We start from the raw sequence: 288,358 nt of genomic DNA, 5'->3' as shown, positions 1-288,358 counted from the left end.
TCACAGTAAAAGAGCTGCCTTGGAAAAATGCATCCCTCGTTTTGACTAATTTGCTTCCTTTCTGGGCTTCTCTTGTCAAACAATAGCTGATATTCCATTTTTCATGCTCTGCTTTGACTCACTAATAGAATACTAGCAAACACTCCTATTGTCTAAAAGTATTATTGATTAGAGAATGCTTCATAGTTTTGTAGCCCCGCTGGTTTTCTAGCAAGTAGTTCACCCTGGTTTAATGTTTGGTGTTTCTGCTTCAGCAGTAAAGAGGACCTGACCTAGAAGATTAATATTTGATCACAACATCCACTGATAGGTGAAGGACAAAAGACAGGAATTTGGACTTTGCTGGCTTCCTGCCTCTCTGGCAGCAATATTTAAATCACAGTAGCAAACACTTCAAAGCTCCTGAAAAGTACTGGAGACCCATATAAAGGATACATGGCTCTCCTGCAGCTAACATTCTTGGCATTTCATTTGCTCTTTCATTTATATTTACTTATTTTATAAATGTTATCTATGTATGTATGTATGTATATGTATATGTGTATATATATATGTGTGTGTGTATATATATATATATATATATATATATATATAAACACATGCAAAAAAATTTTTTGCGGGGTAGAGATAGTCTTACTATGTAGTTCAGGTTGGTCTTGAACTCACTGTGTAGCATAGGCTGGCCTCAGACTTGCAGTGATGCTCCTGCCTCAGGCTCCTGTGTGCTATTATAGGTGTGCACCACCGCACACAGATATTAAATGTGTATGCCAATGAATTGTACATATTCATTTATTTTTCTCTCTTTTTTTTTTTCTGAGTCAGGGCCTCCCTATATAGTTTAGGTTGGCTTTGAACTCACTATGTAGTGCAGGCTGGCCTTGGACTCACAGAAACCTTCCTGCCTCGGTCTCCTTAGTATTGGGATTAAAGACATGTGTCACCATGCCTAACATACTCTTTTCAACAAATGCTTACAGACCTACTCTAAAAGAAAAAGAACAAATGAGACAATCTTTGCCCTTAGAATCTTGTATTATGGTAGAGAAGATAATATACTTACATAGTAGTGATAATAGAGACATATATGAGGAACATCATGACAGATCTTAAATCTGAATTTCATATACAAATAATAGACTAAAGTTTTCTTAGCTGAGTTACTCAGGCTTCAAAAGAAGAGGGACACTTACCTGGACTGTGACATGAAGTAATATTTTCAAGAATGTGAGTGCTTTTCCTGATGAGGAGGATGGGATAACTAAAATACAGAAACAGCCGGGCATGGTGGCTCACGCCTGTAATCCCAGCACTCGGGAGGCTGAGGTGGGAGGATCGTTGTGAGTTCAAGACCAGCCTAGGCCACAAAATGAGCTCAAGGCCAACCTGAACTGCATAGCGAGACCCTGTCTCAAAAAAGACAATAAATAAAGAAATAAAATACAGAAACAAGAAAGATCAAAGTGTGATTGGGAAATGGTGAGATTGTCAGTTTGACTGTATCAAGAAGCATTTATTTCTGGTTTCTTTTTTTCCTTTAGTCATATTTTTAGCAGCCATCATATTTTTGTTTATTTTGCTTGTCTTCTTTGGGGTAAGGAGAGCAGAATGAGCACCAGAGATAAAGAAATGGCTAAAGGTTCTAAAGGGAACGGTAGTCAGTGAAGAACGTCAGTCCAGGAATACAGCAAAATGAGAGTTTTGACTTGGGAGAAAACTAGCACCTTCTTGCTAAAACTTGAGAGGCAGCCCTTTTTACAGCCTTAATATTTTTCTTTGTTCATTTTTCATAGGATTTCCTGTCTTTGCCTGGAAAGGAGAGTCAGAAGATGACTTTTGGTGGTGCATTGATAGATGTGTGAATGTGGAAGGCTGGCAACCAAACATGGTGGGTCAGATTTCTGCTAATGGCAGTTCTGTAGGGGTAGGGGCTGAAATGGGAGGAGGCTATGCTTTGGGAGAGAATTTGTAACAAGGAAAGCAATGGCTTCCTTTCTGATGTGCTGATGTGCCTGGGTTTCTAGCAGAACTCAGTGCTTCTGCTTAAGATACTCCAGGAGTATTGAACCTTTTATAACTTCAAAGTGCTTTAATTGTTGGTGCTGATGCGGAAAGCATTTCATATTCATCAGTAAAATGAAAGTGCTGCTCAAGATTCACTCATAGCTGCTGAATAAGCAAAGGTAATGCACTTCCATTTCCTGCCACTGCTTACTACCTCCCCCCACCCCAACAACCACAAAAACACCAATCAAAACACCCCACAGCTCCTGAGGTACTCCGCCATCTCTCTAGAATCTGTGTACTGAATTTATAGTATACTTGAAGAGCTTCCAGATTCAAATGTTTTATTCATTGTTGACCTAAAAAAAATGACCAGAGTTTTACGTTTTTAAATTTTTGTTTCAGTTTTTAAAAAATCAAGTCTTTAAGGCTGATAGCATATCAGATTCACACTCAGAAAGCTACACAGAGTATGAGGCACTCTTGCTTCACAAATGTTTCAGCGTATTAGTGAGAGAAGAAAGTAAGAAATTAACTGAGAAAAGGAGCCATTGATTGCTGTGCAGAGCAGGTTTCACCTAGTACCTGGCAGAGCAGCAGCCATTTCTGAATTCTGTGATCCAGGTCCCATGGCATTAAGTGCTAGTTTGAGGAAGCTGGGTTAAAGCCTTCATATTGCAGAGGAAGAGAACAGTGGCTCTACAATGAGTCAGCTCATTCCAGCAATTTTAACAGTGACAGGAGGGAAGATGATTGACAGACACTAAAAAAGATATGCCAGAGGGGTTCTCCTGGGAATAAAACACTAATTTTATAGTCGAGTGCAGGAAAGATATGGAATTGTATTCAGAGAGCTTTTTTTTTTTCTTTTGGTGGGGATGGTTGAGACAAGGCTGACCTTGAATTTCTTATGTAGCCCACGCTGGCCTTGAACTCATAGCAATCCTCCTGCCTTAACCTCCCAAGTGCTGGGATTACAGTTGTGTGCTATCATGCCCAGTTTACCCAGAGAGTTTTTTACAAACTGTTAGAAACTTTAGTGAAGAAAATAGATAAGGATAAAAAGTTAGATCCCAGAAGGTGGGATCCACATCTCTCTGGATCTTGTCAACAGCTAATACTTTTCCTTGCTTTCGAACCTTAAGAAGATTTCCTGGTGACCAGTATTTTTTGTAGTAGCATTGAATTGGAGAACTACTTTCATTATATAAATATTAAGATAACTATCTTCCTGTGTCTCATGACTTTTTTAAAGGGAAAAGTAGACAAAAATAGTGGAACATACCATACGATTTATAATTATTTAGTTCATTGTGTCTCTAACCTTTTCTTTAGCTAGAGATTTAAGATTCAAGGGGAAACTCCATGGGATTCCATATGTGCACGAGAGAGAGAGAGAGAGAGAGAGAGAGAGAGAAATTCCAAAAATACTTTGAGATTCTTAGGGCATTAACTGTGAAGGTTTCTGCTTGTGCTATATGGATTGAGCATAGGAGTTTTAATGAGAATCTTATCTGAATTCCTGCTTTCAAAAAATTTGACTCAGAAAAAAATGCATCAGTAACAGGAACATAAGTGAAAAAGAGATTAGTTGGTAGACACAAGGTTAGGGAGCTTGTGTCCTTTGGGGTCCACAGTGGCATTTGGCCACTGGTAGCAGTTGTAATGGAACTGCAAGGTGAAGGCATGCCTGCAGAGGGCAACTCAGTCCTATGAGGACTTTCCAGGAGGATGGGCATAGCAATGTCCAAAGTTCCACTGAGTGCTTCTCATAGCACAGTGGAGGGCTGGAGGAGCACCACAGCCTAGTACCTAACAGTATTCTAAACTCATAGCACAGTGGAGGGCTGGAGAAGCACCACAGCCTAGTACCTAACAGTATTCTAAACTTCCTTTCTTTAGCTTATTTATAATTCAGAAACTTTGTCTACTGATGAAAGTTCCAGTGGGCACAGCATTGTGTTTATCTTTAATTTTAACCTGAAATAATGATGAGCTGTTCAGCAGCATGCTTACACACCTACATGCTGCACGGTTTCCTGGCTATTTTTAATATGGTTTATACAGAGTGTGAGGTTGTGCTCAGCAAAACCCCACAGAGTGCTTGATGTGTTGGGTGGGAGAATGACTGTATCTTGGGAGAAATAAAGGATTAATGAATATAGTTTTATAAACCATTTTTCTCAAGAGAGTATTTGTTCTTTTCCTTAAACTCAGCCTCTGTTGAATATGTTGAAAATCCTGTATTTAACCAACAGAGATTGACTATACCAAGTTCAGATTTTTCTGAAAATCTGTAGCATATGCAAGAACTGGTGGTCTAAATAATCACTTGTCATCAGTCCATAAGAAAATCTTCATTAAATGTAAATTTGCTATGGATGTGTCATGGGAAGGATCATTTGGTTGTGAGCTTTATATTGGCTTTTTGCCTCATTGTTTGCTTGTATGTAATGATATATATTTGGGATATTATTGCATTAACTCTGGCTTTAACCTACTTTGCATAATCATTTGGTAAATTTGAAATATCTGTAAATTAATAATTAGAATTTTGGATATAAGACCCAAAGAAGCACTGAATCCTTGAACCCTCCAGCAAAACGAATGATATTACTGGTACTTACCTTTTGCAGATCTTGGATGATGGAGGGGATCTTACTCACTGGATTTATAAAAAGTATCCAAACATGTTTAAGAAAATCAAAGGCATAGTGGAAGAGAGTGTTACTGGAGTCCACAGGTAAGATTTCACATAGGTATACCTGGTTTCATGCAGCTGAAACCATAGGCTCTTGAAATCACACACTAGTAGAACACATTGTGTTAAAAATTGGACCCTGCCATTAGCTGACCAGATCTCAAGCTGTGCACTTGCTTTTTAAATTAATAATACAAATAACAAACAAAATAGTGAGATACAGGCAGGTGGGGGAACAGGTGGGGTCCTCATGTTTTTTTGTTTTTTGTTTTTTTTTTTTTTGGTCTTTTTCTTTTTTATTGGTACCAGGGATCAAACTCACGACCACACACTTGCAAGGCAGGTGCTTATGCCACTGAGCTAAATCCCCAGCCCGGTCCTCATGGTTTCTAATCATTGTAATACAGTGACTGCTTCTTTTTGGATTAATTCATTTTCAACAAATATTTATTGAACTTCTCCCACAGTGGTGTCGAACCTATGACAACTAATGCATGCCATAGTGGGATGTTTATGTTATTAAAAGCTCTGAAAGATTTATTGTCACTGTTAAACAATAAGCCAATAATTGCTCTAGGGGTAGGGATCTAGAAATGAACAAAACTGACAAACACATGTGCCCTCGTAGAGCTTATATGCTTACATAGAGAATAAGGACATAGGCTTCTGTTTGCAAATGAGCAGTGATTCTCTAAAACTGCAGTCATTTCTGTTTGCTGTTATTTTACCCAGAAGGAAATGAAAAGTCTGAAATAAATTTTTGAGGAAATAAATTTTGAATTAGCCACTATAATTGCTTATTGCTTGAGTATATTATGATCTCTTAATATACAAAACTATGGATGATAGCATACCTTCAGACTCTTAGAAAGGGATAAATGTTGAATAAAACAAATAGTTTTGCCAGACATGGTAGTGGACTGCTATAATCCCAGCACTGAGGAGGCTATGAGTTCAAGGCCAGCCTGAACTACATAGCAGGACTCTGTTTCAAAAACAAAAATAGAACCCCAGTTTTAATTTTTAATTGACACAATTAAGAGATACACATATTTTTTGATATCTGTTTTGAGATTATAGAGACCATTTGGATGTTAAAATTCTTCTCTGGTAGTAGTTTGTTTAATTCCAAGCACCACAAAAAAATTAATAAAGTAAAAAATAAAAGCACTTGCTAAACTAGGTATTGTGGTGCAAACCTGTAATCCCAGCACTTCAGAGGCTGAAGAAGGAAGATTGCCACAAGTTTAAGGCCAGCTAAAATTGCACAGCAAAACCCTGTCTCAAAAAACAAAATGCAAGGGCCTGGGGATTTAGCTCAGTGGCATAAGTACCTGCTTTGCAAGCAGGCGGTCCTGAGTTCGATCCCCGGTACCGATAAAAATGAAAAAGACAAAAAAAAAAAAAAAAAAAAAATGCACGCCGGGGACTTAGCAGCGTAAGTGCCTGCTTGGCAAAAACGAAGTCGTGAGTTCAATCCTTGGTACAAAAAAAAAGAATGAATTCATACATACATGCACTTACTTACAGTAACAGAATTATATATGATTTTTAAAGCAATACAAAAGGCTGGGAATGTAGCTCAGCAGCATAAGCACCTGCCTGGCAAGGGCAAGGTCCTGAGTTCAAGTCCCAGTACCAAAAGAAAGCTCTTTCTTTTATAAATAAAATGAGAAATAAAATAAATCAATTTAAATTTTATATTTAAAGTCTCAAAATTAAGAGTTAAGAATTTTCCCCACATGACTTCGTTTGTTTGTTTTTTGAGGCAGTCTTGCTCCGTAGTTGCACCTTACTGAACTCATTGGATATCCCAAACTGTCCTCAAACTCACAGCAATCCTTCTGCCTCAGCATCTTGGGTGTTGAGATTATAGGTGTGTGCTACTGCATCCAGCCCCATATCACTTTTGAATGGTATCTTTATTTCTAAACTGTAGATAGTCTTTAAATACACATTACAGTACTTCTCAATATCCACCCAACAGGACAAAACTACTCATGACTCATGGAAATATTTCTAGGATTTAACATGAAACCAATAGTAGATTATAATGTCTCATGATTTTATGTTCTGTCATCCCCAGACTGTACCAACTGTCCAAAGCTGGGAAGCTCTGTGTTCCAGCCATGAATGTCAATGACTCAGTCACCAAACAGAAATTTGACAACCTTTACTGTTGCCGAGAATCGATTCTTGATGGGTAACATTTATTATCTTTGAGATGAACTTGAGTTATGAGGGTTTTTTTTCAGTTACGAGTTTTTTTTTTTTTTAATTTTATTTTGAAAGTAGTAAAAATGCAACAGCACAAGACAGAACAAAGCCGATCAAGACAATGCAGTGAAATTGGTACAGGATTTCACAGTAGTATACTGGGATAGTAGTAATAGGTACTATAGTATATCTCCTTAACTTCACAAATAGTTAGTTGTCTAGTCAATTAGGTATAACAAGATCAAACCAAAAATAGAACATTATAAAACCAATTGAGAGTACTGAATAGAGCAAAAGAAACATAACAAAACAAAACAGTGAAAACAACCTTTGCCTTCAAACAAAAGATGGAAGGAAATCCCCCATATTTGCTATAGTACATATGGTCATCTTCCCAAGAAATGCTGAGACATCTATCCCCAGTAGCTATAGTGGGGGAGGGGTGCTTGATTTTTCAGCCTGCATGGTAGGAGGCTCACAGGTAATGGTCCTCTTCCTGGCCCATGCTGCGGGTGCTTACCAAGAGGGTGAAAGAATAAGCTGCCTGAATCCCACCATGGCCGGATCTCGGGAGCTCTGGTTGTCTTCTTGGCCCACGCTGCCCATGACTGACAACTCTGCAGAGCTCCGCCTCAGGTGGGGGCGTGTGCCACACCCTCAGTTACAAGTTTTTGAGTTGAGGTTCTCTTTTTTTTATTTTTTGGTTATTTCCAGAAATGATTCATATGGCACCTCTGGATCTATCACTATGTCACACCCATTATTTTATACTCAGAGCTATACTGCCATCACTATTTTTAAGAAAATGTTTCAGTTAAGAAATGAGAGTAGCTCCTATATATTGATTAAGGCAGAATTCTTAATTTGTGACCCTACCAGGCCTATGAGTCATTAATTAAAGTTGGCATTAACAAACAAGTATCTTCTAGTTTAGAAAAAGGTTCCTACGTGTTGGGGATTTAGCTCAGCAGCATAAGTACCTGCCTTGGCAAGCGCATGGTTGTGAGTTCAATCCCTGGTATTGATAAAAAAAAAAGTAAGAAAAAGGTTACTGGTGATTTTATTCCAGGTTGTGGCTCATGCTCTAACTATACAATTCTAACTATCATATAGTTCTCTGGCCACCTGGAAACTTGTAGTGATCAGAATCAATTCACAAGGCATTTCTGGTTATTCAGATCTATAAGGCAAGTTGATAATCCACTTGGAAATATATACCAAATACTGTGTTCTAATACTTAGATTCTGTTTCCACACTTGTGTTTTGACATTCCTTTATTGTTGTTGGGAAGACTGAATGTATTAATCAGCTTTCAGTTATTGTAACAAATCTGAAATATCTTGTAAAAGTAGAAGGCTCATTTTGGTTCATAGTTTTACAGGTTTAAATAAGTTCCCGTTGAGTTGGCCTTGTTGCTTTGGAAGGCAGCACATTATGCCAGAAAATGCATAGTAGAATAAAGCTGCTCATCTCATGGCCAAGACAGGGAAGAAGAGGAAGAGGAAAGAGTTGGGGTCCCACTGTACTCTTCAAAGATATGTCCTCAGTGACAGGAAGACTTCCCACTAGGCCCCACCTCTTCAGGTTTTCATTATCTCCCAACGGCACCAAGCTGTGGACCAAGTTATTAATACCATAAGCCAGTGGTAATGACTGCCTTATAGTATTATTCATGCCACAATGGGCTGTTTGTATCATTGAAAGGGCTAAAATGTTCTTCATCACTGCCTTAACCCTTTCACCTTCAGATGTTCCAGATCCAAATTGTAGCATCACATCATAAGCCATTAAATGGAGCCATTAAGGAAACTGCGAAGTCAAATGGTTTTCATTGCTTGTAGTGTAATAGCTTTTTATTGGCATGACCTGACAAACTTAAAGGAAGAAAGATCTCTTTTGGTTCAGAGTTTCAGAGGTTTCAATCTATAGTTGGTCGGTTCCATAGCTGTGGACTTGAGTGAGGCAGAACTTTGTGACAGAAAGGTGTGGTGAAGCAACTTGCTGACCTCATGGCAGGGAAGCCTGCAGTGGAAAAGAGAGGACAGTCGGGCTAATAGAGCTTCTGTATGAAGAAGATATTGGTGATAGACCTGTGCTTGTGGCTTGGTCATACAGGATCATCATCAACGCTGAGGGAAACCCCACTGTCACTTTCCTAGAGAACACTTGTGCAATTGGGCCCTGGTCCAAATGCAGTGCAAGTACAGTCTTCTGGAGACTGAGGTTCCATTTGGCAGACAGGATAGCATTGGAGCTCCAAATGAGCCCAGGCAGGATTTCTAGATCATAATCTAGACGTTTACAGGAGTTCTTCTATTACAGGGTCCTGGGGTTAGAAGAATTAGTAAGAAGTCAGAGAATTGGCAAGGCTCTAATTCAGCAACAGACAGCTTATTACCCTAAGGCCACCCAAAATTCTTCCTTGGCTAAAATCTTTTGTATGTTTTATCCTTTCCCTTTGAGGCATATCTGAGCCCTAAGATCACAGGGCAACCTACCTAACTAGAATCCATATATGTTTGTCACCTAACAGTTGTTTGTAAAAGTAGCAGTGTTAATTATATTTCTAGGGGCTGGGGATTTAGCTCAGCGGCATAAGTACCTGCCTTGCAAGGTCGTGAGGGGGTCGTGAGTTCGATCCCCGGTACCGATAAAAAGAAAAAAATAAAATAAAATCATATTTCCATCCCACCACAGCCATTTGTAGGCGCAGAAAGAGAGTGTCTTCCTTTGGGAAGGGAAACAAAACAAATTAGAGACTCAATGTAACCTCAGGGATAAAACAAAAGATTTTTTTTCTAACTTAATGGTGTTTTTTCCTCCTAGGCTTAAAAGGACAACAGACATGATGTTTGGTGGAAAGCAAGTGGTGGTCTGTGGCTATGGTGAGGTAAAGTTTAACCTTTATTTTACCAGGTGTCTAAATGTGTTTTGCTGAAATAGTCTAGAAGAGACGGGATCTCGCTATGCAGTTCAGGCTGGCCTTGAGGTCACTTTGTAGCCCAGGCTGGTCTCGGATTTGCAAAGATACTCCCACCTCAGCCTCCTATGTGCTGGGATTACACGCCCAGCTTGAGAAGAATTACTTTTGAGGCCCTCTGGTTAAAATACAATTTTTCTTTTCCATTCTTTTTTTTTTTTTTTTTTGTCTTTTTCGTTTTTTATCGGTACCAGAGATCGAACTCACAACCGCCTGCTTGCAAGGCAGGTGCTCATGTCACTGAGCTAAATCCCCAGCCCCTCCATTCTCATTCTTGCCACTTTTTCCTAAATTGATTTTCTGACTTGTTCTATCACCACTATTTGTGATGTTCTTTTAGCTTATGTTTTGATTATAAATCATGAGTGTGGGTGTTCTTGTGCACATAAATGTACTACGTAGGGATTAGGGGTTTGTTTATGAACTACATTGTTTTTCTTATTTTTCCCAAAGCATGAAACTATTTAGTGAAATTCTTATTTTTCCCAAATCATGAATCTATTTAGCAAAATTCTTTTTGGGGGCGGAAAGAAAGATATACTTTACCAGAAGCTTTAAGAAGTGTTTTCTCACTGACTTTCCTTATTATATGCATTCTCGCTCTTCTTTAGGTGGGGAAAGGGTGCTGTGCTGCTCTGAAAGCCATGGGCTCCATTGTGTATGTAACTGAAATTGACCCCATCTGTGCCCTGCAAGCCTGGTAAGTGTGCAGAGACCTGCTCCCTCCTCTACACCGCCATTTAAGGTGCCTCCAAAGAATAGCCTGGGTAATGCCACATCTCATGTTAGAGAGGCCCAGACCCTCACAGAAGCTGCTGGGACTTAAGCTTCTGTCTTTCAAAAGTCAAAGAGCTCTGATCTGACAGAAGATAAAATTTAGAATTCCTTTGGAAATATAACAGGAGATACTTTGAATTAGAGAACAAATAGCCTCTTACTTCTTCCATATGTAATCCCTGTGCCTCACAGACCAATGATCAAAACAATGGCAGGGCTGAGTGTGGACCTCAGTGATCATAAAGCGTGTGTCTAGATCACCAAAGGTCCTGGGTTCTATCCACAGCACCAAAGAGAGAAAGGGAGAGGTGCTGGTATTCAATGCTTTTTCTTTCTTTTCTTTTTTTTTTTTTTGGTCTTTTTCTTTTTTATCAGTACCAGGGATCGAACTCACGACTGCCTGCTTGAAAGGCAGGCGCTTATGCCGCTGAGCTAAATTCCCAGCCCCATCCAATGCTTTCTTATGTGACACTTGGAAAGGAACTCTTTTGTGATATTCTTCCTCAAAATGTATGACTTAAATCCAATGAAGAAATATCCAACAAATCCACATTAAGAGTAAAATTTGCTAACTCTTGAATGAAGGGTATATGGGAATTTGTTTGTACTACTCTTACAATGTTTGTTTCAAATGACTCCAAAATGTAAAACATTTTAAAAAGAGCAGTTTCTTTCTTAGCTTTAATATGCAGATAATTATACCTATCTCATAGGATCATGAAACATAAATAAAATAGTTATATTATCATCCATTATATAATAAATAACTAATAAGGTACAGAACTGCTGTTACAAAATAGATGTTCACCAAATGATAGTTATTATTAATATTGTCTCTTGCCATCCTCAGCAGGATAAAAATGTCACTTGCAGGTCCAAGTGTCTGTAGTTTGTATACCTTATACAATTTTTACCACTAACCCTCCAGAAGGAGGTCCCCAGGGTAAATGGGCACAGCATGATGCCATTTCCCCCTACCTTACCACTCTTCATATTTCCTAGCTATAAACTCAACAGAGCAGAGTTGTTGATTTTCTGTAAGCCAAGGTTCCAGCATTTGAGGGGAACCATCACTGTTCTTGTACTCTCAGAGTTCATTATAGAAGCTTGAACGTGATACTGATTGCAGTATAGTTCAGATTATCTATCTATTGTGTACTGTGCTGTGTGCTGATAATGATTAAAGTATAGATGAGTGAGATAAGGCCTTACATTTAGAAGAACACAGATAAATAATCACCGTGCAGTGTAGTAAGTACTGTGATGAAAGTAGATGGCACTTGCTTGTATAGGAACATAAAGGAAAAACTTTTTTTTTTTTTTTTTTTTTGTCTTTTTCCTTTTTATCAGTACCGGGGATCGAACTCATGACTGCCTGCTTGCAAGGCAGGCACTTATGCCGCTGAGCTAAACCTCCAGCCCCCAAAGGAAAAACTTCTAAAAGAAGGAACAGGGCAGGTAGACAGAGAGATGTCTGTAAAGCTGTCTTGGTGGACAGGGTGGAGGGTCTTAAGGAGTTGGAAGCAGAAAGACTGCCTCAACTTCTGGGCCAGCCTGGAAAGAAAGGCCCTGCCTCAGCACACACACATGTATGCACACACACACACACACATATACCACAGAGAGGGAGAGCCAAAGAGAGAGGAAGGCCAAGAGAGAGAACTAAGAACTGAGAAACTTGTATTTTCTTAGTTTGAAAGTCTATGCTGGGTGCAGAGAACAAGTGCATAGTATCCAAAGAAGATAGCACAGCATATTTAAGAAGCTGTAAGTTTAGCTAGCATCTATATCCATATTAGTATTCAGATCTTATCCTGAAGAAAGACAGTATCATTGAAGTATTTTAAGGAAATAACATGTTCTTTTTTGTGGGGGAGGGGTTTGAGACAGGGTCTTAATATGTAGTTCTGGCTGGGTTTGAACTCACTATGTAGCCCAGGCTGTTGGTGATCCTGTTGCCTCAGCCTCCTGAGTGCTGGGATTACAGGCATGCATCACCATGCCTGGCTAGGAAATGACATGTTTTAATTGCATTTAAGGAAATCACCCTGCAACATGTTTTTAAGAGACACTTAGAAGCAATGAGATTTGACCAGAGGTCACTGCTGTAATTCTAGACAAAAAGTCATAAGGCTTGAGTTAAGCAAGCACAGCAGGTATAGAGAATGAGAGGATACATTCAGGAGTTTTAAGAAATTAAGAAAATAGATTTGGTGACAATTTCAATTACAGAGAGCAGCAAGTTTGTAATATTCTAGTTTATTTGGTTCCAACAGTTGGGTTAACAATGATATACTGATGAAGATAAAAAAAATAAAGAAAAAAAAGATGGGGATGGAGTGCACAGAAAAGATTATGAGTTTATTTTCTACTGCAGTAAGTTAAGATCTTTCTCAGACATTTGTGAGGAGCTATTCAGTAGATAATTTGATCCTTGTTGTGAAGCTTCAGATAGATTGAAATTAAAGGTTCAAATGTGCAAATCACATAGCTATAAGTGCTCATTTGCAGTGAAGGGCAAGATATGAATGAGTACTTAAAAAAATACAGGAATCCAGAGTGGAACCCTGCAGAGTTACTAACGTTTAAAGATTGGCTGAGATTGAGGAGAGATAATTAGAAATTAAAAGAAAAACCAGGAGACAAAGATATAGAATCCAAGAAGTATAACAGTATTTAATGTTGGACCAGGGATATAGCAGGCAAAAGTGTCTGCCTGCCAAACATAAGGCCCTGAGTTCAATTCCCAGTAGCAATAATAATAATAATAATAATAATAATAATAATAATATTTAATGTGGCAGAAGAAATTAAGTGGAATAAAAGGGTAAGAGATACTTTTGTGCATTGGCATCGAAGAGATCATGGATGATTTTGGGATGGCAGTTTCATTGGGATTGTAGATTCAGTGGCTAAGTGGCACTTTCTAGAAATTTAGTTGGGAATCTCAGGATAATCCCTGGTTCCCTATTGTAGTAAGAAATGAATTACAGTGATATGAAGGAACCTTTTATTTCTCTTCTGAGTGAGCTAAGGAAATGATTTGGATTTTTCACTAACAGAAACAGTCCAGCTATCTCAGGTGATACTATAGGAACCAAAGGAAGTTGGTGTATTTGAGATTGTGTGCCAAAAAGGCTCCCTAGATGCTGATTAAGGTTCATTGCTAATGCTTTATTTCTACAGTATGGATGGATTTCGACTGGTGAAATTAAATGAGGTCATCCGACAAGTGGACATTGTTATTACCTGTACAGGTATGGTTTTACCATATTGAGTGGCATGGCATTTGGGAGTGCTTCACATTGTTATTACCTGTACAGGTATAGTTTTACTATATTGAGTGACATGGCATTTGGGAGTGCCTCCAGAGTACCTGAAAGATAACTGGAAATGTTCTGAACAAGGCTGCACTCTAAAAGCCAGAAGGCCAGAAGGCCAGAAGGCCAAGAGTGGTCCACAAAACCATCGGCCTCTGTTGCGTTACTGCTACCTCTTTAGAGGTCTGACCAAAGATATACCATTAGAGGTATACTGTAATAAAGGTATACAATGGTTAGAGATGATAGGATTCATTTGTAGAGATTTATTAGTGAAACCAGGTCTTAAATTTGTATGCTTGGTTTTCTTTTCTTTCTTTCTTTTTTTTTGTGCTGATGATTGTACCTAGGGTCTCAAGCTTGCTAAACACACACCCTACAACTGAGCTATACCTCCAGGCCCCTTGATTCTTTATTTTACCTACAAAAGCGAAGTATATTTCTCTGTAATCCCTGGAATTAAGGCAAGGCTAAAGCAAAATTCTTCACAGTTAGAGAAAATAGAAGATCTTAAAAAAAAAGAAAGAAAGAAAATAGAAGATCTTGAATTTTAGAGAAGAATATAGGTGGCTAATTTTATTTTATAATTCTATTTTAGAGGAGGAACATCAGAATATTTTAAGAATAAAAAATATACTTGTAGCCTCAGGGAGAGCAGAGAGCAGGGAAGAGGAAGGACCTTAAGATGTTGTTAGGCAGGGCACAGTGGTCCATGCTTGGGAGTCTGAGGCAGCAGGATCATAAGTTTGAGCTTAGCCTAGGCACTTTAACAGGACCCAATCTCAAAATAAAAAATGGAGCTATAACTCCAGCATTCTGGGAGGATGAGGTAGAATGATCACAAATTCAGTCTCACCCTGGTCAATCCCTCCCTGTCTCAGAATAAAAAATAAAAAGGACTGGAGATGTAGCTCAGCATGAAGGTCCTGGGTTCAATCCCTGGAGCTTAAAACAGCCTAAAGAAGCTGTCTTGTTTCACATTAATCTATCAATCCCCTGGATCTTTTTCTTTTAACAGATTAATTGAGATATAATTTCTCTACCACATATTTTACCCAATTAAAAGTGTACAATTTGGGCTGGGATATAGCTTACAAGATTATGGGTCAGTCTCTTGCATCAAAATAAGTAAAGTGTATAATTCTGTGTTTTCTAGTAAATTAATAGGATTGTATAGTCATCACCATAGCCTATTTTTTATTGATATAATGCATATAAAGTTAAAGCATATAATTCAATAGTTTTTAGTAAAGTTGTGCAGCATCCCTTTATCTAATTCCAGATGTCATTTTCATTACCCCAGAAGATAAACTTCATACCATAAATAGTCACTCTTATTCTATCCCTTTATCCTCCTCTAGCCCTAGGTTAGCATTTTGCCTATTCTGGGTTTGTTTTTGTTTTTGTTTTTTGTCTTTTTGAGACAGGGTCTCCTGGCCTTGAGTTCACTTTGTAGTCCAGGCTGGTTTCAACTCTCAAAGATACTCCTGCCTCAGCCTCAGTGCTGAGATCATAGGCATGCACCACCACACCCAGTTTGTTTCTGTTTTGAGACAGGGTCTCAGTAGATAGAGTACAGGGTGGCCTTGAGTTCATCATGTAGCCTATTCTGGCTCTGAACTCACAGTGATCCTCTTGCCTCAGCCTTCTGCGTACTGGGATTACAGGTATGTGTCATGATGCCTGGCAAGTTTTGCCCATACTGGACATTTCATGTAAATGAAATCATATAACACACAGTCTTGTGATTGGCTTCTTATATTTGGCATGATTTTTCAAGCTCATCTATATGATAACATGTATCAGTACTTCATTCATGTTTATTGCTAAATAATATTCCATGGCACGGATCTACCACATTTTATATCTCCATTAAGCATTTGTTGGACCTTTGAATTTTACTTTTGGTCTGTCATGAATGATGTTACTATGGGGTTGAGGATGTAGCTCAGTGGTAGAGTATTTGCCTAACATGCACAAGGCTCTGTGTTCAATCTCTAGCACTACCAAAAACAAACATGAAACAAAAATATATATAAATAATGCTACCATGAATATTGTATACAAGGTTTTATGTGGACATATATTTTACTGGATATATCCCAAAAATAGAATTGCTGGGTTATAAAGTAATTCTACTTTAAAATTTTGAAAAATTGCCAAACTATTTTTCAATGCTGGTGAGCAGTAGGCTAACATATATCACAGCCATATCACCTTCACATCCACCAAACTTTTTCAGAATGACACCACTGTACAATGCCCTCAACAGTGCACAAGGGTTCTAATTTCTCTGTATCCTTACCAACACTTGTTATTGTCTGTCTCTTTATTTTTGCCATCACAGTGAGTATTAAGTGGTTTTTCACTGTGATTTTGATTTGCACTTCTCTGGTGACTAATGATGTTCAGGAGCTTGTTAGTCATTTGTGTATCTTTCAGGAAAATATCTATTTAGATATTCTATTAATTTTTTACATTGAATTATTTGTCTTTAGGAACCATAAGAATTCCTTATATATTCTAAATACAAATTCATTTTCTGTTATATGGTTTGCAAATCGTGAGTCCCATTCTTATGGGTTGTCTTTTCACTCTGTTAGTGGTAACATTTGCAATACAAAAGTTTTAAATTTTTTGGCTAAGCATGGTGATTTTACAACATAATCCCAGTTATTTGAGTGGCTGAGGCAGGAGGTTCATAATTTTAAGCTACCCTGGCAACCTAGCAAGATCCTGCCTCAGAATAAAATTTCTAAAAGGGTTAGAGGTATAGCTTAGGAGTAGAGTTCTTGCCTAGTGTTTGCAAGGGCCTTTTAGCCCCCAGTACTGGGGAAAAAAAAGATTTGAATTTTGATGTAACCTAGTGTATATATATTTTTTCTTTTGGCTGCTTATGTCTAAGGTGTTATATCTAAGTAAACCATTGCCCAAACTCAGTTTCAAAAATTTACTTCTATGGTCTTCTAAAAATTTTATGGTTTTAGCTCTTACATCTAATGTGATCCATATGATCCATGGATCTATGATCCATGTGGAGTTAATTTTTATACACCGTATGAGTTGGAAAGTGTACCTTCATTCTTTTTCTTGTGGGTATCTCTTTTGTATTTAAGGTAACAAGAATGTGGTAACCAGAGAGCACTTGGACCGTATGAAGAATAGCTGCATTGTATGCAACATGGGGCATTCCAATACGGAGATTGATGTGGTAAGACCAAGTGGTTCCTTACTGGTGTGTGACCTCTCTGTCTGTTTCTGCCTACGCCCTCAAAATCAAACTCAAACCCGGAAGAGGAAGGAGCAGGATCATCATCAGCCACCCTAAGTATAACTGTCCTAGCAGAGTTGTCCATATCCATTCATATACTAGCCCTATGCTAGTGGATACTTTAGTGGATACTTTAAAGCTTCCTTGTCTCAATCATTTAAAATGATTTCTTTCATCTAAGTCTGATATACCTACTTATACTTTAAGCCATTTTCTCTTTATCTTTAGGATTGAGGATTGGGTAAACTCAAAACTATAAGATACAATGAATGTTAAGTAGAATGATAGTATTTTGGAGATGTTGGATTTTACCATAAAGATGAGATCAGTAGGTTGGTCAATGAAAAAAAGTCAAGGAAGAAAAATGACTATGTCTGTTAAAATTGACTATGTCTGTCAAACACTACAGTTTCTCCTTTTCTCTGCCTCTTCTACTGGACTATGTCTCCCCTTAACATATTTTCTGGACTGTTGTAACTGGGTCTATAGAAGTCACAATCAATCCCAGCACAATTGTTTGCCTTCCCTGCACCTGGAAAAGCTTTCATCACTTTAGTTCTCTAATTTGATTATATTGATCCTAAAATTTTCCAATCCAAGATTTTACTTGGAATAGTAAATTCCCCAAGTAATAGTTAATAGAAGTATAATTTCTCTTTAGACCTACAAAGTATCTCTCAATATGACTTTTACTCTGACTTTAAATTTCTATGGCACGATTCTTTCTCTCTGGGGTAACTGGCTCAACCATAGCATGCCTTCATCTCCACCGAGGGCTGCTGTGATTGAGCTTCAGCATTGCCAGGTAAGGATGAGTTAACTCACTGAGGTGCTGTTGAATAATACCTATTTTATATGAATTTTTCTTTTGAATCCTGTGGTGTACTCTTCTGTTATTAAGGGGCCAGGGGCTTTCAGGTGGCTCAGTGGTGAAGATTTGCCTACCATGTGAAAAGCCCTGGGCTCAATTCCCAGCAACACTAAAAAAAAAGAAAAAAACCCACCAAGACCTGTTTCTATTCTGGGGTGTCTCAATGGGATGGCTTAGTTACTCTGTCCTGCCATGCTAGTTTGCTCACAGTTAATACTTTAGCTAATATAGTAGTTGGTTCCTTTTTCTTTTTAAGTTGCAGTTATGTGCCTTGCTGCCCCTTTCTTAAATGGTTAAAGGGAAAGGAGGAAGAAATTTTCTGTTCTAAAAATTCAGGAAGCTTTGAAATAAAGATAGCTCCAAATACAATCATGGATGATTAGTATTTTTACTTTATGTTATTTCATCCCCTAGCTACTTCATAGGATGTTATTTTTTTAACTTGCAAGGGATGCAAAGAAGTTAAGCACATTGACAACTGTATAATTGATTCAAAATGAAACTGGGGCACAAAATCCATTGTTTTGACTCCAAGATGAGTTTTGCTTCCAATATGCTGTATTACTATCACATCCTGACCAGCTAAAATTCTAATTTTAAAGTGATAATTGCTCAATTTAAAATTTCAAATGAATTTATATAAATATTTAAAGTAAAAAAGTACAAGATTGGCATTGTGTTATAATGTTCTGCAACTTTTTCCACTTAACAGTAATTTTCATGGCAACATATATAAATTTTGTTTTGTTTTATTTTGTTTTGTTTTTGGCAGTGGTGGGGGATTGAACCCAGGTCTCATGCATGCTAGGCAAGCTTTGTATTACTGAGCTACATCCCTAGCCTCTTCTTCTTCTTCTTCTTCTTCTTCTTCTTCTTCTTCTTCTCTTCTTCCTCCCCCCTCCCCTCCCCCTCCCCTCCTCCTTTCTTCTTCTTCTTTCTTCTTCTATTTGCAAAGTAGTCCAATCTATGGAGCTATCATGATTTACACAACACCTGGGAGGCTGAGGCAGGAGGATTGCTGCAAGTTCAAGACCAGCATAGTGAAACCCTGTCTCAAAAAAAAGAGAGAAAACATTTATATAACCATCCCCTTGTTGATTTAGTTATTATAAATAATGCTAGACTGAACATTCTTTGATGCTTATATTTCTGAACTTGATGAAGTGTATATGGAAGTCCTAAAAGTGAAACTAAAATTAGATACATATAAAATTTTCCTAGCTATTGCCAAATTGCTCTATGAACTGCTTTATGAAACTTTAATGTCTCAAGAAATTAAAAAAAATTTTTTTTGATGTTTCTTTTCTTCCTGATGAAAGATTGATACAAGCTGGGTATGATGGCACACACCTATAATCCTAGCATTTAGGAGGTTGAGGCAGGAGAGAGATCCCTATGTGTTCAAGGCCAATTTGGATACATAGTGTGTTCAGAACAACCCTGAACTACAAAGTGAAACCCTGTCTCAAAAAAAAAAAAAAAAGATCCAAACCATGAGTATGGTTCAGAATACACTGAAACATAACAGTATATCTATCTTTCCTACTGTTTTGGTACTTGACCATGAACATCTAAACATTAGTTAAGCATTCCATTGTATATTTAGATAGAACTTAAGGGTAGAAAAGTGAAAGAAAATACTGTCCCTATACTATTCCTCGCTATAAGTTGTTCCCACTCTAGTAAAGGAATCTGTAGTCTTACCTATACTTGTGTCCTTTACTACAATGCTTAGAATATGGTATATACCTAGTAAATGATTATTATATAAATAAAAGTATTTTTCTTGTTTTAAAACTAGTATTTGACAGAAATTTTGAGTTTTTCAAACGAGCCAATGGGTACTTTTAGAATATGAGCTCTCTTTCTATTTTAGGCACTTCTTTTGGAAGAAGAGAATAGTTGTCTTACATCTACACCCTATGACTGTTACTTGGTTGCTGTTGTTAATAAACTTAACATTTTTTTCTCTTGTTTTCTAAATATACAATATACAGAAATGGAAGGAGGGTGAGCCATTGGGAGCTTTACTGTACCATTAAGCATTTTTTTAAAAGGCTACCTCACATTTGCACTTAGGTCACAAAGCTCCTGTAACGTTAGGGTGGACTGCCATCACTGTGAAGGTGGACCCTGGGACAGTCTGACAGCGGGCAGAACCTTGGGCCCAGCATGCTGTGTTTAGGGCATTCAGCCTTCCCCAGCTAATCCCACGCAGCTCTGATCTTCCTTCTTTGTCTCTTCAGCACTTACGTTATTTAGTTTGCACTGTATTAATTTGCACTTGTTTGCATGTTGCTTTGTATTTTCCTATCACATATGTATTGTTTTGTGTCCCCAACTAAAGTGCGGGCTTTTTGAAGGCAGAAACCATGCCTTTGGCTTCTTTTGTATTTCCCATAGCACCTTTCACTGTGCTCAGCAGAGAGTGGGCGTACAGTGTATGTTGTGGAATGACATCCTGAGTGATCCCTCCCTGGCTGGGCCTAAGATTAAATTCCCTGAAATGGAACAGTCCTAATCAACCCAGGACAGGTATTCTCCATGTGGCATGTTGGTTGCTCCTTGACATGGCACCCTTCACCATCTTTCTGTCACTAGCATGGGACTTGCCATGGCTAATGATGTTTGTAACTGTCTGTTCCAGGCAAGTCTACGGACACCAGAGCTGACTTGGGAGCGAGTGAGATCCCAAGTTGACCATGTGATATGGCCTGACGGCAAGAGAATAATCCTACTGGCTGAGGTAAGACTTGAGACCAGCAAGAGAAGTGCCCCCTGAAGGGCAAACTGCAGTGCCCAGCGCTCCTCTGCCTCGCATGCCCTCATTCTCTTACTGCTCTGCCGTAAGCACAAGTTTAACTGCTTAGCAATGGATTGTACTTCTAATTGTGAAAAGTCTTTTCAGTTAGCAATTAAGAAACTATTTTGGTCTCCATTTTTCACCAATTATCCTGTCTCTCCATGTCACTCTCCAGGCTGAGTCAGATAATGACTTTTAACTGTGGAAGGAATTAACAGATAGAACCAGTGCCACTTTGAGTGATGCTTACAAAGGGATAATGTCATTTGTGGGATGGTTTAATCAGGAAGCACAAAGTAGGAATTCCTGACTGTAACTTAAGACTATCTTAGGCAAGCTCTGGGAAAGTCACGTCTTGGCCGAGAGAGTCCCTGTGTTTGTGTGTCTGTTTCCTTGAATTGAGCCAGATGCATATCAACTATATATATGGTTGGTTGATTGGTATTTCCCACCCTGCTCCTTCTAGCCCACACTTACTCTGTTTTATTAATATTATTTTATTATTGTTGTTGTTTTGTAGTTCTGGGGATTGAACTCAGTACCTTCAACCCACGAGGCAAATGCTCTGCCACTGAGCTCCACCTCTAGCCCTTACATTTATTTTTGACTTTCATTCTCAATACTTTTCTGTATCAGTGTTTAAACTGCTTTTCCTTTATTGAAGGCTACTTTTCCACAGTCCTGTCTTCCTGGCTACTATAATTCCCCATATTCTTCCTATAAAACCTTCTCTTCAGGGAAAGATAGCAAAGTAGCAAGAAGGATAATAATATTTTGAGGGTTTCAATTTTTAGTCAGTTTTATTTACTATTTTAACATTATTTTTCTAATCTTTTTTAGTGATGTAGTTTATTTTTATTTTTTGTCTTTTTGAGACAGGGTCTCACTATGCAGTTCAGGCTGGCCTTGCACTTATTTTGTAGCTCAGGCTGGTCTCAAACTCACAATCCTCCTGTCTCAGCCTCCCAGGTGCTAGGATTATAGGTGTGCGCCACCACACCTGGCTTAGTTTTATTCTTTTATACTAAAGAATCAATATGAAAAATATAAATAATATTCTGTCTTTAAGGGTCCATAAAGTTAAATTTGAGTACCCTTATTGTTTCCTTCACTGTTTCTGTATCTCACCTCAAATATTTTAGGACATCTGAAAAGGAACTGAATTATTTCTTCACATAGAGTAAGGGAGGGAAGTTTATTAAATGAGTATTAGTACTTTTGATGTCAGCTGGCTATCCAGTGACTTATTTAGGTGGCCTGGGAAGTCTGGGAAGTAACTTTGATGAGAAAGCAAACATCATCAGTGTTTTTTGCCTATATAGTTTTAACAAAAACAGTAGTCAGGCTTCCTAGGAAACAAAATAGGAGAGGATAGTGTACGGGAGAGTTTCTAGTTCTTCAGTCTGAATCATCCACTCAAAATTCAAGGCTGTCTTTGCATTCAAGAGAATAAAACCATGGCAAAACACAAAAATTGTCACAGCTTCCTAAACTCATAGATATCTATCCTTACAACCTGGAGATTTCCCCTGGTCTTGACTAGACATTGTCTAAGACAGACTTTCAAAGGAACGTCAATCCTCAGAAGAAGGATATTCTGCGACTGAAAATGAAAAAGTAATTTGAAGTAAATTATGCCCTTCCCTGGCATAAGCCTTAGCATCACCCAACTATCTATATTCCTTTTTACATAATTCCAGAAATTGTTTACCTAATATCTTTACCAAATTTTCCAGAATTTTCAGTGGTTTCATTTAAGTAGCAGAAAGAAAACATAAATGACCAACAAGTACATGAGAAATATGGTTACCATGAATCATCAGAAAATGTAAATTGGGGCTGGGAATTTAGCTCAGCGGCATAAGCACCTGCCTTGCAAGCAGGCGGTCGTGAGTTCGATCCCCGGTACCGATAAAAAAAAATGAAAAAAAAAAAAAAAGACAGAAAATGTAAATTAACACTTCAGTGCGATAAGAATGGTCATTATGAAAAGGCAAAAGATAGCAAATGCTGGCAGATACATGGAGAAAAGAAACACTTACACTCTAATATAAATTAGTACAGCCATTATGGAAAACAATTTTTTTTCCTTTTTTTTATTGGTAAGAGGGATCGAACTCATGACTACGGGCTTGCAAGGCAGGTGCTTATGCCGCTGAGCTAAATCCCCAGCCCCATGGAAAACAATTTGCAAGTTCCTAAAAAAAATTAAAAATAGAACCGCCACATATTCCAGCAGTCCCACTACTGAGTATATAACCAAAGGAAGTGAAATCAGCAAAGACACATCCATACTCCCCTTTTTATTGTAGTACTGTTCACCGCATCCAAAAAATGCAGACAACTTAAGTGTCCCTCAGTGATGAAAGGATAATGAAAAGATGAGTATATATACACAGTGGAATATTATTCAGTCCTAAAAAGGATATGATCCTGTCATTTGCAACAACATAGATCATTGTACTAAGTGAAGTAAGTCAGAAAAAGAAAAATAAGTACTATAATATGATTTTACTCATATGGAATCTAAAAAAATTGATCTAGGCCAGGTACAGTGGTACACACTTGTAGTCCCAGCACTTGGGAGACTGCAGTGGGAGGATCACCAGTTCAAAGCAAACCTGAGCTACACAGTGAGACCTTGTCCCAAAAACAAAACAAAACAAACAAAAAAAACTTGATCTCTTGGAAGCTGAGAGTATAATGGACATCACCAGAGGCTGGGAATAGTAGTAGCAGAAAAGGAGGGATAAGAGGAAGCAGATCAGTGCATACTAAGTCATAGATAGAAGTGAGATGTTTAAGGTGTGTTATTGATAGTAGGGTAACTACGGTGAAGTGAGATATATATATATTAAAAAGCAAAAAAAAGATTTTGAATATCAAAATGAAAAAATGACAAATGTTAGAGACAGATGTGCTCACCTGATTTAAATATTATATATGTGTGAATTGAAACATCACATGGTACCCTATAAATATGTTCAATTTTTGTTTTTATGTATTGGTTTAAAAATAAATTTTATTTATTTTTTTCTTTTTGAGACAGGGTTCTATAGTGCAGTTCAGGTTGGCCTTGAACTCACTTTGTAGTACAAGCTGACCTTGAACTCATAGCAATCCTCCTGCCTCAGCCTCTGAAGTGTTAAACGTAAGTTTAAAATAAAACATTTTTTTAAGCACTTCAAAAAACAAAACAAAGGTGGATATGGTGGTGCATGCGTATAATCCCAGCACTTGGGAGGCTGAGGTAGGAGGATTGCTGTGAATTTAAGGCCAGCCTGATCTACGTAAGCAAGTTTAAGGTCAGCCTGAACTACATGGCAAAACCCTGTCTCAAAAAAAAAAAAAGTTACCAGGCATGGTCATACATGCCTATAATCCCAGCACTGGAGAGACTGAGGCAGGAAATTGCTATGAGTTTGAGGCCCATCTGGACTATATAGTGATTTCAGTCCCAGCCTGAACTACATAGCAAGACTGCCTCAAAAAGTTATCCATTCCTAGCATTGAACATCTGCTTTTTATCCAGGAATGTTTGTTGGAAGGGTTTGGAGAACAGCAGTCCTGCTCTTCTTTTATTTCTCAAAGGCCAGCAGCCCCCATAACCCCTCTGTGTCTTCACCTTTCATCACTAGGGCCGTTTGCTGAACCTAAGCTGCTCCACAGTGCCTACATTTGTGCTCTCAATCACTGCAACTACTCAGGTAAGGCCTCTGAAGTGAACAGCAGTGGCAGGAGAGGGGCTCAGACTAGCAGTGTTTCACTAGACACAGGGTAGCCTGCTGTGAACACTCTGTCAGTATCCACCTGTCTGCTTTTCTAGGCTCTCGCCTTGATAGAGCTTTACAATGCTCCTGAGGGTCGATACAAGCAGGATGTGTACCTGTTACCCAAGAAAATGGGTAAGCATGTACTCTTTCTTCCCTATTCTTACCAGAGTAGTTCAGAATCAGAATCTAAAGGAAGCTTGGGGGTAAAAAAAATAAAGGTATCTTTATTTTATACAATAGGAGCTAGGATTCTTAGGTTTTGTTCACATTTAATTTATCCCATTTTCCACATGGGTTGCCACAGTGAATTTCTTACATTTTGCTGTGATTTAGCTTACCTGTCCCTGAAGTTTGAGGATTTCCTGTCGTAAAGTATATTGTATGCAAGAATATCAAAGGAGGAAACCAAAAAAGATTTCCCTATCATCTCTTACCTTTTGGCATCTGATTTATTCCAGTTCTAAACTGTTAAAATAGCCCTGACTTTCAAAATACACCTTCCAATGAATGTTAGAACCATTGCTACTACCAAAGGGTCTAGAAGTACTTCTATCAAAAGTTTTAGTTTTGTGGGTGTTGATATAAAAGAAACATTAAAATTTTAAAGTGTCTGAATGTTGGGGGCAGGGGATTTAGCTCAGCGGCATAAACACCTGCCTTGCAAGCAGGCAGTTGTAAGTTCGATCCCCGGTACTGATAAAAAGAAAAAAGACCAAAAAAAAAAAAGTATCTGAATGTTACAGTATGATATAAACCCCTCAGACAAAGATCAGGAATAAATCAGCTCTTAGTTTTATTTCAGCAACTGTTAGAAGTTATATTTTCTCGGCACTGGGGATTTAGCTCAGCGGCATAAGTGCCTGCCTTGCAAGAAGGCAGTCATGAGTTCGATCCCCGGTACCAATAAAAAGGAAAAAGACCAAAAATAAAATAAAATAAAATAAAATAAAATAAAATAAAATAAAAAGAGAAGTTGTATTTTCTCTTTACAGACAATTTAAAAGGATATAAAATATATAGTCCATATTCTGATTATATAATGAAGTTGGGAAAACCAAACAAATATATAAGAATACTCTGAATATTTTGAGTAACAAAGCACATTGAGATAATAGACTATAAACAGAAACTCCTAAGGAGTACTAGCCCGGTGTAGTGGCACACACCAATAATCCCAGCACTCTGGAGGCAGGAGGATTGCTGAGTTTGAGGGCAGCCTGGGCTACAAAGTGAGTTCAAGACCAGGCTGGAATACATAGAAGAAGTAAGAGTATGAAAAGCAGAGCCAGGTGAGGCAACTCACACCTGTAATCCCAGCACTTGGGAGGGTGGGACAGGAGGCTTGCCATAAATTTGAGGCCAGCCTGGCTTCCATAGTGAGTTGAAGACAAGCTGAGACTACACAATGAAACTGTGTCTCAAAAAAAGACCAGGTGCACATGCCTGTAATCCCAGCACTCAGGAGGCTAAAGCAAGAGGACTGCTATGAGTTTGAGTCCACTCTGGGCTACAAAGTGAGTTCAAGGCCAACCTGAACTACATAGTGAAACACCGTGTCAAAGAAAGAGACAGGCTGGGGATTTAGCTGTGGTACAAACACCTGCTCACAAGTGCAAGGTTGTGAATTTGATCTCTGGTACCAAAAAAAAAAAATACTAAAACGGGCTGGGGATTTAGCTCAGTGGCATAAGTGCCTGCCTTGCAAGCAGGCGGTCGTGAGTTCGATCCCTGGTACCGATAAAAAGGAAAAAGACAAAAAAAAAAAAAAAAAAAAAAAAAAAAACTAAAACAAAACAAAAAAAAAAAACCCTGCATAGTATTCATTTCAGTCAAAACTTTCTAATTTTCTCAAGGTGTTAGCTTTTCTGATTGACCTGAAGTATAGAGTCCAGGGCAAAATTAAGGTTGGAGCTTCCCATTTCTTAGTCTGCTCACTATCTCATTCTTCCTTTTAAACCCCATGCTTTCACCTTTCTTGAGGAGAAGGAAAGGTTCAAGGCTGAAAGAGATGGTAAAGAAGAGCCGTTATGGCTTTAAAAGGCACTGGGATTAAAGCTGAAGGCAACCATTCCTTAGGATTGAAAGCCAATAAGCAACAGTTAAGCATGTTTTACTCTGCTCCAGGAATCTGAAAGTGTTTTCCAAATGTTTAAGTCCTTATCTGAGGAGTGAAGAATAGCGAGATAGGAGAGATGAATGCTTATACCAGGACTTCTGTGGTCTATTCCAGATGAGTATGTGGCAAGTCTACACCTGCCTACCTTCGATGCCCACCTGACAGAGCTGACAGATGAACAGGCCAAGTATCTGGGACTCAACAAGAATGGGCCCTTCAAGCCTAATTACTACAGGTGTCTTGGGCTCCCCAAAAATCAGGGAGGCCTAGGTGGTGAAAGCTTCCTATACTAGAATTGACATTTGTGTCTCCCATCACATACATTTACATGAACTCAGAAAATAAACTGGCTCCCCTTCAGCTCACTTGCAAAGAACACTTTGAGACCTTCCTCAAACATTAAGTAATATTCCCCTTCCCAAGATGTACTGACCCCTATTCACAAAGGTAAAAAGGAACCACAATTATCTATAGTCCAAAAAGGCTTCTGGTTCTTTATTACACCTTTGGACAGGCTCTTCATGTTCCCGTGTCTTCCACTAGCTGATAACATCACCCTCTCTTCTTTCTTTTTCCCTCCAGGTATTAAGTTCCTGTAACTCAAGCCAGAAGTTTTAAGGAATAGAGTTCCAAGCCTTTTCTCCATTACTATCCAAGAAGAACCCAGCAAGCTGCTTCTCTGATCAGAGCTGCCCGCCGTGCTCACCCTGTGTGTTAGGTTATTTATTTATTAAAATCTAGATTCCTGTGCCTGTAGCCTTGGCCCAGAGTGTGGTTACTGCTCCAAGGGCCATGAGAGCCACAGAGGACAGACTGAGGAAAGAAAAACAATGGGGTAACCTTTCCTAATACATCCTTCACATCACCCCCCACCCCACTGAATCCTCAGCAGTGGCCATTTTTCTCTTGTGCTGGCTCAGGATTTAGCCCAGGGATTCCAGACTCCTCCTTCTCTGGGGTTTTCTGGAATAAATTTTCAGCAGCTGCCTTTCTCAGCTTTTGCCATTCCCCAGATGAGGCCTTTTGGAAGCCACCAAATTCACATGGCTAGTTTCCCAGCCTTGACCATCACTATCACTGCTTTTTTTTTTTTTTTTTTTTTTTTTTTAAATAAAAAAGGCTTGTAAGGAAGGAGTGCTAAGGCGTTGGCAAGCTGCACCAGAAACTCAGCTAAGCCTGTGCGTGTGCCTGCTGAGGTCTCCTCCTTCACCCCCAACGCTATCTTCTTGGATATTTTCATGCTTTCTGGTTCTGAGACAGATGTTCCTTCATGATTGCCTCAACAGCTCTGGTGTCTGTCAGCCATATGGTTTGCCATCTTTCTAACCCCACCAAATCCTGCTCAGGAAGTGGGAACCAGCTCCACTGGAACCCAGTTTTGCTTCCCTGTCATTTAATGGAGTTTCCCAGGAAGCCCCCTCTGTCCCCTCCAGATTGATGCTGTCTCAGAAAAGGAGGGCTTGTTGTAGAATACTGCTTCCTGAAATTTCCTGTTACTGCCTAAAACTATTTCTCAAACTGAAAGGGAAAGGCATACTTTCCCAAGGACTTGGAAATGGGACAGCCCTTTCAGGCCGACAGCTTGACACTCTAAAGAAGCAGATATGTTTTTCTCTGGAAAGACTTTGCAGCTTGACTGGCTGACAGATAAAGAGATGACACTATAAGCTCTGCAGATGATCAAAGCTAGTTTGGCTAGTTTGAACCTCTCAGACATTCACCCTTCTGACCATTGTCATTGATGGCAAGCTGATCTGTTTTCTCTGCAGGTATCTTTATGATCTGACCTCTTATTTCAGGTTTTGGTTTCAGAGATAGTTTCTTGAGTAATTACAGAATTATAAAAAAATTTTAATAATATGAGCAGCCTGAGATTTTATATTCCATGTAAGAGTTGAATTCCTTTCAGAGACTCAGTTGCTGAGGGAACCAGAAAGTTTAGGTTGACTATAGGAATCTTGAAATGAGTCTCTCTTCCTGCAGCCAACTATATTTAACACTCTCATGTTAGTTTGCCCTTTTTTTTTTCTTATGCTGGTCTGCTTCAAAGTCTCAGGACTAAAGTGATTCATGGAAACACCATACCACCCAGAATCACTATAACCTTCCTATCCTGATCCTTCTCCCCTACCTCTGTCCTCACCAACTTCTTGGGTCTTAACATTCACCCTTGGAGTAGTCTGGAAGTGCCCTTACTTTTGAAGATAGGGAGGTAGAGCTTGGGTAAATGGCTGTTTATCTCATGAAATAGTATACAAGCTCACCCATAGTTCTTCAGAGGTCTCAGCAGTACCACATACATAGCTACATTCTTTTTTATAAGGAAGACAATAAATGCTAACAATTCCACTAGTCTTCTCAATTCTATTGCCTCTCCAGTTCTGAGTTTTATATTAATTGAATCTCTTTAGCAAGATTCAGGTCTCTGCACCTTATCTCATGTTCAACGCTGATTCCATTAGGCAAGTATCTGGATTCTAGCCTATTATGTTCTTAGACCAAAAATCAATCTGCTGTTTCTCAGCAAAGCCTTGGTCTCTAAAGAACTTACTATATTTTGCCTCACTATTATGAAGAAACTCACTTCAAATAGTAAAAGAACCACAAGGGCTTCTAAGTTAGCTGCCAGTGTTGCTGCCCATGGTGAAGTATTTGCCTCTGAGCTTCAGATGATCTCTCTCTCCCTGTCCCTCCTTCCTCTTTCCCTTTCCTCCTCCCTTTCTCCCTCTGTCATCAACCATTAAGAAGGAAAAACCCTAGGCCTCCTGTCTGGGTTAATCTTAGTGTTGGATCTGATTATTATTCTCACTGCCTTTGGAATCAGAGCAAATATGTCTTTTTTTCCTCCAGCCGCTCACCTTAGATGCATCTTAGCTAATAGGGGGCACGAGGAAGAAGGCTGTGTGTGGTCCTGGCCTGTGGGAATACATACCATTTTATTTACAATGAATTTGTGCTAGTTTCAAGGTCTTTTTGCCTTCTTAATGGGAATATTCAGTTTCCTTTTTCTCATTTAGAAAAAAAGACTTCTACCTTTCCTGTGCCCTTCTCCCTCCCAACCTACTTCCAATCTGAGCACGGCTCCCCATGGCCAAAACTCCTGCAAAGCTTTTTTGCTGCTTGGCTTTTCTTTGAACAGATCTAAAATTGCTGCTCCTGTGGTTTTCTCAAAATTAACTTAGTCATGGTTTAAAAAATAAATTAAATAAAAATGCATTGTTGCATTAAGCTTTTTTAATAAAGAAAAATTATGAAAATAAAATAGGCAACACCAGCAAATTATATGTGGAGTCCTAAGCTATATATACTTATATATAAATATATATAAAACTAATCATCTAGTTCTCATTGTCATCTTACTGAAAGGAAAGAAACCTCTAAGGATCGCTATTTCTGAGCTCTTGGACATCTTTGTCTAAATGATTGTATTTGATCAGCAATAATGACTATGTAATCTCAAAAGACAAATAAAATATTCTTAAAATGAGTTCTTATTTTGGATTCTTGCTTCTGTAAACTAGGAATCCAGAGCTAAGGCTGGACAAGCTTGAGGGAGCCTGCTGTAAGGGTAAGAATGTTAAAGCTGAAACAGTTTCCAGTAGACAGTTTGAGTGATCATTCCTGAAGATCCTTGTTCCATTCTGGGTCACTCCACTAATAAATATCTGGCCCCTCCTACCACTTTATCCCAGCATGACATATGCCCTAACTCCTGCGTGTAAAGAACTACTACCTTGGGGAGTTGAGGATTAGAGGTTGTAGGCTGAGATATGGAAGTATGGTTCTACACCCCTCAAGCTCTCTGTATGCTGCCCTTAACTAGAGAGTGCAGGAAGTCAGCATCCCCACAACTTGGGATCAAAAGACCCAGACACTGAGGACCCAGTTATATCCAGGCAAGGGAAGAAATAAATAGGCAGAGGTTTGTCCCTAAATTAGGTAACCTGACTAAATAGAAAATGAATCCTGTTGCCTCTTTTTTCTCATTAGCAATAGGATAGCTTTCTTATTCCTTCCCCCCTTCCCCCCCGTAGCTTTCTTCTTCAGTTAAAAACCTAAACTAGTTCTACATCTTGTGGGCAAGAGGTGTTCTTCCCTATCAGAATCTTCTGCCATTTTGACTGCTATTTATTTAAATGAGAACCGTAGGACTAGAATAGTCTGGGCAGTTGGTAGTGTCTCAAGCTGGTGCCATTCCAGTTAAGAGAATGCAGCTGCTAGCAATGAAGGCCATGAGTCAGCAGGTTGGATTTGTTCCCCTCCAGCAGAGTTTGATTCCTCTTTTGTGAAGAATGGAACAAGTGTGTTGGTTTTAGTTCTAGACTCACAAGGTCAGCCCAGGCTGCCCACTGTTAGGCATGTTTCCCTACCTCATAGAATTATAGAAAGACCTTGGGCCTTGAATCAGGCTAATTTGAAATTTTTTTGTTGTTGTTTTTAAAACAGGGTCTCGCTATATAGTTCAGGCTGGTTTTTAACTCACTATGTAGCCCAGGCTGACCTTGAACTTGTCACAATCCTGCCACAGCTTCCCAAATGCTGAGATTACAGGCATGGCCCACTATGCCTGGCTGCTAAATTTGGATTTGAGTCCCAGCTCTGCCAAGTTGTATAATTTGCCCAAATTCTATAACCAATAAAAGCCTCAGTTTTCTTGCCTGTAAAATGGTCAATGCATACCTTACAGGGTAGAGATTTAATATTTTATTGTATGACAACAGCTTAAGGAATCTCACACACCCTGTTTATTACTATTTTTTTTTTTTTTTGTCTTTTTCCTTTTTATTGGTACCAGGGATCGAACTCACGACTGCCTGCTTGCAAGGCAGGCACTTATGCCGCTGAGCTAAATCCCCAGCCCCTCACACACCCTGTTTATTAACATTACTTTCTTGTCTCGGTTTGGGGGTCCTACAGCCTCCATCAAGTCATTACATCCACACTTGCCTTTTACAGGGGAAGGAGAATGTTATATCCTTTTCCTCCTTACCCGAACTGCCTCATATCCTCAAAAACAAGGTACTTTAAGACTTCCTGTGTTATATTCTCAAGCATCGTCATGTTAGGTGCTTCTATTTAATCAAATATTTGACCTCAAATGACAAAAGGAGTACGTTTGATCCTTGTAACTGTACCTATTTATACTTTCAACTCTCTGCCAGCAGCCTGAGTTTTGGGATGAAACCTAAGATACAGGACAAGGGAAATACTGGTAGTGTAGGTTTTTAAATAAATTTAAAATAACCCAGCCCTAGAGGTGTCTCTGCAAAATAAGAAGACTTGTTTGTAGATCAACCTACCCTCACTAGCAAATAAGCTAAAAGAAATTTAATGTGTGCTAATTTCATGGTTTCAAAGTTTTCAGTTAATCTGTGGTTTCTCATCACTTTCATTTTTTTTCTCAGATATCTTCCTTTTATTTTATTTTATTTTATTTTATTGTTTTTTTTTGAGACAGGGCTTTGCTGTGCAGTTCAGGCTATCCTTGGGTTCACTTTGTAGCCTAGGCTGGTCTCAAACTCCTGCCTCAGCCTCCCGAGTACTGGGATTACAGGCGTGAGCCACCACACCCGGCTTACTCCTCAAATATCTTCTAAATCCTGAGCATCAGTACCTATATTGAGCAGATAGATAGCTGATCTTTACTCTCTTCCATACTGCTGGACTGTTGAAAAGATCATGATTTCTTTGCATTCTCCATAGCACCAGTTTTTCAAATCTGTTCTTTGAAAGTAAGCCCTATAAACCTCTAGGCTCAGAAATTGACTTTAGATAGATACTAGAGGGGGTCTAAATGCTGTCCTCTATCCTTCCAATAAATCATGTCCCCTTACCTCAAGGGACAAAAAAAGCAACAAGGCCTCAAAACTGGCCATGTGGGGATTTCTACTACTGTTGGAGATACTACTGACTGATGAAGTTCAAAAGAATATGCTGGGGATTTAGCTCAGTGGCATAAGCGCCGGCCTTGCAAGCGCATGGTTGTGAGTCCGATCCCCGGTACCAATAAAAAAAAAAAAAAAAAATGGCAACTTCAAAAAATATGAAGTTCTGGGCTTGTTAATCCTAGAGCTCTGACTACTTAGAAGGGGAAGTGTTGAAAAAAATAAAATACATGATTATTTTTAGTGAAAAACCCAGTGGCCTAGGGGCTGGGGATTTAGCTCAGTGACATACGCGCCTGCCTTGTAAGCAGACAGCAGTGAGTTCAATCCCCAGTACCAATTTAAAAAAAAAAGAAAGAAAAACCCAATGGCCTGTATGTACTATGGCAGTTTTATCACACCAAAGTGATGATGAGGTAGATACGGATTGTGAATTTTAATTCAGAGTGTAAGTTTTTAAGAATTTAACAAACTTTACTCTGGAAAATTCCAAAATCAAATAGTTTAGGCCTTGAGCCAAGAACTTTCTTGGAACTACAATACACATCAGTTCAGTTCTGTGAACCAGGGGATTTCGACAGAGGTTTTGCTCCCCAGGAGACATTTTGTAATATCTAGAAATATTTTTTGATTGTCACAACCAAGAAGTGGGTACTACTGACATCTCCGAGGAAAGGCCTGATCCTATAACGAATAGGACAGTGACCCCCCACCATAATTTTTCAACCCAAAATCTCAATAGTAGAGGTTGTGAAACTTGGCTATACTCCCATCCATGCTATTTTGTAAGTAGGAATAAGATTCAGAGAGGAAAGGGAAAATGGAGGAGCTGAGGAGTAAGATGTTGGGAACTCAAGACAAAAAGAAACCCAGAAATTTCCAAGGAGTGCTGTCTCTCAAGCCTGCTTTGATTCATCATCTACCAACTAGCAGAGGGAAGAGTGAGGGAGACATGATTAGAAAGGAATGTACTCATCCCTACCATATGGAAAGGGTAAATAATTTTGGGCTCCTTGTTTTTGAAAAATGGTGGGAAATGCTGATTTGAATTCCAGCAAAGTTGATTTGACACTAACACATACTGAAAGGGGTAAGGATGACTAAAAAAAAAAAAATTTTTTTTTCTAGAGTAGGAGGAGGGTGTGATAACTAGAATCTGTAAGGAAGGAGTCAAGCAAGAACAAAAGTTTCCTTCAAAGAACAACACCCTCTGAACACTGAGACAAGGTACAAGATATTCGCAGTTGCAAGGCATCGTAAGAACGAGCAGTATTCTATGAGTCCTAGTTTTCTCATCAGTGATAATGAATTCGTAAAAATAACCTATCAGAAGAGATATGATATCTAGAAAGCTTCTAGTGCAACGCCTGGCACAGAGCACGTTCAATCCCGCTTCTCCCCTTTCTAAAGCAACCTGGCCTTGGATAGGAGATTTGGTCTCACCCATTCCCTTCCACCTGCTTTTCTGGGACTTCCATTAGTCAGCCAGAACTAACTGCCAAATATTTACTACAAGCTGCTCTTGTTAGATAAAGTCTAGAGACAGACCACCGACAGACTGCACAGCCTCCACTGCCCTGGTAATATCTAGAAACATTTTTGGAAAGGATCTTAGACAGGGAAAGAGAGGAAGACAAAGGGTGGGGATGGGTGAGCCTGAGGGTTACTGTCTGTTCCCAACATTAAGAAGCTGTCCGTACAGCAGAGAAAGGCAGATAACCACTAGCAGCCCTCAAAGGCATCCGCAATTTCAGAGAAGTAAAAAACACCCCCATCATACCCCTCACCGCCAGTCTCCTAGCCAGCCCTCTCTCCAGGCTGGATTCATTTTCTTTAGAAAGCTCTCAAAAATACCAAGTCTTTCGTTTCTTGCAGTGATCCTGGCCTTCCTTGCTTCCAAGTAGGTTGTGGACGGGTCCTCCGGCTGCGATTTGGGGGGTCTGGGTCTGCTGCAGTGGAGCAGGGGGCGGAGTGTAGAGCTCCCAGAAAAGGTAGCTTTCTGGGAGGGGTGGGTGCTAAGGTACCTTGCGAGAAACAAAGAGCTAACCTGCCCGCATTCAAAGCCCAGTGTTCGAAAGGCAGGGCGGGAAGCCACCCAGGACTCTCTGGTTACCGACGACACTGCAGAAATAAGGAGGATAAAAGGAGTGGGATATTCCTTGAAAGAGCCCCCACATCCTCCAAGTCCCGCTCCGAGTCGTCGCGCAGCCAATCGCGCTGCGGGGCGGGGCCGAATCGAGCAGCCACAGCCAATAAGGACGGGGAGGGTGGGGTTTGGCTCTGGGCGCGCGGCAGCGGGGTCGCCCGGGCCACAGAGCGCCGGGTGGCAGAAGAGAGCCGCGGACCAGCCACATGGAGGACCTAGCGGCCCCCGGGGCAGGGAGTCTGCCTGCCAATGGCAATGGCAATGACAACGGCAAAGGGAAGTCTGCGGCGCCCAAGGGTCGGGAAGCGTTCCGCAACCAGCGTCGGGAGTCAGAGGTGAGGAACCAAGAGGTTCGGTTGGGGCCGGGAGAAGCCCGCGGGCGCGAAGCGCGACTGAAGTGATAGGGGCTCGGCCCAGAACGCCGGGTCCCGGCGGCTGCAGGATCCGCAGCACCTAGACGCAGCCGTGTAGCCGCCACTTGTCCCCAGCGCCTCCGGGAGAGAGTAGAGATGCCCCTCTCTTTTCTGGGAGCCGAGAAAGCGCGGTAGCGAGCGTCCCACCGATGTCCAGGTACTTATCTCACTGGGTCTCTGCAGCCCCTTGAAGCAAGAATTGGGATCCCGACCGAGGGAAAGCACCAGTGTGGAGGGGTCCTGGGACTGCTCGGGCGGGCAGAGGCGGCGCCCGGCTGGGGGTCCAGATGGGCTGGGGCTCCGGGTTGACCGCGAGACTGACCCTTCGCATCCCTCCCGCAGACTTTGACCCCTACTTGTAAGGTTAAAAGAGATCCAGGCACAGGCAGTACCTGAGTGAGTGTTTGGACGGACTGACCTAGGATACAGGCAGGACTGTAAATATTTAGGTCTCTTCCTCTTCTAAAAAAGGGATGCTAACTAGGACAATGAAAGGTCTGGATTATTATCACTCCCCCACACCTTCACCCAGCCTATTTCCATCCACTGGCCAAGTTTTGGAATTGGATTAGAGTGGGAATCAGAAGAGACCAGCAAATATCAAGTGTGGAAGAACCTGGAGATGTTCTGGTCTAGTCCTTTCATTTTACAGAGTAAAGGGGACCAAACTAACTTGCCTAAATCCAGACATCTGAATTAGTGAATGACCAAGAGCACCATGTTTCTGGATCTGTCAGACCAGGTGTTGAATCCCAGTTTTACCTTGTACTCTCTGGCTTTTATCAAGTTATCAAACCTTCATGAGCTGTCCACCTGTGAAATAGGGTTAACATCACCTACCTTAGAAGGTTGTGATAAAATCAAAATGAGATAACTGAGTGCAAAATGCATAGTATAGCTCATGAAATTAATAGGTCCGTACATAGTGGGTCTTGTGCTGTATTACTATCATGTTTTTTGGCATCCCAGTTCACAATTCAATCATTTGAATAGCATTTCAGTTTCCCAAGTGATTTCATGTGTGCTTCCATTTTGATACAAGCAAAGTAGGAATCATCCACTTTCTTGCCCTTTTTCTCTCCCTTTTCCCTTTCTTTTTATTTGTTTTTTGTTTTGTGCTTTTGGTTTGTTTGTTTGGTGCATCAAGCCCACACATAGCCTGGTAAATTCTAAGCATGTGCTTAATCACAGAGCTTACATCCTGAGCTCCTACTTTTTATGTTTGTTTGAGACAGTCTTGCTGTGTGCTCATGCTTCACTGTCCTCCTGCCTCAGTCTCCTGAGTGCTAGGTTTAGAAGCCTGCCTCACTTGTGCTCTCTCTCTCTCCCCCCCTTTCCTTCTTCCTTCCCTCCCTCTCTCGCTCACCTCTCTCCCTTCCCTTCTCCTCTCCTTCTCGTCTCCTTTCTCTCCCTTTCTCCTTTCTCCAACTCCACTTTTTTTTAGTTTTCGAAGACAGGACCATAGTATAATCCAAGCTGTACTTGAACTCAATAGGTAACCCAAGCTGGCCTCAAACTCACAGTCCTCCTGTCTCTCTGCCTCCCAAGTACTGGGATCCTAGCTTCTGTTTCTTTTAAAATACAGAAATAGAAGAAGTGAAAAGACTGGCAGAACTTAACTGTACCCCTCCTGGATCTTATCCACCACATTGTCTCTCTTGCTAAGGATCGGGTCTTTTAGGGTCTCTGGTACCTCCTTCACTCACAGAGAACTCATCTTGGAGGATGAATTATTTTTAACTCATCACTTAGTTATTGAAATCTTTCTATATGTCAGGCACTGTCTTAGAGGTTAGAGATGCATCAGTTAACAAAAGGTCTTTGCCTTTGTAGTGCTAACATTCCAGTAGGGGTAGAAAGACAGATAATATGCAAATAGGTAAATAAAATAGCTTCAGAGTGATGTGTTCTATGAAAGTATTAAAAATAGCCCCTGCTCCTATCTCTTTTCCGAAGTGGGAAGCATGTCCCCCACCTATCAATATCAAGTCTTCCTTCAGGAAAAGGCTCAAATAGTTGCTTTGCTAATGAGCTCAGTGTCCAGAGACTCAAGAGTATTCCACTTGCACCACAGTTTACCTGATGATTGCCTGCAGCTGCACTCTTCATGCTTGGTAATGAACAACTGCAGTGATCATGTCTGTCTGGCTCACTACCTGCCAAAAGCCTGGCTGGAAAGATTAGCTTTCTTCCACCTTTCCGTGCTGCAGGAGACACCTGTTAGTATTATCCCCTTGTCACCACAGTCTCCAGGTGCGGGATCTGCTTTTCCTTCTCTCTCCCTCTTTTTGCTGTCCTGTAGGAGACAGTCCTTAGGGAAATGATGTTCATTCTTCCCTAGGGCTTCTAGAAAATTGCTAGAAAAGAATTGCTATGGATAAGAGAGCCTCATTGGATATCATGTACTTATAGGAAAACTGTTGACTCACCCTCTTCCAAAGGTCTAGTTTATAAACATCCTATACACTAAAAAAGGAAACCAGAGGATAATGTTTAATAAAACAATTTATAGCAAGGGCCAGAGATTTAGCTCAACGGCACTGCCACTGCCTGGCAAGCACAAGGTCATGAGTTTGGTCCCTGGAACCAAAAAAAAAAAAAAAAAAGGATTTGTAACAAAAAGATTCATTCCAACACCAGAGGAAAAAAAGAATTCACTTCCTTATACTTCTAGCTAGATCTCTGGGTTCTCCTTTATTGGTTCTCAGTGTTCTTACAGGCTTTAATTGGTCTATGCCAGAATGAAAAAAATTCAGGGCATTGATGTGAGTTATTCTAAAATGAGCTCAATATATTAAATTTAAAACAGTGATTTTGAAACTATATGAGACCACCTGTGAATGACACCTTTTTTTCCCCAAGGGAAATGGAATGATAGAAAATAATGCAGTTGGGCAAGTTGGTGAAAGCCTATAATTCCAGCTAATCAGGAGGTTGGGGCAAAAGAACTGCAAGTTCAAGCCCATCCTAGGTAACTTAGCAGACTCTTGGGTCAAACAAATGTATAATACAAAACAAAACACCAGAGAGAGAGAAAATCAATGGATCATATATAGTAAGGGTAAATATTTTGTTAAATTTTAGTTCTCCTATGTGTGTGGTTTATGAGTATGTGTACGTTGGGACAGGATATAAAAGGTATTTATCATTTTTCTATAATTTATTAATCCCCCTCCTTCGTACTGGGGATTGAACCCAGGACCTGGAACACACTGGGCAAATGAACTACATCCGCAGTCCTTTTTGTTTTTTATTTTAGGTTACCCAGCCTGGGCTGAAACTTGTGATCCTCTTACCTCATCCTCCAGAATAGCTGAAATCACAATAATGCCACCATGCCTAGTGGAAAATACTGTTTTTTGTTTGTTTGTTTTGTCTTTTTCATTTTTATCTGTACCAGGGATCGAACTCACAACCGCCTGCTAGCAAGGCAGGTGCTTATGCCGCTGAGCTAAATCCCCAGCCCCGGAAAATACTGTTTTTAATAATTGTTCTTTATTCTTAGTTGAGTTCTTCCCATCTTTAGTATTAGACTGCTCTCTCTCTCTTTATCTATCTATCTATATATATTTAACTCAAGTTGCTATTTACCAAAATGAAACATTAGTACCCTCTAGAATTTCCTACCCTCTATCCCTCCCTCCCCCCATTGATCCCTATAATCCAAAGGCAAAGTTTTGTTTGTAAATCTTTGCTGTAGTAGATTTAAACATGGTTTGCTTTGTTGGCAATGTAAATTAGTACAGTGGCTTTGGGAAATAACTTATGTACAAAGAGCCATAAAATATTAATAAGATTTAATGCATTAATTCTCTTTATAAAAATCTATCTTGTCAGGCATAGTGGCACATGCTTGTAATACCAGAATTTGGGAGTCTGAAGCAAGAAGTCCAAAGTAAGTTCGAGGCCAATTTGGGCTCCATAGTGAATTCAAGACCAGCCTACACTTCACAAAAAAATAGAGTAAAATAAAAACATTTTTAAATCTATCTTTAGAAAAGATCCAAAATATGAAAAAATTATAAGCATTACATATTTATTTATTTATTTATTGGTACTGGGAATCAAACTCATGACCTTTGCTTGCCAGGCAGGTGCTTATGCCACTGGTGTAAATCCCCAGCCCAAAATTTATGTATACAATAAAAATTTAAAATATCTTAAAGGTTCAACAGAGAATTGGTTAAGTTTGCCAATAGATATCCATCCAGTTATATAATCATTTAAAGTGAAATTCATAATCTTATGAAAAAAATGCCCTTATAAAAAATTTTAAAATTGTGGGGCTGGGGATTTAGCTCAGCGGCATATGTGTCTGCCTTGCAAGCAGGCAGTCGTGAGTTTGATCCCCGGTACCGATAAAAAGGAAAAAATTTTAAAATTGTAAGTAACCATTCACATACTGCTACCAAGTGCTAGGTTAAAATAAAAGTATATTAAATTCCTTTCTCATTCTTCCTTTAGTCCTTATAATGACCCTATAAAATATGTTCTTAGGTTTATTTTAAAGATGAGAAACTGAAAATGTCATGTTGTAACAATTTTCTGGCACCAACTGGGTATCTTACAATTCAACACAATGCTGACACTAATCACCCAGAGTTAGCCCACAAAGTACCCTCCATAAATTAAGTGCTCAGTCTCACAAGGCTACCTCCACATTAGATACAAACTACAAATGGAGTCTCCAGGTTATGCACACTTGTACCTAGTCAATTATAAATTCAGAAGTTACCATGACTTCTCCTCTTTCAGGATTGATAATTTGCTAGAATGACCTACAGAACTCAGGAATGCGTAAGATATAGTTCAAAAATAGCCAAATGGAAAAGATGCAGGGGACCAAGGTAGGGAGCTGAGATGGCACCATCATTTTCATCAACCCCAAAGCTGCCCAGGTACTTGTTCCAGGCTTTTTGTATGATATTGCCTATCTAGATGTGATTAAGCCATTGATCGTGTGACTTAACTCAATCTGTAGTTCTCTCTTCCTTGTCCAGGTAGGGATGGTACCAATTTATACCCTCAGAATACAAGTTTGATTATTTTTTATTTTTTTTCTGTTAGCTGGTTCTAAATACTCTACAATGCTTTCATCCACTTGAATGGTGTTACACAGTCTTGATATATTTGATGCTATAGCATATGAAGTTATATTCAAATATTTCAAAGAAAAAGACTCTATGGTAACTACTATTAAGTCGGGTTATTTGGTGGTGAAGCACTAGGTTGCTGAAAGTGTTATACTTTAACCTGTATTGTTATGTTGTTATGCCCCCTTTTATCTCATCCTCTCCCTTATTCATTAAAAAATCATTTAATTTTTAAAAAAAAAATATATCAACCAATAAAAAATGCTCCTGGTTCTGTAGGCAAAAAGAAACCCTTTACAACTGTTGGTTAGAGAGTAGATTAGTATAAACACTGTGGAAATCAGTGTGGAGATTCCTCAAAAAATTAGGATTAGAGGTCCCATTCAACCCAGGTATTCCCCTTCTGTGTATCTTCCCAGAATGATTGAAAAACATCACACCACAGTGACATATGTGAAACCATAAGGTTCAAAATATACAATAGTCACTGTGAAATGGAAGGAAACTGTTTAATAAAAAGAAGAAACTAAGATAGGAGAAAAGAGAAAGGATAGAAGGGAAAAGAAAAAAAGTGCAAGTTAGTTATACCATCAGTGTCACTTAGTTCACTGAATAGGAAAGGTTGTGCTAATATTGATTGAAGTAATTTTTATGCCCCTATTTTGTACTTGAGTGACTAAAATAATGTTGTGTAATTTATTAACAATTGTTACTTTTTCATTATTTTGTTGTGAAAATTTGTTTTACCTTTTCTTCTTAATATTAATAAATAAAGTAATAAAAAAATTTATACCCTCAGAATACAAGTTTGGTTTTTCTGGCTTTGCCATTCCCTCCCTTGAAACTATCAAAAGACCCACCATGAGTTACTCATTAGCATAAATTCTGCTGTGATTGACAGGGGCTCGTTGTGAATAACATATAGTCCTATCAGGAAGTTCTAAGAGTTTTAGGAGCTCTGTGCCAGGAATCAAGGACAAAGAGAAAATATTTTTTATACTACACTGAAGTACAAAGAGGTAAGCTTGTCCATGGTCACCTAGTGTATGACAAAGCCAAGATTCAGAATGTTTTGAAAGGTGTGTGTGTGTGTGATGGTACTAGGGATTGAGCCTAGGGCCTTCCCTCTGAGTATACTCTATACTCCCTCTCAGCCTTTTAAAAATAAGTTTATTTTGAGATGGATTTCACTAAGCTATTAAGTTACTCAGGCAGGGCTCAAAATTGTGATTGTCTTGTCTTAGACAATCACAGGGTGCTCCCAAAGTGCTGGGATTATAGGCATACATGACCATGCCTCAATTTAAAGTTCTTATATACTAGAAGGAAATAGGGAACCAAATCATGTTAAAATATTTTAATAGGGTTATATAAAGAACATCATAGAAAAAAATCTAACCTTTAATACAACCTGGAATGGAAATGCTATCTTATTTGATAATCCTCAAGTTAAAAAATATGACAACTGGAGAATCTCTTTTTGTAAAAAGGAACCATGATTCACAACATAAGACATGCATCAAATCATAATATGTTAATGATAGATTGAGGCTAAAATTCAGTTCTCTGCCAGTTTTCTTTTGTTTTTGTCCATCTCATTTTTCTAGAGATCAGCTAGGTGCTCCTCTGGTCTGTGTGTATGTAGATTAGATGCAAAGACAGATTATAGCTATCGGTCTGCTCACAATCCTGTTCTTCACCCAGACTTTCTGATTCTATATGGAAATCCTTAGCCCCTCCTTGTCGATGCAAAAGCCAAATGGGTCTTTGTAGCAGCCTCCCTGATCTAAGCTTGGTCTCCAAGAGAAGATGAGAAAAGGTGTCCTTTTCCTTGGGTAACCCCTTTTCAAAGTTACCTCTGTTACCAAAATTTCTCTTATCACAGGGCTCTGTGGACTGCCCAACTCTGGAATTCGAATATGGAGATGCAGATGGGCATGCAGCAGAGTTGTCAGGTATGAAGAAGATGGACTGGAGACAAATGGAAGAATACCCAGGAAGGGAGGGCCTGTGCCTCTTCTGGGGTCTTCTCTGTGGTCTGCATGTGGCTGTGGAACCAAGGCTGTGCTCTGCAGTCCTTTTGTGCTCTATCTTCCAATGGTCAATATCTCTTTGTTGTCATATTTCCTTCTATAAATTGTTCCTTGGCCATAGTAGTCTTTATTCTGTCATTCTGTTGCTCTTTCCTGCTGACCCTTTATTTTATTTTAGTGTGTTCTCAGGTCAATTTTCTTCCCATTACTCTCCCCTCTCTTCCTCCTGTCACCCATGTCTTTGCACCCATTATTTCTGCCGTCCTCTCTTTATTCCATTCTATCCTCTTCTCCTGACAATTTCCTTTATTAAAATCTCAGTGATGTCTGAGGAAAACTATATAACAAGTAGGCAGCTAAACAAGGCTGGACACGTCCCCTGTATCCATCATAGTGGATGTTATGAGTCAGGGATAGCTCATCTCATTCATCTCTCTGTTCTCGGCTATGTGCTGTCTTGATTTTTAGCTTAGGGTAGTTGTGATTCAAGGCCTCCATGTTACATGTGCTATGACTGTTTGTTATTAATAAACTAGCTTTGGGTGGAGATGGTGTGCAAGTTAAATGTTCTGTCACATGAAAGTGACACTTTGAGACATGCTTTTTTTGAGAAGAAAGGCAAACATTTTAAAAATATTCTTGTGAATAAGCACAGAATAAATTTTGTGATGAGTGATTGAGAAACCGAAAGCTAAGCTAAATTATGAACAAAGGATTAGAATCCAGAATGAGAATATATGAGTGTGTATTTATATATACCATGTACATATATATGGATCTGAGGCATAGCTTAGTAGTAAAGTACTTGTGTAATCTGCATGAGGACCTTTCAGTTCTCAGCACCACATACATATGTGATACAGTGCATACATACGTACATATATTCATACATATATACATACATAAAAGATAATCAACTTGATTAATACATGGGGAAAAGCAAATTAAAAATGAGATATTATTTCACAGTCATCAGATTGCAAATTTTAAGACTGTGGCTGGTGAGAGTACAGAGAAATGAGCACTTTTCTACACTTCTATGTATAGCAATATGGGGGAGCAGACTATAAAATTGAAAAGCATTAGGTCATATGTAATAACATGGAAAATGTGTACATATTATGACCCAGTAATTCTCTTCCTTAATATATACTGTGGAGAACCTTACACTTCATCACAAGGAAGTATACAAAGGTGTTTTATTATGGCCTTGTTTGAAATTGTGAAAAATTAAAAACAACCTAAAATGCCCTGCACAGGGTTAGGAATATAGCTGTGTGGCACAAGTGCCTTCCTGTCAAGGGCAAGGATCTGAGTTCAATCCCTGGTACCAAAATAAGTAAATAAACAAACAAATAAATAAATAAAAGTAAAGGTAACATAGAATAAAATAAAATACCCTACAAAGGGGAATGGGTAAATTGTAGTGTGTCAGTATAGTAGGCTAGAGTATAGCGATTAATATAATTGATCTTTATCAACATGCTTCTATATCAGTAATGCCAAAAATAAAATCAGTAATAAAACAATTTATAAATATGATACTGTTTATTTTGTTTCTGAGGTTGTATATAGTATAGGCTGACCTCAAACTCATGTGATCCACCTGCTTCAGCCTCCTGAATGCTGGGATTACAGACATGCACCACCATACCCAGCTATGATACCGTTTAGATAAAAACTTTTATAACAAATAATATTATATGCTATTTATAGGTATATACATACATAGTAAAAGTATAAAAATGGGGATATGAAGGATACACACCAATTTCATTATAGTGGTTGATTCTAGAGAAGAGAGGTATTGTCTAAAACAAATATGACTGATACTGTTAACATTTCTTTACTCTGGGTAGAAGATACACATATGTCTTAAAATGTTTACTTCACTGTATATGAAATTTCATTATCTAAAATCAAAAAATAAGAACAAAATTAAAGTTCAGTACCTAAGAGCCTTGCTCCCTTTTTCTCTCCTCTAAGTACTGTCCAGGTCTAACCCTGCTTAGTTTCAAAGATGATACAGGATCTGTTATGGTCAGTGTGGTATGGCCATAGACAGGGTTTGCAGCTGGACTTCTGATAGGGTCCTCTCCCCTCCTCTCTTCTCCTCTCTCCTTCCCCTCTCTCCTCCCTTTTCCTCTCTCTTTTTCTCTTCTCCCTCTTTTTCTCCTTTCTTTCCTCTCATTGAGCAACTACTGGAAATTGAACCCAGTGCTTTTGGTATGCTAGACAAGCACTCAACCACTGAGGTACATCTTTATCCCTTCCTTTTGTTTTGAGACAAGATCTTTCTGAGTTACACAGGCTGAGCTCTATCTCTATCTATCTAACTTGCTACCTGCCTGCCTTGACCTCCCTGGTAACTGGGATTACAGGCATGTGTCATGCACACTTAGCTAATGGTACTCTATTCTTAAAAATATATATCCAAGGTTGAGGGTGTAGCTCAACAATAGAGTGATAGAGTGCTTAACTAATATACATGAGGCCCTTAGTTCCATCCCCAGTACCACTTTTAAAAAAAAAAAAAAAAAGAGATCTTTGCCAGGTGCTATGACACATGCCTATAGTCCCAGATACCTGAGAGGTTAAAACAAGAGGAAACCCAGGAATTCAAAACTAGCTTGAGCAACGTGTGAGACTCTGGCTCAAAAAACAAATATTTAAACTATATATATCACATTCATCACTATGACTAAACTGAGTATTTAAAATTCAGAGATGGGATTTGCTTCTGGTTGCTCTCAGATTCCGGAACTGGGCTCAAAAGCACTGGCTCCCAGAAAAGGCGTTTTTAAGTCACTAGACAGCTGGCTAGAATAGAAATTAATTTCTCTTCCTTTGTAAATTATCTTCAACTAGGAGGAATAGATTTTAAGGAAATCTGTTTTAACACCTATTAACTTTTCAATTTCAGTTCATCTTCTGTAAGATAATGCTACAGATAGAATATTCTGGAGTGTATGTGTGTGCGTGTGTGCGTGCATGTGTGTGTGCGTGTGCATGTGTGTGTGTATGGGAAAGGACATTTTTATTTTCAAACACGCATTTTGTATTTAGAGTCTATTGTCAATAAAGTTAGAGTTTTCAGGGCACTAACAGCCCTTTGGCATCATAGCTGCTTTCCGTATCATTTGATGCTGCTTCTGCCCAGGTAGCTGTGGGCGGGAACATAAACTTCTATACCCTTCGAGGAAACTCAACAGGGAAAGAGTAAACTACTGCCTCCGATGCTGAAGTGTGTATTTTTCCAGTGTTTGCCCTGGATTCTTGGATAGCATGTGTGTCTTGCCTCTAAATTTCAGAAATTGTGTTTCCCTTTCTCTTTTCTAGAGACAGGACAGAACATTAAGGCGTGATAACATTAAGCCCTCTGTCCTCCAGCTTTCCTGCTGGCCCTCACCAAATGTCGAGGGCTGCCTTCTCTACTGCGGCAGCCAGCTGGCATGAGGAGGACAGGTTTGATGGTTTAATCACCCAGGGACACAAGTGGCTATTTTTAAGTACTCTGAAAGGGAGGAAGCTGGCTCTGGATTGAATTGGACACAGGAATGTGTTGGAAGCTTCAGCTCTTATATGCAACCCTTTCTACCCCAGGCTACTACTAGAGGTCTCCTGAATGACTCTGTTCTTTCTTGTCACAGAACTGTACAGCTACACTGAGAACCTGGAATTCACTGCTAATAGGAGGTGCTTTGAAGAAGATTTCAAGACTCAAGGTGATCTCAGATCCTTATACATAGAGACATATTTTCTTCCTCCATAATGTCCCAATCTGATCCAGTAAAAGGCTAAAACCAAATATGCTCCTCCATTGCAATATACCCTTCCCTTCTTTTGTGTCGGTTATGGGGTCCTCTGATTTTAGTGGAGAGGCCTAGGTGCAGTAGCAGAGAGACCTGAACTGAGCCTCTTTCCCTATACAAAGGGCCAAAAGGCAGAGAAATGGTCAGGCTAAGTCGGACTGGGACCTGCTGCCTCCAGGAGCCCAGTGCTTGGCCAAACCCTTGTAATTACATGTATCCCCAGCCCCTTAACTCTGGCCCACACTCCGTACCAATTTTATGTGCTCACACTGTGATACCCTCAGATTTCCATTTCCTTTTTTGGTCAGTGGCAATTCACTACTCAATTTGACAAATGTGTAGTGAGTATGTGTTGTGTCAGAGGTATAAGAAGCAGGAATGAAGGTAAAGTTGTAGCTTCTACAAAGAGGTTACAGGTTGGTAGCAGTGGGGAGATGTGTACATCAAATAGCTAAGTAAAGCCAAGAGGAAAATGTGAAAGGTCATAGAAAAGTAAAGAAAGTATCTTGGGAGCAGAGCTTTTAGCTGGGGCATTAGTGTGAAAGGTCATTTCATACTGGGCCTTCCAGGTGACTAGGATTGGTTGTGAACAGATATGAGAACTCTGAAGAAAGGCAGCAAAAGGGCAGACTAAGTTGGGATGGAGGGTAGAAGGAGTGTTGAATATGAACCTACAAAGTAGCTTCAGGACAAAATATTTTGGGTCTTTTTCCCATCCCGTATTCCTTCTCAGTTTAATAAGGAAAGCTTTGGGTTGAAGGTCCTCAGTTTGATCCTCAGCACTATAATTTTTTTTTAATCTTTTTTTATTTTTGTGCTAAGGATTGAATCTAGGACCTTCCCATTAAGCTATACCCAGCCGTTTATATTTTTAAATTTTGAAATAAGATCTCATAAAGTTGCCCAAACCAAGCTTAAACTTGTGATCCTCCTACCACAGCCTCCCAGAATTCCAGGATTATAGGCATGTGCCACCATGCTTGGCTAGGAAATCTTTTAGGAGAAAGTATTTGTTGAAACTGAGATGAGGTGGTTCCGCTGTCAGGAGCCTTCCCAGGCAGGAATGGCTACATAGCCAACACTGGATATACACGGCCTTCTATCCCTAGTGCAAAGCAAGGAATGGCTGGAATTAGAAGAAGATGCCCAAAAGACCTATGTGATGGGACTTCTGGACCGGTTGGAGGTGGTTAGCAGGGAGCGGCGCCTGAAGGTGGCCCGAGCTGTTCTCTACCTGGCCCAAGGTGAGTTCCTCCACTTGCCAGCTTGAGAAGGGTATAGACTGAGGAGGGAAGCGAGAGCAGACAGGCTGTTCTGGACAGCAAGGTTCCTTGCCTCCCAAGGACACATGTACTAGAATTAATCTGTGCTTATGAGGACGATAAAGAGATAGGGTGAGATACTGTTCTGAATCCCTTGGAACTCTCGTTTATCTTAGGCATGCCAGAATTTCTTATGGGGTTCTTTTTCCTTTTTTTTTTTTTTCCTTTTTTCTGGTGCCAGGGATCGAACTCACAACCTCATGCTTGCCAGGCAGGCGTTCATGCTACTGAGCTAAATCCCCAACCCCTGGGTGCTTTTTTCTTTGACCTAGGCTACAAGGGTATAAGTGAAATTAGTAAGAAAGTCAGTGTGGCTAGAGCTGGTGCTGTACAGTCAGCTGAGTATGAAGACTTCTTTTGTCTACAAGGACCTGGTCTCACTGAAGGAGATAGGGATGTGTCATAGACTCTCATAAGGCTCCTCTGCATGGCTTTTCATTGGTGTTTTGAAGGGTAAGCCAGGACAGCAGGAGGAGGCATGCTGTGGATAATTCAGAGAAGATCAGAACTAAATGAGATTAGTTGAAGAAGGCTTCCCAGAAGAGACCTGCTAGCCAGGTGTTGAAAGTAAAATGAGGGGCTGGGGATTTAGCTCAGTGGCATAAGCGCCTGCCTTGTAAGCAGGCAGTTGTAAGTTCGATCCCCGGTACCGATAAAAAGGAAAAAGACAAAAAAAAGAAAGAAAGTAAAATGAGATGGGCTAGCAGAAGAAGTGAAAATATATCCTGACATCATAAACAGGAGAACTGCTGGCAAACCCAGCAGCTGGGAGCTAAAAAATTGTAAAAGAAAAAAATAAATGGAGAGGAAAGAGAGTAGAGATACTGGGTGAAGAGAAGACTCTTAACAAATAAGATGGTACCACCCCTACTCTTGGAGCTGGCTCTGGTTAAATTCCAGCTGCCAGAGGCTTTCTGTGCAGCCCAAAGGATAAGCAGGAAGGATAGGGAATTAATATATTCCGAGTCCAACAGTCCTCAAAAAATGACTGGCAGGAGTGAACTGATAAATAGCCTGAGTGTCTCACCCCTGTGGGTAGAGGAACTGTTTGTTTTGTATCACTTGTAGAGCTTCCCCTTGAGGCTGAACTTTTGATTGCCATTTCTTCCTTATCTTTCTTTACTACTTCTCCATTGATGATTCCTAGGATGAATTCCCAAATAAGCTAGTTATACTTGAATTCTTACTTATTTTAGAATCTACTTTTGGGGGAACCCAAACTGAAGGTGGGCCACTAATGGGAACATTGGACCTGACCCTAGTGACCACCCTCTTTTCTCCCCATCTCCTTGAAGAAAGTGCTGAAAGGTACTGCCCTACACAGTTCTCCCAGCTGAACTGTGAGGCAGGGTGTTAGAAGAAAGTTTTAAGACCGTAGGGCAGGGTGGAAAGACTGGAATTCCTGCCCTTCCTCAACCCCTCTGGCAACTGTCTGGTCTTTTAGGCACTTTTGGGGAATGTGATTCAGAGGTCGATGTGCTACACTGGTCCAGGTACAACTGCTTCCTGCTCTATCAGATGGGGACCTTCTCGGCCTTCCTGGAGCTACTCCACATGGAAATCGAGTGAGAAGCCTTAAGGGAGGGCTGACCTCCTAGACAACCCTCGCGCTTGAAGGGCCTCGTGTTCTATGCTGGTTTCCTCCATAGGGACCCCTGGGGGAGTGGGACTATGCACACCTCAGCTTAGTGACAGTTCCCCTCCCTCCAGCCACATCTCCTCATACTCTGTCCTCCTTCCTGAGGTTGGGTTCAGCAGCAACTTCTGTCCTAATTATAGCTTTAGTCCTAGGCATCAGAGGCCTATATGTTTGGGTTCTGTTTTTTAATCCAAGTACCCTAGTAGCATAGCCTAACTCTGGAATCCATGTTACAGTGACCCCTCATTTTGTCTCATTCCTTTCACTCAGGAGTTTTAGATGGGATGAAATCTGTTACTGTTCATCGGGTATTGCTTTGCATCTGTTTTATGTTTCACACAGTGTTAGGCATAGTGGGGACCACAAGAGGAATGGATATCACAGACCCTGTCCTTGCCTGTCTTCCCACCAGTGAGAGTTAGCTGAGGTGGCAAGGGAATTCTCTGTGGGCTCTTTTACCAGTAGCAGTTTCATTAGTGGCTACATAGCCAGGGAGTGGCAGATATTCTTGTTTGTGGGTATGTTAGGTGAGAGCAAAGAGGCTCTGAGAGTTCCTGTTCTTCCTCTCCATGGCAGCAACAGTCAGGCTTGTAGCAGTGCCCTTCGAAAACCAGCTGTCTCCATTGCTGATAGCACAGAGCTCCGGTGAGTAGAGCTGACTAAGGGCTCAGGAGGGGGTTGATTAGCACTTGGTTACCCTTTCCCAAATCCCAGACCACTGGGGCGCTGCCTTCTATCTACTCTCATTGGTTTGGGCTCCCACTGAGATCATCCCTGAGGTCTCTGACTGCTAGCTGGACTGGAAACTGTCTCAGGAAACTTGTGACCCTTTTGTAACTCAGGGTGCTGCTGAGTGTCATGTACCTAATGGTGGAAAATATCCGCTTGGAGCGCGAGACAGACCCCTGTGGGTGGAGGACAGCCCGGGAGACCTTCCGCACTGAACTGAGTAAGAAGTGGCACTTAAGGGTGGGGATGACGTGCTAATGGAAGCACAACATCTGCCAAGAAGAGAAAGAAGGGAGGCACAAGGGCTGGGCTTGATTGCTCCCCTGTCACTATGAGCTGGAGGCAGCCATAGCACTTTTCTGTGTTTGGTTTCCTTGGTTACAAATGGGGATAGCCATCCCGCTTTCATTCCATCACAAACCTCACATCAAAAAATTAGTTAAATCACCTTGAAAATTGAGTTCTGTTCACATGTAAGTTGATGTAGTCATTTAACAGGAATAGTGTGTGATGGCCTATGGGATTTTAAAAATACATTTATTGGGATGGCAAAGTGAATTGTGGTCCACAAAATACCTTGAATGACTCAACCAAAAAGCACCATCTTCATTCCTGTTACTTCTAGTTTGGCATCCATACCCAAGGCATCACAGAGACTCACTAGTCTCCTTTTTTGCCTTTGAGGGCTTTGCTCTAGGGGCTCACTAAGCCTCCTTTTTCAGGACCAGCTCCTCTAGATTTCTTCAGGATAGGTGAGTGACTGCTTCAGAGCGTGCAGACTCAGGGATACAGGCACAGGGTTTCACTGCTTCATCCTCACTTTCTCACTTGTCTCTTTTTTCACCCCCAGGCTTCTCCATGCATAATGAGGAGCCTTTTGCCCTTTTGCTCTTCTCTATGGTCACCAAGTTCTGCAGTGGTCTGGCCCCCCACTTTCCCATAAAGAAGGTCCTGCTTCTGCTCTGGAAGGTGGTCATGGTGAGTGGCTGACCTCCTATTCCTATCTCATCAGATCAACAGCGCCCCTCAGTTCCTTTGGTTCCAAATCCAAGACTGATGACCATCCCAAAGATGTCAGATGTGCTGTGTCAGAGCAGGTTTCTGTCACTTTGACCAGTGGAAGATGCTATCCTATGAGTGGAGGTGTTACTGAGACCCTCCCCTGATTGAGCCTATGATCATGGAAAGAACTCTGGCTGACATTCGGGAGCTCTTCTGCTGATGCTAAGGAACCTTGGGCAACTCTGCCTCCATTTCTCTAGCTATGAAATGTTAGGTTTAGTGCTTGCCCTCCCTCCAGGTAAATAGTGGATTTGTGAGTTTTTTTTAAATTTGGTCCTGGGTTGGGGATTTAGCTCAGCGGCATAAGCACCTGCCTGGCAAGTGCAAGATCGCAAGTTCGATTTCTGGTACCAAAAAGAAAAATTTAGTACTTAGCTAGAAGTGGTGGTGCATGCCTACAATCCCAGCACTCGAGAGGCTGAAGCAGGAGGATAACTATAAGATTTAAGCCAGCCAACACTACCTAGTGAGACGATATTTTTAAAAAACCAAAAATACATGTATACATACCTACAGACACCTTATAAGTATATGGTTGCAGTTTCATTACTTATTCAAACAGCTCCACCATCTCTCATTGAATTACAAACCCTTCAGGCCAGCCCCTCAGAGGGAACTGTCTTCATTGCAGAGGAAACGAGTGACTGTGGGAGCTCATAGGATCTGGATGTGCCCCTTACAAAGGGAAATCATTCCCTGTTGTGTTCAGTGGGGGCCCCACAAGTCCCTTTTCTAACTTCTAGTGATGGTTCCAGCGCTAGGTCAATAAATAAAAAATAGTTTATTTTGACCCTCACTCTCCTCAGCCTGAGGTGGTATCCACACTTACCCCGTCCTGTTTTTTTGCTTCTTTATTCAGGGAGGGAATCTGAGCAGCCTGGAGGCTGGAGTTCTTCCTTCCTAGCTATGTTTCTCTGGCCTGGTTTGTCTGACATTTCTTCCTTCCTCACTCTTCTCTGCCCCTTTCCTTTTCACTTTTAGTTTACCCTCGGTGGATTTGAGCATCTACAGACTCTCAAAATACAGAAGCGGGCAGAACTGGGCCTGCCCCCACTGGCAGAGGACAGTATCCAGGTGGTGAAGAGCATGCGCGCTGCCTCCCCGCCCTCTTACACTCTTGACTTGGGGGAGTCTCAGCTGGCGCCACCACCCTCCAAGCTACGAGGCCGCCGTGGTTCTCGAAGGGTATGGACTAAAGGAGACCTGTATGACACTGGCTGGCCAAAAATCAAGATTTTAAGCTATTCTGAATATCATAGGAAAGGGCAGTAACAACTTGGCTCATTCCAACCCAGGGTGGTCCAGTGATGAGCCTGAAATCTTTGAGCAGTAGTCTATCAACCTGTCAGGCTCCTGGGCTATCCTGTGGGGACACTATGATATCACATCATATAGCCATGTCTCCTTTGGGGTCATTGGTCTGGACTGAGAGTCTGGGCATCCTGAACATCAGGTAGAATCCTGGAAATGGAGCTCCCAGCAAATCCATGTCCCTATGTATCTCATTTTACTATTTATTTTTTCTTTCTTTCTTCCTTTCTATCATTTTCTTTTTAACTTTACCTTTTTTTTTTTTTTTTTTTTTTTTTTTGTCAGCAAGGTTTACTGTGAGCTAGCTACACTCTCATATGGCCCTGAAACCACAAGTTTGCATTAAGAGATAATCATGTGGGGTTCTGGGTGTAAGTTGAAGTTCCTTTTAACTTTTTGGCCTATTTCTGTCCAATCTGTTTTTCTTTCTGAAATAAGATTTAAAATTCCAAACTCACTTGCCTTTGCCTAGCAGCAGATTTCCACCCTCTTCTTCCTCAGTTAACAGCTGGTATATGCTCACAGAAGGCAAACTAATAGAATGCTCACCTAAGCAGATCATAACTAAGAAGGAAAGTGCTGACCCAAAAAAAGGCACCAGTGCCTTGGGGATTATCTATGGTCTGTCCCCTGGCTATTGGCATGGTTGCCAGGTATCTGCTTTTTCTAGGATTGGGACTACTATGAGCTATAAGGTTGGGATGGGTACCAGGACAGTCTCGGGAGCTGGTTTCAGACCCCATGTACCCTGAAGTCTGGAAGCTGGTAGGAGGGCATGGTTCAGACAAGATTGCCCAAGATGAGTCTCTGCATACTTTCTCCCCCCCGTCCCCAGCAACTCCTCACTAAACAGGACAGCCTGGATATCTATAATGAGAGGGATCTCTTCAAGACTGAGGAGCCAGCCACAGAGGAAGAAGAAGAGTCTCCTAGCGATGGAGAACGTAGCCTGGATGGAGAGTTAGACCTGTTAGAGCAAGACCCTTTGGTGCCACCTCCACCCTCACAGGCACCCCTCTCTGCTGAACGAGTGACCTTTCCCAAAGGCTTACCTTGGGCCCCAAAAGTCAGGTAGGTTTAATAACAACTGAACCCCTCAGAATGATATGGTCTTTGTCTTTGATGCTCATTAAGCTGGGCTGGCAGTCAGAAGTCCTGGGTTCCACGTTCCCTGTCAACTGCTATCTTCCCTCATTGCTTCAGCCCCCTAGTTAGAGGAGCAGAAAAGTTCTGTCTTTTATGGTTTGCTTTTCTTCCCTTCTGTACGGTATCTCCATCATCCTCTCAGACAGAAGGACATTGAGCATTTCCTGGAGATGAGCAGAAACAAGTTCATCGGATTCACCCTGGGGCAGTAAGTGATCAGAGGGTCAAAATTGGCTGTGAAATAGTTCCCAGGAGCCTAAGGAACAAGTGGCTTGCAATGAGGGGTATTGTCAAGTAGTCATACTATAGCCTAGAGCCACAGGGCCACAGTGACTACTCTGGGTTCTTTCCATGGAATTTTTTCCTTGAGTTCCTTCCAGTGTCCTCAAAAAATCTTTGTTTTTGAGCCAAATATAGGATCTTGTGCAATAAGTTACTTCCTTATTGGGTTTCAATTTCCTCATAAAAATGTTAAATTACATAAAGAAGGGACATGATCAGAACAGCTCTAGCCGGGGATGTAGCTCAGCGGCACAGTGCCTGCCTGGCAAGTGCAAAGTCCTGAGTGCAATTCCCAATACTAGAAACAAAAAAGAGAACAGATGCAGTCTTCTCGCATTCTCTACCCTCATGAATTCTTCCTCCTGGCCCTTATAAAACCTGGAAGGCTTTGTTATTTGGTTTTCACTGTCAGAAACTTTGTTGGGACTAGGCATAGTGGTACACATTTGTAATTCCAACTGCTTGGGAGGATTGTGGGTTTCAAGCCAGCCTGGGCAATTTAAAAAAAATAAAAAACAAAAACAACATTCGACTACATACTCTTCAATAGGATCTTGTCACTCGCAGACCAGTAATCTCCAAAGAGATTACAAATCTAATTTTCTGTAAAAACTCCAGTGTACCATCATTATTTTTGTGTCTCGAAGGAAGATGGGGGACCTATAGGTTTGCAGAAGAAGGGTACCAGTGCTCAGATGCTCAAAGTGGTGTGATCCCTGTGACTGCAGGGTGCATGGGTAATTTTCCACTCTTTTGAAACTCACGATGCATGTTTCTGCCTTTCTCAGGGACACAGATACCTTGGTGGGATTGCCCAGACCCATCCATGAGAGCGTGAAGACCCTAAAGCAGGTGACCAGGGTGCTGCAGGAATAGGGAGACATCAGGGCATGTCAGGTTATGAGGATCATAGACACTGAGTGGAGCTCTTCTGCCAGACACACTGAAGACCTTCTGCACTTCTCCTGCAGGCCTGGCTTTTGGCCAAATAGGAAAAATCAAGTCTCTTTCTACTTACCTAGTTTCCTACATTCAGATAACTGAAAAAATTTTTCTTTGTTGCTCTCATCCTTTTTCCCTCTTTCCATCCTTCTCTCTCTCACTTCCCACTTCTTGCTTTTGCTTTTACTTCTTTTTGCCTATAGGTCCACTAATATCCAAAGGCCCAGGATTGAGTGGGAGTCTGCTCAAATCCATTGTGAGCACAGAGTAGGGAGACATCGCTCTGTGCATATGTGCACACACATCACGACTCTCAGAGCAGCAGTCAGGGAAAGGCTTGCCCTAGGCTTCCCCTTGTATTTTGAAAGTAAATGCTTAGATATTTGCTGCTGTTCAACAAATATGGAAACATGTACTGCACAGCAGCACTGTTGAAGAAGCACTTTGCTTGATGTTGATGATGTGGAGGTGAATAAGACTCCTGCCTTTAAAGAGTTCATATCTATGTGGGGTGAAAGACCCATAGCAGAACCCTGCCTCATTGGTGAGGAAGTTGAGAAACTGGTTACACATGTGATTAACACTCTTCGCCCTGCTGATGTCTTTTTATCTTTGCCAGCACAAGTATATCTCCATCGCAGATGTGCAGATCAAGAATGAAGAGGAGCTGGAGAAATGCCCCATGTCTTTGGTGAGCCAGAAGGAGGGATCTGTATGCAGTGCCATTGCAGCCATGTGCGCATGCGTTGATTCAGTGTGCTGGGCTCTCATCAAGTGTTGGGCAAGACCAAGTGCTTGATTTCGTGCTGTTTTAAAGTTGAGGAGGAAAGTAAAGGAGGCTATCAGAGGGTGGTAGATACAGTGCAGAAATTTTATTTATTTTTTTAAGCAGTTACAAAGTTGGGTTTTTTGTTTTTGGTTTGTTTTTTGTCTTTTGAGACAGGATCTCGTTATGCAGTTCAGGCTGGCCTTGAGCTCACGTTATAGCCCAGGCTGGTCTCGAACTCAGGAGCCTCGTACCTCAGCCTCCCAAGTACTGGGATTACAGGCGTGCACCCCCATGCCCAGCTGTGACAAAGTTTATTTGATGGCTGTTTTTAAAAACCACTAGTTTTTAGCTAAAGATTGGACCAGAAAAGTGTAGAAGCACTAATCAATCTTTAAATCATCAAGGTGACCTGGACTAAAATAGTAATTGAGAAAACAAGGACAAGTAGGTGATTTCGGGTTATATTTTGGAACTGACAAGACTTGCAGTTCAGCGGGGTTTGGGGAAACAGGCAAAAAGGAATCAAGGCTAAGTACCATCTGCCAGAGTGGGGAGAAGTATGAAAACAGAGCTGTCAGGCAATTAGATATATAGGTTTAAAGTCCCCAGGAGAAGGCTGGCTTTGAGATAATTGGGAGTTACTGATCTACAGACAGTGTTAAAAGTCACAGAAGTGGCTGAGAGAACCCAGGGGGAGTAAGGCAGAGGCAGATGGAACATAGGACAAAGTCCTCGGCACATCAGGTACATTGAGGATGGGATGTGTCAGGAAAGGAGCCAGAAAAGAATAAGAAAAGCAGTCAGTGAAGTCAGAGGAAATCCAGGAGACTGACACCATAAAAGCTAAGAAAGTCTTTCAGAAACCAGGTGTGGTGGCTCACACCTGTACTCCCAGCATTTGGGAGGCTAAGGCAGGAAGATCATTGTGAGTTCAAGACCAGCCTGAGCTACAAAGTGAGCCCAAGGCCAGCCTGAACTGCATAGTGAGATCCTGTCTCAAAAAAAAAAAGTCTTTCAAGAAGAAGAGAGTGCTCTTCTGGGTCAGATGCTGCTAACGGAGGGCATACAACAGCCACGGATTAGATTTGGCAACATGAAGATAAGTTATGACCTTGGTAAGAGCAACAGCAAGTGAAGTGGGAAGGCTGAAGGCCTAGTTGGAGTGTGTGGGAAAGGAATGTCAAGAAGGGAGTTGGAAGAGGAAGAGAAATGAATGGGATGATGACTGAAGGAGGGAATGTGGGATCAGGGAGGAGTGTCTGTAACAGAGTACCAGAGTATTTTTATGTCCTAAAAGAAATGACTGAGAAGTGGGGCTACTTACAGGACTAATGGCATCCACAGAGTGAAAGGGTGTGGGATCCAGAGGCCAAGTGGAGTGCAGGCCTCAAGGCATAGGGAGATCATCCTTGTCGGGAGGCATGCAGAAACTGGTAGGGAGAGAGAAGGATACCTGTCTGCTTCTGTTTTCCCCATAAAATGTGTGAGTCAGGGTCAGCAACTATTGAGGGACTGACTGTGGGGCAAGGGAGTTGGTTTGGAGGTGAAGGACTTGGAGAATAGACCTACATCACCAGGCTCTGTCGAATGCCCATTTAAGACTCGCATCCACGTAAGCAACTGCTGACCGGTGCTGAATAGAAGGAGCCCAGTGACTCCTCCCTGCCTCAGGGTCTCATGGTAGTGACCCTCACCCTGTAATAGAGGCTTGTGGAGAGAAAAGGGACTGCATTGCCCAAAGGTGACAGGTCTCAGCTGCTTGAACACCCTGTCCCCTGCTTGGCTGGGGCTCACTGAGAGGACAGAGACAGCCAGGTGTGGCGGCCCATGCCTGTAATCCCAGCAACATTCTGAGAGGCTAAGGCAGTAGGATGGCAAGTTTGAGCCCAGCCTTAACAATTTAGCATGCCCCTGTCTCAAAATAAAAAGTAAGGAGATATGGATGTAGCTCAGTGCAAAGGCCCAGGTTTAATCTCCTGGTCAGAAAGGAGAAAATGATGTTACCAGTGTTAATGGAGATGAAAAGAAAATAGTTTCTATTGACCTAAAAGCTTCCTTATTAATTCTCTCTGGCCATAGGTTACCTCGCCATAGTTTATCTCTGGCCATACCTTACTGACCCTACTGAGCTACCTACCTCCCCTGCATGGCTTTCGGAGCATTCTAGAGCTTTCTTTTGTCCTCTGATTAACACCATAGGAAGTGTCTCTTTGTGAGGTGACTGTTCCAGTGTCCCAGGTGCACCTATAGGCTGAGTTAAACACATGTGTATACCCAGGGTGTCCTGTGCATGTGTCCAACAAACAGTGGCCTGAACTAACTTCTAACTAATGGGAAAACTAGAAGCGTAGATTATTGGGAGTGGAAGAGGCCTCAGAAATCACTTGGCCCGACCCTCTGATCCCCCTGAAGAGGAAATGAGGACTCCGAGAAGGAAGGTTGCCTATCTAAGGGCATATGCCAAGTCACTAACAGAGCTAGAATAGCAACCTAAATCTGACTCCTAGCGTAGTGTCTTTTCATACCATCCCTTACAACAGAAAATGAAGCCTTTGGTCACCTAAAAAGTGGACTGGACAAATTGTGTGTTTCCTGCCACAGGGAGAAGAGTCAGTGCCAGAAACGCCGTGTGAAATCCTCTACCAGGGCATGCTGCTTAGCCTCCCCCAGTACATGGTAAGGAAATGACCAGGCAGGAGCTGCCTTTCTTTGCTGTGAGCCACAGATCACTAAGAGCCACTTCAGACTCTGCTGTCAGATGTTTGACCTTGTTTCCTGAGCTGTGGCTATTTGGGCAAAGCATTAGAATTCTGAATTTTCCTTAGGGTTCCTCTGAAGATACTCTTCTCCCTAGTCCTTTGGGAGGGATAGGGAATAAGCAGGTTCTATATAGGATGCATTAGGGGCCCTTCTAGGTAAGTACTAGAGTTCTTTGAGACTCACTGTTGTCTGTCATGTCCTCCACAGCACTGGTCTGGGATTAGTAACTGTGCTGATGCTTTGCCCCTTCCACTCTGTGCCTTCCATCCTCCCCTTGGAAAAGAGCAGTCTTGAAGCAAAACAGCCTTTGAGCTCCCTTGCAGCTTCCTCCTTAGCCTCACAGGACTGGGTACCTTCTGAACTCTGAGAGATTTTAGTCACTGAAGAAAGAACTCAGAGAAAGGCTTTCAAATACTCTTCACTGAGCTGATGCCATGTGGGAGAATCTCTACCTTGCTAAGTGAGATGGATGGATAGATTTAATCCTTTTCTATTTCTCAGATCGCTCTGCTTAAGATTCTCCTGGCTGCAGCTCCCACCTCCAAGGCTAAGACAGACTCTATCAATATCCTGGCAGATGTCCTGCCTGAAGAGATGCCGTGAGTGCTTCCACTGCGGCGCTGCTGGATGCCAGTGTGTTGTCTGCAGGGCCTCTTTGTCCCACCAGCCCTTGTTAACACTTTTGGGGACTGTCTTCAACAAAATCTCTCCTTTCTTACCTTTACTCCTTTTCCCTGCAGAGGTCTCCACTGTGATCTGTGTAGCTCAGGCCTGAGGGTCCGGATAGTGACCCCCTCAGTATGTGGGTGGGCATTGCCATAGGACAAATTTGCCAAAAAGATCAGTGGAGTTTTTGTCTAGGCAGGTTTGTAAGTGGAAACTGGAGGTTGCCCTAGCACAGTTTAGATTTCCTAAGTTCTGACTTGTATACTTACCTCTGACCCAAATACTTGGGTCCTTCCCGCAAGGCCGCCCTCTGCACTGACAACTCCTCTCTCCATTTTAGCATCACTGTTCTCCAGAGCATGAAGCTGGGCATTGATGTGAACAGGCACAAGGAAATCATCGTAAAGAGTATCTCTGCTCTGCTTCTGCTACTCCTCAAACACTTCAAACTCAACCACATCTACCAGGTGAGACTCCAGGAGCATTCCTCCAAAGGCCTTGAGTGATCTCCAGGCCCTACAGGGGATGCAAGGAGCCTGGTAATCTCACTGTGCATGTTCCAGCCTTCCTTTGTCCTCAGAGGATCCAGCGACTTGTTCTGTAAGCCTGGGGTGGCAATATGAAGTAGGATGTGGAGAACTGTCATAGAAAGGTGCGGGTATCTGTGTGCTTGGTAAGTTTGCCTAGATCATGAGTAGGAGTTCTTAGAAATATGCACAGTCAGGGGGCTGGGGGTTTAGCTCAGCGGCAAAAGCGCCTGCCTTGCAAGCAGGCAGTCGTGAGTTGGATCCCTGATACCGATAAAAAGGAAAAAAACCAAAAAAAAAAAAAAAGAAATATGCCCAGTCAGTTTTGAAACAATGTCAAGTCAGAATTCAGACTTTCTCACAAGCTGGGTGTGATGGCATGTGTCCATAATCTGAGCACTCTGGGAGGCTGAGGCAGGAGGGTAGAATATTTGAACCCAACAACCCAACTGGTGATTTATCACCCAAGTGAGATCCTGTCTCAAAAAAAAAAAAATTAAAATTAAAAAGGAGCCGGGGATATAGCTCAGTGTGAAGGTCCTGGGTTCAATCTCCCAATACTTCAAAAACAACAAAATTCCACCCAAAAAGTAGGATATGTTGAGCAAAGTTTTTATATGAAGCACTCTTCAGACATTTTAAGTATAATTCTGGTAAAACACAGTCTGGCTCTTAATACCTCTAAAGTCTTACAAAGGTCACAGATATATAAATAGTCAATTGTGGAGTGATAAGTGCTATGGTTCAGGTAAGCACTGGCTGCTATGGAAACACCTAATCCAACTTGAGGTGGAGAAGAAATGACTTCTAGATGAGCCCTAAAGAAACAGATGTTAGCCAGGATGTGAGAGTTGAGGTCGGGAGGACAGGAAGCAGTTCAAGCAGAAAAGCTAATATGTGACAGTCCAGAGGAGAGAGAGCAGAGTACTTTTGGAAACTGTGATTAAGTGTTGCTAGAGTTGTGCCTGGAGTTGGGGGGAAGGAGAAAGCCTGCTGCTGATGCGTGAACTGCAGGAGTGAGCGGGAGCCCATCTTAATACGTGATAGCACATAGTTACGGAGCACGTGTGGGGCTTCATTGAACTCTCTTGTCCCTATAAGATAGTTGTTAGGTTACTCCTGTTCTATGGATGAGGAAGCTAAGATTAAGAAAAGTTGAGTCTCTGCTTTGCTTTCCCAGTGTCGTTTGCCTTGTTAAGGACCTTGGACTTGGGCCTGCAGACACTACTGAAATACAGTGACAGGGTGGGGAGAGCCAATGGATGCTTCCTGTCTGCGGGGAGACGTGGGGAGGAGAGGAAGCCTACTCATTACTGTCCAGAGGCTGTGCCCTTTTCCTTCTGTATCCTATGGGCCTGTTACTACTTCAGAGAAGTGTCTGTTCATTTCAGTTGTCCATTTTTGATTTGGTCTTTTATTTGAGGGAGTGGAACTTTTCTTAAAGTTCTTTATATACTCTAAATGTTAGTCTTCTGTGTGAGGAAAGCCAGCAAAAATTTTCTCCCATTCTGCAGGATATCTCCACTCTGTTGGCTGTTTCCTTTGCTGGCAGAAGCTCTCTAATTTGATATGACTTATTTGTTGGTTGTCAGTATTACTTCTTGTGCCAGACCATTTTCCTCCTGAGGAGTCAGAATCAAGTTTAGAAGTACAGGTCCTCAGAGTGCAGGGAGGCTCCTGTGACCACGGTCCTGTGTATCCAGAGTCTCTCCATCTTTGTACATTCAGCTAACCATTGCTGTGGAAGATGTCCTGGTGCTCACACTTCTGCTGATGTTTGCTGAGCAGCCACAGAGCTGGGAGTGGTAGGAATGATTAGGAGGCTGTGTGCCCACTGAACCGTGGGTGTATGACCATGCTTGCTTCTCTCAGTGGGCAGTGTGTGACTTGATGGGCCTTGCCACTGAATGTCAATGTGGGTGAATCCAGGGCCCGTCACTGCCCAAACTGAAGTTTCTCATTTGATAACAAGTATGTTTGGTTCCTCTGGCTGGAGCTTTGGAGAAAACCCTGGTCTGGTTTCCAGAGGTAAAACTATTGGACAGAAGAGAGAAGTGGAATGGCACAAGCGGACTCCCATCTCTAACCACATATGCACAGAAGGAAACATAGCTTGCTGCCATAGCCACGCTTGCTGGTCATGCAGGGCTATGGGATTTTAACTCTAAATTCTTTTTAAAGCCTGTGTCTGTACTGGGTCAGCTTTCTAGCTTCTTAATCTGAAGATCCAGTGTTTCTCAGTATGTTATGGGCAAGATCCAAGCTAACTCCATGACACTGCTCTTATGAACACTTACCGTACTAGGGGTACAAATACAAACCCCATCTTCACTCAAGAGAGTCAGTGGAGTCCCATGCTGTGGTATTTGTCCTGACAGACATCTTGGACTTCTCAGTACAGTGTCTGTTGGTTGAAGAGCACTTGTTCATTCGTTTATTGAAATGCTGATATTCTAAGTTCTAAGATAATATGGTACACCAGACAGACAAGCTGGAGCCCACATTCTGGTGGTTCATTTGCTTACTGTGTGCTGCCTCCATCCTGCCTGAGTGATGCCAGCAGTTGACTGGAGGGAGCTGCACCTGTTCCTGCTATATCAATCACAGTTGAAACATTATGAGCCAGAGGTTTGGTATGGAAAGCAGATCTCTCAGGGAGCCTTCCTTTCCTGTTGAGCTTAGGAACAAATCTCACAGCTCTTCCTTCTATTTCTTTCAGTTTTTTGGTTGTTTGTTTGCATGTTTAGCTAGTCTTGCTATGTAGTTCAGGATGGCTTTGAACTCGTGACAATCCTCCTGTCTCAACTTCCTAAGCACTGGGATTACAGACATCTGCCACCACACCCGGCTCCTTCTATTTATTTAGATTTTCTGCTTTGTTTTCTTTCAGGAGCATACAAGATACAATCTAAATATTATTTCCCTCCTTGTAGAATAGGCTGGCTGAACATGAATGTCCCATTTCAGAGACAGGAAGACTAATAACACTAGTGGGTAGTGGATATTCTTGTGCATGAATATTAGATTTGTGCTTCTGTTTCTCTTCATATATACCTTCTATTTTCCCTCAAATAAGCATTCTTTTTTGCTTTGATCTTTTAATTCAGTTTGAATATATCTCACAACATTTGGTATTTGCCAACTGCATCCCGTTGATCCTAAAGTTCTTCAATCAAAATATCTTGTCCTACATTACTGCAAAAAACAGGTATGGAGTCTAGATGGATTTATTTCAATGGGCTACTTTTTGGTGATTGAGAAAATTACATGGCTCTGTATCTGATGTCCCTCCTGTCTTAAGAGCTGCTCCCCTGTTAAATCTAATTTCCTTGAAGCGTTTGCTGATGGGAGTATATGGTTTGTTTCTTTGCAGAGGTACTTGCATTTTAGTAGTTTTAGATTTTTTTTCCAGTATTGAAGGTTGAACCCAGCACTCTTACACTGAGCTACTTCCCAGTCCTTTTTTATTTTTGAAACAGAATCTCACTAAATCACTAAATTGCCTCCAAACAGAGCCCTTGAACATGAGATTTTCTTGGCTCAGTCTCCCAAGGTGCTGAGATTACAGGCATACAATAATATACCCAAGTACTTTTAATAACTTTGAAGCTGAAAAATGCTATTACTTATAGAAATGAAGCTGCAGTGATGAAAGTTCTGTGATGAAAGTCCTCTTGCAGAAGGACCCAGAAGATTTTGTTGTTATGAAGCAACCTGCTTGTCTGGCCAGTGCTATTCTAAGTATGAATTATAAATTGGAATACTTGCAGTTACATTGCTTTGTAAACTATAAAATATCATACATAATCTGGCTAAAAGTAAACAGCTTTACTTGGATAGATCAGGTTGATTTGTAGTTTGTTTGTTTGTTTGCTTGTTTTGTCTTTTTCATTTTTATCAGTACCAAGGATTGAACTCATGACCGCCTCCTTGCAAGGCAGGTGCTTATGCCGCTGAGCTAAATCCCCAGCCCAAAAATATTTTTTTAACTACAAATCAACCTAGGGGCAGGGGCTGGGGATTTAGCTCAGCGGCATAAGCGCCTGCCTTGCAAGCGCGTGGTCGTGAATTCAATCCCTGGTACCAATTTAAAAAAAGAAAAAATATTTTCACATTTATTGTTTCATTTCATCTTAGCAGTGCTGAGAGATAAGTTTTATCTCACTATTGTCTCCTCACAATTTGAGGAGACAAATCTAGAGAGATTATATGACTTGTGCAAGATTGACATGCAAATAAGGCCTCTTAAGTGTGCATCAGAAGCAGGATAAGAAGACAGGCTTTTGTGTAAGTTTCCCAGCTGGGACTGGGATATTGCTGAGTAGATCCTTGTTCCTTAGTTTGCTATTTCCTCCAGGACTAGAAGCATGTTATTTGGTAGAGTTTCCCAAAATTCCTTTATCAGAGGCTAAGTTACTAAAGTAAAAGTAAAGAAGTTGGTGTCATACTCAGGGTGACTGGAGAGGGAGGGCTAGGAGATGTCTCCCCACTTTGTCAGTATGGCCTGAATTCTACTGCAGAGTGGCAGCCTTGAATGTGGTTTAAAACATATACCCTGCTTGGAGCCTGAAGCCACGAGACCTAGATTCCTGACCTGGATCTGCCACTTGCTAACTATAAGTGTCTAATATCTGAGCACAGTATTTGCATCTTTAAAATGACAATACTGCCTGTAAGTGTGTCATAGAGCTTTTATTTATTTCTGGTGCTAGGGACTCACACGTGCTACTCAAGTGTGCTACCACTGGGCTATATCCCCAGTGGCACAGAGCTTTCATAAACATTAGTTAAGATTAGTGCAAGAGATGGGCTGGGAATGTGGCTCAGTGGCAGAGTGAAGCTGGCATGTGTAGGGCTCTGAGCTCCACCCCCCACAACCCCCCCCAAAAAAAAATAGTATGAGAGTGCTTTAAATATTTTACTTTGAGGAACCAGGGAAGCATTGAAGAAAGGGTTTTTTCCTAGCTACATGGAAAAATGGGTATTGCTTCTCCTAAAAGTGATGTTTAAGATGTTTGTTGGATTGCTAGGGAGAATGAAAGTGTAGGCTAGGCATGATGCTGCATACCTGTTAATTTTAGCTACTTGAGGGCAGAAAGGATTACAAATTTGCGGCCAACCTGGGCCACATAGGGAGCAATTACCATCTAATAAATAAGTAAATAAATAAATATTTTAAAAGTAGGTCAGAATGTATCAGGGCCACAACTGCATGCAGGCACCTGTGTGTATCAGTCAACACTCTTGGTTGTGTTACCCAATTATCTTAGTCACTTTCTTCATTGCTGAGACAAACAACAGTGACACCTACAATTTAAAGGAGAAGTGTATTTTAGCTCACAGTTTCAGGAGTTTCAATTCATTTCACAGCTTTAAACACAAAAATGGCATAGTGCAAGGAAGCAGAGAGGAGTGCAGAGGGAGAGAGATCCGCCTCCTGGTCATGCCAGCGGCCCACCTCTTCCAACCAGTCCCCACTTTCAAACAAGATCAGTGACACCACCCTCATGAATCAGTCAACTTCCGAAATCCCAACCTATGAGAGCATGAGGCCTTTGAGAGACATTCTTGATCTACCATAACACTAATGTAATTCCCTTTGGGCTCCTGGGTCAAAAGTTGGTCTGTAGTGTGGAGAGCCCAAGATGCTGTTCATCTCCCCCTATGGATACTTCACTCAGATTTCCTTTTTCCCTGACAAATTTGTCTGGGGGAGTAGAGCACAAGAACTAAATGCTATGTCTTCTTTGTGTCATGTACTTGAAAGAGGAGGAGGAAACAGTCTAGTAGGTGTCTGTCTATTTGGTTTTGGAATTAGAAGTGTAGTGGCAGGTGTCAGCTGTTACTAGAGTTGACCTGGACAAAATTGTGCCACCTGTGTGCTGCCTGTAAGTTTTACTTTTTTTTTTTTTTTGTCTTTTTCATTTTTATCAGTACCAGGGATCGAACTCACAACCGCCTGCTTGCAAGGCAGGCGCTTATGCCGCTGAGCTAAATCCCCAGCCCCTAAGTTTTACTTTTGAATGATCCCTCAGAGCTTGGAGCACCAGAGCTTATCACTGCACAGTTTCCTCATGACTTGTACCATCCAGATATTCTAGATACTTGTAAGTTTCTTTGATGTCCCCTTAGGCTAGAATTTAGCTTGTTGAGAGACAGGAACAAGTTTTATCTTTAATTTCCCACAAGCTAGTCAGCTAGTCACCAGCACCTACTTTGGCATGGAGCCTTGTCAGTGGGAGGTGGATAGATAATGTGGTTGAGTCAGCCAGGAATGTTTATCCGATGGGGCAGTACTGAGCTGGCAACCTGGGCGATCCAGAGTGATACATGGAGACAATAGGTGCATTACGGGTAGCCTCACTGTTCTTTCCCAAGCTGACAGCTCTCCTCCACTGTCCTAGGTTATCTTGGCTTGTGTTTCTTGAACAGAGATAAATATGTCTAGCCAAGCAAATTGTTTTCTTTTGCTTATATAGAAGTTTCAACTTGCAAATGCAGAGGTTCAAGCACCCCCATACTCATTGCTATATGTAGCTCCAGCTTTGCCAAAATCCTTTACCCATTTCAAACTGCACTAATTCAGATTGATATCTAACAGCTCATTAAATATCAGATTGAGTATCAGAGCCAGAGGAACATTAGAGGTTAACTAGCCAAAATTCTGCACTGTACCGTGAAGGAGAAAGAAAAGGAAAGAAACTGTCATTTGTCGAGTGACTTGTGTCCCTGTCACATGTGGTATCTTATTTCCCTGCTGGACTCATGCCTGCTTCCCTGGGCTCACCACAGAGCATGTAGCTTTTTTGTGGTCTCCTATTGTTAGTTTTGGGGCCAGACACTATCATCATTCTGGAGCTACTGGGTTGGTCTTGCTCAGAAGTTGCCCCTATCTCAACCTTGCTATAAGCGTAGCTTCTGCAATCATTCTTCACAGTTCCTGGCTTTCAGAAAGATCTGCTGAGAGACACAGGAAGGTTCATTCCATCCTCATCACCACCTCAAATTGTTATTTAGTGGAGTGGATGGGTCTGGGCAGCATCTCCAGGAATACGACTCATATATACACTTAAGTGCAAAAACAAAAATGCACTCAAGTTTTTGTATTCCTTAAAAGAAGCAAAGAGAGCCAAGTAGAAAGGAGGTTCTCTTTCTGCACTTAGCTCTTTTTGCATCTGCTAAATGGGGTTTCCCTCATGACCAAGGAGAGGGAACTGGAGCTAGGGCTGCCCAGCATCAGTGCCTTCAGTTTCAGCTGAGGTCACTAAGCAATTTAGGCAACGGATGGATCCTGCCAGAGAAAAACAACCCTGCCCTTTTAGATGCAGCCATTTCCTGCTGTTGCCATTTACCTAAAGCCTGTCCTTATCTCTGCATCTTGCAGCATCTCGGTCCTGGATTACCCTGGCTGTACCATTCAGGATTTGCCGGAACTTACTACTGAGAGTCTGGTAAGCAGATGGGGATTTAGCAGCCTTGAAACTGCCAGGTGGAAGAAGCTGGCATTTGCTTTTTCATTTCTTCTCCAGCCCCATAATGCCCTGGTTGGGAGTCTCAGATCAATGAAGGCATAATAGTAAGAGCACAGAGGCAGTAGGAGCTTAGCGCTGCTAACCTAGCTGAGCAAAATTCAGAACAGCTGACCTTAGCATTTTGTAGAGAAGAGGAAAAAACCAGTGAAAAAACACCAAGGAGGAGAGGAAATTTTTAAAAATGAGGGGACTGAAATGCAGTGAACATTCATGTTAAATGGCAGGAGAATTTCTTCTGATGTAACACAAACAATTACCTTTCTGCTCTGCTCCATTTTCCTGCTGGAGTTATACAACCCAGGAGTATGTACTTCAGAAAACACCTTGTCTCTAAGGCAAAGGTCAGCATAGCCATAGGAGGATAACTCAGGAAGTTCTTCACCCTGAAAACACTTCTAAGAAAATCAAAAAAGTTCTCTAGAGTTATGAATTCTCTGAAACTGACTAAAAGCATATTGAAGATAAGGTCTACCTTGTGTATTTGGATATACTCCAGCCTACATCCTGTTTCATTGTAATTATTTGTGACTTCCTCAGTTTGGCCATAAATTTTTGACAGAAGAGACATTATCAACTTCCTTTGATTTTTGAGACAGGGTGTCACTATGTAGTTCAGGCTGGCCTTGAATTTACTACGTAGCCCATACAGACCTTAAACTCACAACAGTCCTCCTGCCTCAGCCTCCAAAGTGCTGGGATTACAAGTGTAGGCTACCCTGCCCTATCATTTTCATTATGTATCTGGCTCTGTATCCGATACATTGAAGGCTTCAATAAGTGCTGAATGATGGGGTGATGATATCCACTGGTGCTATGATATTTTGTCCCCTATCTTTCATAACTGCAAAATGTTGAATCAGAAAAGTATATTATTCCGAAACACACTTCTGTTTTGATAGATGCATAGGCATCTTGCCTGGAGGGGACTTACGAATCATTTGATCTAACGCCCTATATTTTAGAGATTAGTATCCGGTGAATGAATTGACTTGTTATAGTTCACTCCTCATAGGTGACAGACCCCCAAATGAGGCAAGAATCAAATGTCCTGAGACACCAAATTCAGCAAACTTTTTGTCATTGAAACAACTTTCCTGGCTTATTTAGATGTAGTCTCTGCAGCCAAAGACTCTAGAAGCTTTACTTCTACAGAGAGATTTTTTAAAATGTCCAACTCTTTATTTACATGGTATTCAGTCTCTTTAAAATGATTTTATAGATGGAGAAGTGCAAGTCAAGGCAGAATCGTGCCCATCCCTGCCTTCAGGGCTGGAGTGAAGAACACATTTCACACAGAAACAGTGGCATACAGCACCATTAATATGGTGCTATTTAGGGGCTGGGGATTTAGCTCAGGGACACAAGCGCCTGCCTTGCAAATGCAAGGTCATGAGTTCTATCCCCAGTACCCCCCTCAAAAAGTGCTATTTGTACAATATTTAAAAATAGAAAGTCTGTTTTCATGGCCTGAATCTATTCCTTGATATAATGTAGTGTGTTCTCTATTCCAGCCCTGTTAATTTACATATAGGAGTTGATGGGAACTATACTTTTGCATCTCTTCCAACTCACTGTTGATATGAGCTAAAATTATTGTACTGGAGTGATTATTATGCCTTCTGAGAAGACTGTATTATCCCAAAACGAAAGTGTGAATGCTTAATAGTAATGCTTGTGATTGTATTCCTTCCTGTAAAGCAATAGTGGCACCTGGTGGTTTTGTTTAGTAACCACACCCCCCACACACCCTTAGGGTTTACAGTGTTTCACCTGAGTCATCACAGGCTTCAGTAAGTAGGTTACCCCCATAGGTCCTTAATGTAATGATTTGGTGATCTCAGTTGGTGATTTCTATACCCCCCAGGCTCCGTGAATTGTAAACAGAGAAAATGTACTGGCTGTTGAAATGTGTAGGATTTACTTTAAATAACATTATTTAACTGAATAAAGACTGTACATATTTGTGTTTCCATGGGACATGATACAATTTAAAGATGAACCTTTTGAGGGTTTTGGTTGGGTTTTGGGGGTACTTCCTGAGTAGGTGCTAAACAGGCGCTCTACCTCTGCATCGTCGTTAAACATTGCTGAAAGCCTCATTAGAAGTCACCCATGACACTGCACTACTGAATCTTTAAAAAGGACAGTCTTTTACTGAACATTCATCTCACTCTTCCTGCAGAACTCCAAAATAAATACCCTTTGACGTCATCTTTAATTATTTCCTTACTATGGATTCCTGGAAATAGAGTTAATGGACTGAGATAGTCTTGGTTCACATTCTTCTGTTTTCTGAATTTGAACTGAATTCATTTGTTTCCTTTGGCACTCCAGTTGCACAGCATGGTGGACATGAAATAAAGGCAGAGTTAATGGCGTATTAATTTCTGAATCCTGCCTATTTTTGTCAAAATGGTGAAATGATTAACTTTAGAATAAGCGATTTTTACCCATGTACTGAGCATTTTTCTCTCCATCTGGTATGGGAAAGCTTAACATTTCTGGATCTTCAGTGTCTGTGTTCAGATCTAACTAAGCAAGGGCAAAACTAAAATTAAATTCCAAACCGAAATGAAGGATAGTGAACACAGATTGTGTGGAAGGTGAGTATGGTCTTTGGAGAAGGTCGCTGGAGAAAGTGATTAACTGCAGCCCCAGCATGTTAAACTCTTAGCATGTGGGTGGCTTTTTAGAGCAATAGCATGAAATGTAGGCATGTTTGATCTTTTACATAGATTAATAGCTATTTATGTATACATTGTAGCAACATTATTACAACAGATCATTTGTAATTTATAAATGAGCATACATGTGTTTGGGAACACACAAAAATAATTTTATGATAGATTTGGGAAATAAAAATGTCTACAAACTACTGTTTTAGAGTATAGTGAAATGAAGACAAGGATATAGATTTGCTTCCTCGGTGGGCCTGTTAGTCCTAAAGAGAAATCATGCGGATTATACTCATCTTTCTTTCCTCCTCTTTTTTACAAAGATTTGGGCAAAGAAAATATGGGAATTCTGTGTAAATGTATCATCACTGCCACAAAACTAACCCAAAGTTCCAAACTGTCCCAAAATTCTCTTATTTTCACCACCTCATCGCAGAATGTGATTTAATAACAACAACAGCCAGGCGTGGTGGTGCACATCTGTAAACCCTGCACCTTGAAGACTGAGGCAGGAGGATCACCACAAGTTCCAGGCCAGGCTGGGCTGCAGAGTGGGTTTAAGGTCAGCCTGAACTACATAATGAGATGCTGTCTCAAATAAATAAGCAAATAGCATCACACACTAGGAGACAATATTTGAAACAGTATGGGAATTCACATGTAGTTAGAAATGAAGTATAGAAGGTAATGTTTATGGAATCATACAGTACACAGAGCTCAAAGTGTTTTGATCCATATCTTGCCCAGTGCTACCCTTTATTGAAGAGGAAACAGTGGTAAAGTCACTTCTGAAGCACTATAAAGAGCTAGGACGAGTGGGTCAGGGTTTGCATGACCAGCCAATTGCAAAGAAATGTTTGGCATTTCCTTATAGATCAAGGCAATGAAATTAAGTTAATTTTTAAAAGGTAGGTTATTGGCTATGCATAGTAAAACAGGAAGATCTGAGGCAGGAGGGTAACAAGTTCAAGGCCAGCCTGATGGAAAACATAGTGAAACCCTGAAAGAGATCAATACAAAATTGCTTAAATTTGGGTTTGAGCCAGAGATTATAATATGTGCCTATGGTCCAAGTACCCAGGAGGCTGAGGCAGGAGCATCACTGGGCGTTCAAGCCCAGTCTGAACTACACAGTAAGACGTTTTATTGGTACCAGGGATCGAATTCACAACCTCGCACTTGCCAGGCAGGTGCTTATGCCACTGAGCTAAATCCCCAGCCTCACAGTAAGACTTTATCTCAAAAAGAAAAGGAGGAAGAAGTTCAATTCTATTCAGAAAGACTTACAAAATATTTATGTCATTTTATATATCATATCTTTTAATCAGCCTTATTTAGTTTTTTTATAACTTTCAAATTCAAATAAAGTCTGAGGGGTGTGGTGGCACACACCTATAATCCCAGCACTGGGGAGGCTGAGGCAGGAGGATCATCAGGAGTTTGAGAACTGTGCTACATAGTGCAATGAAGGCCAACTTGAACTATGTAATGAGACCTTGTCTCAAAAAATCAAATAAAATCTCTGTTCTAATATTCACAATCACTATTTAAAATTAGTGATGCCTTTAGCAGTATTACTCCTCGACTGAACATGCCACAAGGTATATATCCATTTTCCATGAAGTGTTTATACAGAGGAAAGACACTCAGTACTTTTTTTCCTTGCATTTTATCAACTTACTTGTAGTCACTTTTGCTATGATTATAGCAAATGATTAAGGGCTGGGTTCAGTCCCTAATGTATCTTTGAAAAAAAAAATTTTTTTTTTTTGTACCAGGGATCAAACTCATGACCTCACACTTACAAGCAATTGCTTGAGCCACTGAACTAAATCCCCAGCACGCCCCCCCCCCCCCAGTTCTTTTTCTTTTGAGGCAGGCTCTCACTGTATAGTTTAGGCTAGCCTCAAATTTGGTCATCCCCCTCCCTCAGGCTCCCAAGTGCTGGGATTAAAGGCTTGCACCACCACACCTGATTGAGATTTTCTTATTTCTTACTCATTCTACTAAAAAATCATTATTCTCCTAATTCTTAGATCTAGGTCCTTAGTCTAGTAGCAATTTATCAGAAACCCATATGAGATTTTGTTTGTCTTTTTAAGACAGGGTCTCACTGCTGGTCTTGAACTTGCTTTGTAGCCCAGATTGGTCTCAAACTCGAAGCAATCTTCCTGCCTCAGCCTCCAAAATGCTGGGATTTACAGGTGTGCACTACCATACCCTGCAAGAGCTAGAAAGAATCTTGCAGGTTTCCCATAGCCTGTAAGAATTTCATTTATAAAGGAATAGAACTTGGGTCATTAGATAAGCACACTTGACTCTGCCCCAGAAAAAATATTTTAAAAGAGCTGGAGTTGTAGTTCAGTGCAAAGGCACTGAATTCAGTCCCTAAAACCACACACACAAATAAGAGGCTGCTCTGCATAGGTCTCCATGAATCTTAGCCAATAGAATAAGCAAATTTTCTTTCAGGAACCAAATAATTCTGATTGTGGCTAGGACTCCAGAATACAGCTAGAAGGTGAACAGTAAACAATCATCAAATTCAGTGGAGGCTGGACACTTACAAGTGACTGCAGTCCCCTCTCCCTCTCTGGTCCTCAGTTTTTGCTTCTATGGGTGATGGAGTTGACTAGAACAGCTAAGTCTCTTCTAGTGCTCAGATTCTAACCAAACTGATTTTCTCAGTCAAGAGAAAGAAACACTCTGTTCTTCCCTTAGTCATCTTGCTTAATTTTCCACATAATTGGTGTAGCCTGGGTTTTTATTTGGCTTGGCTCACTTCGTTGGGAACTTTGAGAACAGTCTTTTGGTGCCTTGGACATGCTCTGAAATGGTAGGATGTGGTCCCTACACTTACTCTTTAGTAGTGTACTATGAACAAATATTTATTTGCGAGTGTGAAACATGGGCAAATGTTTTGTTTGTTTGTTCCAGTGCTGGAGATTGAGCCCAGGGCCTTGGAGGTGCTAGGCAAACTCCCTGCTGAGAGCTGCATCCCCAGCCCCCTGCTTTAGCTTTAGTTTTAGCTGGTAAGGAGTGAAGATCTCACTTTGTCTAGTGTGAAGCACTAGGAGCCAGAGAACATAGCTATGTGCTCCCGTTCACAAAATATATTTCCGCATCATACTTAAAACAGACAAAAGGTGACCTGCCTTAAAAGAACAGAAGCATAATGAAAGCACCCTCAAGTCTGGCAAATCTGAACAAGCATCCTTGAAGCTAAAGACTGCCTATCCATTGGATAGGCAGGGACTGGAGCAGCGCATCACAAAGCTCCTGACACTGCAAGCAGTGGAGTCAGAAGCAGGCTCAGCGCGCTGACCCGCGCACCGGGGGTACAAGTGCGGCTTCTGCAGTTAGTTTTGTCAGGAGGCCTTGGGCAGCCGAGACTGTCTCAGGAGGGTACTGAGGCCCTTTCCTGGAAGGAGCCCTTCAAACAGCTCTCAGGAGAAGGCAGCCACAATCAGCTTACCCCGAGTCAAAACTTCACTTTTAAAACTAAAACTTTACTGGGAGCAACACATATCAAATTCTCTATGATGAATGCTGTCATTATGTATGTCTAAAATGTGTTGGTAAAAAATGTAAAATGCAAACACAAAAAAGACTAGAACTTCACGTGGTTATTCAATTGGTCCTTGTTTTTTCAGCCTGAGGGCAGCTCTAGCAGGAAAGTTAACAATGTTGCTTTTGTTTTTTCTTTTTCAGCACTGGGGCTTGGACTCTGGGCTTTCACACTGAGCTGCATACCCAACTCTTTTGTTGTTTAATTTTTAAATTTTGAGATAGGTCTTACCTAAGTTACTAAACTGCCCAGGCTGGCCTTGAATGTAAAATCCTCCTGCCTCAGCCTCCCAGGCAATGTTATTTCATTTATAATCACACACCCCAAATGATGCAAATCCAAGATTATTCATTGCGGCATTGCTTGTAATAAAGAAAGATTGGAAACAATCTAAATCCTCATTAATACAGAACCCCCTGGTTAGATAAATCCTCATAATAGAATATGCAGCCATGAAACACGATAGAATAATTCTGCTGGAGTAAGTTCAAATCATGGAATTATAAAATAGAGTTAAAGGTATTTTTGTTTCATTCTTTGTCTTGCATGGTGTTGGGGTTCGAATCCAAGGCCTCGTGCTTGCTAGGTAAGCACTGTACCACTGAGCTCTACAACCAGCCCCATGAAGAGTTCTTTTTTTGTTTTTTTTTAATCCATTTTATTTCAAGAATAAAAAATAAAAACAGAAGAAGAAAAGAGAAAAACTACAACAAATTTTCAAAACATGTCATTTGTGGGCAACAATGATTTGTCATCCCCAACAGCAATTTGTCATCCCCAAATCATTCACCTGGAGCATAAGACATCTGCCTTCCATTGTCACAACAATACCTGCAAAAATCTCCCCATGAAGAATTCTTAAAGATTATCAAACTCTTACAGGAAACAAAGGAAATGACTTGTCTAAGATTGTCTAAGGACCGAGGCATAGGTGTCCTGGTGCCTACTCCTTGTGGCTGCTTCCCAAGGCCGTGCTTCTGCTTATCGACCTGTTAAACTCGGAGATGCCAAGGGATGTAAGGTGCTCATAGCTCCACCAATGGAGACTGTGGTAAAGGCAGCCCACTGTGTTTTGCGTTTCCCTTGCTGCTTTTTTGTGCCTGGATAATAGGCATGCACCACCATGCCCAGCTCCCTTGCTTCTTAAAAATGTAAAAGTCTGTTTCTGTTCACCACACAAGGTATAAACACTGATTGGTTTTGGCCAAATAACTAATACAATAGCGTAGAAACTCACGGAAGTTTCCCTCAGAAACAGACTATGGTTTCCCTAGAACTTATTCTAAGTACAATATTGAACATTTACATTGGGAAGAGAATGTTTATTTGTAGATAATATTTCTAAAGTTTTTCTGAAACTTTTTGACCTTCATTCTCTCAAAACTCTTAGATGTCCATTATGCACTACAGGTATGCCTGTCTTGCTTGCTTCAGGTTAACTTGGGGGAGGCCAGGCATGATGGCACATGCCAGTAAATCCCAGCACTCATGAGCCTGAGGCAGGAAGATCACTGCAAGCTTGAGGCCAGCCTGAGCTACACAGTGAGTTCAAGATGAGCCTGAACTAAAAGACAAGACCCTATCTCTGGGCTGGGGATTTAGCTCAGGCGGCATAAGTGCCTGCCTTGCAAGCGTGTGGTCGTGAGTTTGATCCCCAGTATCAATAAAAAAATAAATAAATTTTTAAAAAGACAAGACCCGATCTCCAAAAATTAAGCGGGGGAGAAGAGGTAATTTTCTGTTCCAGCCAACAGCCCCCTTCTATATGTCTCCTGCTCCTGCATTCTCCCATCACACTGTAGACATGAGGAATTTCTAAATTTTTTTTTTTTTTTTTTTGTCTTTTTCCTTTTTATCGGTACTGGGGATCAAACTCACGACTGTCTGCTTGCAAGGCAGGCGCTTATGCCACTGAACTAAAACCCCAGCCCCCTAAAATGTTATTTTTGCTGTTAAACACGCTCACTGATTTATGTAACTTCTGACACCATTATGTATGTAAGGCCTCCAAATCACATAAGAACTTTTATTTTTGCTTCTAAAAAATGTTTTGTTTCTAAAAAATGTAGATAACTGTTTCTACTCCACAATCCACCTGTTGTTATAAATACCAAGAAACATATAGGGAAAACACCTGCCTAAAAATGAACCATCTGCCATTTTTCCTTCCATGCTGGGAATTAAGCATCTGGCTGCAATATGGTTTCATAAAGGAGGGTAGGAGTTGATTTTAAAAACATTAACTATAATGAAGATCAGAACAATCCAGGACAGTTTAAAAATCTACCAGAATGTGTCTAAATTCCAAGCAATTACAAATGTTAGCCTACATAAATGCAAAATAAACGGGGTTATGATTCTATCATCTGTTTTCTGATCCTAAACAGTAAGCTAGACAAAAAGGCTTGCTTGAATCAAGTTCCTATGTTCATGTATTGTTAGCCAGTGCTTGCTGTATTCTGGGTAGAGAATCTTCCAAGATTGCCAGCTGAGCAGGTGGTGGTTGTCAGTTTTTGCTGTTTAAACGTATATCCCCATTTTATTTATTTACTTATTTTGGTACCAGGGATCGAACTCATAACCACACACTCGCCAGGCAGGTGCTTACTCTGCTGAGCTAAATCCCTGGCTATTGTTGCTTAAATGTAATGCTGAAAAAGTAAAGAGTACAATGCTGGAGATCCCAGGGCTTTGCACAGGACAGGGAAGCACCCCACATCTGAGTTACACCCCCTGCCCAGCTGAGCTGGTCTTCAGGTGAAAGGTGTGCTCCAGGCATAAAAGTGAACAGGTAACATTTCCTACTGAAAGGCTTCAGCGGAGCCGACCAACAGTGACTCTGGGCTTCTTGGGAATGAAAGCCCGGGGCTGCTGAGATAATGATAGATGTTCCTCATTTCAGGAAGCTGGCGACAACAACCAGTTCTGCTGGAGGAACCTCTTTTCTTGCATCAACCTCCTGAGGCTGCTGAATAAACTGACCAAATGGAAGCATTCCAGGACCATGGTGAGTTGGGCTCCTGGTCATGGAGGTGTCCCCACTGCACTGAATTCTGCATCCAGTAGTAAATACTTACGAACTGCCTGCTTTGTGAGATCGGTACAGTGTTGTATAAGTTTTAGCATCTCCTAATTCTGGGCACCTATTCTAAATAACATGATTATATACCAGGCCATTTCTATTCAGGGAGCTGAGTGTGGACCCTCTATTAGGGTAGCTCTGGAGAGGTGAAATTAGCCAGGAGTGAATTACAGTCTCACAGCTTAGACCATGATACAGGTCTAAGCTTACTCAGTATGGCATTGTTGATAATGAGAGATCAGAAGCTACCTAAATGCTCATTAATATGAGACCATCTGATTAAAGAAATGATATATCCTTAGAATATTACACAACCATGAAAAACAATGTTCTAGTATGGGATAATTTTCAAAATATGTTATTAAATGTAAAATATGTTAAAAAGCAAGTTAAATGTGCATACATAAAATTATTTCCAGAAGAAGCACAAGATTATTGCTAATAGTGCAAGTGGGATATATGACAGACAAAAATTCTGTCTATACTACATACTTTAACATTAGAAACAATGAAAAGAATAAATTCTTTGTTTTTTATTTGTGTGTGTGTGTGTGTGTGTGTGTTGCCTTTTTAAGACAAGGTCTCACTGTGTAGTTCATCCTGGTCTTAAACTATGTAGCCTGGGCTGGCCTTGAACTCAATGTGATCCTCCTGCCTCAGCCTCTTGAGTGCTAGGATTGCAGGCATGCGCCCGGCCCAAGTCTTTTTTTTTTGTTTTTTGGGGGGTTTTTTGGTACTGGGAATCAAATTCGTGATCTCATACTTGTCAAGCAAGTGCTTACACCGCTGAGCTAAATCCCTGGCACCAAGTCCTTTTTTTTTGAGACAGGGCCTCAGTTGCCAGTCTTCCTGCCTCAGTCTCCCAAATTGCTTGCATTATAGGTATGTGCCACCACACCCAGCTTTATGGTTTTGAGGGTTTTTTGTTTATTTTGTTTTTGGTACCGGGGATTGAATTCACAATCTTGCGCTTGACAGGCAGGCGCTCATGCTGCTGAGCTAAATCCCTGGCCACTTTTATGTATTTTTAAAGACTAAACCCAAGTAGATTCTAGATTTTATATTCCCAAAAGACCCTCAGAGTACATGAGACTAGCCAGGTTTGTGTTTCTGATTACATTCCTCCTGTGGAGGTGATACCTGTACATAACACATCTTAATTCTTTTTCATCCTGTCCCAACTCTTTGCATCTCTTGTGCTCCTCCCATTTGCCAAAGATCTCCTTCCCTATCTCCTGCTATCTGTCTTTTGTTTTGTTCTTTATTATATTTTACACTTCTCATATAGGAGAAACCATGCAATTTTGAAGCTTGTGTGTCTGATTTATTCCACTTAGCATTATAGTTTAAAGGTAGATTCATTTTCCTACAAACGATTCAAATTTATTCTTGTTTACTCCCTTGTGTATAAATACCACACCTTCGTTATCTGTTCACCTGTTGGTGGAAGCATAGGCCGTTTCCTAGATGTAGCTGTTGTGGATGGCACTGCTGTACCCATGGATATACGGGTTGGTCGTAATTCTTGTGTAAGCCGGAAATCCTAGGAAGCTCTGCATCTTTAATGGGCCTTTGTTCACCCTCACCCCTCTTCATTGGACAGATGCTGGTAGTGTTTAAATCAGCGCCAATCTTAAAGCGGGCCCTCAAAGTCAAACAGGCCATGTTGCAACTTTATGTCTTGAAGTTGCTAAAGATACAGACCAAGTACCTGGGGCGCCAGTGGAGGAAAAGCAACATGAAAACTATGTCAGCCATTTACCAGAGGGTGCGCCACCGCATGAACGACGACTGGGCTTACGGGAACGGTGAGTGCTCGTGGGGCTCCTGACTTCCGAGGGGCCTGGAGTCCGAGCAGAACTACACAAACACCTGTCTCTACTCTTTGGATGTAAATTTTTTGGATTGAAAATGTGTGATTATACATTAGATATTGTTACATCAAACTTAATGTAATGCCCCAAATTCTAGCTCATATTTTGTCCTATATATCTACAAAACCCACTTTATAAAACTGCTTTTTTTTTTTTTTAAGACAGGGTCTCACTATGCAGTTCAGGCTGGCCTTGAGCTCACTTTGTAACCCAGGCTGGTCTCAAACTCGCAGCAATCCTCCTGCCTCAGCCTCCTGAGTGCTGAGATTACAGGCCTGTGCCAGCATGCCCAGCTCAATTAACACTTTAAAATAGCTAGAATAAGGATACTGAATATTTTTGGTACAGAGAAATGATGTTTGAGGAGATATGTTTAATTATCAAGTTCACATAGTTGTGCAACCCACAGCTTGCCAATTTAATATCTTATTGTATGGTCTTAAAAATCTTTTGCTACGCATATTTTATTAACATGAAAGGAATTAGTGCATAGTACTTTAGAACCTGCTCTTTTCAGTTAATGTTATTTCTGCCTTTCTATGTCAATACATTTTCTACAGTCGTTGTGTTGTGAAGGTCATGTGTTCTAGCCACATTGGATGCCATTCCCTTTTCCCGTCCATCACAGACTAGGAAGTTTATATTTGTAATCCCATGAAAATGTTATTGGAATTCTAGCTAATTAATTTTAATCCACCACTTCCAGTGTAACCCACAGAGAGAATAAAGACACTAAGATATATTTATAATCATGGGTGGCTGACAGGTCCTGAGTCCAGCCTGGACAAAGGTTTATCAGAACAAAGGACCTAACCCAGATTTTATTAATTTATAAAGAAGGAGTGGCGGGGCTGGGGATTTAGCTCAGCAGCATAAGCACCTGCCTTGCAAGCAGGTGGTCGTGAGTTCGATCCCTGGTACCGATAAAAAAAGAAAAAGACAAAAAAAAAAAAAGATGCTAATAAAGGCCAGCTTAGTGACTGAGGCCCGTAGACCTACCACTCTGGGAGGCTGAGGCAGAAGGATCAGTGCAAGTTCAAAGGCAGCCTGAACTGTACTGGGTTTTGTTTGTTTGTTTGGGGGTTTTTTGGTACCATGGATCGAACTCACTACCTTGCGCTTGCCAGACAGGTGCTTATGCCACTGAGCTAAATCCCCAGCCCCTGAACTGTACTGTTAAGACTGTCTCAAAAAAAAAAAAAAAAAAAAAAAAAAGCTCAAGCCCACTCTGAGTTACTTAGTGATCGTCTTGCTTATTTTCCCTTTGCTAAGACAAAATACCCGATGCCCAAAGTTAAAGGAGGGTACGTTTATTTGGCTCTGGTTTATAGAGGTTTCAGTCCATTGTTAGTTGACTGCAAGGCAGAGGGATATAGCAGGGGGACATTACAGAGGAGAAACAGTTCATGGTGGGCAGAAGGCAGGAAGGCAGCAAAGCAGTGGCTAGAAAGCAAGCAGCAAGTGATGGCAGCAGCCCTCTCTCTGTCCCTGATAGTCTATCCAGGCTGTATCCCCTTAGGGCAGGTCGCTCTCACACCCAGGGAGGGCCTTCCCCTTATCCACACCCAGAACTGTGCCAAACCAATCAGTGGAAAATCTAATAATCACATTCCCTTGATCCAAGCATCACACTCTCTAGAAGCAGCCACCTCTGAAAAGCCCCACTGTGAAGGCATGAGGCTTGAGGGGGGACATCCAGACACAAGCTGAATCCCGTCCCTCATGCCACAAAACAAAAGCAAACATCAAAAACACGGACTTGTGATGTGGTGGTGGAGATTCCAACTAGTTGTTGGGATGCTGTTTACTTTGTACGCTGCTCTTTATAAAGAAGGGTGATTCTGATTGTTGGAATCCCATAGTGTACACTGGTAGCAGGAGAGTGATGCCCTCAGTTCTGTGCATCTCTTTCTTCCTCTGTTTCCAACACAGACATTGATGCCAGGCCGTGGGACTTCCAGGCTGAAGAGTGCACCCTGAGGGCCAACATCGAGGCTTTTAACAGTCGCCGGTATGACAAACCCCAAGACTCTGAATTTTCACCTGTGGATAACTGCTTGCAGAGTGTGCTGGGGCAAAGGTTGGATCTACCTGAAGATTTCCACTATTCCTATGAGCTTTGGCTGGAGAGAGAGGTATTTTCACAGCCCATCTGTTGGGAGGAGCTGCTCCAGAATCACTAACTGAGCTCTTGTCAACAAAGCATCTGATAGATGGAGATTGGCTCCAATAAATGGTGCTCTGCTACCCTACCCATCCAGCCTGTGCTTCCTGCCTGAAGTGCTTGTCAAGGGGAGACCAGGCCCACAGGTCAGGTATTATGGGGGTTGCAGAGCTTGGACCCTGAGTCACAACAAACTGATTACCTTGCCCAGGGTCAGCTGCGTGTCCGTGGGCTGTGGCAAGCTCTTGGTGGATCAGTCGTGGAGAGGAGTCTTCGATGGGGACTGCTTTAGTCTTGTCTACAACCAGCTGCCTTTGCTGGCTCCGAGAATGAGGGGACTTGGCCATGTTTGAGCCATGGTATTCATCCAAGTTGTGAGACAGGTGCAGGTCACACATAGGAAGATTTTCTTGCCCACCCTGAATTCCTACTTACTTATCAGCAGATTGGCAACTATAAAATTAATACTATATTTTAAAATTTTTAAGTTTGACACTTCATTAGCTCTAAGATGATTTTAAAGCACCTGCACCTTCTTTATAAAGGATAGTGATTTACTATTCCCTAAACACTGCATGTTAAAGAAAAGTGTATCGTGTAGAGTAGGTTTTCTTTTCTTTCTTAAAGATCCATGTTGGGCTGGTCCAATGGCAGTGGGTTAACATGAGTATCACTAAAGTTGGTATACCACCCCACCCACTGCTAAATTTGACTGGCTTTAAAAAAAAAAAAAAAGATCCATGTTGGATGTGAAGATTATTCCTACACGTACTCTGTATACAGCATGACGCTCTGCGATTTGTGAAGAGCCACAGCCAGTGTGGAACAACCAGGCCTTTGTGAGGAGCGTTGCATGTTTTTCTGAAATTGCTTCAGTCTTAAGATGCCTGAGTACACTGTAGAAAACTACCCTTTTCATCTACTTCATGTTTTAAATGACAGGTTAACTACAGAGGTCTTATTTATTGAAATAGCATGTCCATTAGTACTGATTAATTTATTTTTTAATTAGAACAGCAAGAGCATCTTAGCTTATGTTTTGGCTTCTCCAAAATTGATTGATTTTTGCTTCTTTAGAATTGATTTTTTTCCCTTTTCCCTGCTAGCAGTTTCAGAGTGTCTAAGGAGATTTAGTAATATGATTCCTAAGCGCTGCACATTTCCTAGAAAACATGAGAGCTGGTGTATCAACCTGTGTACTCCTCTCGGACAGCAGAATCATGTCCTTCCCAAAAGAAACATGTTTCTAGGAAACTTTCTGATTGAGTCACGATCATTTTATTTCTCTTCTTCCCCCAATTATACTACCTATAGTCAGGCTTTTTCACTCTAACTCCTCCTCCTCTCAACATAAACACGGCTGAATCTTGTTATGATGGTACCAGGACACTATGCTTAGGGCTCTTGTCCAGACTGATTTTCTCTATCTGTTGTCAACTACAGTAGTCTCATTTGAAACTTATGATAGAGTATCTGACAAGACCCAAAGAAACTACACAAAAATCTAGTAAGTATTGCTTTAGGGCAGCAGGATTTCTGTCTTTATGGAACAGTCATGAAAAATATAAGCACTGAATGGAAGCACTTTTTAAAATATTTTTTTCATTTTACCGAAGTAGGACAGCTGTCCTCTCTACAATTAAAGATTTTATGAAGTATATCTTCTGTGAATTTTATTAATGTAAGGTCAGACTAGAATGATTTTAATGTGATTTAAATGAAGATAATTTTTAAAGAAATAGCTATCAGTCTACTTATTTTAAAGCTATAATATTCAATTAATATCAAGAACAAATACTTTGACCTTTTAACAACATACGCGTGGATGCTTTCTGAAGTACAAAAGTAGGCTAAGCTTTTAACATTTCATACCTTAGTATTTATAACTCTTCTCTAAGGGCAGGGCAATTCTCAGTGCAGATAAGGAAGCTGAAGTACCAAGGATAAATAGTTTCAAATTATATCATTTTTTCCCAATGACTTGCTGGGAATAGTTTCAGGTATTACCAATGGGCCGACATGCTAAGGTGACCTGGTTGAATCTCCTGATTTGGGAGGACTCGTATGTGTGACTAGGAATTAAATTAACATTAATCAATCTCCACTCGTGATCACTATCTCTTCCATTATGTGAGTGATTTATAACGTAGAGGTGTTTTATTTGTAATTACTTCAGTGAAGCTTGTGTTGATTGTTGATAATACTGTTCATGTCATGAAGCACTTTAATAAAAGGAAAAATACACTGGAATTAGAAATGAGATCTATAAATTCTTCACTACAAGGGAATCTTAAAATGATGTTTGATGGGGCTGGGGATTTAGCTCAGCGGCATAAGCGCCTGCCTTGCAAGCAGGCAGTCGTGAGTTCGATCCCTGGGACTGGTAAAAAGGAAAAAGACAAAAAAAAAAAAAAAAATGATGTTTGAAAGAATATAATAGAAAGTTAATAACACAGCCCTGATCTCACTGTCCTATGACAAATTTTGTTTCTTCATCAGGGTGTCAGGGTCTGCAGGGCGCAGGCTGCAGCTCACGTGACTCAGCTCGGCTTGCGCGACTGGCTCCTCTCCTGCAGTACTCCCACGCTGGCCCTCAGCTGACGGAATGGCCCGGGCCATGCTGCTTTCCTAGTGAAGGGCAGGAGCAAGAAACAAAACATGAGCACATTCAGAGCTCCCGTTTGGATACTGCCTTAATACTCCACTGACCAAGCCCAACGCAGGGTCGGAGAAGCCCACTCTCCCACAGTGTGACAAGTGGGGTGACAGTAATGCTCTCACAGTGACAGTCATAAATAGCTGCTCCATCCTATCCACAAAATATGCACAGCCCCTTCTTGGGAGGACTCCAAAAGTCTTACTCAGTCCTCAAGTAAGACCTAAAGCTTTGCATCTCATCAAGTTTAGATGCAGTGTCTCTGGATCCTGAGACTTGTAAATTTAAAAAAGAAAGAAAGGGGCTGGGGATTTGGCTTAGCAGCGTAAGTGCCTGCCTGGCAAGAGCAAAGTTGTGAGTTTGATCCCTGGTACTGGAAAAGAGCAAAAATAAATAAAATAAAAAGTAAAAGCTATCTGGGTATAGTGGCACACACCTGTAATCCCAGCACTTAGGAGGCTGAGGCAAGAGGATCACTGAGTTCAAGGCTAGTGTGAGCTACATAGTGAGTTCAAGTCCAGCCTGCACTACAGAGACCCTGTCTCAATAAAGTAAATAAAATAAAAGGTAGATAAGTTATCTGCCGCTCCAGACATCCATACATTGAAGCTACAACATAGTTGAGAGGAAAGATAGCTTCCTGTGGAAGGGAAAAAAATGACACAGCAATCCCTGCTCGCTCCATAAGCAGTGCTGCTCCCGTGAAGTCTCCTTCCTCTGGGGATAAAAAGGCCTTTAGTCTTTGCTGTAGAATTAGCCCCTCGCCCCCCACCACTTTCAGCAACTTAGCAAGAGCTTGTCCCAAAAAACTAAAAGGACTCAGGATATAACTCTGCCTGGCCTCCATGAGGCCCTGAGTCACTCCCCAAACACAAAGCAAATAAAAACAGCTGGATGTGGTGACCCATCTGCAATCCCTGAGTGCTCTGGGAGACTGAAGCAGAGGATTACAATGTTCTACCCAGCCTGAGCAATTTAGTGAGGCAGCCCGTCTCAAAAAATATGTATATATATACATAGCCACAATTTTTTTTTTTTTTTTTTAGTCTTACAGAAGATTAAATCCAAGGCCTTCACATTACATCTCCAACATCTTTTTTTTTGAGACATGGTTTCACTAAGTTGCTAAATTGCCCAGATTGGGCTCAGACTTGTGGCCATTCTTGTTTTTACTTTCCAAGTGCTGGGATTATAGGCGTGTGCCACCATGCTTGCCAAGGCAGTTGTGTGTGTGTATAGTCCAGGCTGGTCTTGAATTCACTCTGCGGCCCAGGCTGGTCTTAAACTCATAATCCTGCCTCAACCTCCTGAGTTCTAAGATAACAGGCCTTCAGGCATGCGATGTCCTAAACAGTTTTTTTGGCTCAAACATTTTTAAATTTTCTCAGAAGCTGGATAAAAACTGTTGCAACTGCCAACTTTCTAAGACCTGAAATTTATATCTCTGCCTGAAAAGAGGCCAATTTTCTGAGCCATCCCTTGATTTAACAAAAGTAAGTACATTTTTGTTAAATGCAGGTAATGCTAACCTACTCATGCCACTCACATTCTGTCTTTAAATCTTCTTGCCCACCATACTTTGAGCGTAAGTTATTGCAGGCAATGATTTTACCAAATATTTTGTCATCATATAACATGGGTTGCCAGTTTTCTAGCCTCCCAGTTGTTCACTGGGGCATTGGCCTTTAAACCAGTTTCACATATTTTCAGGCTTTGTTATGGTAATCGCCCACAGCAGGCACCAAAGTCAACATACTTTGCTCTAGCAGCAAATAAGCATAAGATGTCAGTGGCTCACAACAAATATCTCCACCCTGCCTGTTCTACATGTCTTATCCTGAGTGCTGAGGTCTAGACTGAGCTGATGGAGCAGACTATGTTCTTGTAGTGAAAACTCAGTCACACAAATGAATTTACAGGGCTGCTCAGGTGTGCTGTGACTCACAACTCGTGTGATTAACAAAAGCAACTCACATGGACCGACTGGACACTGGTGCAGGACAGGTTTCTCCATCCATGGGAAGGCCAGCCCTTATTATACTGTATTGGCTTGGGTTTTCTAGAGGAGCTACATGTATATATTTATGCAAGAGGTTTTACTGGATAAGCCTATAGGACCAGAGCAAGACAGCCTACAGTGTCTGTCCAAAGCTATAAAGCATGAGAAAGGAAGCTGCAAAACAAGAGGGATGGAGGATGCTGAGTCAATCTAAGACTAAAGGCCTTCGGCCCCCTAACAGCATCCACCTCATAACATTCACTGGGGGCTGGGGATTTAGATCAGTGGTATAAGCACCTGCCTGGCAAGCAGGACCCACACATACACGCACACACACACAAAATAATAATGATCATTCACTGGCATGGATCTGTGCTGATGAGCTGGAAAAGCTGGATGTCCACAGTAGGTAGTAGTAACAAAAGATACCTCTGCTCATGAATCAAGCTTTTCAAATGCAGACCAACTTCCTCTCTTTGGTTTTCACCCTGACTGGCTACAAGTCCGTGGGGTGGACCTTCCAGCCTCACTTTGCTGGCCTGCGCCCCAGTCATCTCTGGAAAAACCACAGACCGCCCTGAAGTGTGCTTTACTAATCTCATGAGTGTTTCTTGTTCCAGCCCAGTTGACAATCACAATTAAAGGTCACATATATTCTTACAGAGGGGAAGTACCTAATTAGGAACAAGCATAACATTTGTCATAGTTGTATAATACAATTTTTATTCAGAGGGTAGATATGAATGAAGAAGTTTAACTGTATGAGCAATTCTGAATCATCAGCATTACCTCAGGGCCACTGCACTGCAAAAGAGAAACCTCCAACCATTTCCCAAAATCCCCTACCCTGTTTGATTAAAATTTATTTGTTTATTGTATTTTTTTTTTTTTTTTTTGTCTTTTTCCTTTTTATCGGTACCAGGGATCGAACTCACGACTGCCTGCTTGCAAGGCAGGTGCTTATGCCGCTGAGCTAAATCCCCAGCCCCCTGTATTTTGTTTTTAAGACATGTCTCACTATGTAGTTCAGGCTGGCCTTGACCTTGGTTATGTAGCCCAGGCTGGCCTAGAATCCACAGCAATCCTCCTGCCTCAGCCTCCTGAATGCTGGGGTTACAGATGTGTGCTACCATGCCTAGCTTTTGGTTAAAATTTATTAACAGAAAGAATTTTTAAAATCTGGAATGGAGGAAAGGAGCCCTTATCTGCTGAAAGCAGTTGCTTCCAGGGATGCAGACATATGAGAATCATAGTGGATTCCCAAGGAGTCTTTTGAGATGGGTGATGGGACTTCCTTAGAGACCATGAAGAATTTTAACAGCTTCTGAGGAGCATCCATGTCAAAGCTTTATACTAAGATCTTCAGCTGTGGCCTTCTTGACCTTCCCAGTCAATGGAATGGAAAGTTCCACCTAGCAATAATCACTAGTATATAAAGAGATACTATGAACAAGTATTTTGATGATTCCCGTTTCTCTCCCAAGGAGCAGTAGTTTAAATGCTTTCCTCTAGTCTCTTGAGAGAGAGAAAGACAGACAAAGAGGCAGAGACAGAGACTGAAGATAGAATCCAAGGCCCTACTCATGGTAGACAAACACTCTGCCACTGAACCACACAATCCAGGCCTTTTCTTCAGTCCTTTTTGAGATGACCCACGCTCACAGTAAGAGATTACAAGCTGAGATTAACAACGCAGCTGTGGTTCTGGAAGGAACACTACACTGGTTCATATAATAATCAAACTTATGACCTTGACCTTTTTTAGTGCTATAGTTAATGAACTAAATGATAACCTTAACATCTCATCTGGGTCAGAAATGAACACCACTCTTTTGATGCTCTGAGCTAGGTGCTAAATCTGTTTTTATGGCATTGTTTGGGGGCAAAGAAAGTCTTGCCATGCTTTCAGAAATTCTGAGCTCTGCTAATGAACATCTACTCTACCTATAACATAGACATTTTTATAACAGTGTAATAAGAGAATGTTTTCCATAGTGAAAGAATATCTTATAATTATATAATTTACTTTTCTGTAGCATTTGTGAAACAGTAGTTTCTACAGCAGCTAGTATTGTTCTTACATGTGGTTAATACATATTTTATTTTATTTTATTTTATTTTATTTTATTTTATTGGTACCGGGGATTGAACTCACAACCTTGTGCTTGCCAGGCAGGCGCTTGTGCCACTGAACTAAATCTCCTGCTGTAATACATATTTTAATGCATACTTTATAGATGCTTTTCAACATGGGAAAGATCAAAAAATAGAGTTAGAGGGGCTGGGGATTTAGCTGGGGCTGAGGATTTAGCTCAGCGGCATAAGCGCCTGCCTTGCAAGCAGGCAGTTGTGAGTTCGATCCCCGGTACCAATAAAAACGAAAGACCAAAAAAAAAAAAAAAAAATAGAGTAGAAAGAGCTACAGCAGGATTATGTATACATTAAATATGGCCTTTGCCTGCTTCTGAGCCTCCACCTGCTTTCTCATTTCTCTCAATCAACAGAACAAAAAACAAAGGGTGAGACAGTAGCTCAGTTCTGTGGTACTGGTGCACAAACTCTGGGTTTGATCTTCAGCATTGAAAATCAACAATTTAGGGGCTGGGGATTTAGCTCAGTGGCATAAGCGCCTGCCTTGCAAGCCAGGCAGTCATGAGTTCAATCCCCAGTACCGATAAAAAGGGAAAAAGACCAAAAAAAAAAAAAAGAAAAGAAAAGAAAATCAACAATTTACCTATCTGCCACCCTTACAATTTCACTACTCAACAATGACCACTTACATGGAGGCATTTAATAATATAAAGAGATGTGTAAGGTCTAAACTGGAACTGAACAAGGGAGAGATTAAAGCTGTCTACATTGGCAAAGCATTGTAAAAACACGCTTTAGAAATGTGCTTTTGGAAATGTTCCTGTGAGTAAACGCAAATAAAGAATTTTTAAATTTTTTTAAATTTTTATTTTAAAGGGGGTAAAATTAAACACAACAAAACAGAACAAAATAGGACATAAGAATGCAATGTAAGGAATATAAATTTCAAAGCTAAACGACCTGAGATCTTCACTATCTATCACATTGTCTCTTATTTTCTTCCAAGTAGTTGTCCATGTCTTCGCATACAGAGAATTCACACAAAACCACATAGTATAAAACTGATCTGAACAGAATGAAGAAAATATTTTAGGTCTTCAAAACCAGACAATAGGGAAGCCATGAAGCTGCCGGCCTTGATTCAGGGCCAGGAAATAGAGAATTTTTGGAAAATGCATGAGTTGTCCCTCTATCCTGCTATGGTACTATGGTTTGGACTAGTTCCCCTCCAAGGTCCATGTCCTATAATCTGAGGTAGGAAGACTGTAATTTAAGCCCAGGCTGGATCATGTAAAGGTTTAGCAAGATCTTGTCTCAAAAGATTTTTTACAAAATTTTAGCTCAGTGTGAGGGTTCTAGATTTAATCCCCAGTACAGGGTATGCTCAGATGTGTGCGCGCGTACACACACACACACACACACACACACACACACACACACACACACGGAGTCCGTGTGCTAATGACTTGCCCCCAGGATGGGGCTAGTGGAAGGTCCTCAGGTCACTAGGGAATGACTCCGAAGGGGATTGAGAGGCCCTGTTTCCTTTCTCTGTTTGCTTCCTGGTGCATGAGGTAAATGCTTTGCTCCCATACACATGCCTGCTGTGACACTGCTCTTGCCAGAGACATAAAGCAATGGGCCACTGGATCTGGGGTTGGAGCATCCAGAACCATGAGCCAAAAGCAACTTTCTTTCTATACAAGTTAACTATTCTGCTATACTGACAGGAAGCTGACTAGCACCCAGTCTGTTTTTATTTCTTTCCACCAGTGAAGCTTCCATAGCCTCTGGTATTCCACTCGAATTCCTTGCTGGAACATTTATATCATGTAAGACCTGAATGTCTCATGCTTTCAGATACTCTTTCTAGATGACTTAATTTTTTAAAGGTTTTCCTGTTCTTGTTTTCTTTAAAACATCAAATCTCTATGGAAATAATGTTGCAATGTTCCTATATCCCCAAAATTCATACATTGAAATCCTGACACTCAAGGTAATAGTATTAGGAGGTGGGTCTTTGCGATGTGCTTAGGTCATGAGTGTAGTTAACGCCATGTGGAAGACAGAACAAAGGCACCGTGTCCCCACCAGGCACTGAATCTGCCTTGGTTTAGACTTCCCAACTTCCAGGACTTTGAGAAATCTATTTGTATTGTTTATAAACTACCCAGTTTTAGGCATTTTGTTGAAGCAGCCAAACATATGTTCTTGAGGTGGAAAGGCTCGAGTCCTCTGGGCGGTCTCCACCCACGGCAGGCCTCCTTTGACAGTGTCCCCTAGGTACCTCGTGAACCACTCATGTCTTCACTGGCAAGAACCCTACTATTTCACAGTTTCATCACTGGAAACTAAAATATCTGTGACAGAATTCTGTCAGGTTGCATTACTATTTATGTTGGAATAACCATGAATACTTTATGAAATTCAAAACCAAACTTGAGATATTAGTCAAGCCTTCTTCCCACTGTAGGAACTTCCTTGGATTCTCCATAGTGAGACATTGTCTCAAAACAACAACAAAGGTAAAAGTCATAGTTTCTGGATATCAGAATATGGACATAATCTCTTCTGGAGCCACCATTTAACCCTTTATATCAACTAATGCTCATCAGAAACTTTTTTTTTTTTTGTCATTTTCGTTTTTACCGGTACCGGGAATTGAACTCATGACTGCCTGCTTGCAAGGCAGGCGCTTATGCCGCTGACCTAAATCTCCAGCCCCAGCTCATCAGAAACTTTAAAAATAGGGCTGGGAAAAAAAAAAAATAGAGGCTGGGGATTTAGCTCAGCGGCATAAGCGCCTGCCTTGCAAGCAAGCAGTCGTGAGTTCGATCCCTGGTACCAATAAAAAGGAAAAAGACAAAAAAAAAGAAAGAAACTTTAAAAATAGCAAACTAGGGGCTGGGGATTTAGCTCAGTAGCATAAGCACCTGCCTTGTAAGCAGGCAGTTATGAGTTCGATCCCTGGTACCGATAAAGACCAAAAAAAAAAAAAAAAAAATAGCAAACTAATTCATTTACTCTTCTCCTTTTTTTTTTTTTTTTTTGTCTTTTTGAGACAGGGTCTCACTATGCAGTTCAGGCTGGCCTTGAGCTCACTTTGTAGCCCAGGCTGGTCTCGAACTCACAACGATCCTCCCGCCTCAGCCTCCGGAGCACTGGGATTACAGGCATGAGCCACCATGCCCAGCTTCTCTTCTCCTCTATTATAGAAGTATAAGGCAAATCCAGAAAAAGGTTTTTGTTTTTGTTTTTGTCTTTTTTTTTATCCTATTCTAAAGAGAGCAAACCCAAGCAAAATAAAACAGATCAAAGCCAATCAAAACAAGACATTGTAAGTGACACAGGACTTCAAAACAAGTTAATAGGAAATCAACAGTGATTGTCATAATGCATCTTGTTGTTCTCAAAATAACTGCCATACTTTCAGACATAGTAAAATCAAACAAAACAGAAACAGAATAGACCCAATAAAAACAAAATAATGAATGCAATACAGGACTTCAAAACAAGATAATAGTAATGGCTAACATACTGTATCTTATCTTTGAAATAGCTGCCCATGCCATCAGATACAATAAAATCAAACAAGATAAAACAGAATAAAACCCAACTAACAAAACAAAATGATACAGACCTCAAAACAAGATAATAGGGCATCAGGGGCTGGGGATTTAGCTCAGCGGCATAAGCGCCTTCCTCAAAAGCAGGGAGTCGTGAGTTCGATCCCTGGTACCGGTAAAAAACGAAAGAAAAAAAGCAAAAAAAAAAAAAAAGAAAGATAATAGGGCATCAACAATAGCCACCACCTTCAGAAGGAGATCTCCCACATATGCTATGTTGTATATTGTTATCCTCTGAATAGATGGTCAGACTACCGATTTTAGGCCTGCAAAGTCAGTGAAATATTAAACACTACAAGCTTTAAGTTGAGGGCTGGGGATTTAGCTCAGTGGCATAAGCGCCTCCCTGGCAAGTGTGAGGTGTAAGTTCGATCCCTAGCACAGGAATTAAGTTGTATTTTACCTCACTAGCTATCATCACAGCCTGTGTTTCTCTGCATCCACTCGTCACTTACAGTTGAGGAGGGAGGAACACTGGCTCTTCTTGTCTCCTTTCCCACACACTGGAAGGTCTGGCATCTGGCTCTCCCCCAGTCAGCCTGCACACAGCACCAACTCACAGGAAGTCTCAGTTTCTTGTTGACTTCTTGTTCTTCTCCCCCACAGTCTGCAAATGGTGCCGACTCATACGAGAGGGATGGCATCTGCTCTCCCACAGTTAGCCCGCGTGCTACAAGAAATGCTTGCAACTTCAGTTATAGTCAAAGGAGAGTCAAAGATTTTCAGGCTTGGGTACACAGTATGTTGTTAGGAAATAGGTATCAAACTGAAGGACACATTTATGTATTTATTGGTATTTTTGTTAAGATACATGTAAACAAAAAATACAAAAATATACATTAACAAATGTAATTGCCTCTCATTTAGATCCTCATCTTGTTCCCCAGAAGTGGGATCTTTTTTTTTTTTTTATTGGTACTGGGGATCAAACTCACAACTGCCCGCTTGTAAGGCAGGCGCTTATGCCGCTGAGCTAAATCCCCAGCCCCATTGTTCCCCAGAAGTAATCAACATCAATGTATTTTTATCCTTTCAGAAAATTCCCATTGCAATGATACTCTTCTAATTCATCCTCTCCCAAAGCAAAAAATTTTTAATTTTACATATATATAAAATTATATATATATATATATATATATATATTTTAATAGGGTCTCACTACTGGGCTTGATCTACTATATATTGATATTATACTCTAGGCTCAAACTTACATCAGTCCTGCCTCAGCATCCTGAGTGTGCTACCATGCCAGGCTAATACATTCTGTTCTTATTCCTTTTTATCACTCATCTTGGAGATCTTTCCATATTAGACTTCATTTATCTGACTATAAATTATTATAACCATTAAATAATATGCTATTTTAAATATTATAATTTTTTAATAATTAAATACTTCTTCTCAAAGACTGCCTTCAAGTATTCTTTAGCTAAAAAGGAAAAGATGATGAAAAAAGCGAACGTCTCCTGAGACTCGGCCATGCTGGGACTGGGAGAAGCCACTGAGAAATCAACTAGTCAGCCTTCTGGCAAGCCGTGCAGGTTCCAGGGAGCAAAAAGTCAGAAAGCGCCTCCCGTGAGCCTGCCAGTGTGCAGGCTGAGAATCAATAACACCCCTGCCACCCTGAAAGCAACCGGCTGGTTGAGAGCACAGGCTGAGTTGGTAGCAACTAAATGCTTGTGTTGTTTGGTTGATTTTGCAGGCCTGGAGCCAGCGGTCTGAGCATCTCTTGGAAGGATGACATTATGCAATACAGGAAATATGGGGAATCTCTTTCTATCTTGTCTTTGAAATCCAATATTGTTCTGACTGTTCTGCTTTGTTCTTTTTTTTTTTTTTTTTTTTTTGGTCTTTTTCCTTTTTATCAGTACCAGGGATCGAACTCACAACTGCCTGCTTGCAAGGGAGGCGCTTATGCCGCTGAACTAAATCCCCAGCCCCTTGCTTTGTTCTAATTAACTGTTTTGCTTTATTTGAAATTATGTTTTGATTGGTTTTGTTCTGTTTTGTTTCTGGTTTGATTTTGCTATACTTGATGGAATGGACAACTACTGTGAAGATAACAAGATATACTATGCTAGTTGTTGTTTGCTAGTATCCTGCTTTGAAGTTCTGTGCCAATTTTGCCGCTTTGTTTTGATTGGCTTTGTTCTGTTTTGTTGGATTTCACTATCTTTAAAATAAAATTTTAAAACATTTGGATGAGAAGAATGGTGAGTGTGTGTGTATACATATGTTGTGGCAGGGATACGGCTGTGTGAGATTTTCTCAGTTCCCATAGCAGTAGGTCAAAGAGCCATAAATAATTTCTTCCTAGCAGTTGTGGTTGTACAGACTTTCAAGTTCTATAAATGGAGTCAGATTCTGTCTTAAGTGTGCTATGGGGAGGTGTGCAGGCTGTTTGCTGCTTTAGAAATGAGTCAATTTAAATCTCAAGAACACAAGGATTTTTAAATCTTTTATTTTATTAAAAAGAACAAAAGTCTAAGGAACTACAAGAGTATAGAAGTCACCCTACCTCTGGGAAACGGTAACTTCCTTACAAAGAAGACAGTACCATCCTTGCCTCCAAATGGAGACATTAATTTGAACGTTCTGTAACTTTTTGTTCAGATGCTGGATGGAGCTGGCAGGACAAAACCACGTGGAAGCCTGTGAAAACATGGCTCTGTCACCACCAGACATTTTACCCAGAATGGCAGTCAGCATAATGGCCCACCCTGAGAGCTACTGTGTCACATGTTACCTCTCTGAGCTGTGTGACACACAACACGTTATTCAGTTCTTCTGTGCCTCACACTTCCCAGCTATAGTCAGACAGTTTACTTTGCCTTTGTGTTTTAGGCCTTCTGTGGTTCTGATGATTAAACAGGTCAGTGTGTGCCTGGTACTTAAAACAATGCCGGCAGAACATGAGTGTATCTGTCAATATATACAAATATACAAGAATTTACATGGCAGTGCATGCCTGAATCCCAGCACTTGGGAGGCTGAGGCAGGAGAATCACTGCAAGTCTGAGGTCAGCCTGGGCTACAAAGTGAGTTGAAGGCTGTCCTGAACTGCATAGTGAAATCCTGTTTCCAAAACAACAACCACAAAACATAGAATTTACAAGATTGGCTTACAGCAGCTACACACAGAGTCAGATGTAGAGGAGTGCAAAAGGTCCATCTGCGCACCAGAAACCTGAAGGATCCAGCCAAAGGCCTGGAGCTCACTGTAGTGGCCTGTGGAATCCTTAACAGGAAGTTGGCTGTGGTGGCACAGGCCTATAATCACAGCACTTGGGAGGCTGAGGCAGGAGGATCCCTGTGGGTTCAAGGCCAGGCTGGGCTACATAGTGAGACCCTGTGTCAAAAAAAAAAAAAAGTCCCTATCAGGAGGCAGAAGGATCTGGAAGGATTTGTGCTGGAAGCCAGGAGATGATGTCCAAGGTTAAGGCAAAGACTGGAGCTCCTCCAAAGAAACAGAAGTGTTCTTCATTTCCCCTTTATATTATTCTATTGACAATCTTCCCTGGTGGGTTTTCCATACCCAGAACTATGCTGAGTGAAGTTAGTTGGGTGTTTCTTACTCAAGTTCACACAGTCAGTTAACTATCACAAATCATCCCTTATCAACTTGACAGTGAGACACATTTCTTTCTTTTTTTTTTTTTGGTACTGGGGATGGAACTCATGACCTCATGCTTGCCAGGCAGGCACTTATGCGTCTGAGCTAAATCCCTGGCCCGAGACACATCCCTTTCAACCATAGTCTCCAGATATAAAGACAAATTCATAATTATGCCTAACATGCTGTACCTATCCTGCACACAAACAGCATACACTGATTCCTTTCTCAGAGGAGAAAGCAAGTTTTCTTCAGGTAGTGCTTACTGCTAACATTTCCTAACTTGAACATAATAAATACAGATTTAACAACACTTAAAGGCCAGTATTAAGTCTATCAACATTATATTACATTGAAAGCACATTAGGAGAGAACTGTTACAATTACAATCCTCGCTGCTGTGGCTGATCACAGATGGCAGCTGGTAATCAGAAGGACCACCTGTGCCCATTCTGTGTTCGCTGGGCCTTCAGCAAGCACCTCAGCAGGTCTTGGTTCTTTCCTCCACATGTCTGAAGTTTCTGAACCATTCGTCATTCTCTCCAGATTGGGTTGTTGTAGTTTCCACTGACTGTCTGTCTGTCTGTCTGTCTGTCTTTTTGAGACAGGAATTCGCCATACAGTTCAGGCTGGAACTCCCTGTGTAGCCCAGGCTGGCCTCAAAGCACACAGATTCCAGTGAGCTGGAAGCTAAGACTTCCCCCTGGTCATTCTGGTCTCCTGCTTGCCTGGTCTCAGCCTCACGAGTGCTGGGACTCCAGGCATGTGCCACCAGGCCGGGCTCCACTGACTTTAATCACAGGGCCTGGTGACACTAAGAGGTGCCCTAGGAGATCTCCTGAACTCCACATATATTCTTCCTTCCCTCTGCTGTGTAATAATAGTCCAATTTCCCCCTTCATAGTCTGGTCCAGTTACCTCTGCTAACACTGTAACTCCCATTTGAGCTTGGTTCTTCAGAGGCATAAGGAGACCAAAATGACCAAGGGGGCAGTTTTAACTTCTAGGTCAGTGGAATCCTTGTGCTTCCTGGTTCAAACCCTCTGTCATCTGGAACTAAGACTTCTGGGCCAACAGAGCATAAGGTCTCAGGAACAGGAAGCAGAAATTCTGTGAGTGGGGAACTAGGGGCAGTGTTGAGTGGTGCCATTCTCACCTCCACTCCTTGACTCCTGGACCCATGAATCCTGGCTATGGGAGATACAGTACCACACAGTGGACACTGATTCAAAGCATATACAGCTCTCTGAGGATTTCTGCCCTAGCCCGGCAAGCTATTGTCAGCTAGCTGGTGCTGTGTCTTCCAAGACCATTCCACCTTTCTATCAGTCTAGCTGTTTGTGGATGGTAAAGAACATGGTAAGGGCAGTGAATTCCATGAGCATGGGCCCACTGCCTCACTTCTTTGGCCATAAAAATATGTCCCTTGGTCAGAAGCAATGCTGTGTGGAATTCCATGATGGTGGGTAAGGCAGTCTGTGAACCCACAGATGGCAGTTTCAGCAGAAGCATTGCATGCAGGGAAGGCAAATCTACATCTAGAATAAGTTCCTATAGCCGGGTGTGGTGGCTCACGCCTGTAATCCCAGCACTTGGGAGGCTGAGGAGGGCGGATCATTGAGAGTTTGAGACCAGCTTGGGCTACAAAATGAGCTCAAGGCCAGCCTGAACTGCATAGTGAGACCCTGGCTCTAAAACACATTAAAAAACAAACATGCCAGTGAGGACATGGTGCTGTCCTTTGCATGATGGAAGCTGTCCTACAGAATCAGCCTGCCATCGGGCCACATGCTGACTCCCCCGGGGAATGGGGCCATATCGAGGACTTGGCATTAGTCTCTCCACACTGGGCATTCAGCAGTGGCTGTAGCAGGTCAGCTTTGGTGAGTGGAAGTCTGTGTTGCCGGGCACATGACAACTCCGCCACCAAGGCCGACCACTAGCTTCGTATAGCCCATGAGCTAAGAATAGTTTTTACATTTTAAATGGTTGGGTGGAACCAATAGAGAAAAATATTTTGTGACCTACATTAATTCTATAAGGCTCAAATTTCTATTTCTATAATAATTTTATTGGAACATAGCCATGCTCATTTGTTTACATGTTTTCAGCATTTTAGAAACTGCAAAAGAGGAAGAAAAGTCCTTAAGCCTGAAACATTTACTGTCACTTTACAGAGTTTTCTGACCCTTCATCGTGATAATTTCTGCCTGCTCTGCCCAGCTGGTCTTGCTGCAGGCCGAGATCCTCACTCTGGTGGGACCCCATGTGAGCAGAGATCATCTACAAGGAACTTTGCGTTTTTCCTGTATCTTCCTTTTCAATACTAGGGCCATAATGGGCAGAGGGTGATATGTGAAGTGAACGCAGCGACCTGCAATTGCACTTAATGAAAAAAAAGAAGAAGGGAGGGAGGAAGGAAGGAAGGAAGGGAGAGAGGGAGGGAGGGAGAGAGGGAGAGAGGGAGGGAAGGCAAAACCACCCGAGTAAAAGGGAGGAAACAGGAATTTTTAGGTGTGATTTCTAAGAATGATAGTGACAGAATAGTCTAAATTTGGATTTTCTGAGGATGTATGCCTCAATTCTGGTAACTTTTTTTAAAGAGCAGCACAGTTAGCCTTCCTATTCATAGAGAAGACATAGGGATGTGTATTCACAAATAGCTAAAATTAACTAGTGCTATTCTGAAGTGAGGTTGAATAGTTATCTAAATTTAACAGTTCCTTTCAGTTTATGTAGGAGGATTTACTTGTGGAAGAAACACATCTATCTTAAGGCCTAGCCATTAAGCAATTCAAACCCAGGGCTTTGTCAGGGCCTTATACATGCTAGGCAAGTGCTCTACCACTGAGCCACACTCCCAAGCCCTAAATGATTCTGGAGTGGACTGGTATTTATGATAAATGCACATACACAGGGTCTGGTGGCTCAGGCCATCCTAGCACTCTGGGAGGCTGAGGCAGGAACACCACAAGCTGAAGCCCAGCCTGGGAAACTTAGTAAGACACTGTCTCAAAAATGAAGAATGTGCTTAGTGTGAAAATGCTGAATATCATGTCTAGTATTTAAAAAAGAAAAGAAAAATGTGCATGGCATATTTGATAAGTACAGCCAGATTTGCAAGATGGCCTGCAAAAATGTCCTCATAGGGGCTGGGAATTTAGCTCAGTGGCATAAGCACCTGCCTTGCAAGTGTGTGGTCATGAGTTCGATCCCCGGTACCAATAAAAAAGAAAAAGACAAAAAAAAAATGTCCTCATAATAACCAAATCTGCCCTCAGTAGCGCCTCACCTCCTGCAGGGAGCCAAGTTGAAGCCTTCTGCTTCTGGTCAAAGAACAGTTCTGCCACTGCAGTTGTCCTGATCACTAGATCATTTTATGCCCCCTCTGTCCCCAGCAAAGCATGCTTATATCTTTTATAGCAAGGTTTACTGGAAGACACTAAATTCATAAACCACTTTCACTTTCATTCTACCATATCACCTTTCCCAGGGAAACAAAACAAAAAAGAGCTGCCACGAATCACACAACTAATAAGCAATGAGGCCAAGATCTAACTGTACAACTTCGGTCCTTGATCTAGTGCACCTTCCCGGATAAGCTAGTGGTTAACAGTAAAACTGGACAGGCAGTGGGGCTCTGATTCTGCCTGAGAGGTCACTCTCTGACCTCATATGCAAGCCAGAACCAAACAGAAACTTTCACTCTGGCCATAGTGAAGTGATAAAGCCACGACACAGACATACCAAACCGCCTTATGGACACACTCCCTTAATGTTACCTTGTTTGCAGTGTTGAAAGATTAAAGTCTAGGCTGTCATGGTGGCAGATGCCTGTAATCCTAGTACTTAGGGAGCTGAAGCAGGAGGATCACCATGAGTCTGAGACCAGCCTGGGCTACATAGTGAGACCCTGTCTCCAAAAATAAAAGAAAGAAAAAGAAAAAAGTCTGGTCTAACATGATCAGGATCTCACAGGATGGGTTCATACAAGTGAATTCCCAAAAGATGCCCAGGCCTCATCACTGACAGTGACAGGCTTGTGAGTCAGATGAAGGGTGTGGCAGAGGCACCACTAGTGGTGGAGCCTGGGAGTAAGGGAGGGGACACAGAGGGGAGATGCCCCGGTGCAGGGAAAGATGGGCTGAGGAGTGAGCTCAAACAGGTCATTCTCTGTCACAGACATGGGATCATCCTGAGAGGGAGTTGCTAATGTCACTAGAGAGGCATCCTGAAAGGGTCAGCAAGAAGAATATGGGCCTGATGACTGGATTTGAGATCGGTCATCACTTGGGATTCACAGGTGGCAGACAGGCACATGCTGTGTGGTTACACTGAGGATGTCCCCAGATGCCTCGTACATGCGGGGCTTTAGGAGGTGGCAAGATGGGTGACTTGCTGTGGGAGGCAGGATCTGGTCAGAAGAGCTGGGTCACTGGGGTGTGACCTGGAAGTTTATGTCCCTTCCTGGCTCCTCTTCTCACTCTGCCTCCTGGCCACCATGCTCTGAGCAGCTTTCCTCCCCAGGGCCTTTCATCATGCTCTTCTCTTGCCAACCATGCACTGAAAACCTGGGCCAAAACAAATCTCTCCTCCTCCAAACTGCAGGTGTCAGGTACTGTACATCAGTGACAAAGACAGCTTGTGATGACTGAAGTCTGGATGAATAAGCACATTCGGGAAATGAGGGAGGAGATATGAGGGGAAATACCATGGACTGAGTGTGTCCTCTAGAATTCAGATATTGGAAGCTTAGTGGCAGTGTGGTCAGATTAAGAGATGGTAGGACCTTCAGCAGGTGGGGCCTCATGGGAGTTGGTTCAATCATTGGGGGCACAGACCTTGGAAAGGATTAAGATCATTCTCATGGGACCCAGAATTAGCTCTCTTAAGAACAGGTGCTATAAAACAGTGAGTCTTGGGGCTGGGGATTTAGCTCAGTAGCATAAGCACCTGCCTTGCAAGCAGGCAGTTGTGAGTTCGATCCCTGGTACCAATAAGAAGAAGAAGAAAAAAAAAAACAGTGACTCTCTCTGGACTTCCTGTCTTGTGACTACTCCTTCTTGAATGTGCCTGACCATGAAGCCATCCACCATTAGGTTATCACCTGTGGCCAGAATGATGGGGCTGCCTGATCTTTCCCTCTCCAAAAATGTGATTTAAATAAATGTTTTCTTTATAAAGAACCCAGTCTCAAGCACCTCATTATAACAATGAAAAACTACTCCAGGGCAGTGGCATCATTAATTAATGCTCAGAGTTCAATCAGAAGAAGTCACTGGGGCTGGCAGGATAAACTGAATTGTGAAAATTATTCCATTTCTTAAAATAAAAAGAAGAAAGAAAATTATTCCATTTCTATCACTGCTGTGGCAGCATACAATAATGAGCTTAAATAAAGTTGATTTTTGTGGAAGAGAAGTAAAAGACACTGTACCTAACTATGTGAGGTAAGAAGTGCCATACCAGAAGCCAGCCTAGGCCAAGTTTAATGGGTACAAAGTGTTGCTAGTGATTAATGAGATCTCAGAGACATACAGTCTGCCCAGGCTTGAAGGCTGAGCATGCTTCAGATGGCCAGAAGGGAGCATTCTGGATAGAGGATACACGAGCAAAGCTGAGAGCGTGACAGAACAGAGGATCCCAAAGATAGAGTGTGCAGGGCCAGCAAAAAAAAAAGCCAGAAAGGCAGACCAAACAGGACTATGATAAGCCAAAGTGCCATCCCAGGGAGTTCTTCCTTTGTAGGAAAGTCACAGACAGCTTTTGAAAACAAGCGAGACACTATTGTTTGTATCTGTGCTTTAGAGTACAGGTCAGAGCTCAGATGCCTAAGGTGCAGCATGGATGGTCAGAGGGCCCCTGCAATAGCCCAAGAAAGTGATGGTACCAGCCCAAACAGGGTGGTGATCCAGGGGAGAGGGAAATGGGACCAGGCAAGGAGTGATGGATGCCGCACTGAAGGTGTGAATCAGTCAGGAGCAGGCAGCACAGGCCAGAGACCTAAGGAAGTGGGAGGTGGCTCAGACAGGTGTCTATAGAGAGCTCCAGGTAGGAGAAAGAGGGGGCTCAAAGGTAGCAGTTCACAGCTGGGGTGCCTATACAGCTATAAATGCCATCATCCAAGAGAGAAGGATGCACATTTGCTAAGAGAAGTGTTTTATTTATTGACTTAAGATCTTACTTACAGTCGTCTGGTCTTAAACTCACTATGGAGCCCAGGGTAGACTCAAACCTGAGAGGTGAGCAGGCTTCAGATGGGCAAGGAGAGCGGCATTCTGGGTAGAGGACACGACATGAGTAAAGCTGCCTCGGCTTCCTGAATGCTGTTGAGAAGTGTTTTGGATGGAAAGGGCTGAGATTCCTAAGAGCTGAAGTTTTAAAATCACCTTATTGTCTGCTCTGGTTTGTACAAGTCCCCCACAGCCTCTTGCCTGCTTCTTGTCCTGATCTCAGCTTCTACTTTCCCTCCTCAGAGAGGCTTTTCCAAACACCAGGCTACGGGAGCTACCCAGGGGCTGGGGCCACTCAGTGGCAGAGCACTACCTAGCAAGTCCTGAGCGCCATACCTAGCTCGCAAAAACTCAAATGAAACCACCTGGCCGTCACATCAATGTGACATACCCACTGCACCCCACCGCAAAGCACTTGTCACTTGACTGTCGCGCGCTGTTTCGCCCCTCCTCTACCCCTTCAGCCCTTAAACATAAGAGCTCTGTCTCACGTCTGGCTCAGGTCTCACTTCCACAACCTAGGGGGCGTTCAACACAGGGCAGACACGTCACATCTGCTCGTTGAATAAAAAACGAGTGGCAAAAGTGAAAAAGAAACGAGAAACCTCTCCCCCGCCTGGCGGAAGCAGCTAAGACAAACTTGCAGCGCTGGAGGCAGAATCGTTCCCGGATTCAGACTTCCCACACCTCTCCGAGCCCGCAGCCCACCCTGTGCAAACATTTCCTGCAAGCTAGTCGCGTGTGGCTCCTCAGAGTCCCTACTTCAGTTTTTCACAGGCGCTCGTGGGGTCCCAGGCGGCCTCTCACAGAAGAGCTGAGCTCAAGACTGCAAGTCAGCCCTCGCGCCCAGCCGGCTCGCCGCTGTCCGTACAGGCCAAGGTTCGCCCCGCCCCCGTCGTCTCGGCAACGGTGAGCGACAGGTGCGCGCAGGCGCCGTTGGTGCGCGGGGCACGGCGGCCTCTGGGCGCGCGCTTCGGCGCGGCGTGGCACGCGGGGCTTCGCTGCTTGGCGCCGCTGTGATCACCTCAGTGCCCTCGGACCTCCGGGCGCCCGTTCCGGTCGGCAACTGATCTCCCCTGCGGCCGGGGTCGGGAGACGAGGCCACACGCTGCCGCGCGGTGGGACACAGGCGGCCATGGTAATCTTGCCCGCCGGACGGGGAGACTCCGGGGCTGACGCTGTAGGTGGGCGGGTCCGACCCGCTGAGCTGCGGAGGCCGGGGACCCAGTGGGGAGGACCCCGGGTCGCCTGTGGTTGCCGGCTAAGATGCGCCAGTGTGGGAAGAGGAATCCTCGCGGTGTGGAAGCCCAGGGCTGGGTACCGGACCTCCGGGAGCGCCCCCCCCCCCCCGGCTTCATCTGCCGCTGCCCTGTGGGAGTCTGCAGACTCCACAGGAGAAAGTAGCCGCGCGTGGTGGCGCCAGTAAACCCAAGCACTCTGGGAGACTGAGGATCGAAATTTCGAACCCAGCTTGAACAAGTTAGTGGTTTAACCAGACCCTTTCTCAAAAACCGAAAAGAAGGAGGACTCTGGGGATGAAACGCGGAGTTCAGTCCCCCAAAACAGGGATGGGGTAGAAAGTCTGCTCTGTTCCTCCCACCGAATTCACAAACATACCAGTCTCTCAGCCTTCACATTTGCGACCTCCTAGGTCCATTCTCCAATCTCTTGTATTTTATCTACCTATATATCTTTCCTGCTTAAGAAACCAAATAGACGTCCTGCAGTAGACCCATGTTCTAAAAGCTTCCTACACCTGATCCATCCGAAGCTATTGCTTTGTTTTGAGACAGGGTTGCACTGTGTAGTTTAAGGCTGGCCTTGAACTCACTTTGTAGCCCAGGCTGGTCTCAGACTTGTGATCCTCCTTCCTCCGTCTCCCAAGTACTAGTATCACAGATGTGCACCACCAGGCTCAGCTTGCTGTTCTTTTTAAGACTCAGCTCACAGCCAGGGATTTAGCTCAATAGGCATAAGCATTTTAGCTGAGCATGGTGGCTCACGCCTGTAATCCCAGCACTTGGGAGGCTGAGGCAAGAGGATCGTTGGAAGTTCGAGGCCAGCCTGGGTTACAAAGTAAGCTCAAGACCAGGCTAAACTGCATAGAGAGACCCTATCTCAAAAAGACAAAAAGACAAAAAAAAAAAAAAAAAAAAAAAAACCCTCACAAATCCCTCCTATTCCCTCTTGCTCAATTAAGTGCCGGTAGCCCTTTGAGCCTCAGTTTAAGGGGCTTTGCCTTGAAAGCCTTGCACCTTGCCCCATTCGATTGTGGTGTAGAAAGACATTTGGTAAGTCTCTATGGTCCTTCCAGTTCCTCAGTGTAGAAGTCCCAAGTACTCTTGATTTCAGTGGAGTTTTTCCAGAGTTACTTTATCTGGTGGGTACTGCTGTTTTCTTTCAGGACTGAGGGAATGGGAGCAGAATGGTTTACAAAGCCCTTTGAGTTAAGAGTTTCCCTCTGCTCCTCAGTTAGAGGTCCACCGTGGTAGTTAACAGTCTGCAGGCCTGACCTTGCCTGTCTTTCCCAACTAGCTCTTCCCGGTGGTCCCCTGGTTCCCAGCAGGCTGGCCATGCTGACCTTGTTTGCTTTCTTGGTTCCTTCAACTTTGTATTTTCAACTTCAGAGCCTTTTTGAGTTTGTTTGCCCTGCCTAGGAATTCTCCACCCTCTGCCCACTCTTCAGGGACCCTTCCCTGCTGTCCCTGTCCATCCTGTGCTGTCGTGTTGCCATGTACTCCTCGGCTCCTCCTTCCCAGCACAGTTGGTGAGTAAATGGTATTTGTGATTAGGTGACCGATACCTTTTCCCCTCAGTGGCCTGCCAGCATCACGAGCAAGTAACTCAGATCTGCTTTACTCTGCATCCAGTACAGGGCCTGGTACACTGCAGGTGCTTGTTAAATATTTGTTGCACAGATAAAGGAAGCATCTTGAAATCAATCCAGAAAGGCAGAAATCCATGTTTGTTTTCTAAATCCTTTCCTAGCATTGCATCTGAGTTGGAGTTTATTCATGAAATAAATATTTATTCATCTTTACTGTGTGCCAGATTTTGATCTAGAACAGGAAATTCAGTTAAAAAGTATAGACAAAGGATGGGGATTTAGCTCAGCAGCGTAAGCCCCTGCCTTGCAAGTACGGGTTCGTGAGTGAATCAATCCCTGGTACCAACAAAAAAAAAAGTATAGATAAAAACTCTGACTTGGAAAACAGAGAATAAATACATAAACAATCACTGTTAAATAGTGGAAAGTGCTTAAGGTAAGGAAACAGTAATACTGCAGGGAGGTTCTCAGGCGGGAAGACCATTGCTTGGATGGTCCTGGTTTACATTCATGTTAGTTGATGTGTCCTTATTTAGACAGTAAACTATATGGCCCCCCTCATTTTAGACAGAATAGTCACTGTGTCAGGTTTTTCTAGAGAGCAGAAGCCAGGTGGAAGAGAAGAACACAAATTATGTCCCTTTGACTGTGTATAAGGCCTTCTCTGAGAGAAGATTGTTAAGACTGGGTACTCGAAACAAGGCCAGAGCAGCCAGAGCCAAGTGAATTTGGCCAAGTTTAAGTTGAGACCTGTGTTCTGAGTCCCAGAACAGCCAAGAGCCAGCTGAAAGAATGGGAAGGGCCCAGAAACCACAGATGTTCACTCTGCTACCCTGTGACAGTTTACAGATTTATAAAGTATAATCAGTATGCAGAATTGGATAATCCCAGCATTCTGGGAGGCTGAGACAGGAGGATTGCTAGGAGTTTGAGGCCAGCCTGGGCTACAGAGTGAGCTCAAAGCCAGCCTGAAGTACATAGAGAAATCCTGCCTCAAAAAGAGAAAAATCTATACACAATAAATTGTATTTTCTTAAAATACTTAAAATGTACAATTTGATAAGTCTGACATTCATTTCAATTCATTCAGCCAGCACTGCTATTAAGGTAATAAATTTATCTGAGCATTATGGTGCACACTTGTAGTCCCAGCACTCTGGGAGGCTGAAGCAGGAGGATTGTAATCTCGAGCCCAGCCTGGGCAGTGTAGTGACTTACCAATCCTGTCTCAACAAAAAAATGTTTTTTAAAGAGAAATTTTGAAACGGGATAATTAGAGGGTAACAATGGTTAATACATTACTTGCTGTTATTTTTGGTTACTCAGAGTATGAGATACCTGCATTTAATCGTCCCAATAGTATTAACACAAACCTTTCTTTTCAATGAACTAAGAGAAATTAGTTTAACTATCATATATATACATATATATATATACATATATATATATATACACACACACACACACACACACACTTATATACATATGTATTTATATACATACATATTTATATACATACATTTCTTGGAGACAATACAATGTTTACACATGCAAGTCTGATTTATTTCACTTATAAGTATGGTCTCTAGTTGCATCCATTTACCTGTAAGTCTCAAGTTTGTCCTTTGTGACTGCTCCATTGTATAAAAATACCACATCTTTTTTATCCATCCCTCAGTTGATGGGCATTTAGGTTGTTTCCAAGATCTGGCTATTACATATTGTGCTGCTATAACTGTGGTATGATGTTTTTAATTCTTTTGGGAAGATACCCAGAAGGGGAATAGCTGGGTGGGATGGGACCCAGTCTTCCCATTTTAGTCTTAAGTTTTTGAGGAATCTCCATACTGATTTCCACAGTGGCTGCACCAGTTTACGCTCCCACCAACAGTGGAGAAGGGTTCCTTTTTCCCTAAAACCCCTTCAGCATTTGTTACTGGTTGATTTCTTGATAAATAGCCATTCTTTCAAAGGTGAGAGAGAATCTCAGAGTTGTTTTAATTTGCATCTCTCAGATGACCAATGGTACTGAACGTTTTTTCGCATATTTATTTGCTGTTTGTATTTCTTTATCTGAGAAGTATGTATTCATCTCAGATGCCCATTTTTGGATTGGGTCTTTAAATTTGGTAGGTCTTATTTTTTTGAGTTGCTCATCTGTTCTTGATAGTAATCCTTTGTATGAACAACAGCTGGCAAACATTTTTCCCCACATTGTGGGTTGTCTTTTCACTCTTTTGGTGACTTTTCTTGCTGTGCAAAAGCTTTCCAATAAGATGAGATCCCAGTTAGTGATTCTTTGTGATAGAGCCCGTGCCCTTGGGGTTTTAGTCATACAGTCTTTGCCTACACCAGTGTTTTCAAGAGTTTTTACCTTTTCTGTCTTCCAGCAGATTTAATATTTCTGTTTTAATATTCAGGTCTTTGATCCATTCTGAATTTGGTTTAGTGCATGGTGAAGCACTGTCTCAAAATTTAAAAAAAAATTGGAGATGTAGCTCCGTATGAAAGCCCTGGGTTCATCCTCAGTGCCCCCCACCAAGATAATAGACTTCCATCACCCCGAAAGTTTCCTTGTGTTCCTTTGTAGTCAGCCTTATCTTGCTCCACTATGCAGCCAGTGATCAGCTGGTTTCTGTCTCTACTTTATTATTTCTAGGATTTTATAGAGTTCAATACATAATATCATTTTGGGGTCTTATTTCTCGTACTTGTGTAATTTTTTAAAAATGTTTAAGACAGGATTTCACTTGTAGTTCAGGCTACCCTTGAACTATGGCAGTCCTCATGCCTCAGCCTCCCAAGTGCTGGGATTACAGAGTTAGATTACAGTTAGGACCCCAACACTCCCAACTATGCATAATTATTGTGATGATAAGCTTATATACTTGTGTTTCATAAATTGTACTTTTGGCATCATATCCAAGAAATCTTTGCCTGCCTTAAGGCCACAAAAATCTTCTCCTGTATTTTCTTCTAGTTTTATACTTTGATTTATGTCTAGGTGTATGATCCATTTTGAGGCAATCTTTTAATGTAATACAAATATTGATTTAGTTTTTTTTTTTTTTTTTTTGCAAATGGTTGTTCATTACAGAGCACCACATGTTGAAAGATTATCCTTGCTTCACTGAGAGCCTTTATACTTTTATTGAAAATAAGTTGTTCTTATATGTGTAGACCTGTTTCTGGACTTTTTATTCTGTTCCATTGATCGATTTAGCTCTTGACACCACTGCTATACTATCTTGATACTGCAGCTTTTCTAATAACCCTTGAAATAAGGTAGTGTTAGTGTTCCAACTTTTCCTTCTTCAAAGTCCCTTTTATTTCTATATGAATTTTAGAAACTTTTACAAAAACCAGAACTTTGAATAAAAATGTTGGACCTTCAATGCCTTTGCATTTCCATATAACTTTTAGAATCAGTTTGCCGATTTCTATAAAGAGATGAGAACTTTGAATAAAAATGTCAAATATTTATGTGATTTTTTGTTCTTAAACCTCTTTAGAGACACACATTCTCACACTCAGTGATATAGTTATTCCAGGTAGATCAAGTGTGATTGATAATACAAGAAAAATAAAGCTGCGGGACATCATTACACATGCCTATAATCCCAACACTTAGGAGGCTGAGGCAGAAGGATCTGTGAGACCAACCCGGACTATAAACTGAGTTCAAGGACAGCCTGAACTGCATAGCAAGACCCTGTCACAAGAATAAAACAGTAACAAAAATACCAGAATGCAACCAAGGGCACACCTAGCATTAGGTTGGGTCTCTTAGTAAAAGATGTTCAATAAACACTTGTCACATTGACAGCTTCCATTCCACGTGAACTTTTTGTTCTGGCTGTTTGGATTTTTTCCTTTTAGAACTTTTTTTTTTCCTTAAATACAATTTAGGGAATGTGAGAAATCATGTCAAACTTACAGAAATTAACCCCCCATCACGCTGCATTTGTATTTGTCTCAACAGCCAGGTAAAGGGAAGAAAGGCAAAGGCACAGGAAGGCCACACGGGAAGAAGCAGAAGAAGCCCGAGGTGGACATCCTGAGCCCGGCTGCCATGCTTAACCTGTACTACATCGCGCACAACGCAGCCGAGTGCCTGCACCTGCGAGGTTTCCGCTGGCCCGGTGCGCCCAAGGGGAAAAAGGGCAGGAACAAGACCTAGGAGGAGCGAGTTGAAGATAACAGGATGATGACTGCAAGCAAAATAGACTTTGCTGAAGAAATTTTGAAATGCAAGCTCAGTGTGCTTTTCAGTGGTAAATTAGGATTTAAAAATGCCTTTTACTTCTTCAGTTAACTCACGTATAACTAAGGAGAGTTTTTTTAAGGGTTAAGGGAAGTGAGTTTTGAGTAATCCCTACACTGTGTGGTGGAATTCATAGGACTTTTTAAAACTATCATCATAATTCTGTGTCAGAATTAAACGTTGCTCTGGCAAGGCAGTTCCAGTTTGCGCGAGTTGTTTTCTTTTGCAGAAGGGGTTTGTTATTGGAGAAGGCACAGCACATGCTTGGGCTTACCTTAAACAGCCCTCTCTTGGGTGCTGTTTTTTTGTTTTTGCTTTTCAAACCTTGGGCCTTGTGCATGCTAGGCAAGGCTTTCACCTTCCTTTGATTTGTTTTTTGAATGGAAAAAAATTTTTTGTTTCTTGAGATAAGATCTTGCTGAATAGTTCAAGATGGCCTTAAACTCACTATGTAACCCAAGCTGGTCTTGAACTCACAGCAATCTCCTTGCCTCAGCCTCCTAACTGCTGGGATTACAGCTGTGTACCACCACACGTGACCAGAAAGTATTTTCTCTCATTCTCTTTTTTTTTTAATTTTTGTTTTGTTTTGTTTTTTGGTACCAGGGATGTCATGACCCCACCCTTACCAGGCAAGTGCTTGAGCCCCTGTGTTAAATCCCTAGCTCCTGTCATTTTCTTTTAGCTCTTTGCTTAGACTTAGCTACAGACCATGGTGAAGACTTAGGAGTGTCACCAGTGTGGTGAGTCTGCTGGACACATCAGCAGGTAAGCAAAAGGACCTGTGTGGTGGTACATGCCTGTGTTCCCAGCACTCAGGAAGCTGGGGCAGGAGGATTGCTGTGAGTTCAAGGCCATCTTTGAGTTACATAGTGAATGCAAGCCAGCCTATACTAAAACCCTGTCTCAAAAGCCAAAATAAGTATATGTTCTCTTCCAGTCCAGTAGGCAGGACCAACTTGTGGCAATTGAGCACATGGAATGTGGCCGTGCTACTGGAGAACTGAACTGATTTAATTTGCTTGTAATTAATTTAAATTGGACGCCTTGGGGCCAGCCCTTGAGGTGTACAGGATCCCTTTCAGTGCGGAGAACCTCAGCAGCAGGGTTGTGGTTCTTCCTTTTTGTGCGGTGGTGGTGAGACCAGGGATTCTACAGGCTAGAGTATTTGGCCTTCCATCTCTACCCGTCACCCCTACAACTTGCTGTAGTTTTCTGCTTTCCCACAGCTTCAGCTCCATTTTATGGTTCTGTTTTTGGCTTGCTTTGAACTTCAGCTTCAAAGTGAGCTCTGTCTTTTTTGGGATATGACAGGAGGAAGGATCCCATGGACACCCCATTCTTGTGAGGCGCAGTTCTGTTGCAGCAGCAATGGGGTAGCAGTCCCAGTGCTTCCCACTCGCCCCCCAGCTGTGCTCCAGGGGTGGGATGGGTCAAGTATAACTGAACAGGGACATCCAGAGTGAGTCCTGTGGGCCTGGGAGTGTGGTGACGGTGTGGCCGTGGACACTCACGTTCATTTTGTGTGTCTCCTCTTCTAGCCAAGATCCTAGAAAAGATTCACTTCTGCTTTCAGTTTTATTTGCTTCCTCATTTTTCTGTCACACACATTTTTCTTCTGTCATTGATTTATTTATTTTAACAACTTAAAATATTTTGTTGCTTTCTTCCTGGCTTAGCCTATTGAGTGCTAGAATTCCCAGTGTGTGCCACAAGACCCAGCTTCCCATTTTGTGTTTCAAAAATTTTCAAACCTATAGCCAGGTGTGGTGGCTCACACCTGTAATCCGAGCACTCGGTAGGTTGAGGCAGGAGGATCGTTGTGAGTTTGAGAGCAGCCTGGGCTACAAAGTGAGCTCAAGGCCAGCCCGAACTGCATAGTAAGGCCCTGTCTTAAAAAGACAAAAAAAAAAAAAATTCAAATCTATAGAAAGTTTGAAACAAAATATAGTTAACACCCAGGCCCTTTGCCTCGAGTGGGGCTCCCAACCTTGGCCTTGATATTTTGGGCTAGATGGTCTCTCACTGGGGCTGCCCCTGCCCTGGGGTCCTGGGTGTCTGGCAACACCCTGCTGAGGTGCCTGTGCCGCCAGCCTCCCTCCCACCTGCCAGACACTGCAGCACACTCACTTAGCCATGACAGCCACATGTCTCTACTTTGCCAGATGTCCCCCATGAGACAAGAATCACCCCCACTCAAGAACCATTGACCTAGATTTGTAAATTAACATTCTGTTGCATTTGTCTCTGCACACTATATAGAATAATAATATGAATACATATTTATATACACACGAAGCATTTATATCAAGCCTGGGATGACAGGCATGCACCATCATGCCTGACCTACAATAAAATACTATCTGGTCTTAAAAATGAATGAAATTCTCCAGTAGGTTGTGGTGACCCACACCTGTAATCCCAGTGCCAGGAGGCTGAGCCAGGAGGATTGTCTGAAGTTCAAGGCCAGTTTGAACTAATAGTGAGACCCTGTCAAAAAAAACAAACCAAAATAAAAAATGGATGAAATTCTTGTGTTACAGCTTGAATGAGCCTCTTTAAAACATGCTAACTGAAATAACCCAGACACAAATGGAAAAGGCTTATAGATTGACTTGCATAAGTAATCTAAAACAGGTAGAGTCTCAGAGACAGACTCGCAATAAGCAGGGGCTGGGGAGGTGGACAGGAAGTTTCTGTCTACTGGGCAGAGTTTGAGTTTGGGAAGATACACAGGGCTGAGATGCACAATGTGAGTCTGTTACTGCCACTAGATGATGCCCTTCAAATGGCTAAAATGCTAAGATTTAGGTTGTCTATGTTTTACTCTAATCAAAATTGAAAATCCACACTTTGTTTTAGATCTCTAGCAGAGGTTGAAAGGGGATAGGCAACAGGTGCAGAAAAAGCGTCCCTGGATGGAAGAGCAACTTTGGGTGAAGGGGATCCTGAGGACAGAAGCCCACACCTCTCACACTGCACCCCGTGGCATCCTTGCAACCTGCAGGCCTGTTTCATGTCCTTGCCTCATAAAGCAAAGAAGCCAGGTCTCCTGCAAGATTCTGTCTCAAAAGAGAAAAATGTGCTGGACATGTAGGTTGGTGGCGCTGCATCCCCAGGTTTAATCCTCAATACTAGAGGCAAGTAATCCTTTTATAGGATTACTTTTCTTTTTCTTCCCCTTCTCCTCCTTTATCTATTCCTCTTCCTCCTCCTCCTCATTTTTTACTTAAATGGAGCATGCAGAAGTACACTACATTAAGCCAGGCATGCTAAATGCCTGTAATCACAGCATTTGGGAAGCTGAGGCAGGAGGATTGCTACAAGTTCAGGACCAGCCTGGTGTACAAAGTGAGACCCTGGCTAAAACAACAACAACAAAATAAGCATGCACTGTATTAATTTGCAGGATTTTCATCATCAGTAAAGCCTGTCTGTGTGCTGGAGTTTGGTTGTACCCATTGCCACTTCTCTCAGCTCTACAGAATGTCCGTTTACACAGCCTGGTCAAATGTTTTTAAAAATGCATCTGGGGCCCAGGGAAGTAGCTGGATAGGGTGTGTGCTTAGCATACACAAAGCCCTGGTTCAGTCTACAGTATGAAAACAAATACATGGGGTTGGGGGTTTAGCTCAGTGGCATAAGCACCTGCCTTGAAAGCAGGCAGTCGTGAGTTCGATCCCTGGTACCGATAAAAAGGAAAAAGACAAAAAAAAAAAGAAAACAAATACATAAGAGTGTGTGTGTGTGTGTGTGTGTGTGTGTGTGTGTGTACACGCGCTGCATGCTCACCTAAAAGAGGTGGGGGTGTGTTTTCCAAAGGACTGGGATTGATTTATGGGACCTTGCAGTATTGCAGTGACTCAGTTCTCATAGGGAGTCCTGGGTTTGTGTCTACCTGGATAGGTGAGCAGTGTGGCAGTAAAAACAGACAGCACCCAGTGACTGAACAGCTACACACAGAATGGGCAGCCATCTGCCACTTGAGTTTGCACAGATGTGCAAAGCCAGTCACTTAGTTGTGGCTTTATTGAAAGCAGATTTGTAGGCTTGGGAGTTAATTAAGTCATGGTTGCAAAGCAAGGCTCGCCCCTGCATAAATAGATGCATAACCTTGGGCTAAAGCTGTCTAATTTATCTGTGACTGTTTTCTCAATTGTAAAATTGAAGTGCCAAAAAAGACTTACCTGATAGGATATTATAAGAATTAAATGAGATAATAATGTGTTGGGGGGAGTGTGCTCCTATAATCCCAGCGCTAGGCTGAGACAGGAGGATTGCCACCAGGTTGAAGCCAACAAGGGCTACATACTGAGACCCTGTCTCAAAATAATAATAATAATAATAATGTCACCAGGATAGCCCAGTGCCTAGCACATGGTAACTATACAAGGCATCTTAGTGTGCAAATTAAAGAACATACCATTGCCACAGGCTGCCATTCAGATGGGGTTACACTCATGTTCCCTCATAAATCATGTGGAGTTAACTATTTAAATTGTCAGCTAAAACTTAATTCTTACATCAGAATAAAAAGCTTAAAGTCAAAATAGCTAACAAGCAGCACAGTGCAGGGAGTGCTGCAGGAACACGTTATGTCATTGAACTAAAGACCTTACAGTTTTCACAGCTGCCTTGAAGGAAGGATGGACACACAGACCTCGGGTCTGAAACAACAGGGACACCAGGTCGGGTGGCATCAGGATGGGGAAGTATCCTGGTTTTGTGGAGGGGTTAGCTGTGCTCAAAGATGAAGGTAGTAACCTGCATTCAAAACTAATGGTCCAAGGATCACATAAAGCAACTGAATCAATCAACTGACCAATCAATAAAGCATATATTCTTCAAAACAAAATTCAAACACCAGGTGAAACAAAGCCAGTGGTTTCCAGCTCCACCAGCGAGATTTGCCAGGGTCCTGGTGTTGAGCTCTCTGCCTGGCCAGGCTGTCCCCCAGGTTGTGGGTTTTGTTTTTCCCAAGGCACAAAGCACTGAATTCACTTTGTTTAAAACCACTCCTGTTCTCATGGTAACTGATGGTCCATTAGCACCAAAATACCTAAAAGACAACGAGGCAGCGTGAAAATGTTACTAGGACAACTGGAGTTTGTAGTGTACATTTTTAAAGGCATATGGGAAGGTTTGATTTTGCATTCTTCAAGAAAATCTAGGCAGGATAAGCCAAGCATTGTAAACAGTGCCCTAGAGTTTGAGGTTGGGATTTATGCATTCATGGTGCTGGCTGGCAGTGAGGGTGACAAGGGTGTTGGCCACTGTTCTGTGAAATCACCTCCCTGGAATGTTCTCTGTCTTGAGAAAATCTTCAAGTCTCCCTGTGCAGGGAAGTCATCAGGATCAGAATCAAGGTAATTCCAGGAGAGGAATTACAGTTTTTTAGCATTGTGGAAGCTGGACCAATGGGATGGCCAGGAAAAACAAGCCTATTTTTAAAAATGTCCAGTTTTGAGTCCAGCATGGTGGCATGTGCCTGTAATCCCAGCACTTGAGGGTTGAGGCAGAAAGATTGTCATGAGTCTGAGGCCAGCCTGCACTTTACAGTAAGACCATCTCAGGAGAAGAAGCAGTGCTCCCAAGATCCGACCATGGTGGGACTCAGGCAGCTTATTCACCTGCCCTCTTGGTAAGCGCCCGCGGAGTGGGCCAAGAGGAGAACCATTACCTGTGAGCCTACTGAGTTGTGGGCTGAAAAATCAAGCACCGTTTCCCCCTATAGCTACTGGGGATAGATGTCTCAGCATCTCTTGGGAGGATGACCATATGCAGTATAGCAAATATGGAGGATTGCCTTTTACTGTTTGAAGGCAAAGGTGGTTTTCACTGTTTTGTTATGTTGCTTTTGCTGTATTCAGTACTCTCAATTGGTTTGATTTTGCTATACCTAATTTACTGGACAACTATTGTGAAGTTAAGGAGATATAGCATGTTATCTATTACTGCTATCCCAATATTCTACTGTGAAACCCTTTAGCAATTTCACTGCATTGTCTCGATTGGTTTTGTTCTGACTTGTGCTGTTGCATTTTTACTACTTTCAAAAAAAAAAAAAATCTCAAACCAAAAAAAAAAAAAAAAAAAAAAAAAAAGTCCAGTATTCCATGGGTAAATAGTCCATTTTCTAGTCTAGAATGGACAGGGACCTGCTGACTTGAAAAACATAGGACATTTCCATTGAATGTATTTCTCATCCAGAGCCCAAAAGGGCAGCACATACTGTGTATTACGTGTTTAAACCTTATCATCCCCTGACTTCAGTACAAGGGTAACAGGGGATCCGTGGACAATCAGGAGGTGCCAGCCTCCTGGTTGTGGCACCAGAAAGGCATCTCATGCTTTGGGGCCACTCTGTGTTGTGGCCTTCCCAGCCCACTGTTTAGCTGTAATGCTCACTGCCCACCCAGGGCCACTGGCCTTCCTGAAGGTGAGTGTTGGTTTCTGCCAGCCTGCAGTGCTGTGACCTTGCTCTGGCGTCTCTCTACCATTACCTGAAACATCCCTGTGAGACTGTCACTTCTCTTGGTCTTGCCAGCTACCCACAACTTTCTGTGTGTGGCCCAGGCCTGGGTCTCTGAAGGTCTGGGTGCGGCTAGCACCCTCCAGGCGGCTCCAGTGGCATCAAAGGCAGTGACAGAAGCCTAAATGGGAAGCTTCATTGCAAACCCTGCACAGTCCTTGGACTCCGAGAGAAGCTGCTTGCTTGAGGTCATGCAGTGGTAACCAATGAAGTAGAACTGAAGCCTATGAGAGGTGGCAGTGTAAGTTTTCAGTTGGAGGGGGAGCACCCTACTGTCATTGCTCCTTTGGCCTTCCTCCCCTAGCTGCTTCTAAGGAGGGGTTTCAGAGAGGTGACAGCCCTGCAGCCATGCCAGTTGTGCTTGCTATTTAGCTTCTGATAGCCTCCGTGCCAGGGTTAGCTAATCCTTGGAGACTGCAGTCCTTTGCCTATGTGTTCACCTGTCCTACACAAACCAGCCAATCCTGCATCCACCCTCATCCCTTCTATCCTGCCCAGTGACCTGGAAGATGGGCTTCTCTGCCTTTCTGCCTCCAGCTGCTTCCCTGTTTGGCATGGGGTACCCTGCATGCCTCCTCTTTGGAACTGTAACAAATGACTTTTTCTTTTCCTTTTTTTTCTTGAGGTGTGGGGTAGAATCTTGCTGTGTAGTCTAGGCTGGTCTAAAATTTGCAATCCTGTCTCAGCCCCTCCAATGGGGAGATTATTTATAGGTGTGCATCACCATGCCCAATAACAAACTTTTTCCCCTAAAGAAAGTTGGCCCGGGGGCTGGGGATTTAGCTCAGTGGCATAAGCGCCTGCCTTGCAAGCAGGCAGTCGTGAGTTCGATCACCGGTACCAATAAAAAGGAAAAAGACAAAAAAAAAAAAAAAAAACAAAGTTGGCCCTGGGCTGGGGATTTAGCTCAGCGGCATAAGCGCCTGCCTTGCAAGCACAGTCTGAGTTCATCCCTGGTACCAAAAAAAAAAAAAAAAAGGCCTCACCATACTTGAACAAAAATAAAATCTGGACTCATTTAAATAACACAAGAGAGGGAAAAGGAGGGGCAGGATGGGCAGCTTCTTAGCTGTCTGTTCACATCTGCCTTTCCCTTCCATTAAGGATCCTCTGCTCTTCTTGACTTCCGGTGTCTTCTACCCTTCCCTAAATCCTAAAGCCATGGTCTGGGTTCACAGGCCAGCTCTGGGCCCAGATCAAGGATGTGACCCATTTCCTTTCCTTCACTTCCTCTCGTCTACATCAGTGCCTGTGATGGTCCATCAAAGCCCTGGGGCCACACAGTCACCTCTAGAATTTCCCAGCCAGGGGATAGCAGAACTCCTTTGCTGGAAGGTGACACTGCTGGAACCAGCTTGGCCAGCTCAGCAGGGATGACTCAGCTGGGGGACAGATACTGCTCTGCTCCACTGTTGCCCCAGCAGCACAGAGACACTTGGTCAGGGTCCCAATCTTCCTTTCGCACCTACGTCAGGAATTTATACCATGGGAACCCCGAGCTCTGCGCTTATGGTCTTATTTTTAGCTGACCATGTGTAGTGTATATTATTCATAAGGGTCACCGGATGGTGATGACACAAAATTGAAAGAACATGTGACATGAACTGGTCTCTCCAACACAGGATCCACACGGATAGATCTGGCTGGAGCAGGGCAGGCGGCACTGCAGAGGAAAATGTGGAAAGAGAAGGAAAGAGCTGCCAGACTGACTGTGAGGGTGTAGAGCCAGGCTGAGGGGCTCAGCCCCAATTCTGCAGGGCCAGGCAGATAGTCCCAGAGGACTGAGGTGTGTGCATGTGTGCACATGGGCGCAGACTTCACCATGGAAGGACAGGAGAAGCTGGAGTCCCTCCCTAAGTCCAAAGGCAGGTCAGTCTTCTTGGGGCAGGGGAGCAGGAAGGAGGGGACCCCACAGGGGTTTCAGAGGGCATAGAATGGATCCTTGGCAGGTATGAGGGGTGCTTTTGTGCTTTTCAGAATCTCTGCTTAGGGACATCACTTAGTGGGTTGAGGGTGAGATCTCCCAGGCTGAATGAGTCATGTCCTAGTCAGTGAGCAATCTGCAAGGTGCACTTTGGATTCCTGCTGGGCTCTAGTCCTACATAGTGGGCAGTTACTTCCTTCCCAGGAGGTCACAGACTAGAGTCGCTTGCAGATAGTCACAGCTTCCACTGTATCATTGGTAATTGTCCAAGGCTCCCTGCATTGTGTGGCTCTAGCAACAGCTTGGAATGCAAACAGGAAGGCAGTGTCCTATATGGTGGCCAGGAAGGGGAGGCCAAGATCGAGAGACAAAGGAGAAGGAAGGATTGGTTAAGAAAAGTAATGAAGTCTGCTTGGGTATGATGACCTTAAAGTTCTGAGGATCATCCAAGGGATAACATTTGGATAAAGAATGTTAAGAAGAAGCTGCTGGGGGCTGGGGATATAGCTCTGTGGCACAGCACTGTCTGGCAAGTGAGATCTTAAGTTCAATTCCCTGTACCAAAAAAAAAAAAAAAAAAAAGGAAGAGGAGGAGAAGAAGAAGCAGAAGCAGTAGCAGCAGCAGTAGCAGCAGCAGCAGCAGCAGCTGGGCACAAAAGCGTCTCTCTCCCTCTCTACACAAGGCTGACGGGCCAGGTTCAATATGGTCTGCATGAAGAAGCATTGGGTGTTGGCAGAGTTCCCCCAAAGTGAAGTCGGAGTTACTTTCTGAGATGAAACTTAAAAATCAAGATGTGGGGGCTGGGGATTTAGCTCAGCGGCATAAACGCCTTCCTTGCAAGTGTGCAGTCGTGAGTTCAATCCCTGGTAGCGAAACGAAAAAGACAAAAAAAAAAAAAAAGAGATGTGACAGAAGACATTGCTCAACTAGACAAAGCAAGTAACACAGGCATTTGTAGCAGGCACTCTGAAGTGTTAGGAAAACCCTCTGGAGACTTGAAAGAGGAGGAACTGAGGCCCCTCCTTTCCTAGCTGGTCCTCCGCTCCTGCTGACACCTGCCTGCTGTCAGGTGTGAAAAGCTTCCCACCAACCTCTGCTCCCTCAAACTACCCTGCCCTTTAGGCAGCAAGAATCGGGCCCTGATCAGATTACTTCCTCCCCATGCTCTTTGCTCTTCATTCTCTTCAGGCTCCCTCAGCCTGGACTTTGCCTCTCATTCATTTCTCTAGCCATGATTGACTTGATCCTCACTCTATGAGCTTGGCAAGTCACTAGTAATGGTTTCTCTTTGTGGGAAGGAGACCAAGGTCCAGAGGCATTAGGCACTTGTCCAAGGTCATACCATACAGGGTCCATATTTGAACCTGGGTCTTCTGACTCCTTTATAGGCTGCTCTGACCCCAACATGCATGATTAATGTCATTCACCCAATTTATAGTTTCTTAGCCAGGTGTGGTGCATGCCTGTAATCCAAGTACTTGGGAGGCTGAGCCGGGAAGATCACCAGGAGTTCAATGTCAGTCTGTGTTACATAGGGAGTTCAAAGCACCCTGTACTACACAGGGAGACTTCTTGTTCCTCTCTTGCTCCAAAAAAAGTGTCTTCACATCTGGATTCCTGTATGTTTACCCAAACCCCAGCTTGCCAGCCTGTGGCAATTCTTGGCCTTAAAAGCTCTGTTTCACTGTCCCCTCTTCTGCAATGCGCCCCCTCCTGAACCAGAAGAGCAAAGTCCAGAGCAGGTGCCTCTGCTCCCAGTGAGCCTAGGACAGGAGTCCATATCCATGCTTCAGGGGAGGCTGGAGGGCCCCAACTTCCTGGCTTGTAGTGGAAGGCACGCTCCCTGCCCCCAGGCTCCCATCGCAGAGGCACCCACAACCCAGACAGCAGAAGAAGGACAGGGCTACCTGGCAGCCACTCTACAAGTCCTCTCATTCTCACATTTCCAAAATGACAGTGTTGTCACCGACACAAGGACACTCCCTTCTGACACAAAGAGTAGGTATATCAGCCAGGTGCAGTAGTTCATGCCTATATTTCCAACTACTATGAAGGCTGAGGCAGGAGGATCACAGATTCAAGGCCAGCCTGGGCAACTTAGAGCCCACCACAAAACCAAACCAAAACAAACCAAAACAAAACAGAAAAAGCCTAGGAATGTAGCTTGGTGGTAGAGCACTCACCTGGTATGTGTGAGGACCTAAGGAAAACCCCCAGTACTGAGGAAAAAAATTCAGATGCTCACAGTTCCATAAATGTAATCACCTTCCTGCCAGGAACCTGATGTCCACTCTCATCCTCACTCCATCAGTGTTCGGAAACGCATCCTCAGGTGTGGAGTGAGTCACCCTAAAGAACCAAATGTTTCCTAGTGCTGGAGCTGCACAGCACAAGGGTCCCAGCACTAAAGAGGGCAGGTGCTTCCCTCTCGAAGATGTTCCTAATGGCCTGAGGGCCTAACTATTCAGATCTGCCCTGAAATTGGTGTTACCTGGGACCATTTCCAAACTACAGACTCTCCTAAGTTCAGCCACAATGAGAGATGGACTGAAGGCTCCTTTAAAAACCAAAAATACAGATACCTTCGACTCTGCCATCCCATTTCCTGGACTACTTGGAGAGGAATTGAAATCAGTATGTCAAAGGATACCTGTACTCCTGTATTCACTTCAGCATTATTCATAACAGCCAAGATATGGAATCAACCTAAGGGTCCATCAACAGATGAACAGATAAAACTATGCAGTAGCTCTGAATGATGGAATATTGTTTGCCCTTAAAAATGAGGAAATCTTAGAATTTGCAACAACATGGATGAACCCAGAGGCTATCAGATTAAGTGAAATAAGCTAGGCATAAAAGACAGACACCACATGACCTCACTTAAATGTGAATCTTAAAAAGTCTTGGGTGTGGTGGCACATGACTGTAATTACAATTACACAGGAGGCTGAGACGGGAGGATTACCAGTTTAAAGCCTGGGCAATCTAGTGAGATCTTCCAGTTTCCCAGATGCATCTCTCATTAACCAATCAGCCTAAACTGAACCAGGATTCCCAGATACAGATGACCTGGCCAGGAAGCCCAGCTTCTCCTGGGTCACCTAGCAGAGCAGAGCAGCAAGAAGGTGTTTGAAGGCAAACAGGGCCAGCATTGCCACATAAGTCACAAGCTCTTCCTTAAAAGGGAGATAATTATTTGTGAAAAGAGATGCACTTTTCTCCACAAAGGAAGTATCCAAAGCCTTTCAGAACCTCTGTCCAGTGACAGAGCTGCTTTCCCTGTGGCCTGGGCCCCCTAAAGAGCTTCTCTTGCATTGAGTCAGACTGGCAAACTTAAGGTCAGTCAGTAAATGATGGGAGTAGCTCACCCAGTTCTGCTGTGTGTGTGTGTCCTTAAAAATCCCCAAAGGCTAGCTAAGTACTGTCCCTCGTTCTCAGGGGATGGACAGATGCAACCTACAGTGACTTGCCTTTTGCTTTGGACTTGCTGTTGCAATGTGCCTCAGACTACTATCTCCTGTGCCCCATTTCTTATTATTATTTTTTTAATGTGCTGCTGGGGTTTGAATCCAGCACCTTGCACATGAAGCCAAGTGTTCTACCACTGAGCCATATTTTAAGCTCCAGAGCCCCAAAGTTTTACAAAGGTAAAAATTTTTACTGAGGTAGTAGTCCCTGGAATTTTTCCCTACTCTCCAGCATGCATAGTCTCAGAAAAACAGCTAGGGCACTGCTACTTCCTAATCTTCAGGGCTGATCCCCATTGGGTCATGACCAAAGCAGGAACTCATATATCTTGTGAGATAGTGAGACAGGCAAAGTCTCTGCAAATGAAATTGTAGCAGAGACAGAAAGTTAACATAACCCTGAACTAGATTGTGAGGGTGTGCTGCTCTCCCTGTTGCACAAAATAAAACAGTTCTCAGTGTTCTGGGCTCATCTGACGAAAGAGAAAAGAAGGGCTAAATAAATGATTGCAAAGAAATGTAAGAGGTGGTGTTTATTTGATCCAGAAAAGAGATGATTCTGAATACCAGGAGTAAATGAAATCACCACTTGATTAGGCGTATTTTTTTTCCAAATCCATTTTATTTCAAGGATAAAAAGAAAGACAAAGGGAGAGGGAGAAAGAAGAAGGAGGAGGAGGAGGAGGAGGAGAAGATGATGAGAAAGAAGAAATCGCAACAAAATTTCAAACATGTCAGTCAGGGTTCATTAGGCTTATGATAATCCATTTTTACTGGTAAATCACATCGTTTAAGGAAAAAATGGTATAACTTGACCTCTTGCATAAATTAGGATGATTTTAGCTATAACAGAAACTCAACTAACACAACAAGAAATTCAAAGGAAGGACAATTATAGGCTTGGTTAATTCAGAATATAAAAAACTACCAGGAATCCCCTCGGATTCCTTCTTCATTCTGCTGTTACTCTGCAGATATCAGTAACTCCACTCATTTGGCAAGAGAGTTGCTATAGCTACGCAAATTGCCTCCTCATCATCTCCATCCAGAGACTAAAAAGAGTTGAGACCTTATTTGGTGTCCCTTTCTGGCAGTGTCCTGAAGACTGGCTCGATGTAGGGGTCACACTCAGGATTGAGTCTCGGTTCCCCATGGTCTGGGTTAAGGAGCAGATTCTCTTAGGGAAAGGGGTGCTTACAAGGGCAAGAGAGGCCTGTGTGCCAGCACCCCACAGCAATGTGCCTGGGACGGAGTGCTCTGGGGCCCGCAGTAGAGGCTGTGTTGCCATGAAGGCTCCCAGGTCCCTGTGGATGACTTCGTACTAGAAAGTAAGACTAAAAGAAGCCCTTTAGCCAATCCAGGCTGCAGGGGAAACAGCTTCGCAGTTTGGCCCATTTGACCCACAGCACTTTGTGAAGCCTTTGAGACAGGTTGGGAAATATCAGGCAGCCCGTGGCAATTAACATTCCCTCTCTTCCCTGCAGAGGGGCCACACCCCTGCTCAGCTTCTCCAGCTCTGTAGAGAAATCTGGGGAAATGCTGCCAAGCTGTGTGGATGGAGTGTGGCAGCAGAGAGGCCTCTGAGAGAGCCAGCTGCACCCAGACAACTAAGTCACAGGCCATTGTGCTGCTGCCCAGCAGGGGACAATATCTTCTTGGCCTAGGGGCAGCACTCCTACCAAGGGAGGGGGACCCTGGCTCCAGCTAGCTTATTGTCCAGGATACCCAGAATGGACTCCAGGACCACTCTGCACCTTGAATGACAAAGATTAAGGCCAACTTATTCCAAAGCCCCAGCATGGGCTCCCCATACACCTGTTGGTCTAAAGTGATCCAGGCAGATGTAGACCAACCCATGTTCACCATCTAAGGTTGAAGATAATCAAGCTATGACCCCCCAATACCTAAACAAACCTGTGTTCTGCTAACTGGATAAAAGAGAAGGTAGTGGCTCTGGGGTGGCTACAAACTGCCACTCCTAAAGTTCTTATTCTGACTTGTGGCACTACAAAGCACTGTGGTCCCAGGAATTGCTGTCAATCCAGAGCAAGTATCCAAAATCCTGTGAGAAGTACAAATATTTACTGTTCCCTTTTTTCTCATGTGCATGGTTATTTTGGTGAATGATCACTGGTCCTTTAGGAAAGGCTGAAAGGACTATGCACAGTGTATCTTTGAGGTCATTGTGGGCTTCACTTCCAAGTTCATTCAGCCTCTAGGCCATTCAGAGGCTCTGGGAATTGACTCAGCTTTGGGAATTGGCTTTGATTTTCTATCACGGAGGCGCATGTCAACCTCTGTTCAGAATTTAACTGGGGTTCAGGAGTACTGGGTCTTAAACCTGAGGCCTTGGTACTGAACTACATTCCAAGCCCTTTTTATTTCTTATTTTGAGACAGGGTCCCACTAAGTCACTAAACTATCCAGGATTGGGCTAGGGATGCAGCTCACTGGCACAGCACCTGCCCAGCAAGCGTGAAGTTGTGAGTTCAACCCCCAGGACAAAACAATAAACAAATAAGTAAAAAAGTCTAGTAATAAATTACCCAGGCTTGTACTTAAGGTGCTCCTACCTCAGCCTCCCAGAATGTTGTGATCATAGTAGGCAAGCACTACCACAGCCAGCTCTAAGCTTAATGTTTTATAACTAAAATTTTTTCATTATGTCTCTGTCAATCAGGTAAGAGGGTTTTTGTTTGTTTGTTTTTGTTTTTGTCTTTTTTTTTTTTTTTTTTTTTTTTTGAGACAGGCTCTCACCATGTAGTTCAGGCTGGCTTTGAGCTCACTCTGTAGCCAAGGCTGACCTCGAACTCATGGCAAACCTCCTGCCTCTTTCTCCCTAGTGCTGGGACCACAGGTGCGGCCCACCACACCTGGCCACAGCTTTCTGATTTATCTGGGATGCCTAGGACATCTAAGATCTTACCTAATTGCCAGCATGATCATCTCAGCATTTGAGAGGCTGAGACAGAAGGATTGCCACTAGTTTGAGGTCAGCTAGGGTTACATCTTATGCTCATGACCAGCCTGAACTATATAGTAAGATCGTGTCCAAAACACCAAAACATAGCTGGGCATGGTGGTGCACGTCTATAATCCCAGAACCCAGGAGGCTGAGACAGGAAGATTGCTATGAGTTAAGAGGCCAGCCTGGCAGATGGGGATTTAGCTCAGCGGCATAAGCGCCTGCCTTGCAAGCAGGCAGTCGTGAGTTCCATCCCTGGTACCGATAAAAAGGGAAAAGACAAAAAAAAGAGGCCAGCCTGGGCTAGATAGTGAGTTCAAAGCCAGTCTGAACTATATAGCACACAAACAAACAAACAAGCACACAAAAAACAAAGGACAGTAGCAAAAATGCTAACAGGTTAGGGCAGGAATGCCCTCACCTTCACAGCCTGACTCAGGCATCATCAGAGACCTCAGCCTCTTTGCTGCCCTTCCTGTGGTGTCTCACTCTCCTTTTTTTCTCTTGCAATCTTACCAGAAAAGCAAGAAGGGAAAAAAACCCATGTTTTCTCCTCCACTGTCCTCTTGTAGTTGGGAAAGTTCCCTTTGGTGAAGAACAGTGTGCTGGGCTGGTGAGCCCCACGCAGGCAGCTGGGCCTGCATTGATACTGTTCCCAGGCTTCAGCCACCCTCTTCACAGCCCACCACATGGTTTTGGCAGACATGCCTGCTTTTTTCTAATTACAAAAGCAATAAGGCACATTTAGAATGTATAGAAAAGTAAAGGCAGGCAAAAAATTTTTAGAAACCAAAAACCAACACCTGTAATCCTGCCACCCAGAGGCAGTCCCTGTTAACATTTTGATATATTTCCTTCCTGGATTTTAAATGCATTTTTCTGAAGCTGAGATCATACTGTATACATAATTTCATGCTCTAATTTGTCCACTTGTTATAGTATTTTCACATATCGTTAAAAATTGCTTGAAAACATTAATTTTTCCCATATTACTTTTTGAAAATTATAAAAGCAATAGGTGTTCATTGAAAGGAATGAAAATAATTCAGAAGTAGATAAAGGAAAAGGCAAATATTTCCATTTGCTCCTTTTTCCTCTCATACCCCTGAGGAAACCGCTTTTCACAGTTTATCCTGGCAGTCCTTGTACTCATACAAAAGGGCCTTTGACAAAATGGTTCTACAAGTAGCTTTTTCATGTTACAATGTATCTCAGTAGTATTTCCTTATCAGTACATAGGGACTCAAGGTTCTACAAGAAAGTCGCCAAACATCCTGTCTACATCTTGCCATGCCCCATAAAAAGACATTTAGGATTTACAACTGGGACATCTGTCCTTATGTACATGCATGAGTGTTTCTCACGGGGAATCAAAATCAATAGGATATGCACACATATGTATATGGGTGTATACACACACATATGCGATATTTATTGTGGGAATTGGCTTCCATAATAATGGAGGCCAAGCAGTCCTGCCATGTGCCACCTCAAAACTGGAGACTCAGAAAAACCAGTGGAAAGCACTGACAGCGGGAGAGCGGCTGGTGTACCTCCCGGTCCAAGACCAAGACTGAGAAAGGATGAGGGGTGGGAGTCTGCTGATGCATGCAAGACTCAAGCTCCGAAGGCTCCAGAACCAGGCACGCTGGTGTCCAATGATGGGAGAGAGGGATGTTTGGTTCCAGGCGACAGAGTGACTTTGCTCCCTTTCCACCCCCACTTTGCTCCATCGGGAGTCTGGATGATGCCCACCCACACTGGGAAGGGAGAGTTTTCTTTACTCAGTCTACTGATTTCATTGCCAGTGTCTATGGAAACAGCTTCATGGACAGAGGACACACCAGAAATAGCTACCTGGGCATCCCTTAGCCCAGGCAAATTGATGCATAAAATTAACCATTGCAGTGTTCTACAAATGGAATTGCATGACCAGTGGTATGTGTAATCTTAAAATTGCAATAGATACTGGAAAACTGCCTTTGTTAAAAGTTCTAACCACAGTTGCCCTGCTCATAATGTGCAGGGCTATGAAAACCTAACATGGCTATGTGCTAGTACGTGGCTTAATAATCTGGTGTAGAACCACAGTCTTGAGTTCAAATCCCAACCCTGCCACTAGTTAGCTATGAGGTCATTGTGAGTTGTTTAATGTACCTATGTCTTAGCTTTATCATTTATAAAATAAAAATCATAAGCCAGTGTAGTGGCACATGTATACAGTGCCAATATTCTGGGAACCTGAGGCAGAATGATTACAAGTTTGAGCCCTGTCTGGGTAATTTAGCAATTTTGTGAGATCCTCTTTCAATACACAAGGGGTAAGGGACTGTGGGTTTAGCTCAGCGGCACAATCGCCTACCTGGCAAGTGCGATTTCATGAGTTCAAGCTCCTGGTACCAAAAAAAAAAAAAAAAAAAAAAAAAAAAAGGAAGGGGTGGCTGGGAATGTAGCCCAGTGTAAAGGTTCAAGCCCTAGCATGGGAAAAAAAATTACAATAATCGTAGTCCTATTCTGCTGGGGGTTTTGTGGTTTTGGTCTGTTTTGGTCTTTTGGAGACGGTCTTACTATGCAGTTCAGGATGGACTTCAACTCACTTTGTGGCCCAGGCTGGCCTTGAAATTGCAGTAATTCTGCCTCAGCCTCGAGTGTTGGAATTACAGGTGTGCACAACCAGGCCCAGCTCTCTAAGTATTTTTTATTTATTTATTTATTTTTGGTGCCAGGGATTGAACTCATGACCTCACACTTGCCAGGCAGGCATTTAAGCCACTGAGCTAAATCCCCAGCCCCAAGTAGTTTTTATTTATTTATTTATTTATTTATTTATTTATTATTTTTTATTTTTTTCGTCTTTTTTCCTTTTTATCGGTACCAGGGATCGAACTCACGACTGCCTGCTTGCAAGGCAGGTGCTTATGCCGCTGAGCTAAACCCCCAGCCCCAGTAGTTTTTATTTTTGATAGCAGGGATCAAACTCATAACCTTGCACTTGCCAGGCAGACACTTATGCTAAGCCAAACCCACAGCCCCTAAAGTATTTTTTAAAACATGAAATAAATTATATAAGATAGCTTGGTACCTGGTACAGAGTAAGCATACAATAAATGGCAATTCATTATTACTATAATTTACACAATCATTCCCTTATTTTTGAAGATTTAGATGGCAAAAATTCTTTTAACGGACAGTCTTCAAAAGGCTTTATCAGTCTATCCCCTTAAAATGCTAAACATATACTACATTAAAAATAATTGACTAAGATCTTGAAGACCTAAAAAGCCTTCATCATCCGATAATGATTTGATTAGTTCTATAATATGCAGTATGTATTCAATGTGTGTGGAGATGGGGACAACTATTTGGAAGAAACTAGAGACAATTAGATAAACAGTGAAGATCTACAGTGGACTTGCTTTGAAATCTGTATTTCTCTAAATTTTTTTTTAACTGTTTTGTTCTGTTTTGATATGTTTATTATTATTATTTTTTTTTTTTTTGTATTTTTACTGGTACCAGGGATCGAACTCACGACTGCCTGCTTGCAAGGCAGGCGCTTATGCCGCTGAGCTAAATCCCCAGCCCTGTTTTGATATGTTTAATCGTACCCTCTTTAAATAAGTGTGTAGGACTGATAACCATATTACTAAGTTTTTGTTAGATCTTTGAGCAGAACTGTTGGCAGTGTCACTATTTGAATGTCATTTTACATACTTTAATTTTGTAACCTGAACAGCTATTTCTAAGATGATAGTATGTAACTTATCAACTGGTGATTTCTTACTGTTTATTTTTCTGTAATTCTGTATTATTTCTACCCTTTTTTATCTCCATGTTTTTTTTTGTTTCTTTCTCTTTAAATAAAAAAAAACTGACTTCCTATCATTTTGTTTCAAAGTCTAATAATGCTTTTATTCTTGGTTTTGATTGGTTTTACTTTGTTTTCAATTATTTGATTTCAATATCCATGAAGGTATGGACAGCTATTTTGAAGAAAACAAGAGACATTATGGTAGCCATTATTGATTTCCTAGTGTCTGGTCTTGAAAGCCTTTAAGGCGCTCATTCTTGTGTTTTGATTGCTTTTGTACTACTGTGGTTTGTATTAACTTACTGTGTGTGAAGGTATGGACTCCTATTTCAAAGAAAACAAGAGACACTATGATAGCCACTGTTGATTTCCTGCTTTTTCTGAATTCCTGTGTTTGCATTGTTTCACTCTGCTTTGCTTCGTACTGTTTTGTTTTGCTTTGCTTTGTTTTATTCTCTTTAAAATAAAAATAAAAATCACTGACTAGGTTTTTAAAGTTTGATCATTCATTTGCTATTTAAACAATTTAACAATAACATGCATGATCCCAGTCTCAGTGTCCCACTTTGTATAACTGAGTCCACCCTTCTGCTGTCCACCCGGACGTAGTTTTCAGGATAATTGTGCCATCCACACTTGTGTACCCACTGCTTTGGGTATAATTGTGCAGGTATTTGGGAACAGAGTGGGATAAAATTATGACACAACTACATCACAGAGCAGGCCAAAGGCCACCCAGAATTTGAAAAACTATATTCATCTGAGCAGAAGGTGACCCAATAGCCTGGGACCTAAGGGTGACGTCCAGATCTCTGCAGTTTTCCAAGTGGACAGTCTCTGGGGCTCTGCAAGTCCGAGTTCCTGACCTTTGGAGAGCTGAGAAGGTGCCAGCCACTCTGGAATTATAAGAGCAAGTGGCACACAGGTGGCTTCCTGCCTTGCAGAGGCCGTTTATGGAGTATGCAGAATTCAGTCCAGAGGTGTTGGTCTTGGCATTGGGCTGACCCATAACAAGGACTAAATGACTTGCTAAAGTCACACGTGTAAGAAATAGCGGAGTTTACAAGCACCTGGGCAGCCTGGCCTCTGCTTTTTGGCAGGCCTCACCTCAGGCATGTGAGTTATAGGAGAGCTGCACGCAGATGTTTGGCAGCTGAGTGAGGACTTTGAGAGTTTACAGGAGGACAGGAGAAATCCTCAGGTAGTGGAAACATTCAATAAGAAGGCATCCAGGGCTCAACTTGAACCTAAAGCTCAGAAAGGCAAAGGGCCTTGCCTTTCCCTGTTACTCAGTCACCTCAGGTCCTGTACTTTTGGCTGGTCCGGGCCTTTCTCAGATACCCAAGCATTCTGTGGCAAGCAAAACAGCTTTCTGAGAGCTCCTTAACAGTACAAGGAAGATTGCCTTTGCATAATTATTGATCCTTATGCAACACAATATACAGTATGTGCAATTAATGCTGCATCCTCAGAACCCAGTGGCACCTGACACTGACGGGTGCTCAAAAAATATGTTTGAAAACTATTCCACATTACTACACTCATAGGAAATGTTTGTTATCAGGGATCTAAGCTATCTCCTACAATGCTCATTGTATCAATTGATGATGGGCATTGGGGATGTGATTGGATGGGGATAGCTCCGACTCATTGTGTGGATTAATCCATTAAGATCATAATTTGATGGCACTATTGGGAGGCAATGGAATAGGAGGTGGAGCCCAGCCGCAGGAAGTAGATCAGGGGTCATGACTTGAGGATGCATCTATCTCTGGTCCCTTCCTTGCTTCTCCCCTGTCCTTCCCGGCTGCCGTGGTGTGAGCAGCTTTCTTCCTTACAGCCTCCCTGTAAGAAGTTTCTGCCTCACCGAAGGCCTATATGTGAGGCAGGTCACCAACCATGGCCTGAAACTCCTCAAACTATGAGTCTAAATAAGCCTTTCCTCCCTTAAGTTGTATTCTCAGGTATTTTGTCACAATGATGAAAAGCTAACACAGTATTTTTGTGGCACACTTGAGTAAGCCAGAGGGGACTTGGGGACACCTATGTGGAGCTTGATGGAAAAAATAATTAAGTTTTCTTTCTATAAAAGTATTATAAGAATGAAAATAGAGTCATTAGAGAACATATTAAACACTAAATTTGTATGAAATTTTCCAAATAAAATATTTCAAATTCTTAACAAGAAACCTGAGCTTACTTTTATGAACATAACTTTTTAAAAGTTTTTTTATGATGTATTTTATTTAAACTCATATATCCCCACCATTATGATTTCAACATGTCATCAACATAAAAATTACTACTGAGATATTTTACATTCTTGTTTTCTTGCTAAGTCCTCAGCATCTGGTGTGTGTTTTACACAGACAGCAAATCCCACTCAGGGCAGCCCTAGTCCAAGTGCTCAGTGGCCCTGGGCAGTGACGGTGGTAAATACAGCAAGATACAACTTTTCCTAACGTTCTTTTTTATGCCTGATATGGCTAGAAATAACTACCAGTTAATATTTTCTAATGATGATCTATTTCCGGATTTGGCAATTGCTTATCAATGGGAAGTTTTGCCCAAATAGAAGATAAGAAAAAATTTTTTTTTATCTTTTTGAGACAGGGTCTCTGTATGCAGTTCAGGCTGGCTGTGAGCTCACTTTGTAGCCCAGGCTGGTCTGGAACTCGCAGTTCAGGCTGGCTGTGAGCTCACTTTGTAGCCCAGGCTGGTCTGGAACTCGCAACGATCCTCCCACCTCAGCCTCCTCAGTGCTGGGATTACAGGAGTGAGCCACCATGCCCGGCTAAGATAAAAAACTTTAAAGCCTTTAAAAACTACCTTACAAAATTGTGCAGCAGTTGAAGTTATCTTTAAAGAGCTCTATAGCTATATTGAGATTTTTCCTGCTAAGACGAAGGACTAAAGTTTCCCTACTACACTTCTGAGATAACGCTGATCCCTTGGAAGTGGCACAGGTATAGGCTTCCAGGGCCTCCCCCCGTGTGGCAGGCTGGGACACCAGGCCAAGGGCACAGGAAAGGGAAGGACAGAGTGGCATTGACAGAGACAGATGTGAGACCATAACTTGCTGCTCCGCCAAGCTATACTCCACCTATTACTTCAGCTGGATGCCAGGCTCCTAGGGTGTTTGAGAGGACACCCCAGCAGTTCCTCAAACTCCTTCACCTCCACCTCTTGCCTAGTGGTCATTCAGGTGATGGCTCATTTTGGCATGACAGCGTGCTCTCCCTCCCTCTCCTTCTCTGGCTTTGTTGAGATAGTACCCACATACAATAAAATGTACCCATTTAAGGTGTAAAAAATTCAGCCTTTTTTTTTTTTTTTTTTTTTTGCCTTTATCGGTACTGGGGATCAAACTCACAACTGCCTGCTTGCAAGGCAGGCACTTATGCCACTGAGCTAAATCCCCAACCACAATTCAGTGGTTTTGTATACAAGGTTGTGAAAAGATTTCAGTGTCTATTCTGCTTAAAAGGTTATGTTTTGATCTGCCCTGTTTTGCTGTTATGCCCTCTTTTTTCTCAATCTCCACTCCATTATTTACTTTTTTATTTTTATCCGTTTAATTAAAGGGAAAAAAATAGCAGGATATAATATAGTAACCCACTTTGACTTTCTATTATCTCGATTTGAAGCCCTGTATTACTCTCACCATCTTGTTTTTGACTGAGGTTCCTCTATTCTGTTTTGCTGGATAGTATCAGGTTCGAAAGTTTAGGCATCAGCTGAGAAGATAATGAGATTCATTATAACGCTCATTCTCGTTGACTTTTATCTACTTTTGAAGACCTACAATGTCTCCAATGTTTTGGTTTGTTGGTTTTGTTCTTTACTGTTTTGTTCAATTGTATTACAACTAATGATATAGGCAATGATATTAGAGATAGCGGGAGGCATTATGGTAACCATTGTTGATCACCTTGTATTATGTTTTTATATTATCTATTATGTCCACCCTTTTGACTTGACCGATTCTGTTCTGTTATGTCACATTTGGTTTTACTCTCTTCCAAAAAAGCAATAAGAACCGTGGGAGCAATGAAACCCAAAATGTGTAATAGTCATTGTACAAAAGAGAGGAAAAGAAAGTGCTCTAAACTATATAACTGCATGTATATTTAAGTGTATAAGATAGAAAATGATATCACAGAGTTTTATTGGATCATTGAACAGAACTGTTTGCAGTATCATTGTTGGAATGTCCACTCTACAAGCTTTAATTTTGTGACTTGAACAATTATTTCTAAGATGGCAATATGTAATCCATTAACTAGTGATTTCCTACTGCGGATTTTTTTCTTCTGTAAATCTGTATAACTTGTACCCCTTCACTGTTTTTTTTTTTTATTTTCTCCTTAAATAAAAAAAAATAAAAATAAAAATAAAAAAAAAAAGAAAAGATTTCAGTGTCTGTCAGATGGAGATAACTACACTCAGCCTCACAGTTTCAAGACAGAAATGAGATAACAAAGACAGAGTGCTTTGCACTTTGTCCAGCACTTGGTAAACTCGGTAAATAAGCAATCGTTACTATTTTGATAAGGAAGATGATGAAGGGGAGCCCCCAGGGATCCCTCCCACGGGGATGCCGAGCAGTGGGCACTAGCTAAAAGGGGCTGTGTGCTGTGTGGAGTCATGGTGAGCCCAGCTCTTCCTGCTCCGCCTGCCCTGTCCACAGCACACGTGGCCTGCCCAGCCCATTAGGTGCTCAGTCACCTCTGCGTGGAGCAGGCACAACAGCTGCTAAGGAGCTGCACAGGCGCACCCCGACACAGGCAGGAAGTGGAGAGTGGTGCCATTTTGACAAAATTCTCGAGGAGAGAAATGTAGGTCTTCAGTGAAAGTCATTTCTCTCACTCACATTTGATCAACTGCTATCTGGTGTCCTATGGCTATGGTTTCTTTTGTTCTCTCCCAGAAAAGATTTATCTTCTCAACATTATTATAATAAAAATACTATTTTATTGCTAATGTTGTGTTATAAATTTCTCCCCAAATGTAGTTCATAGGAAAATTGTACACTAAAAGGTATTTTAAATATTTCACTACAAGGCCAGGTGTGGTGTTGCACACCTGTAATCCCAACATTCAAGAGCCCAAGACAGGGATATTGTTGCAAGTTCAAGACCAACCTGGCTTACAAAGTGAGCTCAAGGCCGGCCTGAACTACAGAGCAAGACCCTGTCTCAAACAGACAAAAAAAAAAAAAAAGTTTCACTACAAATGATTCTAAATGTTTGCAATGATAGATATGTTAATTAGTATTCTGGTTTTGTCAGAATACTGCCTCATCCTCCTGTGGTGGCATATGCCACCACACCTGGGTGAGTGAAAGTCACTCAGAGACCACAAGTGTGGTCTCTGAGACACTTTGTGCATCTGAGAGTGCAGATAAGGACTTAGGAATTGGAGACAGAGGAGGCTGGTGAGTGTTCCTCAGGCCCGAGCAGACAGCCTGGCCATCCTTGTCTGTTCCCAGCAGGTACGACCTCCCAAGGAATATGCCAGTGTGGCTCCAAAGTTCCCCAGGGGTCCCAGGAAGGGAGAAGTATTACTTCCTGCCACCTCTCTTCCTTCTGGATTTCAGAATATGAAGGCCCAGTTGTACAGAGTGGTCAGAGCATGATGATAGCTGAAGAACATGCGTAATTAAATATAAAGGAATTGAAATTATCACATGTATTTTATCAGGCCATAGTGCAAGGAAACTGGAAATCAACAACCAAGGAAACCACAAAAACTTTACGAACACATAGAAATTAAATGATACCCTCCTGAACAACCAATGAGTCACAGACAAAGTTAAAAAGAAATTAGTTTCTACAATTAAATGATAATGCTGACACAACATACTGGAACTTACAAGATGCATTGAAAGCAGTCTTGGGCCAGGATATAGCTCAGTGGCACAGAGCCTGCCTGGCAAGTATGTCTTGAGTTCTATCCCTGGTACAAAGAAAGCAAGAAAGCAAGCAAGGGGCTGGGGATTTAGCTCAGCGGCATAAGCGCCTGCCTTGCAAGCAGGTAGTTGTGAGTTCCATCCCCGGTACCAATAAAAAGGAAAAAGACCAAAAAAAAAAAAAAAGGAAGCAAGCAAGAAAATCCTACAAGTGAAACTTATAGCAGTGAATTCCCATATCAGGAAAATAGAGTGAGCTCATATAAGCAAGCTAATATTGAACCTCAAACTTCTAGAAAAAAAAAGAGCAATTCAAGCCCAAAGCTTGTATGAAGGAAGAAATTACAAAGATCAGAGCAAAAATTAATGCAATGGAAACTAAGAAAACAAAAGCATCATGAATCGAAGAGCTGGTTCTTTGAAAGAGTAAATAAATGCAAATTAAACACATTCTGAGGTTTCATCTCAGTCCATAAAGAATGGTTATTATCAAGAAATCAACAAATGCTGCAGCGCACTGGGGAAAAAGGAACCCTTCTTCACTTTTGGTAGGAGTGTATACTGGTATAAGCACCCTGGAAATCAGTGTGGATTCCTCAGAAAGCTAAAACTAGAGGTTTCATTCTACCCAGTTATTCCCCTTTCTGTTATCTTCCCAAAAGAATTAAAAACATACCACATGGCTGGGGATTTAGCTCAGCGGCATAAGCGCCTGCCTTGCAAGCACATGGTCGTGAGTTCGATCCCTGGTACCGATAAAAAAAAAATACCACAGCAACACATGCACAGCCATATTTATAGTGGCACAGTTTGTAATAGCAAAATCTTGGGACAGCCCAAATGTCCATCAACTGATAAATGGATAAAGAAGATGTGGGGTTTTTTTTTGATACAATGGAATACTACTCTGCCATAAAGAGGATAAGCTTGAGACATTTCTAGTTAAATGTATACACTTTGAAACCAGATTCTTTTTGAGACAGGATTTCACTATGCAATTCGGGCTGGTCTTGAACTCACTTTGTAGCCCAGATTGGCCTCAAACTTGTAGTGATCCACCTGCCTCAGCCTCCCGTGGTGGCATATGCCACCACACCTGACATGAGACCATATTCTTAAGTGAAATAAATCAGACACACATGTATAAATACTGAATTGTTCCTCTGGTGTGAGAAACTGAAAGTATAAATAAGAACCAAAATGTATAATAGACAACAGGAAATGGGAAGAAAATCTTCAAATGGGAGTGGGAACAAAAGTGGGGGAAACAAAGAAAAAAAGAATAGAAGGAAAAAATGGAATGAAGATTTTGAAAATAAGGAGGGAAAGAGGTGTTGATGAGAGGAAGAGTAATGAGAAAAAAAGCAGCAGTAAGATATATCATGGGAGTACAAATTCCCTTTGTTGGATGTGATCATTGTGTATATCTAAAATGTACTTATAAAAAAATAGAAAGGAGCCAGGCGTGGTGGCTCACGCCTGTAATCCCACCACTCGGGAGCCTGAGGCAAGAGGACCAGTGTGAGTTCGAGACCAGCCTGCGCTACAAAGTGAGCTCAAGGCCAGCCTGAACCGCATAGAGAGACCCTGTCTCAAAAAGACAAAAAAAAAGGCCAGGGATTTAGCCCTGCAGCATAAGCTCCTGCCTGGCAAGCGCGAGGTCATAAGTTTGATCCCCAGTACCAAAAAAAAAAAAGGAAAGGGCGTGAGGTAGGAAAGTCTGCTGTGGTGGGCTCAGCACGGATTCTTTTTTTTTTTCAGTTTCAACAAAATATTATTTACACACTTAAGGCATAGGTGATACATGTTCATTTGTTAGAAACATCTTTTTATAGTAAAATCGATTTTAAATTCAGTGTATGTCATTATTGCTGCTAAGGAAATCTTAGCCTTTGTCTGCCTTAAAACAGTATAAATAACCAAAATGTATAATAGACAACAGGAAATGGGAAGAAAAATCTTCAAATGAGAGTGGGAACAAAAGTGAGGGAAACAAAGAAAAAAAGGGGCTGGGGGGCTGGGGATTTAGCTCAGCGGCATAAGCGCCTGCCTTGCAAGCAGGCGGTCGTGAGTTCGATCCCTGGTACCGATAAAAAAAAAAAAAACTTAAAAAAACAGCATTTGTTATGTTTACTGCTGTGTAGTCAGATCTTCCATTAATTCACCAAGTCATTGAAATGGTCCTGTTTTATCCTTAGCCTACGGATCCCAGGGTCCTATTTCTTATGGAGGTTAAACATATTTTTTGCTCCAGTTATCAGCATAGGATCTTGCTGAAGAACTCAGGGAGTCAGCCTAGGCCATAACACAAGTTCTGTCACATTACTGGCAGTCAGGCAACAGGGCCAGTTATTCTCCGGCTCCTCTTCTGTTGGTCGATGGAGGGTTCTTTCTTTCTTTCTTTCTTTCTTGCTTGCTTGCTTGCTTGCTTTGAGACAGGGTTTTACTGTGTAGCTCATGCTGGCCTTGAGTTCACTATGTAGCCCAGGCTAGCTTTAAACTTTATCCTCCTGCATCAGCTCTCTAAGTGCTAGGATTACAGGTATGCACCACCATGCCCAGCTGGAGTTTTTCTTGAAGGTCTAATTCCCAAGTCTTTTGTCCTGTTTTAGCTGGAATGAGGCCAAGAGAAAGTCATAATTATTTATCTTGGGAAGTTCTCAGTCATTATTTCTTCAAATATTTCTGTTCCTTCTTTTTTTTTTTTTTTTTTTTTTTGCAGTACTGGGGATTGAACTCACGACCTTGCGCTTGCCAGGAAGGCGCTTATGCCACTGAGCTAAATCCCCAGCCCTTCTGTTCCTTTCTTCATCTTCTGATTTTCCACTATGTATATTTATATCTTTTGTAATTGTCCCACAATTCTTGGATAGTCTATTCTTAGCTCACTGATTCCTTCCCCCACTGTGTCCATTCCTCTGCTAAACTCAACAAAGGACCCCTGCATGTTAGTGTTTTTGTTTCTTTCTAGCATTTCTTTTTGATTCATCTTAGAGTTTTTCAGAGCCGAGCTGATCTCTCCATGAGCCCAAGATCCCTGAGAGTGGCACTGAGACTTTGTCCTGTCCTTCACATGGAGCCTCATGCCCGCCGGGCAGACATGGGTTTGCTTGAACTCTGTGCTGGAAGTGTCTGCCCATCAGAAACCTAATTTGAGATGCCTTCCTTAAAAAGGCAATTTACTAGGGGCTTCCTAGAAACTTATGAAACTCAAAGTACTGTGGGTCTCAGGAAGAGAACTAGCAACTTGAGCACTGTGGGGAAACAGGAAATGACCTCCTTCTCCTTGTGTGACTCTCACCTCTCTCCTGCTCCCCTCACAGATTTTCTGTTTCCCAGCCTAGTTGGTAGATCATGGCTTCTGCCTACAGCTCCCAAAGCCATCCAATAAGTAGCTCAAAGGAGGAGGGGAGAGGAACACTTTCCAATTCATTTTGAAAGTCTGCATGAAAAGATCTAATTGGCCCTGCTTGAGCTAGGAACTTGCTTTTGGACCAATCGTCTGTGACCAGAAGGCACTGAAGAATATGGCAATCTTGGGGACCACAAGGGTGATCATGACCTTATCTCAATTGCTTCACCATTCACGTGACTCAGCTTCCAGTCTCTGTCTCTCAGCCAAGCACTCTAAATTCCTGGCACAGAGATCACATTTGGCATGGCTCTGGTCAGGTGACCACCAGCAGTGGGGGCTGGGGGAGGCTCTGAGGTATAAGTGGGGCCACCTCAATGCGTGGGGGCAGTTTCCAGAGAAGGGAGGCTCTGTTGAGCTGCTGAATCACACCTAAAGGTGACTGTTACAGGTATTTGTTGAATAAATAAATGGAAGGATGGAATGATCTCATTTTAAAAAGAGCCACTGTCCAAAGCTAAGTATGAGGCAGTTATTGGAAAACTTATTCCATCATTTTCAAAACGGAGTCAGTCCACTCGAGTGCAAGCCCTGTGGGGGCTCTTCCGTCTCTTTCATCCCCTGCCTTCCCCTCAGTGCTTAGCCAGCCCTGCCTGCTCCACTCCTTTCTCCCACTCCACACTGCTGTCCTGCCCTGGGCTGGCCGTCATTCAGTCCGTCTGAAGCCAGACACATCCTTTTTCTGCCTAAACTGACTTCCTTTCAGGTGATCGTCAACACCACTTCCATCTTCCTGCCATTTAGTTTCGTAAGCCTCAGAATTCCCTCTGATCCTTACCCTCCTGGTCCCTCAGCATTCTCACCAGTGGGGAAGCAGTGCCTTCCCCAGAGGTCCTTTTGTCCCCATTTCTGTTAGCTGCCCCCAGCCGAGTTCTGTCTGCCAGGAGCTCAGAGCATCTTTCAGCAGGGAGGTGGTATGGAGCGGGCATGGCTGGTGAGTGGCCATGCTGGAATTTCGCCTTGGCCAGGCATCATGACCCCCAGCAAGGTCCCTGGATGCAAGAGTACTGTGTGCTTAACCAAGTATTTGGTCCCAAACCACAATGCAGAAATCAGGAAAGATACACTGGACCCTCGGGGTCTCAGTCTATTCTCCATCAGTGTCCAAGCAAGAGTCTTAGAATTTTCCTTCCTAGCAGAACAAAAGGCCACATTGACCAGAGGAAACGGAAAGAAAGACAAAGACAGCTCTGTAGCTTTGCTCCAAGGTTAGGGTTGTTCCAAGCCTTTATCTGTGTGCCACAGTGCTGGGGCCTGACGGCTTTGTGGGAGAGGAGCCCAGTGGGCTGAAGTGGAGGAGGACTCATCTGTCTGTGCTGAGCCCACTCCTCTCCTTTCCATCCCTTTTCTCTTCTTTTCTTTTTCCTTTCTTGTTCCCTTCTCTCCCCTTCCCTTTCCTTTCTTGTACTAGGGATTGAGCCCAGGGCCTTCTCACTGGGCTACAGCCCCAGCACTTTTTAAGTTTTGTTGGAAGTTCTCTCTGAGTCATTCAATTGCTCAGGCCAGGTTCGGCCTTGGGATCCTATTGCCTCAGTGTACTTCACATCTGGCTGCTGCCTGATCCTTTTATATTTTAAACACTTTACTCAGGAAAATGGAATTTATTCCATATTCTCCAATTTTAGTAAGACTTTTTTTTTTTGTACCTGGGATTGAACTCACAACCTTGCAGTTTGTATTAGTTTCAGCCCATAGTCTGCTGGCTCCAAGGCAGGAAGGCAGCACAGAGGGGAGAGTACATGGCAGGCAGGGCACAGGAAGCAGCATGGGGGCCAACCTTGGACAGGGTAATATAGACCCTTCTGGGCCACGCCCCAGGGACCCACCTCTTCCCACCAGGCTTCACCACCCAGCAGGCAAATCCAGTACTACACGTCCTCAACCCAGGCACACACCCAAAATTCAGTCACTTTCCAAAAGCCCCAGCCAGGATAGGGAATCTTTCAGAGTTTTCAGTGATAACAGCTGGCTGCAGCACACCTGCCATGGGTTACTGCTGCCAGGCCCACCTATACGCACTTGAAGCTTTAGAAGGCCATCTCCCAGTAGCACTGCACCCTGAAAGAGTGAGGAAATGGAGGAGGAGGTCCCTGAATGTCCTCTAGAAGCCACTGCTCAACTTGCGTATGAATTCCCTGGTGAATCTACTCCATGATGATCTTAGTCTTTCCTCAAAATCATCAAAAGCTAGCCAAGTTCGATGATGCATGCCTGTGATCCCAGCACTCAGGAGACTTAGGATGGAGGATCATTGCAAGCTCGAAGCCAGCTTAAATTATATATTGAGACTCTGTCTCAAAAATAAAAAATTAAATAAAATAAAAACCCCCAGTACTTGGGAGGCTGAGGCAGGAAGATCACTATGATTTCAAGGTCAGCCTGGGATACACTGTAAGTCTGAAGCCAGCATGAACTGCTATGCATAGTGACTGTCTCAACAAAACAAAAAATTATCAGAAGTTATCTGTTGGGCTAAATTGAGTGCCAATTGCCAAGGAGGTCATTGGGATCCATCTTTTATATCTTTTTTTTTTTTTTTGAGATAGGTTCTATGTAAGACAAACTGCCCTTGAATTAACAATCATCCTCCTGCCTCAGTGCTGGGATTACAGGCTTGAGCCACTATGCCTGGCCTTTTTTTTTTTTTTTTTTTTTTTTTTTTGTGATAGTCTCGCTATGTAGTTCAGGCTGGTCTCGAACTCATAGTGATCCTCCCTCTTGCCTCAGCCTCCCAACTTCTGGGATTACAGGTGTGTGTCACCATGCCCAACTACCTTACAATTATTAAAATGACTTTAGGGTTGTTGCCAATGGGGCAGGTATAGGAAAAAAAAAACCCAGCAAATTTAATTACCCAGTGAAGAGATCAATTGGATCGAGTGAAGAGGCAAAGGAACCTGGGTAGAAATTGTAAGAATATAAATCCCAGAGAACTAAGAAAAAAATCAAACTGGAGGGTGGGAGAAGTCTGTTCACACAGCATGTAATTCAGGCATGGTAGTGCACACCTGTATCCCAGCACTTGGGAGGCCGAGGCAGGAGGATGGGGGTGTGTTCAAGGCCAGCCTGGTTTCCATAGTGAGTTCAAAGTTGATTTGAACTACATAGTGAGAGTACAATGCTGCAGTCAGGCTGATGCTGATGGATTTCAGATCTGGCTCATTGCTTTCTGTCTGGGTTTGGCAAGAAACTTCTACACGACGTTTCTCCACTTGTAGTGTAACTTGGGGACATGGTGGTGCCGACCTCCAGGGCTCCACTGGGGAATGGAAGGAAAGGGACAAAATGTTCATGTTGGGGGCAAGTACTATGTCTGAGGAAACCCAAAGCACTCGCTCGCTCCCTGAGGAAATGGTTAATGTAGAGACCTGGAGGACACAAGAAGTCTTCAGGTGGCAGTTCCAGCAGAGAACGAAGAAGGGAAGCAAGCTGTGAAGTGGTGGGAGCCCCTGACTTCCAAGAACCGATACCGCTTGGCTTTAGCCTGAGAAAGAGGCTGTAGCAGCATCAGCGATGGCAGCAGGGATGAGGTCACCACGAGGCCCAAAGTCACCTTGAAAGAATTCTATCTTTTAACCTAAGTGTAATGGAATCGTATTAAGATTCTCCAACTCACAGGATCCTTCTGCCTTCAGCCTCCCAAGTGCTGGGATTACAGGCTCGAGCCACCACGCCCAGCTCATCCCCAGCCTTTTTTTGACACAGGATCTCCCTAAATTGCCCAGGCTTGGCTTGAACTCCTGATGCAGCTGCCCAAGCCTCCACAGTGCTGCGATTACAGGCATATGTCACTGACTTGAAAAGGAGTATTTTAGTTTGAGAAAAACTGGGAATTTTTAATTTTAATTTTTTTTTTAATCTATGTTTACATGAGCCACATTTCACATTAGGCAGTCTCTAAGGGTCCCAGTCTGTCACTCTAAAGCTACTATGTGGGAGTCTCATAGGGTGAAAGGGGTCTTTAGCACAGCTGAATAAATGTTAGAAAAAGAAACTCAAGCTGGGTGTGGCGGCACTCCCCTGTAATCCCAGCAATGAGGAAGCCTAAAGCAAGAGGGTTGCAAATTTGAGCCCAGCCTAAACAACTCAGTGATAGCAGTTTAGTGACTTTGTCTCAAAACAAATTTTTTTTTTTAAAAGGGGCTAGGAGTGCCAGGGGTTAGTTTAGCGGTATAAGTGCCTGCCTGGCAAGCATGAGGTTGTGAGTTTAATCCCCAGTACCAAAACAAAACAAAACAAAACAAAACGGCGGCGGGGGGGGGGGGGGCTGGGAAAAGAGAGTTCAGTGCAAAGGCCCTGGTTCAGCCCCCTAGTACCACTTCCACCTCAAAGCAATTAAATGTGGAAATGTGGGAGAAAAAGGAAGGAGCAATCACTCATTTCCAGGTTTTTTGCTTGAGAACTTATTTGTGATAGGGTCCCATAGTACAGGCTGGTCTTGAACTCACTATGTAGCCCAGGCTGGCCTCAAACACAGTGATCATCCTGCCTCAGCCTTTCTAGTGCTGGGATCACAGATGTGTGCTACCAGGTTGGGTCTCCCTCCATCTCCATCCCCTTCTCATTCAGAAACATCTTTCTACTTCCTGTTATAGTATTTTTTATGTTGCTCTTTATATTTTTGGTTTCTCACATAAGAGAAAGCATATGGATTTTGTGTCTGATTGACTTAACATTATGTTTTTTTTTTTTTATTCATCATATCACCAAAGAAACATTATGGTTTTTAAGGTGCATCCATTTTCCTATGAATAATTCAAATTTAATTCTTTTTAGCTGGGCATGGTAATGCATGACTGTAATCCCAGCACTCAAGAGGCAGAGGCAGGAAGATTGCTGTTGAGTTCAAGACCAGCCTGGGTTACAAAGTGAGCTCAAGGTCAGCCTGAATTGCATAGTGAGACCCTGTCTCAAAAAGACAACAAACAAACAACCCTTTTTATAGCAAAGTAGTACTCCATTGTGTATAACTAGATTTTGTTTATCTGTTGAACATATGTTGAACATATTTCCAACATTTAACTATTACATACTGTGCTATCTGAACATGGGTATGCATCACTGTAATATGGTGTCTTTAACTCTTTTGGAAAGATACTTAGAAGAGGCATAGCTGAGTCAAATGAAATTTTTAATTTTAACTTTTTGAGAAATCACCGTACTAATTTCCATAGTGGTTTTAGTAGTTTACATTCCTATTAACATTGTAGTTAGTGGGAATGTAAACTTGTATACTCTATCTCCTTCCACAGTCTCACTGGATATGCTAACTTTTTATTTTTTATTTATTTTTTTGAGATAGGGTCTCATTATGCAGTTCAGGCTGGCTTGAGTTCACTTTGTAGCCTAGGCTGGTCTTGAGAACTCACAAACATCTTCCTGCTTCAGCCTCCCAGCTGGGATTTCAGGCATGATCCACCATGCCCAGCTTATAACTTTTTTAAAAGCTTATGTTTACTAGTACATGTTTGCTGTATATGACATTCATTATGAGAAGTTTGTGCATGTATATCTTAACCTTTTTTTTTTTTACTATCCTTTTTTCCCCTCTCCATCTCTAAGTTTCCTTTCCCATTTACATAAGATATTTATACTTTAATTTCTCATCTAAGAGAAACCATGCAATATTTGTGCTTGTGTCTGATTTCACTTAATATTATGGTCTTACATTACATCTATTTTTTTTTTTTTTTTGTCTTTTGAGAGGGGGGGGTCTCACTATGCAGTTCAGGCTGGCCTTGAGCTCACTTTGTAGCCCAGGCTGGTCTCGAACTCGAAACCATCCATCCACCTCCGCCTCCTGAGTGCTGGAATTACAGGGGTGAGCCACCACGCCCAGCTTACATCCATTTTTTTACAAGTGACTCAAACTTACTCTTCTTTATGGGAAACAGAATCGTCTAGAAAATTTTAAAAAATTCCCAATTTTGCTAATGAGTTTTCTGATACCCTAGGGGATACTTAGTATTTCCCTAATACAATACCATTACAGTATTATGTACACAAAAATACCAGGTGTGAGGTCCCTAGGTTCACAAGCTAAGTTTCAGAGACATAGATGAGTCCAAGTGGATTCTAAATGGAAACCACATACCCCTCAATGCGTCTCCAACATTAATTTCATAGTGTCCACTCGTCTCTAGTTTCAGACATCCTTTTCTAGGTCCCCGTGGCTGCTTGTAAATTTCTCTTTTCTTTCTTTCTTTTTAGGTCTTTGCTTTGCTAACAGGTGCACCTTCAGTGCACTCGGAACTTTGGCACAGAAAAGGCCCCCTAAAGATGTTCACCAAACTAATAAGTGAATATATTAACTGTTCTGCGTACGAAGTTTTGCTTTTAAGGTTCTAGGCAGGGATTAAACTGGGGAGCAAAGTCATTCCGCAGAGAGGGTCAAGACGCGAACGGCTAGGCTGCGCCGAGGAAAATATCGGGGCGTCCCTATCGGCCGTCCAGGCAAACTCAAGAGGTCCCGAACCTCCGGCGGAGGAGCGAGAGATACTACTCTTTCCAGATTAGCAACCATTTTGGGCAGCACACACCACTTCCCCGGGGGCGTCCCTGCTTTGTTTATCCAGTTCCTCTCGAGGCTCTGGCCCCTGCAGAATCTCTGTAGCGACAGGAGAAATCGAACCGGCAGCGGGGCGGCTAAAGCCTCCCCCAAAGCCCCCTGTACTGCCCGCAACCCGGAGCCGCACCGCGATGACCTCCCCAACATGGCGGCGCCGGGCGGGGAAGCCGAGCCGTGCGTCGCGTGCGTGCCTCCTCCCTCCCCTCCCCCTCTTCGGCGGCGGCAGAGGCGGCAGCGCTCGCCATTGCCGCTGGTGGCAGGAGGCTGCGAGGAGCCGGCGCGGTCGCAGTCTCCACGGCGCAGGCCCACGGTAGCGCAGCCGCTCTGAGGTGAGTGCCCTACCGCGCAATCTCCAGCTATTTCAGCCCCGGCGCAGCCGCAACACGCCGCCCGCCCGCCGGCCGGCCGGCCCGCCCCGCAGCCGGCACCCTACCGCCCCCGGCTCCGGGCCTGGGCCCCCGCTGGATTGCCCGCCTGGGGCTGGGGGCCCCGGCCCGGCCCAGTCAAACCGCCACCCCGAGGATGCGCAGGCCGCACTAGGCCCCAGGCGTCCTGGCGGGCTCGGGAGGGAGACACTGCCCTCCTGGGAGCCCCAGGGTTTCGGCCTCCGCTGCCGCCGGAGACTCTCGGGGCCGAGGCCTCCTTCCCGCCGTGGAACCCGGAGTTTGGTCTTCCGCGGGCTCGGGAGAGGGCGGTCCGGGAGAGCGCGCCGGGCCCGGGTCAGGGAGCGGGAGGTGGGCGGGCTGCGCGGGACCGGAGCCGCGGCTCTCGGCGCTCGCCCCCTTAGCCCTTCCCGGGTCTTGCCCGCGGGCGGCGCGGCGCAGTGGGGCTGGGCTGGGCGCGGGAGCCGCTGTCTCCTACGGGAGAGGAGGCAAGCTGCTCAGGCGACCTCCGGAGCTGCCTTCCCGCCGGGGTGGCGTGGGCTTGTTACCCAGGTAGACTGGGGGACGGTGGAATATGGCGCGTTGCCCACCTTCTTGCAAGTTGTTAGGAGGCGGCCCGGGCGGCAGTTCGAGAAGGAGGAGGAGGGCGCAGAGTCCTTTTGTACACAGAAATAAGGGGCGATATTGTGTTTTCTTCCCCAGCGGAGATGCGCCTTCCGAAGGGCCTCGGTTCCTTTTTCCTGGGGTGGTGGTCCCCTGGGTAAGGGGAGAGTGGCGCGACTCTTGGAAGAACCGAGCCTTTGCTTTTGGAAAGACGGGCTAGAGGATGGTCTTGGGCTTGGGATTCTTCTGTATCACCAGTCTTTCGGGGAACTTAAGGGTTTGCCGTGCGCTGTTCACCCCCTTTCACCTGTTGTTTCGTTCGTTGCTTCTGGCCCTGAAGTTTATAACGGTGCGTCTGACTTGTGCCCACCAAACTTGGCGTTGTTTTAAAATTTTAAATGTTTTTGGGGTTTCAAATGCTATCTGCTGCAACCAGTTGGAGGAGCTATTGCCAGGAATCCAACCATTCTTCGCACCATTAAATTAGAATATTGTATATTAATTGTTTACTTTAGAGCAGGTGTCATTTGTGCTAAATTTTCTGTGGTCAGAGAAAAATTCATGTTTTTATGAGCGTTTAGAGACCATGTATTGGGAGAGGTAGTGATGAGAGGCTGTCAGCTTGGATAGTGCTCAGTAGGCGAATAGAAACAGCTTTTGTCCCAGGACTTCTGTGCTCATTGTGGGTCTTTTCCTATTTGCATTTCACCTTGTCTCTTGAGAACTACTTTTTTTTGTAGATTACTGGACTGTACCTCACTCGGGAAGGGAATAGGGATGGAGATGCTGTTGCTGTTTGGTTTTTTGATTTTGTGGTATGTTGGCTAGAATTGCTTGAAAGTTCTCGACAAGTCATCCTATAAGATAGTGAAAAGTTCTCCACAAGTGATCCTGTAAGGTAGAGTGATTAGCTCAGTGCATTTGAGTGTAATCTCCTTTTGAGTGCAAAAAAGAAAATTATCATATATAGTGTATTTAACTTGGGTCCTAAATTGTGGCAGAATTTGTGTGTGTGTGTGTGTGTGTGTGTGTGTGTGTGTGTGTGTGTCAGGGCTTTTTAAAGACAGGGTCTTGCAATGTTATCCAGGCTGGGCTTGACCTTGCTGAGATCCTTGGGCCTCAGTCTCCCAGAGTGCTGGGATTACACACATGCTCACCTATACAGACTGTCAAGTTAAAATTGCTTTAACTTATTTTTTTGTAATGCACTGAATGGAACCTAAGGCTTTGGGTATGTAATTAATTGCATACCCAATGCACTACCACTAAGCAGCATTCCAGCAGGTTTTTTCTTAGACTGAGACTGTTGCTTACAACTCCCCACCCCCCAACAAAAACAAAAACAACTATCAGATTAAGAATAACTGTTTACTTATTTGAGGTCCTTTGATTTCATCACATTCTCAAAGTTGGCTTCATAGGAGGGAAAATGACTTTTTGCCTGAAAATAATTTTATCTCCAAGCTAGAAGTTTTGGGCAAATACTTTTCTTATCATGTCTTAAAGAAATTGAGCTCCTGGAATTAGGGAAGTAACAATAGATATATGAGATAATGAGGGACCTTGTCCACATACACAAGGAATTAAAGGAGAAAGGATTTCAGATTTTCTTCTCAATTGATGTATATTTCAGTGGAGCCCTAAATTGTGTTTTGTTTTATTAAAGCATAATTTACATCCATTGCTGAAATCCAACTTCCCACTATTTAAGTGCCTGTATGTGTTGCCTGTATGCTACTGTAGATTCAACCAGACTTCCTCATTTCCTCAAGAAACATTATGCAGAATAAGCACAAGTGGGTGGCTGTTTAAGGGATATTTAAGCTTTTTTATACCTTTGCTTATATGTCGTTAGGGTTTTTTTGTAAATTGTAATAATGATGAACAGCAGTTGAAGTTAAACTGTTTTCATGTTTGGAAAAGTATGCTAATTATTTTAGTTTTTAGGAGGGTGAACAGCGAACTATCAGCCTTTGAAACCTATTCTTCAGGAAGTTAATGTATAGGACATTGTCTGTTAGATGGTTTCATTTTGTTTTGTGTTTTTGTAGTACTGGATATTGAACCTAGGGCCTTCACACTGAGGTGTGTCTCCTCCTGCCTTGCCATGTCTCCATGTCTGTCTTTTTTTTTTTTTTTTTTTTTTTTAATTTAAGGAGAAAAAGGGAAAAAACAAAAAGGGTACAAGTAATACAAAATTTAAAAAATAAACAGTAAGAAATCACTAGTTAATAGATTACATATTCTCATCTTAGAAATAGTTGTTCAAGTTACAAAATTGAAGCATATAAAGTGGACTTTCAAACAGTGAGAGTGCAGTTTTTTTCAATGATCCAAAAAAACAGTAATATGGTTATCTATCTTATACACTTAAACATATACGCAGTTATAACCTTTAGAGCACTTTCTTTTCTTTTGTACAATGACAATTACACATTTTGGGTTTTATTACTCCCACAGTTCTTACTATTTTTTTTGAAGAGAGTAAAACCAAATACGACATATCACAACAGAGTCAGTCAAATCAAAAGGATGGACATAATAGATAATGTAAAAACAAAATATAAGATGATCAGCAATCCTCTTGCTATTTTATGTCTTGTCTTTTTTTGTGTGTATCTTTTTTTTTGTCTTTTTGTGCTAGGAATTGAACTCAGGACCTTGTGCTTGCCAAGCAGGTGCTTGTGCTGATGAGCTATATCTCTGGCTCCCGCTTATTTCTTAATTTTGAGACAGTCTTGCTAAATTGCCCAGCTTAGATTTGAACTTGTAATTTGTGATCCTTCTGCCTCAACCTCCCAAGTGCTAGGATTACAGGTGTGCACCATTGCTCCAGGCCTGTATGATGTCTTAGGCAAGCCCAGTGCTTCATGCTGGAGCAGGCTTATTTGTCCAAAGTTGAAGGGTGAGGGAGAACTCTATAGGCTCTTGAATTTCACAAATGCCTCCTCTAATGTCAGTTTACCTGCACCTTTTCTGAGCCTGTAATTATTCCAGGAAATGAAGTATTTGATTTTTGTATTTGTATATGACTATATGTAGTGGTTATTAATACATATATAAATAGTATTCAGAAAAATAAATCCTAAAAATAAATATCAATTTTTGGTTTTATGAAAAAAAAAAAAACTTTAGAAAATGTGCAATGCTATAGGAAGTTTTTTTTCTTTTCTTTCAAGTTTTTTTGACAATTGAAACTAGCCTGTCTTCCTTCCCTTCTTCCTTTCTTTTCTCTTTCTTTCTTTGCTTTTTAAGATACGGTCTCAAAAAAAAAAAAAAAAAAAGATACGGTCTCACTCTGTAATTCAGGTTGGTCTTAAACTCACTATGTACCTCAGGTGGCTTCAATCTCATGGCACTTCTGCCTGTGTGTCCTGAGTGCTTGGATTACAGGCATGCACCACTGTGCCTAGCTAAAGCTAGTATTTTCTTTCTTTCTTTCTTTCTTTTTTTTTTTTTTTTTGGTCTTTTTCTTTTTTATCGGTACCAGGGATCGAACTCATGACTGCTTGCTTGCAAGGCAGGCACTTATGCCGCTGAGCTAAATCCCCAGCCCCGTAGTATTTTCAACCTAAGCTTATCCAAATGTAGTTTCCCACTAACATTTAAATAGTGATCTTAAAAAAATCCACTTTTTAAGCTTCTTTTAGAAATGTTTTATTTAGACCAAATCTGATACTTTTTGGGTTTGAGGATACATGTTAAATTTTTTGTGTTATATGTTATAAATTACTTATTAACTAGGAGTGGATTGTTCACTTTCTTGGGTATTCAGTTAATACTTTTATCAGAATTGTAAGGTGAACAGACTAGAAGAGAAACAGTAAAAGGAGTTGAAACAAATCAGTTTCAGATGTTTCTGCAAGATTATAACTACATTGAATTATTGACAACTTCAATGCTGGAGCAATGAAAATGCTGTATTGAAGTTATTTTAATGAGATATGGACAAAAGTTGAAAAATAAATTTTTGATAGCTTGAGGAAAATGTGATATATATGTACATAAAAAATACATATTATATGTGCATACACATATTTTTTCCCCCTAAAGTGCAGACTTAGGATAATTTTTTTTTTCTTTTTTTTTTTCAATTGGTACCAGGGATGGAACTCATGACTGCCTGCTTGCAAGGCAGGCGCTTATGCCGCTGAGCTAAGTCCCCAGCCCTGGATAATGTGTTTTTAGTTGCTTTCAATGTAGTTTGTTTACCAAGACATCAAAAAGGCTTTATCATTTGGTCTTTATGGCTAAAGCATCCTAAAATGTGAACATTTATTATGATTATGAAGTTAAACTTAACTTCTGTTGTGAACTGAAAATCAGCAGTATAATTTTTTGAGATGTTAAGTATATTAAAAAGCAAATCAGTTTTCCTTGCCACAGACTTGCTACATTTGTGATCCTTTGAGGAAAATATTGTAATATATCACTAATAGCAGTTGCTTTTAAAAACAATCTAATCATAAGGAATGTTGTCTTTAATCCCAGACAGAGTAGTTTGCTTTACCTAACCACAAAACAGTTTAAAATACCACCTACTACAGAACCTTCAGATAATTTCTTGAAGAAACCATGTCTAGTAATGGAGGAGGGAGGGTGTGTGTGTGTTTGTGTGTGTATGTATTGAGGGAGGGTTAGTGGAGAATTAAGAGGAAAGGGAAGCTGATACTGGTAGAATCTAGTTTTATAGGTTGGGATGATCACTGAAATTTTTTTGAAGGTATTTTAAAAAGTAACTATTGTTATATGGGTCATCAGTTTAGTGATCTAGATTACTACTCTTTATGGCAATTTGCATTTTTAATATGTAAGTATAGCATTTAATACAGGTGCTGATTTTTATGGTTGAAAGTTTTGCTGATAATTTAAGTGGAGATTTTCTTAAGATCTCTGATATTTGTTGGATCAACTATACTGGGCCTTTTTCCTTTTTTTTTTTTTTTTAGGAATGAACCTTTTATGCATATATGTTTTGACCATTCTTGCCAGTCACTGTTGGTAATTGTAGTCTTTGCTGTTTAGAATTTAGAGTCTGTTTTGTGGCTGCTACTGAATGCTAATGTGGTTAGGTTGGCAACTAAACCTACAAAGAACAAGAGGAAGTGAGGAAATGTCCCTTGAAAGATTGCTTAAAGCTATTTAAGCAGTGGACTAGATAGAAGAACCTAGGGAATCAAGGATCCTAATTCTTGTTTTATGTTCAGAAAAGGGTGAAGCATACCTTCCTTAAGATATAAGTATTGCCTGCTTCAGTGTGTCATCTCTTTGGAGTTTTGCCATTCATTCACTAGACACTGATTAAAGGTATTCTGTATTCCAGGCATGTGGTAAGTGCTAGAATCACAAACTCTGGGCCTTCTGTAGGAAGGGAGACAGAATGGGCTTAACTAACTACATACAGTGCAACTTGTTGAAAACTAGTTAGTCAGTGGTGTGGAACTAGGAAGAGAAAGGAATTTCTTCTGGGGAGAAGATAGTTATGGCAGGGAGACTAGGTGAGATTAGGGAAGACTTCATGAAAGGGAAGTTTGAGGACCGAAGAGTGGGTAGCTATTTTAGTGATGGGAAGAGCAGGCTAGAGAAAGGGTATCAGCAGTGGAATTTGAGAAAGCAAGTGAACTTTATTTTAGATGTAGAGTAATAGGAAGTGAAACTGATGAGGCAGTGGTTTAATTGGGAAGAGTTGTAATCCCATGCTCCCAAGTATAGTGTTTATTCTGTATACATTTGGGACCATCAGAGGTTTGAGTAGGGAATCTCTGGGTTTTAATATTTTAAAATTGCTATATCTGCAGTGCTTGGAATCAAACGCAGGGTCTTGTACTTCCTAGGCAGCTCACATGGAAAGCAAGCACTCTACCATTCAGCTACAGCCCTGACACTTAACTCTGATTTTAAAAAGGTGACATGAATATTGGATGAGATACCTTTGAAACTGTTGAGTTGTAAGAGGAAATAAATTTTGGAGATAATTTTTATTTCATAGTTGTCAGGTCTGGGTGACTATTGTGTTCAGGGAGTTAAAGATTATAGTCTGGTTAATGGATGATGATGTCTTTAGGATAGAGAATGTATAGGAAGAATAGAATTTGAGGAGGAAGATATGATGGGTTATTTGAGCCAGGCATGGTGGTACATGCTAATAATCCTAGCACTTGGGAGGCAGAGACAGGAGGATCACTATGAATTTGAGGCCAGCCTAGGCTATGTAAGCAAATTCAAGGCCAATCTGCACTGCATGGTAAGACCTTGTCTCAAAAAACAAAACATAACAGACTGGACCTCAGGGGACTTAATTGGCATTTATCAGGTTAAGGTCATATTTGATTCCTGGTTTAAAAAAGAACAAAACGGGGGCTGGGGATTTAGCTCAGCGGCATAAGTACCTGGCTTGCAAGTAGGAGGTCGTGAGTTCGATCCCCAGTACCGATAAAAATGAAAAAAGATACAAAAAAAAAAAAAAAAAAGTTAAACAAAACAAAACAAGGCCATATAGAAACTGAGAATAGTACATAAAGTTAGGAGTGAGGAAAAAAGGAAATGTAACCTTGGGGGGATCTCTTTTGAGAGTCAAGAGGAAGAAGTGGGGCTGAAGAGGAAGGTGGGAAAGTGTGGTTGAACAGTTAGGAGAATGCTAGAGGGATGAAGTTCCAGATGAAGAAAATCTTTAACAGGGACACTAGGCATATGTATTAGTTACTTTTCTCATTGCTAAGACAAAAATACCTAATGCCCAAAGGTACAGGAGGAAAGGTTTATTCATACTTTGTAGAGGTTTCACTTTGTAACTGGCTGACTTCATGACAGAGTAGTAGGCAGAGGATCATTGCAGAGGAGAAACAGTTCACAGCTAAAAGTGACAAACCTCTTTCTGTCTTTACATTTTATCCCATGCTCAGACCCAGCCCTCATACCCACGGAAGACCCCCCTCCCATTATCTACTGCCAGAACTGTGTCAAACTGATCAGTTGAACTAATTTATAAGCACATGTGCTTGATCCCAGTGTTACATGTTCTAGATCCCGCCACCTCTGAAAAGCTGCATGTCTGACCACGGAGCCTTTGGGACATCTAGATTCAAGACATCCATCATGTGAATTACTACAGAGTTAATTTGGAATACACACTGGATTTGTCATTAAAGATGCAAAAGAAATTTTCTGAATGTGTATGTATGTATTATTTTGCCAAACATATCATGATAGTTTAACTACAGATTTCTAGATCATTAGTAAATACAATGGTCAGCCCTTTAAAACACAATTTAACAGATGATGATCTATGATTAGAAACCATTCTGTTTTTCCCCTTCTCTTATGAGATTAATAACTTTAAAATTTTAGGATGCCCAGTGACAGAACTGCCCCCCAGCATCTCCATGTTGTCGGTTCTTTTGTTTTTCAATTTTTATTTTTTATCAGTATGTGTTTGTGGTACATAATGATCACATTCCTTATAGAAAGTTGGAACATAACACATCTAAATTATTTTTTATCCCCCTCCCCTCTCTCTCTTGCATTTTCTTAAACTACATTAAAAGCCTTAAATTCTGAGAATTGGCAAATTTGTATGAGCTGCCAGTTTCTTAAGAATTCCTCTTGAAGAATTTTGAGGTCAAATGTTAACATTTAACAAATAATGTTAAAAATAAATGTTTTAATGTGACAAGCTGAAAAAATATGTGTATGTATGGTGTGTGTATATGTATATATATATTTATATTAAAATAGTTATACTACTGATTTCTTTGAGTTCACTGAGGAGAAAGATTTGTACTGGTATTGTTTGGACAATTGAAGGCAGCTGTCTTATCCTCCGTGAATGATTTGGGGCTGACTGTGTGCAATGTATGTACATTGTTACCCCTGATTGACGTGTTTTGAAATTTTGTTGTAGTTTTTTTTCTCTTTTTTTCCTGTTTACCTTTGAATAAAATGTACTTAAAAAAATAAATACAGAGATTTTAAGCCTAGAGTTTATAGTTTTGGATTCAGTGTTATATTTTGATTGTGTGACCCTGACCCTCTTAAAATTGCCGGGAAAGTTTTGTGTGAGTGTATATGTGATTTTTTTTCTTTGGAGAGGATCTATCCTCACTTGTGAGATTCTCAAGATCTCTTAACAGAGAAAAGTCAAGGACCTTTTAGTAATGCTAATAATTAAATCAAGTGTTAGCTGAAATCAGTTGTCTTGACTACTGAGGAGGATCAAGGAAAAGAAAGAAATTTGGAATGAGATTATCTCAGGATATTTTTGAGGAATTTTGAAGCCCATCTTACTGTTGGGAGTAGAATCATCAAAAAAGAAAATAGGAAAATCAAAGCAAAGCATAACTAATTCAGAATTTCACCAAGTTTTCCTACTGTATTCTTTGTTTCTTCAAACTCTAGGACTTAACACTATTATGTCACTATTCATGACTGTAAATACAATAGGATTTAGGGGAAAGATCAAATTTCTGTACACTTTTTTCTTTGGTACTGGGGATTGAGTTTACAACCTCCTCCTTGCCAGGCAGGCCCTTTTGCTGCTGAGCTAAATCCCCGCCCCCTATTTTTAAGAAAATGTTTTTTTTTGTTTTGTTTTTATTTTTGTATTGAACTTGAACTCAGGGCCTGTGCTTGCCAGTCAGGAGCTTTGCCAGTGAGATACATCCCCAGCTCAGATTTTTGTTTTTTGAAATACAGTCTTGCTGTGTACTTCAGGCTTCCCCTGAACTCACTATGTAGCCCAGGTTGGGCTCGAATTTTTAGTGATCTTCCTGCCTTAGCCTCCTGAGTGCTGAGATTATAGGCGTGCGCCACCATACCCATCTCAAAAATCTGTTTTGATAGAAAACAAATTGGCTCATAGGAAAAAATTTAAATTAGAAGTAGCTTATATTTTAGAAAATTTCTAAAGCTAGTAATGTATAGCATTCTTTTTTTAACTTTTTTGATCATGAAATGCAAATATGATTGATCTATTTGTGAAGTCTAAGTAACATGACTTTTGATGGTAATAGTAATCTAATCCTAGGAGTTTGGGCCTGCTAGGCTGGCCTGTGCCATCAGTTTACATCTCCACACTTCTTATTGCCATCCTTATAACGTAAAAGACTGTTAGCATTGCCTTATAGACCGTCCTATAAAAGTAATATTGGTAAGTCAAAGAAAGATATAAATAAATACATCATCTTAAACATAAGCTTGTATTATGTAATTAGCTTGTTTGTGGGTTACCTTTTTAAAAAGTTGACATAATTTTACTTATGAGCTACAATGTAATTTTTTTTTTAAGCATAGAATAACTTAAATTTATTCTCTCATAGTTCTAGAAACTAGAAATCTGAATTCAGTTTCACTGGGCTGAAATTGAGCTGTCAGCAGAACTGCACTCCTGGAGGCTCTGAGAATCCGACAATGTAATATTTTGATACATATATATAATACAGTGATACATATATATAATGCAGTGATCAAATCAGGGAATTAGCATGTTAATTCCCTCAAATGTATCATTTCTTTGTTTTGAAATCTTATAGCTATTTTGAATTGTATAGTAATTGACAGTATTTATCATTATGCTATATAACACAAGAATTTAGTCTATTTAATTGTTTTTGTACAATTAATCAACCCTTCTCTGTTCCTTTCTTCCCAGTACCTTTCCTATCCTCTGGTAACTGCTATTCTACCTGCTACGTCTGTGTGATCAGTGTCTTGATTGTGATTTATGAGTGAGAATCTCAGTGTCCTGTGCCTGGCTTGTTTCACTTTACATAAAGTCCCCACCTTCATCCATGTTTCTGTGATCTTTATATTTACTTTATCCACAAAGAGCTAGGTAGTTTGTCTTTTTTTTTTTGGAATTTTTGGATTTTGGTCTTTCATTAGACAATTATGAAATTTTTTGGTAATAGATCATCTATATCAAAATAGTCTATGTAGGCTGGGTTGTAGCCTGGTGATAAGAGCACTTAGCTTACTCGAGGCCTTGGGTGGTATCCAGCACTGGAAAAAATAAAAGGAGCAACAACAGCAACAAAAAAATCCACAAATCAAAACACCAGTCAAGGTCTGCTAAGCAGGAGTTCCTTTATACAGCTCACTTTTGTTTTTTGAAAAGGATCTCACTATATAGAATAAGCTGGCCTTGAACTCTGTGTACTGCAGACTTCCTTGGATTTATGATTTTTCTGCCTCATCCTTCTGAGCGCCACCATCCCTGGCACAACTAGCATTTTGACTCAAAACTTCCTTTTGGTCCTACTGTAAGGAAAAAATAACCCTGACGTATCCAAGTTGTGTGACTGAATGTTAAATGTTTTGCCTTTAATTTTTGGCTCTAAAGTTTCATCTAAATAAAAATTACTTTGAAAATTAATTCTGAGTTTGTGTTAAATGTAAGTATAGTTTCTTCTTCTTCTTCTTTTTTTTTTTTTTTTTTTTTTTTTTTTATCGGTACCAGGGATCAAACTCACGACCGCACGTATGCAAGGCAGGTGCTCATGCTGCTAAGCTAAATTCCCAGCCCCAGTAGTTCCTTCTTAATGTGAAAAGAAGAAACCTTAATCATAATTGTATATTTTAATATATGAGGTATAAAAGTATGGTGAATATTTAAATTTTTAAAAAATTATTGTAAAAGATACATTGTCATTAATCCTCCTCATAGTACTTCCCTTTTGCTCCAAACATATTCATTGTATCATATTCTTGTCACTTCCTGTGCAGTTTTAAAAGTCCTCTTTTGTAAGTGTCTTGCATTAGGTGGGCTTTTGTGGCTGCCTCATGGTCCTGAATCAATTCAAATAAAGGTTTACCTTTCAATTGCATTTTTACTTTGGAGAAGAGCCAGGTGCCTCCTGGTGCTAGATCCGGTGAATAGGGTAGGTGAGGGCACACTAATCTGTGTATGTGTACACGCACATACACATGTGTGCTTGTACTTTAACCTATTTGATGGTAATATAATGTACTGTCCAGTTTATTTTGATATCTCTTTTCGTATGGTGATTTAGAAGATCATCAAGCCAACATGAATATTTGGCCATTTGCATATACACCTGCACAATACCTCACATCTTTCAGTAAAAAAAACACTGAAGAGTAAAGACCTGACTCAATTAACTAGGTACAGTGAGAATCTGCTCCAAACATTTTTCTTAATGGAGGTAAGAGTATCACACTCCTGTTCAGTTAAGAAAACCATCCTTAAAATTTAAGATGTATTTTTTCTTTTTTTTTTTTTTTGGTACTAGGGATCGAACTCATGACCTTGAGTTTACTTAGGAGATTTTTTATTTTTAAGCAGGGCCTAGAACACATTAACTGCTAATTAGTTGCTGAGTGGCATAACTGCACCCCCAGCCTATGTCATAAAACCATAGGGAATAGGATCCTGTAACTCAGGCTCCTTGACACTGGTTCTCACAGTGTGATTCTCTGGGCAGTACAGGCTGGCTCTTTAGTTGAACCCAGGCACCTTTTTCTTTGGCTTTTTCCGATCGTTTTCCTTGCTGCATTTTAGGAAGCTATTTCCAAGTGCTTAATATTCCTGGTTTACACATCATTTTCTCTTACCCAATATATTGTTCTTTCTCCTTTATGACAATGCCAATAGCATGGTGGGTAACATTGTAGACTGCTCCATTTTTGCCATGGTAACATTGTGTGGCATTTCTTTTTGAATAGTAGCCAGTCCCTTAATACCTACATTTATCATCCTTTTTATTTTGCCTATGTATGGCCAAAGGAGTAATTCCATGTTTTCGAAAAGGCTCAGAGAACATATACTTGATTCCTCTCTTTCTCTTTGTGATCATTTTGGTGAATTACTAGAAGGTGGCGATTTAACTAAAAGGCTAATGTTCTTATGAATCTGCTTTTCTGTTTCATGGTACTTGCCTGTGGCTTTCACCATGTTTTCGATCATACCTCATAAAGACCAAAAAGAACTGCTTCAGAAAGTGACAAGCAATGGATGAGTATTCAAAGCAAAGGGTAGTCTTGAGGGACATTAATAGTCTGGTTTTTTTGTTACTGTTTTTTAGAGAGAGGGTCTTGTAGTATAGTTCAGGCTGCCTTTGAACTCATCTTGTAGCCTAGGCTGGCCTCTGAACTCACAGTGGTCCTCCTGCCTCAGCCACATATGCTGGGACTACAGGTGTGCACCACCACACCTGAGCATACATATGTCTTTTTTAATTTTTTTTTTTTTGTCTTTTTGATACAGGGTCTCTCTATGCAGTTTAAGCTGGCCTTGAGCTCATTTTGTAGCCCAGGCTGATCTCGAACTCACAACAATCCTGCCTCAAGCTCCTGAGTGCTGGGATTACAGGAGTGCACTGCCATACCCGGCTTCTAAAACATTCTTAATGAAATAAATACAAATACATTTATTTTAATGTTTAAAATATTTTCTTCAGATACCTATTTACTTCAGGAAATGCTTACTGTCTGTTCTACAATCTGGTTTTGCTGAGGCAAGGGTCATTTGGAGTTAAGGTATAAGGGTTTGCCTTAAGAGTTTACATAGAGAAGGAAAGCTCAGTTTCATTTACATATTAACTTAGTTTCTCTCCATCTGCTGTCATAGTTCCTGAGCAAAGATTTCTGTTTACTGCTTAATTTCTGAAGTGAATTTTGTATTATTGGGCTTTTTATTTATTCTGGGACATTTTTTAGTTATTCCCATTAATAGCAAATTATTAGTGGCAGCAAGAATATAATACAGTAGTGTTAAAAATAGCTTAGTTAAGGACGTGAGTTTGATCCCTGGTACCAAAAAAAAAAGTTAAAAAAGATCTGTCTTTTGGGAGTTCAAAAGATTTTAAATGCATAAAGTAGAAATATTTGTGTTTCTGTAAATGCCATATAATCTAATTCATATTTGTCCTTAATGAGATATATGTACATAAAAGTATACATAAAAATACTTATATTTTTATCATATAAAGAGTAATGACTTTCTCAAAGTTAGCCTTCTAAAGATTTGATACAATAGAGGCTATTTTATTTTTTTGAAACAGGGTCTCTATGTAGATCAGGCTGGCCATAAACTTAATATATAACCCAGACTCACTTCAGAGTCAGTGTGATCCTGAGTGCTGGGATTACAGAGGTGGGCCACTATGCATTTCAGAGTTCTTTGTAGAGCTAGTAATGCAACCCATTTTTCCTACCTACTCATTTAGTTTTGTTTAATCCCTGTGAAAGTTCGTTTGCTTTTGTTCGTTTGCTTTTGTTTTTATTTTTTTGTAAAAAATGGTAAGCTTACCTAGAGTAAAAATAGTTCCTTAGTTATGGCAATTAGTATCTGAAGTAAAGTCATTTTTCATTTAAGTACAGTCATGCATTGCATGATAATAGGGATGCATTCTGAGGAATATGTAGGTGATTCTGTTGTATTGGGAGCATCATTCCAGTGCTTATGTTGACCTTAATGGTATAGCTTACTTCACACCTAAGCTGTATGTTTGTATCACTCCTAAACTACAAGCTTGTGCAGCATGTTACTATATAGGATACTGTAGGTAATTGTAGCACAGTGGTAAATATTTGTGTATCTAAGCACATTCAAATAAAAACTACAGTAAAAATAGCATGTAAAATTTAACAAGTGTTCTGTCTATCTAAAACACCATGAATGGATCTTGTAGGACTAGATGGAACTTGAGCTGGGTGAATCAGTAAATGGTAGGTGAATGTGAGAATCTACAACATTACTGTACACTACTGTAGACTTTTTAAACTGTTCACGTAGGCAACTCTAAATTTATAAAAAATAATTCTCCAGGATAAATTAACCCCACTTTCTGTAACTTCATTATTTTATTTTATTTTATTTTTTTAGGCAGTGAGATTTTTTTTTTTATTAAGGAGAAAAAGAAAGAAAAAACAGAAATAGGGTACAAGTTATACAGAATTTCAGAAAAAATAAACAATAGGAAATCACTAGTTAATAGATTACATATTGTTATCTTAGAAATAGTTCAAGTTACAAAATTAAAGCATATAAAGTGGATTTTCAAACAGTGAGACTGGAAACAGTTTTGTTCAATGATCCAACAAAACTCAGTAATATGGTTATCTATCTTATACACTTAAATATATATTCGGTTATATTCTTTTTTTTTTTTTTTGGTCTTTTTCGTTTTTATCAGTACCAGGGATCGAACTCACGACTGCCTGCTTGCAAGGCAGGCGCTTACGCCGCTGAGCTAAATCCCCAGCCCCCTATTTGGTTATATTCTTTAGAGCACTTTCTTTTCCTTTCTTTTGTACAATGACAATTACACATTTTAGGTTTTATTACTCCCACAGTTCTTACTACTTTTCTTGAAGAGAGTAAAACCAAATGTGACAGAACAGAGTCAGTCAAATCAAAAGGATGAACATAATAATGTAAAAACAAAATACTAGATGATCAACAATGGTTATCATACTGCCTCTTGCTATCTTAAAAAGAATTGCCTATATCATTAGTTATAATAAAATTGAACAAAACAGTAAAAAATAAAACCAAAACATTGGAGACATTCAGGGCTTTAAAAGAAGATAATAGTCAACCGGAATGGGCGTCATAATGAATCTTACTCTCTTTACAGTTGTTGCCTATACTTTCGAACTTGGTACTATCAAGCAAAGCAGAATAGAGGAAAATCAGTCAAAGCAAGATGGTGAGGGCTATACAGGGTTCCAAATCAAGTTAATAGGAAATCAAAATGGGTTACTATAATGTATCCTGCTATTTTTAAAATTTTTCCCTTAATTAAAAAGAAATAAAAGTAATTAAAAAAAGGAGACTGAGATAAAAGAGGGCATAACAACAAAACAGCGCAGGTCAAAGCATAAGCATTTAAGCAAAATAGTGTTTCACCACAAGACATCCTGACATAAAGAGTAGTTACCATGTCTCTTTTGTTGAAATCTTTGAGTATAACTTCGTATACTGTAGCACCAAACATGTCAAGACAATGTAAAACCATTCAAGAGAATGATAGTATTACAGGGTATTTAGAATCAACTAACAGAAAATGAACAATGGTTTATGTATAATCTCCTTGTCTATAAAAGTTTTTGTTTATACTATCACATATAATAAAATCCAGTAAGATACAACCTGTTAAGACCGATGGAGACAGAAGAATAAAAGCTTGATGGGACTTCAAAGCAAGATGATGCTGAATCAGCACTAGCTATTATGATGTCTTGTTTTCCCCAACATAGCTGTTCCTACCATCCAATCTTCTCTGCCTCATTTCTGTTGAGCTCTTTTTCTGTTGTTTGTTGTCAGTTTGTCTTCTTCATTTCCCTTTCTGCTCCATTCATTGTGGCCTCTCTGCCACTGTTTCTGAAGTCTTGGTATTTTCCTTTTTTAGACTATCCTGCAGTATTCTCTGTAGAGTTGAATTGGTGGTTGCAAATTCCCCTAGTTCTTTATCCTGGAAGCACCTTGTTTTTCCATCAATTTCTAGGGAACAGTTGTACAGGATATATCAGTCTTGGTTGGAGGTTGTTATGTTTCAAAGCTTGAATTATTTCCCCCCATGCTCTTTGTGATTTGATGGTTTGTGCCGAGAAGTCTGCTGTAATTCTGATGGGTGTTCCCTTGTAAGTGATCTGTTTCTTGTCTCTTAGTATTCTGTTCTTATATTGGATTTCTGGAATTTTGATTATTATATGCCTGGGTGTAGCTCTGTTTGAGTTGTAGGTGGCTGGGGTCCTGTATGCCTCGTACATCTGAATATCTTTACCTTTTGCTAAATTAGGGAAATGCTCTTGGATTATTTCTTTTTTTTTTTTTTTTAGTAAAAGGTGAAAGATTTATATGACTTGAAGAGAAACCTGAGTATGCTCTTGGATTATTTCTGTGAATAGCTTTTGTAGTCCATTTGTTTGTGTCCCTGCTTCTTTTATGTTCTTAATTTTTAGGTTATAGATCCTCTTACCATCTTCTAGCCTTTGTATTATTGCTGTTTGTTTTCTTGTTATTTTTAAGAAGTTTTTCATTTCATGTTTCCATATTACAAGTCTGCCCTCCAATTCAGATAATCTATCCTTAGTTTCTTTCAAGCTATTATGGCAGCTTTCGATAAAGTTTTTTGTTCCCTGGTAATGTCTTTGAACCTGCTTCATGTATTCTATGTTTTCTCTGTTTTCTCCATCAAACAATTCTGCCCTTTTTTTCTGTTCTTCCATTCCACCATCTGTTTTTTCTTGGGCGGTGCTTAGCACTTCTCTAACTATTCTATTTATATCTTGCTTTGTTTCGTTAAATACTTCATTTTTAAACTCGTCTATGAGACGCTTTATGTCTATTGGTGCCATGTCTGATATTGCATATTTTCTGTCTTCCTTTGCTTTTCCGTTTCCTGGATCAGTGTTCTCAGGATTGGGGATTTGAGGACCCTTTCTTGTTGCTTCCCCTTCCCATACTTTTTGTTCCTTCCATACAAGTGAATGTAGGAGGCCCAATTTTTTTCTCTTTTTCACTTACAGTTTGTTTGAATTGCACCGGCTAGGTGTTCCTGCCCACTGCAGTATACTAGGGAGACACAAACCTGGGCAGCCTCTGCTGGACCCATCTCTCCAATCGACCTACCAAAGGCTTTACCACTAGGGTGCACCTCCAGGTGCTGGGACCTGGTTTGGGCTAGCCTATTGGGTCTTAGTCAGCCGCGTCATGCAGGCCAGGCACTCCCCACCAATCCCGCTTGAGAGGGGGATATGTGACTGAAGTCACTGCAGCGCCCTGTTCTGGCAAGTCTGCCCCATCCCAGTATGTCCTTTGCTGGAGCCTCCTACTCTATGAAAGGGTCCCCGTTCTGCTCACTCACCGCAAGTCGATGTAGGGCTCCCTGCTAGTCCTACTCTCAACTCTGTTTGCAGATTCTCACTTTCAGAGCTTTTCCGTGTCTCTCTCCCTGCTCTGCAGATTTGGATGCCCCAATGGCAGCAGGAAATTCAAATCGCGGCTTCCAGTGGCACGGGTTCTAGTTTCTGCGCTGAGATTTTATCTGTTCCTGTTATAGCACCAGGATTGGATTTCTAGTTGGTTTCTCTTAGCTTGGTTCATTCCTGGGTCAGTAGGGTGTATTTCCCCTTGCTTAGGACTCCTCCGTACAGCAGCATTCCTGGATGCTAAGCAGAGTATCTCAGAGACCCTCTGTAGCTGCTGCTATCTATTCGCCATGTTCTTCTGGAAATCAACTTCATTATTTTAAACTTTAAGTTTTTAATGGGAATTGAACTCAGCTTTGCACTGAACTATATACTTCCAACCCTTTTTAGAGACAGTCTTGCTAAGTTGCACAGGCTGGCCTTCAATTCATGATCCTCCTCATCCTCCTGCATAGGTGGGATTATAGGCACTGTGCTTGGCTGGTATTTGTTTATATTCTTATTCCATAGCTCTCTTCTTTTAAAATTCAATTTTTCCCTTTTTACTTTTAAACTGTCTTCAACTCCCAATAGGGGATTTAACCGAGGCAAGCTGTCGTAGCACTTTTAAGTTTTTATTTACTTATTCATTTTTTGAGATGGTCTCTTTAAGTTGCCCAATTTGGGCTTTTGTTCTTTGGCCTCAGCTTCCCAGAATGCTGGATTATAGTGATGTACCACCATTTTTTTTTTATTAAAAACAAAGACACAGTTAATCTAGGCTTACTCAGGATGAGGACTACGAATACTACTATTCTTTACCTCTAGATCTTCTCTTTCTGGGCCATTTCCAGGGACAATAACAAGTGGAGCTCTCAGTTCTATGATGACAGTGCTGCCTTCTGAAACTCCTCCTCAAAGCCTGTTTATAGGCAGGTAATACTGCTGAGCAGTCCTGTTAATGAAAATCATTTGGTTTTTGGGGTTCATGTTTTTAAACTGTAGGAACTTATTGAGGTCTGCAAAACTTTAAACCTTTGAATTTTCTTGGTTACTCTTGCAGTTTCTTTTTCTCCTGCCTCGTCAGTGTATTCTTGTTTGATTTTCTTTATCATTTATGCTTTACCATGAAGGTGCTTAACTCAGTATCTTCTAGACAGAGAAGGGGGTAGACAACTTTGGAATAAATGTACAAATGTTTTTGTTTCTTTAAAAAAAATATTTTTTTTTGGTGGTACTGGGGATCGAACTCATTTGGTGGTACTGGGGATTGAACTCATGCTTGCCAGGCAGGCATTTAAGCCAGTGGACTAAATTCCCAGCCCTCTTAAAATTTTATTTATATCTGAAAAGTGTGTGAGCTGTAGCACATTTTCACTTTGGATATGACCATAGGGGATCATCTTCACTCTAAAGAAATCCGTTTTATAGCCAATAATGGTATATATTCAGTGTTTTTTAGATGGGTAGTCTTAATTTGGGACTTACTTAGATCTTGTGGTTTGGTAGTGAATCTTTTAGGGTAGCACTATTTTGAACATTTTAGATTAAGAAGAATGATTTTCTTCTGGGGGACAGTAACTGGTTCCCCAACCTACTTTGGTGGTGGTTTATATTTATTTGGTCTTTTTGAGACAGGGCTTCACTATGCAGTTGGGGCCGGCCTTGAACTTTGTAGCCCAAACTGGCCTTCAGACTCACAGCAGTCCTCCTGCCCAGTCTCCCCAGTGCTGCAATTACAGATGTGCACCACCATACCCGGCTGATGGTGGTTTTTTCAAACAGGGTCTTGCTATGTAGTTTAGGCTCCTTTTGAGGCTGGCTGGCCTCAGACTCAAAGCAATCCTCTTGCCTGATCTCCTGCATGCTAGGATTATAGGTGTGCCAGCTGTTTTCCCTTTCAGATAAAAGATTATGCAGCTGTTCCATATAAATAAGTATACTTGCCGGGCATGGTGGCTCACCCTGTAATCCTAGCACTCGGGAGGCTGAGGCAGGAGGATCGTTGAGAGTTCGAGACCAGCCTGGGCTACAAAGTGAGCTCAAGGCCAGCCTGTCTCAAAAAGACAAAAAAAAAAAAAAAAAAAAAAAAAAAAAAAGCTGATATTTGACCTGTCAGTGGGTTTCAGAACTCTGCTGCCTAATTCTGGGATACCTCTCTCTGACATACTATGTTGCGAAATGAACTTCCCTTTTCAAATTTGGCCCTGTTCTACTCTGGCTTGCCTCAGTGAATGGTGCTATTTTATCTAGTTTTGCATACTTAGAGACCCTTTGTCTTTCCATACCTTGAAATCCTATTTGACCTAAATAAGCCTTATTTGTCTTTAAAGTTTTTAAAAAATTTTTTGTCTTTTTGCAACAGGGTCTCATTATGCAGTTCAGGCTGGCCTTGAGCTCACTTTGTAGCTCAGGCTGGTCTCGAACTTGGAATGATCAGGCATGTGCCACCATGCCCAGCTTGTTTTCTTTCTTTGTAGAAGTACCACTTTTATCTAAGTTGCTTTTGATTTTTGGGCTGTTGCAATGCCTTATGTTGGTCCACTTGCATACACTGCAGTCCAGCACTAGTCTGTTTTCAGCACAGCCAGGATAAATTGATCTTTTCTAAATATACAAGTCTGATTGTGTTCTTACTGAATTTAGAGTGAAGACAGAGTGCCTTAATGTGACTATATTGACTTTTTGAACTCACTTTTGTACCAATAATGTTTGCCTAACCATAAGACTTCTTGTTGCATTTATTTCTTTCTGCCTAGAAGGGTTTTTCTTTCTTCTCTGTCTGGAAAAAATCTTGCAAATTCTTTGGATTTATGCTTAAGGATAATTTCTGAAAGTTTTATTCAGTCTCCCTTATTTTTGAGTATTTTCTTCATCCTGTGTGCTCATAATGTTTGTTGCACATTACTTTGTACATGTCTTTCTTACCCAGGAGTGGAAATGCTTGTTTATTCTCAAGCACTGATACAGCAAGAAGGATTGTCTGATATGTAACAAACTATCAGAATTACTTCAGTGATTGTAGAAACCTTGTAAAACTCACTTGTAATACATTACCTTACTGGTTGGCTTTTATGGTACCATCTATAATTACTATTTTATTATTTTATTTTTGAGACTGATTTTACTCTGCAGTTCAGGCTGGTCTTGAACTTGGAGTAATCCTGTTGCCTCTGCCTCCTGAGCACTGAGATTATTAGTGTACTCCCATGCCTGGCTTCATTGAGAAAAGAGATTCTAAGCCATCCTAAACCAGTTGTATTCCCTAAGTTAGCCTGTCTTTGAACACATCTAGTAATAGGAAACTTACCTTACTTTCCAAAAATCTGGTTAGTCTTCAAGATACTTCAGTGGTTACAAACTTTCATTTCCTCTGAAATTTCTCTTGGAACCTTTTATTTACTGATCAGGGCTTTCTAAAGGCAATATAGTTTTCCATTTCTTTATAAAGCCATCTGAGTGTTGTGTTTTAAATATCCTTGCATCCTCCAGTCTTTTTGGAAAGCATGTGCTGGGATATGTTAGTTTTCTAGAGCTGCTATAACAGATTACCACAAATTTAATGATTTAAAACAGGAAATTTATTATTTTGCAGAGGTAGAGGCCAGATATCCAAAATCAAGGTCTGCAGGGCTGTGTTCCCATAGAAGGCTCTAGAGGAAAATCTGTTTATTGCCTTGACTTTCAGCTTTTGGTACCATTCTTTGACTTATGGCCACATTACTCCAGTGTCTACCTCTATGGTCACATTGTCTACTACTGTTTAATCTCCACGTGGCTCAGTCCTATATGGACATTTATCATTGGATTTGTGGCACACTCACATAATTCAAGGTAGTATTTTCTCAAGGTCTTTAGTTATATCTGCAAAGACCTTTTTTTTCAAAAAAGGTTAGCATTCACAAATTCTAGTGATTAGGATATGGACATACCTTTTTTTGGTAGCCATCTGTGTTAGCTTTTTTTTGGTGGGAGAAAATATCTGACACAATTTAAGAGAGAAAGGATTTATTGTGGTTCATACTTTTCAGAAGTTTCAGTCTGTGATCAGCTGGCTGTTAGGCAGAGACATCATGGACAGAACATGCAGAGAAAAAGCACTAATCTCAGGATGGGGGAGAGGAAGAGCATGAGGGAAGAGCCATAGCAAAAGGGGACAAGAGGCAGATACTGTTCCCAAGGTCATGCGCCTGTGACCCAGGCTCTGGAATTGTGCTCTACTAATGCAGGCATCTCTCAGTCCTGTCAAGTTGACAGGATTAACTATCATACAACCTTTCAGTCCACTATGGGCTCTGGGATTAAATCCTGATAATGCCACTTAATAAGTTTTGCAACCTTAGGTATGTTACTTAACATTTGTGAACCTCAGTTTCCTTAATTTTAAGACAGATAATAATGCCTTTATCATTGATTTTTGAAGAAAGAAAATTCATGTGAAATCCTAATACGTGGTGGCCACTTCATTAAGTGCTACCTTATTCATATAAAACTACCCTGATACTTTTTATACTGTCAGCATGTCTGGATACCTTGTGTAGCCTAAAACCTAGCATGAGTCACAGGAGTAGTGTAATAAATTGGATAGTAAATTCTTTTTTTTTTTTCACTTTTTTTTTTTTTTTTCTTTTTATCGGTACCGGGGATCGAATTCACGACTGCCTGCTTGCAAAGCAGGTGCTTATGCCGCAGAGCTAAATCCCCAGCCCCGGATAGTAAATTCTTTTTTTTTTTTGGTCTTTTTCATTTTTTATCAGTACCAGGGATCGAACTCACGACTGCACACTTGCAAGGCAGGCACTTATGCTGCTGAGCTAAATCCCCAGCCCCCGGATAGTAAATTCTTACAGTAGCTCTGATTTTCCTGTTGCAGACATCAGCCAACTATAATGTAGCCCAAGTTTAAATTCAGGATTATCTGTAATTACATAACATTGGCACAGTAAGCTTAGAATTGCTTAAAATTCCCAAATCTTTTTCATGGAAGATTAGAATTACAGAGTCTGCCCCTAAAATTTATGCATCAGGAAAAGAAAAACTTGTATAAATATTTTAATACTAAATTTATTGAGACATGAGATTAACGCAAGTTAGCTTTGGCCTCCACAGTTACAAGAGGTGCTCAAAATTGTAGCCATTAATTTCCAAACATCTATTAGTACAGCAAACTGCTGGAGTATATGTACATTATTTTGGCAGAATCTCTATAGTGTGTTATCAGGTATTTATATACAAGTGCACTTTGACACGGTACAAATGTTATATTATTGAGTCATAGTACCTGGTGGATATTATAAGTTAAATACATGTTGAATTTAGTGTTGCTGGGTGGTTAAGGAAATTTATCTATTACAGTGCTTCAGAGAATATTTTTTAAAGCAAATGCTATGACAATATAAAAAGGAAAAGAACTAGCAATAAAGCGACTGTGTCAGCTATGTTGGGCAGATGGCTGACTTCGTTAAATTCTCCATTGTTCAGATATTTCTTCAGGTAATCAGTGCCTGATCACTTTCAGGCTTACGGAAAGCTTGCTCTTGATATTTCTATCAGGTGTGAGATAAGTGTTCATTGCTAATGTGACAAATGTGCATTGAAGGATTTCTATATCTACTTGTATTTTTTGTAATGAAACAATCTAGAGAAATGAGTGGTGTGGAAATAGTATCTTAAAAATATTTAATTTTGAATAAGTATTGTATATATAATTAAAAAGTCAAACAGTATAAAAAGGAATATAGTACAAAGTGAATTTCCCTCCTTCAGTTTCTCTTTGTGGAAATCACTACCCCTACAAATGATACGGTAACATATATACATAAAGTACTTTTTTTTTTTTTTTTTTTTTTTGGTCTTTTTGAGAAAAGGTCTCATTATGCAGTTCAGGCTGGCCTTGGGCTCACATTTGAGCTAGGCTGGGCTCAAACTTTGATTTTTTTTTGATTGTGTGAGATGCATTCTCGAGAACTGTACATTTTGTCATTTGCAAAAGAATACTCCTTAAAGGACTGACTCAGTTTTTACCAGGGAAACAAAACAATTCTAATCCAGGTCACTTGTTTAGAAAATGAGTAAAGAACAAAACTTCATCAATTCAGATTGGTTTAACACTATCTTAGTGCTGCTCAGGCCCTTTTCTTGCTTGCTAAGTGAATTACTTGTTGTGATTGTCTTGATAGTAAGATAAAACAATTGGCCTTATTTATTTATTTATTTGTTGGTCTGTGGTCATAGATGTTTCTTTTTTAAATCAACTTTATTTTAAAGAGAAAAGAAAAAAATTCAAAAGGCCAATTGTGGACAACAATGGCACATACATTGTGTATTGTCATCACCAAATCATTCACCCAGAGCAATTGTTTGAACAATACCAGCACGTCTTTCTCTTTAATGACCTCAGAGAAATCAGTAGTATAACTAACTTAACTGTCTTTTATACACATCCACCCCCCCACAATCTATTGTTTCTTTCAGCTTCTCACACTAGTGAGACAATATAATGTTTACCACACGTGTGTTTGATTTATTTCACTTATGAGGATGGTCTCAAGGTGCATCCATTTACCTATAAAAGTCTCCAGCTTATTCTTCTTTATGACTGAATAGTATTCCATACCATCTTTTTTATCCATTCTTCAGTTGATGGGCATTTAGGTTGTTTTCAAGATCTAGCTATTACGAATTATACTGCTATAAATGTGGATGCACATATATCGCTGTGGTATGATGTTTTTAATTCTTTGGGAAGATAATCAGAAGGAGAATGAGTTGAATGGAAAGTCTAGTCCTAGTTTTTTGAGGATTTGTCATACTGGTTTCCACAGTTGGTCTAATTTAGGAAGACTTGGAGTATCCAAAAATTGAAGGACTATGGCAGTCATCATATTCTACCTTGAGTTGTTACTTGAGGTTTTCATACTGTAAGCCAGTGGCTGTTCTCAGAAATCTTGTGCTGTTTAAAAAAGAAGACTTAAAAAAAATAACTTTGTGTATGTGATTTACTTTATTTTTTTTCCTCTCTGTATTGAGGATTGAACCAGAAACTTTGTACCGAGTTACATTTCCAGCTTTTTCTTTGTATTTTTTACTTCATGACATGGTTAAGTTGCCTAGTTTTATGGCCTAGATCTAAATCAAAACTCTTCTGTGTGATTGGGTCACAGAGACACTATACTCAATAGCAGCTTTTCTCTTCTCTTTCTGCTTCTTTCTTTATTTTTATCGGTACTGGGGATGGGGATCGAACTCAATACCATGCGCTTGCAAGGCAGGCGCTTACGCTGCTGAGCTAAATCCCCAGCCCCTCTGCTTCTTGACTACTGTGGCTGAGCACCTTTTCCTCTCTGTGCTCCTCTGCCATTTTTGTTTCTGTCTGGAGCCAGTCTACAATGGACTTAATAGTGAGCCAAAATAAACCACTTCTTTAAGTTATGAGTGCCAGGTAATTTGTCCAGTGATGAAAAATTAAGACAGATATCAGTACCAAGAATAGAATCATTGGTATGACTATACTTGATCCTGTGGTCCAGAAGCCTTTGAAACTGGCGTTCAGGAAAAGCTTAGAGAACGCTATAACCAGAATAAGTAAAATTGATGAGAAATTCTGGTCAGAGCTCAAAAGACCAGCATACTGATTGAAATGTGTACAGTAAAGACGGGACTCAGAAAGTTTCAGTTGGAAATAAGTACTCCAATGGCAGTTGGGCTAGCAGTCATATGTGCTACACCCTGGTAGAAAATAAGTCTTCGTTTTGCCCATGACTAAGACTTTGCAGAAGACTGAGATTAAGCGTAGTGAACTAATTAATCTATTGGAGGAAATTTCAAGGTAGCCCAGGGCTCGGGTTGTGGCATGGATACTGCTAGATGTTTTTAGCCAGATTTGTAGTAAAAAATCACGAGCAAATAGCAAAGCTAAATGATTTGAAGAGTTTCCAGCTTTGTCATAAGGTAAGGGCCTACAAAGTAGAACAAAGGGAAGGATGGCTACTAAAAAAAAAAAAAAAAAAAGATTTGTATTTTTAAAAAATGCAAGTATTTTGTATCAGGACAATAAAGATGATTGAAAGGCGTCTTAGGAATCAGCAAGCCCCTACTCATCACAGGCTCAAAGGTGCAAAACTATAAAGCTTTCATCTGAGTAGAGAGCCCTAGAGCACTTTGCTTGTTTAGGGTCACAGAGGGAAATGTTTCCCCAAATTCAGCCACAGTGCTCTCTGACAGAGTCATCCATATGAAGCTGGTTTTAAAGTCATGAAAATTGCGAGGGTTATGAGGTTGTGGAGGTTTCTACTCAGAATTCAGAAGAAAGCCTTCACACACTGAGAGGCCAGTGTGTGAAGATAGGGAGTGAAGCCAGAAGTGCAGTACAGACTAGAAAGTTGAAGGTGCCAGGAATGTCTACTGAGGAAAGCTATAGGCAATGAGCAGAGCCACCCCAGAGAAAGGCCTTAAGGGCTGCAGATAGCAGTACTATGGGGGTGTGGCTGCCCAAGCTCTTTGAAGCTCACCTTGCTCCAGGTACTGGATACAGAGCTACAGGTTTAATGTTTGCCCTGCTGGTTTTCAGTCTGGTTTTAGTTCCATTCTTTATCTCCCTATTTCTCTCTTGTTGAATGGGAATGTTTACTATGCCTTTGTTTTGGAAGCATTTAACTTTCTTTTTGTTTTCTGTAGGGGCTCTCAGCAAGGAGTTTGCCTTGAGTCTCAGAGGAGACTTTGGACTTGGACTTTCTAGCAGTGCTGGAACTGTTACATCTTGGCAACTCTTAGAAATAGGCTAAATGCATTTTGTATAATGAGATGGACAGAAGTCTTTTGGAGGTCATGGGTAGAGTAAGTTTAGATCTAAAATGTCTCCCAAAATTTGTGTGGAAGGTGATTAGATCTGGGGACATTCTATTCATTGGTGGATTCATCCACTGATGAATGTTAAGAGCTGAATGTTCTATTAGGAGGTGCGGCCTGGTAGGAAGAGGTGGCTCACTGGTTGTGTCACTGGGAAGGGTACATCTCCCAGCTTCTGCCTTCTCTTTCTGCTGCCTAGCTTCATGGGTGAACATGTTTTTCTCCTTTTTTTTTTAAACTGACTTCTTCCATCCTGTTTTTGCCTTGGAGCCAGCCAGCTAGAGTCAGAAATAGTAAGCCAGAATAAACTCTCTTTCTTCTAAGTTGTGGATATTGGTTATCTTGTCCTAGAGACAGGAAAGTGACTCAGATACCTACGATCAAACATGCAGTCTTCCTGCATCAGCCTCAGATGTGTGCCACCACACCAGCAATATTACAGGGTTACAACTTTTGATATTTACCATATTAATTGTTTTTTTTTTCTTTTCTTTTTTTTTTTTGGTCTTTTTGAGACAGGGTATGGCTATGCAGTTGAGGCTGGCTTTGAGCTTACTTCGTAGTCCAGGCTGGTCTTGAACTCACAAAGATCGTCTTACCTCAGCCTCCTAAGGACTGGGATTACAGACCATGCACTCATGCTTGGCTAACATGTTAGTTATTAGAACTGAGAAATTTGAAACTATTTGTTCATTTTAAATAACAATCATTAAAAATAAAACAATTTCTAGGGGCTGGGGATTTAGCTCAGCGGCATAAGCGCCTGCCTTGCAAGCAGGCAGTTGTGAGTTTGATCTCTTGTACTGATAAAAACGAAAAAGACAAAACAAAAAACAAAAACCAAAAAAACCAATTTCTGTAAAAAATAACTATTAAAAAAAAGGCCCAATTACAGGAAAAGACTGGGACTGTTTTACAGTTGGATTTTTCTTTTTCATTCGGTGGTATTGGAGATTGATCACAGGGCCTTATACATATGAGACAAGCTTCCTGCTCTGAGCCCTTTATTATTTTATTTTGAGACAAGGTCTCTAAGTTGCCCAGGCTAGCCTTGAACTAAGGCTCATCCTACCTCAGTCTCCCCAGAAGCTTGGATTACAACAGTATTCCACAGTGCTCAGCTGCTTTACAGTTTTTTTTTTTTTTGTCTTTTTCCTTTTTATCGGTACCAGGGATCAAACTCACTATTGCCTGCTTGCAAGGCAGGCGCTTATGCCGCTGAGCTAAATCCCCAGCCCCTGCTTTACAGTTTTTTGCAAATTTCTAATGACTGATTAGAGAGGAAATAGCTGGATTCTTCTCTGCTTTTGTATGTGATTTGCTGCAGAATGTTGATTTGGTTAAACTGGAAGAGGAAGATCTGGTCTCATCTAAGTATGTAGTTGAAGAGTATTTTAAGAGCTTTCAGGTAATTGTGCCTATTGTTCCTTGATATTAAACCAATACTCAGCAGCAGTAGTTTCTTTATTTTTATCTTTTTTTTTTTTTTTTTAACTTTTTATCGGTACCAGGGATCGAACTCACGACCGCCTGTTTCCAAGGCAGGTGCTTATGCCGCTGAGCTAAATTCCCAGCCCCCAGCAGTAGTTTCTTAAAGATGAATTGCAATATAGAATATGAATCCACAACATTATTGCTTTGTCATATATGTGTGTATATGTGTGTGTGTGTGTGTGTGTGTGTGTGTGTGTGTGTATATATATATTTAAATTAGGGTCTCACTGCATAGTTCATACTGGCCTTGAACTCACCATGTAGTATAGGCTGGTATTGAACTCACAGCGATCCTCCTGCCTCAGCCTCCCAGCATTGGCATTATAGGCATTCACCATCATACCCAGTGTTTTGTCATGTACTTTTTTTTTAACAACAACAACAAAAAAATAGACTTTATTTAGTTTTGTACAACTATGAGCAATGATATGAAATTAGGGTAATATGAAATGAACAAAGAAAAATGCTGTAAGTAAATGAGATCTAATAATATTTTAGAGGAGTTACAAAAGAAAATTTTGGATAAAGAGTCAATATTATTTCCATCTACAGATAAAAAGAAAAAGCTGACTACAGCAACATTTGAAGTATCAATCAGTCACTTGCTAAAGAAAACTTAAGAGGAGAAAGAGACAGTACTTGCATTGAGTCATTTTTGAGTATAGATAAAACAGGAAAAAAATATTCCTAAAATGTCTTTGGTTTTGGTATGTCCATCAAATATAATATAGAAACACATAGGATTAATAACATATGAACCCTTAAGAATATCTGAACTTGTACAGTCCAAAACAGTAGGTATACATATGAGAAAAGAGCAAAATACTTGCTAGATTTAAAAGAACTTACTATGAAATTAAAATATATTATTTGAAATAATTTCACCTATTTTTAGTTTTTAAAAGTGTAAAAAGTTTTTAGTTATCTTGTTTGCATTACATTTCTGATGGACATGCTACTCTAACTAAATAGTACATTAAGAAAACTGATAAAGAGCAACATTACTTATCTTCAGCTATTAAGACAATAAAAAATAGACACTTCAGTGAGTTCTGCAAATACTGTTAAGACATCTGTTAGAAGGCTTGCAGTATAGAAGGACTTGATCATATTTTTTACGGAGTTGTCCAGCACGATCTTCATTATCTGCATACAAAAACATTTTTTAAAGCATAATTCTCCAAATGAGCAGAACCAAGTATTTCTTGTGTAATAGCTTCATTATCACCCAGCTGTTTCTTAAGAGCTGCTAACTGATTCATTAGCTTTGATAAAAGTTTACAACATTCTGGTGTTTTACTGTCAATCTTCATTCCAGTTTGCATAGCATATAACTGACAGTAATAGACCACCACGGGGCCCTGCTTGTCATGCTCTTGAGCTGTCCTCAGATGATGCTGTATGCTCTTAAGCTATGGGGGTAGTGAGGTAGCTGAGCCAGCACAGCTATCTCCACGAAAGGAATTGTCATGTACTTTGAATGGAACTTATTAACCCATGAATGATTTTGTAACAACATAGATTCATTGGAAAATAACTTCACGGAGTTATACAAACCTACTTAAATATTAGCACAAAAATACTAATGTCAGCAGTGATCTCATCATAGAAGGTCAACTTAAGTAATAAAAAGCTGTCAAGCTCATTATGACAGATAGAGCTCTTCCAAAATTCTACTTCATTGAAGTTTTCTCTTTGCTATTCCTGTGGGCTTCAATTCTTGCCTCAGATCCTTCCTGGGTCAAGGGTGACCCACTTCCCTCCTTTTCCTTGCGTTATATTCTAATGTCTGGGCACCAAATCTCTGAGAGGCCCTTTCTGTGCTGCTTGCCACTCTGTCATCTTTCAGGAAGTCCAAAGTTCTAATTATCACTTTTTTAAAATTTATTTTTTAATTTTTAAAATTATCACTTAAAATGTCAAACTTTATCATTCATTGGCAACAAATACTATTAGTGATAGACGCACTTAATTTTCTTTCTTTTCTTTTTTGAGACAGGATCTTGCTATGTAGTTCAGATGGTCTTGAACTCGCAGTGTATCCCAGGCTAGCCTGGAATTTGTGGCAGTCCTCCTGCCTCAGCCTCCTGATTGCGGCACCTGCAGGTGTGTGCCACTTTATGCCCACCTAAACTAACTTAGTTTTTGAGAACATGACTGTCAAGTAGTCAGGTGTGAATAACCATATAGTTTGCTAGGCATTCTGTCAAACAAAAAATGATACTCCCTGTGGAAAAAAAGAGTGGCTCATTTACCATGACTCAGAGCTTGGTGGCCATGCTTTTGCAGGTTGCCATCATACTTCCCAATGTGACAGAAATGCTCTGTGCATAATTTCCATTTGTGGAGCAGAATAGGGAAGAGATGTGAATTCACAAGTGAAGATTTAATAAAAATTAATAATTTTTACTCTTCCAGCACAAACATTCTTGAAGCAAATAGACTGCCCTCTGCTGGCTTTTTTTTTTTAAACTGGGAGCACATTATGGCAAAAATAGGATTACTAGTGCAATGTGATGCTGTTACCATAACTTGTGCTGTAAGTAGTTTCACCCCAACTTTGCAGCTAACATCTGAGTTATTCTGAATGTAGTCTTAGCCTGATACTTTGGAAGTCTGACCCCTTAGTCCCGTGGTTCACTTTTGAGGGCTACAACTGATAATTCTTCAGTTCGTGATCCAGAACTTTACAGAGTGATGGCACTTACAAAATATTTATTTGATGAATGTGATATGTTGACATTTAAATAGAATAAAAGTTGGTGAGTAAAATTATGTAGATGATCGCACACTCAGCCAGGCAGTCTCGATCAGAAAGCTTCTCTATAGACATTATGAGGAAAGAATGAACATGTATAATATAGGTGATGTATCTTGTAATGGAAATGCTGAAAGAAAGAACTAAGTATCAGGTGATAGTGCCTACAAGGCTAGCACTTTGAGCCTTACTGTGTTTCTATTAGCTAGTCCTGTGCCTTTTGTCTTTATATTTGTAGTGGTCTGTAGTGATCCGTCCTCAAGTAGGAAAGATCTAATCTGAAAAGCAAACATCAGTTTAAATTTTGGTAGGTCACACTGTGCTTGATCTAGGAAAGTCTTTTAAAAAGGGACTATAGGTGGAAGGTGAACAAATCATTTTCCTTTTACATAGTGAGTTAAGAAATGCATTTTGATTTCTAAGAATATGTTGGGCAGTGACTGCCTCCTCTTCTCTTCTTCCTCCTCATCTGCTTCCTTTTTTTCTGCTGTTGGTTCAGGGAAACCTCTGCCATGGCATACTATAAGGTGATAAACCAAAACTGTGTGATAACTTGGAAAATAATTCTGACATTCTTTAGTAAAAATAGTTATTAAAGTAAAATTCCTTTGAGACATCCCCAATATAGTAATTTGTCTGTGTGGCATTTTTAAGGATAGTAGATGAAAATCTTGTTTCCATATAAGCTATAAAACATCTTGGTATAGGTTATTTTATTTTTTACTTTATTTTAAAAATTTTAGATCTTAGTTGAAGTTTGTTTTTGTGTTTTTTGTTTGTTTGTTTTGTTTTGGTCTTCTGAGACAGGATCTTGCTTTGTAGTTCAGGCTGGCCTTGAACTCTTGTAGTCTTGGCTGGCGTGGGACTTGTGGCAACTCTCCTGCTTCAGCCTCCCTGGTGCCGGGATCACAGGTATGTGTTACCATAGGAGTTTTAAGTAATTGTCCCATTCAAGGAAGCTTGTCCTCTGGAATAACCTTATATGGTTAAGAACTACTCTTTGTTTTTTCTTTTCCTGTTTTTGTGAAATAGAACATGCTGTCTATTCTCCTTTTAGGGAGGAAGTCTCCATTCACCTACCTATGTGTTGATAATCTCAAAGTCCTTTAAGTGTTACCTGCACCTTTCTTATTTTGTTTTCAGGTAATTTGTTTGTTGCAGTCATTTTTTGGTTAGGACTGGGATATAGGAATGGGGAATAAAGTTGACGGTGGAAATGGGAAGGAATAGCACTACATCTAAAGCATCTGGATTAGCCACCCCTTCTTTGCTTTTTAAAAATGTTTGTTCTGCTGTAAGAAAATGAATGGATTTTAAGACCGTACTACTAAATGAGCTAACTCAAAAGGTTAAGTATCACATTGTTTCTCTTAGAGACCCAAAATACAAAGAATTTAAAGAGCAAAAGAAAAAAAAAGAGCCATGTTAAGAAACAGGGAGATAGTCTGTACACAGGTAGGGAAAATCTAGGGAAGGAGGGAAGGAGTTGGGGGAATAAAAATAATCAAGATGTGATTTGTATGTGTATCAACCTCCCAAGCTGACTGTAATCACTGTGTATTACCTATACTAATACAAAATAAAAATAAAAACTTTTATCTCAAAAAGAGCTGAGCGTGGTATATGCACCTATAATCTTAGCACTTAGGATGCTGAGGCAGGAGGATTGCCACGAATCTGAGGCCAACTTGAACTACACAGCAAGACACTGGCTCAAAAACAGGTCATCAGGGACCTGCATTAGGACATTTCTAACAGTCAGAATCTTACACTTTTTATTTCATGTTGAAAGTCTCGAAAGAGTTTTTTCAGACATTTTGTGACTTTACCTGTTGTCTTTGGAGCACATTGCTTTGTCTCACAATGCAGTGGTAAAATAGGATAGGACAGGTATTCCCTGGGCTTTGGTCATCTATTTAAGTAACACTGTGAGAAGGAACAGCTGGTAGGAGAGTTGTGTGTGACTATTATTCTGTATTTGGTAGGTCCCTAATTTAAAACTCTGAAATGTGAAATGCTCCAGAATCTGAATTTTTAAAAATACAAATATGACACTACAAGTGACATTTTGTATATGTATATATATACGTATAAATCACAATTATGAAAACATGGGCACACTGAAAATATTGTATAAAATTACCTTTAGGCTATAAGGTGATATGAAACATGAAACATCATTTCATGGTAGATTCTTAGACATTGCATGTATATGCAAATACTCCATATCCAAATTTAAACCCAAAACATTTATGTTCCCAAGCAATTGGAATAAGTGATACTAAAATTGCATTTATCCTTTCCCTGAATTTTTACAATCCTTTCCTGTATGTGTATGTATCCATAGAAAAATATATTATATGTGTTTTGAAATTTGTATAAGAAATTAAAGTTTATTGATACATGTAGTTATAGTATACTGATTTTGCATGCTGTGTAATATTTTATATAATGATTGTGGAAGTATTGTGTGTGGTTTTTGTGGGTAAAAGAATGTTAAGTAAAAAGATGCTAGAAATTTGTCATTCGGGAATACCACAGTTAATACTTTCATTTGTTTCTTTGCTTCCCTGTTTCCTCTTTAAATAATATAAAAAGGATCCCATTTTAATATTTATAAAAATTGCAGAATAGCCACATGAAGATGATAATCCCATTTTTGTTGTCTTATTTGAAAAAGAAAATAAATGAGTACTACACATGAGACACGTGTACTTAATTCACTTGTTTTTTGGATTTTCTGTTGGGTGGGGGTGGGTTGTGAGATGGAGTCTTTTTATGTAGTTCCGGGTGGCCTCAGATGCTGGGCAATCCTCCTGACTCAGCCTCCTGAGTACTGGGATCACAGGCATGTGCTACCATGCCTAGCTCAATTTACTGCTTTCACCACATATTGCTGTTGTATTTCTTAGCATGGAAACCCTGCAAGTGGATCTGGGAAGGCCATACTGTTTATAGCATGTTTTAAAAATTGTATTAATTGATTTTTCTAGTAACATTTTACCAAATGTAGTATCTCTTTAAACATTAAGTACTATTTTGGTTTTAAGTTTTTTTTTTTTTTAATTGGTACCAGTAATCAAACTCACGACTGCCTTCTTGCAAGGCAGGTGCTTATGCCGCTGAGCTAAATCTCCAGCCCTGGTTTGAGTATTTTTAATGGGAAAAAAAGCCTACAATGCATATTTTAGTGCAATATAAACCAGAATACTGTGTACCACTTACAAGTTTTTCTTTTCTTGGTGACTTGATGTCACTGTCCTGACCTGTACTGGGACTTCTTGTTAGTTAACTCTATCAGCAAACCAAGCCACAGCAAGGTCGTGGGCACAGGAAGAAGGTGACATGGAGTTTCAGGTGGTCCCACAGCAGTGTGGGCGAGCCTTGCCTGGCTGCCTCTCTTCTCTGGATGGAGCTGAGCCACCCGCCTCATCGTCTCCCCCACTGTACTGCTGCACTTCCCTGTTGAGTTCAGATGTGTTCAGCCCTATACAGTGATTAAACTGTGTATGCCATGTATATAAACTGTATTTTAAAAATAAATATATGCAAATTGTGCTATATGTAAACCAAAACAGTGTATAACTATAAAACTGTTAAATGTTATGTAACTATGGGCTGTGACGATTTAGAGAGGAAGAGCTCTTTACCGTGACTGAAAACCCTGTATTCCACCTTTGTCATGATTTCTTATGGAAACGTTGTATTTTTTTTTTTTTTTTTTTTGGTCTTTTTCCTTTTTATCGGTACCGGGGATTGAACTCACGACTGCCTGCTTGCAAGGCAGGCACTTATGCCGCTGAGCTAAATCCCCAGCCCCAACATTGTATTTTTTTAATGTAATTTTAATTTTAAATATAATTTATTTTTTTGAGTCAGAGTCTCACTATGTAGTGCAGGCTGACCTTAAACTCACATAGCCCAGGGTGGCCTTGAACTCTGAGCTATTTTCCTTCCTTAGCCTTCCCAGTGGTAAGGTTACAGGCCTGCACCACCACATGCCTGGCACATTGTTTTTGTCTTTAATTTTTTTTTTTTTTTTTTACTTAATACCTTTTACCATTTATTTATTTGTTTTTGACATGGGGTCTTGCTGTGTAGTTCACACTGGTCTCAGACTTGGGCAATACTTCTATGTCGGCCTCCCATGCGCTAAGATTATAGGTGTGTAGCACTATGCCCAGCAATGCTTTATTTTTTAGAACAACTTTAAGTTTATAGAAAATTGAGTGGAAAACAGAGTTCCCGAATATTCCTCCATCTCCTTTCTCTTATTAGCATTTTTCTTTAGTGTGGTAAAGTTGTTAAAATTGATGAGCCAATGTTAACTAAAAGTCCATGTTTATGTTACAGTTCCATCTTTCTTGTGGACTAGCGGTTTTGAAAAATGTTTAAAGATGTATCCTCTGCTACCTTATACAAAATGCTTTCACTACACTAAAAATTTCCTGTGCTCTCTCTTCCTTTTTTTTTTTTTTTTTGGGTTGGCACTAGGAATCGAACTCACAACCTTGTGTTTGCCAGGCATGTACTGTGCTGCTGAGCTAAATCCCCAACCTCCCTTCTCTCCCTTTGTGTAAACCCTGCCAATCACTGATCCTGTTACTGCCTCCATAGTTTTGTCTTTTCCAAATACACAGGTAGAATCATATATGTAGCCTTTTTGAGTTGATTTCTTTCACTTGGTAATATGCATTTAAGGTTTATGTCTTTTCATGACTTGTAATTTATTTCTTATCAGTGTGAATAGTATTCTACTGTATGGATGTACTGTAGTTTACCCTTTGATATCCTGCAAGATCTTGGTTGCTTCCAAGTTTTAGCAATTATGAATAAAGCTGTTCTGAATATTTGTGTGTTGGCTTTTGTATACATATACGTTTTCAGCTCATTTAGGGAAATACCAAGGAGTGCAGTTGCTGGCTCATATGATGAGTATATTTAATTTTGTAAAACAAAACTTCCCAGCTGCCTTCCAAAGTAGCTGACATTTTTAGGTTATTCATGCTTTTTAAAAAACAGGTATGTAGCATGATGTCCTTACAAACATAAGTTCTGGTTGCCCCTACTTAAATAATAGCAATGGGTTTAACTTTGATTATTCTTACCTGCTTTATCTTTTTTTCAGATGTTTTCTTCCATATTGCTCATATTCTCTACTATACTGTACTAAATGTGTCATTTCTCCTTTTTTGGGATGTAGACTACACTTGTTAGAATAATGTACAAATTTAGCTGGGCATGGTGGTGGCTCATGCCTGTAATCCCAGTACTGGGAGGCTGAGGCAGGAGGATTGTTGCGAGTTCGAGACCAGCCTGGGCTACAAAGTGAACTCAAGGCCAGCCTGAACTGCATAGCGAGACCCTGTCTCAAAAAGACAAAAAAAAAAAAGAATAATATACAAATTTAAAGGCAAGAAGAAACTCAAGACCTGTCCCAAGTTCTCTTGGCTATTACAGATATGGTTGAAATTGCGCACTAGTGTAATGCATTGTTGGGTTGTTAGTTACACTATATATAATCATCAGAGATATAAACAGTGGAGTAGTATGTTATTAAAACTATGTCCCTTTATTGTTTAACAATAGGAAAACTATAGAAAATGTTTTAGGGGACTGGGGGTTTAGCTCAGCAGCATAAGCACCTGCCTGGCAAGCGCAGGGTTCTGAGTTCAATCCCCAGTACCAGAAAAAAGCACCCCCCCCCAAAAAAAAGAAAATGTTTTAAAACTAAAAGTTTTAAAGTTTTTTTGTTTTGTCTTTGTTGTTTACTTTTCTCTAGGGATTGTGGCAAAAATAAATTTAAAGCGGGGCGTGGTGGCTCATGCCTGTAATCCCAGCACTCGGGAAGGCTGAGGTAGGAGAATCGTTGCAAGTTTGACACCAGCCTGGGCTACAAAGTGAGCTCAAGGCCAGCCTGAACTGCTTAGTGAGACCCTATCTCAAAAAAACCCAAAAAATAAATTTAAGAAAAAAGATTCAGATTCTACTGACACATTTCTCAGGACCAAGCTTTTACTTACAATTTTTTTTACACTCTTGTTTAATTGTTGTTGTGTATCTGTGTATTCCTAACTGCAGCAAAATTATATATCAATAGATTATACTCTCCAGTAGGGGAGGGGGAAAGGGAAGGGGCGTATCCCATCTTATTTGCTATAAGTGTCCAGATAACTCAAGGCAGTCTTTCTGTTATAAATCTGGTACTCCCAAGGTCCAGAATCTCCTGGAGTGGAATCTTTCTCTCTTTCTCTTTCTCTTCTCTCTTTCTTTTCTTTTCTTTTCTTTTCTTTTCTTTTCTTTTCTTTTCTTTTCTTTTCTTTTCTTTTCTTTTCTGTCTGTCTGTCTGTCTGTCTCTCTCTCTCTTTCTCTCTCCCCCCTTCCCCCTCCCCCCTTCCCTCTCCCCCCTTCCCTCTCCCCTCCCCCTCCCCCTCCTCCTCCTTCCCTCCCTTCCTTTGTGGAGCCAGGCTACATTCAAGACCCAAATATCCAGTGCCCCCCAGTGGTTGTTTAGGCTTTGCATGAAGAATGCTTCCTAACAGCCCATTAGTCTTCATACTTCTATTTAAGAAAAAAATGATCTTTTGGCCAGAATTCCTCCCTACCATGATAACGTCTTATTTTTTTTTTTTAAATGAAAGCTCATACTGTATCTAAGTCCTTTTCCTTTATGATGGTCCCTTTTGTATTTAATAAAGAGTGATCTTTTTCCTAGTCCTTTCTTCTTTAAATATAAACATCTCTATTTTTCCAACTGTTCCTTATAACACTGGTTCTTTTCATAGTGCCAATGAAATAAAACAGGATTTTCCTATACTTTAAAAAGTAATGTGGAGGGCTGGGGATTTAGCTCAGCGGCATAAGCACCTGCCTTGCAAGCAGGCGGTCATGAGTTCGATCCCTGGTACCAATAAAAAGATTAAAAAAAAAAGTAATGTGTCCAGCATTAAATACAGGTGTGGTCATTATCCATATTTTGTGTATGTTGCTTGTCATGTGAAACTTTCATATAAAGTTTAGTCTGAACAGGAACCCCTGAATCTTTATTTTCTGTGTTATGGCATAAGTTTCTGTCATTCTATATGTTCCTTTTCCTTTCCTTTCCTTTTTTTTTATTTATTTTTTTTAAAGATAGGATCTCAGCTGTGTAGTTTAGGGTGGCCTTGAACTTACTATGTATCCCAGGCTGGCCTCAAAATTCGTGATGATCCTCCTGCCTCAGCCTCCTGAATGCTGGCATAACAGGCATGCACCACTACACCCAACCTATACTTTTTCTACAATGAGTTTCTTAAAGAACAAAAGTCAGAATGGTCATGTCTATTAAATTTTTTGGGGGGGATAGGAGGACCGGGGATCAAACTTGTGGCCTTACACTTGCCAGGCAGGCGCTTATGCCGCTGAGCTAAATCCCCAGCCCAATCATGTTTATTAAAATTTGTCATGCAAGAAGCTGCTTATTATTCTAAGTGATTCAAATCTTTTGGGAATTTGGCTTCACTGACCACTATCCTAGGTATCTGTAGTTTTTGTTGTTTGTTTGATTTTTGGTTTTTGATATGGAGTCTCATGTACCCCAGGCTAGCCTCAAACTTGCAGTCTTCTTGCCCCACCTCTTGAGTGCTTCAGCGTTTGTGCTGCATGTTTATAATGGTTTCTGTTGCTTGATCAACATGTCACAAACTGGTTCTTTGCTACTGCTTTTCTTCAACTTGTTTTTTTTTTTTTTTTTTTTTTTTTTTTTTTTGGTGGCTGATTCAGCTGATTCTAGCCATTACTTTGATAGATATGTTTGGCTAAATATGAGCCACAGAAAACAGGGAAACATTTGCAAAAGTATCAGGGAGTATGGTATATTTAAATCATGTTGAGTTCCAACAGGCATATGATTCTTTTTTGATGTTTAATTATACATTTATTTTTTTATCTTTTTCATTTATAAATTTTAGTGATGTGGTAGTCTCTGATAGTTTGGTGCTGATTCATGCGTGCTTTAGTTTTCTATAAACTTTATGCATATGTACTGTGTTTATAATACCTAGCACATAAACTAATCCAAGGTCATTAAGACAAAATCTTAACCAGAGGCTAATTTTTGGGCTTCCTTTTCCCAACTGCTCAGAAATACTTGCGTTAATTAGTTTCTACTTGTGCTTCATGACCTGCAGGCTCCTGAGAGGTAGTGCAGGAGGTGTGACCAGTGTTCCCCACACTGGTCATCCCCTCAGTGAGAGAAGTTCCCCATTGTATTCTGAGGTTCCACAGAGGATATTGTTTTAAAGAAAAAGAAAAGAGGCCCCAAGAGGACAACTTTGAAGGTCAATGCATGTGTCTGTGATACCCAGAGTTTGGAGGCAGCCTCAGATTTTTCATTAGCTGAAGAGAAGGGCTTGTCATGCTATTTGTGTTTTCTTTCTTAGACCTGGCAATAGCCACGATTATGAAAGTAATTGCATACGTAGTATTTTAAAGGGAAAAAAAATCTATAGAAGAGCAGAAGTCTCTTCATAATCCATAATTCCATTCTAAGCAAACAAAAAGCATTCTACAGCTTCAGTGTGTCATCCTAGGTTATTTTTTTGGTCCTTAACGACATCTGTCCTTAAGAAAAATGAGACCACACTGATTCTAGCAGAGTTTATAGTCTATTTTCCAGTAGTGTATTGTGGACATATTTTGGTATCAATACACATAACTCCACTTTATCCTATAAGACTTCTACAATATTCCTCTAATGATCTTACAGGACAATACTTAGAACTAATATTCAGTCTTGCACAATACACAGAATCTTTTCTAAAGCATGACCCTGACTTTCTTTCTACATTCCTGCTAGTACACTCTTTGTATTTTTTAGGAGTTTACTCTTGGTGGAGTTGTGATATTTCTGGTTGTTTTCCTTCCCTTTGGTTTTACTATACAGTGGACTGCAGTGTTACAGCAATCAAACTAAAAACGCAAATACCCTTTTCTTTTAGGCAATAGCTGTAATTTAATGTCCTCCTTAATAGTCACAAATCTTTTCTTAAGAACAAAACCTTGGCAGCCAGAATTATACTTGACACTTTTATTCCAACATATTACTGCTAGTGATAAAAGCAGTTGACTTGTTTTGACCCAAGTGAGTTTAGGCCTGAGAGATTAGGCAGTGGATGACAAGTAGCTTTTGGTGGGGTGACAGCCAGCTGCAGGAAGCCCATTGTGGCCAACACCAAGTGGCTGCTGATAAATGTATATGGCAGATTACATTTGATAGCTTCTTTTTCCCCTTCTGGTTTTGAGAATTTTATCAAAGATCACATTAAGAAAATGTTAGTGAGAAAAATATTTTTTATTCTGGTAGGATAATTATAATTGTTTATCCCTTACACAGTGCTCTACACTTTTTAAAACATTCTCATCAGTTGCAATGTTTAGTAGTCATGTGATATAGTCATGTGATACTTAGTATTTTACATATATCACACATATTTAGGAGAGAATGTAGTGAAATTGTTATTTAGACAATTTTGATTTCTTTAGTGATCTAGGGTAACATATTAGAAACCTATACCCTTTTAAGTTTAGGGATTTTTTTTCTTTATCAGTTAAATACATTCTAGGGTGAATATTTTATTATTTGTTTCAGGTGAAATTGTTTTAGTCTTATATTCAGCCACTTTCAAAATTTCATTCCTTTCAGCCTTGACATAATATCCTTTTACTTTCTACTAATTTCTTCTTTGTCTGAAACTCCAATGTGATTTTTCTTTTTTATTGTGATGCCTGTGATTTTTATTATATACTATCCTAAATTTTAATTTTTTTTTTTTTTTGGGTCTTTTTCCTTTTTATCGGTATCGGGGATCGAACTCACAACTGCCTGCTTGCAAGGCAGGCACTTATGCCGCTGAGCTAAATCCCCAGCCTCCCTAAATTTTAATTTTTAATTTAAGAAAGTTTAATGAATTATTCATGATTAACTTTTGAAGGAGTACATCTCAAATTTAGATGTTTGACACTTTTTAGAGTGTTTTATGAGTAGGAACCAGTTTTATTTAGAAAGATTTGTTTTGTTAGTATTTCCATAATATTTAGGTATTACTAATCTTTGTTTTAAAACATAGTTCATTTATTTATGTTCTCTTATTTAAGTAATTTAGGAAGTTCTAATTTCTTATTTCTTCAAGATGTGAATTTAAGTATTATTGTGAGCCTGAAACTGTTCTAAGTGCTGGGGATAAAACATTGAATAATACAGAAAAATCTTTGTTCCCGTGAGCTTTACTTACTAGTTGGGTGAGAAGATAAATAAATATTATACCAGATGTGATAAGTACCATAAGGAAAATGATGTCAACTTGAGATTGTTTCTGTTGAGAAGATTAAGCCTCAAAAATATTCAAGCTGTAGGTGGAAACCTGGGATGACTGTATAATGAACTTCTTTGTTATTAGTTACCGATACGTAATTTGAATAGATTTTCACATTATCTTTATTGTTTCCAATTTCCCAATTGTTTCTATAGCTCTTAGCATGGTCCCATGTATTTTTACACAAAGTAATACTTTCCATAGTCCTTTACAGTTAAACATTTTCACATTTCATTTTTAAATAAGCAATATGGGATAATAGTCAAGGTTGAACCATATCAAACTGCTCATGTTCTGGATCTAAAAAAGGTAATTTCACACTGTTTGGTCTAATACCATGCTATACCAGGTCTTTAAATGTGCAAGTGTCTTAAACTGTGAAGTAGTACACATATTGCCATTATTTAAATTCTGCTCTGTTACTTCACTTTTCCTAGAATAATTATTTAACCTCACTGTGCCTCATTTAATCATGTGTCAGTGAGGATAATAATAATACCTACGGTGTTGCAAAGATTACATGAGATTGTGTGTGGAAAAGTACCTAGCACATTTTAAGGGCTCAGGAAATGTTGTGGTGTGACTATCACTACCCTGAGGCAGTATTCTCATTCTCAGTTTTACAGATGAAACAGACCCTGAGAGAGATTTTATGAATTGTCCTAAGCCTATACTACTAGAAATCAGAAGCAGCCATTACAGACTCTACGTTGTGCCATTTTTCTGCTTAAACTACAGCTGTCTCTGGAAGGAAGAGATGTGTATAGTAATTTACAGAACAATTCCATTACCACCACCACCGTACTAGAGATTGAATCCAAGTCCTTCACACTGAACTACATCCACCACCCTGTAAAAACATTTTTTTAAAAAATTTTGAGGAAGGGTCCCCCTAAATCACTTAAATTGCTAGGCGTGATGTTGGGTTCCCCTGCCTCAACCTCCCAGAGTGGAATTATAGGCATGGGCCACCACACCTAGGCACAGCACATTCTTGACTCTTTCCAGTACAGTTGGAGAACAAGTTTCACTTGTGTAATTACCTTGTTTTTTGTTTATTGTCTACATCAATAAGGAAAAATGATAGAAATGGTAAACACATACAATGTATAATTGTTTCTTAGTTTTATGTTAGAAAAAAGATAACATTTTTATAAGTGATTAGTCAAACTGGTACTTCTAGATACTGAATGTTGACCTCATCTTTTCTAAACATATACATGAAATTTTTAATTACAAAGTTCTTCAAAAAAGGAGCAAAAATAAAATTTCCCTAAAGTAGTTTACAAAACCTACACATTTATATCCTGGTCAGCATTTCTACTTAGAAATCTAGTAGGCATCCTAGCTGTCCCTCTGACATTTATTCCTATCTCAGAAAATGACTGTTATATTCTTCCAGTTACTCAGATCAGAAACTGTAGTCATTCTTTTTTGTTTGTTTTGAGACAGGATCTTTCTAGGTAGTACAGGCTGACCTTGAACTCACAGCTGCATTTTTGCCTCAGCCTCCTGAGTGTTGGAATTATAGGCATGTGCCATCACACCCACCTTTTTTTTTTTTAAGAGGGAAATTTACTGGAGAAAAGGAATGGGGTTTAGGAATAGCTCCTGAAAGAGAGACCGGAGGGGTCTGAATGGGTTGTCAATGAGCCCACTTCTCAAAGGAAGTTTTATAGAGCAAAATCATGAGGCAGTGCCCGCCATTTACAGCCACTTTTTGACTCCTTTTCACCCTGCTTTTTGTCAAAATCACAGGAAATCTTAGCAGTTTCACTGTCAAAACATGCAAAATGTATGTACCACTCACCACCTCTACTGCTGTGCCCTGGTTCAAGCCACATTTATCTTTTAGCTTTATAATTTGTCTCTTTACTTTTGCGTCTCACCTCCCTCAGTCAGCTCTCACCACTGAGTAACCTTTGGAAGGTGTAAATCAGAAAATCAGATCATTTCTCTCTCTGCTCAAAACTTTTTAATGACTTCCCCTCTTGTTCTGAGTGAAATCCAAAAACTAAAGAAGCCTGACCCTGGGCTCACTTCTGTGACCTCACCTGCCACTCTTCCCTGACTTTAGTGGCTACAGGCACAAGGTCTGTTTGCTGTTCCTCTATCACCAGGCACACTCTTGTCTCAGTGTCTGGATGTGTATAGTTTATGTTGCCCATACCACTTTCCCCCATTCCTGTATTTCCTGCTGTCTCTCTCACTTGTGCAAGCCTGAGCTCGGAGAGCTTGCCTGAAAGATTTGCTTTGACCAGTGTCCTCCCTGCCCTTAAGTTCCCACCTCCCTAACCCAGTGTCATTATTTTTCTCTTTGACACTTACTGGCCCTAAAATAGTATGTGTTTATTATTTTTGTTTATCTCTATCTGTAGGATGTAAAAGTGAGAAGCTAGGAACAGTTTTTTTTTTTTTTTTTGGTCTTTTTCCTTTTTATTGGTACCGGGAATCGAACTCACGACTGTCTGCTTGCAAGGCAGGCGCTTATGCCACTGAGCTAAATCCCCAGCCCCAGCTAGGAACAGTTTTTATTAACCGCACTAACAGTGACTGTCATGTATGTACTGAATGAATGAACAAAATCAGACTACTTGACAAGTCATTATTTCAGTTCTTTCTTCTGTATTGCATTTGAACTGTTGGCCTTTCCCTCCTGTTGGCTACCCTGACATGACTGCCTCAAGGTTCACGTTTTCCCCTCTGACATCTTGTCTTCATCATTGTCCCTCCCTTTTTGCCCCTTTGAACATTCCCATTTTCTTCTCTTACTGTCGCTCTTTACATGTTGTTCCCCATCAGTTTTTTCCATGCCCACAGCTTTCCTTACCAAGTCCTTGCTGATGAGCCCATCCTCACCCCGGCATCACAGACTTCTCTTTGGGCTGCGGCTCTCTGGGTGTCTGGGCAGCTGAGGGAAGGAACCATTGGCACTGTCTTGGTAGCTCTGCACTCTTCTCTCTTATTCTAGCCTGGTTAGTGACCACTCAGTAACCCAAGCCAGAAGAAGCATGGTGTCATCCTGAGCTTACCTTTCCTCATGTGTGGTGTTCACTAAGTCCCTTTGCTTTTCACCACCTAAATATTGCATGCACATTTTGTACCTTAATTCAAACCCCCATATTAGGATTCCTCATGGATCACTGAGTTTGTCACCTGACAGTTTGTTTGTAGCTCCAGTCCTCCCCGAATCATTCCTCACACAACTCAGTGAGCAGTGCTTTCATCTGAGATCATGGAACCATGAGGGTGGCCTGCAGGTATTTCAGGGGTTTTGTAACCTATGACTGTCTGTGGGTGGAAGAGATAGTACAGTCTCTCAAAAGCACAGCTAACTAGTTTGCAAATTAATTTTTTGGGGAGAATACCAGGAATCAAGCTCAGAACCTTGCGCTTGCTAGGCATAGCAGCCGCTGTGCTGCTGAGTTATATCCTCAGCCCCAATTTTTTTTTTTTTTTGGTCTTTTTCGTTTTTATCGGTACCAGGGATCGAACTCACGACTGCCTGCTTGCAAGGCAGGCGCTTATGCCTCTGAGCTAAATCCCCAGCCCCTCAGCCCCAATTTTTTAGTATCCCCTTTCATCTCTTTTTTCTGAATAAAGGTAACTGTCTTACAAGGGTGCAAGTAATCCTGAAACCTTACTTGTATTACAAGTTTCCTTCTACTTTGGTTTGTTCCTTTTCTGTTGTTGTGAGAACGAACTCTTCCTAAGATCAGGTGCCACTGAGCTGTAAGATAAACTTGAGATTTCCTATCCACAGATTATGAGGCTCCACCAAATCCGCAGCGCACTGGGAGCTGTCCAGTTACTTCTGCTCAGAATGTTACCACCATGCTCTGCCTCCCAACAGCACCTCCTGAGCTGCTGTTGAGATCGCTCCTGACCACTGTAAATCCCAGACTTCTTTCCACGGTCTGCAAAGACCTTCCAGTATATTACTTTCCATCTCTTTAACTTCTGTTACCTCCTTTCCCTTTTCACTATGTTCCAGTCACACTCATGTGGTCCCCTCTGCCTAGAGAGCATTAGAGTATTTCTCCCAAGTTCTTCCAATGGCTGCTTTCTTACTTAGGTTGCACATTAAAATGTGCCTCATCAGAGAACACATCCTTCCTTCGTCCAACCATTTTTTTTTTTGTCTTTTTTTTTTCTTTTTATCGGTACCAGGGATCGAACTCATGACCGCCTGCTTGCAAGGCAGGTGCTTATGCCGCTGAGCTAAATCCCCAGCCCCAGTCCAACCATTTTTAAAAAAATCACATTGCTTTATTTTGTCTTTCACACAGCACATCAATTCCTGACATTCTTATTCCCATATATCTTTATTGCTGTGGCTTCAACCACCAGAGTGAAAGTTTCTGGCCAGGAGGTGTGGTTTGATAGTAGAGCACTTGTGATTTGCCCCTAGCATTGCCGAAAAGCAAAAAAAGTGATAAGTTGTTTAAGATTAAGGCTCTTGCCATCTGCTTGCCATTGTTTCTGCCTAAAACCTGGTCCTAAGAAAACATTTGTTGACTCATTTGATGACTTACCCTCTTCTTTAAGTACCACTGTTCCCTCTAGTTACCTTTCTTAACACTTCTAGGTTATATTGCAAAGTCTTTGTTCTGTTAGGGCAGTGCCCAAATTGCAATCCCAATCCCACTTATTTATTGCAAAGTGCCAGCTCTACAATTAAACCTGAATTCTGAGATTTTAGTTTAGGAAAAAAAAAATGTTATCTGATGCTCGCCTGCTAAGGGGACTTGGCTTGAGTACCGACAGCGACAGCTCTGCGTACCTATTGCAGCATGCATGCCATAGGTTCGCCTCCACTGCGTTAGAGTTTGAACCTCTTATGCCAGGATGATAGGTAGATGTTCTTAATAAAGTGCGAGAATGGGACAGCTTAAGAGTGGACATCCTGAAGGGAACTTATTAGTTGTTGAGAAATAAGCACATTGTGCTCCCTCTTGCCAGTTGAGTGGTTGCCAGGCTGCCATGATAATAGAGACAGGTAATATTTATTGGTAGGGGGATTGTGCTGAGTGCTTTACTTCTTAATTTCATTTAATACATAAACCATCAATACATGATCACTATTTTTTAAATTTTTTTATTTTAAAGAGATTAAGACTAAAGAGGACATAACAAAGCAGATCAGATCAGAACAATGCAAGCAACACAGCATTTTACCACAAGACAACCCATAATTAACAGTAACTACTATAATGTCCCTTCAGTTAAGCATAACTTCATGTATGATAGTATCAAACACAACAAAACAGTGTAAGAGAATAAAAGCATTACAGGGCTTTCAGAACCAAATAACAGAGAATGAACAATGGCTACTATATTACCTCATTTTCCATAGAAAATTTGTTTATACTATCACGCATAGCAATATCCAACATGATAGAACCAAAGGAAACAGAAGAACAAAAGCATAGTAGGACTTCAGAGTAAGATGATATTAAATCAGCACTGGCTATTCTAATGTCTTATTTTCTTCAAAATAGCTGTTCATACTATCACATAATAAAATCAAACAAACCAGGATAAACCATTCCAACTAATGAATACAAACATTATAAGGCTTCAAAGCAATGTAATGGGAAATCATGATTGCCATAAACTCTTACGTACTTTTACCATTTCTTACACTAAGGAGACTATATGGTATTTATACATGTGAGTTTGATTTATTTTGCTTATGAGTATGGTCTCAAGCTGTGACCATTTATTTATAAATATATCAATATGATCATTCTTTATAGCTGAGTAGTACTCCATCGTATAACAATACCACAACTTTTTTATCCATTCCTCAGTTGATGGACACTTAGGTTTTCCAAGATCTGGCTATTACAAATAGTGCTGCAATAAACATAGGTGCACATATATCACTGTGGTATGATGTTTTCAATTCTCTGGGAATATGCCTAGAAGTGGAATAGCTGGGTTGAATGGGACTTCCAATCAATTCTAGCTTTTTGAGGAGTCTCCAGACTGAACTCCATAGTGGTTGTACCAGTGCAGGAGTGTTCCTTTTTTCCCACAGCCTCTCCAGCATTTGTTGTTGGTAGTTTTCTTGATCCTGGCCATTCTTTCTGGAGTGAGATGGAATCTCAGTGTTGTTTTAATTTGCATTTCTCTAATATACATGAATACATTTTTTCATGTATTTATTTGCCATTTGTATTTCTTCATCTGAGAACTGTGTATTCATCTCTGATGCCCATTTTTGGATTCGATCTTTGGATTTCGGGGGTCCGATTGTTTAAAATTCTTTATATGTTTTAAACAGAAGCCCTTTGTCTGAGGCACAGTTCGCTAAGATTTTTTTCCCAGTTTGTGGGTTTTCTTTTTACTATGCTGGAGATTTCTTTTGACATGCAGAAACTTTTAATACGATGTATGATCACCATTTTTTTAAGCAGGGGAAACTGATGTACACAGAGAGGTTAAACAAATGTCAGGGGTTTGTTTGTTTGTTTGTTTGTGGTGCTTAGGGTCAAACCCAAGGCTTGTGCACCCTAAGCAAGCACTGTACCACTGAGCCACATCCTCATCCCTCAGAACTGTTTTTCTAATCTAGGAAGTCTGTCTATAAAGTAGGGCTTGTAGCACGGTACTGCTTCCTGGTCCTGCTTTTTTTTTTTTTGTTTTGTTTTGTTTTAAGAGACGTCAGAAATCTGGAGTTTTATGTTGTCTTTTGATTTTACAGCATTTGTAGTCAATTCACATTTAAGAAGTGTCCAAACAACTACTACCCACTAAGCAAAATATGTCTGAATGTCCTCAGCAGTCTGAACGCTTCAGTTTTGCTGCTTTGGTTTACATGGGTTTCTCTGACTGGACTAGAAGCTTCTCTTGGTTCTGCCTTAGGATTTGGCACTTCAGTGTTGGATGGATGGTTGCATGGACAGATGGAGTAGTTGTTTGCTTCTCTGCCTCTTGCTTGCTTCACAAATGAGACAAAGTAATACCTTGTGTTTCTGTAGCACATTGCTATTATAAAGTGCTTTCATGAACATTACCTGATTTTTTTTTTTTTTTATCGGTACCAGGGATCGAACCCAGGACCGCCTGCTTGCAAGGCAGGTACTTATGCCGCTGAGCTAAATCCCCAGCCCCACGTTACCTGATTTTTTTTTTTTTTTTTTTTTTTTTTTTTGTCTTTTTCGTTTTTATCGGTACCAGGGATCGAACTCACGACTGCCTGCTTGCAAGGCAGGCGCTTATGCCGCTGAGCTAAATCCCCAGCCCCCTGCTAAATCCCCAGCCCCCTACCTGATTTTTAAAAAGCCTCAGTTGCTACTGGCCACTTCCAAACTGTATGTGTTCTCAGATTCACAGTGGATCAGAGAGGATAAGACATAGTAAGTGAGCAAGAAGAGGTTAGTAGGAAGCTTACTTTGCAGGCTGCTCTTACACTGCTGATGAATCATTGTTGCTGTTGCCTCATAGACCTTTACATGCCCAACTCCTGTGTAAGAAGGAGCATGCTTTTAAACCCTCACTGTTTATTTTAAATTGGTCAGACAATGAGCACATCATCCATAAATTGTATACAGTTAGGGGAAAATACAATAAATACTGAGTGGAGTTTTAGATATGGACTCTTCTGTATTTATACTTCACTTCCAGTGATTGGCTTGTTTTCCATTTTTATGTGCTTTTCCCCCCCTTGAATAATAATGCATTGGGGCATTATTTTTTTTTCTTTTTTCTTTTTACCGGTACCGGAGATCGAATTCACGATGGCCTGCTTGCAAGGCAGGTGCTTATACCGCTGAGCTAAATCCCCAGCCCCAGGGGCTTACACTTTTAAAGTTCGGTTTAAAAATAATTTTTAGCCTAGTGCTATGGCCCATACCTGCAAACCCAGCATTTGGGAGGCTGAGGCAAGAGGATTGCTATAAATTCGAGACCAGCCTAGACTGCTTAGCAACACACTGTTTCAAAAAACAAAACAAAGCAAAATACCTTTTATAAATTGGTATAGTGATTACAAACACTAAAATTATGTGCCTAATTCTCGATTTTCTTTTCTTTTTTTTTTAATCGGTACCAGGGATCGAACTCACGACCATGTACTTGCAAAGCAGGCGCTTATGCCGCTGAGCTAAATCCTCAGCCTCTCCATTTTCTTTTTTAAACAATCAGCTTCGTGTGCCTCCAACTTTTTCTAATTTAAACAATTTTATTCCCCTTCCATTGAAAGCTAGCATTGGTACTTAGGGAAAACATTTAACATTTGTGAAGAAGAACATGAAATTGGTTGATCATCGTGGTACTTATAGAAGGTTACTTTGGAAACTTTATGAATCATATTTATTCTTAGTAACCTTACGAGATCTGCCTCAAAATAAAAAATTTTAAAAAGACAGGGGATGTAGGCTGATGAGAAGGCCTTGGGTTTCATCCTCAGTAGAGAAAGAGAGAGAAAGATGCTGTCAGGCCTCAGAGTGTCGATACCAGGCTTTAAAGAAGATATCTCCTGGGAGGAATTAGGAGGTGTGTCAAAGGGACTAGGATTGGTAACTGCAGGTGCATGCTGAACTGTCACTTTGATTCAATGTGCGTGTCATTTCATAATACAAATACACTCGAATACAAATTTTGGCTAGACAGTAGTGTGGGCTGGTACATTAGTTAGGGAGCGCAAGCAAATCATGGTTAATGACTTTGCTCTAGGCCACAGGGAAGCCTGTGGTAGGACAGGTGGAACACTGGAACACTTGATTGGGAGCTAGGAGGAGGTAGGTTTGAGTTTTGTTGTGGTTGTTTTGCAGAGGGTCTTACTATGTAGTTTAGGCTGGCTTCAAACTCACAGCAGCCTCCATAGTGCTGGGATTTCAGGTGTGTGCCACCATGCCTGGCTGGGTTTGAGTTTTGCCACCAACTATGAAATATGAGTTTGGGTGACTCAGTTTGGCTTTTTTGGGTCCGCATCTATAAAATGAGTGAAGGAGACTAGATGGTCTTCTAGGTCGTAGGTATTTTAAGTTTGCCTCTGGTTAGAAGAAGAATGTTCTGTGGTAGTTGGGCATGGCTCTTATTACCTACAGTGAGAAGCAATGTCTTTGAAGGAAGGTGAATAGTTGCAGATTGTTCAGCCAGTCTTTATCAGGGGGTAGTCTAATATCCAGACAAATCAAATAGTCACGGAGACTTTAGGGTGATTGACTGCGAGTCTGCCTTTCTCCCTTCGCTTCCCTTCCATCCCCAGCCCCACTATCCAGAGACACATTTGAAAGACTATTCACTATTTCCGTGATTAGCTTTTCTGTGATTACTTCCATAAGGCTATATAATGTATTTAAACTTCTGTTCCATCATTTATCAACTTTAGACAATATTTGAACTTTCTAATATGAAAAATAAGAATTTAACTTTCCTCTAACCTTTTTTTCATCACTTGTATATTATTTCAGAGGTCATGTGTTATCTTTATAATTTTAAATTTTATTTATTCATTTATTTATTGAGATGGGGATCTCGCTGTGATACCCAGGCTTCTTTAAAGACACAGTCATCCTACCCCATCTTCCCAGATATCTGGGATTCCAGGTACACTGTTTTGTTTATTTATTTTCATGATGCTGAGGATTAAACCCAGGGATTTGTACATGCTAGGCAAAACTGTACCAGTGGGCTGGGAGTTTTAACTCAGTGACACAAGTGTCTGTCTGGCAAGCACGAGGTCATGAGTTTGATCCCTGGTACAGGAAAAAAAAAAAAAAAAAGTACCACTGAGCTACATATCCAGCCCAGCTTTTATTTTTTAATTCATCAACTTTCAGAACGAGAGTCGTAGGGTTTCTTAGCTTACTATTTTGGAAAATGGGTTTATAAAATGCTTCCATACTTTTTCTATGTTCTACGATCCCACAGCTCTACTTTATCACTTCTTTCTTTCTTTTTTTTTTTTTTTTTTTCCCTTAGACATGGTGTCACTGTGTTGTCTAGGTTAGCCTCAAATTCCTGAGCTCGAGTGATTCTTCTGTCTTCTGAATAGCTGGGAGTATGGGTGCCTGGCTATACTTTTATATTATTAAGATTAATAGATTAATATTTTTATTATTTCCTCTGTCTACCAACAGGAATTCTGTGCTTAACTCTGTTTTGATTGCTGTTTTTACTATATAGCTTCTCTGTGCCTGCCATAAGAGCATGCCTAGAACCATTACTGTATGATTATTAAGATTTTAAGAGCCGAAGAAATGGATGTGTGTTTAAAGACTTAACTTAGTAAGCTACTTGTTTATTCACTTATTTAACAATTACTGAATATCAGAATTATGGTAACAGTGCTATTCATAATGGTTAAAAATTTGAAATGACGTAAGTGATTGACTTTAGGGGTTAGAAAACTAACTTCTATACAGTTTTATGGGGAATGCTTTAAGCATATTTTAAATGATGTGACAAAATGTTAATATTATAAATTTTACTGTATTAAATGGAAAAAACACATACATTTTTTTCAGTATCAGCTGACATTTGTTCATAAAGCAACATTATCAACCATATAGGAACTAGCAGGGAACTACTAGAAACATCTACAGTAATATGTTAATTTGTTGATGGCTTTCTCAGTTGGTGGTGATTTGAGTTTCTTTTTGTTTTCTCACACCTATATTTTTTAATTACCCCAAAATAAGATGTGTCATTTCTATAAGCATATTTCTTTTATAACTAGAGGTACAAAGATGCCAGTCATAGTTCTTACTGGAATACTTATGTTGGAAATAAAGCAGAAATCCTTGGAAAGAACTCAGTTTGGCTGAGTGTGGCAACCTCTGCCTATAATCCCAGTGCTCCAGAGGATTGAGGCAAGGGTTTTTTTTTTTTTTTTCCTTTTGTCTTTTTCGTTTTTATCACCAGGGATCGAACTCACACTGCCTGCTTACAAGGCAGGTGCTTATGCCGCTGAGCTAAATCCCCAGCCCCGAGGCAAGAGTTTGAGGCCAGCCTCAACTGTATAGTGAGACTCTGTCTCAAAAAAACAAAAACAAAAACAAAGAAACAGCTGGGTGTGATGGTACACACTTGTGATCCCAGCACTTGAGAAGCAGAGGCAAGAGGATCACTCCTGTGAGTTCAAGGTCATCCTGAGCTGCATAGTGAAACTCTGTCTCAAAATTAAAACCAAAAACTCCAAAAGGACAAAAAAGAATTTAGTATGTATATATATTTATTGAATGAATGGGAGATTAAGTGGCAGAGATTCAGATTCAGTCATATGTGACACTTGTACACTTTCATGATTTTACATAGGAGCAAGTCCTTGGTTCAGTTATGTTGAGCTGTGTTGCAGAAGTTAGGAAGCAGCTTTCACTGCAGTTCAGTGTGCAATGAACAGAGGCCTGTCGCAGAAGCAGCCAGGCAACAACGCTGTGTTTCACAGTGCGGAGTCTGAATAAAAGTGTCTTTTGTGCTGGCCTTAGCCTGAGAGGCAGGACTTGTGGCAATTTGTGTTATTTCTCCTTAATGGAAATCGAGGCAGTCTGTTATCCTGCTATCACATGACAACTGCTTATTTGATTTTTGGTAATTTGGGAGCAGCTGTGGGCAAATGATTATTCTACAAAAAGAACCAGGCCAGCTGCATTCCAACCCTATCGCAAGTGCCTGGGCATACCCAGCTTGCCAGCATCATTTCTAAATCAGGTATAGCTTCAGCAACTCACCTGCTTTTTATTGATATATGTAGTTGCTAATAAGCATGTAAATGTTTGCAAATGCATTTTTCTAATCCTTTTTTATTATTATCACCAGCGTTTATTAGGTACCTACTCCATTCAAACCACTGTGCCAGGCCCTGGGTTATAAACTGTAACCTGGTGTTCAATGTGGATACACTGTTTTCCTCTTTGACAGGTGGGTCGGCAGGAGCTTTATTTTTAGCAGACTTAAGTTTGAGTGTAAAGAAAGAATGTGTTGCCGAGGCAGCTGAGGCTGTGTTCCTTTGGTTCTAAAGTCACCGTCTGTGCTTCGAGGATGTTTATTAATGCTTCATTGCCACACCATGTGCTTTGTGCCAAAGCCTGAAAACTCTTGTCTTCCCCTTCAAGGTCCTGACTTACATCCTGGCAGTGTTGACTTCACAGTGATCTATTAGCCCTTAGCAGGTCTCAATAGAATAGAAGAGGTTTTTTTTAATTGACAAAGCCTACTTTACCTTTCGGGTTTCCTTCTTTTTTTTTTGGTACTGGGGATCAAACTCACAACCTCATGCTTGCCAGGCAGGTGCTTATGCTGCTGAGCTAAATCCCTGGCCACTTTTGGATTTCTTGAGATAGGATCTCACTATGTAGTTCAGGCTGACCTGGAAGTGACTGTGGAACTAGGTAGCCATGAACTCACAGTGATCCTCCTGCCTCAGCCTCCCAACTGCTGGAATTACAGGTATGTGCCACCTTTCCTGCTTTATTTAACTTTATTAATTCATTCTTTCAATACACACTTTTGGAAAAGCTCTTATACCCAGGGATTTAAGAATGCTTAAATTAATGCACTCAGGAATTGCATTGGTAGTCTTCTGTGTAGAGTAAAAGAAAGCTTCACTTTCAATTCTGTATACCTATAGGGTAGAGAGAAGGCATTAACAATCTTCTGTATCTGAAATACTAAACTTTTATGGAAGAGAAGCTTGAATTATGCAAATTTCCATTAGAATTTAACAGTGTGATTTGAAACAAGTCATTTCAAAACTTAAAAATAGAATGTAGAACTTCATTGTTCATTATGATAGCTACATGCCACATTTCAATAAAATTAAAGTTAAAATGAATTGAAAATTTAATTTCTTAGCCATAGTAGTCACATTTCAATATGGCTATGGCTCCTGTTTTGGACAGAACAACTTCAGAACATGACCATCTTTGCAGGCGGTTCTATTGGATGGTGCTAGTCTAAAGCCTATAAAAGAGTGGACACATATTAAAATATCTGGTGAAGTAGATTCACCCAACTTCTTTTTTTTTTTTTTTTTTAAGGCTAGTTAAGTGAAGCAGTGGGAGTGGAGAAGGAACAAAGAAATCTGTAACTGGTTGTGATCAATTAGTTGTAAACACCACTGCACTCGGACCAGCCTACCCAACTTCTTTTCTGTGGAAGGATGTTTGTGTCAGTTGAAGAGTGTTAAGCTCCCTGAAATGCCTTGTGTAGTCTTTCACATTTTTCCCTTTGGTTGGGGCTCCCTCTAGTGTTTCAGTTTTATTTTAGCAATACTGTTAAGAAATGGTCTGATGTTTGATTTAAACCAAAGAGCATTGAAATATTTTTGGAAAACTGTTATATATGCGTTTTTCTAGGAGAAAAGGCTTGGGTTTTACTACCTTCAAAGGATTTGGCCAGGTATGGCAGCACACACCTGTAATCCCAGCCCTGGGAGGTTGAGGCAGGAGGATCATTGTGAATTCAAGGCCAACCTGAATTGCAACTTTGTCTCATAAAGACAAAAACAAAACAAAACAAAAACAAACAAACAGCTTGGTATTTAGCTCAGTAATGTAAGCACCTGCTTTGCAAGCATATGGTCATGAGTTTGATCTCTGCTACAAAAAAAAGGATCTCTGTCATCAAAAAACAGATCAAGAACTGCTCTCACTAACAGAGACCTCTTATGGTCAAAACTCTTCATGTGATCTTTAAGCATTATTTCCTCTAGGATCAAAAAACTATGCAGTCTTTAGCATTTTTGTAATTTATGTGTCTGTGAAATAATATAAAAAGTTATATAGTACTCATTGAATACTATGTCTCATTTTAAGCCCTTTTACAGGAAACAACTTACGTGGTCCTCACAATAATTCTATGAAGTAGATTCTGTTAATGCTCATTTGACAGATAAACTAAGACATAGGGGCTAAATTAAACTTGTTGTAAGGTAGCAGGTAGTGGAAGGAAGAGCAGGGGGTTGAATCCTGTATTGTAGCTTCAGAGTCTGCAATAGTGAGGATCAGTGTTGGAGCAAGTATGGAGCAGAGCACAGGGGAGACTTCCCACACCTTTGGACACATTGGGTCCCATGTGCAATAAGAAAAATGCCTGAAACTTGGAGATAACTTTTTCTTGTAGCTCCTGCTTCTCTTTCTGTCTTTTCCTCTTTTCACTTCGCAGTGTCCTATTTCTTTCTTATATATTCTTTTTAATGATTTGTTGAATCCAAGATTTTGTACTGAACTTCGTCAGCGCCTAGAACCAAAAATCCTAATGGTGGTTTTACCAAAATGGCTCAAGAATAATTTGGGGGGGTGTCTTTTTGAGACAAGGTCTCACTGCGCAGTATGGATGGCCTTGTACTCACTTGTGTAAGCCCAGTTGGCCTTGAACTTGAGGCGATCTTTCTGTCTCAGCCTTCTTAGTGTTGAGGTTGCAGACACATACCACCATGCCCAGCTCAGAAATCACTTCTTTATTGAGGTCATAAGAAACCCACACTGCTGCTCAGCAGTGCTATGTAAGTAATTTCTAACAAGGGTATGTATTTTCTTTCCTCTGCATCAATCTGGGTCCAGATAACCACATTTCAGAGGTTAACTCTAGGATTTGGTCACACAGGTGTTAGAAGGCTGAAAGAAGAAAAAGTAGGCACTGAGCTAATCCAAACAGGAAGCAGCTAACACCCCTAGTCTGGGAGTACAGGGCCACAATACAGCTGACAGGCTGACCAGAGAGGAACGCCCTGTAGCTAGTGCTACAGCTGACGGCTGACCAGAGAAGAACGCCCTGCAGCTTGTGCTCAACCTTTGGGGAAGAAGCTGGGGGAGAAGCAAGGGTGCAGCTGGAGTGGAAGAGCAGCTGTCCCCTGGTACCTGAGTAATGCTGCTAGGAGTGAAAGCAGCAAGGAAATAGCATCTCTCCCTCTTGAGCTCCCCATAGAAAACCTTTGCATGAGTCCTTAGGCTGACTTTGAACTTATAGTGATCTTTCTGCCTTAGCCTCTTGACTTCTGGGATTACAGAATGCTTGGTTCTTAGAGACTTTATGTACCCAAGTCCTGCTTTCAGTGAGCTTATTATATTCATGAAACTATATACCCATCTTTAAGTCATTATGAAGTTACATGGTAAAGCTGATTACATATTATAAAAGGCATCATTATTAACCAGACTGTTGAGTTATTATAAATTTAATTATTTATAAGTTTAAGGGGCTGGGGATTTAGCTCAGCGGCATAAGTGCCTGCCTTGCAAGCAGGCGGTCGTGAGTTCGATCCTGGGTACCGATAAAAATGAAAAAGACAACAAAACAAAACAAGTTTAATCAATGTATTGGGGTAAAAAATATTGTGTGATTATAGTCATATCAACTTCTGAGCCTGGCATGGTGGTTCATACATGTAATCCTAGCACTCTGGGGCCTGGGCCAGGCATATAGGAAATCGAGGCAGCCTGGGCAAATTAGTGAGACTGTGTGTCTGTCTCTAAATAGAAAGGGTTGGGGATGTAGATCAGTACAAGACCATAGGTTCAGTGCTATAAAAGCAAGGATACCTCTAGGACTCCAAAATGTATGTACTATTTTTCTTAATTTATCAAACTTAGACCTTGCTTACTTCCTTCTGTGAAATGTAAGGATTATTAGTTTATAGTAGTCCTTCATTTCCCCCTCTGTTTTGTTGTTTTTTGAAGCAAAGTCTATTTGTTTAATCTCAGTCAGCCTTGAATTTACTGTATAGCCCAGGCTAACCTCGAACTCACAGTCCTGTTGCCTCAGTCTTCCTAGTGTGAGGATTATGGGTGCCTCTGCCCTGGGCTTTCCCTCTCTGTTTTTGATAGTTACCCTATAATATTAAATTCTTTTATCTCAGGAGTATTTTCTGTTGCTTCCCCTATTATCAGGAAAAGCACATATGTCTAGCTGTTCTTCTGCCTTTCCTTCTCTTCTTCCCACTCCTATCTCCTGATTTCTGTCAGACTTGTCTTTACTTTTACATCATCATATATTTTACATTCTGTTTCTCTCTTGCTGTCTCTCTCTTGTAGAACCCAGTCATATGAGGGGACAGTTTTTGTCCCTATAAGTCTCATATCACTCTTTCAAAGAAAATGTTCATGATCAAATGGCTTCTTCTAGTCTTTTTTTCTTTCTTTTCTTTTTCTTTTTCTTTTCTTTTTTTTTTGGTGCCGGGAATCAAACTCATGACCTCACACTTGCCAGGCAGGCGCTTAAGCCACTAGCTAAATCCCCAGCCCCAGCTTCTTCTAGTCTTAAGGTCCATTTTTACTCAGAATTAAGCCACATTTTACCTTGCTTCTGTTTGCACTCTTTTGTAGTTTTTTTTTCCTGTTGTGCAATTTTGATCCCTTTACTGTGTGACAAGAAGCAAACCCCACTGATGACTTTAGGGTTTTTTATTCTGTTGAGTATAATTTCTATAGATATTTGAGAGTCAAAATATATCCAAAAATGTAAATTGGGCCTCTCTAGGTTTTCCTGTAGACATAGGCTTAGTTTGAGATTTTCTCTTGGGCAGTTTGTAGTTTTTCTTTTGATACGATAATGTTATTGATTGGACTAATGCTTTCTTTTACATTTAGTTATACTTTGATTAGTTTTCCTGGCCTGTTGTTCTTTCTACTTTGATTTTTAAAATATCTAGCTCTTAATTTCATCCATTGTGTGTGGATTAGATTAAATTTAACTCCCTTGGACATTTCCTCTGAATTCCAGTAGCTCCCCAGGTATTACTGACCCTGAATATTAGGTGCTCTGAGCAGTTAGTTCTTTTCTAGTACTCTTCCACTGTCTATGGTCCCATTCTAATTGGTCTAGAAGAGCAAAAGTAGAAACTGCGTATCAGATTACTCCCATCAGCCTGATGGGAGTTCAGGCTGAGAAAAAGACTTTCATAATATTGTAACCATGATAGTAATTGAGGAAATGATTTCTTGAGAAAATGATGTGTTGACTAATTTGTTGGACACTGCTAGCTCAGGTAGGCTAGAAAGATAAAGAAGGCTTTTTATTTGGATGATTGCATGGTGCATGAGTACTGTCACCTTACTTCTCACATCAGTTCATAAGAATTCCTGTCAGCTCCACCTAGGCCCCCAGCCACCACAGTGCTGGGCATGGAACCCATTTATGCTGGTCAAGCACTGAGATAATAGCCTAGCTGTGGGCCTATTTTATACATTTATCGAGAAATTATGCTGGAGGCATTGGTTTCCTGCTCTTTCTTTCTTTCTTTCTATCCTTCTTTCTTTCTTTTTTTGTCTTTTTGAAACGGGGTCTCACTATGCAGTTCAGGCTGGCCTTGAGCTCACTTTGTAGCCAGGCTGGTCTCTAATTTGCAATGATCCTCCCACCTAAGCCTCCTGAGTGCTGGGATTACAAGCCTGAGCCACCACACCCGGCTCCTGCAATTTCTTTATTCCTATAAGAAATGTATTTTAGTTGCTGGAGTTAATACAACATAGGGCTTTGTAGTGAAAATGTGCTGCCCATAATTAAGGAAACCATATCCTCAGAGACGGATATCTAATTTAAGAATAAATTGAGGCTCAGTGCCTGTGAGACTAACCTGATAATGAATCAGAAAGAATGGAATCACAAAGTCACATGAATTCTGACATCATTATAATTAATGTGCTGGGTATTATGTTCCTGACTTTATGTGGATCATTTCATTTAATCCTCACATCATCCTTTTGAAGTTAGATATTATCTTTTTTTTTCTTTTAAAAAAATGCTTAGAGGTTTTAACTAACTTGCACAGGAGTTTTGGTTATCTGGCTGTGCTGTTTTTTAAAATGCACAGTATCTAATATATTTTCACTTGTTCCCAATTCCCATCAGTTTTGCTAGCCAGAGAATCTGACTACTGATGGCCAAAAGCTAAAGTGCTTCGCTAAAATTGATTTAAGGGGAGTGGAGTGTGACATCTCCAGCAATATGTGCATGTCAGTCATAGTTGACTTTAGACAACTTGCTTAATTTATGATTTTATGAAAGTACTGAAAGCAGCATTTACAAATGTCTCATTCTGGCTCAGAAGCTAGAAGTACCTTTGTCTTTGCTTTTTAGAGTGTGCAGAATACAAATGGTTCGAAACACTGAGCAGTAGAGTGGTGGGGGGAGGTGGAAAGAGATGAAGCACTAGGCAGAAGTGAGGAGCCTATGAGGCAGACACTCCTATTGATTTATGCTGTGAACTGCATGCTGGAGCAGAGAATTGAAATCCATTATGCCAAGTGCACAGCTTCCAAATACCTTTGAAAAGCAGTTAGATGCCGCCTAATCCCAAATCATTTAAAAACAATTTTGAAGTACCCAGAATTCTAAAATGCCCTAAGTTATTTGCCTCATCCTCCAAGAACAGTGAGACAATGGGGGAAATAGCATTTTTATTGGTGTTTTCCTCTCGTGTATTATGTTTAATTGTGTGACTTGGTGTGCATATAAAATAAGTAAATATCTGGAGTCTAGGCTACATCTCTTGGTTATTCCAAAATAGGCACCAGGTTTAGGTATGAATGAAATAGAGCAACTGAAATATAGAATATCAGGTACCTTTTGTTTAAAAATTTTTTTAAATGCCACAATTTTAGACTTTTAGAAAAGTTGCAAGATAACAAAAAATTCTCATGTACATTTAGGTTTTCTTATCCTTTTCCTTTTTTTTGGTACTGGGGATTGAACTCAGAACTTCATGCCTGCCAAGCAGGAACTTCTGTCTGCTGAGCTAAAATTCCAGCATTTCTTTTCCTTTTTAAAGTCTCTATTAAATACATCCTCTTTTTAACAAGTTCCTTTTAAGAAATCCATTTGGAGAAAGAGTATTTGTTTTTTATGAAAGGATTTTGCCCCTCAGAGACACAGGGCTAGGGAGATGACCTGAAGCAGGAAAGTAAGTTTGTATGATACATGGCAGAGGGGTTCTTAATCTTTTTGGATTTGGGACCTTGTGGTTGTTTTATTTTGTAGTTAAAGTGAATCTTATTTTGAAATATAGAATATTCCTTGAGCTAATTGAGTAATCCCAAAGTACATAGTTACTGGGTTAGAAGGATGAGTTGTCATATGTTTAATGGTATGAGAGTGACAAACAGTTACAAGGTAGAGCAAGACAAAGATTGGAAATTTCACAGGAAAGTAAAATAGAATCAAATGCCTCAGATTAAAGCAAAGAATTTGATCACCTACATGGAAACAATTGATCTAAAAAGGAAAGTCAGCAAGATGGGGCTTAAGGAAGCAGTAACTCAGCAGTATAAAGGGTTTTAGAAATCCTCAAAATGGAAAATGAGACTTTTTAAATAGAGCAGAGTAAAAATAAGACTTTTGCATAGAAAACTATGTTCTTTTTACATGTAGCCATAAAAATCTTATTTCTGTATCTATATGGTTATCATTTTGGTAAACTTTAGATATGTAGTGCTATATATTATTATAGTCAAATTTCAAATTTTTGTATGTTTCTGTGAATTTATACTAATAGAGATATTAATGTACAAGTTAAACACTCAGTTTTTCAATATGGATCAAAATTTAAAATACATATATCCTTTCAAGCCAGTATTTAATGTTCAAAAATTTATTCTTAAAGCTACTATCAAGTAGTACATAAAAGTTTTTTATAAACATAAGAAACACTAGGTTTGTTCTTCAAGATTAGTCATTTATTCTTTGTATAGAATGCTATAAGGGATTTTTTAAAATTGTAAGTTGTGATAAAGTGTAAGATTTACTATCTTAACCATTTTTAGGCATATGGTTCAATGATATTGAGTATATTTATATTGTACGTGAGTTCTGTAGAACTCTTCATATTATAAAACTGAAACTATCCATAAGACAGCCCCTCTTTCACCTTTCTCCTCAGCCTTAGGCAACTACTTTTCTTTCTGTTGCTATGATTTTGATTGCTCTAACTGCCTCATATAAGTGGAATCATACAGTATTTCTCTTTGTGACTGACTTGTTTCCGTGAACAAAATATCTCTGACTCATTCACATTGTAGCATGTATCAGAATTTCCTTTTTTAGAAGCTAGTTTCAAAAAGACTGTATTTTAGAGCAGTTTCAAGTTTATAGCAGAGTTGAGTAAAGGTACAGATTTCTCAATACCCCCAACTCTCTTATACACACACTGCTTCCCTCTCTGTCAACATCCTACACCCAAGTAGTACATTTTTTCTAATAGTTGAGTCTACATTCATGTGTCATTTTCATCTAAAGGCTGTAGTTTATATGAGAGTTCCCTGTTGATGTTATATATTCTGTATATTTGAACAAATGTATAATGTCACATTCACCATTGTAATATTGTACACTGTAATTTCACTGCCCTGAAAACTCTAGTATGCTACCTGTTTATTTCTCTTTTCTCCAACCTGTAAATCACTGATCCTTTACTGTCTCCATAGTTTTGCCTTTTCTTGGTCATGTAGTTGAAATCATATAGTATGTAACATTTTCATATTTGCTTCTTTTATGTAGTAAGTCATTTAAAAGGTTCTCCTATGTCTTTTCATGGCTTAATAGGTCATTTTTTAGTGCTGAGTAGTATTTCATTTTCTGCATGAACAACACTTTTGTATCTGTCTGTTTATTGGAAGACATCTTGGTCACTTCCAAGTTTTAGCAATTGCAAATAAAGATCTAAAAACACCAGTGTGCAGATTTTCATATAGACTTAAAATTTAAAATTCTCCAGGTAAATACCAATGAGAATAACTGAGGATCATATATTGAGTATATTCAGTTTTTAAAGAAATTGCCAAATTGTCTTTGAAAGTGACTGTGCAATGAGCGAAAGTACCTATTACACATTTTTTTTTTTATTTAAGGAGAAAAGAAAAAAAAAACAGTGAAGGGGTACAAGTTATACAGATTTACAGAAGGAAAAAATGCGCAGTAGGAAATCACTAGTTAATGGATTACATATTGCCATCTTAGAAATAATTGTTCAAGTCACAAAATTAAAGCTTGTAGAGTGGAATTCCAACAATGATACTGCAAACAGTTCTGTTCCTATTACACATTTGTGATAGCATTTGATGTTGCCAGTGCTTTTTGTATATTTGCCTTGTTGAATTTTACCCATTCTTACAGGGTATAGTGTTGTCTTCTTATAGTTTTGATTTGCATTTTACAATGGCATGTGGTCAACATTTTTTAGATATTTATGTCAGTGTACCTTCTTTAGTGATATATCTCTTCAAGTCTTTTGTCCACTTTTAAACTGGGTTGATTCATTTTTTTATTGTTGAGTTTTAAGAATTCTTTATTTTAGGTAACAGTCCTTTACTAGATATTTCTTTTTTGCTAATATTTTCCCTAAGTCTGTGGGCTTGTGTCTCATTCTCCTGTTAGTATTTTTCACAGAATAATGATCTTTATTTAATTAAGTCCAGCTTATTCTTTCTTTTATGAATCTTGCTTTGGCATTTATTTAAAAGTTATTGCTATACCAAATGTTCTCTGTAGATTTTTTTCCCATGTTATCTTCTAGGATTTTTATTGATTTGCGCTTCACATTTAGCTATATCATTCATTTTGAGTTTACTTTTTTTTTTTTTTTTTTTTTTTTTTTTAATCTTTTTCCTTTTTATCGGTACCGGGGATGGAACTCACGACTGCCTGCTTGCAAGGCAGGTGCTTATGCCGCTGAGCTAAATCTCCAGCCCCTCATTTTGAGTTTACTTTTGTGAAGAATACAAGATCTGACCATGGCAGAGTTGCATGTGTGCCTATCTAGTCACAGCTACTGAAAGGCTAAAACAGTAGGATCACTTAAGCCTAGGAGTTCAAAGGTCAGCCTGTGGAAAATACCAGTATTCCATCCCCTCAAAGGAGGGCCTGTGTATTAACCTTTTCCTGTTAATGGATCAAAATGCTCAACACCTGAAAATTAAAAAGAGAAGAGATTTGACTTAATAGTTTCAGAGAGTTCAGTCCACAGGTGGCTAAGGTGGTCTAAGACAGAAATAGCGTGGTGAAAGGGCATGGCAGAGGAAAGCGGCTCAATCTATCACAGCCAGGAAGGGGAGAGAGGCAGAGGGGAAGGAGAAGGGGGGGGAAGGAGGGGTAAGAGACAGACAGACAGACAGACAGACAGGATAGACAAGGAGAAAGCAAAAACCATAAATAGATATATCCCTTCTAAAAGCATATGCTTCCCCAATGCACCTCTAATCAGGCCTGGGAAGAACTCATCAATGGATAACCCACTAATGAATACAGCGTTCCCATAATCTGGTCACTTTCCAAAAACCCTACCTCCAAATGCATGAGATTTTGACTACGTTTTAGAACTGAACCATACAGTATGTCTAGCTTTTTTTTTTTAATTGTGGATATACACTGGTTCTAGCACACATTTCAAAAAAGACTATATTTGCCAAGCTTTCATGTTGACTTTGTTCTTTTGTCAAAAATCAATTGACTATATTTAAATGGATCTATTTCTAGGTTCTCTGTCCTGTTGCATTGACTTAGTTATTTTGTGAATACCATACTGTCCTGATTACTGTAGGTTTCAAAGTCTTGAAATCAGCTTGTGTCAATCCTCTTACATTATTCTTCAGTATTCTCTTGACTATTCTGAGTCTGTTGCCTTTCCTCATAAACTTTATCAGTTTGTTGATATCCACAAGATAACTTTATTGAGATTTTCATTGGGATTATGTTGAATCTGGAGAAGATAAAAGAACTGACATGTTGACAGTATTTAGTCTTCCTATCCATAAATATAAAATATCTGTTTAATATTTTGTTTAAATAAGAGTTTTATATTTTATCTGTTTTAATAAGAGCTTTATAATTTATCTCATGTTTTTCATATTTTGTTAGAATTATCTTAGTGTTTCACTTTTTGGGAGTGGTGATGTAAATCATGTTATTTTGATATTAAATTCTGCTTTTCTTTGCTGATACACACAAAGACACTGACTTTTGTATGTTTACCTTGTATCATACAACTTTACTGTAATTGCTTTTGGTTCCAGGAGTTCTTTGTTGGTTCTTACAGATTTTTTTTTTTTTGTCTTTTTTTTTTTTTTTTATTGGTACCAGGGATCGAACTCACGACTGCCTGCTTACAAGGCAGGCGCTTATGCCGCTGAGCTAAATCCCCAGCCCCCATATTTTTATTCTTACAGATTTTTTAAAAAGGTATTCATGTCGTCTATTATCAAAGATAGTTCAGTTTCTTCCTTCCCAATCAAGATGCCATTTGTTTCTCCTCTTTTCTTTTTTCCTTCCCTTCCCTTCCCTTCCCTTCCCTTCCCCATCCCCTTCCCTTCCCCCTCCCCTCCTCCTTCCCCTTCCTTTTTCTTTCTTTCTTTCTTTCTTTCTTTCTTTCTTTCTTTCTTTCTTTCTCTCTTTCTCTCTCTCTCTCTCTCTCTCTCTCTCTCTCTCTCTCTCTCTCTTTCTTTCATTGCACTAGATAGGGCTGCCAGATCAATGTTGAAAGGAAGTGGTGAGAAGAAACATCTTTCTCTTGTTCCTGATTTTAGTGGGAAAAAAATTTGTCACCATTAAGTATAATGTTAGGTGTAAGTCTTTTGTAGATGTTGTCAAGTTAAAGACATTCCCCTTTATTCCTAATTTGCATTTTTTTCCTTTTTAAGGCCGAATAATATGTGGTATATATACACCACATTTTGTTTCCCATTCACCCATTGATGGACACTTGGTAGCTTCCACCTTTTGGCTATTGTGAATTATGCTGCTATGAACATGAGTATACAAATATCTCTTTGAGATCCTGCTTTCAGTTCTTCTGGGTAAGTACCAGAAGTAGAATTGATAGATCATATGGTAGTTCTACTTTAAATTTTTTGAAGAATCAGTATACAAAACTTTGTATACAAGAATGTTTACTGCGCTGATATTTTTAACAGCATTTGGAAGCAGCCTTCATCAGTAGGTGATTGGTTACATAAATCATGATATATCCATACAGTAAGTTTTCTTTACTTACTTAAAAAGGACCTGCCATGTATATTTTAACATGTCAAAAATGTCCAGATGTGTTATAGACAAACAGTATGTAGAACATGTACATTTTTTTAAGAATAATAACTTTTATAGAAGGGAAGGAATTTAAAAGTGTGGCAGGAGAGCAAACTTACTACTTTACAAATTACTGCATCATTTTAGGATTTGCAAGAAGCGCAGTTTTGTAGGCAGAAAAATTAATTTGAATAATTGTATTTTGGGGTAAAAACCTTTAGCTGTCATTTATCTTTGAGATACAAAGAAAATGTTAAGTATTTAATTTATTTACTAAGTGTTTTTGTCTCCACAATGTCAACTCCTAGTCACTGGTAAAGATACTTTAAGTATCTTTCATTGTTATATTTAAATATCTTTTTGTTGCTATATGTATCAAGGGAATTTATTGTTCTGTGATCTGACTGGAGCGGATTTCCATCAAAATGATTTTACATCAGGAAAATGTCTCATCGTTTTTATGTCATATTTGAATGATATTTTCTGTTTTCCATGGGTGTGGTGAGATAAGGGGGTAAGATCAGGAGCTTGTCAGAATTTCTCTGCTGTTGAAGAAAATACCTCTTGGTTTAGTATTATGTTACATTACCAACTGAGTCCTTTTCTTTTCCTTTTTTCCCCTGGCAGTGGATCTTCATGGAGGAACACGGAGTGACCCAAACTGAACACATGGCGACCATAGAAGCCCATGCAGTAGCCCAGCAAGTACAGCAGGTTCATGTGGCCACTTACACTGAGCATAGCATGCTAAGCGCTGATGAAGACTCTCCTTCTTCCCCTGAGGACACCTCCTATGATGATTCAGATATACTCAACTCCACTGCAGCTGATGAGGTAACAGCCCATCTGGCTGCTGCAGGTAATGCTTGACTTGGAACTACTTCCCTCCCCCACTCCTCCATTTTCTCTCTTCTCCCCTCCCCTCTTTTTTTCATTGATTGGTTGTATGAATACTGGATCATGTGTTTGAAAAGTGATTTATGGAAAGAATTTTGGACCTACCATAATGTCATTTTCATCTAGAGATAATTTTGTTTGCTTTGCCAGATGCCTGAGGGTACTAGCAATCTCAAATTATCTTAACCCAATTTTAAGTTTTGAGCAAAATGACTTATGCTGAGCTACATTTTAAATCATTCTATTTACGTTATATATTTAGCATCATGATGAGAAGACTTCATGTAAACTGTGCCTGGGTGGGTCTAGTGTTGTATAAGGAATATTTAGAAAAAGCTAGGCTGGAAGAATGGCCAACATGCTTTATTTTATTATTATTATTATTATTATTATTATTATTATTATTATTATTTTGGTAACAGGAGTCAAACTCATGACCTTGCACTTGCTAGGCAGGCGCTGTTCTGCTGAGCTATATTTTGCACCCTGCTACATTTTAAATATATGTGCTATATTTAAGGGGAAGAAGACAGCTGTGAAGAATAATCTTATTACTATGAGTTATCATCCACAGTGTAGTTTCTGGAATGCTAACTCTGGTGGTAGAGTGCTTGCCTAGCATATGTGGGTTCCTGGGTTCTATCCCTGTGCTACCAAATTTTTAAAAAAGCACAGTGGCAAAACACATGAAGTATTTTTTACATGATTTTGTGAAATTCTTTACATTTCCCAGAAGAGGGCACCCTAACATAATAAATCCAGATCTTTCCTATGAAGGAAAATGGTTTTGAGATGGATTTGCAGTGTTACTGTACTGTGTTGTCTCAGTGTTAAGGTTAGGAGATAGCTGGGATTACAGCTAAGTGGTATAGTGGCTGCCTAGTATGCATAAGGCCCTAGGTTTCATTCCCCAGCACCTCCTAACCCCTGCTGGGGAAAAAAAAGGAAAAGAAAAAGAAAAAAAGATCAGGGAAAGACTTCAGCCTAACATTTTTATTTACCTGAAGTGAAAACTGACACTCAACTGGTAGAAATGACTATTTCATTACTCAACAGCTATCAAGGGTTTGTAATACTGGATATAAATTCTATGAACAAGACAGCCAAGAGCTTGCTCCTGAAGGATTTTTTCAGTCCATCGGTGGGGGAGTAGATATAGTAAAAGATTTAAAAGTAACACAATGAAATGCAGTCCACAAGTACAATAAACAGTGTTGCAAAATAGTCAAACTACTTGACATCAATTATTGATGTGAATTTAGGAGACTTCTTAAGCAAAATTGAATTTAGACCTTTATTTTTTTTGAAGTGAGAAAGGATAGGATAATAAAGAAATGCAGAAAAAATTCACATGGTCCATAGTTACAATTAGTACTTTAAAAGTAATGTTTTGGTAAGTTGTCCAAAAGTAGAAAATACTTGACTATTTGAATATAAAAAATATGAAGACTGACGTGACAGACATACATGGCTTTGTCAGTTATTACCATTGTTTTGACATATTATCTCAAGCTTGGTTTGTTTTAAGAAACAAAAATTACTAATGTGGTTGAAACTTCCAATGTGCTGTTATTCTTTCTAATCTTGTACGTTTCCCTCCACTGAAGGAAAAGTGTTGGATTTTTTTCCCGCTCTCCTTTTACTGGAAATCAAACTTAGGACCTTGCACTTGCCAGGCAGGTGCTGTGCCACTGAGCTATATCCGTGGTCCAAGATTTGGATTTAGTCCTTATCATTCTCTTGCACTTCTTTATATATACATACATATATACATACATGTGTGTGTGTGTATATATATTTCCCCCCCTGTGGTTGCATATATCATTAAACATGTTTAGCATTGTTTTTCACCTTTTACATTTTAATGTTGTCACTCTAATCCTGCATTTCTGTGACATGTTTCTTTCATATAGCATTTTTCTAAGATTTATCCATGTTAATAATATTGATGTATTTTGGGGCTGGGGATTTAGGTCAGCGGCATAAGCGCCTGCCTTGCAAGCAGGCAGTCATGAGTTTGATCCCTGGTATCGATAAAAAGCAAAAAGACAAAAAAAAAAAAAATTGATGTATTTTAATTTTAGCTGTTATTTAGTATTGCATTCATTATCTGAATATCTTTTTTGATAGATAGCATTGTTTGCTGCTAAAGTTGCTGCAGATAATAATTATTTTGCATATTTTCTGGTCTACATGTGTGAATTTTCTGTGACCCAGAATAAATAAATGCACATATAACTACAATAATATCTACTCCTTTTTTTAGGAGATGTACTCTGTGATATAGCCTAGTTTATTCTATTTTATTAGAAAAACACTGCTCATGAATCACCAAAAAGTCACAGTTTGGTGTTTGTGAACACTACTTGAGGGTGCATACAGCAAGGGAATTAAAGGGCCAGAGACAGGCACATTTTCATCTTTACTAAATATTGCCAAGTATTTAGTATGAATTTACTGTATGTATGTATGTATGAATTTACCTTCCTGCAAACAGTATACTAGAATGCCTGCTGTTTTTCATCCACACATTTGTATCTGTCTTCTTCATTTTTGTCCATCTGGATGAGATGAAGTAATCTCAATGCAAACTTAGTTTGCATTTCTCTGAGCTAGAGTATTTTTCCGTGTGGAAAGTCCATAACATATTTTTGATGTTTGATCTGTTATTTTCCACCTCCATCTACTGATACAAAAAGGTGATTATGAACTTTGCAATTTAGTTGTATTGGTTTAATTATTTATTCATGATCCAGTTCCACACTTTTAAAAATGATTATAGCTTTATAGTGATTATTTAATATGTGGTTGGATGAGTGTTCCTCCTCTTCTGGTTCTTAGTGTTTTCTAAGTTGTTCTATTTGTTCTTGGCCATTACATTTCCCTTTAAATGTTAAGATCACCTTATCAAGTTCACAGAAACCCTTATTAAAAGTTTCATTTGAATCGTGTTGAATTTATAATTGATAAAATTAGGCAGCTTTGTTCATAATAATCTCAACCTAGAAATAGCCCAATTGTTCATCAATAAGATAATGAATAAGCAAGTTGTTTTGTCTGTACAATGGACTATCAATAGAACAACATGGATAAATTTAAAAATATTATTCTAAGTGAAAGAAACCCTACTGAAAATAATATATAAAATGTAATTCTGTTTATTTGAAATTCTAGAGTAGGAAGACTTAGCAGAAAATGAAAAAAATAAAAATAGTATTCCTTTGGGAGGTAAGAATGATAATTGACTGGAAAAGGGCATGAAATAACTTTCTGTGGGTATATCTTTGTAGAAGGTTGGGATTCATAAACACATATTATATGTTTAAAAAATCAAACCAGATATAATGGTACATGCTCATAATTCCAGCTCTTGGGAGGCGGAGGCAAGAGGATTGCCATGAAAGGGAAATTTTGGGCTGGGGATTTAGCTCAGTGGCATAAGTGTCTGCCTGGCAAGCTTGAGGTCATGAGTTCAATCCCTGGTACTGCAAAAAAAAAAAAAAAAAAAAAGGAAGTTTTGCCGTATGTGACACATGAATGAAATTCAGACATTGTGCTAACCAAAATAAGATACTCACAGACACAAATATTTCATGAATCTGCTTAGTTGAAGTGTGTAAATAGTCAAACTCACAGAAGCAAAGAACAGAGCAGTGGCTGCTAGGGTGTGAGAGGAAGGAGATATGTAGAGTTCAACATATCATTTCAGGGCTGGGATCTAGTTCAATGATAGAGTACTTGTCCAGCATATGAAAGGCCCTGATTCAATCCTTAGCCCTGGAAAACAAAACAAAACATTTCAGTTATATATAATACGTAAGTGGTATATTCTTAGCACAATTTTATAAAATGTTGGAAGGAAAATGCATCAATTTTTCCCTATTAGCAGTTTATGATGGGAAAGAAATAATCATATATTTTGGGTTATATTTAAGTCAGACTAATACTTCAATCAGTATGTACAGAAGCTAATCTAGGTTTACAGGAAAGTTTAATTCAACCACTTAGCATATACATGCTGATATAAATGGAACAATTAAATTTAATTTTGATTTAAGCCATTTAGGGCTGGGGATTTAGCTCAGCAGGCATAAGCACCTGCCTGGCAAGTGCTGGTCATGAGTTTGATCCCTGGTACCAAAAAGTTAATAAATAAATAAAACAAAGAAATCCTCCGATGATCATTTAAGCCATTTATAGGGTTCACCATTTAGCATAGAGGTAAAATGCCTTTTTTAAAAAAGAAAAAAATGTGTTTGATATGTTGATCCCACATATCAGAGTCAATATTATAGTTCCTTACCCATCATTTACCCTTCAAAAAATGTCATTGTACGTTAGTTTCAAGGCAAACCATCCAACTTTTGTTAACATTTTCTCCATAGAATAGGAAAGTTTTCGTCACTTTTCTGCCAAAACATTTTCATCAACTTGACTTTGTGGTCAGCATCTCCATTTTTGGCACATTTCCCAGATATGCAAGAAAAGTTTTCCAGTTAAGATACTATTCTTTTAGATACCCCTCTTGCAAGTATTGTTGGAGTTCCAAGAGTGACTGGTTATCTTTGAGTGTCTTAACTGGCACTGTCTTGGAGTAATGGGAAAGAGGGGCTCAAGAATGGAAACGAATTTGAAACCAGTAACTTGTTTCAGTTTTGGCAAGCTTTTTTCTGAATGCTGCAATTGTTCCTAGCACCTATAAGAATATTGCCATAACAGTATGGGCATGCTGGCAAAACAGAACAGCAGCATTATACAAAATGCAAGCTGGTGTGTGGTGGGGAAGTGTAAATCATTTGCTTTTTAAAAAGAATGCCTAAGTTTTATTGGTAAATCACAACATGATACAAATGAAACCATGTGTATTCACTGACAGCATACTCAAAAAGAAAAGCTACCTTTTAAATGTCTTTGTGTTCTGTCTGGTGCAGTTGCAGGCTTCTGCCTAATCTCAGCACATACTTATTTCAGGTCCTGTGGGAATGGCTGCTGCGGCTGCTGTGGCAACAGGAAAGAAACGGAAACGGCCTCATGTGTTTGAGTCTAATCCATCTATCCGGAAGAGGCAGCAAACACGGTTGCTTCGGTGAGGGCTTCCTTATCTGTAGTGTTAGCATTCCTCAAATGCTTCATTGAATATATATTGTTAGATTCTTCAAAAACACCAGGCTGGAGTCTTCTATTACAGAGTTAGACTCTATTCTTAACAAAATTAAATAGAAGAAAATCTAGAAATATGATTTAGCAGATGAATAATATCACTAACTTGTTTGAAGAAAATTTCTATACATGCTGTGTACCAGGTGTTATTCTAGACATTGGTAACATAGCGGAACAGCAAATTCCATGAAAGAGTTTATTTTCTGAGAAAGGGTTGAAGAAAGCAGACATCTGCTGTGTCAGATGATAAATATTATAGAAAAAAATAAAATGGAATAGGAAAGCATGAAAATCAGGAGGTGAACGCATGTAGTAGTTTCTTAATAGGGATAGTCTTGGAAATCCTTTTTGATAAGGCAACCTTGAATAAAGACCTGAAGGAATGACTGTTATGGCATGTGTCTAGATGTCCCCCCCAAAGCCTCCTGTGGTCATAGGTGGGACTTTACAGAGGTGGCTAAATCTAGAGTGTATGATGCTGAGATTAAGAGTGTGAATACTAAATTAGTCTACCAGCTGGTTTAGTTTAGTTTGGGGTGTGTGTATAATGGGAAGGCCCACCCTTGATTTGAGTACCAGAAAGGTTTAAAGATGCTGCCTGAAGAAGCAGCCCTAGAATTCCTTAAGCTGTACCTCATGGGATGGGAGATTCTGGTCAGAGCTCAGAAGACCAGAATGCTGATAGAATGCTGCTGGTAAACACTGGTTTCTACTGGGAAGAAAGATTACACTGATTGTTAGACTCCAGGACAGTATGGCTTGGCAGAAAGTTTGTCTACATACATTTTGGTCATGTTTATCGTGTGCCATAGTACATTGGAAGTATTTAACTTTTTTTTCGTTTGTACAGGGGCTCCCAGCTAAGAATTTACCTTGAATCGCAGAGACTTTAGATTTGGACTTTTAAGCAATAACTGAAGCTGTTAGGACATTGGCAACTCTTGGTGATGGGCTAAATCTGTATTGCATAAAGAGATGTCTAGTCTGTGGAGGAGAACAGGGACAGAATGTTATGGCTTGTGTCTAGATATCCTCCCAAAGCTTCATTCATCATAAGTGGGGCTTTTCAGAGGTGGTTGGATCTAGAGTGTAATGCTGGGATTAAGGGTGTGTGATTACTAAATTATTCTACTGATTGGTTTGGCATAGTTCTGGGTGTGGACCTGGGAAGGTCCATCCTGGATGTAAGTGTTACCAACGTGTAGCATGGAGAGACTTCAAAGGACAGAAAGATGGCTGCTGTTGTCACTTGCAGCTTCTTTGCTACTTTGCCTTCTTCTGCCTGTTGTGAACTGTTCTCTTTTGTGATGCCTCTCTGCCATGCCACCCTGCTTTGGAGCTAGCCAACCCTGAACTGAAACTTCTGCAAACTGAGCTGAATAAACCTTTCTTCCCTTAACTTTGGATGCTGGATATTTTACCTCAGCAATGAGAAAAGTAATTGTGGCAGTGACCATATGGATGCCGAGAGGAAGAACATTGCAGGGAGTGAGAACATTAAAAGCCCAGGCTCTACAGTTGGTATATGGTAGTCACGTTAGAGAATTGTTGTCCTCAGTATTTGCAATAGAAACATTTAATGTAGGACACAGAAGTTTATAAAATTAGCTGACTGTATCCACCCACAGAGTCAAAAGTAGATCACAAGATACCACTCCTCACATTAGATATCTGAAGAATCCAGTTGAAGGCCTGGAGCCCACAACAGTGTTCCATACAAGTTCTATCAGGAGGCAGAGGATTCTGCCACTGGAGGGTCTGCATCAGAAAGCCCAAGGGCAATGTTGGAGGCTAGAGAATCTGTGCCAACAGGCCAAAAAGCCCAGTGCTGAAAGTTGAAGAATATGTGTGAAAAGCCAAGAGGTGACCTCCAAAGCAAAGGTGAAGACTGGAGCTCCTCCAAAGAGAACAGCAGCCATCCTTGGCAATGGTGAGGACCGGAGCTCCTCCAAAGGAAGAAAACAGCCAAAGCTCTTTCAAAGAAAGAAGCTCTTCCAAGGAAAATCAGATGAAATCCTTCCCTCCCATGCATGTTTTATACTGTTCCAACAATAGTCTTCCTTAAGTGGATCTTCCATTCCCAGAACACTGCTAGCTCATGTCAGCTGAGTATTCTCCACTCATGTTGACAGCTGGTCAATTAACCACCACAAGAGAGCATGAGAGAAGATGTAGTCAGAACAATAGAGGATCATTAATTGATCCTATCCTCTGATGTCAGGGGTCTGACTCTTGCTGTGAGTAAGGTAGAAAGCAAGTGAATGCTTTTGACCAGAGTGATCATATAATCTGATACAAGTATTTAAAGAACCACTCAGGGGTTCGGTGTGTAGCTCAGTGGTAGAGCCCTTGCTTACCATGCACAAAGTGCTAGGTTCCATCTCAAGACTATAAGAAAAAAATCTGAATCACTCAGGCTAATGAATTGAGAATAGGCTCTGGCTGTACAAGAATGGAAATAGAGGAATTAGATAGTACTTCGGGCCAGAAACAGTATATGTCTTAAAACCAATTGTTAACAACAGAAGTAGTAAGAAGTGATCACATTCTGGATATATTTCAGACATCAACTTAATGTGATTTCTTGATGAATTGGATATGGAGCATGAGAAAAAAAAAAGGGGTAACCTTAAGATTTTTGGTCAGAGTTTACTGGAAGGCTAGAGATTGTGTTTGCTAGAGAAAGAGTAGGTATGAGAGAGGGTAGAGGCAGAATCAGTACTTCATTTTGGGGTGTTTTAAGTTTGTGATACCTCTTAACCATTAAGTGGCAATGCAGAATAAGCTGGATAAATGAGTCTGGAAGTCAAAAAAGAATTCTTGACTGAAACTATTATAAGTATATGGCTCATACAGCATTTAAAGCTGTGGGACTAGATGAATTCATCTAAGGAGTATTGTGTAGGCCTGAACAGCTCTGTCCTTTTGATGGTGGAGAGATGAAAGAAACTATCAAAGGAATCTCAGAAGCAACCAGTGGGCCTAGAGAAGAACCAAGAGTGTAGTGTCTTAGAAACCAAATGCGAAGAGTGTTTCAGGGAAGGTGTGTGGTCAGTCCTGTCGAACACTGCTTACAGCTTGAATAAGGTGCACATTGACCATTACATTTTGCAACATATAGGTCATGATTAAACTTGAAAACAGTTTTCTAGGGAATGGTAAAGGTGAAAGGAGTAGAGTGTCTTCAAGAGAGAATTGAGAAGAGGAATTGGAGACAATGAACATAAAACATTCCTTCAAGGAATGCTGCCAGAGTTCTTGTTTGATATGTGGTTCCTTGCTCACTACTACCTTAAAGCATGGACTGTATTCCCAGAAGAATTACGAAATTTATAACTTGAGGATAATCTTTTGTGACTGGAGAAGAACAGTGTTTCTGTTTCCTGCATTGTTGTAATCTCTTATCTGGGTTTGCCTTCTGTGTTTTTAGTTAGCTGTAGTCAAACATGGCCTAAAAATATTAAGTGAAAAATTTTCAGAATAAATACTTCATAGCCTTTAAATAACGTCATATATATTGTTATAATTTTCCTATTATTAGTTATTGTTAATCTCCTACTGTGCCTAGCTTATAACTAAAACTTTATTAGCAGTATCCATAGGGAAAAACGTGTATGTTTTGGCATCCAACATGTATATGTTTGGCATGTATATGTTTTGGACTTGGGACATACTTCTCAGAGATGGGGGTGTTGCTGCTGTCTTCTCATTCCATCCTCATTAGTATAAGTCTGTACGACTGTCAGTTGTGGCACAGTGAAAATCTGAACACAAAAACTTTTTTAAAATGTCAGTGAAAAATAAGCAATGATGGTATCAGTAAAAGAGGTTAGAAGCACATCATTTGAGTACTTCATAAACATGGAGATTATATAATGAAGTCTGTGAGAGAACATTTTAGCCGCATTCCTTATTAAGTACCAGGGGTTGGTCTTGGTAAAATCAGGAAGGAGGATAGTGGCTATATTCAAAGTTATCGTGACTACATCCTAGGGCAAAACCGCAGGAGACCCTTGTATCAGTGAGTGGCCGCTGGTCTTTAAGAGAAAAGTGTGTACATACTTCTACTGAAGAGGATAACACACTTCCACATGCCCCTTTTCATGTTTCAGGTAGCACGATGCATAGCTGATCTGTACCTTGTTGCCCCCTGATTGATGTGTTTTGAAATTTTGTTTTAGTTTTCTTCCTCCTTTTTCTTTTTCTCCATGAAATAAAGTGGATTTGGAAAAAAAAAAAAAGATTGTCTCAAGCTAAAATAAGTTTAACCTGTTTCTGCCACTGTAGCATGTCTTAATTGTTTTTATTTTTTTCCTTTCTGATTCAGGAAACTTCGAGCTACATTAGATGAATATACTACTCGAGTAGGACAGCAAGCTATTGTCCTCTGTATCTCACCCTCCAAACCCAACCCTGTCTTTAAAGTGTTCGGTGCAGCACCTTTGGAAAATGTGGTAAGTTAGAATGAAACAGTGTTTTAAACTGCCCTTGCCTTTGTGTGGGTCATTGTTGATCTTCTTTCCACTTTGGTAGTTAGTGCTTCCACCCTACCTTTGTCCGTGGATGGAAGATGGGGACTGGTTTTCAAAGCAGTTTATGCAGATAAAATCAAAAAGGATTATTACTATAATCAGATGTTTTACTTCACCAGATACAATGGAAAAAAGATAATGTTTTTGTCTGTTAAGAAATCAACGCAAGATTTTATAAAAAAATTACTGATTTACATCCAAAGCAAAATGCTAGCTCATTCAAGATATTAACCTTGTGAGACAAACTTGTGAATGTTTAATAATCAGATATTTGAGTTGCAAATATATAAAATTATGAATACATAAAACCTCTTGCATTTCATTAGAGAACTGAACATTGTTCTTCAATTTAGAAATATAGGGGCTGTGGGTTTAGCTCAGTGGCATGAGTGCCTGCTTGGCAAATGTGAGGTTGTGAGTTCAATCCCCAGCCCCCCAAAAATAAAAGACTTAAAAGAAATATATTTGAGTACTTTTTACTTTTAAATTAAATTGATTGATTGAGGTGGGGGCTCACTATGTTGCTCAGGCTGATCTCAAATTCATGGGCTCAAGAAATTCTTCTGCCTTAGCCTCTTGAATGCTGGGATTAAAGACATGTACCACTATATCTGTTTCTTAGTATTTCTTAATATGTTTGAGTCTTATTTTGAGTTTCCCCCAACAATTTCTGAGGTCCTAGAATTGCATTATATAATTAGGGCCTTTCCTTAAAAGAATATGGTAGAAGGCTTTTTGTTTCAGATGTGCCTAACAGGCAGCCATTATCTCACATCATTGATAAATATGAAATCTGAGCATGTCTTCTTTTCTAAAACTGTGCTGTGCTGGGTGTAGTGGTACAGTCCTGTAACCATAGCGCTCAGCAGGCTGAGGCAGGATTACCATAAGTTTGAGGCCACCCTGGGTTCCATAATGAGTTCAAAGCTTATCTGAAATATACAGCTAAAACCTTCTTGAAAAAACAAATAAATAATACAATTAAAATTTAAAAAGTGCTGCTACTAAGAAGAATGATAATGGGATCTATGAAAGACTCAACTAGAAGACACAAATACCTCTGACAATTACTGCTGAAAAATCCAAGTAAAGTTTTGAGAAACTGCTGATTTCCTTCATATAGTACAAGAAGGTATTGTCTCTACAAACAAAATCCTAAGATAAAGCAGTGATTATTTTACTGTTAACCAATATTTAGATAGGTTAAAAATGCAAATACAAAAAAATTTGAAGCAGAACATATTTTCTAGAACACTAAAGAGAGAAAAGAAAAAGAAGAAAACCACCACAAAGTCTGTATACAAAAAGATTAAAAAAAAAAAAAAAAAAAAAAACGGGGCTGGGGGTTTAGCTCAGTGGCGTAAGTGCCTGCCTTGCAAGCAGGCAGTCGTGAGTTCGATCCCTGGTACCGATAAAAACAAAAAGACCAAAAAAAAAAAACAAAAAACCACAAACAGAAGGAATTAACACATACATACACAGTCATAAATTATAAAACACTTTAATACAAGTGACACCAGGTGTGGTAGCACATACCTGTAATCTCAGCACTTGGGAGGATGAGGCAAGAGGAGGATCACTGTATGTTGGAGACCATCCTGAAGTACATGGTGAGACCCTGTCTCAAAAAAACAAATATAAGTAAATTGAATGGGTGAATGAATAAACAAGACCAGTTAATTCTGTTTGTAAATCACCACGTGTGGTGGTTCATACCTATAAGCCTTTTGGGAGGCTGAGTCAGGAGGATCAGATAGTCAAGCATAGCCTTGGTGACTGAGAGACTTTGTCTCAAAAAAAGAGGCTAGGAATGTTACTTAGCACAAAGGCCTAGGTTTAATTCTCTGTTACACCCTCCTCCAATTCTGTTGAAAATTATAAATATGGATAATTTAAGGTACTCCATTAAATGCAAAGATATTCTTTCAGATTATATCTATTCAATTTATATGACAGATAGCCATGAAGAAAGGTTAAAGTATCCACAAATGACACTGTCAAGAGAGGAAAAAGCAGCAGGTGTGGTGGTGCACACTATAATTCCAGCACTCAGGAGACTGAGGCAGAAGTAGCACCTTGAGTTTGAGGCCAACCTGGGCTATCTAATGAACTCAGGACCAGCCTGAGCTACATATCAATATCCTGTCTCAAACAAACAAACAAAAACAAAACAAAACGGAAAAAGCAACACACAGAATGGGAGAAAATAGTTGTAGATCATATATCTAATTTAAAAAAAGAACTTATATCAACAATATATAAAGAACTCTTACATATACCCAACCCAATTTAAAAATGGACATAAATTTGAATAGATAGGTACTTCTCCAAGGAAGTCATAGGAATAACCAAAAAGAAAATGAGCACTATATACTACATATCATTATTATTTATCATTAATAAATACATTTTTATTTTTTTCTTTTTTTGGGGGGGGTACCAGGGATCGAACTCAGGGACTCGCACTTGCCAGGCAGGTGCTTATGCTGCTGAGCTAAACCCCATCCCACAAGTTTTTATTTTCATTTTCCTAATGACTAATAAATAATGATAAAGAATCATTAGTTATTAAGGAAATGAGAATCAGAACTACAGCGAGAAGATTTCATCCCCCTACAATAACAGCACCACTCTTCATAGCAAAATCTGTCTTATTGCTGGAATACAATGTGCACAACCCACAATAAAAAGGAGGTTAATTTGGCTCCTAGTTTGTATAGAATTTATTCCATTGTTGGCTGGGTCTTAGGCAGGGTGGCAGCACAAAGGGAGCTGCTGGTGGCATTGCAGTGGGAAGTGGAGAGAAGGTGACAGAAGAGTGGGGAAGAGATACACCCCTGCAGGCCATGCTGCAGTGACCTCTCCATTGCCCAGGCTTCACCCCACAGTTTCACATTTAGCCCTAAACTCATCAGCAGATGAATCCACTGATGAGTGTTTCAACTCCATGATCCAGTCATCTCCCCAAAGTTCCACCTGTGTGCACATGAGACTTTGTGGGGGGACACATCTAGATATAAACCTTAATAGTGAGGATGTGAAGAAGTTACGCATTGCTGTTGAAATTATGAAATAGTGTAGTTTCTTTGGAAAGTAGTTTGGCGTTTCTCAGAATGTTAAAAGTAGAATTATCATTTGACCCAGCATTTTACTCCTAAGTTATACTCAAGAGAACTCAAGACCTGTTCACACTCAAACTTGCATACAGTGTTCATAGCAGAATTAGTCACAGTAGTCAAAAAGTGGTGACTACCCAAATGTCCACCAATGGATGAGTGAATAAAAATGTGCTATAGCTACTCAAGAATGAACTATGGAAATATACTGTATTGTGGATGAACCTTGAAAACATTGTGCTAAGGAAAGAACCTAGTCACAAAAGACAAGATATTTCCCCAACATTACAAAAACAAATAAAGATGTGATTGTATTTAGATGCATTGTAGCAAATCTGTATACATTGTAGATTTGTAGTTGTTAGGAGTTTGGGAAAACGGAGGGAAGAATGACAGTGACAGGCAGAAGATGCAAGATTTCTTTAGTAGAGGATAAAAATGTTCTAAAATGATAATTGTGGCGGTGATTGTAGGGCTCTCTGATACACTGAATTGTACACTTTATTTTATTTTTTTGGTACCGGGAATTGAACTCACAACCTCAGCATTTGCCAGGCAGGTGCTTACGCCATTGAGCTAAATCTCTGGGTTTTGAATTGTACTCTTGAACTAAATGGTTTGATAAATTGAATAATGGCCCCCAAACGTAACCCTGGTCCTAACCCTGGAATCTGTGAATTTTACTCTGTGTGGTAAAAAGGAATTTTGCAGACATGGTGAAATTACAAATCTCAAAATGGGGAGATTAAGTAAGTCCTAAATATAATCACAAGTATCTTTATAAGAGATAGATAAAAGGAAATTGATATGTAAATATTATGTATTGGTGGATATAAAAAGATACCTACCAGGAAGAGTTGGGAACTAGGGTATACAGACTAAGCAGAAGCTAGACCAGGCAAGGGAACAGGCTCTTGCCAGAGTCTCCAGTCAACCAGCAGCCTTGACTTTAGATCAGTAAAACCAAAAAAATAGGTTTGTGTGGCTTTAAGCCATTAAATTTGTAAGTTGTGAAAGCCCTTAGGAAACATTGTACAGTTTATACCATCATGCAGAATAAAGCTTATCTCAGTAAAAAGATGTTACAGCTGGGTATGGTGGCACATGCCTGTAATCCCAGCACTTGGGAGACTGAGGCAAGAGGATCGCTGTGAGGTCGAGGCCAGCCTCAACTACACGGTGACACCTAGACTCAACAAAAACAAAAGCTGTTATAAGTGTTAAAAGTAGAGACAAAATTATGTCAGTAAAACATGCATTTTACCATTAATATGAGACAAAGCCAAATTTTCAAGGCAAAAATGTATTAATGGAGAACTAGAGGTCATTCCATATTAAAAATCAAGAGTTTTTGTTTTGTTTTGTTCCTTTTCTTGCCTTTTTTCAGACAAGTGCACTATGAAATTCTGGCTGGCCTTGAACTGACTTTGTAGCCCAGGCTAGCCTTGAACTCACAGTGATCCTAATGCCCTAGGCTCCTGAGTGCTGGGGTTATAGGATTACAGGTGTGCATCACCAACCATGTCCAGCCAAAGATCAGTATAAATTTATAATGAATCTTTTATGTATCAGTTATCATTAAATCAAAACATGTAGATCAAAAGTTAAAATTTAAGAAAAAAAATCCAGATTCGTAGTAACAGGCTTTAATATCTGCCAGAACAAGAAAGCAAAATATATGTGAGAATATAAACATCAGAATCAAGTTAGGAAGGTTATTATAAACTACTCATACACTAATAAATACATGGGAGAAATGAATGAGCAAACACACAGGAAAAAGTAGAGTTGTTAAATTTAAGAATTGGTTCTGTGACAGGTCTAATAAAATAGAAAAATTTACCATACTTAGCAAGAAAAATGAAGAAACCCCAGCCATGGACATAAGATGTAGCAGTCCTAGAGACAGTCCTGGGTCGGGGGGGGGGGGCACACACCTACTAAATAGTGAGATAATGGTTAATATTTTTAATGTATAAAGAGCTCTCAAATATCAATAAAGGGCCAGGTGTGGTGGCACACACCTGTAATCTGAGCACTCAGAAAGCTGAGGCAGAAGGAACATTGTGAGTTCAAGGCCAGCCTGGGCTAAATAGCCTGAACTACATAACAAGACCCCCTCTCAAAAAAAAACAAAAACAAATCAGTAAGGTATATGAGCAGGAAAATACAGAGACCCAAAGATACAAATTTGAATATGGATGAGATATTAGATGATCTTAAAAAAATTACTATTTTTGTAAGATATGGGGAATATAGTTCTATATAAGACCATCATTTTTTCAGGGTATATGCTAAAGTATTTAGAATTCAGTGCTTATAAAATATATTTTAAGTGGTCAGAGAAACATAATTGTTTATATGAGTGTAGATAACAGAAGAATCAAAATGTTTGCAATTACAGAATCTAGTTGGTGGGCAAAGAGGTGCTTATTTTTTTTAACTGTTCTTTCCACCTTTATATTTGAAAATTGTCATTTAGGGATTGTTTTACAAAGCAGGCTGGGGATTTAGCTCAGTGTCCGAAGTGACTGCCTGTCAAGTGTGAGGTCCTAAATTCAATCTCCAATACCAAAAAAAAAAAAAAAGAGGAGAGAGATTGTTTAAAAATACATACAGGAGGGGGTATAAATGACAAAGAAAATTTAAAGAAATGTGAATTTTACAACTGTGTTGCACAGTTCATGTTGGCAAAAATGAAAAAGATCTATAACCTGAAATATTGGCATGCCAAACAATTTAACTTGGTATTGTTTTCTAGAGGACAGGTTGATGACTAGTATTTTGAAAAGTGCCCAAACTGAGAATGGTGGTAAACCTCTAACATCTCAGCACTCTGGAAAGCTGAGGCAGGAGGACTGCAAGTTCAAACCCAACCTAGGCAATTTAGTGACTTAATGAGACCCTGTCTTAAATACAGTTACAAAAATGGCCAAGAATGCACTTCATTACCCAGTTCCACAAAAGAGAGAAAAAGCCCAAAATTAAACTTTTTAGCTACTTGAGTGTGTGTGTGGTTATACTAATGAAATAATCAGTTGAACAAAGATATGCTTAGAGATATTAGTTACACTGCTGTTTTTTTCTTTTGTGTTGGCTGAGGATTGAACCCAGCACCTTCACATTGATCCACATCCCCAGCCATTTATTTATTAATGTATTTATATACTTTTTATTTTTTGTCTTTTTGAGACAGGGTCTCACTATGTAGTTCAGGCTAACCTTGAACTCATTATGTAGTTTAGGCTGGCCTCAAACTCATGGCAGTCTTCCTACCTCAGTCTCCTGAGTGCTGGGTTTACAGGCACGCACCACTACATTTTATAGTACTCTCCAGTTTGTAATTAGGTACTTATCATTGTAACTATTTTAAAATTTATCTTCCCTACCATCTCAGTTTTTCCTTAGCACAGTGCCAGCAGACTACAAGCAAATAATAAATACAGGTACTTGTTGGATAGATAGTAGGGTAGAGGAGCTACCAGTTTCATGGTAGTGAAAATATAAGTCAGAACTAATTACTTTTGAAAGCCTGTGCTGTGATGGGTAATGAGAATCCTTTAACCCAGAAATTCAAGGTTTCTTGAGCTCCACTGCCTTTAAATCTGATGTCCTCTGCAGTTTAAAATCTTTGTCAGTTGGACATGGTGCTATATGCCTGTAATCTCAGTACCAGGGAGGCTGAGGCAAGAGGATCATGAGTTTAAGGACGGCCTAGACAACATAGAAAGTTTAAGGCCACCCTGGAGTCCATACCAAGACGTTGTCTCAAGAAGACAAAACTTTTGTCTCTGTAAGCCTCCTCTTCAAAACACTAAAAGATCCTCAGGAGTGTTTTGGCCTTTGGGGTGTCATTCTTAGTGAAGGCTCAACACCATAGTTATCAATTGTTGGACAGGCTAATTCAGTACTGCCTATGGGATTGTGGTCATCCCATGGAAGTAGATATAAGCAATGGGAAACCCCACTTCAGGGAAAATCATTTTTAAGCACCGGTTTTTTTCTAAAGGGAAAAATAAAACAAAATTTCAAAACATGATAATTAGAGGGTAACAAAGGTTAATACATTGGACATTGTTACCTTTAGTTACTCAATGTATAAAATATCTGCATTTAATTGTCCATACAGTATTAGCACAAACCTCTTTCCAATGAACTCAGAGAAATTAGTAATATAACATATCTTAACCATCTTTTGTATATATGTATTATTTCAGCTTTTTCACACTAGTGAGACAATGTGATGTTTACACATGGGAACCTGATTTTTTTCACTTTTGAATATGGTCTCCAGTTGTATCCATTTACCTATAAAACTGTTAAGTGTATCTTTCTTTATGGCTGAGTAGTACTTTATTGTGTAAAAATACCACATCTTTTTTATTCATTCCTGGGTTGATGGGTGTTTAGGTTGTTTCCAAGATCTAGCCGTTACAAATTGTACTTCTCTAAACATCAGTGCACAAGTATTGCTGTGGTATGATGTTTTTAATTCTTCTGAAAAGATACCCAGAAGGGGAATAAGTAGGTCAAATGGGACCTCCAATCCTAGTTTTTTGAGGAATATTCACACTGATTTCCATAGTGTGCACCAGTCAACACTTTCACCAACAGTGGAGACAGTTTCCTTTCCTCCCCTAACCCTTCCAGCATTGTATTGGTTGATTTTTTGGTGATGACCTTTCTTTCCAGGATGGGATGGAATTTCGGTGTTGTCTGAATTAGCATCTCTTGAATGACCAGTGATTCTAGAGCACATGTGGCCCATGAAGTTATGCTGTCCTAGTCCTAGTCCTAGTCTCTCTCTGGCCCAGTGCCAGCCTCACTTCCTTTCCTGTCTCAGTCCGGATCTCCAGTATCTGCCTTAGGCCCCTGGATTCCTAGTTTTGAACCTTAAAATTTAGGATTGAGGTGGACCTTTTATCTTGTGTGTGTGTGTGTGTGTGTGTGAGAGAGAGAGAGAGAGAGAGAGAGAGAGAGAGATTTATTTGCTGTTTGTATTTCTTCATCTGAGAAGTGGGTATTCATCTCAGATGTCCATTTTTGGATTGTATCTTTAAATCTGAGAGGTCTGATTTTTTTTTTGAGTTCTTTATATATTCTTGATAATAATCCTTTGTCTCAGGAACAACTGACAAACACTCTTTCCCACATTATGGGTTATCTATTCACTCTGTTGGTGGGTTTTCTTGCTGTTAAGCACTGATTCTGAATTTGATTCTTCCTGTGACAGAGTGTTCTCAAATGTAAAATAAGATAAGAATACTAACCCCCCTCTTTCCAGCTTGTCATCTTCGATTTCTTTCTTAAATGTTTTATAATTTTCACTGTAATCTTTTTGGTCAGATTTATTCCTAGGTATATTTTTTAATGCTGTTGTAAAATGGGATTGATTTTTCTGCTTTCTTCTTCAGTGACTTAATTATTGCTGTATAGAAAAATTATGTTTTTTTGTATGTTGATTTTGTGCCCTGCTACTTTGTTGAATTTGTCTATCCGTTGTTGTGTTTTGTTTTGTTTTGTTGTTGGTCTTTTTGAGATCAAGTCTTGCTATGCAGTTCAGGCTGCCCATGGCTCATTTTGTAGCCCAGGCTGGTCTCAAACTCACAGCAGTCCTCCTCTCTCAGCCTCCCAAATGCTGGGATTACAGGAGGGTACCACCACATCTGGCTTATCTATCAGTTGTAAGAGACTTTTAGTGAATCCTTTAGGGTTTTTATAAATATTGAATTGTGTCTCCTGCACACAGGAAAAAAATAATACTTCCCTAGGGAGTAGTCAAAATTAATCAAAGTTGATTATCATTCTTATAAGTGCTTAAGGTTAGATATGGTGTCAAATTGGAGTTAAAAGATACTGAGCCTGAGGCTGTTTCCTGGTGACTTAACTGCTGTATTGCATGTGGTCGCTGGCTTTGCAGGAATAAGCCTGGATTTATGTTCTTGAGGAGCAGAGAGAATTTTGCAAGAAGAACCAGGTGAGTTATAAAGGTAGATCTCCCTTCAGAGCCAGTAATTCCAAGCATGTAAATAGGGCCACCCCAGTCACAGGCCAGTTTTATATGCACAGAGTCACTTAGTCAAAGGACAGGGTAGCTCTGGAGCTGTTGCCAGATTCTATATAAGTCCTTTTTCTGCTTATGTTGTAATTGCTCTTCCCAGTATATAAGAGTGTATCCTTCACTTGTACAGATTTTTAAAATGGTTTCGCTCTTCCCAGTACGTAAGAGAACTATATCCTTCACTTGTACAGATTTTAAAAATGGTTTCATTTACATTAAATGTAGAAATTTATTTTAAAATCAGTACAAGCCTGATTTTTCTTTTCTTTTTTTTTTTTTTTTAAATTTTTATTTATTTATTTATTTATTTTTACCGGTACCGGGGATTGAACTCAAACTGATTTTTCATGTATTGACAAATATTTAACATCGTTGAATGTAATGCGTAAGATAAAAAGCCCAGCCCGGCTTGGTGGTACACTCCTGTAATCCTAGCACTTGGGAGGCTGAGGTAGGAAAATCTTTTGCAAGTTTGAGACCAGCCTGAGCTACAAAGTGAGCCCAAGGCCAGCCTGAACTGCATAGCGAGACCCTGTCTCAAAAAGACACACACAAATACACACAAAAGACAAAAAGCCTATCTCAATCCTAATTTTTAAGGTTCAAAACTAGGAATCCAGGGGCCTAAGGCAGATACTGGAGACCTGGAATGAGACAGGAAAGAAAAGGAGGCTGGCACTGGGCCAGAGAGAGACTAGGACCAGATCAGGATAACTTCATGGACCACACGTGCTCTAGAGTCACAGCTCTGAGCCCAGCTCTGTTCTAGGGAAGCTGTTAGTTATATACCCAGGACCACAATATATTGTCAGTCTCAGAGGAACTGGTAGAGGGAACTTTCTTGCCTGTATTAGGGACCAACCGAGGGCCTTTGCAGTGGGCTACATCCTCAGCCCTTTTTAAATTTTTTTTTATTCTGAGGAAGAGTTTTGCTAAATCTTGAAATTGACCAGACTGGGTTCAAATTCATAATCTTAATGACTCAGCCTCCCAGAGTGCTAGGATTATAAGAATATACCACCACCATACCCAACTATAAATTCTTTTTTTTTTTTTAATCTTTTTGAAACAGTGTTTCACTGTGCAGTTCAGGCTGGCCTTGAACTCACTTTGTAGCCCAGGCTGGCCTCAAACTTGGGGTGATCCTCCTGCCTCCCCAAGTACTGGATACTTGGATAACAGGCATGCACCCCCATGCCAGCCTATAAACTCTTAAAAATTCTTTTATAAGATCTTCCCAAAGACCCCTCTTGTATCTAGAAAAGCTTCAGAAATATGAAAGAAAAACATGATCGTGTCAGGGACTATTTTTGCAGCCTGACTACAGGCCTAATGATTTTCTAGTTATACCACCCAGTTTTCAACAAGCACATTGTGTACCCAGAACCCTAATGACTTCTGCAAACATATTTCATCTGGTAAATGTAAGAATGTTTGTTAAAGTACTGCTGTACATGTCTGAATATGTGAAGTATTTCATGATGTATGTTAAAAAAAATAAAAGGCCTGGTCCTTGTGCTAGCAGTCTCATGTGCTAGTTTCAACAGTGTTTTTTGGAAGCAGCATGTGTGACACATCATCGTTTAGACTGGGAATTTAACGGAGAAGAGAATATGGCAGGAAGCCGGGCGTGGTGGTTCACGCCTGTAATCCCAGCACTTGGGAGGCTGAGGCAGGAGGATCCTTGTGAGTTCGAGACCAGCCTGCACTACAAAGTGAATCCAAGGCCAACCTGAACTGCATAGAGAGACCCTGTCTCAAAAAGATACACACATACACACACACACACATACAAAAGAAAAGAAAGAGAATATGGCAGGAGCACTGAAGGTTTTTCACAACTGGTAGAAACTGAGTTAGACCTTAAAAATATGGATGATGTTTGGAGAAGCAACAGAATTAGGCTCAGAAAATAATTTGAAGGACTGAGGACTTAGCTCAGTGGCATAAGTGCCTGCTTGGCAAGTATGAAGTCGTGAGTTCAATCCCCAGCACCAAAAAAAAAAAAAAAAGAAAGAAAGAAAGAAAGAAAAGAATTTGTTAGTTGTACAAGGGTGAAGGAGGAGGTTGGCCAGCTAAAGGAAGAGGTGAGTGATTAGAGTTGCCCAGGAGGCTCGGCGGTTGTACAATGCAGTCTTCCAGTCCATGGGGAGACATTCTAGGACCACTGGGGATGCCTGGGAACAAGGGCAGGACTGAGCTGTCTGCATACTGTGCTTTCTCCTTGTATGTGAATACCCGTGACAAAGCTTCATTTATACATTATACACAGAAGATTAACAATAACTAAGAATGAAATAATTATAATAGATTGTAATAAAATTATAATAGTGTGGTCTTTCTCTCTTGAAAGAATCTAGACAAATGTACTGTAACAGGAACCCAAGAGGGTGCCATGCAGAGTCCAAGGTGAGGCAGACCCAGCTGTATCTGATGACAGAGGAGTATTAGAAAATTGGAGAGTGATTGTAAATGTTGAAATGCTGGGCTGAGAAGCTCATACTTCCTGCCTATAAAAAATGAAAACTGAGTTTTTTAGGATAATAAATGAGAATAAAGTAGTTGAACACTTGGGCTTTAGAGCTAGATGCGTGTGCATGCATACATATATCGTGTGATAAGGATTGAGACAACATATGCAGTGGTGCATGGGGTATAGTAAGTACTCAGTAAATGATATTTGATGACAACAAGTGTTTCCAAAATCCTAAATAGCTTTAGTGTACAAGATGAATTTTGAGGGAAGAGAGATTGGTAACTGGTTGATTTTCAGTGGTTTTTACTTTAATTGTAAAACTAGTCGACATATTTATAGGTATGAAGTGACAAAGGCGTGAATTGTGGTATGGAATAGGCAGAAGTTGGAACAAAGGAATTTGTATTTCATCCTATGACGTTAATTATATAATGCACTGATATTTTTGTAACAAAGAAAAAATATTGATGAACTGGCACATTGCTTATCACCTAGAATTTTTATTGTACACTGTTATTACTTCTTGTGTATTTTCCCAGTATCACTTCTGTTTAAACTTAAAAAGGAAATTTTAAGTACAATACATTCCTGAAACTTGACATCAAATTCATGTCATATAATTACTTGTCTATATTTTTTCATGTAGTACCTGTATTCCTGCCACCAAGAGCAAGGATATTGCTATAGTTCTTTAAAAATCCTAGGCAGGCATGGTGGTGGCATGACTGTAATCCCAGTACTTGGGAGGCCAAGGCAGGAGGATTGTTGGAAGTTTGAGACCAGCCTGGGCTACAAAGTGAGCTCAAGACCAGCATGAACTGCATACCGAGACACTGTCTCAAAAAGACCAAGAAAAAAAAAATGAAATAAAAAGTTCTTGGCATTTTGTTTTTCCAGCCTTCCACAAGTTTGATGTGGGTGCTTCTTGGTCTTAGCAGAAATTGTCACTGGGAGATTATCAAACAGCAGCCAGTGCTCACAGTGCTCACATTCCTTTCTCAGGTAGCGCTGAGTGATTTACTGTCTGAAAGGCAAGGGTAGATGTGTGTGTCCAGGGATGGGACCTGGTGATGTGTGCAGGAGTGACAACTGTATCCCTTGTGATCTGATTCACAGACATTTTAGAGGATGGTCAAGGTGGGAGAAAGCATCTCAGAGCTGAGAGATCAGAGCATTGAAACACCAGCTTTGTGCTTCTGGAAAGTTTTTCTGGCAAGCTTAGAAAGAAGTGTCATCCCCTTCCCCCTCCGCCACAGTTGTTGGGTTGCAAGTTATTCTGAAGCATTTTTATTAAAAGTCAAAATATTTTTAAAGAATTATGTAGTATGTAAGTTTAGCGAGACACCTGACCTGGGAAATGCAAAACAATGAATGCCATTCCTGGTAGATCTTGAGCATGTGATGGCCTCATTTGTCTTTTGTTTTGAGACAGGGTTTCACTATGTAGCCAAGCTGGCTCAGACTCATTATGTAGTCCAGGGTAGACTCAAACTCACAGTGATCCTTCTGCTTCAGCCTCCCAAGTGCTGGTCATGTTGACTGAGGAAATGTGAATTTAACTGGGGAGAAGTATTGCCATAAAACTTGCTTGCTACCTCTTTCTGCTATTGGTACCTCTAATTCTATCCTTTTTTTCTTTAATTTTGTTTGATGTGATGTCTTCAGGGCCAGAACAGGAGTATTTGCTCTAAGGGCTCTGCAATGGCTCAGGGAGACCTGCCCCACCCACCCCATTGTTGCCTGGCACCAGTCCTCCCCAGTAGTTGGGCAGCTTGTTTACTTCTACCCTTAATTCCCTGCAGGTGCGAAAGTACAAGAGCATGATCCTGGAAGACTTGGAGTCTGCTCTGGCAGAACACGCCCCTGCGCCACAGGAGGTTAACTCAGAGTTGCCACCTCTCACCATCGATGGGATTCCCGTCTCTGTGGACAAAATGACCCAGGTAAGGGGCAGGAAGCCAGGCACAGATGCAGAGGCCAGAGGTTCACTTTTCTAGCCTGGTGCTCAGGAATGTGACAGGGAGGAGGTGCAAACTGGGGAGTGACACAAGGCAGCAGCCCAGAAGAAGTCAGAGCCATGCTAGACAGGTGCTCCCACCTCAGGGTATCGTGCAGGCTCCTCCTGTTGTCTGTTCTTTCTCTCATGAGACCTTTGGGTTGGATCAGGAAACTTTGAGCTTGAGGTTGGTCTGAACAGGATAATGTAACCACTACTCATAATCAAGTAGGACAGGTTTTAGTCTCTTGGGCTGAGCTTCTCCTCTTTCCGTGTAAATTCTGGATACCATCACACTATTGCCAAGTAATGTTGTTCCCCAGGGAATAAGAACACAAAGCTCAGAAGGACGCCATCCCTGAGTCCCTCAGTGCTGCCCTCCTCATCAGAGAAGGGAAGTAAAATGTGCTTAGGCTGGTAATCATGTGCCTCAGTGATTTTGCTGAGGTTGTTCCTTTTATGCTTAAGTAACCGCTTAATCAAATCAACATTTTTATAACATCTTTTGTATCTTATTTCTTTATTAATGTCCTTCTATCTTGCTAAATTCAGTTGTCAGTTTTCTTTCCTTGTCATTATTGGGTCTTTCAGTAGTATTTATCTTAGTCAATTACTGCTTCCTTCTTGAAACATCTTTGCATTTTTATTTATTTATTTATTTATTTATTTATTTATTTATTTATTGCTTTTTTTGAGACAGTGTCTTGCTTTATAGTTCATATTAGCCTTGAAGTTAATATGTAGCTCAGCCTGGCCTCAAACTCACAGTAGTTCTCTTTCATCAGCCTTTGGTGTGCTGGGATTATAGGTGTGTGATACCACACCCAGCTTCCAATATTTCCCTTTCAGTCTCCATGACCCCATGCTCCTGAACATCCTCTTACCTTAATTGGCTGCTGCTTCTCATCCTGTTTTAATGGTTCCCCTTGCTTATTTTACCTGATCACTCTTCAGATGTCACAGAGCCCTGGCTTTAGCTATCTGCTGTGTCCTACATTCCTCTCTGTGTAGTGTCATCTGTGGGCTTCCCATTCTATGTGCTATTGTACCCCAGCTTTGAACTACTAGAATGTCCAGTAGCCAGAATGCTCAGAACAGAACCTTTGGTTGTCTCTGCTTTGCATTCCCACTCTGTTCCTTCCCTTTTGTTCCATGTCATTTGATGCCACCATCATACCTCTGGTTGCTCAGAACAAGAGTAATCCCTATTTCCACCCCCACCCACTTTCACCGGAAGCTGCCTGTTTTTCTCAGCTCTGTCAGCAAGCTCTCCCAGCCTTAGCACCTCTCCTGATGACTTTCAGTAGACCCTCCCTGCCACCCGCTGTGCTCTATTGCAGCCATTCTCCATGTGGCTGTCACAAAGACTTCAGAAATGTGTTGGCCCTCTAATGGCATCCTACTGTTTCTAGAATCAAATCCCTACCATTGGATGCCCTGGATAACCTGGCCTCTTCCAGCCAGGCATTATATGTAGCCTAGAATTATATGTAGCACAATAGTCTACAATTCCAGCACATGGCGCTTGCCTGTAATTCCAGCACATGGCGGGTGAGGCAGGAGGATCACCATGAGTTCAGGCCAGCCTAAATATAGATACACTCTCACAAAACACAAAAACAAAACAGATAATCAGATAATCTGGCCTCTTCCTAATTCATTTCTCCTCCCACCTCAGTCATTGAGCTACAGGCACCATGTCTTTTTCTCAAACATCTCAACTCTATGCTTTTACTCTTACTATTCCCTTGCCTAGAACACAGTTCTCTTGGATCTTGGTATGATTGACTGCATCTTATGCAAAGTTCCTAAGACAGCTATTTGATTTGGTTTGGTTTGGTTTAGTTTGTGAGACAGGGTCTTACTGTGTAGTCCTGGCTGGCCTTGAACTTTCTACTTCAGCCTCCTGAGTACTTGGGCTCATAGGCACATGCCACTATCTCCAGCTCAAGCCTTTCTTGATTATCCTATCTTATGAAGTGTCCTCCTCTCCCAGGTCATTAATTAATACAATCTTAGCATTACTGTCTAGATAGCACTTACCATTACCTGAACTGATCTCATCTATTAACTTTTATACTTGCTTGTGAACTGTACTGCCAGTAGAATTAAACACTGGGACTTGGTTTTTATTCTTGTGCAGTACAACTGCCCAGCACCTAAAGCCACTTACCATCTCAACAATAGTATCTGGTCGATAGATGACCTAAAGATCAAAGCAAAAGTGAATCCAGTGCAACTTTGCCCTGAGCCAGTGTACACTCAGTACAGATAGTGATATTACTGCTTATGAGGAACACTGTTCTTCCTTATTAGATTTGAAGCAGCAACTTCATGTGAAGTAATACTACACTTTATCAATATAAAGATAAGCTGGGTGTGGTGGTGTACACCTGTAATCTCATCATTTGGGAGGCTGAGGCAGGAGGATATTTGAGTTTGAGACTATTGTGCTACATATAATTCTAGGCTAGACTAGATTAATCTTGAATTTTTCCCTCTGCAGTAATAAGGATTAAAGCCACAAACTTTGTATTGAGCTATATCACTTTTTTTTGGACAGAGTATTACTAAATAGCTGAATGCCTGGGAGCTCAAACTTACGATTCCCCTGCCTCAGTCCCCCAGAGTGCTGGGATTACAGGTGTACACCCTTTGTCATCTCTTATGTAGACAGAAATTACACAGAACAGAGCATCTGAACTTCTGTCAGAACTAACTGCCCTATTCACTTAGGAGCACTTTTTTAGGACTTTTTATTTGGCTTTGATTTTGTCTTTTCTGTTTTGTGTCACCATGGTGATTAGACATCTTTATTAGTAAGTAGGATGCTTTACTTGAAAATCTCCAGTTTTTACTGTGATAAATATATCCTGATTCTGATAACCTCTTTTCTCATGGCTCAAAAAAAATAAAATAACTTTAGCAGTGGTGTTGAACCTATGGCATGTGTCCTTCAGCGGACTGTTTGTGTCATTGGAAGCTCTAAAGGTTCACCATCATTTTTTAGTGATAAAATGAAAACTTTAGGCCTCTTTAAGAATAGTGGCTGAGTTGCATGGAATGCTGTACTCACGTAGTCCCAGTACTTGGGAGGCAGTGGCAGGAGGATCATTGCAATTTCATGGCCAGCATAGGCATAGCGAGACCTTGTCTCATTTTTTAAGAAAGAAAAATAAAAAACAAAGCTAAAAAATCAAAACACAAAACCCACCCTAAAACTGGAGCAGGTGGAGATGAAGCTGACTAGTAGAAATTATTATTTATGATAAATTCTGCAACCTCAGAATTAATTTACAAGGAAACAAATTTTTCAGAAATTTTGAAAGTCCAGCTAATAGAGTTTTCTGGAATGCTCTGTACCACAGCTGCATGGTGCGCTAAGTCAGTGTGGGAGGCCCTGGGGTCGTGTTCAGAAGCCGACTGCACATAGTGTGAGGGGCCCCAACTATGCTTTTCCAGGTGACAGCCCACAGTGCCGAGCCTTTGCTGCACTCTGCATTGAAGGAAGCATACCGTTTCCTGAGGAGCCTTACCATAATATATTCCTCATGGAAAATCAGTCTGCTGTTTTTCACACTGGATTTCTCTAGGATTTCTTATTCTTAAAGGTTGTAAATCTTTGTGGGATCTATATTAGAAGAGATCCAAGCAATGATTATAGAAAGTCCTGCCTGGTACTACTGGCTAAAATCGACTCCCCTGTCACTTCTCTCTTCCCCGTGCTCCCTTGAATGTGCTGTTCTCGTGCTCTCTCTGGGGCAGTCTGTTGCTTTACTATTCCCTCAACGTGGTGATGCAATGAGGTAGTAACTCCTCACCACCTTGTGGCGAGCCTTCAGAAACATTTAGTGCAGTGACTGCTTTCATTAAGAGGAAGTTGTTGGTGAGGCTTGACCTGTTTACTTAGAAAACAGTCAGTTAGCAGATTTCATTCTTGGAGGATTTTGTTTTGTTTTGAAAAAGCATAGGTTTGGCCTCTTCTACTTGAGAAGTAGAAAACATTGTGCTAAGTAAAATAAACAAGACACAAGAAAATTACAGTGTGATTCTGCTTACTTGAGGTATCTAGAATGGGCAAGTAATTCATAGAGACAGTAGAATAGAGGTTAGCAGGGACTGGGTGGAGTAGAAATGGGGGAATTAATGTTTTAGTGAGTGTAGAGTTTCTGTTCAAGATGACAAAGAAAAATTTCTGGAAATATTATTGGCAGTGGTCCTACAGTGTAAATGCATTTAATGGCATGGAGTGGTATATTAGAGTAGTTGAGTTTAGTGGTCTTTAAAGTTGGTCACACAATAGAATGTGAGTTTAAAATTCTAGTGACAGGTCACCATGATGATTAGACTTCTCAGGATCTGTGTTAATCTGCTGCTGTGCATAACAATTTCACATCACCCTTTCATACTATGCTGTCAAAATCTAAATGCAAAGCAGGCTTTTCTTATTATCTGAAATTGTCAAAAAGTGGTTATGTATACAATGCCATGCCACATTTTATAAATCATTAGGTTGCCATGACAAGATTAAAATAATGTGTAACAGTATAGGGTGTGTTGAGTTGGAAATAGATTATTTTATTTCATCCTATTTTATTTTCCACTACTGGGGATCAAACCAGGGCTTCATACATTTTAGGCAAGTGATCTTTTACTGAGCCACATCCTCTGTAAGAAATAGAATATTTTGGCTGGGACTAGTGACACGTGTCTATAATCACAGCACTCAGGAGGCTGGGGCAGGAGGATCACCTTGAGTTTAAGGCTACCCTGGACTACATAATGAGTTCAAGGCCAGCATAGAATACATAGTAAGACTCTTCCCCCACAAAAAGAAGTATAAGCCGGGCTTGGTGGTGCATGCGTGTAATCTCAGCACTCAGGAGGCTGAGGCAGAAGGATTATTGCAAGTTCAAGATCAGCCTGGGCTATAAAGTGAACTCAAGTCCAGCCTGAACTGCGAGACCCTATTTCAAAAAGCACCCCCACCCCCCCCAGAAAAAAGAGAGCGAGAGAGAGAGAGAGCGAGAAATAGAGTATTTTAAACAGAAAAATGAGGGTGTATCCAGGTATATTATGGAATCAGAATACTATGGAAATATTTGCAGTTTATATGAATTAATATTCAAAACATACTAATATTTATTCTCCTTCAGATTATTAAGAAAGATAATTTAAACAGTGAAACATTATAATCAGTTCATAGAAAGGAAAAACAAAAACTCAGTAAAGATATATTATATTATTGACTCACTATTAATGGAAATTGAAATAAGACACTGTCTCCCTGATCAGATAAGCCAAAGAAAGAAAGCTCAGTAATTTTTACAAAAGGGAGGTATGTGAAAAAATAGGTATTATCCTGCACTGTTGTTGAGAGTGAGACTGGCAATCTTTCTAGAGGACAGCTTGACAGTATCTGTTGAAATGTTGAATGCACATGCCTTCTATTTAAGCAGCAAATCCACTTGTGCATAAAGTAGCATGCATAAGCACTGTAAGCACACCCACACAAAAAAAATATGAACAACATAAGTGTTTACCAGTAGGGGAATATTAAAATGGAAAATCTTTACTGTAGGTACTAGGCAACTGTTAGACAAAATGTGATGATTATAATTGTACTACCATGAAAAAGTCTCTGTGATAGGCAATATTGCATAGAAAAAGCAAGTTGTAAAACACGTGCAATATGATACAGGTTGTATTTCTCTTTAGTCACACACAACTGTTCCTTTCTAGCATATATTCAGGTAAACACATAGACTCTGAACCATAAGGAAGAACCGTTCATCAGGCTTCTGTGCTGAACAGAGGACTGATGAGGGAGGCTGGACAGCACAGACACCTTTGCCTTCATGTGTACAAGGGGCATTTAGGTAGAAAAAGTACAACTAGGAGAAGCTAACAGAAACTGACCAGTCTGAGACTTGCACAAAGACAGTAGGGCTTTAAAAGCATTTTGACACTTTGACAGGCTAGGGGAGTAGGAAAAAAAGAAACAGACTTTGTGGCCTGAGAGCGTTCTGATGAAGTCTTTAAATGAGCCTTTCAAGTTGACAGACCCAAGTGACCAGCATGGACAAGATGGTAAGACTCCATCAACACCAAGTGACTCCATCTGCTGGCCCTGAAATCATTCCAATTTGCACTTAACTTTTCTCCCAGTTCCTCTTTCTACATTTCCTGTAGAATGTGTTTTTGGGGAAAATGAGATTGAGAGAAGCCAGTGTTTCTGTTGACAGTTGCAGGGAACAATGCTTCTAGTGGGATGGTACCTTCATCATCTCTTTGAACAGAGATTAGTGATATGGGTAAGTCTAGAGAGTGAGCAAATCATTTTGCTTTTGCTTTTTAATGCTTTTTAAATACCTATGTGGGCATAACGGGGTCTGTCAACCTGAAAGTACATAAGTTTAAATGAAGGTTACAGTAACATAATCAAAAATTTCCAGTTTTCCTTTCCTGCCACATTCTTGTTTTCCTGTAGACAATAGAAATCTTTTTTTAATTTTAATTTTACTTAATTAATTTTTTTTTTATCAGTACCAGGATCGAACTCATGACTGCCTGCTTGCAAGGCAGGTGCTTATGCCTCTGAGCTAAATCCCCAGTTCCGGCAATAGAAATCTTAACCTTTCAACATGGTTTGATTTCCACTGCATTCTCTTTAAATGTGTTGTAGATTTGCCTGTCAGTATCTGTGAAGGATTTGTTCCATAATCTCTTGCAGATCCCCAAATCTGTAGTTGTTTAACACCACATGCTGAGGTCGTACTTCATATATCTTGCTGCGGAAAGGCCCTGAATCATGGGTGATACATGCATAACTGTCCCATCTAGCAGCATGGTACAGTCCCATTGCGTGGTAAAAGTTGCCTGATAGGACAGTCATGTCACTGTTGGTTCAAGCCAGTGAGAATGTGTTACGTTCCTTATATTAAATGCCATAGTATTTGCATAAAATGTGCACACATACTCTCATATGCTATAAATCATCTCAACATTGCTTAATAATATCTAATACTGTAATTGCTATTTAAATACTGAGTAAGTTGATATTAGACTTTATTATTTAGATAGTCATAATAAGTCTTTGCATGTTTTTTCTTAAAGGTTTCAAATATTTATTGTTGACCCGTTGGTGCTTATCACATTGTAATCACTAGTATTGAAAAGTATTTTGAGGGGCTGGGGATTTAGCTCAGCGGCATAAGCGCCTGCCTTGCAAGTGTGCCGTCGTGAGTTCGATCCCTGGTACCGATAAAAACAAAAAAGACAAAAAAGAAAAGTATTTTGAGACCTTGTGTGCAATCTGCAGCTTACATGCAATTCCTTAGAGTCCCAGCTTGGTCCTCCTCTAGTGTCTCCTCCAGGAGTTGTACCGATTTTATTACCAGTCTTCATCCGAACCCATTGTGGAATGGGGCGATTCTGCTTTTGCTTCTTGGCCCAGAATTGTTTGATTCTGAAAATCTTGTGAGAAGACATGGTTTGACTCGGAGGCAAGCACACTCCATGGCAGACTGGAGCAGAAGAGGTTTTTTGTTGTTGTTGTTGTTGTTTTTTGTATTGGGGATTGAATTCATGACCTTGACCTTACCAAGCAAGCGCTTGAATTGCTGAACTAAATCCCCCACCCTGTGCATGTTTAATACAGGTGAAATTTTTTTCCTCTGAATATGTTTGATCTGTGGTTGCTTGAATCTATGGATACATAATACAAACATTGTTGGTGGTCTGACTTCATCTTTCTCTGACCTCTTCAGTATCTGTGGAATTGGGAGATACTTGATTTGAAAGTCCTTTAGATGGTAATTGAGCCTAAATGGACAGTCGCCTGCATACCACTGGTGATTCAAGCCAGTGAGTATGTGTTAAGTTCCTTATATAAAATGCCGTAGTATTTGCATAAAATCTACACATATATAGTTTACCTCAAAATAAATCCCTGAACTCAAATTCATGCAAACCAAAGATAAGGAGAATGAGAGAAGTGTTCAGAAATGTTTAAGGATAAAAAAGTTGTTGGGGAAAAAAAAAATTGTTGGGCAGCAAAGAATTAAGTGTAGTAAGAATTATTGTTTCATTTTAGATAGATAAAGTCTTTTGTATGTGGTACATATGCAGTACTGGAGAGCAAACCTGGGTCCTTGCACATGCTAGGCAAGTGCTGTACCACTGAGCTACATCGCTAGCCCATGGATTAGTCTTCTCAGAGTTTTGGAAGATCTTTTATTTTAAAGCTGTGTATGATTTCCACATAACCTTTACCTTTAATTGCCAGTGACATAAGGTTGTTGTCCTTTTCTTTATTGCTTGTGTGCTGGAAAAGTAATATTTTCTACTTTACTAGTTTAGGGTGAGCTTACTGAACAACTGAGGCAATTTAGGCCCAGTCCTAAATCAGAATGAGAGCAGCCAGGAAAGCTTATTTCAGCCCAATTAAAAAAGAGTCTGAGAGGTTAGGCTTTACCTTTGCTGATCCCATTGATTGTCTCCCTGTGGATTAAAGACAAACCTTCCTTAACAAGCACACTGAGAAGCTTTGGTTTCCAAAACTCTCTAGGACCAGTAATTAATCCAAGTGATAATGAGGACACAGTACTGAATTCTGGAAAGGACTCACTTAACACTTTCTCTACTGGACAGCTAATTTCCTTGTAGTAGTTTCTTTGGCCTTAGTATGTATCTGAGACATTCTAAAAATCCTCTGTTGAAAGTTATCTTTTTTAATGAAGTCAAATTGTCTCTATGCATTAAAAGCTTTTTAAAAAAATCTATCCACCAGCTGGGGATTTAGCTCAGCGACATGAACGCCTGCCTTGCAAGCGTGCAGTAACCCCACCACAAAAAAAAAATCTATCCACCAAATGTATAAACTTGAAAAATGAACTACCAGAAAAAAATTTCCATTAACTCTTCTTTTAATACAATGACAAACTTTGTATACTTGGTAATTGAGAGTTTGAAAAGTTAAGATCTGCCTCTGAACTAGAACTTGCACACCAGCAGCTAATTCACTCTAATTCCATTTTTTAGCTTGTTAGATTTTCCCTGAGGAAGTTCCCTCCCCATTATATTGCTTCTGTTTCTCCTGTCTTTCATGTTAGCCCTAGGATCTTCTTTCTGAGAGTGTGAAACATTTCTTATCCAGAGGTTTCTAACAAATTGACAAATTTGACACATTTACTATACTTTCCTTTCTCTACTTATGGTGACACTTGAGTAACGTTTTCTGACGATTTTCATTATTATTTACTTATATGTAGTTGGCATTGCTTCCTTAATGTAAGGATTTGGCCCAGAGGGTCAGTTGGGTTCCTTCTTGGTTCTAGCATTCTTTATTTCTGATTCATATTTATTCATTCTTGTTCTGTCTACCTTTCCCTCTCCCTCTCTCTTCCTTTTCTCTGCCCTCTCTTTATTCTTCTTTATTTTTTCTCTGCCCTCTCTTCTCTCTCTCTCTCTCTCTCTCTGTCTCTCTCATTTTTAAGACAGTCTCACTATGTAATTCAAGCTGGTCTTGAGTTCATGTTGCCCAGACTTAGTCTTGCAGGGATCCTCCTGCCTCAGCCTCTCAAGTGCTAGTATTACAGGTGTGCATCACTACACTTGATTCTCTCTCATTCTCAACCCTGAATTCATTCCTTTCCTGCCTCTGCATCATTCTGCTTTATTCATCTTGAAAAACTAAGAATGACTATATTTGTCACTTGAAAGTTACAGTATCTTCAGTATCAGAAAACCATTTCTAGAAATTAGCTATTTCTTTTGAATGGTACCATTTCTTTGATTTAAGATAAAATATTAACCAGATATGGTAAGTGCCTGCCCATAATCCCAACCCTGTTGAAGTGAGATAGAGACAAAGAATTGCAAGTTCAAACCCTTGTCTAAGCAGTTTAGCAAGACCTTGTCTCAAAATTAAAAACAGAGGGCTGAAGATGTAGCTCAGAGCAAAAAAGAGTTCAGTGTCCAGCTCCATAAAATAAATATGTGTTTAAAAGAAAAAGGAAGATAAAGCCTCACTTACCTTTTTGTCAAATAGTTACAATGTATTGGATTAGAGCTATGTTACTGAATCTTATGCATTTGGAACAGTTATATATTTTTTTTCAGTAGATTAGGTGAATAGCTTGTTACTCCTATAAAATCAGAATTATTAGTTGCCAATTAACTTTAATACATCTGTGTAATAATAATCATTCCAGGTAGATGTGGTAGTGCATGCCTATAATTAATTCTAGCAATCAGAGGCTGAAGCAGGAGGATCATGGTTTCAAGCCCAGCCTGAGCAATTCAGCAAATGATCATAAAATAAATGTCATAATATAAATAAAAAAGATGGAGAATATAATTCAGTGCAAAGGCCCTCGGTTCAATCCCCAGTGCTTGGAGGTATGGGGATAAATAGTCCCCATAAAAGTATATGCAAACGGGCTGGGGATTTAGCTCAGTGGCATAAACACCTGCTTTGCAAGCAGGCAGTTGTGAGTTCGATCCCTAATACTGATTTAAAAAAAACAAAAAAAAAAAACAGTATATGCAAAGAGGGCTAGGGATTTAGCTCAGCGGCATAAGCACCTGCCTTGTAAGCAGGCGGTCGTGAGTTCGATCCCCGGTACCAATAAAAAAAAAAAAAAGTATTTGCAAACTAAGCTTTCAAATTTTATGACAAAAAGCCTGCTGTAGGAGTTGTTGAGAAAAGATGGCCAATGACTGAAGTGAAAATAAAACTGCTGCTAATTCAGTGTAACTATACATCAATAATTGCTATCAGTAACTCTCTCAATTGACCCTGTATGTTTGCCATTATCATTACTGTTTTACAGACGAGAAAATTAAGATTTAAAGAGAGTTCAACTCTGTTGATGTTGATAGAATTGACTCAATAGAAGTAGCCTCTAGCTGGCTGTAATGATGTATGCATATAATCCCAGTTTTCAGAAGGCAGGAGGGTCATAAATTCAAGGTTTTGGCTACATAACAGAATCTTCAAAAAATAAGAATACTGTCTGTATTAAGCCCTTTATATTGGAGAATAGAAAGACACCTCCCAAGAAGGGAGAAATGACTTTGAGATGCACTTTCTTAAAATAACTGGGAAAATGACCTCATGAGTCAGCTGATAGCCAGGGTTTGCAAATGGATACATTTCTATTAGCCTGATGCTTGATGCAGCAGAGTCAACCTATGTAGAGTATATTATATTGTGTCCTGCAGGCAGGAGCCTGTCTGCAAGAGAGGACTTAGAGGGATAAAGTCAGACTTCAGTGTAAATACTGTCAACCAGACCTATCTTTATTGCGTAAATATTACTAATCTGGGTTCATGGTTCCCTATTATGTAACAATTTGTTCTATCTTAAGGTAAAATAATATTCAGTATTTATTGTAATAAGAATTTTAAGAACACTCGATGGTTGGATAAGATCTTCAATTTGAAAGTATTGCCATGTTCCTTTTATGAATCAAGTATTCCTTTCCTTTTTTTATTCTAAATATTCCTTTTAGATAGACAGAAGGGAAGGAAGGAGTGAGCACTGGGTCCTTGAGTCTGTCTCATTTTCTAAACAGCTCCTTTTATGGTTTTGTGCTACAGAGGCAGAGCAGATTGTCCTTGGTGGATGCAGGATACTGCTTCTCTGTGTAGTGGTGTTATAGAACACCAGGTTAAAATAAGAGCAGTAGTCTAAGAGGAGTTCTAAGATTATAACCTAATGAACTGCTTTTCTTGCAAAAATTATTGTCAGTGGTGAAGAGTATTTGTAAAGTAGCTGGCCCAGGCATACACTCAGAACATAGTCACTATACCAGGAAATATAAGAAGAATGACAGTATACTCTGTTTAAAACCTGTTTGGTCTAGATTTGCTTTGAAAAATAATCTAAATGAAGTCTATAATGCACTTAAAATCATAGAAATTTACCTCTATCTTGAGGTAAGTCTCATGAACAATGGCCTAGCTTATTAGAAACGTTCTGGAATAGTACTAAGGGTTTCCCCCCATTTTATTAGGTAGAAAATATCTGACCAGGCAAGGTGGCACACCTGTAATACCAGCATTTGGGAGGCTGAGGCAAGAGGATTACTGTGGGTTTGAGGTCAGCCAAGGCTATATAGTTCAAGGTCAATCTGAACTACATAGTGAGACACTGTCTCAAAAAACAAAGAAAGAAAATATTTTTTATATATTCTGTAATTGTCTCTCTTACTGAATTGTCTAGTTGTTTGCAGCAGTCTTTCTTTCTTTCTTTCCTTTTTTTCGGTCGCAGTTTTCATTTGATTGTCTGGGGTTTGCCAGAAACAGTCATTTCATCTACAACTAATGATAATGTGACCTGCTCTTCACCTCCTATTCCACTCTTCTCTAATTGCATTGGTTACCACATCCAGAGCAGTGTTGACAACACCTTGACCTGGACACCTCTAATACAAGGAAACTATAGAAAGGAAATACACTCTAGGGCCAATAATACCTTTGAAGGCAGAAATCAAACCTGGGGGTATTCTTAATCTTGTGGGAGCAAGTCTACAACATGTAGCTAAAGGCGCCCATTAACAATGTATGTACACTTCTTCATTATCCCTGGAGCTCTAGTAAGCTAAGGAAGACAGCGGGCTGAGAAAGACAATGGGTTCTCAGCTGTCACACTGGGAGTTCTCTGGGACCCAGCAGAAGGACGGTCCTTTTCATATCTTAGAATTTGGTATGGGACATGAATACCCCCCATCTCTTACTTCATCAGTATTTCATGAATACCGATGTCACCCTCTTCCCTTCTAGGCCCAGCTTCGGGCATTTATCCCAGAGATGCTCAAGTACTCTACAGGTCGGGGAAAACCAGGATGGGGGAAAGAAAGCTGCAAGCCCATCTGGTGGCCTGAAGACATCCCGTGGGCAAATGTCCGGAGTGACGTCCGCACAGAAGAGCAGAAGCAGAGGGTGAGGTTCCACTCATCTGTGTCATCTGTTGCTTTTCTATTCTGAATCAGTTGCCTCATCTGTTGCTATTCTATTCTGAATCAGTTGCTTCTTGTACTAAAAAAGACTGAAAATATTTGTGTAACAGTCCAGCTTTTCTCCCAAAATGTTTAATGTTCTCAGTTATAGCCTTTCCCCATCATCACTCCATTACCATAGACAGAAGACCAGGTTAGGCCTATGAATTTGCACTTTGTCTTCCTAGTTGCTTTTTGGAGCAGCTTTAATTTTATAAGAGCTTGTGAAAAACCAAAGGAACTTAAAGTGAAAGTGTTCATCACTTTAAGACTTGAAATATCCTTATTTCTGATTGGTAAGAATCACTGTCCAAAAATATAAATACGGTATTAGAGAGATACATCTACTAAGTGAGTGCTGCTAATAAGTAAACTTTGAAAAGAAAGACTAAACTAGGTAGCATCCTTTACTTTTATGTTTTTATTTGGCTGGAAGTATGTTATATAATTCTTGGCCAGAGTAATCTTCTTTATTGAGAAACTTAAGTTTGACATCAGATTGGAATAGAATATAAAACCCCAAAACTAAGCCAAATGTTGATCAGGAAGGAAAAAATAGGAATCCTTTTTTACTACTTGATTCTCAGTTTCTTTGTGCCAGAATCAGTCTGTGGGAAATAATCCTGAGAGAGTTTATTTGATGTATGGTTTGATTTCATTTGATAAGTAGGCAGTGGGTTATTCCATAGTAGGACTAAGTCTTTGTGACGTAATATGCTTTTCTGGTCTTTTGGTGATAGGTTTCATGGACCCAGGCACTACGGACCATAGTTAAAAACTGTTATAAACAGCATGGGCGGGAAGATCTCTTGTATGCTTTCGAAGATCAGCAAACTCAAACACAAGCCACCACTACCCACAGTATAGCCCATCTTGTCCCATCCCAGACGGTAGTGCAGACCTTTAGCAACCCTGATGGCACCGTCTCACTTATTCAGGTGAGTAAACTTCATGATTTCTGTGGACCATAAACAGGATTCTCACCTCACATTGGAGAAAGCTGTCCTGTATGAGCTTCCTACAGCTCCCTCGTTCCTCACATAAAACTAACTCTTGAACAATTTTGTAAATTACGTGCATTTTAGTTAATTCAAAACTATGAGCAGCTTTTCCGGACATTTTCAAAACACTACTGAGAGGCTAGCTTTGAACTCACCATGTAGCCCAGACTGGCTTCGAACATGTGGTGATCCTTTGTCTCAGCCTCCCAAGTACTGGGATTACAGGTATGTGCTATTATGCCCAACTGCAGCATGCTTTTAAAAAGTTTCTTTTTTACTGTTTCTTTGTCAGTGGCCTGGGAATTACTTCTAGCTCAATGTAGCTGCACATGCCAGTAATCCCAGCATTTGGGAGGCTGAGACAGGAGAACTTCTGCAAGTTTGAGCCAGCCTAGCATACATACAGAGACCCTGTCTCAAACAAACAAACAAAAAAATAAACACACGCAAAGAAAATTTAAATTATGTTTACTGCGATGAAATAAATTTTTTTTTTTTTTGTCTTTTTAAAACAGGGTCTTGGCTGTGCAGTTCAGGCAGGTCTTGAGCTCTCTTTGTAGCCTTGGTTGCCTCCTGCCTCAGCCTCCCGAGTGCTGGGATTACAGGTGTGAGCCACCACGCCCGGCTTAAGATGAAATAATTTCTTGACAGATAAAGAACCTCTAAAGTTTAGGTGGGGATAAGAGTAGGAAATTGGTTGATTGGCTCTTTAGTATTGTTTTGTTGGGTGAAGTAAAATTCTGAAACTTGGGGACTGGGGGTTTAGCTCAGCGGCATAAGTGCCTGCCTTGAAAGCAGGCAGTCATGAGTTCAATCCCCAGTACCGATAAAAAGGAAAAAGACAAAAAAAAAAAAAAAAAATTCTGAAACTTGTGTCAGTGTTCAGTAACTCATTTGACATCACTAGGTGTATCATCTTCTATCTATGCTGAATTTGGTGTTCAGTGACTCTTAGGTTCTGAGTAAGGCAAGGCAGAGACCCATCCCCAGATACTGACCACTTTTCATGATTCTCCTCAGGTTGGTACAGGGGCAACAGTAGCCACACTGGCCGATGCTTCAGAATTGCCAACCACAGTCACTGTGGCGCAGGTGAATTACTCTGCTGTGGCTGATGGAGAGGTAAGAGAAAGTATCCTGCCTCCATCTATTTAAATCCCAAATGAATGAGCAAGGGAGAACTTAGAATCTAGAAGATAAAGATAGCCTTTATATGGGTAGGATTATGTTATTTAAACCTTTTCAACATCACACCATGACAGTTTAGGGAATTATGCCTTCTGTGTGCATTCTAACATTAAAATTCAGGGACCACTGTCGCCAAAATCCAACTAGTAGGAACTTAGTGTTTTACATTTGCAATATAACATTTTGTATAATACACTAGAAAACAGATTTTTGGGCTGGGGAAATAGCTCAGTCACATAAGCTCCTGCCTGGCAAGTGCAAGATCCTGAGTTCAATTCCCAGTACCAAAAAAAAGGAAAAAAGAGAAACCAGGTTATCTATCTAATCCTTTTCTATGAGAAGGATCATGTGAGGGTTGGTATGCAGAAAGTATGCAGTAACCTAAATTATAAAGAAAAAAATGTAGTCTGAAGCAGTTTAAAGTTAATTAGGGACAAGTACAAATTACATAGACATTTAGAATTAAACAATGAAAGATGTTTCTAAAAAAATATGGAGTAATTTGTGTGTGTTAACTTTAAAATGTACCTTAGCTATGTGTGATATTAAAGAGGGAGGATCACTTGAGCTCACAAGTTTAAGATCAGTATGGGTAGCAAGACAAAAATAATTAATTCACTCACTAGTTTTCATTTTTATGACATATTGTTAAATGCAGATAATATGAAAACTTGTTTGTCATCTGATAGGACCAAGAGGTGGTATTAAGTGCATTGAGTGCCAGAAAAACCAAAATAATAGCTGATGATAATGCTATGTGATTTTGCTGGAAGAAATAAAATACCAAACTATAGATACATTAGAGACAGAAACTATTATCAGAACTTATCACACATGTAACAGTTTTGAAATAGCACAAGTCATTTGGGTGGGTTACTTTACTTTATTTTATCTTAATTTATTTTTTGATCCTGGAGATTCAACTAAGGGCCTCAAGCTTACTGGGCAGGTGCTGTGCTGCTGAGCTATAGCCCTGGTGGTGGCTTTTTAAAAAATGAATATCAGTTTAGTTGAAGTATACATAGGCTGAATAACAAATAGGAAAATGTAAATAAAGAAATAATATTCTATCCATGAAGCAAATGCTTGTGGCACCCCAAGCCAGGCACTATAACTATTTAGACACAAGATCATAAAGCCTGCCTTGCCTAGAAGAAGCACACAGGCAAGTGGTGGGGAAAGAAACCTCACAGAGAAGGCAGTAAGCTAAAGGTCTAGCAGCAAGCCCTGGATACTACTGCAGGACCCAGAAAAGAGAGGCCCCAGTCTTGGACTATATGGATGTGGTATTGTCTCAGGAAACACTTCCTGAAGGGAGTAGCACTGAACTCAGGGGACACGAATAGCTAAGAAACCAAACGGTTCAGAGACGGGAGCTGTGTTCTAAGGAAGAGGCAAATTCCATGCACTGAAATGGCCTCGTGCTCTCTCTAACTAATTGGAAGGGCCTCTGTAGTGACTCCCTGAGAAATACTGAGAATTTAATAGACCTCTTCAACTACTACCTCTGTCCATGTGGCTCCTTTTTTGGGACATGGTGACATAGGTAACCACATACTAGCTCCCATCAGTTGGAATTAAAAGCAACAGGAGCTCAAGCAACACAACAAAGATGTTGAAATTCCAAAATAGGAAATGCTAAATAGATGAAAGAACGGAATCTAATTTATCTATCACCTGCTATATTCCCATTCCTATTTCTTCCAGTTTTCTTCCACCATCTACCATCATCTCCATTAATGTTATGCCATATAATTTCAGTTACAGCTGCATTTCTGGTGAAAGGTACCTATGCTGAATTCTTGCCACTGAAGTATGGGGACTTGGGAACTGCGCTGGGCCAAGCAAGCTCAGGAGAGAGCAATAGTGTGACTGCTACAAGTGACGCTGGGTCAGGAAAGAGGAAGACTGCCCCAGTGGCAGTATGTGATGATGCTGCCAGCTTCAGCAGCTGTTTCTGGTTTTTTTGTTTGAGACAAGGTCAGGCTGGCTTTGAGCTCACGGTGAACTCAGGCTGGCTTAGAACTCATGGTGATCCTACTCCTTCGTTTTTTTGTTTTTGAGTGGAATCCCTGGCCATCCAAAAATTGATAGTGTAGCTTGCTGTCAAAAGTGGCATTGTTGGCAACAAAGCTTATTGGAGAAGTGAGCTCATACCTTGGGAATCCAGGGTGTAGGAAGTTCCTGAGTAGATAGATCACTTTGGAGCTCTCAGAACCTCAGCAGAGTGAAAACTTGCTGGCCCTGTCCTATTCTTAGGAAAACCCAAGACATGTACTACGGAAGCTCAATATAATGTCTAGTTCTCCGGAAGGCTTTTGAGAAACATTCTGAGAAGCATTATAATCTTAGGATGATAACAGAACCAAAACAAGAGGTATTTTAAACATCTCTCCAGGAACTTTTGGCACTTTCTTTGGGACACAGTAGTAGGCAGTTGCAAGATAAGCATTCACTGGGCCTGGCATTGTGAAGCAGGGGCAATAGAACCCCAGGAAGCACTACTAACATCCTAAGGGCCAGAAAGGTATCAGACCCAAGCACGTTTATTACTTCCATACATCTGAATAAAAACTGCCCATACTACCTCACCGCATTTTGTTTTTGAGTGGCAATAATTAATCAGGCAATGGTCACTGGGCAAAATGGGTTGAAGTAGCTAGATATGGGTATCTAGAAGTAAGAAATCTGGTGTTTCTCAACCTAGTGTCAAAAAGAGCATTAATATCCAGAGATTTTTTTGGTTTTTTGATTTTTTTTGAGACAGGGTCTCACTATGAAGTTCAGGCTGGTATTTAAATCACAATGTAGCTCAAGGCTGGCCTCAAACTCTCAGCCATCTTACTGTCTCGGCCTCTGAGTTCTGGGACTACAGGCATGTACCACTACACTTGGTGAAATATATGGAGGTATTTTTGATTATCAGACCTACAGAAGTGCCATGACATCTAATAGGTACCCTGTGATATAGAGGACAACACCCCACAATAGTGGTCAGGCCCAAACTGTTAATGGCCTCAGAGTTGAAAAACACTATGCTAGCTGTGACAAAGCTGGCTTCTCATTTACTCTTATTACCAGAAAGTTTAGATTTTTATTTTAGTTTCTTCATAATTCCTCATCCACTAAAAAGAAAGAATTTTTTGCTACACACACACACACACACACACACACACACACACACACTACACATACTTACACCCTATGAATATATAAAACATATGCCTCTGGGTTCAATCCCTAGCACCATCTAAAAATATTTATATTTATATTTATATTTATATTTATATTTATATTTATATTTATATTTATTGGGCTGGAAATGTGGCTCAGTTGTGGAGCTCCTGCCCAACATATGTAAGTCTCTGGTTTTACACCCCTGCACTGGAGGGAAAGAAATTTGCTGAATTTGACAGTTTCCATCAGAAATCAAAATACAAAATAACTGATTTACAGTTCTGCCTTTAGCAGTTTATCCCACAAATAGGTAGATTTACATATGCTGTACAAAGTGGTATGTAAGGATATTTCCACACAGTGTTGTTGGTAATAGCAAAAAACTAAGACATACCTTCGTGCCCATTAAAAATGGCTGGTAAGTCAGTCATGGTGTTTCTATATAATGCAATGCTCTGTAGCAATTATTATGGATCAGGAATGAATGAAACAGTTTCCTGGGTTCTAAAGTGGAATCATTTCAGAGGCATATTATTTGTGGAGTGGAGCAAAATATAAAAGATATGTAGATTTTGCTAACATTTTTATTGTTAAATAAAAGGAATAGAAAGGGGAAAACAAGGCACGTGCATGAACGTGTTTGCATATATAGAGAAAATACCTCTGCAAATACAAGAAAATGGGTAACGGTGGGCAGCGAGGTGAAGTTTGATTTATCATGTCTAACAATGTTTCAAAATACATATACATTGTGGAGTGTCTAAATCAACACATACATTATTTCACATACTTTATTTTTTGCTGCAAAAGCAGTTATATGTATTGTCTATTAAAAATTTAACCTCTTTTTTCGGTACCAAGGATTGAACTCATGACATTGCACTTGCCAGGCAAGCATTTGAGCCTCTAAGCTAAATCCCTGGCCCATAACCTTAATTTTTAATCAATAATACATTAAAAGTATACAGTTGAAAGTTTACTTTCTGTCTCCCATCCACCTCCAAGGAAATATTTTCAGTGGATTTGTGTGTGTGTGGCTCCCAGAATTTCCTTTATTCAAATATAAGCAAATTCAAGTATAGATTCTGCTACTCTCCTTTTTACACAAACTGTAGCATAATATAAATGCTGTCTGTGAACCATATGTCATATTGATATAAAAGTTTGCATTTATTTGGCTAAAAGCATGGCAATTTATTATAAAGATGTAAAAAAAAGATTACTGTTTTTACAATCATAACGCTTGGGGTGGGGATTTAGCACAGCAGCATAAGCGCCTGCCTGGCAAGTGCGCTGTCGTGAGTTCGATCCCTGGTAACAGCCCCCCCTCAAACCCCCCCTCCGATGCATATCTCTTGTGGCTCTGGGTTTTGACTGTCTTGTCCTTTCTACTTCAGGTGGAACAAAACTGGGCTACATTACAGGGAGGTGAGATGACCATCCAGACAACGCAGGCATCAGAGGCCACCCAGGCGGTGGCATCCTTGGCAGAGGCCGCAGTGGCAGCTTCTCAGGAGATGCAGCAGGGAGCCACCGTCACCATGGCGCTCAACAGGTGGAGGCAGGGGCAGGGCAGATGAGGGTCTCGGGTCTGACTTGCAGAGAGGTACTGCTCCTCAGCCTGTCCAGTGGCAGTTGGAATTAATACTCTTCACCTGTAAGATAGTGTAGGTTGATTTATAGTAAGCACTTACAAAGAAAAATTGAACTTTTTTTCTACAGTATTGTTTAGAGAGTGAGCTGCAGAATGGGATACCCCATTGGGGGTGGATTTCAAAATGGAATTGTATTGTTTTCTTCTAAACTCTTTATATTGCTTGTTGATAGGAAAGATTATCCCCATATCATTCTTTGTGACACAATTTTATCTTCAAACAATCCAGGCATTTTGATTATGGTGGAGGGTGGACATTGGAGCTAAGCTTGAAGCCCAGCCCTGTCACTTACTAACTGATGGACCTTGGGCAGTTTATTTGAAGTCTCAATACCCACACTTTCCTTGTCTGTAAAATGGATGCAGTAACTGTACCTGCCTGGCCATGGTACATGTGAGACACTTTGACCAGTGCTTGATGTGCAGTAAGGGCTGCTGTTGTTATGCCTGTTGGGCATTAGTCCCTGAACTCTGACACAAGAAAGCTTGGGAGAGTGTTTCAGCAGATAATCGGTGCTGCTGGAGAAATCATGCTCTTAGTGGAGAGGCTGGTTTCATTCAGTAAAACACCTATCAAACAATATAAGAATGTAATTCCCTACTGAATTGTGTAGTGCAGATTATGAACACTGTACAAGTTGAGAGAGGGAAATCACCTCCCCCAGAATACAGCAACCAGCTGCATTTTATGTGGGTATGCAGATTGGTGTAGATGAAAAGCATTGATGGGTTTATGTGCCAACAGCATACTGTAGGAGACTGTACAGAGTAGGAGTTGAGATGAGGTTTCCAAGGTCACATAAATTCTGTTTGAATCACAGCTCTACCACTTAACTTTTGGTCTTAGAAAACATAATCCCTGACCCAGGATTTCTTTCTTATTATTATAAGAATATACTCATCACCCAGAGATTCAATGAAATGGTGACCATAAAACCCTCATTGTGGTGTCCAGCTCCTATTTAGCACTTAAGGAATTATTGCTATTGTCATTTAAGTTATATTTCAAGATGTATCTATTCATAGTTGATTATATTGAAAAGTGCCAACTGGAATGAGGCAGTTCAGGGATGCCTCATTTTAAAGGCTTGGGAACCAATGTAAGAATGGAGATAAAGTGACTGATTTTGCAGGCTATAGTAACCAGAATTTTGTGATTGATCATCAACAGAAGACTAAAACACAAACACCCCTGTTCTCTAAGAGGTAGCTGAGTTCTTGAGTGACCTGGAATTGAAACTTTGTCTCACTGCTGAACCATGTTACTTTTTGGTAAAGTGAAAGTCATACTCAGTTTATTATGTGTTGGCTCAGTCTTGCTCCTTCCTTTCTTTGAGAGGGAACATCCAGATAAACTTCCTGAAACCATGGTTCAAGTGAAATCTCTCTTTACTCTGGTGACCTCTGGGACTGACTTTGGGTCTAACAGGCCATCATTAAAAACCAGCAAACCTTGAGCCTTCCAGTCAGCACCCTGGGTGTTCCAGTGAGGTGTGAGTGGCCCCGGGAGCCATGTAGATAGTGGAAAATCTGAGGCCCATTCTGACTCCCTTTGCTGAGAGAACCAGGCTTATTTCCCAAGCAGCAAGGGTAATGGTATTCCCTGAGGGCTTGTTAACAAACTCAGATGCAGCTGAGGTGGCTACAGTGTTTACTTCGAAGGAAGGAGAACCTGTTTTACTGTGGGTGAAGGAGGGGTAAAGAGATGTTGAAATCTGTTTGCAATCAAATTGTCCAATGTTACAGTGAGTCTTGGGGGAGCAGTGTGTCACTGTTTCTGCCCATGTTGAGGAGCCAAATCCAGCAGCTGAGACTGGACTAGAGAAACTGTCACCCACAATAAAGACTCAAGGCAAGCCTTTGGTGACAATTTTGCTGTGGATGAGTCACAGTAGACCTTTTTACCCTCTGCCCTTTCAACCTTGCTGTTGAGTTCCTTTTTTAAAGTCATCTTAGTAAAAATACACAGAGAAATCTAGTCTTTGTTCCTGTGGTAACAAAGTGATTATAGCCTGCTACCTGCCAGCCTTCTCTATTTCAGGTGCAGCTGGAACAAGCATGGCTCTCTAGTGACCACCTGCACCTCTGCTGCACTGTAAACAGCAGATGTGGGCAGGACCAGCTCTGTGTGATGGCAGGTGAGGGCTAAGAAGGCAAAGGGACTCCTGAAACCCTTAGAGAGGAAGGGGATCAGGACATATGCAGGACAGACCTGTTTTCCAACTGTGCTCTTACAGAGTTTCAGGCAGCAAATCAGAACAGAGCCTGGGACTCCATGGCCTTAGCCTTCGTTGGCTTTGGAACATCTCAAAAGGCTGAAATAAAAGGAGGTTAATTTTAATTTTCAAAATAGTGTAAATGAGCATTTTAAGAAGAAAGTAAAGAAGGAGTCAAGGTGAACAAATGAATAGTATCACAGCTTTTTTAAAAAGCTGTTTAGCCCAAACAACCAGAGAGGAAAAGAGCTAATACCATTATTTATTTGTTGCCATACAGTGATGAATTTGAAGTTTCACTTGGTTTCCTCTGAGTTTTGGCAATAATGAGGAATGAACCCAGGGCTTTTATACTGGGCTACATCTCCAACCTTTTCTCCCCTGTTTTTGAGAAGATCTCATTAAGTTGCCCAGGCTCTAGGCTTGAACTTGTGTTCTTTCTGCCCCAGAGTGCTGGGATCATAGTCATATGCTACCATGCCTGGCTTCAAAGCTTTAGTTCTTCAGTTTTGCAGTCAGAGATTTGTAATCCCACTTAAACAGGACCTCCCACAAATTCAGTCCTTGAATATGTGCAATACAGCTCTAGTTTGGAAATGACTTTTGTCTAAAAACTATATAGTAACAAATCAAGAACATTTTAATCTCCATTCATTGTCTTTGTGGCATATCATAAAATACCCATTGCATGCCTGAAATCCCAGCGTTCTGAAGAAACTAAGGCAGAAGAATTGTAAGTTTGAGCCTACCCTGGGTGACATTGTGAGATCTTGTCTCAAAATAAAAAAATAATAAAATACTGGGTTCAGTGTAGTCCAGTGTGAAGGCCTTTACTGACCCCACCAAAAAACCTTACCTACCTGTTAGCTTGGTGTCCCCATCAGGCCCCTTATCCCTGGGCATCCCAGACTGATGTAGGTTGTTGCTGATTTTCATTTTACTTCACCCATACCATAGGTATTAAAGAAAATAACTTCTAGATATTTAGAGTTTGATAGATCAATGGACATAGCCAGGTAGAGGTACTTCAAGTCAGGGCCTGACAGCTGCCCTTGCCTGCCTTGCACAGGAAACTGCAAGCATGTTGTCAGGGTCTGTGCTTTTCTCTTTTCCATGAAGTCTCAGTTAGACTAGAAATATTGTCATTAATTCATGATAGCTAGACCCTGTAAAATTGGCTGGTAATGTTATTTATTGACGTAAGTTTCTTAGAAAAACAATTAAAATTAAGGACTTAGGTGCTAAATACAGTATTTATTACTTTGTCTCTATTAAATACTTAGAAAGCACTTTACCCTTAAATTCTATCACAAAAAATATGAAGCACAGCCTATGTAGTAATTCTAGATCAAGACTTCCTGCTGGCTCTGAGTGCCCATTATGAGTAACAGGCAATAACTCCCTCCCAAGAGCATCTCAGCAGAGAGAACAAGCCTAGTTTTTACCTGGCTGCATGTCAAATCTGTGATTTGCTCAGCTTTTTGTTCAACTTCAACTATACTCCAGTATTTTTTTTATTAAGGAGCCAAGTAGATTTGAAATAAATAATCATGACCTTGAAAGGAGTTTAAAAAAAAAAAAAAACAAAACTATTGTTTAGAAGCAGTTGCCATAGGTAGTCAACTTTAACAAAAGAAAAGATCACTTGGCTATAGTGGTGCATGCCTGTATTCCTATCTGCTCCAGAGGCTGAGGCAGAAAGTCACAAGTTTATAACCAGTCTAGACAATTTAGTGAGACCATACCTCAAATTATAAAATAAAAAGGATTAGGGATGTTGCCCAGTACCTGTTGGATTTCATCCCCAGTACAATACAGACAAAGCAGAATGGGAAAAGATCAGCAATTTTGCATTTATGTGTTGAATGGATATCAGGCTATTTACATGAGAAAATATGTTAAGTGTGGGGGAAAAGTCTATAAAAACTACATGTATCAGGCCTGACGCATATATATAATCCCAGTGCTCTGAAAAGCTGAGGCCGGAGAATCACAAAATCAAGCTCAGCCCAGACAATTTAGTAACTTAACAAGACCCTGAATCAGAATAAAAAAGGGTAGGGATGTAGCTCAGTGCCAAAGTCTTATGTTCAATCTCTATTACCAAGGGGGAAAAAAAGAATGTATGTACACAAAGGATAATAATAGATAGTAATTAGAAGCTGCATGAGTGTAAATACATTAATATTGTTAGGATGTCAAAACTGCTAAAAATAGTCTATAGATTCAGTGTAGTTCCTTTAAAATCCCAATGATATTGTTTGCAGAAATGGAGAAACCAATCCTAAAATCCATTTGGAATATCAGTGGGCTATAAATAGCCAAAATAATCTTGAAAAAGAACAAAACTGAAGAACTCTCATTTCTGATTTCAGTACCTATTACAAAGTTACAGTAATCAAAACAGTATGATACTATCCTAAAGACAACCTTATAAACCAGTCAAACAGCATAGAAAGCCTAGAAATAAACTTTCCCATATAGGTAAATGACTGATGATGGTGGTTCCAAGACCATCCAGTAGGGGAAGTGGAATATCCACATGTAAAAGTTTGAACTCTTGCCTAACATGTATAGACATTAAATTCAAAATGGACCAAATTCCTAAGTGTAAAATCTAACACTATAAAACCCTTAAAAAAAATCCCTGACTTACGAACAAGTTCCATTCCAGGAGAATGTTAAATTGATTTCGTTCAGAAGTCCAACAGCTAGGTACACTCCTGTAATCCCAGGATTCAGGAAGCTGAGGCATGAGGATTGTTGCCAGACTGGGCTACAAAATGAACCCAAGGCTGGCCTGAGCTGCATAGTGAAACCCTGTCTCAAAGACAAAAAAAAAAAAGTCCAGCAGAGTGAATCTTACACTATATTACTGTATTTTCACTTTTATTTCCATGGTTATTGCTTTGTGCTTCCCAGCAGTCCCCTACACAGCACCACTGCTTTTCCTCTTGATTTCAGACATTCTGGACTCTGACTGAGCACTGTACTACCGTACACTGTCACACTGTACAATAAACACACTGCAGCACAATGTCCAGTAACAATGTCCAGCAGACACCGTGAACTACTTCCATGATTTGTTCACATCTATGAATGTTCATAATTTGAGGTCCATTCATTCATTATCTGTGAAAGTTCACAACTCAAATGTTCCTAAGTTAGGGACTTACTCTAGTTTGTAGCATCACAGAATCAAGAAAAATGAGTATTTATGCACATTACAAAAGTATATAACAAGGAAAAGAAAAATGGGACACAATGCTAGAATAAGTTTTCCTCTAAACCTCTGGTTAATGTCTTACTATTCTACACAATGTTTGCTTGCCAATGAAGGGAAGTTTATTATTTTTACTGTATTTGTAGAAACAAGAAGTTTAGGCTTATCGTGATGACTTTAAATGATAAGCCTTTATTTTTAGCCCTGCCTGCATATACAGGAAGAGTTGGACTTTTCAAGAGATTTGTCAACTATTACTTTGTATTTGGAGAGAATGAATATAAAGTGTTACCATTTAGTATTAATTGAGTAGTAAATCCAGGTTACTGATTCCTTATATTATCATCCATCCTTGACTTAAAAAGACAGCCTCCGATGGTCTGCTTTTATGTTACAAAGCAAAACCTCATTATTGGCAACCACAGTGGCTTTGCATTGCGAATATAGAATAGAGCTTCCACTATGGCTTGGCACTCAGTTGGTATTGATATTGATGAGAGACTGATGTGAATGCTTTCTGTCCTCAAACACTCATTACCTAGGTTTAAGGAAAGTTTTATAGTAGCTTCATAAATATTTAAAGCCTAAAATTTTTCTGCCTGTTTATTGTTTTTATTTTTAAATTACTCCCAACTTTTAGCACTACTGTAGGCTTGCAGCCCTGGTGCCAGTAAAGAGATCCAAGGAAAGAGTTTTCTTTGCTTCAGTACTATACCTCTGTTCATCTTGCATTCCCTATCTCCTGTCCCTGTACCCACAGTGAAGCTGCTGCCCATGCTGTCGCCACCCTGGCTGAGGCCACCTTACAAGGAGGGGGACAGATCGTCCTGTCTGGGGAAACCGCAGCAGCTGTCGGAGCACTTACTGGAGTCCAAGATGCTAATGGTAAGAGAGCATAAATATTTTATTGAATTTCTTCCCTGTTTCCACTTAAATCTTCCTGGCTTGGCTGGCAACAAACCCTTCAGAAAGAAGTTGAGCCTGGTTGGAATCTTTTCTCATGGTTAGCATTTGATGCCTTGGAAAATTCTAGGGGCCTCTAATTCCTTTCACTAGGAGACTTGAGGTTTCCTGGAGAAAATTCCATACTAATGGCTACCTAACTGAAGATTTTTTCAAAACGTGGTCATTTTTTGTGTGACAAGACTTACCAAGAGGTACTTCAGACTTTGCTGCAGGGCACATTTATCCTTTAACCTCCTGTAAGGCAGGGTAGATCAGCACCTGTGGCTGTAGCAGAGACCATCCTATTGGTGGGTGGAAGGTTTGGACTCCCTTCGGAAAGGCACCACCACATGCCTGTCCCCAGGATCAGGCAGCAGGCTATGCTGAAGGTGCTTTTCTGTTAGGTCCTGTGGGCTCTGCTTCCTGTTGTATGTGGCCTCACTGAGGACATCTGGATTTAGCCAGTAACATGCCACCACCCTGCCCTTCTTTCCCAGCTCTTTGACTTCCTGGATATTGGTGAATATCCCGATAAACAAAAGGGATAAAGTTCATAGAAATATGTTGGCAAAAACTTATAACTCCAACCCAGCTCTTTGGATCCACTTCAGCAGGCTCTTGGAGTCAGTGGCCAAGAACTGGGCTGCCCGGGGAAGTACCTCAGAAGTCTGGGTCACAAAGGAGGACCGTCCCTGATCTGTGAGACTCTGTGTGATTTTTCTTATGTATATAATTAAGCAGGTGCTCTGTAGTTTTGGGAGAATTGTAGCTTTACAATACCAGAAAGTGTATAAATAAAGTAATATACTGTTATTTAGGCCCAGAGTTCCTTGATGGCATTAGTGGCTAAAAGAGATGTTCCTACCCCCCACCCTCTATGGTAGGTCCTGAAAAACTAAATACTCTCCTGATTGGGAAAGTTTGAAGAAAGACACAAAGCTACGCCCTCCTTTGGAAGTAGTAGGAAAGGAAGTTCTCCTGTTCTCTTAGAGAAGAATAACATAGGAAATGCAGAATGATTATGACTTCTGAGGATCATTTTCTTTTTTTAAAAAGCCAAAAAGAGAGAGAGAGAAAGAGAGAATAGAAAAAAAAAAAAAAAAAAAGACCAATACTACAACTACTGCTTTTTCTTTGGGACTATGTAGGTGCTTACTTAGGAACTAACCTAAATAGAGATATACAGGTTAGCCAGACACACCTGAAAGAAACTCCGGCACTTTGGAGACTTAAGCAGAAGGATCATCACTAGTTCAAAAGGCCAGCCTGAATTACATAGCAGGACCCTATCTTAAAAAAAAATAATACTAATAACCACTAAATGGAAATGGAGCTGATCTTAGCCAGAATGCTAAAGGATAAAGGACATCTTCCAGCTATATATATTGAGGATGAAATGGGCCATAGATTGAATTAAAAAATACTTCCCACTATGACTAGAATCCTACCCCTATTTCTGTACTGTTTCCATTCCTCATCTGAGTCCTAATCTAGCCTGAACAGAAGGTAGAATATCTAGCTATGTGACATTCTTTTGAAGTTTTATTGCTGTTACTCCAATGGAACTGCTGAAAGTAATTCTTTTTCTGGGTTTGGTAGGAGACTTTGCTACCCATTCTAATGAAGGACCTGTTCAGGTGAGAGCAGATGCTTTATAGTTCTGGATCCTCCCAGCTTCACCTTTTCAAAATGTATATATTTAGAGCTAAGTTTAAGGACCAGCTGGGTCTCCAACCAAGTAGACCTATTTAGCCATACAGTGAAGTAAAACCACATCTGCTACTATTGATTACTGGGAGCTGCCTCTTTTTCAGTAGTTTCTGAACCAGTCAGTGCTGGATTTCATATTGTTGGCTGCATTTGTGGTAAGAGAAAATTTTGGTCTACATCCTAAAAGTCCATAGTTCCAACTGAGCATGGTGGTACATGCCTGTAGTCCCAGCTACTTGGAAGGCTGAGGTTGGAAGATCATTGACCCACAAATGTAAGATCAGCCTAACAAGACCCCATCTCAGAAAAAAGTCTGTTTGTGCTTCCCTATACTTATTGAACTCAAGCCTTGAAAGTTAAACTTCCCCTTTCTGAGTAGCTTCTGCATCAAAGCAGATTTTGTCTTGTGTATGTCATCCTAGCAACTTTACACCAAGTCCAATCATCTTATCTCCTCTTGGGAAGCCTGAGAGTAAAGCTAATTTTGGAGATGATCCAGATAACACTGATATGCTCCTGTCTCGCTACCGTTTCACCCACAGGGCTACAGGATTTACTGTGGGACTAGTCTGGATTTTCCCATTTAACCAGCTAATTTGGTATCTGGCTAGGATGTAAGGGTTTCTCTTTTCATCATTCTTTCAGGTAGTATCCTGCTGCCCGTGTTCATCAATTATGTAATGACAAACTTAAAGCATTTGCCAGTAAACCAAGTTTGTTTCTATTTTTTGTTGTTTGTTTTTTTAAAATCAGAAACAGTTTCTTGCCAAGAAAAATCAGCAGATGGCAGGATAAGGTCTCAATTGTAGGCATAGAACTAACTTGGAAATGGACACTGTGGATTGTTATTTAATCATATTCTGTGAGGGGGGACAACTGCTTGTGGGGCTCGAGGGGTCACGGTAACCGGTGGTGGTCGCTAGGGCAGCATGGGTATAAAATGGCAGCCTGTAGGTTACTGCTAGAGTATGACGCGTGTGTGTAGAGGTTTGCTTGCTGGGTTTTTGTCAGACCTGACAGAACAATGCACTTGTCGCCATGTAACCTGAAGGCATATCCTTTGGTCTGACACTGATTTTCCCCCATGTACTACTACTGGAACTACTCAAGCACTGGCATTACTTTATTTTGTTTGTGTTTTCAGTCTTTTTCAGTAGACGTAAATGAATCTTTGGTATCTTAAGATGGGGTTTCATGGCTTAGTTTGGTTTAATTCAAAGATTTTCACAGATGTCTTTTCATTGAGATAGAGGTAGACTTGTTGAGATGGAGGCTGGGAAAGATCACTGAAAGAGTTCCTTTCTGTACTTCATCTCTAAAAAATATGCTTACCTTTGCTGGGCATGGCTATATATGCCTGAAATCCTAACACTCGGCAGGTTGAGACAGGATGATCACTATTAAGTTTGGGGCCAATCTGAGCTACATAGTGAGTTCAAGGCCAGCCTGAACTACATAGTTTCTTTCTCATTATTTTGGAAAACTTTTTCATGTATTAAGGATATAACCCCTTTATTTTGCATGTTATAAATAGTTTTCCTCTGTTTATTTCACTGCTTTGACCTTCATTTTTATTTTCCTAATTATTTGTCTATTGTTTGTATCATGTATTTTCTTTAAAAAGCTTGAAATCCCTCCTTTCTATACTTATTTGAAATATATGCAAAATTCTTTCTTTCTTTTTGACCAGTACCAAGGATCAAGCTCATGACTGCCTGCTTGCAAGGCAGGTGCTTATGCCACTGAGCTAAATCCCCAGCCCCTAAAATTCTTAAATAGGGTGTGTAAAATTTTGTGGGGAGCACTTCTATTTCCATTTATGTTTGCCTTGTTCTTTGTACCAAAATCTGTTATCATCATGATATTAGCAATTAGTGAAAAGCTCATCTTTATATTTAGAGGAAAAATGATCGTTCAGAATTCCAAAATGTTCTGGAGGAGTAAACATTACACTACCTTGGACCTTATTTTCATCATTCTTATACTCAGGAGTTTTTTAGTGGCACCACCTGTGCTGTTGTAGCTAAGATCTGGGGTCTCAACCTTCTGACCTTGAGCCCTGGATGAAGGGAAATGGACTTCAGGGCTATTTAAAAATTAAAGCCAATGAAGAGGCATTAATACTACACTTACAGAAGGAGCAGCTCTTCTCATTTATCTTCAGGGCTGCAGGTCTTTCTTTGTTAAGGCCTAACCCAGCTGAGAGTTAGGATTCTTCAATGTAAAATTTCCCACAACCAAGAGCAAGACAGTTAGACAGAGAGACCCCACTGAGTCTTGCTGTAATGACCACCCCACTAACAAGTCAAAATATCAATGTAAAAAAAATCCCTTAGGAAAATAATACCCTATCTTCTCTTAACATGAATATCTTTTTTTCCTATCCTTGTTTGTCTTTGGCCTTATTAAAAGCTTTAAACCATATGTGTTTCTCCAGCTGAATTCGATCTCAACTATGCTTGATGGAATACCTTTTTAAAAATTTGTCTTTTAGTGAGTATGGTGCTTCATGCTTGTAATTCCAGCATTAAGGAGACTAAGACAAGAAGACTGAGAGTTCAAGGCCAAAATGGATTACACAGCAAGACCCTGTCTCAAAAAAAACCACGCCTGTAGTCCCAGCACTTGCAAGGTTGAGGATGGAGGATCACCATGAATTGGAGGACAGCCTGGGCTATGTAGTAATACTGTTTAAAAAAAAAGAAAGAAAGAAAGAAAAATTGATCTTTCTAGCAAGAGGAGTAGCAAAAGAGATGGTTTAGACAAACATAAAGCCTACAGAAGAGAGTAGCATTCTTGGGCAGGGTCCCCATGTGAGAAATTAGACCCTGTACAATACTCCAGTTCTGAGTCCCCCACTCCCAGTGAGAGAGAATGGCTATAAGGCCAGCTTGCATTTTGCAACAGGGTGAGCCAGCTGAACCCAAAGAAAGTAATATGTGAGTGTTTTGATTTTCCATGAACAACTCCTTTATCCTTACATTATAAGGATATTAAGGCATCCTTAACCTGAATGTCTGCAAACACCGAGATATTCTATACAAAATTATTTGTATTTTCCTGGAATCTGTGGCTTAATTAGACCAAAACTACTCTAGAGACTTAACAATATCTGATATAGAAAGGGGGTTGGAAGAGATAAGGCCCAGTAGGAGACCATGTGCTTTGCATGAACCAGGTTCTGGGCTCCATCTCCACAATCAGGGGAAAAAGTAGTGAAGGTCGCTTGACATTGTGGGTATCTGTTCTTTGTGGCTGGCTTTCTTTTGCCTTGAGAGGAGGAGTAGAGGGAAGGGTAAGGGAGATAGAGGGGCCTGCAGGAGCTTGATTGTCCTCCCACTGCACCTCTTAACCTCTGGGATCATGGACAGACAGATTAACCTCTCTAAGCCTTAGCTATAAAATTAGAATAATGGTAGTCCATACTCATAGGGTATGAGGGTCACTGAACAAGATGGTTCCAGTCAAGGGCTTAGCATAGTGTCAGACATGTAGAAGTGTTGTGAACAGGAAATTCTCACTAGCTGTAACTGTCAGTCCTAGTCCATTGTTCTTCATAGTAGGAGCATAGGAGTTCACAGTACTGTTGTAGGCCCTATTTTCCGACCTTTCAGACCGCTCCATCTGCTTACTTTTGTAGCTGAAGGATATAGGCTCCAGAGGTAGCGGCTATAAAAAATGAGAGTAGGGAGCCAGACATGGTCATGCCTGCCTGTAGTCCCAGCACTTGAGAGGTAGGAGGATTGCTTAGAGTTTGAGGACAGCCTGGGTTATGTAAGTGAGGGCCAGCCTGAGCAACACATAGCAGGACTCTGTTTCAAAAAAAACAAACAGGTCCAGGGATTTAGCTCAGCAGTGTAAGCTCCTGCCTGGCAAGCATGAAGTCGTGAGTTCAATCCCTAGTATCAAAAAAAAAAAAAAAAGCGGGAGAGAGAGAGAGAGACCAAAAAAAAAAAAAAAAATTTTTTTTTAAATGATACTAAGTCAGAGGCCATTTTGGTTGAGGGAAGACATTACATAGAGGATTTTCCTTTTTTTTTTTTTTAACTCACTTATATAGTCCAGGCTAGGCTCAAATTTTTGGTATTCCTCCTGCCTCAGTCTGTTATACACTGGGATTACAGGAATGTGCCACCACGCCCAGCTTTATAGGCCTTTCCTAAAGGGAAGGAGAAGAAAGCCTACTCACAGACCTGAAAAGATTGCTTTTTATGAAAAACGGGATACCGAGAAGCTAAGTGTATTGGTGCATGCCTGCAACCCCAGCACCCTGGGAGGCTAAGGCAGGAAGATCACAAGTTAAAGCTCCCTGGAAAGAGGCCCTTCTGTCTCAAAAATAAAAAATATTTTAAAAGGGAGAGGGTATAGCCCTCTGTGAAGACCTTGGGCTCAGTTTCAGTCCCTAATACCATCACTAAGCAAAACAAACAACATGAAGAGAACTGAGCCCTGGGGCTCAGAATAAAGAGATGGGAGGGAGCACAATGAACAGGCCCATGGCTGGCACTGCCCAAGACCCCGCCAGGAAGCACACTTTCTTCATAGACAGGCTTTTCCCCGTGTGAGCCAGTCAGCTCTTTTCTCAGAATGAACAGTTGACATTCTGGGAAGCATGTTAGTAGATGTCCCACCAGGAAAATCACTATTTCCATTTCGTACTTTTTTTGCTTGACTCTAAGCACTAGTATAACTATTTAGGATCTTCATTGTTTTCCTTCTCCGTGTTTCTTTTTTACTGTTACTGCCACCATTGCCATCTTTTTTTTTTTTTTCTTTCTGAGACACAGGGTCTCACTATGCAGTTCAGGCTGGCCTTGAGCTTACGTGGTACCCCTGGCTGGTCTCAAACTCACAACAGTCCTCCTGCCTCAGCCTCCCAAGAGTTGGGATTACAGACATGTGCCATTGCACCTGGCTTTGCCATTGCCATCTTCTTGCAAGTCCCACTTAAGCAGTGCTTGTGTCGTTCTGCCTTCCCCAGTGAGATGGGCAAAACAAATTTTACAAGCTTTTATGAAACAGAAATCAGGTCCTGCTCTCCAGTGTTCTTTTTCCTGACCAGCATGGACTTCCTTTTTCCCTCTTTTTCATACTTGCCAGCTGCCCAACCTGGGAACTAAAGGAGGTAGAAAACAGATGAAACTCCTGGCTTTATTATGTGTCACATTAAATTGGTATTGGTGTGGTGATTATTCTGCAAAATATAGAGAATGATAGCCTTCTTTTCCTCACTTTAGAAGTTTAAAAATCATGATAAACTTAACAGAAACAAATTAATATATGATATCAACAGTCTAAAACTGCACTGTCCAAGCCAGGTGCTGAGGTATTGAGGTGTACACCCATAGTTCCACTCAGGCAGCTGAGGCAAAAAGATTGCTTGAACTCAGACGGGGGCCAACCTGAATGGTGCAACCCTGTCTCTAAAAATTAATTAATTAATCAATTACCACATGGTAGCTGTTTGCCACATGTGGTTATTTGAATTTAAGTGAAAATGAATTAAAATTTATAAGATAGTCATTTTAAGTGGTAAGCATGTAGCATGAAATTCTGGATTTTTACTTAATTGTAATTATAATTTATTTAAATTTAAATGGGCACATGTAGCCAGTGGCTGCTAATGTTCCTAACATTAGCTTGAATAGTACTGGTCTAATAACTACAGCCAAAATACTGTGATCTTCTTCTGGCAAGTTGTGCCCCCATTCACAGGGGACAGCTGCAGGAACCCTTTGTGAGCTTGTCTCCTGATGAACTTCTTGGATCATAGGCAGATAGCATGGATTTGCTAAAAATAAATAAATACAAATGATCAAACAAACCATGTGATTACAGTAATCTGCAGCCAGTAAATAGCCAGGCAGAAGGCTGCAAGAAGGACTAGTCTATTTTTAGGTACTGCAGAATCCCAAGAAGAAGAACCTAAGACAGAAGGCACTGGTGACACCTAGACTCACTTCCTAGTCTATTTATTCATGACACAGGCCACTTGCTTACTTCTACTCAGACTCCCAGGGTGGGAGCTTCTCTTCATAGTTTAAGGTATCTGTGGCCAGATGTTTTAATGGATTTACTGTAGCCCCCAAGAGAATCAGACATCCCAAGCCTGGTGGATAAATTCAGACCACATGCTGAAGCACAGCTGCTGCTGGGAAGAGAGTTGCAGGCATGAGATGGCTGTACAGTTTGATGTCCAGTAAGTACTACCCACAACCCCTTTTCATTGTACCAAAGGAAGAAAGGACAGCCCTGTGATGATTTTTGGTTCTAGAAACTTGTCCTTCCCTATTTTCTTCATAATAACCCCCTAAAGTCCATTTCCTGAGAAGGAAGTGGCAGTTTTCCTGAGTTCCCAATCTCTCCAGAGAGAGAATAGAGGCACTAATTTTGGGGCAGCAGCAACTGTTGACTACCACCACTACTATTTCATTATTGCTGTTATTACCATTACAGTTTTTAAAAACTCACAGCATCTAGGCATGGTGATGTATACCTATAATCCCAGAACTCCAGGAGGCTGAGGCAGGATCACAAGCCTGCACAATTTAGCAAAATAATAAAAGGCCTGGGGATGTTACTTAGTACAAAGGCCCTGGATATAATATCACCAAAAATAAAACAAAACATTGAATGGAAAGAAATCAGTCTTTAAAGGGACTCATTTGGGGATGTATTCTTAGAAGATAGGCCAGTGAGCCTTCATTTGTGTGGAGAAGGTAGAGAATCTCTTCAGGAAGCTCCAGATTGAGAAGCATAGTGTATTCCTAAAGTGTGCTGAGATTTGATTTTCTAGAATTGCTGGCCTTCCTGTCACACCTGTCTCAAAAAAGAAAAACAAAAATAGAAGGAGCAGCACTGCTCATGAAGATCTCCTATCCTCAGGGGGTTTCAGCCATTTTTCTTCTTGCAGTCTACAATGTCCAAGAGATGCATCATCTGCCTTCTGTCTTTATGAACCGGTTCAAGCTGGGTGTGGAGGTGCATATTTGTAATCCCAGCATTCTGGAAGGCTTTGGTGCAGGGCAAGGGGGATTGCAAGTTTGAGCCCAGCCTGCCGATTTAAGGACTGGGGATGTGGCTCATTACAAAGTCCCTGTGTTTAATCCTTAGTAACACAAAAGAAATTTAATTTTAAAAACTGTTATGGCTCAGACACTCATCATTTGTACACCAAAAGATACTACTACAAGATCTATACTTGAAGATTCAAAGACTAGAACAGAAGCAGGTACAGAGAGTCTGCACAATGAAACTTTAGGCCCCTTGCTCTTAGTCTCTTTTCTGAACTCACATCTGAGTCATGACCAGGCCTTCACATGTAGTTTTTAGTTATGGTATTAAAGACTGAATGCCTTTAGTCAGCCCCTTGGAGTTCCAGAGGAAATTAGCATACTCTCTTAACCCAGCAGGGCATGTAGCAAGTATTCCCAACTTGAGGTAACATTTTGTGAACAAAACACTAACATGAACTAGGGACATTCTGAGCAGAGGACTTGGGTCAGGGATGGTGCAGAGGTTTTCAGGAGGTCCTTGCCATCTAGTAGATAGCACCAGTGACCAAGATCTGTACTATAGCAAGGCCAAATTGTGTGCTTCTGTATGTTATTCATGTTATCCTGAGGTCCCTGGATCTTTCTGAATCTCTGTGTACAAAAGCAGATTGCAGTTGTTTAGATGACTTCAGTTTCTTGTAACTAAGAATCTTGCCTGTCTTTAAAGGCAAATTTTGCAAAAGGATTTTTTTGTTTTGTTTTTTTGCATACCGTACCACATTCAGAGCCCCAACTGAACAAGCTTAATGGGCATCATTTCTGTTCAACACATGGATGAAAAAGTTGGTTTTAATTAAACATGTAAAAGGAGCATTAGTCAGTGTTCACAGAGGAACCAGGTTATAACTGGACAGATTCTCACAGAATAAAGTTTTTAAGGTTCTTGAGTGAAGGAACTTTCTCCTCTTTTTAAGTATGCTTCCATTAGGACTTTGAAGGAATTTCAGCGCACTGTTATTAACTCTAATAGCTTGCGCATCGCAGCCAGGATGGTTTGGGGCCCTCTGGCTCTCAGGTTACCTGTGTAAATACAGGATTCACTTCCCACAGCAGCCCAGCTCTGCCATTTGCTTAATAAAGAGCAAATGTGCAGAATCCAGCAGCAATACCCTGGCAGATTCGAACAGAATAAACACGCTTCCTTTTTGTGTGATGCTCTCTCTCCGTCCTCCTGCCAGGAGCAGGATATCAAATGAAGGGGAGGCTATGGTTGGAGTCAGTAAAGTGAATGTCTAAGTGGCACCTGCTTCATTCAACAGATCTGCTTTCCCCGGGCCTCCCACTGCACATCTGCTCCTGACAAAGCCTCTTTTCTCCTCCGGTTGGTCAGACTGAGAGCAAATGCTCGGCAAGGAAACCCATTGGTTTTGCTTTGTCAGCACAGTTGCCTGTGACATTGTAATTACCCCAAATCTTCATTATTACAGAGGCCCCAATTTAGAAATTTTCAGGACATAAATGGAGTTTTCAAAATGAAATTGATAAAAACATCTTTGCTGTTGTAAAGCTGGCAACTGGACCTGAGAATCATTGAAGGGTCTAAATATGGAAACTGAGACACCACTCTGAGCTGTACACAAAGGCCTTGCTATCAGATTGGCTCACTCATGAAGCATCCAGAAATTCTTCTGCCTTTGCTGAGCTCAGTTCTCCTCATTGCTCATAGCACTGATGTCCATCTACACTGTATTGTTCTTAGTGCTGATAGAGTTTCCCACATAGGGGCCTCGGGGGCTGAAGAATGTTGGAATGAGTTGTTGGAGTAGGGCAGTAAAGGAAAGAACTTGTGATATAATATAAATAAAGTAAATAGCCAGCGAACTTATTTTAGATGAATACAAAGCATCCAGTTTCAGATTGTATTTCCTCTTTAACAAAGGCAACTCTTGCAGTGGTGTTTTGTGTGTGTGTACGTCTGCGTGTGTGGTGTGAGATATGCACATTTTTGGTAGAGTTGACACCCTAGAAGCTCTGGAAGAGTTTTAGAATTGCTCTCTAGCTATTTAAACTTAATTATAATCAAATAAAATTTAAAACATAATTCCTCTGTCACACTGACCCTATTTCAAGCACTCTGGAACTACCATTTTGGACAACACCAAAATAGAACATGTCCGTCATTACAGGGAGTTGTAGAGCACAGTGCTGCTTTAAAAATTGGTCTGAACTTAAAATGTGGTGACTGCTTCTGGAAGCCTTGGAGTTTCTGCCTTAGTCTTGGTGGAAGGGGGAAAAATGTTCCTGGATATTTCTAGAACGACTCCTCCCAATCATGTTACCTAGAGTTTGCTTTTTTGTTTTTTGGTACCAGGGATCAAACTCATGACTTTGCACTTAGCAGACAAGCGCTTGAGCAACTGAGCTAAATCCCCGGCTGTGTTCTTTATCTTATCATATTTTAAAATTTTTTCCAACAAGAATGTTCTTTCCCTAATCCTACTTCTTGTTTAAAAAAAAAAAAAATTATAGTGACTAAGAAAATAATTTACTTCAGGAATATCCACTTTCAACTGATCTTCTCCCTGACCTTCTTTTCCCTTGGCTCTCATGACCTTGCTATTGGCCTAGAGAGTTATTTTCTCATTACTCTGACTAACAGAAGGGCATGCAACCACTCATTTGTTGGTTGTGTAGACAAGGTGGAGTGTAGACAGTGCTCCTGGGGTAGCTGGGCTGCTGGCACCTTCCCTTCTCAGTAGCCCTTGGGACCTATGTGTCTTCAGTCTGGCTTTCTCCACTAGTTAGCCTTCAGCAGCTGCCACACAGTTGCTGTGGCTCCTGGAGAAGCCCACGTGCACTAACGGTACCGCCTCAAATTTAGACAGCATCTTTCTTCTCAGTAACTTAAATCATGTAACCATTAGGTACTTACGTTCACAGCAGCCTAAAACACAGGCGCATCCTATGAGTTTTATAAATGTAAACATAACCAATTCTGAATTGTCACATGCAGATTGTCTGTTACTCTGATTACTTGTGACACATTTTAAATCCCTTGACAATTTCCTTAAGCAAGTGAGGGTAATCCTGGACCATCTCCTCTACTGCCCAACCCGGGTGTTGTCTATTAAAAGATTATAAATTAATTTTCATATTAGCTTAAAGAAGACATAATTAGGAAGGTAAGTAGGCTATAAAAAAAGCCACACATCCTAAATGCCAGTTTTTAAAAATTAAATAAATAAATGCCAGTTCAGAGCAGGGAGGTAGAATGTGGTGACGTACCCTCCGTCCAGCTCACCTGAGAGCTAGACTCCAGGCTATCCTTCTATAAACCTGTGCACCATTATTAGCACTCAGTGAGTGGGCATGTTTACTGCAGGGTGTTAAATGCTCCATTGGCAGGCATCAAACATGCAGTGTGCCCTGTGTGCTGGGATGTGTGGGGAGCTGCCAAGCTGCAGCAGCTTCTGTTAGTGCGTCTTGCCCAGTGCTTTTTAACAGTTCTGTGTTCTTGTCAGGCCTCTTTATGGCAGACTGTGGAGGTTGCAAGTGGATCCTGGCAAGAAGGCTGCAGGTGGGTTCATCTGTGGGGAAAGCAGGAAGCAGCTGAGGGTGGAGTAACTCCAAGGTGGCTGCCAATCCAGGCTCTGCTTCCTGCAAGGACAATGCGATTCCCCTCCAGTGCTGTCTCCATCATCTGGTCAGCTTTAGGAACCATGGATAATTGGATATTTCTAGTGTTACGTTCCTTTTTCACTAATTAGCTGGGATTCTTTTATAAAAAACCTGTCCCAGTAACAATTTGACTATGCCAAGTACAGTTCAGATAGGAAAGGGAGAATAAACGATCAAGATGAAGTTTACTCTCTCGGCGGATACCAAGAACCCAAGATGATACCAGTGATACAAGTGAAGAAGAAGTTCGTGGATGTCAGGGAAGTTCAAGCTGGACATTGATCTGGGATTCTAGCTCTCTGGGCAGCATTGGAGTGTTTCAAGGATGACTACCAGTGTTACAGCAGCACATTGCCATGAAGAAAGGGAGCGATACTGGGCTTAGCATGGTCCTGGCAGTTTACGTGCTTTTTGGCTACTGCCTCCTACAAGGAACTCAAACCTTAGTGGTGACCAAAGAGGGATCAGTGCACAGGGCTCGCTCTGGACTCCTGACCAGGACAGCCCATTCCCTCCCCAGCTCTGCTCAGTGGAGAACTCCATCATTGCTGAATCCTTTCTTTTTCTGAGAAAACACCCAATAAAAGTGATTACTTAAAAAAAGATGAAACCTCACTGGGATAGATTTTTTTTCTGTGTTTCTGTCCAACCCCATATCTGTCCACTTATTTCCCACTTTACAATGCATCCTCTTCAGGTGTCCCACTGTCAGTAGCAGAGGTAATTCTGCTCTTGATGCTCTTCAGAAGTTTCAGTCCGAGAGTTTTGGTTTATGTCATCCTACAGATTATGCTCAGTGAGGGATTGAAAATCAAGAGGGCCTCTTTGGAAGCTTCCTTGCCTTCTTTATCTGTGCTCAGAAGAGGCAGAGCTAGCTGACTCTGTATCTACTTAAAATGTTCCAAAGCAATGTAATACAAGAAAATAGATCTCTGTCCCTGATTCTGGGTAACTCCTTGTGGCCTTCTACTGTTCATTTCTATACCTGACAATTCTAAATTCTTAGCTTACAGACTTTTTTTTTTTTTTTTTTTTTTGGTATCAGGGATCAAACTCATGACCTCGCGCTTGTCAGGCAGGCGCTTATGCCACTGAGCTAAACACCTAGCGCCCCCCGCCCCTTGTTTTGAGGTTCTCATCATCTGTGCTCTATTTTCTCTCACCCAGGTACTAAACAGGCCTAACTAGGCTTCGCTTCTGAGATCAGACAAGATTGGGAACATTCAGGGTGGTAGACCATAGACCGCTTCTCTGCTTTCTATTGAAAAGTCTTTGTGTACTGGATGTGATGCTGTACACCTCTAGTCCCAGCACTTGGGGCAGAGAGACTGCCATGAGTTCAAGGACAGCCTGAATTATAGAGTGAGACTGTGTCTCAAAAAACAAAAAAGTATTTGCCATATGAATCATCCCTGTACAGTCCCTGGTACATGAGTTGTTGCTGCCATCCTTCTTCCCAGTGATGTTTTCTGGGAATTTACTGGGCATCCATCCCTTTCTCTTCTTGTGCAGTTGGATTAGATGCCCTGCACATATGCATATTCCCAGGTCTTAGTGGAAAGCTTTTCTCTGCTTCCATTTTCAGCAAGAAGCCTTCTTGTTTAGCGTAGCAGGCCTAAGTATTAGCTCAACCACACATGGAAGCTCAATTTCCAGAATATGATGCCACTGTGGTTCTGAATACTAAAGCACAAAAACCCTGATTTCACAGTGTTCCTAGCCATCTGCAGTAATTTCAAGGGGTCATAAAATCATATCTCCAAAATATGTTTTGAGATTCATTTACTAAAAGTAAAAATTCAGTTTTGACATTGGCTTCTGGGACAGGGTTGTGGGGAGTTTCCTGCTATTCTGTAAAAACAAGCAAAGGAGAGCATGCCACTCTCCCAACCAGATAGAGGCATTGCTGTGAATATTATTATAGGAAATAGTTTTTCTGAGTGTGTTAAGAAATTGTCTAGCAAAAAGGGAGAGAACCATTGGTGCAAAGAAGCAACCAGTACACCAGGGCACCTGGGAGACTGCTTTGGGCTTCATGAGAATATTTGTTGTTTGCCAGATATAAAATATATTTTAAGCCATAAATTCCCCAAACACACCAAACCTTTTTTGTATCAGGAATTGAACTCAGGACCTTGTGCTTGCCAAGCAATTGCTATCCTACTGAGCTATATCCCCAGACCTGGACTTTGTTTCTGTTTTGTATTGTTTTGTTTTGTTCGGAGACTAAGTTTCTTAAAATTTTTACTTGAAAAAATGTTACAAAATATTCTTCAAATCAAAAAGACTGTTTCACGACCTACATGTAGCCATGTGCATTTCTGACTTAAAGATTATAGAATTGCATCCAAAGGGGAGAGATTTTTTTTAATAGCCACCTAACTGCAAAACCTATAAGGGAAGTAGATTTAAGTACCTCTAAAATGTAGAGGCAAGTATTATAATTGTTGAATTCATTTAAATTTTTCTTTTTTTTTTCTTTTTGGCCTTTTTCTTTTTTATCGGTACCGGGGATCGAACTCACGACTGCCTGCTTGCAAGGCAGGCGCTTATGCCGCTGAGCTAAATGTCCAGCCCCTAAATTTTTCTTTAGAATGGGCTATATGGTACACACAACATCACAACTGGTACAAAACTGCTTCTATTTTGTTTGAAACACAAAAACAAATGTATATGAACAGTCTTTGAAACTAATTTGAAATAGTACCACTGCATCATATGGCCAATTTAAACAGTATTTAGAGAATTAACAAACAAAAAGTTGATGCCAAACTAATTTGGGATACTTTATTTCAAACTACAAGTAACATATTTTGCTCTGTATATTCTAAAGATGCACAACTAGGTTTTAGGATGTAAACTCCCATTTCCTAGCTCTTCTGTTGCAACCTGCCAGAAAAGCCTTAGACCTTGAAAACATGGAAAAGGAAGATTGAATATCCTAGTAGCAGCTAGTACAGTGGGGACAGAAGCCCAGGGAGGGAAGTGCTTTTTCTTCTCAGCCCTTTGTCTTCTTATTATAATGCTTACCTGGACTTACTTTTGGTTTGATACTAACAATCCTTTTCTTGCCCTTAGCCTGTTCCTGTTCCATCTGGTCCTTGTTGGTACCCTCAGTCTATTTCTTGCTTGCCTAGTGGACTAGCTTCTCTACCTGATTTCTTTATCTTAAACTTCTGTGCTATGCCTGTTTTTCTTCATACAATGACTACTTTCCTTAGGCCATTGATGTAAACATTTGTGAGGCCTGCAAATGAAAAGATTTTTAAGACTTTTTGCCTGCCTGTCATACCTAGAAACCATTTGTGCCTCACTAAAACTTCAGCAGTTAGATAAAACAATTGGTAATTTCATTCCTTAGTTGTTTATTCTTATCCCTTCTGGTCACAGTCCTCTGGTTCCCCATTTAAGCCAGTGTTTTGCTGATATGTATAGTTAGCATTTGTGTCAAACTACAAAAGGCGTTACACCACCATGGGGGTGCAGGGAATCATTTCTTTCCCACAACAGTTGTGTTTATTTTTTAACTCTCTGTTTTCTCTTAACCATTAATATTTTTCTCCCAACTGACAATACTTCCATAGCCAACTTGGAAAGCCTTTTGGGCTGAAAGATTCAGTTACAGCAAACAACAATTCCCAAAGGTTTCCCAGTTTAGGAGGACAAATGAAAGGCCCATTCTTTCAAAGGTCCTCTGTCCTGCCCTGTCTTGTCGCGGGTTGGGGGAGGGCAGGCTGCTGGGTAACCTACCAGCACTGCAGCCTGTGCTCTACATGGGCTCAGGCTTTTTCCTGTTAGTTTCTGGAGGACTTTGGAGGTTACAGAATGTGGCTCAGTGGTAGAGCACTTGCCAAGCACACATGCAGCCCTGGACTCAGTCCCTAGCACGCCTCCAAGAAGGGCTCAGTGGAGGAGTTTAGAAATTTGTTACACTGACAACATAAATCATACTGTCCCTGAGATAGACAGACAGACAGACAGATATATAGATATAGATATATAGATTTTTTAAAAGTATGCTGTGTAACTCAGGCTGGCCTCTTAAGTTTTGGTGATTCTCCAGCTTCAGCATCCCAAGTGCTGCAATTACAGATGTGTGTCACCACTCCTAGCCTTTTTTTTTTTTTTTTTTTTTTTTTAGGTACTTTAACTTGGCATTTTGCGTGCTAGAACAGACACTGTGCCACTAAACTGTACTCCCAGATTCCCTGACCATATTTTTAACATTCTTAGTATTGATTAGCAGTTTAGCCTGGGTTATCAACTACTTTGTCTCCCTGTGGTACAGTTCTAATGCTAGTTGTCACCACTGTTGTGTCGTGAGGGAAACTGCCCAGTGGTATAACTGCCTGGTTCTTAGTTTTATTTCTAATCTTTACATTTTCAAAAGTTTTTGGCAAATGATGTGCTTCCTATAGGACCAAAATGCTACTCCAAAATATGCATCTGCTTCTCTTCCATCTCCTGAGAATTTTAGTAGAACACGTGCAACCCCAACTAGATTTCCTCAAGCCTGTCGTTCAAAGTCATCTTTGAAAAGCAACTGACACTTACTGTGCACCTGCTGTGTACCAGGTACTGTACTAGGATGTACCTGTCGCAGCCCATGGAGTCCTAATGGCAGAACCAGGATTCACATGTAGGTCTTTCTGACTTGGAAATCTTTACTGCACGAGAAATGCCTATTTTACCCTTCCATGTGCAGTCCCTAAACTGCCATTAGTATTAATCATCCACCTTAAAATTGTTGTGAGTAAACCTGACCTCACTCTAGAATGGAGCTTTTCTGTGGAGGATAAGGCTAGAGAAAATATAGTCCACTCGAAACTCATGAAGAATATGGCCAATTATGTTATTTCAGTTATTGAGTACCTACTGTGCTCAGGTTGCTCAGTATTCCTCTAGGACATAGTCTTACAATTTAAGTGAGCAGATTTAGAGACAATAGCAGTAACTACTTAGAAGCAGGTCATGACAGCTCTCATGCCAAGTGAATAGGGAACACAGTGAAATCAGAAATGAGAGAACATGGTAGCCCTTCTTGTATCTGCAATAACCACCTGGAAAAATGTGGGAACTGGTGGAAGAGTAGGACTTAGATGATCAGGGAATAATTCTAGGCAGTGACATCTGCCTGAGCAAGTACACGTGGTATTCAGGGAACTTTATTAGGACAAATATGCTTGTAGTGACAAGATAGTGTGGGTCCCTTGTAGGAAAGGCTTATATAAACTTGCTAAGTAAACTGTGTTATAAGATTCAGCTAAGTACAGTGGTACATGCTTGAAATTCTAGCTACTTGAGAGGCTGAGGCAGGAAGACTGCAAGTTTGAGGACAGTATGGGCTATATAGTAAGACTTTCTCTCAAAATAAAATGAAAAGCGCTGGATCATACTTCAGTATTCCCTGGGTTCAACTCCAGTATCAAACAAAAAACAAAAACTGGTATGTAGGGCCGGGGATTTAGTCAGTGGTATAAAAGCCTGCCTGGCAAGCATGAGGTCCTGAGTTTGATCCACAGTACCAAAAAAAAAAAAAAAAAAAAAAAAAGATGAAAAAAAACCCTGATATGTAGACTGCTTAATCAAATCTCAGAATACTGAGATGTTAGTTTTGGGAAAAATATATTCCTTCAAATAAGTGAATTACATATATACACACATTCCATTACAAGGCTGGCAGTAATGAAACTCATTACCCTAGGAGAGGTCAGGAATAGAGGAGATCAGCAGATCAGCTCATGAATGATAAATCTACTGTGTGCAAGACCATGACCCTGCCCTTTAAAATTACTCTCCTTGGCGCCTCTGGTCTACCACAGAGCTCCCCTGGTGCCCCCATCAGAGACAGACCACTGCCAAACCTCATAGTCCTGTGTTTGGTAGAACACAAGGCCCAGCATATAATCAAATGGCCATATGAGTAAAGAGTTGCCTGTGTGAGAAGACATGGCCAGGCTTACGAGTCTGGGTCAGATTAGTAGTATAATCCATCCCCATGTAGTATGATTTGAAAGAGTCAAAGATGAACCCTATCCAAAGTATATTGCTGATCACTTACAATGTTTTAAATTTTGAATCCTACTACTAGAGATAGATTACTCTGAGTCTTGAAAGAACTTAGGGGAAGGGAAAACAGTTCCTCAGTACTGTAGCTGTTAAATTTAAAATACAAATACTTTCAGACCAAGAAATTTGCCCTTAGGTGTTTATCATGCAGACAGGCATTTATCATTCCTATGTATGAGAAATCATATATACTTTTGGCTTAATAGCAAAAAAATGGGAACCTATCAAAGGACTGATTACTCAGATGTAAATGTCTCCTACAGTAGAATTCCATGCAGCCACTAAAAAATAATACACTGGGCATGGTGGTACATACCTGTAACCCCAGCTACTTTGGAGGCTGAGGCAGGAGGATCACAAGTTTGAGGCTATCCACGACAATTTAAGGAGATCCTGTCTTGACAGATAAAAGAGTTTGGGACATAGCTCAGTGTCAAGGCCCTGGGTTCAGTTTCTAGTATTGCAAAATAATCATAGTCATTAATAAAGTTGCTCTGTATTTAGAGCAAAAGCTCTCTGAGAGCACACAGTGCAGGGCTGGTGGTGCAGGTCAGTGGTCTAGTGCTTCGTGGCATGTGTGAGGCCCAGCCTCCCTCCCCAGCACCCAGAAGCAGTGCGGAAGAATGCGTGCACTGCACACCTCATGGAGGGAGGACACACAGGCCTGATACCCAGCAGGCACGCACCTGCAGATACCCGGGTGATCTTGAGGCCAGAGACGCTCTCGAAGCTGTTGCAGTAGTTTCCTCTGGGAAGAAAAACTAAGCAACTTATGGGAGAGATTTACTTTGTACTGTTCTCTCTGGTTGCTTTTTTGTCTTCTGTGATTGAGTTATGTTTAAATTAACTGCCTGTTAAAATATATCTTTCCAGCTAGATGAAGTGGCATATGCCAGTAGCTGTGGCAGCTCAGTAGCCTCAAGCAGGAGGATCACTTGAGCCCAAGTTCAGAGTCAGCCTAGACAACATCACAACCTTGTCTGTGGGTGGGTGTGCACACATGGACGCACATGAGTATTCTAAAGGAGTTGAATTTGAAATAGATGGATCAGCACTGTGTGAGGAATCGTTGCCCTCCCCCAGAAAGAGGTTCCTTACATATTTGTGTGACAATTCAACATTGTGTCCAGAACTAACCTAACCAGGAACCTGAATTTTCAGGGTGTGTCCCACACCCCTGTTATTTCATATGAAAGTTTTGGAAGATTGCTCTGCACGGGCTGAAGTAGGGCAATTACCAAGGAAGCAAAAATGCAGTCCAGGTGAGACGTGATGGCGTTTGTCCAGGGAGGCAGCAGCCCAGTGTCAGCCCAGAGCTTGCATCTGAGGGGAGAGGTGACAAGATACGCTCATGTGCTGGGTGTGAAGCCCAGGATCACTTCAGAGGTTTTGGCCTGAGCGACGGAAAGGATGTAATTGCTGACCGCAGAGGTAAGGAGGAAGGGGAGACTGGGAGGAGTATGTTTCACCATTTGGGCTCATGAATGATACCTGACAGGTTTTTTTAAAACATCAAGGGACAGAGCCAGTATTTCCTCCAAAGGATTGGAATGGCTGCTCTTTGACAAGAAAATTATTCTGGGACCTGTAGTTTCTGAGTCACCTGTCACCTTTTTCCATTTTGGCCAGTTCTGCATTGGTCACCATGCCACTGAGGCAGGACAGCAGGGAGTGAGCCCCAGAAGGATCATTCTCTTCTGGGTCCCACTGATCCAAACTTATATTAAATATTGGCTGCCCTGAGGCATAGAAAGGTTCCCAAATCCAAAGCCTAGGTACCTGGCTTCACCATAAACTTGTTCACTCAACCTCTTAAGTCTGTTTTGTTTTTTTACCTTTTTAAGACAGGGTCTCCCTATATTGTCCAGATTGGCCTCAGATTCCTGGATTTTGGCAGTCTTTTTGCCTCAGCTTCAGAAGTAACCGAGAGTACACATGTGCACTACTGAACCTGTTTACCTTTTGTAAAAAAAAAATCTTGCACATTTATTTTTTGGTTTTTTGTTTGTTTGTTTTTTGCTTTTTGTACTGAGAATTGAACTCAGGACCTTGTGCTTGCCAGGCAGGCACCGCACTGTTGAGCTGTATCATCAGGCAAGCTTTTTAGTTAAAGAAAATCACATGAACTGGGTGTGGTGGTACACACCTGTAAATCCAGCATACAAGAGGCTGAGGTAAGAAGATTTCTGGGAGTTCAAGGCCAGTTTGTGCTGCAAAGTGAGTTCAAGGCCGGCCTGAACAGCATAGAGACCCTGTCTCAAAAAAAAAAAAAAAGGAAGGAAGGAACAGATTGGGTTTACTAAAATGTTCAGTGTGCCTGCGTGAAGAGCCCAGGGTTCTGCCGAAGGTGCTTGCCTCATTTGTGAAAGGGAAAGGCAGCACCCTACTTCTTCCTCCAGTGTCCTAGAAGAAATCAGGAGATATGTAGCCACGTACAAGGACCTTGAGGAGGGTCAAAGGAGTCCTATTATTAGGATTGTATAAGATGTTCCTGAAGAGAGAAAACAACTCCAAGCCCTTAAAGTGGAACGTGAAGCACTCCTGTTGCTTAATCAATCAAAATGACCCAGAATACAAGCTTGGATTAACATGGGCCTCTAGATTAGGGCTAATCAGGGCCAAGATGAGCAGATGCGAGGGCAGTCCCAGCCTGATTACTGTACCTCAGCATTTAATCATCTCTCTTGCAAGGGCAGCCGCCCGACTTAGTGCACACTGGGTTTCAAAGCCTCCAGTCCCACCCCCTTTCCCTTGCTGTGGACATAAAGGCTGCTGGGTCAGAGATGGAGGCGATTTAATCTAATCCATGTCAGAATGCCGGGGGAGGGGAGATTCTTCAAATCCCCACAATGGGATGGAACTGTGTTTATTTAAGGTAGAGGTGACTGAGACTGCTATAGTGGAACTGAGGTTTCAAGGCATTTGAGGTTACACAGTGACACCTGTATATGGAAGCTCCCCCTTTGAAAACTTTTTAACATGTGATTGCTGTCACCAGTTTTGATCCTGAGACAGCTTTGTGGGGAGTCATTTCATCAACCCAGTTGTAAAGGCCAAATTTGCTCTTTCCCTGGCTATTATAGAATACAGAAGGTGAAATCTGTTTTATTTATTTATTCTGGGGGGGGGTCTTTTTCCTTTTTTTCAGTACCAGGGATCGAACTCACGACTGCCTGCTTACAAGGCAGGTGCTTATGCCACTGAGCTAAATCCCCAGCCCCGTGAAATCTGTTTTAAAAAAATAATAAAAAACGTTTTACCAGAATGAGTCCTAAATGTAGTACTCTTTTTTTTTTTTTTTTTTTTTGTCTTTTTCGTTTTTATCTGTACCAGGGATCGAACTCACGACTGCTTGCTTGCAAGGCAGGCGCTTATGCCACTGAGCTAAATCCCCAGCCCCTAAATGTAGTATTCTTATCTTTACATTTTATATTCATTTCTGAGCTGAGAATTCCCACGGGAACATAGCTCATTGCCCTGAGTCTTTCCTACCATACTTAGCAGGTCCCCAGAAGGGACTGTGTTAAATCACAGAAGTAGGTCTTACTCAGTGAGTGTAGCAGACATTGAGTCCCTGCTGATCTCAGTCTTTTTAGAGACAGGACACGCATGGATGACAGTGAATATACCCATCATCTCCAAAAGGCCAGCACAAAGGTACCACAGAAGAAGTCCCACACTGTAGGATTGCAGAGCCTGGAACCGACTGGGAGGTGCACACCAGGGGACAGCCATCGCAGCAGAAGTCAGTGTGCGCAGGCACACTGCCTATATTTAGAGAAGCTTGCTTGGAATTAGAGCCAAGAGCCATTGGAAACCCACTGAAGAACTATGCAAGAGAAGAACAGAAGCACTAGGTCAGCTTCCTAAGATCATTTTGCTCGTAGTGCTTCCAGCTTGTACTTTCTCCATTTGAGTGTTCTGCTAAAAAAACAGCTCTAAAAGCTGAATAACAACAGTTTGTTCCTGTGGAAATGGACCCACATCACAGGAAACCCAAGCATCATAAGCCGAGATGAAAGAGATCTAACTCCAACAACAAAGTTTTTCCTGCTCACCTGAGTCACCATATTTGTTCCCCAAGTTTGGAGCTTTTAGAACTGACTCAAGCCAGGCAGCAAGAGCAGTGAAATTAGACTGATCTTTGCTTCTGGTTTTGGCTGCTGTTTGTCAGCACTGAAAGATGACACTGTTGTTCCGCCTTTGCCACTGGCCATTGTGAGTTCCTTCACTGTGTTCTGACGAGAGAGAAGCGTTGGAAAGCAGCAATGGTCCTGATATGCTGGACAAGCCAGAGGCTGGGCCTGGGGGCCTCATATATTCAGGCCTGCCTGTCTGGAGACTGGGACCAGGGCCTGGCTGTACATAGGTCAGGCCAACCATCCATTCCCTTGATCTGTTCCCCTCAGGGTGATCTTGAGGCACACTCCGTACTTCACTCTGTTGGGAATGTGAAACCACCCTTGGCCTGCAGAGCTCTTAGCCAAGTGGGAAGGCCTAGGCTGCCCTATACTGCCAAGCAGGCTGTGCTATGCTGTCTCTGACCCACTATGGAGGAGCTGTGAGCGTTGGCTGGGGCTGACATGGGGCAGGAATCCAAGAAGAGGAATTAAATTTCAAAGGGGAAGGAGTGGGAGTGAGAATCCTTGCAGTGAGTACCTTGAACAAAGACCCAAAGGCCTGTGACTGAGGATGGTGGAAGGGAGGGGTCGCTGAGCCTGGAGTCTGAGAGAGTAAGGAAATGATTGTAAGGAGAGATCAGGCTGGGTGCAGTGGCACCTATTTATCTCAGCGTTCTGGAAACTGGGGCAGAAAGAACTCAAGCTGGACCCTAACCTGATAATTTAGCAAGACCCTGTCTCAAAATAAAAGATAAAAAATTTGGGAAAGAGCTCAGTGCAGAAACAAAACAATGAATTGGCCAAGCTCTGGGCCGCAGCGTATAGTTCTAGAGTTTGAGAGGTGGAAGGATCACTGGGTTTCAGGTTTGCAAGAGGCCCCTGCTCAACAGGCTGTCTCAAAAGGTAAACCAAGGCAAATCTTGAGAGACCTTAAAGGCCATGCTAAAGCCTTTGCACTTTATTATAGGTATTAGGAAACAATATCATGGAATTTCAGAGTTTGATATTTCAGAAATAACATGTTAGTGGAAGATAAACTGGAGGAGACCTGAAAGAGGCATTGATAAGAAACACTTAGAAATTAATTGGCAAATGTTAGATGAAAGAAATTAAACCCTGCACCTTCTGAAGCCAGTTTCTGGCCCTTCTGACTCCTTACCCTAGCCCCAGCATCTCACCTGAAGCCACCAGCTTTTCTTGAGTTCCTGTTAACACACCAGTAAGAGCAGGGCTTTAAAAATGACAGTGGGCTGTGGGGGAGGGGTTTAGCTCAGCAGGCATAAGTGCCTGCTTGGCAAACTCAAGGTCTGAGTTCAATCCCTGGGACCAAAAAAAAAGACAATGGGGTCAGGTGGTGCACACTTATAGTCCCAGCACCCTGGGAGTTGAGACAGGAAAACACAAATTCAGGCTCAACCTGGCAATTCAGCAATTTAGTGAGAAACTTTTAAAATAGAAATTTTTTTTTTAAAGGGCTGGAAATGTTCTCAGTGTAAAGGCTCAGGGTTCAATCTCTAATACTGCAAATTACCATCAAAACACCAAGTCCTGTTTCATGTTGCGTTAGTTGCTTCTCCCCAACACTGGCAAAATTTAACCCCCCAAAAATCCACACACAATTTAACATTGCAAAATGTTTCACTTTACGTGGTTCTAGTTTCATCTCTTTTTAACATTTTCATCAAAGTAGCATAGGATTTAAATGTCAGTAGGAATTCTAAGTGGCTTCTGCAAATGGATCCTCTATGCTCTGGCCTTCAGCATTGATTGCCCCTCCCTTTGGGCGTGAGTTCCGCTGTGTAGCGATCCTTTGGCGCTTTTATTATTTCTTGTGGGGAGGATATCAAGAATCAAACTCAGGACCTTCGGCTTGTGAGAGTAGGAGCTGTGCTGCTGAGCTACATCACCATGCTGCCTCTGGCTTTCTTACAGGAGCCACTGTAGAAAATTCCCAGGAACGCCCAGTACTTGCGTACGCAATAGGAGCACGGGGCGGAAATTGCGTGCGCTTTCTAAGCACTGTTAAGTGGAAAACACAGTGGTTTAAAACTAAAATGCACACTCTCCTAAAAAAGGACGAAAAGTCTTTAAAAAAAAAAAGTCTATAGATCAGATGTCACATTTTTATGCGGTTTTTTTCCTGGTATATATCATTACTGACCTAAATAAAGTTGGAGCTTTTTTTAGTTGAGACATTATTACAGTTTGGATAAGTTGATATCTATGTTTATATTATTCTGTTCACATAAAAGTCGTTGACTGCCGGGCGTGGTGGCTTACACCTGTAATCCCAGCACTTGGGAAACTGAGGCTGGAAGATTGTTGTGAGTTCTAGACCAGCGTAGGCTACAAAATAAGCTAAGGCCAGCCTGAACTGCATAGAGATCCTGTGTCAAAAAACAAAAAAAAAAAAAAGTCGACTGCCAAGAGAGGTATATTATAGTTAATGCAACTGTGTTTTCTCTGTAACTTATTTTTTCCTTCCTTCTGTAACTTTTCTCTCCAAATTAATACTTGCATTGGGGCGGAGTGGGGAAGGGCCTTTGCTTTCTAACCACTTATCTCCAGCTGTGACCTTGGGGCTGCGCTCCGGAAACCCCAGTGCTCTCTCACGGGGTATCCTGTACCCCGGCCCCATCTGGCGTTCTTGGACATTCTTTGCCGCAGACTACCTCCACAGTGACTGCCCCCGGGTGTGCACTGTTGCACTTTGGAGCATGTGCTTCATCGCTGTCTGGGTCCTGTAAGGAGCAACCCGTTCCAGCCCTCACAGCACTCTGGGTGCCTTTGACCTGCAGCAGGCTGTACTGATGCGAGCATGCTTCATGGTGGGCCGTGTTGAATTCTAGCCCTTGAAAGTATTGCTCCGGTATCTTTCAGCTTCTAGGTTTGCTGTTAAGAAGTCCCACCTTGGGGCTGGGGATTTAGCTCAGCGGCATAAGCACCTGCCTTGCAAGCAGGCGGTCGTGAGTTCGATCCTTGGTACCGATAAAAATGAAAAAGACAAAAAAATTAAAAAAAAAAAAAGTCCCACCTTATTCCCATTTCTTTTTTTTTTTTTTTTTTCTTTTTATTAGTACTGGGGATCGAACTGACGACCACTTGATTGCAAGGCAGGCACTTATGCCGCTGAGCTAAATCCCCTTATTCCCATTTCTTTGTCTGACCTTCTGTTCTTTCTATAATCACTTAGGATCTTTGCATGTATCCGCAGTGTTGCAGACACATTTCCAAAGATGTGTCGTAGCGTGTGGATCTTTTTTTTCATCTGTCATACCACTGGGTATCATATGGGCCTTTTCAATCTGAAATTCATGTCTTTTCTTCCCCCCCACCCATTTTCCTTTTTATCGGTACCGGGAATCGAACTCACGACTGCCTGCTTGCAAGGCAGGTGCTTTATGCCGCTGAGCTAAATCCCCAGCCCCAATTAATGTCTTTTCAATCCTAGAAATTTGCTTAAATCTGAGCTGAATGTAGTGGAGCAGACCTGTGATCCCAGCATTTGGGAGACTGAGGCATGAGGGTCACCATGAGTACAAGGCGAGCTGGAGCTGCATAGCATGACCCTGTCTTGGAAAAACAAAACAAAAATCTTATATTCCTCTTTTATAGTGTGTGTGTGCGCGCACACTGGAAAATAAATCCAGGGCCTTGCACATACAGGTCTCTCATCTATAAGAATATTGTTTACTTTCTTCTACACTCCTCTGTCTCAGCTACCTCTGTATACCTCTTCTCTCTGCGTACCTCTATGTCCCTTAAGAGTGACATACTAAAACATTGATTGTCATAGTACACAGGAGCAGAATCTGGTGACCTACATGCCTTAGGGTTAGTATTAGGTCAGCAGCCCTCCCCTACCCACGAAATGTCACTGTAGATCTTTTATTGGGACATGTCAGGTTCTCGAGACAAAGGCTGAGTCTATGTGGTGTTGCAAAGGCCATGGCACCTACAGGTGTATCCATTAAGTTCAGATTTTCAGCCTCCTTCCCTCTCTGCAAAAGCGAGCACTCCACGTCTGGAGTGCCTTTGAGAATAGCCTTGCACCTGTACCTCCTGAGCAAGAACTGCTTTTTCACATTTGTGTTCCACCTTCCAAAACTATCTCAGCATCCTTTTACAGCCTTTTCCTTATCCTTATTCACCGTAATGCTAGTTTCCGAAGGAAGAAAAGGTGAACCAGTAGGTTTATTTGGTCTTAGTTAGCTAGAAATGGACAACCACCCTTCTCTGAAGGGTGCTTCAGTTTATGGTAAACTGCCCTTCCTACTCTAAGAAATAGGGATATTGCAAGACAGTTGAGTCTCTCTCTTTCTCCCCCACCCTGAGTTGACCTCAAATTTTTAAAAATATTTATTTATTTATTTATTTATTTTGGTGCTGGGGATCGAACTCAGGACCTCAAATTTGCCAAACAGGCACTTATGTCACTGAGCTAAACCCCCAGACCCCAAAATTGTTTTTTAAATTTTATTATAAAATCTAAAAATCAGCATCAAGTGAATTAGTCCTCCACATACCCTTTTTTAAAAAACTTGACTCTGGGGGGCTGGGGATTTAGCTCAGTGGCATAAGCACCTGCCTTGCAAGCAGGTAGTCGTGAGTTCGATCCCCGGTACCGATAAAAAGGAAAAAGACAAAAACAAAACAAAACAAAAAAAACTTGACTCTGAAGATATATAGTTGAGCAGAGACCAGAAAAGAATAGGAGAGGGAGTTTTTTAAGCTTAGAGAAACCTACCACAACAGAAAAGGGGTTAAGGTAGGTGGTGCAGCCCAAAGCGGAGTATGGTGGCTGTTTCCAGAGGAGGAAGGAGGTTGGGGGCTAAGATTCATAGCAGATAAGCCCATGTTTCATGAAGATGGAGACAGGGTCTCTTGGAAAGTTGTAGAGGCCCTGCCCTGAAGTATTTCCAGTTTCTCCAGATTTTCATTCTTGATATTCTGTTTTAAAAAGTAAAGTGGGGTGAAGCAAAAGACAGTAGTCTGCAAAGTAGGTTATGTGGTTTTCTGAGGCCAGCAGACAGAACCATCCTGAAAGATCAGGGGCTGGGTGCCCCTACCTGCCCGCACCAGAACATGAGCACAGCCCTCACCTACTGTCTTGCCTTTGTCTCTCCAGGCCTGGTCCAGATCCCAGTGAGCATGTACCAGACTGTGGTAACCAGCCTCGCCCAGGGCAACGGCCCAGTACAGGTGGCCATGGCCCCTGTGACCACCAGGATATCAGACAGCGCAGTCACCATGGACGGCCAGGCTGTGGAGGTGGTAACATTGGAACAGTGACACACAGCCATACTATGGCATCATTTTCTAGTCTACTTCAAAATTTTTTACACGTTTTGCAGAGGTGCAATCAAATGGAATTAAGTCTCTTGACTTTGGAAGAAAAGTTTTGTTAACCTTTTTTTGAAAAGGAAGAAAGGCAGTGGATTTTGGAATTGCATTTTTATAAAGCACCACTCTTGATTTTCTGGGATTGGTGGAGTAAGAAGCTGCATTGTCAACTTCACTGTCCCAAAAAAGCCAAATTGTGGCAGGACTTCTTTCTGCAGAAACATGTGTGTATACTTAATGTGCGTGTATGTGTGAGTGTGAGTATATGTATATGTGTACATATGGACATACACATTTACATATATATATAAAGTATATATATACATACATATATATATATGTATGAAACCCGCATGGAATTCTGTATGAAATCAAGGTGAGCTGTGGATAGGATAATCCACCCAGTTTAGTGGGTGATAGGGTACGTGGCCAGACACAGTCACCTGGTTTTTGTTCATACCAGGGTCATGCGTTGAGCTACTGACAAACTCAGGCAGAGGTGACCATGCTCTTCACCAAAGCTGCCTCCCAGCAGCTGCCTAGAACTCTCCCTGCTGAACTCAGCTGAGGAAGGAGGTTCCAGGACACCGAGGGGCCCAGGGCCAGTGGCCTGCCAGCTGGGACACTCTCAGCCAGCCCAGGGACTGCGCTTACCTCGGGCGGAGGGAAAGAGCCAAGAAGATGAATTTCGGCCTCCCACCTCTTCCCCTTCCCAGGAAGCCGCCTGGAGCTCATGACTGTTGAAGAGTTGCTTTGGTTTTAAGGTCAGTCCTGACTTGGTCATGTGTATGAATTGAAGGGAACAGAAGTATTAAGGGTCTGAGGAGTGCGTGCTAAGTGTGCTTCTGGGTGTGTGTGTGTGCGCGCGTCATGGGGGAAAGAGTGGGAAAGGATGTGAGGAGCTGAAGGGAAAGGAAGGAGGGAGAGAAGTTCGTAGACCAGGTTCACCAGTGCGAGCCATCTTCTCTCGCCGGCTGGAGTAGCTCCGCAGAGAAGACCCTGACCAGAAAGGACACCTGGCTCTGGGAAGATGGCCCTCACAGCAGGACAGTCAAGAGAGGAAGCGCCAGAGTCCTTGGCTCCCCTCCTGGGACAGGCGGTGCGAGGCCCTCTTTCCTGCCTCTGAGCCGGGCCCTGAGTGGCCTTCTTGCTCACAGGTGTCGTCGCTGTCAGGTTCTGTGCTTTCCCAGCAGCGGCCCTGAGTCTCAAGTGGACAAATCCACCTGACTTTTTGACAGGCCAAATCTCTGCTCCTTGAGTACAGGGACAACACTTCCTCCCTCTTCCCAGGTTCCCCTACTTGTGTGATAGTGTATTTAATGTTTTTTTTAAATGCGAATTAAAAGATTCCTCGTGTCTTGCTCAGCCTTTGAGAAAAGTTTCAGATTCTTGTATTTGCTTGTTTTATATAAAACTATCTAATGTTTCTTTATATGTTCTTTTCTGTACGTAATGGGGGGAGGGGAGGGAAATTTACATATGAACAGTCCTAGTTCTACAACTTGTTATTTTTTTAATTATTATTTTTTATTGTCATTGTGAAGCTGTCCAGGGCTTTAAAGTCCGGGTTCCTTTGTGGTAAAATAACCTCCTACTAGTTTGAGAACTTGCCAAGAAGAAGCAAAAAAAGCAAAACTCCAGTAGCAAAGCATGGATTCTGTGTTGTTTTCCATTCTGTCTATACTGCCTCATTCAATAAATAGTTTAAAATGTGGCAACAGGAAGTGGAAACCATTCGTCTCTGGAGCAGTCCTTGGCCTCTTGAGCAAAAGGGCTCTGTTTCTGGGGTGGCTCATGCTTTTCAAAGGATACCTATACTCAAGTCAGTGGTCTTGGTCCCCTATGGCACTGCAGAGCTCTGAAAGGAGGTCACTGAGGTTCAGGTCAGGGCCTCCTGCTGACCCCAGTTCCAGACCAGTTCTGTTTCATGTGTGGCTTTGTTTTCTGTATCATGAAGTAAGTCTAATTTGAAAAATCCTGAGACTGATTTGAAGCCTCTCCTCTGATGTCTCTTCTTAGGGATTAATGTTACACCTGTAGTAAAAATCAAGGTAGGAGCCAAATGTGGTGGCGTACGCCTGTGATCCTAGCGTTTAGGAGGCTAAGACAGAAGGATTGCCTTGAGTTTGAAGTCAGCCTAGACTGCACAGTGAGACCCTGATTCCAAAAAAAGAAAAAGGCTGCAGTGGTGCCCCTCCATTCTGGGAGGTTGTCCTGCTGTAGGTGCCCTTTAAAACCCTCTAGTGGAGGGGGCTGGGGATTTAGCTCAGCGGCATAAGAACCTGCCTTGCAAGCAGGTGGTCGTGAGTTCAATCCCCGGTATGGATAAAAAGAAAAAAAAAAAGTATTTTAAAAAAAAA

General features: G+C 40.6%; 5 protein-coding genes across 21 annotated transcripts in view; 4 read left to right on the top strand and 1 right to left on the bottom strand.

Annotated features, from left to right (window-relative positions):
- Positions 1-30,321, top strand: part of Ahcyl2 (adenosylhomocysteinase like 2) — a 208,659-nt gene extending 178,338 nt beyond the window's left edge. For all 6 annotated transcript variants that reach the window (XM_063240862.1, XM_063240860.1, XM_063240877.1 and 3 more), the window contains exons 6-17: positions 1,794-1,888; positions 4,641-4,747; positions 6,792-6,908; positions 9,750-9,813; positions 10,515-10,603; positions 13,867-13,937; positions 17,117-17,211; positions 20,790-20,888; positions 24,584-24,652; positions 24,772-24,850; positions 26,949-27,069; positions 27,417-30,321. In XM_063240862.1, the coding sequence (XP_063096932.1) occupies positions 1,794-1,888; positions 4,641-4,747; positions 6,792-6,908; positions 9,750-9,813; positions 10,515-10,603; positions 13,867-13,937; positions 17,117-17,211; positions 20,790-20,888; positions 24,584-24,652; positions 24,772-24,850; positions 26,949-27,069; positions 27,417-27,423 (1,013 nt within the window). In that variant the 3' untranslated portion in view covers positions 27,424-30,321. The remainder of the gene's footprint in view (positions 1-1,793; positions 1,889-4,640; positions 4,748-6,791; positions 6,909-9,749; positions 9,814-10,514; positions 10,604-13,866; positions 13,938-17,116; positions 17,212-20,789; positions 20,889-24,583; positions 24,653-24,771; positions 24,851-26,948; positions 27,070-27,416) is intronic.
- Positions 30,322-35,008: 4,687 nt separating this feature from the next.
- On the top strand, positions 35,009-82,523 carry Strip2 (striatin interacting protein 2). 2 transcript variants are annotated; one of them, XM_003475188.5, is made up of 21 exons: positions 35,009-35,200; positions 42,257-42,326; positions 46,055-46,129; positions 47,326-47,460; positions 48,983-49,103; positions 49,754-49,822; positions 50,020-50,126; positions 50,757-50,884; positions 51,950-52,153; positions 53,115-53,350; positions 53,568-53,633; positions 54,496-54,559; positions 55,269-55,340; positions 58,020-58,094; positions 58,680-58,777; positions 59,185-59,311; positions 62,479-62,579; positions 66,756-66,822; positions 76,049-76,153; positions 77,832-78,036; positions 80,035-82,523. In XM_003475188.5, the coding sequence occupies exons 1-21, from the start codon at positions 35,072-35,074 to the stop codon at positions 80,283-80,285; spliced, it is 2,505 nt and encodes an 834-aa protein (XP_003475236.2). In that variant the 5' UTR covers positions 35,009-35,071; the 3' UTR covers positions 80,286-82,523. The 2 variants fall into 2 exon arrangements, with proteins under 2 accessions (XP_003475236.2, XP_063096922.1); XM_063240852.1 differs by lacking the exon at positions 42,257-42,326 and having other exon boundaries at positions 35,048-35,200.
- An 18,876-nt stretch (positions 82,524-101,399) lies between these two features.
- Positions 101,400-107,771, top strand: Smkr1 (small lysine rich protein 1). Its single transcript, XM_005006056.4, has 3 exons — positions 101,400-101,622; positions 103,171-103,251; positions 107,294-107,771. Exons 1-3 carry the CDS (start codon positions 101,620-101,622, stop codon positions 107,489-107,491), a joined length of 282 nt encoding a protein of 93 aa, XP_005006113.1. The 5' UTR covers positions 101,400-101,619; the 3' UTR covers positions 107,492-107,771.
- Positions 107,772-142,352: 34,581 nt separating this feature from the next.
- Positions 142,353-287,722, top strand: Nrf1 (nuclear respiratory factor 1). 11 transcript variants are annotated; one of them, XM_063240756.1, is made up of 14 exons: positions 142,390-142,498; positions 195,245-195,346; positions 207,052-207,207; positions 208,064-208,295; positions 213,305-213,419; positions 217,821-217,947; positions 231,481-231,621; positions 244,464-244,622; positions 245,419-245,616; positions 246,700-246,801; positions 251,442-251,599; positions 257,898-258,022; positions 258,694-258,781; positions 285,784-287,722. In XM_063240756.1, the coding sequence occupies exons 4-14, from the start codon at positions 208,073-208,075 to the stop codon at positions 286,061-286,063; spliced, it is 1,716 nt and encodes a 571-aa protein (XP_063096826.1). In that variant the 5' UTR covers positions 142,390-142,498; positions 195,245-195,346; positions 207,052-207,207; positions 208,064-208,072; the 3' UTR covers positions 286,064-287,722. The 11 variants fall into 11 exon arrangements, with proteins under 11 accessions (XP_063096828.1, XP_063096816.1, XP_063096826.1 ...); XM_063240757.1 differs by lacking the exon at positions 195,245-195,346 and adding an exon at positions 178,906-178,980 and having other exon boundaries at positions 142,412-142,498; XM_063240741.1 differs by lacking the exons at positions 142,390-142,498; positions 195,245-195,346 and adding exons at positions 149,652-150,327; positions 178,906-178,980.
- On the bottom strand, positions 239,011-239,165 carry LOC100733905 (large ribosomal subunit protein eL39-like). The gene is given in 2 exon segments (XM_063240815.1): positions 239,011-239,063; positions 239,066-239,165. Coding segments are annotated over 2 exon segments (153 nt in total).
- Positions 287,723-288,358: the final 636 nt, after the last annotated feature.

Source organism: Cavia porcellus, unplaced genomic scaffold (assembly GCF_034190915.1).
Source record: "Cavia porcellus strain 051 isolate PalLab524CR breed Dunkin Hartley unplaced genomic scaffold, mCavPor4.1 scaffold_2, whole genome shotgun sequence".
In the NCBI taxonomy this organism is placed as follows: Eukaryota; Metazoa; Chordata; class Mammalia; order Rodentia; family Caviidae; genus Cavia; species Cavia porcellus.
This window is presented reverse-complemented; position numbering and strand designations above follow the sequence as displayed.

Coding starts and splice junctions, on each gene's coding strand:
- Strip2 (XM_003475188.5), top strand. CDS start 35,072: ATGGAGGACCTAGCGGCCCCCGGGGCAGGGAGTCTGCCTGCCAATGGC. Junction 53,351..53,567: donor CCTTGGGCCCCAAAAGTCAG/GTAGGTTTAATA, acceptor TCATCCTCTCAG/ACAGAAGGACATTGAGCATT. Junction 78,037..80,034: donor CGACTGGGCTTACGGGAACG/GTGAGTGCTCGT, acceptor TTTCCAACACAG/ACATTGATGCCAGGCCGTGG.
- Smkr1 (XM_005006056.4), top strand. Junction 103,252..107,293: donor CCTCCTTCCCAGCACAGTTG/GTGAGTAAATGG, acceptor TTGTCTCAACAG/CCAGGTAAAGGGAAGAAAGG.
- Nrf1 (XM_063240758.1), top strand. CDS start 208,073: ATGGAGGAACACGGAGTGACCCAAACTGAACACATGGCGACCATAGAA. Junction 244,623..245,418: donor CAGAAGAGCAGAAGCAGAGG/GTGAGGTTCCAC, acceptor TTTTGGTGATAG/GTTTCATGGACCCAGGCACT. Junction 246,802..251,441: donor CTGCTGTGGCTGATGGAGAG/GTAAGAGAAAGT, acceptor TTTCTACTTCAG/GTGGAACAAAACTGGGCTAC.